General features: G+C 40.3%; 11 protein-coding genes across 14 annotated transcripts in view; 5 read left to right on the top strand and 6 right to left on the bottom strand.

Moving 5' to 3' along the window:
- Positions 1-724: 724 nt before the first annotated feature.
- Positions 725-3,979, bottom strand: LOC146316284 (E3 ubiquitin/ISG15 ligase TRIM25-like). Its single transcript, XM_084734652.1, has 6 exons — positions 3,432-3,979; positions 3,243-3,338; positions 2,329-2,562; positions 1,571-1,724; positions 1,415-1,486; positions 725-1,325 (listed from the first exon to the last, which is right to left on the bottom strand). The coding sequence occupies exons 1-6, from the start codon at positions 3,975-3,977 to the stop codon at positions 796-798; spliced, it is 1,632 nt and encodes a 543-aa protein (XP_084590778.1). The 5' UTR covers positions 3,978-3,979; the 3' UTR covers positions 725-795.
- A 2,099-nt stretch (positions 3,980-6,078) lies between these two features.
- On the top strand, positions 6,079-13,987 carry tbxas1 (thromboxane A synthase 1 (platelet)). Its single transcript, XM_084733450.1, has 13 exons — positions 6,079-6,261; positions 6,654-6,747; positions 8,015-8,067; positions 8,202-8,298; positions 8,391-8,507; positions 9,576-9,664; positions 9,750-9,898; positions 10,212-10,342; positions 10,927-11,280; positions 11,374-11,462; positions 11,627-11,764; positions 12,474-12,636; positions 13,171-13,987. Exons 1-13 carry the CDS (start codon positions 6,161-6,163, stop codon positions 13,282-13,284), a joined length of 1,689 nt encoding a protein of 562 aa, XP_084589576.1. The 5' UTR covers positions 6,079-6,160; the 3' UTR covers positions 13,285-13,987.
- Positions 13,988-14,530: 543 nt separating this feature from the next.
- On the bottom strand, positions 14,531-20,155 carry parp12a (poly (ADP-ribose) polymerase family, member 12a). Its single transcript, XM_084733449.1, has 11 exons — positions 19,699-20,155; positions 18,862-18,997; positions 18,450-18,714; positions 18,216-18,365; positions 17,505-17,694; positions 16,753-16,927; positions 16,359-16,594; positions 16,156-16,240; positions 15,921-16,051; positions 15,509-15,660; positions 14,531-15,312 (listed from the first exon to the last, which is right to left on the bottom strand). Exons 1-11 carry the CDS (start codon positions 20,016-20,018, stop codon positions 15,056-15,058), a joined length of 2,097 nt encoding a protein of 698 aa, XP_084589575.1. The 5' UTR covers positions 20,019-20,155; the 3' UTR covers positions 14,531-15,055.
- A 252-nt stretch (positions 20,156-20,407) lies between these two features.
- On the top strand, positions 20,408-24,800 carry cfap263 (cilia and flagella associated protein 263). Its single transcript, XM_084733448.1, has 9 exons — positions 20,408-20,629; positions 21,176-21,293; positions 21,675-21,836; positions 21,912-22,061; positions 22,764-22,883; positions 23,032-23,121; positions 23,281-23,388; positions 24,158-24,313; positions 24,468-24,800. Exons 1-9 carry the CDS (start codon positions 20,538-20,540, stop codon positions 24,597-24,599), a joined length of 1,128 nt encoding a protein of 375 aa, XP_084589574.1. The 5' UTR covers positions 20,408-20,537; the 3' UTR covers positions 24,600-24,800.
- Positions 24,801-28,129: 3,329 nt separating this feature from the next.
- Positions 28,130-139,336, bottom strand: srgap1a (SLIT-ROBO Rho GTPase activating protein 1a). Of its 3 annotated transcripts, none has more exons than XM_084735051.1 (22): positions 138,916-139,336; positions 102,159-102,354; positions 92,044-92,206; positions 84,446-84,508; positions 79,988-80,167; positions 78,576-78,704; positions 70,131-70,352; positions 69,497-69,598; positions 63,373-63,570; positions 62,700-62,784; positions 60,935-60,962; positions 59,966-60,071; positions 56,083-56,143; positions 55,216-55,293; positions 54,836-54,970; positions 51,513-51,618; positions 51,111-51,335; positions 48,371-48,450; positions 40,970-41,150; positions 38,196-38,333; positions 32,033-32,405; positions 28,130-30,906 (listed from the first exon to the last, which is right to left on the bottom strand). In XM_084735051.1, the coding sequence occupies exons 1-22, from the start codon at positions 138,977-138,979 to the stop codon at positions 30,499-30,501; spliced, it is 3,321 nt and encodes a 1,106-aa protein (XP_084591177.1). In that variant the 5' UTR covers positions 138,980-139,336; the 3' UTR covers positions 28,130-30,498. The 3 variants fall into 3 exon arrangements, with proteins under 3 accessions (XP_084591177.1, XP_084591178.1, XP_084591179.1); XM_084735052.1 differs by lacking the exon at positions 59,966-60,071 and adding an exon at positions 59,267-59,300; XM_084735053.1 differs by having other exon boundaries at positions 30,768-30,906; positions 31,957-32,405.
- Positions 139,337-140,812: 1,476 nt separating this feature from the next.
- On the bottom strand, positions 140,813-145,782 carry rxylt1 (ribitol xylosyltransferase 1). The gene is made up of 6 exons (XM_084735025.1): positions 145,549-145,782; positions 145,219-145,404; positions 143,998-144,100; positions 143,539-143,853; positions 143,242-143,412; positions 140,813-141,816 (listed from the first exon to the last, which is right to left on the bottom strand). Exons 1-6 carry the CDS (start codon positions 145,694-145,696, stop codon positions 141,414-141,416), a joined length of 1,326 nt encoding a protein of 441 aa, XP_084591151.1. The 5' UTR covers positions 145,697-145,782; the 3' UTR covers positions 140,813-141,413.
- A 220-nt stretch (positions 145,783-146,002) lies between these two features.
- Positions 146,003-149,020, top strand: LOC146316278 (cytochrome b-c1 complex subunit Rieske, mitochondrial-like). Its single transcript, XM_084734956.1, has 2 exons — positions 146,003-146,231; positions 148,294-149,020. The coding sequence occupies exons 1-2, from the start codon at positions 146,117-146,119 to the stop codon at positions 148,902-148,904; spliced, it is 726 nt and encodes a 241-aa protein (XP_084591082.1). The 5' UTR covers positions 146,003-146,116; the 3' UTR covers positions 148,905-149,020.
- A 2,258-nt stretch (positions 149,021-151,278) lies between these two features.
- On the bottom strand, positions 151,279-152,782 carry LOC146316277 (protein C19orf12 homolog). The gene is made up of 3 exons (XM_084734179.1): positions 152,639-152,782; positions 152,075-152,235; positions 151,279-151,920 (listed from the first exon to the last, which is right to left on the bottom strand). Exons 2-3 carry the CDS (start codon positions 152,232-152,234, stop codon positions 151,655-151,657), a joined length of 426 nt encoding a protein of 141 aa, XP_084590305.1. The 5' UTR covers position 152,235; positions 152,639-152,782; the 3' UTR covers positions 151,279-151,654.
- Positions 152,783-155,265: 2,483 nt separating this feature from the next.
- On the top strand, positions 155,266-166,852 carry uri1 (URI1 prefoldin like chaperone). The gene is made up of 11 exons (XM_084734619.1): positions 155,266-155,650; positions 157,448-157,482; positions 160,570-160,648; positions 160,888-161,023; positions 162,154-162,245; positions 162,336-162,399; positions 162,562-162,757; positions 162,860-163,097; positions 163,886-164,037; positions 164,713-164,953; positions 166,044-166,852. Exons 1-11 carry the CDS (start codon positions 155,579-155,581, stop codon positions 166,230-166,232), a joined length of 1,494 nt encoding a protein of 497 aa, XP_084590745.1. The 5' UTR covers positions 155,266-155,578; the 3' UTR covers positions 166,233-166,852.
- Positions 166,853-172,447: 5,595 nt separating this feature from the next.
- On the top strand, positions 172,448-207,312 carry LOC146316275 (zinc finger protein 536-like). 2 transcript variants are annotated; one of them, XM_084735079.1, is made up of 5 exons: positions 172,448-172,700; positions 188,736-190,568; positions 196,748-197,677; positions 202,549-202,586; positions 206,848-207,058. In XM_084735079.1, the coding sequence occupies exons 2-5, from the start codon at positions 188,945-188,947 to the stop codon at positions 206,905-206,907; spliced, it is 2,652 nt and encodes an 883-aa protein (XP_084591205.1). In that variant the 5' UTR covers positions 172,448-172,700; positions 188,736-188,944; the 3' UTR covers positions 206,908-207,058. The 2 variants fall into 2 exon arrangements, with proteins under 2 accessions (XP_084591205.1, XP_084591203.1); XM_084735077.1 differs by lacking the exon at positions 202,549-202,586 and having other exon boundaries at positions 206,848-207,312.
- A 36,526-nt stretch (positions 207,313-243,838) lies between these two features.
- tshz3a (teashirt zinc finger homeobox 3a) overlaps positions 243,839-248,626 on the bottom strand; it is a 22,432-nt gene continuing 17,644 nt past the window's right edge. The window contains exon 2 of the mRNA XM_084734209.1: positions 243,839-248,102. Coding sequence (XP_084590335.1) covers positions 244,783-248,102 — 3,320 coding nt within the window. The 3' untranslated portion in view covers positions 243,839-244,782. The remainder of the gene's footprint in view (positions 248,103-248,626) is intronic.

Genomic DNA, 248,626 nt, shown 5'->3' with positions numbered 1-248,626 from the left:
TCCTTTATTTGAGTCAATTAAGCAAAAACAAAGTCAGTCTGCTTGATTGTTTTTGACGATTAAAAATACAGAATAAGCACAGCAGTAGTTAGAATATTCAAGGATTAAAATACAGAAATTATATCAGGATGATTTCCATCATCATCATGGTCATTCAACAAATAAGAACAAAAATATGAAACCAAAGGACCAGTCGAGACAAAACATACAGTTAATGTGCATAGTGGCATAACATACATGTTCCAATCTGTCATCATAATATAAATCAGACTACAAGTTACTGAGAAACCGTCTTTTCAACATTGAAATATGTATTTAACCATCATCAAAGTATGAAAATGAAACAATATAAAGTTGTTGAATTACTTTATAATAAAATAGATCTTTTTTGAACACACTTCTCAACTATTTTAAGCTTTCTAAAATGGTCAGACTCAACATACAAACATTTGGTGCCCTCCTGAGTTTATTGCTGTTGCCATTGAACAGGCCTTAATTGTAGGAATTTATTTAAACACATTTCTAAAAAGCTGTAAAAACAACTGACCATTTAAAGGTCTTTTGATAGCTCATTAGTATTGAAGAGAAAAAAAATTCAAAACATAACAAAGCAAATGTCTGTTTCCACTCTATGATTCATAAAAAATGATTATATGTTGTCTGTTAATTACTGTATTCATCTTTGCATGTCATGCACTCACAAATATACAAAACTGCTTAATACTTACATGCATTTTTCTATCCCAGAATCAAAAATGACAGGATAATATGTTTTAATGGAGTGTTTAAAGTGGCTTAGATGTTGCATATTTTCAGTGTTGAGCCTAAATTAACAGAAAAACCAGGATAGAGAGGTTCAGTGAAGGTGGTCTGGATTTGGTGCAGCAGCGTCAACGTGTCAGACCCAGAGACACTGTAGAAGCCCAGTGTTCCTGCTTTATAATCGAGGCATACACCTAGTCTGCGAGAACAGGCTGCGGTAATTTGGCCTTTGTGAAGACTGTTGTGCCAGAACATGCAGCTTGATGAAGAGCAGGTTAATTTCCAGGAGAGATTATTGTGGCCAAAAGAACAATCTTTCCCTGAACCCTTTCTTTTAATGCCTTTGTACGAGACCGCCACATCAACAATGCCACCATCCCACTCCACCTCCCAGTAGTGGCGCTTTGTAAGGCCATTTTTGCACAGAGCCTGGTGATAGAAGGTGAACCTGTCAGGGTGATCAGGGTGAGCCTGGTCCCTGCCGCCCCAAGATAGCACTCTGTTTCCATCAGACAAGCAAAGACATGCAGTTACTGTGTTGGGATCCATCTCCACTTTTGAAGCTGCAGAAAAAGATGAAACAGTCATTTAGCTGGTGAAGCTCAAATGTATGTTTGTGCTGGTATTTATGAAAAGTGAACATCATACTTACGCTTGTATTTGGTCAGAAGGTGTGACCTTGATGTTATTTTCATATACAGTGTTATGAATGGCTTTGTTGACACTGATGAAAAGGGAGAAAAAAACACTGATTATTCTGCCTGTACACTAACAATAAGGTTTAGAGATCCAAACAGGACATACTTACACCAATTACTTTCAGAGTGACTGAATAATGCTTTCTTTTCTTCGTTGCACATATTTGTCAGTTTATCTTTCTGTGCAGTGACAAACTCCATCAGCCTGTCAGAACTTTGATGTGTGTCTGTGAACACAGGGAGGTCACCCAGGGCCCAGAAACCCTGAACAGGACAAACAAAATACACTGTGTGATGGGAAAAATCTGCAAAAATTAGTTGCACTTCATTTTGCAGGTCCCGAATAGCAAGCAATGTATTTGAAATTTCTATGACATTACCCTAAAGTTTACCACCAGATTTCTATATATTTTCCAGAGATCAGATCAGTAGTGATACTTTTTACTTAACACAGACCTCATTTATATCTGATATTCACACCAGGGCAGCAGGGAATAAAATGTAACTGCGTAGGTTATGTAACTTCTGCATAACAGGCATGTAACTGAATTGTTACGGCTTAACATCCATCTACTTTCTGCCTAACTTCTGCTGATTATGTCAGCTTAACCTCCAGATAGTTTTTGTCTAACTTTTGCTGAACAGGCCACTAAACTGAAGCAATTTGTTTCAGCCTAATTTCCAACCAACTTCTGCAGGCCGATAACATGCTGGCCTCATTAACATTAAAACATGCAGGCTAAAGGGTTTAATAATAACTTGGAGTCTATGGAGTTTACTTACTATGAAATTGGGGACCTGTAAAATGAAGTGTTACCCAAAAATTGTAAATGTGATACACTTTGAGAGACTCTGAACATGCCATCACCTGCAGAAACTGAACGGGGTCGTCTGTCAGTAAAAGCTGGTCGAGTCGATCCTCTCTCCTCCTCCGCTGAAGCACTTCGTGCTGCAGTCGCTCGAGGCGACTGTTGGTCCAGTCCACTCCAGCTTTCTCTGCTTCTCCCACTTTCTCTCTCATCTCATTGCACTTCCTCTGCACAGAGCGGATGTGTTCTACACACAGCCGCTCAAACTCATCATTCACCTTCCATGCAGCATCCTTGTAGGAAACATGCAATTATTCAAATAACACAACCTTATGAGGAAGAATTATTTTTGGTTGAACTGCTCTCAGTGATTATTTTGCATATTTTTGAGTACTTGTCCCCTACGTTGAATGTTATTGACTGACTGACTTATTCTCTGGAAAACTGAGTGTAACAAGCTTACATTCAGTTTGTTATCAGGGAAGTGAATCACAATTTTTGAAGTATCTTGAAAAACCTATATATAACCTACACTAACAGCTGACTCCTCACTCTGGTTGGTGGGAGCCACAAATCATCAACAATGATGATGCTAAAACAAGGCTTACCTGTTGGGGAGCAGCAAGTTATTGTGTAATTACATTGCAGTTGCTAATCAAAATATTGGTGATTAAAAGGATTTGCATTGGAATATTCTTTTCTGGTTCCCTGGCGGAGATCTGAACTCTACTCTTTTAGTTTACAGTGTTCTCAGCGTTGTGTTCTCTCCATCTCCTGTCAATCACTTTATGCCCACAGAGGGAAGAGAAATTCCCCTGCAGGGAACAACCACTGCTTAACACAGTTTACACCCACACCCACATCCCTCATTTCTAGGACATCTTTGTCTGCCTGTTAACTAAGGTTGATGCAAAATAGGCACTTTGATTGTCTTGTATCAACATTTTAAAAATAAAAGAAAAGGGGTACTCACTTTTATAGAGTCTGCAGCCTGCCTCAGCTCCTCTATTTTCCTCTCTGAATTAAGCACCCTTTCTGCTGTTTCCTGTTTAGTCTGCTCCAGTTGTCTCTGTTGAAACACAAATCCAGGAGCTTTTTAGAACCTCAGTGACTTTACAAAGTGGGCGACAAATAACTTAATCACAGGACTGAAGTGAATTACCTGCACTTGACACTTTTCTTCTGCAACTTCCACAGTGTCATGATCTTTGTGCTCACCCATCAAACATTTTAGACATATGAACTGTTGATCAGTGCGGCAGTAAATCTCCAGGAGTTTGTCATGACGACCACAGATGCTTTCTCTGATCCTGGCAGAGGCTTGAATCAGGTTGTGTCCAAAGTGAGGCTTCAGGTGAGTCTCACAGTAAGAGGCCAAACACACGAGACAGAACATGGAAGCCTTTGTTTTACTCCCTGTGCAAGCGTCACACTGCACATCGTCATCACCATCAGCAGCACTTTCGCTGATTTTCTTCCTGTGTTCCTCCATCAGGGCAACCAGAAGTGTGTTCCTCTTCAGAACAGGCCTTGGGTGGAAATTATCCCTGCACTTAGGGCAGCTGTATCTTCCTCCTGCATTATTATTTGTATCCCAAAAAGTACTGATACATTTCATGCAGTAACTGTGTCCACAGGCGATTGTCACTGGATCCTCCATTAACTGGAAACAGATCGGGCAGTCGAACAGGTCCTGATTGGAGGCCATTTCTCCCGCTCAAACTGTCAGGGTTAAATTCATTCACTCTCTGAAGGAGCGTAGGCAGAGGAGTGGCTTGATGTCAGCAGCTTGTTCTCATTGGCACAGCTGTGCTGACTTTGTCACGAGGAAACAAAGCACATTCTTCTTTTTCCTCTTTGGGGTTTTACAGCATGTTGTTCCTTCATGTTGCATTACTGCCTCCTTCTGGCTTTAATCATCCACTTTTTTACTACACTGTAGCAGTCTTGTAATTAGTCTTTTTTTAAAATAATCTAAACATCTCTTTTCCTCCTACCTTCAAGCATATCATTCACCCTGGCCTCCACTCTTTCTTTCTTCTCCAGACCTGTAATCACAGCCCTTTCAAGAACAAATGATAGTGAGACACTGGAATGCAACTTGAAAACACAATGATTTCTGGCATAAAATGTCTGAAATAAACACAGGGACAATCATTCATGTGTAGATTCTGCCCAAACACATTGCATGATGGGAATTTAGAGATTTCTTCTTCCTCTTGGCCACATTGAAGGCCATATACCCTCATCTTTATCTCCTATTACCAAGACTGTACAATTACAATTATTTACAATAAGACTAATGTGCATAATGAACACCGTTATGTATTAACTGCAGTGAGCCATTTTCAGTCCATCAGTCTCTTGTAGTTGCTTTTCAATAACTGATGAAGGTAAATTTCAGCCTGTGTGTAAGCTAAAACAACAAAGTTGGAAATATGAAACTCTGATTAAACAAATAGTCACACTGATATCTGACAAATGTATCCTGTTACTTGACAAAGTTGTGTATCATAAGTGTGTCTTTATGTTATCCTCATGTTGTGCAGGTTCGTAGACCTCAGTTTGCAGGGTGATGCACTGACCTTCAGCTGAAGACACGTCAGCTGGCTGAAGAGAAGCCAGCAGAGAAGGGATCCAGTAAAGTTGAGAAACTTGTCATGAACATGTTTTCTCACGTGCATTCAAAGGGTGGTACAGCTGCACACTGTACAATATTTGTGAACATCATTTCACAAGCTCAACATAATATTGACCTTTTCTGACTCCTTAATATAGTTTTTCCTGAAATATTCTCTGCCTTGTATCTTCCCTTGTTGTTTAGGATTTAATTAGATTTATTTATCCATTTATTTACGCAAAACATTTATGACATTTATTTATTTTTTGGGCACATGAGGGATGTCATCTGTTAGGTGAGACCTGTTTGCCATGAGCACTCATACACACATACACGTTTCTGTACTGTCACTCAACTCTAAAACTCACTTGTTGTCATCATGACATCATATCATGGTTCCTGGACTTATATTTAATTTTTATTAGTTTACATATCAGTGTAGTGGCGCTGTGCCCTCCTGTACAGTAGGGGGCGGTATGAACCTCAACTTCCTGTTGAGCTGCGACCTACTGACACGATGAAGACGACAGTTTGATAATATTTACAAGTGACAGAGGACTGAGGTGAGTGTCCACACGTCTGTTTTGCCAACGTTATTTATTAAAATGTAAAGTTGCTTGAGATACATGAATGACATCGTTCGTGGAAATGTTACACAACGAGCAGCAAAGAGATGAACACGTTGACAGCCTGCGTTATTTCGTCGTAGTTTGACGGTTAGCATCACAGATGACCTCAGTTAACTTATGACACCGGGGTTTTCATTTAAACGCCGTATTTCAGTTTAAATAAAGACAGGCTCTGTGGTTTGCTCTTCAAGAGCATGAACGTTAGCGATAATAATCATATTCGTAAGTTTTTCCTATTAAAATGTGGCATTTGCAGCATTTGTGAAAGCCAGCAGGAGGGATGGGTGTGGGTCCATTGTTTAAAAAGCAGGGGAAAGGTGAGGCTTCAGACAAAGCTGGTGAAACAAATAATTTTAATGTATTGTCCCAGAAACCAACCAGTTAACCTGATCTGGAAGAGACAAGCCACAAAGAGAGGTCCTGTGACCGTCATATGGGAGCTGCTCATGATTCAGAGAAATGAAACTATGCTGGGATGAAAAGAGGTTTTGTGTTTGACTCAGGAATCGCAATTTAACTGTATTTACTGATGATGTCCTAAACACCAATTCAGCAGCTTTTATACTGACCTGTTCTCCTTTTTTTTTTTCAGGGACCTTGATCAAATGACGGCAGTGCAGAACTGAAAGGAGTTTTCACACTATGGAGGCTGTAGTTGACTTCCTAAATGTCTTCCACATCAAGGCCAGTGGATTGTCTGTAACACTCAGCCTCTTCTCCATCTTTCTTGTTCTTCTCTACTGGTGAGCAAATGCTTTAAGTCCCTGTGATTCTGGAGCTGCTGTCAGTTACGTGGTCTCCTAATAACATTAAGCACTTTTTGGTATTTCATCACACCCTTTTAGATATTCAGAACACTCATTAATCAGATCTGGTGTTGTTTGCACGCTGGGTTTTCTGATAGCATTTAATTGGAACCTCAAAATACTCTAAACAAGCCAATATGGAATTAAAATTATGGAGGCTTGTGGTTGCCATCTTATGTGTAAGATTTTTGGAGCGGACAGGACAAAAGACTGTAATAGTAAATGAATGGGCTGAATTTTGGGGGAAATGAAGGTCTATATTTTTCACTGCATATGTTTAATTGTTTCATTCATCACTCAGCAACACAACTCTGTGCTCTGTCTTCTAGGTATTCAGTTTACCCCTTTTCGGTCCTTTCTCGATGTGGCATCAAACATCCAAAGCCATTACCTTTCCTGGGAAACATATTCATGTTTCGCGAGGTAAGATGTCGCTGCAATTTCCATCCAACTTTCACTCTTGTACCATTGCTTTTCTTTGTCTTAAACTTTTGTCAAAATCTTTTAGAACATTTTACCCACTGATTGTGAGAAAAATCTTCCTTCCAATGTATCGATCACATCACATTTCCGCATTTAGAAACACTCAAAAGCAACAATATTTGATGTACAGTGTAACCCCCAAATACATCAATTTAAAATTGTCTCGGCTTTTGGTTTGCTGTAGTGACAAGGTCATCCAGATTATTTGGTACAGTGTTTCACTGAGGTGATTATTATTATTTTACTGCTTGATCAACACGTCTGGCCTTAGATAAACAGTATCTATGCTGTTATAGCATGCCTTTCAATTTTTCTTTGCTAATAAATAGAAATCTCAAAAAGAAACACTCCTCAGTTCAGAAGAATATTCCTTCTGTTTTTAAACACGATGTTCCAGATTTTCATGGTATACAGATCTTTCTGTGAATAGCTGATCCTGATGTAATTTAGTCATCAATGCTCAGTTGGTTGGGTGAGGTGGCCACGTCTCATGTAGCTCTACTACAGACATTTTTAAGCAAGTTTAAGTAAGCTGAAGGAGGCAGGTCACTCTTGTAATGTCCTGAAAACCTCAGCAAGGACTGACAGTAATGGTTTCCTAAGGAAATAAGACTTCTCACATTGTATTTGCTTACTACACTGAAAGTGGTGAAATGAATAAAACAGGCTGTGGCGGACAGTAGAACAGCACTGACAGATGCCTATTAGATGTAACTTGTAAGAGCTTGAAGAATAAGAACTTTTACTCCTCCATTCTGAATTACTGTTAAAAGTACATTAACCTATATGCACAATGCAGGTGTAAAGGTTTATGATATTTTTGAATTTTGTTTTGCAGCATTTGCAGAGTTGTGCCACTTGTCCTTCCTTAATGCAAGAAATTGAGCTGTACCAATTAGTTCAGACCTTGACTTATAATGTTTACAGTTGAATTCTAAATCAACATTTAAATTCTGTGCAGCTTTTTTGTATGTCTTTTTATTCTTTTTAAACCTGGTATTCATGTGCAGCTGCAGACAAAGAAAATGCTCGATCTCAGACTCAGAGAGGATTGCTTAAATGAAATTATTGGATATCAGTTGACTGTTATATGTACAGCTCCCTCATAGTCATGAGGCTGATAAACTGTCATACTGTTAGTCATTCTACAGTTTACATGAATTATTTTTAGTCTGTTCTGATGATGATCTTTAACTTTTTTTCCCAGGGTTTTTTCAACCCCATCAGTGATATCATAAAGACACATGGCAGAGTTTGTGGGTAAGTAGGAGAAATTCTTTCTACATCAACATCTAATAACACGATGGTCTGAACATTTTGTGAAGAAAAAAAACCTTTTGACAGCATTAAGATTGTTGTTTGATTTGACTGAGACTCTACTTGGTATATTTTAGGTATTATTTGGGCCGCAGACCGGTGGTGGTGGTAGCGGACCCTGACATGCTGAGACAAGTGATGGTCAGAGACTTCAGCAGCTTCCCAAACAGAATGGTGAGGACATTAAGCAAACCATGCGCATATACTCCTCATGCTTTTAATGATAATGAATGTTTTTGCCCGCACTCTCATGTCTGTCTGTACAGACTATTCGATTTGCCACCAAGCCCATGACTGACTGTCTGCTCATGTTGAGGAATGAACGCTGGAAAAGAGTACGGAGCATCCTGACCCCATCATTCAGCGCTGCCAAGATGAAGGAGGTGAGATATGAATGTGCCCTTTGATTGGGCGCCAGTTACACTTTTTTGTGGTCTTATAATTTGGCAGATCAAAAAGGACTCCCTGATCACCTCACAAACATCTGAGTTTCTTTTTGTCACCACTGGGGAAGAAAAATATTGAAATTCTTTGCCTCATGTTTTTTCAGGTCAAATTTTAACTTCTTCTTACATAACTAAAGGTCCAAGTTGGTGTAACTATTGAGGAATGTTTTTTTGGAATTCAGGATGAAGTGTGGTAGCCTGGTACTGCTGGTAAACATTTCTTATTAATTTATGGTGGTTCTTCCCTCCAACTCTCAACTGTAGTAAATATTTCTTTCTCTTCTACAGCTACTTCCCCCACCAACCTGATGCCAGCCCATGTTGGTGCAAAGCATTAACATTACGAACATCATGATTCTTCAAATCTGTGATTCAATTTGATTCCCGATTTAAACATATTTTTTTTTTAGCACTGACGACTATGCCATTGTTAGACTGTAGACATGTTCAAATTCTTTAAAAAAATCTACATCTATATGATATCAAGTGTGATATAATGGCTGGTAAGATGGTCTGTGTCATCTCTGAAGTATTGTTTTTTTATTTCTTCGGACACGCACCAGATGTCTCAAGTAGTTCGAGTTGGAGATAGTTGGAGTTGTTTGTCTGTCTGCCTTTGATTTAACCGATTTTTTATTTAATATTGTGGCACACATAAATGTTATGTTATTCACTCAGAAACAAATTTCCACACAAGTGTATTTGTCACAGCGACAAAGCTAGAAGGCTGAAAAGTTGTCAGTTTCCACTTAAAATTCCTTTTCAGCTTGGAGTAACTTTAAATATTTATCCCCACATTTCTGCTTTGAATTCTTCTGCTACTTTCAAAGTGCATCAGGTGTTGATTTTTTTTATTTACGCCTTGAAGCAGTTGCTGTACATCAATTCAGTTTGTGTATTTTTCCCGATTTGTCACTAAATTTCCAGGACAGGTAGACTCGCATCTTCCCTTTCCCAGAAAGTCTCAGCAGCTCTGACAGGTGTCACTCTTATGTTTTCCCATAGATGGTTCCACTCATAAACACAGCCACCGAGGCCCTGATGAACAACTTGAATGTTTATGCTGAGTCAGGAGAGGCCTTTGACATCCACAAGTAATCACACACTCAACGAGCAGAAGATGATGGTGTCTTTTTCTGTCTTCCCTCATATCTTTGTTTATGTATGTGTTTTATTCAGGTGTTTTGGCTGCTTCACCATGGATGTTATCGCCAGTGTGGCATTCGCAACTCAGGTGGACTCTCAGAACAACCCAGATGACCCATTTGTCCGCCATGCGCAGATGTTCTTCTCCTTTTCTTTCTTCAGGCCCATCATGCTGTTTTTCAGTCAGTCCAATCTATTTGATCTATTTGTTGTTTATGTGAATGGATTATTGCATTTAAGAAATCTTTGTAGGAATGCAGTGAGGGCAAAAGAACTAAGTTTTGATGAAGCATAGACCTGAAACTGGAAGGTTTACTGTTACGTTTGAAGTGGAAAATATGTATCAGAAGTATCTGGAGTTCCCAAATAACTCTAAATTGGATGATACATTTAAAGAAAATTAAGCATAAAATGAAAAGATATGTTATATATGATTAATATATTTTTAAAACAGAAAAACATTTTTTCACCAACACATTTGTTTTGTGTGTCCAGTTGCTTTTCCATTCATCATGGCTCCTCTGGCAAGACTCATCCCCAACAAGAGACGAGACCAAATGAATCAGTTCTTCATCAACAGCATTCAGAAGATCATCAAGCAGAGAGAGGAGCAGCCTCCTGAACAGGTAACTCTCATGGACATTTAATTATCATAAATACAGTACAACTTATAATTAAGCGTATAATATACTGTATGGTTACTAGCAAAGTAAAAGATACAATCAAAATGTATTCATATTGTGGGGCATTTCACTTTCAAAATAGGAAAGCTTTTTGTTAGCATCTTTTTTTTTCCTCGTAAACACACAGAGTCTGACTAATAACTGTAAAACAATCAGTCACAGCAGTTGATGTAATGAAACCGAGTTTACTACTCCAGCAGGTAACAACCTGGAACAGAGATGATTTTTAGTTCCTGTTGAGTCAGCCAGCCAGCTTTAGTTAACATTAATGCTTTCTAGGGACTGTGATCGAATAAATACAGCACATATAAACACAAAACTGCTTTGCTACTTATTGTAACATAAAATATCTGTTGGAAAAAAACACAAAAACACTCTGGATGGATTAATAATTTTAGTGATAAGCACAGTGTGCTGTCATGCTTATTTAAACACATTCTTGATGTTTAGTTGACTGATCAGATTGCTTGGTCCAAACTACCTGTTGTTTAACTTGATGAATTAATTGATTATTTTTTTGCACATAGAGGCGTCGAGACTTCCTTCAGCTGATGCTGGATGCACGAACCAGCAAGGAGTGTGTGTCTGTGGAACAGTTTGACGCGGCAAACCACGCTGGTGAGCTCGATCACAGGAACCAGCAGACTCAAGCGTCGACCTCTGATGAGGATGGCCGTCTTCACCCACAGGAGCCCCCCACCAGGCGTCCCCAGAAAAAGATGATGACGGAGGATGAGATTGTGGGTCAGGCTTTTGTTTTTCTCCTGGCAGGCTACGAGACCAGCAGCAACACGCTGGCCTTCACCTGCTATCTCCTGGCCATCCACTCCGAATGCCAACACAAAGTACAAGAAGAGGTGGATGATTTCTTCACCAGACACGTGAGTATGTCGCTGATCTCGTTTTCTCACTTCGTCCCTTTTACTTTTAGTGCTTTCTGCACAGTTTATCTTGTGTTTGGCCTTTTGCTGCAGGATTCACCAGATTACACAAATGTCCAGGAGCTGAAGTATTTAGACATGGTTATAAGTGAAGCATTGCGCCTCTACCCCCCTGGATTCAGGTAAATTAAGAAGATTAAATGAGGTTAAAAGATACATTTAGATTTAGTGCTGTAAGTTCTTTCATTTTTGTACATACATACATACATACAGAAGATTTTTAATTTTTTTCAGTCTAGTCAAAAATCATACAGGAATCACATGGTGTACATTTCACCCTACAAAGGTTTGCGAGAGACATCGACTATGACTGTGTGGTAAACGGCCAGTTCCTGCCTAAAGGAGCAACACTGGAGATCCCAGCAGGCTTCCTCCACTACGACCCAGAGCACTGGCCAGAGCCTGAGAAGTTCATCCCTGAGCGGTAGGAGGCTGTTCTCACAGTAAATAAGAAAAACTATAGCAGTTAACTGAAAAGTAGTATACAACACCCAATCAAAATATTGATGTTGTCACATAACTTTCAGTAGGATATTGCCCTCCACACCAAGAATGCTAATTATAACAATAACTATAAATATGTTGTTTTAAAAATTGTGTGGATGGTTTATTTTGTTTGTCCACAAAACACTGCTGGAGTTTCTCAGGAAAACAGTATATTATATAAGTGAATGGTGACCAGTTTTGCTGGTGACTCCAACGGTGTTTTGAGGACTGGAAAACTAATGCAACCCTCAATTCATACGAGGGTAAGTAGATAATGACTGGATTTTCATCTTTGGGTGAATTATCCCTTTTACTGATATTGACATGTTGGTTTGCAAATGTTACTGTTGTCTACCACGAAGAAAAGTGATGCTGCACGAATGTAGTACTGTCTTTGAAATGTTTCCCTTAACATTGAAGCTGCATGAACTTTATGAAACTACATTTCTTTAATTGTTTGATCTTGTCAGACCAGTCAAAGTTGTTGGCGTTAACATGTACAATATATACCACCTTTAAACAGTCTTCAGTCATATGTCTAACACTGTCTGCTATAACAAAGGTAAAAAAAAGTTTTGATATCGATTGACATCTGTTCTCTACCGCTTTTAAATCAGTTTAAATATAACTTGTGGTTCAATCTCCAGATTCACACCCGAGGCCAAGGCCAGTCGACATCCATTTGTATACCTGCCGTTCGGGGCCGGTCCCCGTAACTGTGTGGGAATGAGGCTTGCCCAGCTGGAAATCAAGATGGCTCTAGTGCGTCTGTTTCGCAGGTTCAGCGTTGTGGCCTGCACTGAGACCAAGGTGAGCCGAAAACTTAAAACACTAAAGACAACAATCTGTTAAAAATGCTCTGAGCTTAAGAAACGATTCACACACATAGAAGACACATTTACACACTACACATGTAAAACAAAATGTCAATATTCTTACTAATATACTTACTAATCTTCTTACTGTACTAAGAGATGGTCACACTTAGTAGCTGGCAGGTGAAAATGGAAAAATATCTGCTGAGAGGCACTCCTGCTGAGAAAATAGCCTGTTAACATCCCGTTATCATACAGTCATTGGTTAAATTCTAAACAAATATTAAAACTTATTATTTTAATTTGACTATCCGTATTACTGTAATGACTCTTCCTGTTATAATATTGTCAATAATAATAACATGTATGGCCTTTATTACACCTTTATTACAGCAAGAGTGTCTTGCAATTTGTGTAACGAACCAGTGGGACTTATCATGTAATTGTCAAAATGAATTTGCATTTACATATGTGGTGATGCATGTAAGGAAGATGTTCTTTTACACATGCTGTTCTTCTCTTTGTGCAGGTCCCTCTTGAGTTGAAGTCATCGAGCACTCTAGGACCTAAAAATGGCATATTTGTGAAAATTCAAAAGAGACACCTGGGAGAAGATCAAGCCAGTTCTTCATTAGAAAGTTAGAGAGTCGCTGCTCATCTTCTTGGACGGTACAAAAATTCTATGAACAGTTATGAATCATTCTTCAGGTCTATGTTGTTTCAGCAGCGGTGTTAAGTACATGATCAGTTTTCTGGATCTGTTATTTCCAGAGGTAACCTAAAAATGGTTGAGTTACAAAACACTGTAGTGCTCATCCATTGCCTTTCTAAGTGTGAAGTGGACTGAAGCTGAGAAAGAGCATTGCTGTACCATAGAAATCCACACAAAAGTGTGATTGGTGCAACTGCTATCACTGTGAACGTTACAGTTTGGGTCCCTCTGAGCTCCCTGCTGATGGCCTCATCAGTTATGCTGGTGATAAATAATAAGGGAGGCTATTGAAAATTGAAATATAAACTTGTGCGGTGTGTAATAAAATGACACGAGGGTACAGAACTAGTTCAGTTTGAAAAATTAAATTTCACAATGTATAAGATCAAATCTGTGAGCTGAACCAGAAAGTTTACACATTCCTTCACGAAATGGACAGTCTGTTGTTAAACTGCTCTTTACTACTGCTTCTAGCCATGAATGATGGTTAATTAACTATGGAATTAACCAAACAGTCAGAGATTTCCATGGCAAGTCATGGGGAAGGGAAGGGTACATGTTTTGGCACATCTTTTAATTTCCTCAGGTGAAAGCTGCTATATAAGAGTGAAAGAAGTAGTTTGTGAAAGGTTGAGAAATCCTTGTTTTAACTCCTGATTACCTGAGTCGGTGCTGATCATATTTCTCAGAATAGGACACTGGATCTATCTAGCCCACATTTCTCAGTGCACATTAGGTCCAACTTTAATATCACATTATCATTTTTCTCTTAATGTTGTCATTTGTCAGTGTGTAAGGAAAACATTTACACCTCACTGAAATGAAAATGTTACTCAACTGTTTATCATGTAGGAAGATAATTCTTGGAATACTGTCCAGTGTTTGAGAGATATTCTGAGATGCTGGAGACTTGCTGCCCTTAATTTGTTTTTTTATTTTGAATGTATGCAATAAGAGTGATTAACTGATGATTAGTTCAAATGTTTCTATGAAACAACATGTATATTTAAACAACTGTGATCAAAGGTGACAACAGGTCACGTGTGTAATGAAATACTAAAACATTATAATGAAATTTGTCATTGTTGGTTTCTTCCTTTTGTTATATAATTTCATCGACTACTTTGATGGCAATTTGCAATATATCTGTTACATAATCAGTGAATTTCAGTCCAAATCTGAACAACAGGTAATTTATTGCCCTCAGTACCCTTTATTTAGACTTTTATCAATGACCTTTGACAAACAGTTTAATTACAGCAAAACAGACAACAATCACAACAATATTTGCCAAGGAATCAAGTTCTGACACATTATAAATTCATCAGGATACACTGTAATGATCACACAGAAAAATATTGAGAAGACACTTTTTTCAGCTTATAAAATCTAATCCAACAAGATATAAACGAGTTTAAATTGCCTCAGCTGCATGAGCATAATCATTAATTTAATGTATAATAATACTCTCACAGATAGTACTTGTATTTTTAATATTTGAACTTCTGGATTTTTGCTTAAGCTTTTGAAAGCAGGACTTTTAACTGTATTTTTATTCTTTGGTATGACTACTTTCCATCACTGTAAAACTGTACAACCATTTGCCAAAGCAAAAGCTCCTTCCAGTAAAAGCAAAGAGCGACCCATAAAAGAGTTTCTCCTGGAGCAAAATCTTCAGAAACTGAAACCACAGAAGTTACATTCATGAGTAGTTGATAAGGTACTCTGGATAAATCTGTTGTTTTTCAAAGACTACATAGATGCTGGGGTCACTCTCGCGGTCAACACAACTGTCGTAGAGGGCTGGGCCGTTTCCTTTTGCCGGGGGCCGGACGTAGCTGCTGCTTCCTCTTGTGTACTCCCCAACCAGGACCAGCGTGACAAACATGATCTTGTTCAGGCTTTTTTTGATGCTGGCATATCTGTCTGAATAAGACGCATCTCTGGCAAAGTAGCTCCCTAAAAAATAATACAGTGTTAATAGTGACACGGTCCAAAAGCGTGTCAAAGTCCAACCTCTGAATTCCAGAGTTTGCTGCGTCTTTATCAAGCACACCAAATTTGAGAAAAAGACATCTGTTTTATGGCGTGTCAGTATTATTTGCCTTATATTCATCATATTACTGTAATGGCTGCTGAAGCTGGCTCACTATACCTTTGCCGTAGGACGTGCCATGGACACCACACATCCTCCAGTCAAAGTTCTGCTCACAGATGGCCTCGATCAGGGACTCATCTGTCCCATGGAACAAGTACTGCTCATTCACAGGTTTCCCTCCGTTCCTCTTCTTCATCTGTTCTCTCTGCCTGGCAATATAGATGACATGCAACTAAGTATGATTTTCAACTAAATTTCCCTCTACCTTACCTCTACTTTCTTCCATAAGCTCTGTTTTTGGCTTCTATCAACTCCAGATATTTGAACATTCATCATTTAGTCTCTGTGTGTGTGTTTGTCTGCTGTTTTACATCTTTTGCACAGGAAGCTGATGCCTGCTGTGTCTGGTTTGCATAGAAAAAAAAAATATTTATCCACTTTAAACCAAAAAGCCAGGTCTATGATTTACCACTGAAAGACTTTCCACAGAGAGGGGTTCTGGATCCTCTGGATGCTGTTGATTGTACTCTGGGGCAGGGTGCGCTTAAACAACTTCTGAATCATATTATACTCCTTTGCAGATTTGGAGAGAGGGACGAGCTGAAAGATGAGAGTACAGTGCAGGTCAATGAAGCGTATAGTTATATCTTTAATGTTGAAGAAGGAGCAAAACATTGTAAAAAAAAAAACCCAAAATGCTATACCCTGTATCCAAATTCCGGGAGGGCACTTGCATCCCAGTGGGGTGGGAAACTTTCTGCTGTGGAGGAGTTGGAGCTTTGAGATGCACTGCAGAGGAGACAAATGTAATAACTCCCTGACTAGTGAAGTCAATTGATCCAATACAGCAATGTTAAAATTGTAAGGATATTTAAAAATCTTCATCTTAAATTAGAAATAAAAATACCTCTTCAGCTTCACCTCCACATCATGAGCAGAGACAAAGCGAGGCCTCCTTCTGACCTCTCTCTTGGTTTTGTATTTTATGTTCTCCTGATACATCGGTTGGGTTCCCGGTCCACCTTTGAAGTGGAGGATATACTGCTGTTTGCCGGCACCAAAGGGAATCTCTGCATCTCTGTCTGCCAGATAAACATTCTCCAGAGTTTGGGAAGTGACGGAGGCTGGCGTGTCACTGTCACCCTGAACAGCAGACAGCAATCCATTGAAGTTTACCAATAAGAAAACAGGAAAAACAGATGAATAAAGAATGAAGTCGGGAATGTAAGTAAATCAAAGTGTCCTATAAAGAATAAAAACAAGTATGTCATAGCTACGTTATCCGTACAAATCTGACTGACCTGTCCAAACTCAAACCATGTCCCACTGTCATCCTTCCAGTACCAAAGCCACTCTGTTGTAAGAATGAAGTGAGGGGGCTTGGAGACAGAGGAGGCAGTGGACAGGCGACGAACAGGAGACCCTCCATGTGTCATTGTCTTGAAGTTAATCGGCTGCACGGTGGAGGATGTCGAGCTGAAAGCAAATAGAGTAAGTAAATCAACAATTCCTTTAAGAGAAGTAGACATTTCTAAAGACTTGAATTGATTTGGGTAAATGGTTGAAAATTTGTCGCTCTAGAAAAGAGGTTATCAAAGTGTGGCCTGTGGGTGAATGGCAGCCCTGAGAAACATTTTGTGTGGCCCCTGAATATGACATAAAATACAATATATTTTAATAATCTGTGGTCCATTTCAGTACTTTCAATAACCTACATACAGTATAATACACTACACGGGTACTGCATCTTGTAAAAAGCTACTGATTGCACGTCGACCAGTCATCAATGCTAGTGCTGTTAGCTGAAGTTGCTGATTTTGGTGGACAACTGGGTTGTAATGTGGAAGTGAGATGGAAAAGCCACCACGAAAAAGAGGTGAATTTGGTGCACAAGAAATTGAATGTTAAACGTCATTATGAGACCAATCACAAATCCCACAGCAGGTGCATTTGTTTTTCTGATGTAGCCCTCGATTGTATCCTGGCTTCTTCAATTTGCACTCAGCAGTGTGTGTACTGTACATCTCTGTGATCAGTTTCTCCATTCACACACCTTTGCAAAGACAGAAATCTGAAAATCCCTAAGGTGGACGATGGTTCGTCCACGCTGTTTGTGTCATGTTCTGGGTTACAGTAGGTCTTCTCAACGTCTTCCATATTAGGCAGGTCCTTCCAGGTCACACCATCGGTGTCTAAAACCTGCCATCTGTACGGCAGGTGCCAATGGACACGAGCACACTTATCTGGAAAAACATATATACAAGGCACTCTTTAGACAGAGGTAGACATTAGAGCCTGATGGATATATTGGTCGACTGATGTTATCTGCCCAGTGGTATTGCAGTAAGTGCTTCACCATCTGTTGCTTGGCAGAGAACCACACTCTGTTGAGTGACCTCTTCTAGTTGCTCTCTTTTCTTAATTCAGGTTTAATATATACATATATTTTGCTCTATTTGAGTTTCTTCTTTTTTCAGCATTGGATGTTTACTGTTTCAGTGCCCTCATATCATTTTGGACAATAATATTTATTGTTAAAATGTAAAATATCCTGCCTCCTTTACATATCTGTGTCACAACTTTTGTTGCCACTTTTGAGGAATCATTGTAAAAATGTGTTTATGTAGCTATATATTCTATTGTCTGTATATATCAATATCAGAATGTATTTATTTCCTGATATTGGTATCAGCCCAAAAGTCCAGTATCAGTCAGGGTATAGTACACGCATGTATTTAAATGAGTGGTTTGGTTTCAGTGTTACCTTTGAAGCTGCAGTGCCTGCGAATGAAATAGAGGCAGATTTCATTCCTGTCAGCATCACTCATGGGTTTAGATGGACAAGCAGAAGTAGTGGGGGATCCAGGGTTGCTGTGGGAAGGTCGCTGACTAGGGATTTTCACCTCTGGCAGCACTGCAGGAGACGCACACACAAATATAAAATCTATTTTGCAGTTCAAAAGTTCAAAAAGTTTTCTATTAAGTCCTTATTCTTTACCAGAAACAGCAGTAGCTTGTCTCTCATGATGTCCCATGATGATGAATTTATTTCTGTAGATCTCCAGAAGGTTCTTAATATTCTCCTTACTGAATCCTTTGAAGAGCTTCATTCCCTGTGCATCGATAGTATGTGTTCTCTTACATGAAGAGCCAAACTTACAGTCACCCTGGAGATAGTGTTGGCAGATGTGAAGCTTGATGCAGGAAGCGGCAAACCTGCAGGAACCGTGCAAACCATTGCCCTTGTTGTAATGTGGGCAAACCTAGGGGGGGAGTACAGATTGGGGTGACAGTATGATTACAATAACTATATACAACAATTCATTCAGAAATTTACATCATTTTCAACACATGGGGGAAGAGATTCTAAATTCCAACCTGTATCGCTTACTGTTACCAGTAAAACCTACCTCAGGCAACAGATAAGGATCATTCTGCAGTAACAGCTGGAACAGCTGTTTCTCCGTCAAATCATGAAGACCATGCCTCCTCAAAAGCTCAACATCGTGTGTAGAAGCCACACTATGGGGCTTTTTACACTTGTGTCTGAAAAATAAAATGATTTAAATATAATTTCAGTTAAGATTTTAGTTTAACTGAATTAACCACTGAACAGGGGCTTAGACCTCCAAGTATACATTTTATCTCTGGACATCAACTACATTTTCGGTGTGAACAACAGCATTCATTTGTGCTTTATCATTGTTTACTTGAACTATAGAGTTGCGGGTTATTTGAGGAAAACAATGCTATCTACTGGTCAGATAAGGGACGTACATTTTTGTTGATTTTGGGTCAAGATAAGGTTTCTTTTCTACAGAGGTCAAGTAATATTAGTGGGGGGTTTTTTCACTTAACATACCATTTTCTGTTTGGATTGACAGCTTTTCTAAATGTTTAGCGATGCAAAGGCCAAAGGTCATAATGATGTTCACAGTTCATAAAGTATTCTAAAGTATGTGTTGTTAGGAGAGTCATGTAAGATAAATATCAACTTGTCACTAATGACACGCCCAAATAATCCGGAGAACAGGTGTAATCAAAAGTGAAACATCCGTGTGGGTGTATAGGGCTTTAAAGTTTAAAACCTCTAACCTTTGCTTCTACTCCCCTAAATCTCTTTGTTGACTGATACTAAAGGGGTGTAGCCTAAACAAATTAACTCTATGACATTTTTACCAATGTTTGAGCGTGATACATATTCGAGTAACTTTGTTTATAACACAGCAGCAGGCTGGTTTACTTACCCGAAAGTGCACTCTCCGCACACATAATACCTGCACAGGTGTAGGCCATCGCACCGAAGACACTCTCCGGGTTTTTTCTGACAGAGCCGCAGACTGGTTTTAGCCACAACCAGACTATCAGGACTGAGTGGTTGACCACCGACAGCCCTCTGTCTGCCTTCCTGTATTGCTATTTTACCGTCGTCGAAGAGGACACTTCGCAGGACTGGTTCCGCAACAGTGAAACACTGAGTGATCTTCTCATCCAGGCGCTTGAAGTCCAGACATCCCTGGTTGTCGCACAGGGTCTTGATGATGAATTTGGAGATGACGGCGGTCATCCTGAAGTGACTTCAGCCGAGTATCCTGTACTGTTGTTCGAGCACAGCTGAGTTAGCTCCTCACAACAACAGCGGCTCCAGGTTACAGTGAAATGAAACTGAAAGTTAAATGAAGAAAAAGGAAAAAGCAAGAGAGAAAAAAAGCTGGTAGTCCTGCCCCCAGAATAATTTATCGACACGCTTCAGAATTTTATTTTGTTTTATTCTATTTTATATTATTTGTTATTGGATATGAGGTGAGGGGAAAATCTGGAAAGAACAAGAGTATTCTTCTCTATAGTTAATATGGACATGATTCAACAAAGTTTCCATTGGATTATAGAAAATTAAATCACACATATAAAAACACAAATACAGTCATCGAATTAATAAAAGTAGACAGAACACGATCATTTAAACAGCGTTTTTTTTCTGTCTTTATTAACTGCAAAGATTACTAAATCGAGATTTTTACGTAAGTACGTGAAGGCAACACCAGCCTTAGCAACCACTGCAGGAGTTCAGTGTACTATAGCAACCATGGAGGACAAGCTTTCAGTGATGGAAGAAAAAGGCAAAGACGTCACAAAAGAACAGAAGGAGCTCCTCTACAACCGAGTCGAAGAGCTAAAGTAATGACAATAAATATATTTATTGTATATTTATATATTTATATATATATTAATATAAAAAATAGCTCAACCGTAAACTTAGCTAGCCTATTTTGTGCAACCTGCTAACGCTAAGCTAGTTCTGTTGTTGAGCAGTATGGTTAGCTATACCAGTTAGCTAATAGTACTAGAACATAACTAGCTAGCTAGTAATATATCACGTTTTAACCATAAGCTAACAATAAACGTAGAGAATTAGAAGTGGTGTCTTATAGTTCAAATTAAACTGCAGTATTATGACTCACAATAAGAAATGCTGAGATACTTAAGTATATATGTAGGATTATTTTGAATTTTAATGTTCTCTGTGCTATTAGCTAGCCACATAATAAGCTGAGCTTTCCCAGATCAGTTATTAGAGATGAGTCAATAAGAAAGATGACTCAGTTGTAAACACTTTGAACCCTGTTTAATCAATTTAGGTTTATCTTTATAACATAAGCAGCCAAACTTTCAAGCATTTTCTGTATCCGACTTTGAAGTTGTCAATATTCACTCCCACCCAAGATGTTCCAATGCAGCTCTCCAGGCAGAGAATGACATGTTTGAGCAGTTCATCAGCCGGATTTCCCAGGTTGGGAGAGATGGTCTAGGGGTAGCAAAAGCCTCCCAGCCGGAAGGTGTGGTAAGTGCTACACAGTGAGAAGTCTTCTGTGCTATTAATGCAAAGCTTAGTATCCACTGTTATTGTAAGTTTCCCCCTGAAAATTAATACCAGAAAGACAGATTATGCTCACTCTACATACAAAGAAATACAGAAATACAGTATTCTTGCACAAAGTCGCAAAATATGGATTAAAAATTCAACACACAAGAGACAAACTCAAATTCATTTAGGCTGAAAGAATAACAGAACATAGTGCTGCATATTAGAAAACATTTATGTTGCCTGCCACAGCCGTAAAAACAATCCTAATTTTAATTCTGTTCCTAGGTTAGATGACTTCTCTGCACTGTGCTCCTGATAGCTCCACATCATTTTGTCTGTATATGTGTGCCTTGTCAGGGTCATGGAAGGAGGCAGAGGGCCCAGTCCAACATATCAGATCGCCTTCATCAACTGACCTTGGAACAAAAACTTTATGTGGCACAAAGAGAAGTAACAGAGACACGGAAAGAACAGGAGAAACTGAGGCAGAGATACGAGAGAATTCAGGACAACTACAAGGTTACAACGCAACCTCCACAGAAAAACAAAAGCAAACAAAACCACATACACTTACAGCATATTTTGTCTTTTCAGGCCTCCATGAAAGAGGCAGAATTGCGTCTCGAAGAAATCAGGAAGGCGAAGAATGAGTTTGAACGCAGACTACTCAAACCTATGAAGGATAACAGGCTGGAAATGAAAGAGGCTGAGAAAGTGCTCCAGTACATGGAAGACAAGTCAAAGGTAAAAATCAGGTTCATTCTGATAACATCATCCTGTGCAAAGTAGCATTTTAATGTGTTTGAGGTTCAACTTTCTTGTCATTATACAATACAGCACAATGAAATGCGGATTTTGAAACATAATTGGACAAGTCATTTTACCTTAATGTACTTTTTTTTAATATTTGCAGTTGTTTAATGTATTTTTTAATAATTGTAATTGTTTTAGTTTAATTATATGCACACTTCTCATAGTTCATTTTATACAATTTTCAAATATATTCAATACAATACATTTTTAAAAAATTGTAAACATTTTGATCTGTCAATATGTCAACTTATTGTTATTTTTCTGCTTTAGCCTTTTCCACCTTAAAATGCCAGCTTAGCTTGATTATCATTCCATATTCATACCTATAGGTGGAAATAGCTGTTTCCTAGCAATACTGGAGAAAAATCAGTTTTTTTCCGACTATCTGACATTTTAATTCACCAGAAAATATGGACCAATAACACATCATAATAATTTCACTTGAAATGAGAATGACAAAGGGCTGGGATTTTGAATGACTATTACATTTGCTCTGTGAGAGTTTTCTTTTTTTAATTTGTGTTTTCTGATGAATGTTATTGGCTTTCTCCAGTACTGTTGCCTTATGCTCATACTTACTATTGTTCTTCCTTTGTCCACATCTTCTGTTCTGGTAATAATCATACACACAAGCGCCAACAGGTCGCCCAGTTGGAGAAGTTGAAACTGGAGAACCAGGCACTGAAGATCTACGAGAAGAAGCTCCAGCAGAAGCTTCGGCAGAAAAAAGAGACAGGAAAAGCCGAGTATGAGGTAGAGAATGAAAGTATGAGGGTATATCCAGAGAGGCTAAGAAAGCTGGAAAGAGAGTTCATTTTGTCAGTCATTTGAATCACAGTCTGTTATCTACTTTTTTTCTAGTTAGTAAATGTAACAATGTAGGCTACTGTGTTGTTTTTAGGAAATGGAGTACAGTGAGCAGACAGTAAAAAAAAAAGAAAAAAAAGAACTTCAAGTCAACAATTTGCAACGTGTCCTCAGATCACACAAGGTAACTCATCAGAAATGTGTGTGTGTGTGTGTGTGTGTGTGTGTATATGTGTGGCAGAGAGAGAATTTTCTCAGTGTAATCTCCTGTAGATGTATAAAACCAGGTTTATATATACTATATATATGTATATGTATATATACTATATGTGTGTGTCAACAGGAGAAGCTGCAGAGTGTAACACAGGAATCCACAGAGCTGAGCAATGACATCAGCAACAGGAAGCAGATGCTGGCAAAAATTGAGAAGGAGCTACAGCATGCAGAGGAGGTTTGTCATTACTCCAAAAATTAGTCAAAATTTAAAGTGACAGTTCATGTTTTTCCACTGGCTTGTCGTGCTATTTATCCTTCCAGATTGTTGTGGTGTGAGTTGCAGATTTATGGAGATATCGGCCATAAAGATGTCAGCCTATAGAATATAATGTGATTAAACACGACTTGTCTTGTGGTGCTCAGCGCACCAAAAACATACATTCGAAAAAATTCAATAGCAGCGGCGCCTCACAAAAATTATGACTCAGTCACTCATGATGATCCACAGACCTTGTTGTGAACAGTTTCATGTACAAATTGCTCTCCTCCTGCAGTAGAATCTACTGGAACTACTTTCTACTTGAAAGGAAGTAGTAGGGCAGACATGCCTGCGGCCGATATCTCCAAAACTTGGCAACTCATACCAAAACAGTCTAGGTGGTTAAATAGCACTAAAGGTAAGAGGAAAATGTATGTATTTTTGATTTTGGGGTGAAGTGTCCCTTTATGGACTCAAGTTTTAAGTCCACTGTGACTACCAAAATTAAATGTAGTAATTCATACATGATTTGACCGTGTTTACCAGACAGTGTTTACCAAAGAGTAGCGAAGTAATTTGCACTCAGTTTTGAAGAACATACTTAAACAGATGAATGAGTTAATAGTTTATTTCTTTTCCTTTCATTCTCCTTCTTTTCTTTCTCCTTACCATACTTACCTTCTCCTCTTTAAACTAATTTCCTTTGTATTCTCCATCGCTTCTGCTTGACGCTCTCTCTCTTCAGGAGCGTTTGAAGGCAGAGGCTCTCAACCAACATCTGCGCCGCCAGATGACAGATTATCAGGCTCCTAGTATCACTGAGTACATGCAGGTCAAGGACAAACACAAGAAGCTGCAGCAGAGCATTCACACTTGGGAGAGGAAGGTTGGGATTGCTCAGGTAAGCCATATTTTATTTTCTTTCCACAAATACAATCGCCTCTCTCGCTCCACTTTAATTATACTGTATCACATCAAACCTCAGTGCAGCTGGAGAGAAGCTCTTGTGTGACAGTATCTAAAACAATGCGCCTTCTCTTCTCTGTTTTCATCAGATGGCCTTGAAGACCCACGCTAAAGCCCAGAGAGCCGCTCTTACTCCTGCAAACAGTGCTTTGGCTGGAGCTAGATCTGAGGGACACCAAATCCCAGTAAAACTCCCATACATACAAGAACACAGCACATAAACAGAGAATCAGAAAGTTTAAAAATGTGTGACGTAAAGAAAACTTTGTTGGGTGAAAACAATGAAGCCCCTATCCTATGTGGAAGATATTTACCATGCTCCATTATTAAGAATGAAATGTACAGTAGATGTTCTGCAAATGTAAAACTTTGCTCCATCAAATGCTGTTCCCTTAATCATTAAAAAATCTGTGCATACTGAATTATTTTTTATTCATTTTCCCAATTTAATACAATAAAACAAGACATCCACAGCACTAATAAAACATAAACAAAAAAAACAAACAAAGACCCCCACGAAGCACTGACATAAAATATAAGTATAGGCTTAGAGTCCACTTAAGGTTCCTCAGAACAAATCAAGTCTGTCACATACAGCGGTGAACTATCTCTGTCATAGTTAGGTAGGTACAAGAATACACTGGGGGGAGGCAAAAACAAGCAAACAAACAAACAAACAACAACAGCTGTGCAGTACAGTAAATGCATCGTACAAGTTTTCCGCACTCAGAAAAGAAAAATTAAAGAATCAGAATCAGGTTAGATCATTAGCTCATGTGCCAAAATTTGGCTTCAGACTGCTGGGAAAGCCAAGTTCTCCACATAGTCAGTAAAGGGAAACCAGGTTCTGTTATAAATTTTAAGTGACCCTTTCAAAGTGGATGTTAGCTTCTCCATTTTAAGGCACATCATTACTTCCTTAATCCACTGTATAGATGGAGGGCTGGCAGACTTCCGCCTTGTTAAGATTAATCGGCATGCTAGTAATGAAGTAAATGCTATAGCATTTGATTGACATGAAGTGATGTTATGAGCTGTGGAGGGTAAACCAAATATCGCCGTATGTGGATTAGGATCTATTGTTTTGTTGCAGATATATGAATACACTTCGAATATTGAGGTCCAGAAACTGTTTAGTGTGTTACATGACCAAAACATGGGCCATAGTCGCTGGTGACTGATGGCATCTGGGGCAACTGTCATCAAAAACTGAAAATATTTTTGACAATTTTGCTTTAGTAAAGTAGAGACGATGAAAAACTTTGAACTGTAACAAACGGTGGCGAATGCAAATGGATGATGAGTAAATGCGATTTATGCTAAGATCCCAGATGGAGTCGGGAATAGTCAACTCCAGGTCCTGTTCCCAGTCGTCTTTTATCTTGGTCAGTGTTGAAGGATTGATATGTTGAATTATATCATATAGTCTTGAAATACAACCTTTAAGGTTTGAAACAGGCTTTAAACAATCCTCTAAAGGGCAGTCTGGTGGAAGAAGAGGAAATGTAGAATAATGTTTTGTGGCAAAGTTTCGAACTTGAAGATATCTAAAAAAGTGAGATTGTGGAATATTATAATTCCGAACCAAGGTATCAAAGGAGGTAAATGAGTTGTTTATAAAAAGATCTTTAAAGAAAATAATACCATTCCTAAACCATAATTTAAATGTCGGGTCTATCTGAGCCGGGAGGAAAAGAGGGTTAAATGTTATCGGAGCAAAATTCAGCATTTGTTTATAGCCGAAGTGACGCCTACATTGGAACCAAATTCTTATAGTGTTCTGAACCACTGGGTTGCTAAGGTAGTTATTTAGGTTCGAGGGTAGAGGGGAGCAGATCAGAGATATGGGTGAGACTGGTAGACTTGAATCTAACTCCATAATTGACCAGACAGGGCCTTCACCATCTTAGTGATATTTGCTGTCCAGTAATAATGTAAAAAATTAGGTAGAGCTAGACCGGCAGGTTTTTTTGAGTTCTGAAGATATGTTTTACGGATCCGTGCAATTTTCTTATTCCAGATGAATGTGGATATCAATTTATCAAACTTTCCAAAGAAAGATTTGGGCAAGAAAATGGGAATCATTCGAAATAGGTACAAGAATCTTGGTAATATCATCATTTTGATTGAATTTATACGACCTGCAAGAGAGATGGGTACTGAATTATGTTAAATAATGAAAATAAACCTGATTCCCTTTATTATACATATCCAGTCCAGTGTTATTACATCATTTATTTTGTTTTGATGTTGGCTTCAGGAGGTGGGCTCTGTCAAGGTTTTTAAACCTAGGCTTAAAACACTTCTCTTTTTTTTCTGGGCTCATTCAAATGACTTCTACCTTAAAGGGGAAATTTGACACTTTCCATGCAGACGTCCAGACAGTGTTTATGTTAAATGCAGTTAATTAAAACAATAAACTGTTCAGTGCTGCTGTATTGACAGAGAAAGTCAAGTTCGTCTGCTGCAAAATGTCGCTGGCTGTGAGAAAGAACTACAAGGTATTTTAGCTCGGATTTCTAGTTTCCACCTCTGGGTAGCCTGGGGACATGCCAGATGAGTATTTTTGTCACCTTACACTATGTTTTGGCCTGCAAAGTAATTGTTATAGGCAAGGGTGGTGATGCACGGCAGCATAAGCGTGGGAGTCACAAGCTCGCATCACATGTAGGCACTGCTGCCAGTCCCCGTCAGTTTTCTCGGGTCAGTATAGTACACACAGAAATGTACTGCTTTAACTGACTATATTTACCATCAACACTGACTGGTCATTCACATGAAAAGTGCCAAACTTCCCATTGAAAACAGACAGCAGCCAGTTTGACACGAAATAGTAGAGTAAACACAAATGTTAGAAATGATACTAATTAAGATTCATGGTCAATCAGAATCAGGGTGCTGCTATTGTGCATGTTGGCTCATTGAGGAGGTTCTGCTACACCGAATGGAACTATTTATTAATTAGTATCATTAGCAACACCCGTATTTACCCTTCTATTTCATCAATAATGGCTGCCACGAAAAAGGTCTATCAGTAATTACCTTGATTATGGTATTATCATTTCATGGCATTATTTCTAATCATATTTTTAACTGTGATTATTGAGATTCTGCCTGTGTGCACAATATGCGTGTATGCATGTTTACTCAGACTGTAAAGTGTGCAGACACTCTTTGGATGGACAGTACTGCACCTTAGTACAATTTTGAAGCACTTATACCATGCTTAAAAAATATTATTTCATGCTACTGTGTACTTCTACTGCACCAGATTTCAGAGGCAGATGATTTACATGTTACTCCATTTCCTTTATCTGACAGTTACTGGTTACTCTGCAGCTTTAAATTTCGAGTACGAAACACATGATCTTACCGTTGTTCACTGAATAACCCAACTGTATAAAGACTAGCTAACATCATCTTCAAATTAAAGCACTTCTGCTACAATAGCATAGAAACAAAGTGTTTCTCTTACGTCATTTATTGCAATACAATACTCTCTATATAGAAATATAAAACTGTTGAAGGGGCCATTATGGATAAAGAGCACTTAGATAATAATTTGGTTTACAGAGTGCTCTGACATACAAAGCCATACTTCTTCAGGACTTTTATTTGTAACAGAGTCTATTGTGGTATTTTTATTTTTCCCTGTGTAAAATGATCTGAAACTTCTTCCACAACTTAGTGTAAATGAACTAACGTTGAAGTTACACAGTATAAAAAGCGGGGAAAAAAATCCACCTCAGACTCGACAAACTATTTCCTTTATTAGAAAGAAATCCTTGGAGGTATAAGCCCTCAAAGAACTCTAAAATGTTATGATGTTACATGCCTTATATACAGTTATATACATAAAAGTGCAATGTCACAATGGGTAAGCTGTTTTATTTATTATTAATTATGTCATATAACTGTTTGGAAAATGGCATCATTACTTATTCATGTGTCTTCCTTCTGCACTGCATTTTCTCAAAAACACAGCATTGGACATGAAAATGCAACAGTACAGAATGTCTGAAGTTCCTCTAAAATATTTTCAAAGGCACTTTTCACAAGTACATACTACAGATGTACATAAACACCACAGAGTAGCTTAAAGCCTACAGACGGCAGAACTGAGGCCTACTGTTGATGATGTTAACATAGTGACAAAAGCACACTGTTTTTTTTTTTACAACTGGCTTCATACTGTAGGTGGGACACGTGTGTGTCTGGATATTTAATCTACACAGTTTGTTCTACGTTGTTTCTACCCAGAAACACAACAAAACATAACAAAAATATTTACAAAAATAATGAAAGTTAGTAAGTCAGAAAATCAATGATCTTTTGATTATTATACACACAATATCTGTCAAGTCAAAGAGAGTGTAAACCTGCTGTTAGAGAGCATTGCTTATTCATTGCAAACCAAGTGTTTTCTGTGTGTTACTACGCTAACCAAACATTTCCAGGACATGCACCCACTTCTGTTATTTCTACAGTACAGAGGTTATTTTTGAAAAAAGACATACAAGGGCGCGGTCGCACAGTTAGAACTCTGGCACATACAGTTTTTACGGAGCTATTGCGTTTGAAATTATTACTCGACCTGGACACGTATGAGCTGACTGACAGGCTGTTCCATCGCCGATTGTTCCACGTATGCCGTTTTCTGCCACGCGTCAGGCGTTTAGAGGTGTCATCGGCCTCAAATGCAGACAATCCACAGAGGAAGCCTCAGTGTCAGTCAGAACAATACAAAAAAACACGTCAACATTCTCACTTGAACATAAAACAAGACTCGAGGGACACAAAGCAAGCTGCTGTTTTCAGAGACTTTCAGAAGCATAGGAAGCAGGGTGAACATATTAGGAGGCTTTTACACTAACAGTCATTAGGTCCATGGCTACCAGCAGCACTCCCACAGGGCACTGCTATGAGTCTATACACATCAGTCAATATGAAGAGAATACCTACATCATATATGGAGGGTCAACATCCATGCTTTAACTTGCACAGTCATGTCTTTGGGTAGATTGAGCCAAGCAAGGCATAAAAGAAGCTACAGCATGTGTTCCACACCATATTAATAGCATATGTGTTGTATATACTGTAGGTAGGAGATGAACTATAGTCTGAATTTTTCACACTGCTCCCCATAGATTATACAGATGCAAAGGCATAAGTTATTAGGCATATTTTATCCCTGCATCATGAGTTATCATGAATGCATGTAATTGTTCAAAGTTCATAATGAAGTAGTGGTTTTCTCCAATAGTCATTCCAGGCAATATGGAAATATGTTCAACTAAATGTGTGAATCCAGCACAGAGGTGATCTTTGTACATTTCTGAGACACGACAGCTGGTACGCCTTGACAAATAAAAAGTTGCAGAGTTTACACGCAAGTGAAAAAAAAAAGAAGCATTCTGCTATCAGTACTATCATCTATGAGCAAAGTACCGTTAGTTGTTAAGGGCTCTTCAGGCCCGTAAATCAGTCCAACCTTCAAACCATTCATCTCCAGGTAGTCACAGCACCTTTAGAATATTTAACATGTGAAATCAAAAGTCAGTAAGGCCTTTGAACCAGTTCACAACACCTTCAAGGGCCCTCCTAGGCAAAAAGTTACATCATCTAGCCGTAAATGTGTGAGAACGCCACTCTGAATGTCACTTCAGTTCTCATCCAGCTCCAGGTTCAGGCTCAGTGGTAAACAGAGGAGCGACTGTACATGCAGCGTGTTTTGTTCAAACATACAAAGTTCATGAATGTCTGTAAACTAAACAAACTAGTGTACATTTTCTAAACCTTAAGGAAGCCTTTGTGATTTGTTGTTTGAATTTCTTTAAAAAAAAAGACATTTGTTAGATAATATTAACCTAAGTATATTAACACATAACTGTGTATATGTTATTGAGACAGACCGACAAATCTGTCTACTCTGTAACTCCTAGATCAGTCTCCCTGTCAGAGTCCTCACCACAAGGAGACATCTTTCCCTGTCCAGGTCCATGCTTTTTTACATACTCTTAGATATTATTTGTTGTATGTCTATGAAGTCCAGACAGTGGCAGCATTTGCAGCCCCCCTTGGAGTTGACAGAGTTTTGGTTTCTAGTTTCTGTCCCCGCAGTCACATGGTGCAGGACTTGTCCAAAGGGTCCTGAGGAGCTGGAGGCTGTGCAGCCTGGTTGGACTTGGGCAAGACCATTGGCTTGGGCCTCAAGGCGGGAGGTTTGAGCTGCACCCCCATGCGGGGCGCTACCACGGGCTTGAAGGTGCTCATGGTGTCACTGGAGGAGCTGGTGCTGCGGCGGATGGGTGGCTCAGTGTTGGCGGTGGACCTCAGCATGACGCCGTGGATTGGGCTGAGCGACTCGCTGGAGCTTGCCGGCGTGGGACCCCCGCCGCCGCCGCTGCCACCAGAGGTCTGCCGCTGCTCCAGGGTGTCCAGCACCACGTCGGGTGCGTGCTTGGCTGAGCTCTGCCGCTCCAGCTCGCGCAGCTCGTTCAGAGCAGTGTTCATAGTTTCTTCTATGTCCTGCAGGAGACAGACAGAGTGTGTGTCAGAGAGGAGTAGGGATATGGAAGGATGATAATAACTAGGGCTGAACAATTAATCAAAAGTTTTATCAAAATCACAATATGTCCTACGCATATGTCATATTCAAATCACAGGAGGCCACGTGTTAAAAACAAAATGTGTGTCAAACATTTTACCATTTTAAATTAAATATTGTGCTGCAGAGATGTCCTGGCCTACAAATCATATTTTTACAGATTCTTGCAAATATCACACCATAATGATATGTTTTGAATTCCTTCTAATATCACAAATCATATCGCACCTGCAATGTCAGCCAAAATAATTGTAATTAGATATTTTTTTCAAAATCGTTCAGCCCTAATAATAACACTGAAAGAGCGATGAGTGAGAGGCAGGAAGTGTCGGGTTAAAAATGAGGGAAAATAAAAAGAAAGGGTGGAAGAGTGAAGTGAGAAACGAGAGATGATATTATTAACAAAGACGTGAGAGAGAGGAGAAGACAGTATGGTTTGGTAGGAAACAAAAAAAGGATGTTAACACATGACCACAGTGACAGTCTTTCAAGAAAACACCAAGCATGCATTATACATGCAGAGAGTTAGTGGAGAGTTTCACTTTGGACCGGCACCTCTCCCTGCATGCTAATGACTTTGGATAGCAAAGGAGATGCAGAGATGACAAGACATGTTCATCTGAGCATGCTCCCAGTAGGCAGACAGACAGCCCAGCACAGCTTAAAGCGCTCTCTGTGACCTCTGCTTTCTAATTGAGCTTCTATACAAATGTTATTCATGGCATTACAGTCAAATTAGAACCACCACCTCCCTATCAGCAGTGACTCAAACATGGATGTTTGAACATATATATATATTTTATAATAGCTTTTCATACTTCGGTTTTTTGTACGCTCAAAAGCAAGACAATAATAGAGTCCCAGTGTCGAGCTACGCTCCCTGCTGTCTGCTGCCTGTGAAGCTAGTCTTTTGCGTGTATTTAGCACACAGACACAGTTGCAGCCAGAGGAAGCAGAAGACAGGGACTGACTATGTTTTTACAGGGCGGGGCAGGGCTTTGATGGTGGAGGGAGCTGCGGTCGGGTCGCCGCTCTTCCCGCGCTGACCTGTGCGATGGTCTCCGGGTCCAGGGGCTTGCCACCGTGGTGGTGGTGGCCATCAGTAAAGCCCGTGTACTGGCCCGAAGAGGTAGAGCGGCGAATTGGGGGGCTCTCCATCTTCTTCAGCGACTCGTGGCGGCTGATGTTGGTCAGACTGCCGTGGCCAGTGCGGCGCCGACGTTCAGGGCTGTCCATGGGCACGTGGTTGCGGCTCCGCAACATGTCCCGAGGGCTGAAGTGGCCCAAAACCGGGGAGCCCATCTCTGGGGTGCCTCCGTGTCCTCCATGACCGTGCTGGGAGGGATGCACCATGCAGTGGACATCGCTGGGACGGGCAGGAGGCCGCCGAGATGGTGGATCTGATCTTTTCTTGTGCCTGCTGAGGTAGAAGAGAGGGATGGAGAGGAAATGACAAAAGCAAATTCTTATTTATTGTATTACAGCCTCACACCTAAGATTACACTTTGGGTGAAGCAATTTTTTTTAATTGCAGGTGTTGCAGCAGAACCTCAGATACAATAACTGCAATTAAAAAAAAGTGCTATGTTTCTGAGACATGAAAAACCACCAAGGCACTCGCTTTCTCTGTGTATCGCTATATTCTTAAGCTATGGTGGCCCATCAAAACTACAAATGAGGAACTGTGGAGGACTACCAACCAGGAAGACACCGCTACGACAGTCAAATGGATAGGTCACATCCTTAGGAAGGACACAAATAAGATCACAAGACAAGTCCTCAACTACAATCCACAGGGAAAAAGGAAACGGAAAAGGCCGAGAAACACCTGACATTCCATGCTTGAAGTAGGCTGGCAGGAAGCGAAAGCCCAGACCCAGAAAAGAGTGAGACGGCGAACTCTGGTGGATGCCCTATGCCCCTAAATGGGGTAAAGAAGTCAAGTAAGTCAAGTACCATCTGGCATCTTTCAAAAGTAAACTATTTGGTAACTTAAAAAACAGCCTTGTTTTTGGGTTGACTGCTCTATCTTCAGTAATTTAAAACTTAAATTATCACAACCCCAATTCCAAAAAAGGTGGGATGCTGAGTAAAATGTAATTAAAACAGAACTCCCCCACTCTGTCTTCACCTTTCTGTCATATCTTCAGCTGTCCTATAAATTTAAGGCATAAAAAAGTATTTTTTGTAAATATACACACATTCTCATTTGATGCCGTTCATTTATGCTTATTTGAGGACTTCATTTGGATCTCACTCTGAAAACAGAAAAAAATCAGACATTAAAATCCTCCAAACTGGATCCACAAGGTTTTCTATGTTATAATATGTGGGGGGGGGGGGGGCATATGGCATCGTCAATCATCAGTGCTGTAAGAGGACGTCAGTGCCTAACAACGCAGATGAGCTTGTTTGGAGAGTAGGTAGATTGGACCTGGCTACCAGCCAGAGGAGGAAGGCCTGTGGTTCATCAGAGCTCCAAAACAAGCTCCCTGGGAGAAGCTCCAGCTGCTTCAGCTGTACGGCTGTCCTCTATCTGAACCTGGACCGACACAGCACCGTGCACACCTAATCTGACATCTGAATCATGGGGAGACCGAGCTGAACGTGACTTCATCTCTCTGGTCAGACGCGCGTTGCTTCATACTCACACAGACGCGTGCTTGCTCAGTTACGCATGATGTTTCTCCACAACAACGTCTACTCCCTTGAAGTGCCTCTGTTGCTCCATAAAAGGCCAATAGAGCAGCACATCCTCCTCACTATTGCTCTAACAGGCTCTGCTCTCCATATTTATGACTACCAGCACTACAGTAGCTACAGACAGTCTGAGTCAAGAGCTGTAATGTTTAATCAAAGTAGCTATCATCATTTTTTGTCTAGCAGCCAGATGACTAGATGTGAGCATGACTATGTGCAAAGAACTAGAATTAAATAATATAAATGGATAATGGATTGAATAATTGAAATGACGACAACTTGAAATATTAAATCAATAACATGTGAAAGCTGATACGTGACAGATTAACTATTTTAATTAGTCTGCCGTCTGCATTATTGGTTCTTTGTGATGATGAACAAGCAGAGAATTACTCATCCTTTAATCACTTCTGTGAGGCAAATGGCTTCATTTGAGAGTTTACGTCTGCCTAATGAACGCTGTGTCAGCCATTATCATTAAGATTTACAGGCAGCTTCATCACCGCGCTAAACAAAAAGCAATAATGAGTTTGGATATGAAGGACTGTGACGCTTTCAGAGAATGTAATTGCCGCTTGCCATCTCCCCAGTCGCAAAACTACTCAGCTACATGAACCAGAAAGTCTCAGGCTGACCTAAACGGCTGTGTGTGCTCACGTAAGACTCTAAAAACCCACACCTGCTCACGCACTAACACTGTGGCGTGACAACACAATACAAGAATATGAATTAATGTGCACAAAAAAATAAAACTAAAATTGTCAACAATTTTTGACAGGGTGTGCATAAGACATAGAACATTACATTGTCGTAACCATGTCATGACAGTGGTCATGAACAAGTATGACTATGAATGTTTATGACTGTTGTAATGAATTGTCTTAAGGACATTGTTTGAGATGTCTTTGTTATGACAACTTGATAATATACAAGCCAATAATGTCTTAGTTATGACAACCTGACATTATCAAACTTATAGCAACTGTTTAGCTTTACATTTAACATTACATTGAACTGTCATATACGGTTAGATTTGACACTGGCTGTCAAAAGACCATTATTAAGTCTAAATCACCTCAGTACTGTGCTATGTGGCCTTAAAAACATTTAATGACATCTTTATGAGAAGTCCAAATGGTATCACTTTACTTTGTTCAAGGGCATTATTCATGATACTGTTATAAAAGCATTTGACTCTGTAATAAAACTTAATTATGTCTTTATGACAAGACCAAAATCACTTTACTTGAGGTCCAGGAAAATATTCATGACACACTCACACAGTCTGACGACAGAGCACAGTAATAAGGTGATTTAAACATAATAATGGTCTGATGACAGCCTGTCCTGTCAACTTTGCATTAAAAATAACATAACTGACCAGATGACACTGACAGCAGTCATAAACATTCATAAAGACTTGTTCATGTCCGTGACAGGTGTCATGACATGGTTACGACAGTGTAATAACAGTCTTATGCACATCTCTTCAAATGAAGTGTTATATTATCCTTTGATGATAGTTAATGCAAAAAAATGAAAGTGAAGACTCATTGGTAAAGCAGTACAGGCTGGAGTGTCTGGTGAGAGAAAAATGTTTTTTTCTTCCTGACTGCAGTGAGAAATCTGAAATAGTAAACAACTGCAGGAACCACTGACAACCTGCAGGGGGAGCAGTCTACATTCATAACAGCAGTCCTCCTGTGGGAGACAGTGCACAACAACAGGCACTGCAACTTACTCTGCAAGATGTCACCACAGCGACAGCTCACCCTTTGTTTATTGTGGCCGTGGCTGATGATAATGAAAATCACAACTCATTCATCATTTTCTTTCCCACAAAACAGAAAATGGACAAACTGTTATAAAGTGGTGTGATCTCATCAATGCACATCCCTGCCACAAAAAGACGCACCGACATAACTGTCTTGTTTAAGGACTTTTGCTGTAGTCGTGACTCATGATGCCACACTGTAGTAGTGGTCCCATCTGGTGAGCTTGTTGTTGATTGAGAATACCAGGAGAGGAAAATATCTAAATAAAGCTCAGATATAAATGATTCAACACCTGTGAGGACTGTCTGAATGGAAGAGCAGAAGAGCGAGTGGGGGCGGCAGACAGGAGATGAAGAGAGACAGACAGGGAGAGGTGGGGGTCACCTGGGAGCTGGTGGTGACAGGTAGAGAGTGTTGTAGACAGTGGCTTTGAGAGGTAGAGGAGCTCCATTACGGCTGATGTGAAAAAGAGGATTCATTCAGGTATATTCCGCCATCTGCATACAAATACCTGCAGCTGGTGTAAATATTGCCTCTAGGATGAATCATCAACATTTCAACAGTGAAGTAGAGGGAGTGAAAGAGTGTGGCTCTGAATAAAATAGCATTTGTTCATGTGTTTGGCAAGAGCCAGTAACAGACGTTTCAAGGTCGCTCACTCACTTCACCACCAGAAATGCAGCAATGAAGAGGCAGAGGAGCAGGAGACAAAATACTGGCAAGCCACCAGCACACCCTGCCAAAAAGACTGAGGTGTGATTGGATATGTGTGTGTCTTCTCTCTGTGTGACATCCCTCCCTATGCATGTACATATACAGTATGTACAGGATGTTCCAGTCGGGCCAGCAGATGACCAACCACCACTGTGAAATAGGTATTTAATGCTCATGCTTTACAACTGGACCTGTCTGGTCAGTGGGAATAAAATAGAGCCGGAGACGTGTATTCCTCCACTGGCAATTAGGCTGAGAGGGGTGAGCTGAGGATACAGACTGACAAGAGGAAGCAGCACTGAGGATTGGGTGCACGCTGTTCAGGTCGTCCCAGCTTGCTCATATAACCGGCAAATCAGATACACGCTGTTACGCCGCGCTTAGTGCAAGCTTTTCAAGTGTCTGTGTTGGTATTCACACCTGAAGCTATTTCAGCATCTTGGATGATGCAACAGTGAGGTTGTTGCAGACATGCTGCTAGACTGACAAGTTGTTATTGGATTGGACGTCTGTCATTAGATAAAGCCAATGTGAAGTCCAAGATGTGTTGTGGTGGAGGACTGGCACTAATTAACACAGTTGGATGCTTGTCAGCCTTGAAAAAAATGTATCTTAATGTTTCCTGCATTATTGAGTGCAATAAGAAATCCTAAATAACAATCTTTATAATGAACACAATTATTCTAAAATACTAAAAGAACCTTTATGCACTTCATAAATCATGGCTGTTTTTTGAAATGTACTGTGACATCTTTTCCTTCGGGTTTCACATTATTGAAATTATTATTTTATTATTATGCATAACCAACACATCTGCTGAGCAAGACCACAGACGACTGTGAGCTGACACTGTGTCAAGCAAACCTGAAACACTCAAGAATCTGCCAAGATAAAGGATACTACATTGACCATTATAAGCTTTATCAGGCACCTGACAACACATCTGGATATGTGAGTCGCTTTGTAGATTAATATGAAAGTTCACGCCTTTGGAGACTTAGCAAATATGTTTGGCTTGCAATAAGCTATCTAACATGACTGCAAAATCCGTCCCGTATTTCCTAATTTGTCATTATCTGCGGTGTTTGGGACATGTCTGCGCGCCACAAACCTGGAAAAAGATAGTTGATTTTTGAGTCTCATAAACGGGTGGTCAAAAACTGACACGTCAACATGCTGATTGCTTGTTCTGAGCCCCCAACCCAAAGCATCTGTATTTGACAACCTGGGAATGGGACTATCAACTGTCTTTCTCTAAAATCACTTTTTTTCACCTGTATTTCACTCTCTAGGTCGCTTGACCACCATAAGTGTGAAGATTCTGAAGACTTTCTTTCTCCTCTCACGATAACGTTCCCTTTCCAAACAGATCGCAGCTACAGCTGTCCAGTACACAGACCAGACATAAAAATAAAAACTCATAATTTTTAATACACTTGAGTTTTTTTTCCTGGGAAAAACACAATAGAACATTATGTATTTAAAGGGGCAAACGTTTAGATGTTTGTTAATTTTGTAGAGAATGCAAAGTTTTAAATTTAAAAGGACAGATTAATTAATTCAAATTGTTTAGGAGAGGCTTTAAAAGCTCATTATGTAAGTTCGGCCACTAGGGGTCTCTCTCACATTTAAAACAAGAACAAAACTTAGTTTGATGATGCTGTGAAGTAGAGTGGAATCATGGGAGTTATTTTCTTCATTGTTAAACAACCACTATTGCAGATGAAACTTTTATCTGACAAGACTCAGGGAAGAATCATGTTTACAGGTAACTTAATGTATTAAGTTACATTCACGTTAATGTTTTGAAGTTATTTCAACTAGCAGCTAGTAGGAAATGCACCATTACCTCTAATAAATTATAGATTTCTCTGGGTTTGACCATTGTTGAAAACATTTGGGATAATGCAAATAAACAAACTAAACAAAATATATAACATAAAGCTAGCGTTTTTAAATATATTTATGCTAAATGTTACATATTATAGCTTTAACATTGCAGTCCAATATGTCAAACCAACCTGGTAATATAGGCCTCAGAGATCCTGGTGTCAGTGGGCGAGCCGAGGTCTTTTCCCGAGCATTTATCCTCTCCAGCGTGGCCGCTGCTGGCCTCGCTGTCAGCCTTTTGACTCAGAGTGTCTGAGAAGTTGTCATCTCTGGGACACAGAGACAGAGTGACATTGAGACATGGAAAAGGGAAGTGGGGGAAAAAAAGGAAAAATCAGCAAATCAGTCGATCTTTCATATTTGCACCATTCTTCAATGACAGTATTTGATATCAGTTTCCGGCAAGTCAGCACGTCTCCCTCCCTCCTCCAAGGTCCAGAGAGTCAGATGAGTCATATTCCCGGGCCTCTCAGTATTCTGGTGGTGCACTGTGGTGGTGGTGACATGCACACACACATACACACACACAAAAAAGCCAGCTGTATGGGTTTCAGTGAGGTGTGTGTGACAAGATACTGGGTACAGTTGGTGCCTGTCAGGTGGCAGTAATCAGAGCTACTGAGCTGCACTGCTGCCTCTGCTGATGAGTATTAGCTGATAGAAACCACAGTCACTTATTCAGTGTATCTGCATGAGTGCACACAGACACAGCCAGAGCAAGGACGAGCACCTCTCCAAAGCCGAAGCGGTGGTGGTAAACAAAATTTGCAGACAGAGACGAGAAAGTTTGAACATCCCGACAGCTGAGGCGTCTTGAGGGAGACTTCCTGTCCTGAAGTGGTCTCTCAGACATCTCTCTCCATGTTTTATTCTGGGCTCTTTTATGGGACAAGTGCAGATCACCACCCTGTCTGCTCTTTGCACTCTGCAGCCTGCTCTGTTTAAGTAGAGAGCAGGACGTTACTGAGCTTGGGGACAACCCATACAGCTGTAAATTCCCCTGCTCTTTCATTAACTAAGAAGACACCCCATCAGCGGTGCCCCTCCTGGTGAATTATTGATAGAGGCACACTGATGGGACAGCAGCGGGAGAAAGAAAAGAAAAGGGAAGAAGGGTGGCATACTAAATGGCCATTTTGTCGGCCAGCTACTAAGTGATTGGAGTGATTCTGTTCTCGTCCTAACGAGACAGTGAATCCTGTCCATTAGGCACCAACAGTCGCCATGGCAGTGTGTGTGCTTGTTAGTGCTGAGAGCGGGAGACAGTGACAGAAGGGCTGGTTAAGGACCCTGGAGATGGTGAACTTCCCAAAGCTGAGCGGGGACGACAGCGGCACACAGGACAAACAAGGCTGAAGGTCCTGTACGCACAACCCAACAGTCAATTGATGGCCAGTGGCCTCTTATGGAGCAAAGTCACTAAGGACAAGAGAGTTGTTTAACCCATAGGGACATGATCAGGGAAAGCCAGAGGATTCTTCTTTAAACCATAATTCTTAAGGCTCTGGGTGGAGCTGGTAGTAGAAAGGAACATTTCCTCAGTGTACCACCTACAGGAATTTTTAAAACATGTGACAGCAAGACAGAGAGTGTAGAGCCATGCTAACCAGGTTGTGAGGCTATCCAAAATCTTTAAAATCAAACTGATGATTGGCTCCATGTTTCTGTAGGTCCAGCTGATTCATTTCAACTTGTTACCTTCTCCGTGCCAGACTCCCTTTAAATCTGTCATTTTTGAAGTTTACCATACAAACAAATGTGTGCTGTTAAACTTTTATATGTAACTAGTAACCATTTATTCTACATGTAAATGATACAACAAACACCACATTATGATGGTGAAATCTCAACTTCTATTCATTGATTTATGTTCCTACAAACTTGCTATGGAAGTAAAGTGATATTACAACACATTGTTTGATGTGATTCAAAAAAGGACATTTTTATGTACAAACATCCTGTTCTGGTGTTTGACATATGAGCTGAACTGTTCATGTTTGCCAGAAACTTTAATTTGATAATTTTTCAATGGAGTATAAACCTGCCTTTGTTTATACTGCATCTTGGCTGTGCTTGGAGCTAAATGTTAACACGCTACTTATGTTAGCGTATAACATTTGTCCGTTGTACCAGGTGTACTTAGCACTAAACCAGGTCAGACTGATGGGAATTACATTAGTTTTGCAAGAAATTCATCATGAAAGTATTGGACAAATTGACCTGAGTTTAGTACTTCAGGAAAAGCTATCACAATTAATCCTGTTGAGATCATGAATGTCAGTACCAAATTTCATGCCAATCCATCCAAAATTTGTCAAGAAATTTCATTCTAGGTAAACTACAAATGTCAACCTGCAGGGACGCTATAGGTAAAATCAAGGGATGAACAATGTCAGGAGGATTAATCCTCTGGGGGCCATGAAAGTACAAGATTTCATGGCAATCAACTCAATAGCTGCTAAAATACTTCAGCAAGGCTAAAAATAAAAGTTTTGCTTTGAGGCAGAATTCTCACACAGTTTATATAAAAAAGCCATAAACTGCTCGATAAATTCATGTTTTGTCAGATTTTATTGAGTTCCCCCCCCCCCATTTTTCCATAGCTAGTCTACTGACAAGAACTTTCCACAGCAACAGACCAGGTTGTTAGAGATGATCTGACCTTTGCATGCAAGCTCTGTGCATGACACAGCTTCTTTGTTTGCATTTAAAACAAGAGGTAAAATCTCATAGGCATATCAGTGCAACCTTTAGTCTACATGTTACTAATGATGTGTTCACTTTAATTCATATATCACTATAAATGTACCTTAAATTATACTCTCATAACCTTGATGTTGATTAAATACATTTATGTACTTCTCAGTCATATCTAAGAATATGCTTAATAAAAAAAAACACTCACATGTCTTGGACCACAATATACTGATGTGGCACCAGGCCATCAATGCCGTTGTGGCGTCCCTCCCACCAGTCTTCTGATGCCCGCTGATACAGCAGCAGGGAGGCGCCCTTCTTGAAGGACAGCTCTCGGGAAGAGCGCCCGACGTAGTCAAACTTGGCAATGGCTTCAATGGGTTCGCCCTCTATCAACGGAGAGAGGATTACACAGGTCAGGCATGTCAGACAGAACAGGGACATCAGGTACAGACAGTTATTATCGCATGTGCAAACATTTGTAATGACTGATGCAAGTGGTTCAGTCTTATGAAACAAAAATCTAAATCCAGACAGACAACACATGCACTTAAATACACGTTGGCTCACTTCTAGTATCAGGTCTAATCCTGGCATGTTTGTGCACATGGTCGCTCATGTGTGACAGTCTGTGCACATGGAGTTCAAGTGTGCTGAGCCAGTTGGTTATTTTAGTTGTAGTCAATAGTAACCCGGCTCTACAACAGCAGGCCGGGGCCACAACAGGCCCTGAGGAGCTTTAGCAGGATAATTATAGAAGCTGGTGAGAGGAGATCTATATGACTCAGGGCCATGTCAGTCACTGTATGGATCATTAGACTGGACTGATATCTACTCAATAACTGTACAAGCAGAGACCTGGATTGGTGACATGGGAAATGAACATGGGAAAGACCAAGAAAAGCTGTTAAATATATATTGTTGGTTTAAATTATGAGTAAGGCAAAATGAGAATAACTGGTTGAGTACATTTGTGCAAGTACATTAATTAATGTGAAGAATTATATTTGTGCTTAATGATATTAATTTTTACAACTGACCTTTCTTAAGCCCCGCCCCATTTTACTCTATGCGCCAATAACAGTTACAAACTTGGTACCTTGGTGAACTTTCTCCTTTTCCTGTAAAAGCGACATGTAGGGTGACATCTTGAGTTAGCTAATGCTAGCAAAATGCGAGCTAATTAGCTAGGTAATGATTGGTGTCGATTAGCTAACTAGTTAAGTAGCTTTTCACTAATTACACCACCTTTACAGGCCCTTCCAGCAACATCTTCAAAATCTGTTCAAAAGGGGCGGGGCTTAGGAAGGATCAATTGTCCTGCAGTCAGAATCTAAAATGAGTTCCCAATTTCCATGCTGAATATTATAACATATTTAAAAGCTTCAAAAGCAGAATCTGAGACTATTTAATACTTTTTAAGGCCTTTTGTTGCTAAATGTGAATTTAAGATGTTTTAAGACTTTTTAAGGACCTGTAGCCACCCTGTTACTGCTCTCTCCAGGTCCATTATTTTTTAAATCACTAGAAATCAGTCTTAAGATGACATGTATCCTGAAGAAAACATCTGTATTTTGAACAACAGCTCTGGTCGGCTCTCCTATTCAAACGCGTCTCCAAGCCAATATGCATGCACTACAGCAACACAGGTCTAAAAATAGCTTCTTTATTCCTCCCTCGCTCCTACCTCTACCCCTCTCCCATCTCCCTTTCTCACTTTAAGTCAGACAGGGGGTCCCTGGACAGATGCAGCCTCACCCTAACACAGGCTCTCTATATAAACTGGGAACAGAGTAAATGGCTGAAGCTTGTATGGGCTGAAAAAAGCCATCATGGTATGTCTTTCACAGGAGCTTAAAAATAATTCCCAGATGAGCAGAGAGGCCACGTGAGAGAGTAAAATACAGGAGTGATTCTGAGCAGAGTGGAGGTTTCTTCATTTCTACCTCCTTTATTTCTATTAGAACCTTTAACTTGCCACCTTCCTGGCTTCACTCGCTTCTCAGGCCTGACATGGTGGATGTGACGTGGCTGCAATGAAATGTGACAAGCAGGAATTTACTGCCTGAATTAATTGGGCAGCACTGCGGCGGACAAGGCTGTTAATATAGTTGACGGGGGCCTTATCGGTGTAGGGGATTTCTCTTCTTCTCTATTTTTCCCATCTCTTTCTCTCACTTCAGCCTATCTATCCATCTATTTGTCCATCTGCAAATGTTTATCCACGGCGCACACACATACACACACACCAGCACTGCAGTGACGTGGCTGCGGCTGAGAGCAGCAGGCCATAAACTCAAATCTCAGTGCGGTAAAGGATCCCCTCTGTCATGTTGTGCAATTATAACTGAGAATCGCTTCAGACCCAACCACCCGAGGTTACACACACACACACCCACTGCAACTGGAGTTAAAGAAATGCTGAACCGTGAGAGTTGGAGGCCTGTGGTGTAAGAGATACGAACTGTCAGATGCCTTACACAAGCCAGTGGAGCGGAGTTGGAGGGGATGTTGCTCTACATCCATGTTCATACATAGAAATAGGGGAGCAGGAGCCTGGTGTGAGACACGGTTGGGATCAATACAATAGGAGGGGGTATGATATTCTCTTCTGTCCACCCCTTTCTCAGAAGACAAATATTAATCTACAAATAGAGCAGGAGACTTCATGTTGGACCTTGACGCGGCTCTTTGTGGGGAGAAAAGGATTCTTGTGTAGTAAATTACACTGCCCTTAATCATGCTCAGTCCAGTATACAGTATGCCTTCTGGGGCACTTGACAACAAGGACATCCTACTCTGCGGCTGCACTGTGATATATAATCAATGTGCCAGTTAGCTAACCTCTGACCTTGTAGTGAATTTACCAGCAGATAACATCAATGTATTGATGGTGTGTGAGAAGTGCCACTCTACAAACTGACAATTAATCTCCAGGCACGACAGCCGCGGCCTACGAGACTATCATGTGTGTCAGTCCAGAGCAGAGGGACCATGTATAGTTTGTGCCTTTCTTGTTTCTTTAAGTAAGAATGAATAGTTTATTTTGGTCAGTAATCAGTTATTTTACACAATAAAATTCACGTCCAGCTACTGAAAAAGGAATAGGCTGAAGATGAAATACCTTAAGATAAGATAACCCATAACATCAGCAATACAGAAGACAAAGAAAGAGAGAAAGAGAGAAAGAAGGAAAGTTGCCTCTCAATTATGAATTATAAATTATTTTCCATGTCAAGGCTTTTTTGAAACAGAGAGAGCAACACAATTTCACCTCATCACTAAGCCCATCCATAGTTTAACTCCCAAAACTAAAACACATCTGTATTTTACATTGGTTCTCACTTGACATGTTTCAAAGATGCAAAGCCCTCTCAATAATTCCCTTCTAATTTCTTTTAATGTGCAAAAAAACATGAAATCTTTTGGTATTAGTGGAAGAAATAAAGAGGAGGACAATTTGATTTTGACTTGATTTTCAAAATACAGATGATGAAGCATAGTGGCTCTCATGTACTATTATTACATCTAGGTCAGAGTACTTAAGCATCCAGTTTTCAGAAATATAAATGCCTGGTTACATTTCATTCATGTGGTGTCGAGTTGTTGTCTGTTGACATCAAACATGCAGAAACATGGTGGATAAAGTAAAATGTTTGGTTGCTAACTTTTTATTAATTCATGTCTTGCATATCATTTTTTGCTCATATGTAATTTATAATATGGTATTAGGTTATAACTGTTAGTTGCAATGGAATCATGTGAATGCAGCGTCTACTGCCATGTTAGCATGAGGCTGTACTAAGGCACAGTGGTGCTTTGAGCTTAATGCTAACATTGGCATCCTAACATGTTGATGTTTAGCAGGCCAAATGTTAACCATGTTCACCATCCTCAAGTGTAATCAGACAACTTTTCAGCCCCCTAGCATTTCAGAGTGGTATTATTGTTGTGCCACTGTGGCGAAGACAACAGGTGTCATGTTGAAATCAGTTTCCCCATTGATACATGTCCCCTCTTACCATATTCTGCTACGCCTAACCAACCCTACCCCTTATATCTGATGAGGAAATTCATTTTGACACAACACTGGATTGCTTTCTGTCTGGAGTCAGAGTCTAGCTCTGTGAAGAAATGATCAACAATACTTTGGAAATAAGAGGAAAGAAAGAACAGGTGTCCCTGAACAGGTACACTGAAATTGTCACAGTCTTATATTGAATTCTGGGACAGTCCTGAGGTTAGGCTGCTGTACCGATGTCAACTGCATTTTAATAGTTTGAGAAACCATGTCCTGAATAATGAAACAGTGAACCGGTGAATCCTAAAACTAAATATGGAGTTTAATCCCAGATCAAATGTACATTAACAGGCCTTAACATCTGTGACTGTTAATTGAGGATTGTAATATTATGATAAATATATGTATTTTGTTTCTTGTCTTAACATTTGTCATATTGCAAATGAAGCTGCTGTGAGGAAAGAAAAATTCCTCTCGTTCCAGACAACAGAAGTATTATCATTATTGTTATTCCTCTGCACAAACCAGGCATCAGGGTGAAACGTGAGTCTGCGCATTTAAGTAGTTATAATGGTGACATCATGTTGCTGGGAAGAATCGTGCCCAGTGGCAGATTCGCATAGTGAATAATCATTGGTTATAGGAAACCAGTTTAAAGACACAGTGTCATTATTCTTTAGCTGCTACACTTTACAATCAACAACTTCTTAATAATTATAAGTCATACAAAGAGTTGTCTATTTCCACTTTAATTTAGTATGTTAGCATGCCAACAACTGCTATACAGTGGAATGATTAGTCATTTAAATTAGTCATTTCATATCAAATTAACTGTCAACTATTTTGATAATTGATTTGAGTCATTTTTTAAAGAAAAAGTGTTCAAATTCTCTATATTATCTGCTGTGGACAGAATATTTTTTCATCCAGACAGTTAGAAAAGTCTTTGGGAAATGCTGCTAAATGACTTTCTGGGTTTTTCAAAGACCCTGTGGTGTTTATTTTTCGGTAAATTGGCTGCTCAGCTCTTGTGGCCAGAATATAATCGTAAAACATGGGAAGCACAAACCGGGGCTGAGCTTTATAAAAGACCTTACCAGCTTTATCTTAAAAATCACACTCGCCCCTGATGAAAGCAACAATCACTACGCTTTACTTTCTGCATGTGCTCTGTGTAAATCTGCCCAGTCCAGATCATCTATCTGAGATAATGAGCTCTAACACCCCAGGGGGGCTGCGCTGAGCAGATTCTGAGACAGCTACTTAGACCAACATGTTGAATGACTTTTACTCCTCTCTCTGTCCTTCTGTCTGTCTGGTGTTTACTTGGTCGGAGGGCAAATGCATTTTAAGCCTTGGGAAGAAAGAAGAGAATAAACATTTTAAACAGTTTGTCAGCCGACAGAATCAAGCGCTGGTAAAAAAAAATAAAAAATAAACAAACAGGAAAAGACGTTCGCTTTTGTGTCTGAAATCCAAATGAGGTCATGGAGATTTAAAAATAACTGATGACAATAACTTGACCACAGTTCAAGACTGCACAGGGAGGGACTCAGGTCAGTGAGGACATCCTCCCAGTCTGCACGGAGAAGCCTTTGGAACAAAACCGTGGTAGTAAGGGATTTCTGGAAAACATAATCTTCCATTAATTACTCAAAGAGTTGATAACTGCCATCTGTGTATAACAGTGGGAATCCTCACAGACAGACGTTTCCCTGTTTGATGATATGTCCTTTTTAGTTGCAGAGGACGTCCAGATGATGATTTTAATTTGGGGGCTGTGATTTACAGCTGATGTAAGAAGAGGAAATAAACCATATTTCCAAACTCTGTCTATGGAGACTGATGACGAATGGAGACAGGGAGCCCCTAAAAATCATCTCTGGGTGTGAAAAGCAGACAGGATTGGGGCCGTTGTCATCACCATGGAAACAGGTTTGGGGAAGTCTGTTACTAAGGTAAGATATGAAGACTTCTTGACTACAGGTGGACTCTTCTTTTTTGCTATATTGTCTGCATCTGGTCAGCTCTCTGTCACAGATATTTAGCACTTTTTAATGAGCTAATGAGCTATGACTAATGAGTTTTATTGTCTTTTTCTGCTTTTTGCTTGAAGTTGACAGCAACGTCTGACCCCGGCTGATATTTTAGCTCGAACTCAAGTCACTCGCTGTTTGATTTGGACCAGACCAACTGGTATCCATTTCACTCAAATAAAGGACCACATGTATGATCACACAAAATTTACTGTATCCCACCATGCCTGTGTGAAGTCTATTGTATCCTCCAGTGTCTATATGAGCCTGGTGTTCTTTTGTAATTTATTCCCATTTCTCTTGGACACATGGAAAAGTAGTTAAATGCAGAGAAAACACAGACTGTGTAATTTTCGAACAGCTATTAAAACCTGACACTGTTGATACATACACTCATACATTTGCTATTATTTTACAAATCACTATTTTCACAAGGAAATAAAAAAAATCAAGGGACCTGAAAATTTTAACATATGGCTATGACCCATGGGAAAAAAGACCAATCTCCCAGGGGATCCAGGGGGTGCAGACCACCGTGGAATTTGTAAAAGGAGGGATGTAGTAGTGTCCCGAGGCCCCAAGGGAGAAGCAGAAGCATTAGAATATGAATGGCTGTCCATCACTGTGAGCCCGGTTCCCTAGCTCTTCAAGGTTACTGCATTTAACAGGCTGAAAGGCAGGATTAGCTGCAGAGAGCTGGGTTTAACCCTTGCAGCACCACAGACATGCGGGAAAGCTTACATTTGTACACAGCATATGGATGGGACAGTACAGTATTTTACTTTATGGGTGAGTGTATGTTCTATGACAGCTTAATTAATGTGATGTTCAGTGAATGTTAATGTAAAAAAGCAATTTGGTAGAACAATATAAGGAAACATGGTTAAAAAAGGGCAAATCACACACATACACTGGGTTGCACGAATAAAGATTCATTAAATCTGAGATTAGTTCTAATGAGAGTTTAGCAAAACTTAGTTTAAAATGAGTAAATCCAGATTTGAAATTATGTAGAGCTCTTTTGTACAATCACTATCTTAGTTGGTAGATAAATCAACATGGAGTTGTTAGAGATGACCAAAAACAAAATAAATAAATAGAAAATATATTTGAGCTTTTATCCAGACCTAGTAAGTATAAAAGAGTTGAGAAAACCACATATTTTTGGTTGCTCTATATTCTTTAACAAAATACTGCATTGTTAGCTGGCTAAAAAGTAAAAAACAAAAAACACTAAAAGTTCTGTTCATGCGCTAAAACTCAATTAGGTTGAGTCTGTCCCTTAACTTTTTAAGGAACTTGATTATTTTGCTTAATCCATCTCAAGAAGGCACCAATTTTCAAAGTTAAACCTCCTCAAGATAAAGTTCAAAGTTTAATACTGGATCATATTTTAAGTTTGAGTTTAAAGTTTTGCTGAAACAGAATTAAATTTAATCTAGGTTTAGAGAAAAAGAGAGGTTTAAATTTAATCTTTCTTATATTTAAGCTAGTTTAAAAGTTTCATGTGATCATGTACTACATACATGCATGTATTTTGATTGTCACTCACCGTCCTCGCTGGTGTGTGTCTCTGTCCCTCCCTCATTGTCTACCTCCTCCAGGGCTCCATGCTCACTGTAGGGGCTCTCACTGTGGGGGACAACATGCAAACCGTCAGGGTCACAGCCAAGACAGGGTCAAGGGTCAAGGGTCCAGGGTCATGACACCGTTTCAAAACAGACCAAAAAAAAAAAAAAAAAAAAAGTTTTTTTTTCCCTCTTGTGTAGCTTTTCTATATTTTTTCTTTCAGGAAGTAAAAGTAGTTTGAAGACACCTTTTCTGCCTAATTCAGTTTTCAGTTTCAGACCTTTGCTCAAATCTCAACAGTCAAATGTTATTTGATAACATTATTTGGAGGGGTGTTCATAAGAGTGACATGACACTGTCATAATTATAACATGACACCTGTCATGAACATAAGGGAGTCTTAATGAATGTTTATGATTGTTGCCATTTAAGTATCATTCGGTAGGTTATGTCATTTTTAATGCAAAGTTGACAATGTCTGAGAATCTTGTTATGGCAAATTGACATTAACCACAACAACATAACCATATGTATAATCTTTATAAACATACCAAATTAAACAGACAAAAAAACTATTTAGCTTTATGTGTTAACATTATATATGTGGTTGGTTTTGAGATTGGCTGTCATGAGACCATTATAATTGTGTCATGAACACTTCCCTTGACCTCAAACACAGGACCACCATTTGGATTTTTCATCAAGATGTCATTAAATGTTATAAGGCCTGTTTGATGACAGTGAATACAGCACCAAGGTAATTAACAGAGCTTTCTAATGGAAAAATAGCTTTACTTATTGCCACAGTAACAACTAACAACTAACCTAGTTTATTTAAGTTTGATAATTAGGCCTGCTATGGCATGTGTATGACAGGTTATGCTGTCATAGTTAATGTCAAGTCGACATCTCACACTATGTCAACTTTGCATTAAAAATGCCACCACTGACCGAATAATAATAAATGATACATAGAGAGTGTCACGACACTCTCTATGAACACCCTTCAAATGAAGTAAAAAAAATAAAGTATTACATTCCATTTCAGTGAAGATGACATGAGGGAAGGTTGTTTTTTTTCTTTTTACAATGAATGGGACCTAGAGGAAGTTCAAATAGCGGTCATTCAATGAGAGGCTTAGATACTCTATCTGTGGTTGGGCCTCTTTCTCTAAATGGTCTTCTTCTGGCATCGTGCTGAAAGAGCTGGCAGTAATGCCACACATACACACACGGACACACCGATCTCCACAGATTACCCCTGCCAGGAACCGAACTGTCTCCTCCCATGCTAACATGTCACCAGCCGCCTCCTCTTCTGCGAGAAAGGGAGGCAGCCAAGACAACAAATCTCCCTGGGGCTTCATGCGCCTTGCCGGGGGGGCCACGGTCGTGCTGAGACGGCTGATTAGCTCTAGCCAGGGATAAATCCCTGTCAGCCTGTGGTGATGTGGTGGCACGGACAGGGAGAAATAGAGACAGATAACAAGAGGAAGAAACAAGTGATTCGCCCCTACAGATGTGGGGCTGGCAAAGGGCCTCAGGTTTGATCTGTTTGATGATGTGCTGCGATTCATCTAATCATACTTTCTCTGTCAGGCGACCTTTCAGTTTCCTCCTGCTGTGATCACGATAATTAACATGATTGTTTCAGCCTGTCTCACCTAGAAAAGAGTCCACCATGTAAAGTCAGCGCTGAAACATGTGTCTACCTTGTCATGTTCCTTTTACCACAAACGCCTAATTGGTGTGTGTAATTACTCATATCAACTCCACTGACACAGCTGCAGCGTTGAGCGCACTCGCATACCTGCATGTTGAGTGAGTCCCTGAGGAAGAAGGTTTGGCTGCATGCCTTTGTTCCTTTCATGGGAAACTAAATGGACACAAAACCACCAGCATCTGTCTGACTCTCAAAACTACATCTTGCTGTGTAAATCTGTGCAGCTGCGTGCGGTGACCTCATCAGAATCCTTTCCATCTTCATGTTTAATCCTGGATAACGCACAACTTCACCCCCAGGCACGAGTGACAGGGAATTAACACAGTACAACAGTAAACGAAAGGGATAGTTCAGATTATTTTAAGTGGACTTGTATGAGGTACTCCTGCGTAGTCAGTTCATCACCTACAGAAGATGGTGGTCGACACGCTTCAGTTTGTAGAAACAGAGAGGAATACTAGCATGGAAGCTAAGAAATGTGTTGTTGTGATCATGGTCAGCAGCAAAACATATTTTAGCCACACACAAAAAAAGCCTATCTAAAAAAATAAATGTCAATTTAAGTTTTCGCTTTATTTAGAATATTTTCAACATTTTGCTTTGCTGTCACACAGCCTTTTCCAGTGGGCAAACTGTTGCTTGGCCGTCAAATAAGCCAATACCACTCAACCAGACTCCAATGGTGAAATCAGTAATTTTACCTCTGATTACTGATTTTGCCAGTGTAGTCTGGTTGAACGAGAGAGAGTGATATTTGGCTTATATAACAGTCTTTTCCAATCAGAAAATGGCTGTCTGGCAGCAAGATAAAGTGGTGAAAAATATTCTAAATACAGCGTTTTGCTGCTGAACCTGTCCACAGAAGTTCATTGCTTAGCTTCCTGGTGCATCTACTGTAACTAATACACTGACTATAGATAAGTACTGCATATAACCCCACATCAAAAATCTGAACTATCCCTTTCATGTCTGGATAATTACTCAAAGCAGAATTCCTCACCAGTAGTCTCCTCCAGCCATACACTTCTCATAGATGGGCCCGTCCAGTTCTTTGGCATCAGGGAAGATGGTCTCGTGGTGGATGATGATGGTTTTGATGATCTCGTTGACATGGGCCTGGCAGGAGACCTGGTCCTGACTGTCTGGTGTGGGCATGAGTGTGGGGCCGAAGCATATGGCCAGGTTGTACGGGTCCATCATGTTCTCGTCGCTGTACTGAGACAGACTGGAGGGAGGAGGGAAAGTGGAGAAGGAAAGAAAGAAAAGGCTGAATAAGAAGAGGACACAGCACTGGAGACAGTATTTCAGACTCTTCAGACGTAGAATAGCATTTCATGAAGCGGGGACAATCCTTCTGAAGTGAAATACATGATGTATTTATTGGTTTGTGTCATGCACGTACTGGTTGAGGAAGGCGAAGAGGTAGCGCATGACGATGAGGACAGATCTGGGAATGGTCAGGAGGATCTTACGGATGTACAGTGCTCTCTCATACAGGTTCTCTATTCCTAGAGCAGCAAAAAAGGAAGAGAAGGTTTGGTGTTAATGCCATAAAATGCTTTAATACAAGGAAAAAAAACATTGTTAAATGAAAAGACTTTCATCTATCTGATAATATCCACATATTGATTAATACCACACCAGGTCCCAGCCTACCAATACAAGAGCATATTGAAGCTGAGCCAATTACTTACCAGAATTACTGTAAGTCTCTGGAGGGCCAGCAAAGATTTACTAATGCAGTGATATGTAAAATGTGTGTGTGTGTGTGTGTGTGTGTGTGTGTGTGTGTGTGTGTGTGCAGATGCTACGGGACATGTATTAACTGTGGCCATGACCTTCACCTCAGCCTGTGTTCCTGTGTGTTCCTGTGCTGATACCACAGAGGAAGAGGAGGAGGAAGTCAGCACTCTTAGATATCAGCTGATAAAAAAGACGCCAAGTAGGTTTTCCTGCTCTAAATGAAAAACAACACCTCTCTTAAACCACTTTGTCAAGTTCTTTCATTCTTTTTCTATGGTTTTTCACAGTGTTTATTGTTGATTACAAACATAGAAAATCCAGCAGATGAACAAATAAACCCTCAAAACAAAATAACACAAAAAAGACAAATATCTGTTTAGTAGCACATCCGCTCTCAGTTTCATCTACTAAATCAGCTGGTCCTGTCCGTAGTCTTCGTCGCTGTTTGTGGTTCTGAATAATGTCAATTTCTTCCACTTCTCCTCCAGCTGTGTTTCCTGCATTCTCAGACTATGTGTCAGTTTTCCCCATAATGTAGATTTCCTCTTCTACCTCTAACCATGTTTGCTCACTAGGAGGGCCCTCTTTAACCAGTTTCCTTGTGATGGTATTTTACAAGCTAACCAAATACCATCTTATTTGTACATTCTTTTTGGTAGAATTAAAATTACATAGTTTAAGTGCTATGTAGCTCATAGGGATATCATACCCTAATTCCATGTCAGGCTAGTAAATCTAGAAACTCACTTGCCCAACTGGGCAAGTGGTACAAAAATTTATTGTTAAACTATTTTGCTACATGATTACTCGTTAAAGTAAATTTTCAGTTTTTGGTCTCTCAAATATGTAGAATTCCTGCCTTTCTTTGTTTATATATATTTTGGGTTTTTGTTTCTTTTTTTTAAAGATTATTTTTTGGGCTTTTTGCCTTTATTATGATAGGACAGCTGGAGATGCAACAGGAAGGGGGGCAGAGAGAGAGAGAGGGGATGCCATGCAGCAAATGGGCTGCATGCGGGAATCGAACCAGCAGCTGCTGCAGAGGACTGACAGCCTCAATACATGGTACTACCAACTGAGCTGTAGGGGTGCATATTGTGGGGTTTTTGACTGACAAAATGAGACATCTAATGGCATCAGTTTGGGCTTTGAAAACTTGGGATGGACAGTTTTTACCATTTTCTGACATCTTATAGACGTTGCAAACCTAGATTAAATGGGACACTTAACAGGGGCAACGGTTTTACAGTAGCAAGTAAAAATGTACTTTGGGCAAGTAATTTTTCTGACTCACTTGACTGGATGATTTCCAAAACACACACGAGTGGTCTTTTTTCTATCAGAAATTACAATAACAACAAATTAGTAACTTTTCCTAAATACACATATTTATTGCACAGTATCAAACTCTACTCTACCTCATATTGTGTTTTGTCAACATGCTAGAGAACACCAAGCCGTTTGTCTTTTATTACTATCTCATTTGTTCTGCTGTGGCACTTGGAGCAGCCTATTTTATTTGGCTGAGCAGGGGCTCTGCTGGCTGCTAAAAATAGCCTTGTCACCCTCCAGCCACTTTGGGCCATCTGGGATTTGGGCTTCTGGGATCCTTGTGATGTATTTCATTTTTCATGAATACCTAACTAGGATTCTGCAAGGCTCCTGAGCACTTCAGAGGCTACTATTGAAAGCTATACTCCAATGTACGCTTATACATCACCTACAAACACCACATGTGTGAGCACACCCACGCAAAACATCCCTGCTGTTAAAATGAAAGATATCTGTAGCTGCAGTACGCTGCTGCGTTGGGGAAAAAAACACCGTTGACTGAGAGCAGTTAAAGGGAAAAGTGATCTTGTAGCTGGTCTGAGCTGCTCCATATGGAATTAGCAGAGGGTGTTTAATATGGAACCTGCTGGGCGTTCAGCCCACTCTGCAATCACTGGCATGTTGAGCTGGGGAATGTAAACAGGGAATCCCCATCACTCATCCTGCACAAATGTGTAAAAGTACACCCAGGAAACACACAGACACACACTTCGCTCACTCGCAAGTACACAAAAACACACTAGTACACACCAACACACACAAAGCTGCACAGGGCATTATAACACACGTTGCGTCCATGTGTTCTTTAACAGAGCCTCAAAGTCCCCATGTCATGTCTTAAAAGATCAGAACAAACCACACAAAGAGCTGACTGATCTGTGAACTGAGTTGCAGCAAAATGACAATGTGACTATTCTTATGAGGACCTCAGCGTAGATTCATTGCTGCGGACATTTAACATTCCACCACAGTTCTGTTAGCACGGCCAGCTTTGTGTCACTTTCGACAGATAACAATCCTTCTCAGTACTCAGCCAAATACCACAGAGGAGTATCAACACAAGTGTCACAGAGAAGGAGAAGTCAGAGGCATTCTGCTGATGAAAGACTACACACCATTAATTATACAGTACTGAGGACTATATCTGATGTGGAATACAAACAATGTAAGACTACTGTAGATATTACAGTCAGCCACATAATAAAACATATTCAGAAAAAGCATAAGCAAGCATTGACCTACACAACTATCAGACATATTCAAAGTAAAGAAGCAGACAGGGTGCAAAATTAACTTTTTTGTCCACTGACCAAACTTGATTATTATTGTGATGATCCCATAGACTTCCAGGAATTGAACAAAGCAAACTAAACTAATAAACTAAGGTTGTTATAACTTTACAAATGTATTGCAGACGTTTTATACATGTTTCTAACTTTGAGAATGCCCACACAACACATTGGTCTATTGTGGGGATAATCTGGGGTATAAACATGGTATAAGAGAGAGGAATAATGCCAAGTATGTTAATATAAAGTATGATAGTTACAACTGTGGACTTGACACACTGTGCTGTTATGCCACAATGAAAAACAAAGATGCATTTTGAATAAAACTGCCTCACTGAGGGTAAAATGTGTGTGTTCTTACTGATGCAGGCCAGCAGATCATTGAACCTCTCTTTGGGGAAAAGAGGGTTCTCCAGACCACGGAAGTAAAGTTTGAGAACGCCAGCCACCGAGTTGATGTCATGATTACTCTCATCATCCGTCAGAGGGTCGTTTCCTAAGACAAGGACAAGCGAGCAGGTCAGTTGGACGTCCTTAAGTATTAAAAATGCACACAAATTTATGTGAAATATATCTACTAAAAACTCAGATGCCCACTAGTTAAATATGGTCAATATAATGTGTAAAGATTAGATCTTAATTATACCAAACATTTTGATCTGACAATGAGGCAAAAACAAAGATCATTTATAGATTTAGGTGATAATATGTAGTTGATTTAGTTTAAGAGACATCATGTACCTCTTTCAAATGAGTTCTTGATGTCATTGACTTCCAGCTGGGATCCAGATACACGAAATATTCCTTGATGTTGGAGGCCTGCACAGAGAAACACAAAGAAAGGGGGTAAAGAAGAAGCAGAAACAGAAGGTAAAAGAGTCCACTCTGACAGTCACAAAAAGAAACTCAGTCACTCAGCAAATAAAGCCTATTTTAGCTGCTCCTAAGATACGCATCCTGTTCGTTAAGCCCCTTCACTTTTCTAATTAAGGGTAATTAATGAGTCAGGGTGGCTGCAATCAAGCTTTACTAAAGTGTCTTCCAGCTGGGATTAGGACTTAATAAGGGGAGAGGTCAAGTGTCAGGAAGAAGCGTGATTAGTCTGCTGTTTGTCTCTTTTAGATTTATTTTTGTACGTCATAAGAGACGCAGCGGACGGGCCTGCAAACTGTGAGATCTCACTGCTGCCTGTAAAATCTGAAATGCTTCAGAGTTGACTTTCTTTCAGTGTCTTTCTCTGGTTCAAAACCAACTTTGTAACTCATCACTTGTGCCAGGCTCAGCTGTGTGTCTGTTTGAGACACTGGGTGGAAAAAGCTCTGCCGCTGTAAACAGGATGGAATCTGCATTTTCCCATGACTGCAGCTGAAGTGGAACACGCTGAAACCCCGACACGATACACGCCCATACAATTAGCGCCTGGAAATCATTGAAGTGTCACTTTTCACCAACGGCAGACAGACTTGGAAATGAAGCAGGTTGCAGTCGGTTCATGAGAAGAATTCATCAAAGAAAATATAAATACAGTCATCAATTTATGATTGCTTGAGAGAAGTGACAAAAAGTCTACACGCAGTACAACAACAACAACAACAACAACCAACTCACCGTATAAATTGATGTAGCGAATGCAGCTTTCAACCACACGGGGGATAGCTTGTCCAGAGTCCTTCGAAGGCAAAGTAAACAAAAACAACAAATGTCAGATCAAGTATGATTTACTGTTTTTATCACAAGAACAAGAGCTGAAGCCCGACAGATACTAGAATTTTGAGGACATTATCACACACATAAAATGCATTCTGAGATAATGATACTGTATATCAGAGTATATATAATAGTAACAGTAAATTTTGTTCAATTTAATTTTAATTAATTAGAATAACTATAAAAAATATACTTTGTTAAAATGTTCAGTATCAAGTAAACAGGTAAGAAATTAATTAATAAATGGTGAATTGATAGTTAATTAATCTTTCAGTTATTTCAATGTTAACTAACAATGAAATTATAATTAAAATGTTTACTATGCTACAACTGATCCTTCTGAAGTCCTGTCCCTTTTTGCTTTTTGGTCTAATAACAACTGAGTGAGCTTGACACCTCAGTTAACTTTCTCCTTTCCTGTTTTCTGTACTTAGATATGATATAAATTCAACTAATCTATGTTGAAAAGAAAACCAAATTTTGAAGATGGTTGAGAGATGTTGTTGGGGGACCAGCTGAAGTGACATACATGTTGTCACATTGTAAGCAAACTAATGTTAGCAAGATGTTAGATAACTAGCTAGTTAACTACTGACGTAAACTACCTAACTTGTGTTTTGCTTTCATTGTTAACAGTAAAATAACTTTTAACTAACTTTAATTAACTATTAATTTATCAATTATTAATGATGGCTACTGTTATAAAGTGTAGCCAGTGTACATGATACATTATATTATGGCAGTTTACTTCTCTGCAAATATATCTGTGATGTCCCAAAATAGACCGATGATTATCAGCCTGCTGGTGTATCAGTCGGGCTCTGACAGAAATGGTTTAACACGAAGTTAAAAGTAAACATGCACACCCAGTGTAAGTAAAGTCTGGAGGTTGAAGGGAAAATGCAGCACTTTTCATGTAGATGTCCAATCAGTGTAAATGGTAAATCAGTCAGTGCGATACTGACCAAGGACACAGTTGTAGCTTAGTGTTACACTTTTTTTTTCTAACAAATCATCAGAAGTACCAGCCAATTCATTTCAAAGAGGCAAAAGTGAATTTTGCTGAATTTTCCCTTTTAGATACAAAGTGAGAGTTACCTTTCTTGAGATCTTACTGAGACAGACTGAGTTGACTTTAGCAGCTGTTTGATTGTACATGTCCAGTCTCCCGTAATTACTCATTGATTATGAAATACCACAAATATCACTGACTGCATGGACAAACCTGTTGTCAAACACTTTTCAATTGTCCTCCAGCGTTGCTAAATATACTTTATGTCTTGTTATGCTGGCAATCAAGTGCACTCTGTGTTTGAATGAAGGAGAACTTATCTAAAGAGCCACACACTCCACGTGGAGCTCAGGACAGAAGTGGTGAGATGAGAGGAGCAGCACAGTCTCCTTCACAGAAAACACATTCCTCTCATGCACTTAGATGTGGACTGCACTGTTGTTCTGCCTTGGTGCCAGCTGCTCCTGCAGCTCGGTGCTGGACTCAGGGACTCAGTACATGCTCTTAATAATACAGTGGATCTGTTTACAGCCCTCGGGGGTATACACACGGCCCAAACACAGCGACCATGCCAAAATCGACTATCTATCGTTGGAGTGGAGCCGTGAGGGTTGAGGCACAGGTCTGGTGCGGCAGGATTATGTAATACTATCCTGTTGGATATGTGAGACTGGGGACGACTGCTTTGTATCACACAAATTCAATACCAATTTTGACGCTGCAAATGGTTCATGCTGGGAATTTGCAACAAGTTTAGAAAAGCACGTACATCCAAACATGATAAATACTAAGTGCTGGACAGAAGTACATGTCAAAATGAAAAAAAACAAAAACAAAACAGGCTGCACACTAGACTCCCATGAACCTTTATTCCCATATCACCATGTGATGTTTTGGGCATAAGTGCCACTGTGGCGCAAAAGATACAAAATTTGAATTTACACTTTGGACACTGGCTCCATAAGTTCTAAATGGGGACTGAAATGAGGATCTGCAGCCATTTTTGCAATGACTTTCTTAAACAGGCTCTCTGTGGTCAGTCCACTCTGCTTGTGTGTTTGATTTGTGATAAGCAAAGTGTTATTTGTTATTATTTGCATGTTCATGTGGATAAAATATCCTGAACTCATGCTTTATGTACTGACTGCTGTGGTATTGGTTTTACTGACATTCAATATTACCACATTTTAGATGAGCAGAGGCACCTCTTAAATAGGTCAGGTTGCATTTTCCTTTTGCTTCCTGATTATTGCATTACATTATGATGGTGTAAACCTGATGCTCTAGTCATGTGATATTCAAGTTGTTTTGACCTTTTGGTACTGTACAAGGTTACTGACCTGACAGATACGTTTTTTTTTTATTATACTATGATGCCATTTACAGTTTTTGGCCACATAAAGTATATTTTCACTATGGGTTATATTTGTCTCCACTGTTACTAATGCTCTATTTCCTCATCAATATTCTACACTAGCATGATTTTTTTATGGGATTTAGGTTTAGGTACTTCAATATTTATTGCACATATGACTTATACTTAGGGGATCAATATTTACGCATCCATATCGTACTATTTACTTTGTCCAGTGTTTCATGTTTTTTTTTTTATTTTCCTTTTGATTTAACATTTTGTATTCACATAACCTGTCAGATGACCTCTTGAATGGATGTTTTCAAGGTGTGTCTCTGAATTTGTCTCGAGTCCAGGCCACATGAAGTCTGTGCCATAGAACTGTGATATTTCCACAGATTTTCCTCAAATTTTAAACAAATAGAGATGTTCCTCATTGAAGTGGTAATTGTTGGTAGATCTGTAGATAAACATCACATCGTAGTATAGGAGTGTGAGGATCATGCTAGCTCACATTTGAAACTAAATGCACAATTTCCTGTAAAATCTGTTTAGGGAGAAAAACTTCAATTCAATCTGTCTCAGTCGACTCACAGAAGTCAGGTTACGAATACAAGACAGACAAACATGGTGTGAAAAATATGTAAAGGCAGGACAGGTAAAGGAAATGAGCGCAGGCAAGCGGCATGGGCCCCCCCAAGATGCTTCAAGGTGTCTACCTGATGTCGAGCGTGTGAGTTCCGTCGTCCACGGCTACAGAGAAGTGTCGCAAGAGACAGAAAGAGAGAGAAAAGGCAAGACCCAGATTAGGACCACAGCAGCTGCCCACCAAGAGCGCACCCACATTCCACTCTGCTGGCATCAATCCCGAAAGTAAACAACAGAACAGAACTGGACAGGGTCAGGCAGGATTGGAGTGGACGTGGCCACCAGTGAGAGGCAGTGAAGAGGCCCGGAGGAGGGAGACAGCAGCACCTTATCAGCCTGGCATCCGCTCCCCGACTGCCATTTATACTGCTGTTTTTCACTGGCCTCTGCTCTTGCTCTGAAGGAGGAGGAGAGAGCAACTCTGAAAGAGCGGCTCAGTGATGCCAGGTCAGCAGTGAGTCAGGGGAGCTGACTGAGACAAACATTTATCCCTCCGACTGCCGCTCCGCTCCTCCCGCAGCCCTCCGGATCTATCAGTGCCATCCTTTACATCTCAGACTGCCAGAGCTCACTGACTCAGGAGGAGGGTTTCCAGAATCCATCTTAGCACAAATATGTTGTTGTTGTTTTTTTCTCATTCTTGTTGGTAAAAGATAAATCACAGCTAAGATGCTTTGGGGGAACCCACCAAAATGGCCAGAAAGCCAGAGCAAGACAGAAAATAGATAGGAGGAGGAGCGATGTCAAGCAGGCAGACTGGTAATCAGTACCTTGATAAATGACTCCAAATTGCCATTAAATAACCTAACATTAAAAACAGAGCGGGGTCTAGCCCGCCGGGTGCCAGTGTGGGTTTTGAACGGCCCGTTGGGATGTCTAGAATACAGAGAATGCATCAGGATGAGTAAACAATGCAGTCTTCCTTTCAGGGTGGTTTATCTGCTCTCCAGTAACCTTCACGTCCCTCAAAAAACTTCAAAACTGAACTTGCGGCTGACTAATCTTTAAAAACCCTTCGAGTCCAGATGATAGACAGGTGAATGAGGGTATTTTCAGATGCTGCTGAAACCCATGAATGAACTTCTTCTTTATAATCCCCTTTTTTCCTTCTCCACAAGATATCACAGGCCAGTGAAATATCAGACCCGCTGGGAGCATCGTATGTGTCAGCATCCCCTTCATGACAGGCCCTGCGGGGGATTTGCCTCTCTGAGTTTGTGTGGATGTGTGTGTGTGACTTAATGCAGTTTGGCTTCTTGGCTTCTATTTCAGACGTTATTTCCATACTTAAACAAAAACAATAAAAAGTTAAACACTAACCCACATGTTTCTATCTGTTTACAACTGATGCTAAAACATTTAAATGTCATGTAAATTCTTTCTCCTCTCATTTCTGACTGTGAACACTCTACCACCTCACACTCTCTATAATGGCCTGACATGTGGTACTTTTGGGAATGGGAAGTACAGTAAGCCGTAGATACAACACAAGGTTGATCTTAAAAAGCATGGAGGCCAGCACATCTGCTCAGTGCTCTCCAGGGGCTTTTTTTTTCTAACTCACGTCTAACTACGGCCCACAGAGGACTTCACTTCAGATAAGAATTTCCTTAGGCGCACTATCCTCGCCTTGATGAGCGGCAGCACGTCATAAATGTTTCTGTCGCTGCTGAAAGGAGAGTGGACTGGATGTGCATCTTGAATACGCACAGGTCCTGAAGTGTGAGCGTGCACTTTACCTTGTGGTCATGTAGTCAGCTCTGTGGCCTGTGGGAGAAGAGAGAAAAAAAGAAGAGAAGTCAGATGTGTGGACATGCCAGGACCTGTCTCTGAGGTCCCTGTGGTGCATTTTACATACGCCAAGTGAAGCATTTGAAGCCTGCCATCTGTCCGCAACCGCTGTCCTCTTGAGCAGCACAAACAAACCCATACGCACACCTACACACATAAACACACACTCACACACAGCTTACACAGAGACTCCTACACACTCTCAGAAATAAAGGTGCTAGCTAGAAACATAAAGCATTCTTTGGCTTGTACTTGCGGAGAACCCTTTTTGGTTACTGGTAAAACCTTTTATAAAGGTTCCCTTAGGAAACCATATCAGAGAATTCTATCTAGAACCCAACATAAAGGGTTATACCTAGACCCATCTGTGGGAGGTTCCACCCAGAGAATTTTTCTAAGTAAGTTTTAGGTGTTCCACCTAAAACCCTCTCTGGGGGCTAACAAGAACTCACAGAGGGGATTCTACCACAAACCTTTTTATATTTCAATAGTTTTAACTAGAAGCCGCCTGGAACCTTTTTATACTTCTAGGGATATATATCCAGACCACACCCATGGGGTTCTACAGAAAATCCTTTATACTCCAAAGGTTATATTAGGATACACCCAGGGTGTTCTTTGAGAATCCTTTTATATTATGGTACAAAGAACCCTTGAAGAACCTTTGAAGAGAGAGCCATTCAAGGATTCCTACAACTCTTGAAAAACTCTTTCTTCCAAAAAGGTTTGTTCAGAAGCAAATGGTTCTGTGTAGAACCTCAGCCCTTCAGGAGGAACCCTTATTTCTAAGAGTGCAGGCAACACTCGCGCTACATTAGAATTACAGCACAAACAAACAGGCACCAGGCACACAGTTGTAGGTTTACAACTGACGTAGGCACACACACACACTAATATTTGTAGTAATACACAGAGCTACAAGTTTGGACAGGCGAAGTAAGATTAAGTACAAAATAGCTTCCAAATGGTTTTAAAGAACAGTAGTCGTTTCGAACGTGTGGCCATCTGTTCTCATGAACAGGACCTGACCTGTCTGTGTGTCTCTGTGACTCATACTGTACTCATTGACAAAAAATAAGATTACGGAGAGCGTGAGAGAAGCTGGAGGCGTTCCACTTCCTCATTACCACACAGCTCCGTTGCTCATTAAGTGGACAGTTTGAGTGAGACTACCAAGACTGCTGGTTTGAACAATGACTGACAGACTCTCTCTGGGTTGACGGCAGATTAGCTTGAGGCCTCAAGGAGATCCCACCAATGTAGAACAAGGAGAGAGCGTTGGTAATGACCGTCACCCTACTAATACACAGCAGTCCATTAACTTGGGAGCAAATCAATCACTAAGACGGATAATACAAATTCACAATCCCCCCTCAGCTCTAGCTTGCCTGGCTAAAACCCAGATTACCATCTAGGAGCTTTGACTAGTGGAAAAAGCAGAACAAACAATGGGAAGTTTGCCACAGAAAAGACTGGTAGGACTGCAGGAAATAAAAAGACAATATTTACCAACCAATTATGAGTTGTGTTGGATGTTTGAACATTAATTAGCGCTAATATATCTCCACTTTGGCTTGAGGAAGGTGACGCACACACAAACTGGTCAAAGTGGCTTTAACGTTGGGAGGTAAGACTCAAGTCTTCGTCACAGTGTAACAGGAACAGTGGGAGCTATGAGAGAAGAGTGTAAACATAAAGGGATCCTGACTATACCTTCACCAAGTGTCCTCTTCAGCAAGTCATGTTTGGCCTGCAGTTTGGAGATGAGATTACTGCCCTCCAGAAACTCCCGGAATTTCTGTGGAGAATTGAGAGTAATTACACCCTGGCCCTGAGTGCCAGCCAGAGCCCCCGCTCTTAAGACAGCAATCTACGATAAAAAAGCCAAGGGCAAAGGACATGCTGAGTCTTTTTAAAGCTGTTATCAGAGCATGTCCATCTTCAGACTGGAACAGGATAGCAGTTAGCCTTATATTTTGGGAGAGCTGCCCCTCTGCCAGCTGATCAAAGACTTCAAAGGGGCTTGGTGCGTGAGAGTTTTAAAATTTGCATGCTCAGATGAAGCATTTAAAAGTCCACATGAAAGCTTAGAGTTCATATTCTCCAATACATTTTAGAGATTTTTGTAGCAGCTATTAAACAGAGTATATAATCAATATCAGTCACTTATTTTTAAACTTCTAAGTTTAGAAAGCTAACCAAGGGTTTCATACAGAAATAGAAGACAACTATGAATCCATTTGTATTTGCTCAAACATATCCACCAGCCTCCTATTTTCTTAAAGGGACAGCTTGGATTATTTGAAGTGGGGTTGTAAGAGGTACCTTATTCAATCCCACTTCAAATAATCTGAATTATACCTTTAAAACACATATCTTCACTCACCATGAAGTAGAACTGCTCCGTCTCCTGCTGGTTGGCCCTCCTCTTGGCAATGCTGGGTTTGCTGAGGTATGTCTCAGACACAGTGGACTTGACGGACTCAGTGGATCGGCTATGGTGGAAGCACTCTGACACATCGTAGTCTTCAATGGTCACCATGTCCTGGATGGTGGTCAGGGTCGCCTCTGATGTCTTTTTGATCTGGAGACACAAGGTGTGAGAGGAAAGAGTTGAGGAATTGGATAAAGCAAAAACTAAAAACTAGATGTCATCTCTTCACTATCACAATGTTACCATCAGAGCATAATCAGCGGCTCGTATCACCACACTCCCTAAAAACCTCTCTCGCCATCACATGACACTGAAACTAAGGTGTTTTCTGACAAGATGCATGTTCCTAAAAATCCTCCAGCCCTTGAACATGGATCCAGACCAAAGCAATCAATTTGCATGCACTCAGAGGGGCCAGAGGTGAGCAGTGTCTGCTGGAGATGGTACATTCAGTCGCAGGCTTTTTAAGATTCATTTCCATAACCGTCTGTTCCCTGTCAACAGGAGTGCTTCTGCCGGAGCTTATAAACGTCAGGAGTTTGCAGAGCGTGCCCCACTTACTGTGAAAGATGTTCAGCCAGTGCAAGTGCTGCAGGACAAGACTGTGTCCAGTATATGATGACGGAGAACGTGACAAACAAATTGGGGGGCAAATGAGTTTGTAACAGCGCCATTAAAATTTAAGAGACCAAAGCAGATACTGATTGTGCTGGCAATAAATAAATAACTTGCAGTAAAACTGACTGTGCCAGAAAGTCATGGCTGTGCCCCCTTAGGGGCAATTAGGGGACAGAAAACAGAAAATCCCATAGATTTTAATGCTAATATTAAATTTGACAGGTTTGTCTGCATCCATGTCGACTTAAAGAAACTGTTTCATAGACAAGTCTAATAATTAATTTGTGACCTTGCCTGAACCTGAGTGTGGATGAACGACACTGCTAATATTGAATCAGCAGTTATTGTTAGGCCAAGTGTCTGTAAATAACACATCTTGTTAAAGACAAGTGTTTGACCTAAGCTAGGCTGAGATTTAGTTATAGAGCTCCTGAAGCCAACCTTGGTGACTTGGGCTAGAGATGATGTACCTACTGTCTGATGTACACAGATGTGATGATAGTGCCATGGATGTGCCATGGTCCCTCACAACTTCAAAAATACAGCCTGACTTTTTACAGAAAAATAGTTATTTGAGCAACTTGAGCACAGAAAGGCTTTGAACTAAAAACTAAACACCAGCATGCTAACAAGCTCACAGCGATAATGAAAATGCTAACATGCTGATGCTCACCAGGTATGATGTTGACCATGTTCTCCATCACAGAGTAGTGTATTAGTATCCTAACATTTGCTAGTTGGAACTAAAAACAAACTACATTGAGGCTGATGAGAGCCTTTGGTATTTGACTAAATACAGGAAAAATCTTGACCAAATCAAACTTACGACCAGATAATGGCCTTAGACGGAGAGTCAGAGGATCACCAAAGTTATTACAATTAATCCTGAGGGGATAACATCCCAGATTTGCTGGAAATCCATCCAATAGTTGCTGAGATATTTCTGGCCAGATCAAAGTGGTGAACTGATCAACCGACACTTCATCCCCAGAGCCCAGAGGTAGCGTGGCTAAAAAGTCAGAATGTGAAACTACATTCTCGTCGTTCTGTCCTAAGACTGGCCCCATGATGTGATTATCTACATGAAAAGGCCCAATTAAAAACTTTAAATGGCCCAGTTGTAAGGGTTAAACATTTCTTTCATTTATTGTAATTGCACATATGATTTATGAAGTTAAAATGTATTAAAACCATGGTTCAGTCAAGGGTCAATACAGTAATCATTTTGCCTGATGTTTAATCCTTCAAATTAATTGACTACCTGACCAGTTTACTAAAATAATATCAATATAGCACCCTGCAGGCTGAGGACATTTGCAGAATAGGAATAGGAAGAGATAGAGAAAAAGATAAAGGAGACAAACAGAGAAGGAGGAAGAGTCTGAAGGCTGTCAAGTGTGAGTGTGACTCACTGATGTGGAAAAGCTGCAGAGGGAAAGAGGCCATGCTGATGCAGAAAACATCAACAACCACCACATCTCAAGAAAAATTCAGCTTCATTCAACAGATGCACTCTGGAGGGGAGTGAAGTGCTGCAACCATCGCAGCTCGACTGTGTGTGCTTTGAAAAGGTGGGGGCATCACAGGTCAACAGGGCCCTGAGTGAGACGCAGCTGGAAGTCCTCCTAATTATTCTTAATGGTCTGGACCCCCACTCAAAGGCTGCGACCCCATTTCTTCATTATTAAGTAAGTCTGACCTCAGTGCTAATGAAAGAACAAGGTGGGTTTCTTGTGTAACACACAGACAACAGTGGTTTATAGCTTGTTTTTTTTTAAACAGCTTGACCTGTGACTCATTTGGGCTTCAAAAACAAAAAAAAACCCACCTGAAAAGCAGGGTGGACTTCAACTCTTTCGTGTGCTACACTGATGGATTACAGTGCTGACACACATGCTTGGGGCATGCAATGTGGATGTAGTTACAGTGTCATCCATCTCATCATGAAGCAAAAACATACAGGGTGTTTGAACATGGCTAATGACAGCATGGAAAAGGAAATGGGGGATTCTGTGAACATAAAAGTTTGCAAAAAAACATCACCCTGTCTGGTGACAACAGTCAGGGAATGTCATTTGGTGATCAAAGGAGTTATTTTCTGTGTGAGAAAAAAAAACTGGCGCCTCATTACAGAATTCCTTACTGGTGGTCTTGCCTTAAGTTGAGTTTCAAAAACAGGAAAAATCCGATCTCACTATTACAGAAGCAATTTCTAAACTCACGGCTGTGTCCTATCCTTTCTCAGACGTCATATACTATCTTGAAGCTACTACGAGGAACTTTCATATTTTGCTGATTTTGAAGGCCCAAGCAGTAGTGTTTCCACCACAAAATATAACATCAAAAATAAAAATCCTGCTTCTCCTAGCACACCTCCGGCGACCCAGAGGAGGAGACTAGAAATCCAAGCTGAGAGAGTCTGTAGGTCTTCCATACATCCAGTGACATTACTGGATGCAGGAAGAAAAACAGACTTTGCAGCACATGAACTCTGTTTTCCAGTCGATACAGCAGGCTACATTTACAAAACACTGATTGAACATCCAAAGTGCACGTGAAAAGTGCAAAATTTTCCCTTAATACATGACCTAGGAAATTTAAAGCGTTGTCATACAGTTCCAGTCGTCTTTCAATCATAATATTTTGGTTGATTCTTTTCCCCCCTAAATGCAGTCAGAAAACATGTTTCCGTAAAGCCAAAAATCCTAGATGTCATCGTACAGATAAGATAGGATTTAAGACTTAGAAAGTTTCTATAATGGAGCCCCTGCCCTGAAAAAAAAAAGAAATCTACACTCACTTTACATGCATGCACTGTAGTTTTAGCTATAACAGGTCCCTAAAATAGGTAACTTGCTGTGACACGTTAGTTACACGTTCTGAGTACGTTTGGTCTCTCTCTCTTTCCCCGTGTGCCCGGCAGCCTCATCCATGGTGGCCCCCATGGAGGCGAGAGGCCCAGCTGTCATCATGAAGACAGGACCCATGCATGCGAGAGAATTGCTCCCAGTGAAAAAAAGCTGTTGAGTTTATCCATTATTCAGCAGACGAATAGTTACCAGTGTTCACTGCTGGGCTCAATTACAACGTAGCTCTTAGTGAGACTTGCTGGATATGCCCATTAGTCCCTGTAGCTACACAACAGAGCTGCGGAGAAGTCCCTGGGATTGAATTAAGTCTGTTTATTTTTAATAAAGAACCATGACTCGGGTATTTCCTACGGTGCTATGCAGACAGTCCACCAATAAGTGGAGCTAAAATACTATCTGGCTTACTAACACTCACCATTCACTGGACTCAAAATAACTTCTGTAGCGTTAAAATCCCAAAAAATTCAGCTTGTCGCACTCTAGAACCAATGTTATTCTGCAGGGCAGCAGCACAGTATCACTAACCGTTATTTCAGCAATCGCATCACAAAAAGCCGACTGTTGTCCATGGCTTTCAACAGACCATGTAGTAAAGTGTGTAAATCTGCTGATTATCCCGCAATGAGTGCACACACACACACACACACACACACACACACACACACACACACACACACACACACACACACACACACACACACACACACACACATACCCACACAGGCTTTGATGTGCCTCCCTGAGATTTATCTGAGGAAAAACAAACACACCCTGCAAAAGGAGATGGTATTAGATTGCCAGAGTTTAGCGTGAAACGTCTTGAGAATACGAACGAGAGCAGAGGAGGAAAATCAGCCTGTGTGAGCTCCGCTTCATACAGAGACAAACGAGATCTAAATGGCCAGATTATTACATCTGAAAAAGAGATGAACCACGCTGAGTGACTGAGGAGCCGAAATGAACGATGTCCTTGGAGAGCAGACTTTTTAAATTAAAAAAATTCAATTGTAATTTCTGCAGTGATGCGCCCAGCAGGGCTATGTTAACCCCAACCCCTTAAAGACAGAGTCTTCTCCCCTCGTCGCACCCACCCACTACTAATGCAAAGTAAATTATTCAGCAATGTTTTCTTTCACTGTTTTCACGGGAGTCAAAGAGGTTTGAGGAAACAGCTGTGCTTCTATTAAACACTGCCCTGCAGCCCTTCCTGGCCGGACAAAGACAGACTCTCTCTTCTCTCTTGTACATTTGACAGTCATGCTTGTAGGTCGCTCACTGCGCTTTGAAAGTTCATTTTTCAAGGATGTATCTGGCACGCTGAGCCCGGGAAGAGAGGCCATCTGGTGATCCTAACACAAGGCAGCAGCGCCCTCCAATTCTGACCCACCGGGACATCCGCTTCAGCGAGGCAGGCGGAAAAGGACATGGAGCAACCAGGGCTTGTCATCATACCCTCACACACACACATATAAACACACACACAGGGGTGCATGTATATGTGCCCTGTTGCAGAAATACTGCAGGCAGTGTGAACTGTGATGACACCAGCAGGACACTGACAGCCCTGATACATCTAAACAATAAACTGGGTCTGAATGATACTTAGTGGGGCTGAAACTAGGGATTATTTTTATTATTAAGTAATCAGATTACTTTTTCTATTAACCAATTAATTATTAAGCCTTTAAAATACCAAAAAAAGCTAATATTTGGACCTTTTACTCAATTAAATTACTACATTGATGGTTAAATTCAAAGATTAAGTGCCACAAGCCCTTCTATTATGACCCAGGATACAGCTATCCTGTCTATCATTGTTCATTCCAGTACATGTATTTTCAGTCAGTTTCACTAAAGCATCAAAAGTATGATGAAAAGGAAAGTCACAGTGGATGCAGAGTAAGTTGAGTGACATGCTCTTGCATTTCTGTTGGTCTTTGTAGTGAGATAAAAGAAAGAAAGTGCACCGGTGTGAAGGGAGGGAGAGAAACAGAGAGGATGAGGACAGAAGCTCATAGAGAGGAAGCAGGTCAGACATGATACAGAGGCAGACTGTTGGACGTGATTGCAGTCAGTCATGGTATTTCTCCCCCGTTGGCTTTTGTTTTACAGAAAATGTCAAGTTACTTGAGCATGCTACAGACACATTAAAACAAAAAAGCCCGAGAAGCAGTGATGCACCTCCAATGTGAAAAACAGAGCAGCGCAGGACAGGTTTGTGCAAATAAGAGCGAGACAGTGAATTCTACCGATGGGAGCAGAAATGGAGGCTTCACAGAGAGGGTTTGATGGCTACCTGCGGGGCATGAGAGAGTATATGCAACAAAAATGTTGATTCTTCAGAGATCATCAGCAACTATTCTGTGCCCCACCTTGGATGACTTTTGGCTAAAGTTAACTTTCTTTAGTAGCTGTAATGTTCTGCAACTGTCAGCACCTTGCAATCAACAAATAGCTGCAAAACTCAACTCCTGAATCTCTGTGAGATGACAAAACAAGAGCAGCAGTTTTGACATGTTTGACACATCAAAACCACCACAAGCCACAAATACCCGTATAATGAGGTGAATTTATTTGCACCGTTTTACCTCTTCGTTCTCGATTTTTAGAGTAGCCAGGCGAGACTGAAGCTGCTGGAACCTCAGGATGAGCTCTCCATTCACTGGTGGCTGCACTGAGATCTGACACACCTGAGATAAGAAAGAGGAAATACACTGTCAGTGATCAGGAAGCTGAAATCACAACTTACCAAAGGAACAAGGAGGCCATGTAACCTCTGGTTTAAACAGGATACAGGCATTCAAATTCTTCTTCAATTGCAAAGCAAACCACAGTGACTTCTGCCAGCTGAATGCAGACAGCCACGCAACAACAGCTAGTAAACAGACATGATATCAGTGCTGGCAGTGCCAGCCAAACAGTAAAACTCATAACACATGTTGAGCTACATGACTGCAGGGGGAGAATTAACACATGATTTGTCAAATTCAGTGCCCCATAAACCCTGATCCTGTAGCCCAGACGCAGTAAAACGCTGCATTTAAGCCACTTTTTTAATCAACTCCAAATTCACTTCTACATCATTCAGTGCCTTGGAAAGAAAACATCATAAAACCCATGATAGAAATATGGTCTATTTTTGCAATTATAAACCAGGCTAGAAATGCAAACTATCAGATTTTGATGTCATGTCAGCCACTATCTTTAATTTGAACTATGTACCTCGTCTCCCATATGAGGCTGGAACTCAAATTTTGCCGGTGGGCAGAAGGCCGTAGGGTACATCTCCATGAACCTCTGTCGGTCACTCCGTGGGTCCAAGCTGTCAACGGCATTCTCTATGATGTCAAGACCCTCGTGGCGTGACGTCTCGAGGTTGTATTCTGCTGACAGGTAGGTGCGTAGGGCCCGGTTCAGACTGGCGTGGTACCCCAAATCACAGCACTGTGAGAGAGGTACAAAGAGGTCAGATAGAAAATCAGGAAGATCAGTAGCTGTACTTAAAATAAAAAAAGTAATAATAAAAGCTTGAAATTTAAAAGCTTAAAAGTAGACTCCATAATCTACATGAACAGAAAAGGGTCATCCCACCACAAAATTCAAATACTGGACAGGAACACAAATGATCCTGCATAGCTCATTACAACCTGACACAAGACTAGGGCTGCAACTAAAGATTATTTTCCATATGTGCGTGAACAACATGCTGATCATTTTCTTGATGACTTTTTCAGATGATACGTCTGTTAGAAATTTCCTCAAGCCAAAATTGATGCCTTCAAATTCCTTGTTTTGACTGATTGATTGTCCAAAACACAAAAATGACTGAAAGACTGTCACGTAAGACAAATAAAAATATCAAAACCTTACATGAGAGAACCAGAACTGGAATGAGAGGACGCATTTTATTTGAAAACTGCTTGAGATGATCAAAACAGCAAAATAGTCAATTCATTCTCTGCCGATCAACTAATTGTCTCTCTACAGTAGACAACAGCTGAATCAAAGTTACTAATGTTTTCTAATGCTGTTTAAGGATTGTTTATGGTAGTTACGTTTGTAAACAGCAGAAAAACAAGCCAATCATTTCATGTTTCTGATGGAATTAAGTCAAAGTCTTAAATTCTATACGCAAATATGCTTGTGATTGACTGGTATGTGGTCAAAAAAATGCAGACTGACCTTTAAATAAGACAAATCTCACTAGTAAACAGTCCAGCGCTTTCTGAGCCAGCAGTGTTGGCTTTGAGTTACATAATGTTACCACCAAGATCTAATGCTGATTTTTAATAACTAGAACCTCGGCCAAGGTCTGTCCTGGCAAGAAACACACACCCCTGGCACCCACAAACACACACACACACAAACACGCGACATGACCTGAGTGATAGGCAAACACAACACCTCTACCAGCCAGCTTGTACAGTTTGTTTTCCACTATAAAAAGTGTCCTTCATCAATAAACAAATGTGTGTCAGCCTGCACATATAACTCACGCAGAGCGCATCCAACACACATTCTCACACACAATCACACACACACCCTGGTGAGATGCGAAGGCTTGTGAGCAAAGCGGGGAGAGGGGTAATTTCAGCGCACAGCATGCCACTGAATAGAGGTTGCATTTCTCTTCTCTTTCAGTCCTGCCTGGAATATAAAACCCCCAAAACGCTCGCTAAGAACCTGGCCTCGTCTTCTCCCCTTTTCTCAGAAATACCACAGAAAATGGCGCAGCGAGTTTATTTCTCTAACAAAATAATAATAACCCAGGTGAGTCATATCATAAATAAGTCATGTTTATCGGTGTGGTAGCAAAAAAGGTCAAACAATCTGCTTGCGAGGTAGAGTAGAGAGACGAGTAGAGTGCTGTAGTGAATAAAGTGATGACCCACAGCTGCATATGACCAAAAAATAAAACACAGGTTTCAGGTTCAGACTCCCACTCTCTGTTCAGACAGCCTGAGAGATGTGGAAACATTTCAAAACAGTGACAAAATGTCAGAGAATGGGGGCGCTGTTGAGCAGGCCTATGGAGTAGACGCATCTACGAAAGCTCCTGCTGATTTTCAATAAATTAGTATATTTTGAACCTCGAAATCACCCGAACTTTGGTTAAAAAGTATATTAAGTGATCTGTGACTGCCTCTACAATGTCGCAGAAGCCTCCTAAAGAACAGAGAGAGAGCAGGTCGTCGAGAAACACCACCTCGAACTCCACGGCTAATTTGGAAGCAGATGCTAACGCTAAAAATCTGGAAGCGCTAGCAAAGGCAATTGGTGCCATTCAAACGTCAATTGACTCGTTCCGTGAGGAAAATCGGGTCTCCATTGCCTCTCTACACTCGACACTGAGCACGTATGGCCAAAGAATTACAGACGTGGAGGATGGACTGAACGAGTTTGATAAAAGATTGGGAAACGTGGAGTTATCACAGGCTTCACTGGCCAAAGAAAACAAGCTGCTGAGAGAGAAGGTGATATATTTGGAGAACTACACCAGAAGGCAAAATATTCGCATTGTGGGGATTAAAGAGGACACAGAGGGATCCCGGCCCACGGTGTTTATCACCAGTCTACTTCTCAACATATTTGGGGAGGAAAGTTTTGAGACACCGCTCTCTGTGGACAGAGCCCACAGGAGTTCAGCGCCAAAGCCAGGTGAGGGCGACAACAGGTCACGGCCATTCATAGCAAAGCTACACCACTATCAAAACAAAGAGTTGATCCTACGCCTTGCGAGAGAGAGGGGCCCTCTTACCTACGATGGATCGAGGATACACATCTTTCCTGACTTCAGCCCGGATATCAGCAAACGACGCGCCGCCTTCTCTGAAGTCAAACAGAAGCTTCACGCCGCGAAGATCAAGTTTGGTCTGTACTACCCAGCCACACTGCAGTTCATCCACAACAAGAAGCGCATTAAGTTTACAGATCCGGGAGAGGCGCTCGCGTATATCAACAACAAAATCGCCGATGACCAACCTTCATCTCCACATCCCACCATAGAAGAAGACATGTGAGGTAATGGTCCTAGCTCAATGAGACATTAAATACTTGAATGACCTAATTGCCTCTATGAGACGATAGCCTTACCATGGACATGGTTGTTATGCCAACTGTTCAGTATTTGTTCAGTATTTTATGTGGCACTGTTTATAATAGTAGTATTGGTTTCTGCTTCAATATAATTTAGTTTTAGCAGAGTTAATAAGAGCGCAGTTCAGACGCTATATGGTGATTGAGGTTCGTTATTATTGTTATTGTTTGGAAAGTACTAGTTACAGCAGGAAGGTCGCAAATGAGAGTTTGCGAACGTTATAAGTGTTTAAGGGGGGGTTGCCTCTGTAAGGCATTGGGTTTTTGTTTATTACATGTTAAATGTAGTTGTGTTTACAGTGTTTGTGTTTTGTTTTGTTTCTTTTATATGTATTGTGCATTCATGTGTATGCGGTGTTATTTAGATTGGATAGTCACTTACACATCTGTACTGAGTTATTCCAATGACACATAGTACCCCAGCTTCAGTCCCAGGTAATTTTGATGTGAACATAATAAGTTGGAATGTGAAAGGTCTCAATTATGCTGTAAAAAGAAAGAGGATTCTCTGCCACTTACACCACCTTGGGGTTGGCATTGCATTTTTACAGGAAACTCATCTTCGAAATAATGACCATTGTAGGGTTAAAACAGATTGGGTAGGGCAGGTATTCCACTCAAAATTTAACTCTAAAAGCAGAGGAACAGCTATACTTATTCATAAAAATGTCCCTTTTACTGTATCAAGTATTAGTTCAGATCCAAATGGCAGATATGTAATGGTTGTGGGTAAACTTTATCAACTCCATGTGGTATTAGTCAATATTTATGCACCTAATTTTGATGACGAACTGTTTTTTAAAAATATGTTAAGTTCTATCCCTAATCTGGATTCTCATCATCTGATTTTATCTGGGGATTTTAACCTAGTGCTGGACCCCGTTATGGACCGCTCCTCTCATTCTATATCAAAGCCATCTAAATCAGTACAAATTATTCAGGCATTTGTGGATGCGCACAGACTTGTAGACCCATGGAGGTTTAAGAATCCCACTAAAAAGGAATATTCTTTTTTTTCGAATGTGCATAAATCATTTTCTAGGATAGATTTTTTTTTGGTTGACCCCTGTTTACTGAGTGCAATCACAGAGTGTAAATACAATTCAATTATGATCTCTGACCATGCCCCAGTAGGTATAAATATAAAAATCTCGATTCAGCGGACAAAACGCACATGGCGGCTTGATCCACTTCTGCTTGCCGACTCTGATTTCGTGCAGTTTGTTTCAGAACAGATAGATTTCTTTCTAGATACAAATGCAACTGTTGGGATATCAGCCTCAACTCTTTGGGAAACACTCAAAGCATTTCTTAGAGGACAGATTATAGCTCGCAATGCATATACTAGGAAAATGAATTCAAGAAATGTTGATGATCTGTCCTCAAAAATCAAGGCACTGGATAGACTCATATCTGCCTCCCCGACTCCTGATTTGATCAAGGAGAGAGTAAGCTTACAAACCGAAGTCAATCTCTTAACCACCGCCCATGCAGAAAGACTAATCTTTAAGTCCCGTAGCAGATTTTATGAAGAGGGAGATAAACCTTCCAAATTGTTAGCTAACCAACTCCGTCAAAAAGCAGCATCTAATGTTATCTCACAAATAAGATTAGCTGATGGCTCTTCAACAGAAGATCATCAAGCTATTAATAACCAATTTAAAGAATTCTATTGTAGACTGTATTCCTCAGATTCAACATCCGACCACAACCAATTTGACAACTTTTTCTCTAAATTAAATATTCCTATAATTAACTCCGATTTTAAGACAAAACTGGAGCAAAATCTTACTTTGGATGAAATTGTCACTGCAATAATGTCCCTTCAAAGTGGAAAAGCCCCGGGCCCTGATGGGTTTCCTATTGAGTTTTATAAAAAATTTAGAGATAAACTAGCTCCTCTGCTCCTTTCAGTTTATACGGAAGGGCTAGAAAATAACATTCTCCCACCCACACTCCGCCAGGCATCTGTCATATTGTTATTAAAAAAGAACAAGGACCCTTTGGATTGCTCATCCTACAGACCAATCAGTTTGATAAATTGTGATGGTAAAGTGTTGTCAAAAGCTATTGCACTCCGCCTTGATGTGGTTCTTCCACATATTATTTCAGAGGACCAGACCGGTTTTGTTCAGGGCAGACAGTCCTATTTTAACTTGAGAAGGCTGTTTAACATTATTTACACTAAATCTGATACCCTACTGTCAGAAGCAGTTGTTGCACTCGATGCTGAAAAGGCATTTGACAGGATTGAGTGGGGTTATCTTTTTTTTATGCTCAATAGGTTTGGTTTTGGCCCCAACTTTATTAAATTAATTAGGCTCATTTATACTGATCCGTCTGCCTCAGTTTATACCAATTGTATTTCCTCTGATTATTTCCCCCTACACAGAGGAACTAAACAGGGAGATCCATTAAGCCCATTACTTTTTGTCCTCGCTATAGAGCCTCTTTCCATAGCTCTTAGATGTAACAAAAATATACAAGGTATTGCAAGAGGTGGCCTTACTCACACTGTCTCACTTTATGCTGATGATTTATTATTATATGTCACAAATCCCATTATAACCATACCCGAAGTTCTTACAGTTATGGAACAATTTGGACAAATATCAGGCTATAAACTCAATCTTGACAAAAGTGAATACTTTCCCATTAATAAGAATGCTGAAAATTACCCCAATCTGCCATTTAAACTGTCAACTGACTCCTTTACATATTTAGGGGTAAAAGTAACCAAAAACTACTACAGTTTATTTAAGGGCAATTTCACCCCTCTTCTAGAACAATGTAAAAAGGATATTAAACGATGGTCTATTCTACCAATATCTCTTATTGGGAGAACAAACTCCGTAAAGATGAATATTGTGCCCAAATTTTTATACCTGTTCCAAGCAATACCTATCTTTATACCACAGTCATTTTTCAAGACATTCAACCAGATGATTTCTTCCTTTATCTGGAATAATAAGCCAGCTCGTATAAGGAAAGAATTTATGGAAAGACCAAAAGACCTGGGTGGGCTCTCTCTTCCAAACCTGCGCTCATATTACTGGGCTGCAAATTTTAATGCTATCTCCTTGTGGCTAAAGGATTGGAATGGTACAGCCCCCGCCTGGTTGCAGATTGAAATGTTTACGTCTAGTCCAAACTCACTTCCTGCTTTGCTCTGCGCGTCTTTACCATCGCTAGTCAATAATATCCACGGAAACATAATTGTAACCCAATCATTGCGTATTGTTAAGCAATTTAAAAAATGTTTTGGTATCCAGAATATCTCCATTTACTCACCTTTAGTAAACAACCACCTTTTTCATCCATCTTTATTGGACAAAGGATTTCAAACCTGGTATGATAAGGGTATACATAGTATTGGGGACATGTATATTGATAAAACTTTTGCTAGCTTTGAACAACTAACCAGGAAATTTGGGCTGACTGGTGTTCACTTTTTTCGGTATTTACAAATCAGGGACTTTGTGCGCAAAAAATTTGCTAACTTCCCGAATATCCCTCCACAATCCTGCTTGGATTCTTTGTTAGGGGTCAATGTGACAAACAAAGGCAGGGTTTCATTTATATATGCTCAGATTATGGACAGATATAATCCTTCTATATCCTATATTCGTGAACAATGGGAAAATGATTTAGGGATCCCACTGTCAGACAAGGAATGGGACATGGCACTTTCTAAAGTTCATTCCTCCTCTTTATGTTCAAGACATGCCTTAATACAGTTTAAAGTTCTACACCGGTTACACTTTTCAAAAGCTAAACTTGCTAAAATATTTTCGAATATAAGCGATATGTGTGACAGGTGCAAACAGACCCCGGCAACTGTTTGTCACATGCTTTGGTCTTGCCCAAAACTTGCCCCTTTCTGGTCATCCTTTTTTGATACTATTTCAAAAGCATACAGCTGTAATATTATGCCCTCTCCTATTATTGGTATTTTTGGTGTACTTGTAGCTCCAAATGATTTCAGTTTCTCTGTGTACCTGCAGAAGGTTATTGCTTTTACTTCTCTATTGGCTAGACGTTTAATCTTGTTTAAATGGAAGGATGTTGCGCCACCATCACACCATCAGTGGATCAAAGACGTGATGCAGTATATCAAGTTGGAGAAAATGAGATGCACCCTGAACGGCTCGACCAAAAGATTCTATAAAACCTGGGACCCATTATTAGACTATGTGAATAGCTTACATGGCTTGGAACAATGAACTCTGGACTGCCCAATCTAGGCTTAAATGTACTATGATGCACTAGTTTTGTTTTTGTTTTTGTTGGTTTATTTGCTGTCTATCTTCTTGTTGCTTGTTGTCATTTGTTTTTGTTTGTTTGTTTGTTTTCTTTTTTCTCTAATGTGAATTTCTTGTCTTGGTTGCTGGCAATTTCCAGTATCCTTTATTTTTTTATTTTTTTGCACATAATTGCAACGTGAGATAACAATATATGTTAATGCTTTAAATGTAACATGTTAAATGGAAAATCCTTAGAAATAAAGTGTTTAAAAAAAAAATGTCAGAGAATACAGTAAAACTGAATACACTCTTAGAAATAAAGGTGCTACCTAGAACCCCAAAGGGTGTTTCTGCTTGTCCCCATAGGAGAACCCTTTTTGGCTCCTGGAAGAACCTTTTATAAAGGTTCTACTTGAAAACCCTTCAGAGAACTCTACCTAGAACCCAACATCAAGGGTTACACCGAGGGCTATTTGTGAACGGTTTCACTCAGAACCCCCTATGAGAGGTTCTACAGAAAGAACCTTCCTATGGTCCCAGCTATAACCTCTCTGGGGGGTTTGGGGGTTTTTAAGGTTGCTGACAAGAAACCACCCCTTTTATACTCCAAATGTTATATCTAGAACCTAATCAGGGGGTTCTATAGAGTGCTATTTTATTTTCCAAGGGTTACATCTAGAACCCTACAAGCCTTGAAAAACTAAAATCCAAAACAGTTCTTTGGATGTTTTTAATGGAACCCTTTGTCTTACCAAGAACCAAAAACCAAAAACCCTTCCTTCAAAGAAAGGTTCTTCAGAAGCAAGTGGATCTGCGTAGAACATCAGCCCTTCAGGTAGAACCCTTTTGGAATCCCTATTTCTAAGAGTGTATAATATGTGGGCTTTCAATATTAACATGAAGAGAAGGAAACGAGGAAAGAATAGTTTTCATCTCAAAAGTTAATAAGCTGCTTTAATTCTGTCCTGCACTGTAATTTCCATCCCACAGTCTGGTGCCTTAACATCTCTTTTATATCAGGCACGGCTGCTAAAGCCATCAGTCTCTCCTCTGATCATGCTTTTAAATTGCTTCTAAAGGTCCATGAAAACACCCCTGAACAGCAATGGGTCTTCTGCATGAGGACTACAAAGACAATTAAGAAAATCAAGCTAAAGGAAAGGTAACAATCGAAAGAGAAAGATGAGGGTAAAGTGTGTGTTGTGTTTATGTAAGAGTCTCCTCAGCACAAACTTAGCCCATTCTTATTGGACACAAACAAGGCTGTGCTGCAAATAAAGTAATCTCAGACCGGTGCTGACAAAAGCATGTAATTTTATATACTTACATCAATTAGGTCTGACAAGTCGTGGATGTAGTATTTGAACACGGAGGAGTTTGACGCTTCCAGTGTCAGTAGGTACTCATTCCGCGCTTTGATCGACTTCAGCTTGTTCTCGGAGTACTTGGCTTGACGCTGATGAGAGAATTAGAGGCGAGAATGAGAAACAGACAACAACAGAGCGAACAAGGGAGGATGAATTTAATGAGTCGAGAATTGCCTTTTTGACAAGTGATTGTGCTTTTATGTCTCTGCACGCATGGTGCGTCTTGGAGCCGAGACTGAATTACTGGCAAAACAACAGCTTCAATAAACATTAGAAGGGAAATAAACTAAATTCTGTTAAAAATAGCAAAAAAGGAACAAGAAGGAAAGAAGAAAACCCTAAACTAAAAACAGCCTGCGTCCGTCACTTCTGGGGTACCTCAGTCTGAGCCATGTGTCTTTGTCCTAAACTTCCTCTCTACCAGACAAATACAAGGCGGCTGATTAGTCACCGTCCACTGACCAATGGGCTCTGACTCACACGCTCACAAATCACCCATATTTTAACACTTCCCAAATGTATTCCTGGAAGAAACATGTTAAAGAGGGCATTTAATCATTTGTCACAGAGATGTAACAGAAAACAGGCCTGTTCTGAGAATACAAAGGCTGCTCGTTTGACAGCGCTTACACTGTGTTTTCCCTACTCTGGTCAGAGGGACCTCAGACAAAAAGCCACACTGTGGCCTAAATCAAGCACGTTTTCTTTTGTTCAAAATCCTGATCAGATCAGTTTGTTGTGTTCAAACTACTAAAAGAAAACCACTGACAGTAGAATTAGTGGATGGAGCTGTTGGGATGTCGCCCGATAGTTTGTGGACTACTGTTTTGAAGCCTTGAGTTTGGTATAATGGGGGATGCCATCTTGGGTCTTTTGAAACCCGAGCATGCGCAGTATAGACAAGAGCATGGAGCTGGTGGGTTCATGGTCACAATCTTCCCATTACATCTAAACAATACACAATACATATTTGTTCAGCATTGTCTAGTTTGACAGTTTGATCTGTGTTTCATGAATCTTGTATGTTGCACTGGACAGACTGAGGATGTCCTGTCAGTCACATGGTAGGTCTGTGCTGAAGTATACCCTGCTTCATTGCCCATTTTACTGTAAATGGGGCTATAATTTATAAAAGAACATCATGCTGTATAGAAAAAATCAAGTGAGAAGTAGGCTCATTTTCTCATAAGACTCCATACAATCTGACCTCTTTTTGCACCCAACGTAATTGCCCCCCACTGCAGGTTTAAGGCATCCTTGCATTGGCTTAACTTTTGAGACCCAGAATCTCCATCCACTTGTGACTTTTTTGTATGCTATTGTCACAATTTGGATAAAAATGGTTAAGGATTGTGAACCCCCGACATGTTACCTTCTCTTTCATCTTCTCGATCTTCTTCACAGAGCTGCGCCTCTGGTATTTGTCCTCCATTCGGATACTAAAGACTGGATCTCCCCTGCCAATCTGCTTCTCCTCCTGCTTCTCAGCCTCCTTCAGTTTGCTCTCGGCGCTGATGCTCTCTGAGTGGTACATGTGGTAGGTCTTCATCACCTGGACACAAACAAAAGCATGAATAAACGGAAAAGAAACAAATCTTTAAGGCCTATTTTATCATTATTACTTTTTCTAGATTGGTGGAATGGCAACATCCTGAAACCATGCCATGTTAGTTTAAAAAAAAAAGTTGAGTTTCAGGTCCATTTCTGTGAGGTCAAAGGTCAGAATAATCCATCTTCATAGTCAGGGCTGACCTTTTATAACCCACAACTAAGGCTCCCATCTCTTGACCCGCTCATTCATTACAAATCGATTCAACTCATCTCACAGCAGGCGGTTCCTCTCTCCCTCAACCACAAACCAAAGACAGATTCTCTCCAGCCTTTTTATACGAGGCTCTCATACGACCACAACAACCACAAATCACTGCAGCTAAATCTAACATGCTGCCTTCATTGCTCTGCGTTGGAAAAAAAAAATTCCGGCAAGGGAAGTTCTGGGTTTGCCTTCTGATTCTGACATGAGGTTATTAAGAGGGAGGCTGGTTTTCTGGCTTCGTAAGGTTTTAGTCAGATGGTATTTTCAAATTCAGCTTCTTTTTTGGAGAGCAAATATAGCCATAACAGGTCAGTGCCACAAGAAGGAGTTCTGGGAATTGAGGGCTAATATATATCTTTTTTTGTTTGGCCAACATGTAGCACACGATTCTTAAAGGAGGACTATGTAATATATTTCTTGTATGAAATCAGAAAACTTCCACCATATATTGAGACTGAAGAAAGGTGCTAAGTTGAAATAGCAGATTTTACATCAAGGCTACAGCCCGCATATTGTTCTCTGAAATTCCCAATCTGGACAGGAATACCTGTTTTTGTTTACCCTTTTCACATTTATTAGAGTTAAAATTAACAGGATTAATAAATGTTTGTGACGGTAAAATTCTTTTTTAAGTTTTCAGGATAATGGGCTTACAACGGGCAAGATGAGCTTCGAGACTGGAGAGGAATGAATGGCGGTAAACAACTTGCTTCAACCACAGATCTTATATTAAATAGGGATTCATTCTATTTATTTCTATGGCTCGATTTTGCTACTTGGCCTACAGAACTCATGTTTGAATGATAGGATCTTACATATTTCTCCTTTAAATATGTTTACATAGAAATATTTATTTTTGTGAAGGATATAATGGCAAAAAAAATTGAACCCTTCTGCCAGTTGTGTCATTACACTGTTGACTATTAGTCAGCAGCTATTCAGTTCAAGGGAAATGCATTCCTTTAATGCTGTATAGCTGATTAACACTACTTCCTGAACTCTGAGTCATCATCATGAGAAGAGGTTGGAGTGTGAGCGTTACTCATACTTACTCTATGGCTCGATTTAGGAGTGACTCAGTCATTAAGTAGCAGGTAACCCACGAAACACAAACAATGAGTTCTTCAAGAGGGCCGAGATGATAAAAGTCTTATTAACAGTGGCTCAAAGAGAACAAACACACATCTCCTCTGGGGACAGTGCACATGAATCACCAGCTGTGGGAGAAACGTCAAGGCCGAAGTCCATGACGCCAGCATGGAGTCATCAGCCAGAGAACTCACTGACCGTCACAGATACATTAAAATTAACAATTAGCTCATATAAAATAAACATACAGACCACAAAGGGCCACCACCTGCCACCACTGATACACTTTTTCCCCCAAACAAAAGCAAGTGCACAATCCACACAAAACTGCATTCACCAAATGCTAAGTGAAATTTGTCCTCTCACATCTCATCGGCGACTTTCATGGGGTCAAATGCAAAATTCGAGCTATTACAGAGAGGAGGACAGCAAAGGAGAGAAGAAGGGAAGAGAGGGGAAAAGTGGAGAAAAAAGGAAAGGAAAGCAGACAAGGGGAGAGGAAAGGACACAAAAAAGAAAAAGCACTCTATTCTACAGAACCATCTTTCCAAATCTTTCCAAACCGTCAACCCATCATAAGAAAAAAGGCAGATTGCAAACATTACAAAACAAAGCACATAAATTATTCTGTATGCATCACTCATCCGGTGTTACATTTAGTCAGACTTTTCTTGACATTAAATCTGTCTGCTGTGAAGCTATATGAGCCTGGTCTCATGGCAGCTGGCCAAATATACTGAACTGAGAACAAAGGCAGAAAATACATTCAAACTCCCAGGAGAAGGCAGCAATATAGAGCACCAGTGGTTTAACCTGGAATGAACCAACTCCTGCAAATTACAGCTCCACAACCTGTGTATGCAGTACACTTGTCTGCACAAAACCTCAACTTCAGTACACACAGAGACTCACCCAACTCAAAATCTAAACATCTTTCCCCCAAACTGAGTTATTTCTGTATGAGTGGAACAACGGAGCAAAGCCTGATTTGTCTGGAGCCCTCTGCCTATGCCGGGGTTTGGCCTAACTGGAACCAGTTTAGAGATGGGTGACTGACCTTGGGCCCTGTACTCCTCACTTACTGGTCTGGAATATGCCGCTGCTGTGTTTACTTTGGTGTTTCTTTTAGAGGGACATATTTAGATACAGAGCAGACCTGTTATTTCACTGGCGCAGGCCGACATGGGGACTGTGGCTGTCTGATGCAATAGCTACCCAGTGTGTATGTGTGAATATGTGTGTGTCCTCCCAAAGGGGCTAAACCAGGTCAAATCTGGAGTGTGGACTGTGATGAGAGTGACACACATTGAGTTTGGAGTAACACTTTGTTGTGTTTGGAGCTGCTCTGCCATCGACTGGAAGTGTAACCACCGTAATCCTCTGTACTGAGTAACATGAGACTTTACAAGCAAAGAGAACTTCTTTTCACTCAATCTCTTAGGAGGCCACTGCAACAACTGCTTCGACTTGCATCTCCGTCTGTGTACATCCCAGGTTACCATGACGATCAATGAGGAGGCTAAAAAAATGATTGTTAGTAGCTGGCTAATGACACAAAAGCAAGATTAATAGTATGGCTGAATTTGACTTTACATTTTACCTTACTGACATCTTATCCTGACATCATACTGTCTGACCTCATACATCACAGATGCTGACTTTTGAAGTTAGTGCTGGTAACAATCCTGATGATCAGTCCACTGCACACTTCCACTCTGTATCAGTCCATTTAAGATGAGCTTGAAGCCAGCTGTGTTTCTGTATTTGGTTGGCATCAAATTTAGAATGAGTTTATCAGTATGAAAGGTAAATATCTTGTCTTTGTGCTGTATTCAATTAAGTACAAGTAAAAAAGAATTTGCGGATTGTTGCGTTTTATTAACATTATACACAGCGTCACAACTTTTGTGGAATTGGTGTTTGTATGACGCCATAAACCCATGGCAATTACATATAAACAACATGAATTATGAGTTACACAATATGCAATAAAAATCAAGCCGAGCAATTCCATCCAGTCTCCCTGTCTAAAAGAATACACCAGCATTTAATTGTCCGACAACATGTGGAATTAAAGGCTAAGCTAGTAGGCTAGCAGGGCTGACCAGGCAATTAGTTATTGATTCATGACCTACCCTTCTCCACCGAGGTTAGAGCTACACGCAGACAAACTACTTACAGGAAAGTCACCGAACAGAAGAGGTGAAATGGCTTTTATAGAAACCAGACTGCATATTTGCAGCTTGTTTGATGTAGAAGTTTGATGGTCTGGTGAAATGTTACGAAGGCCCAGAGAAAATTTAACCTCTCGGTTCAAAGGTATAGCTAGCGTGTGTCCCTTTTTATTAGTGGTCCAAGGCGCATACCTTGTTTTCCCATCTATCTCTGCTGTCATCTCAAGAATAAAGTCAACAAATCCCAAAATAAATAATCTTTCAACAAAAGGGAACAAAGAAAAAAGAAAAAAGAAAAAGAAAAAAAAACAGAAAGAAAATGCATATGTCAAGTTATTTGGCTTCAACCTCCTGGTGTTGAATGAATTTACTTTAAAGAGCAAGAAAATACAGCTGATAAGAGCAATTAAAAACAGAACATGAACTCTAATGAGTCAAGCATATATCAAGTTAATACTTCACAGTTGGAATAGCCAGATCATGAGGGTAAAAGAGATTGTGTTTCAAACTTTTGTGCTGTAAAAGAAATTAGACACTCTAACAACAACTTTAGCAATCTTTGGTAGTAGTCTATTTGCTTGAATGTTCAATATTTGATCCCTGAGACATCTTTAAGCTACAGGGTTAAAGACTGTTACAAGCAGTTAGAAGCTACAACATAGCTCAGTGCTATAAACCAGTCTCAACCACAGCAGAAACCAATGTACTTAAGTGCATTAGTTAAAAAAAAAGAGCAGCCATTACTACTTACTGTGTATAGCTCATTTAGGACCTTCATTAAGTCTTCCTGGAGCTGAAAGGCTATTTCCTTGCTCTGAAAAAGAAACACAGGAGAAAAATTGCAATGAGATCATTACAACAAATCTGACACAATGAAATACACAAAATGACTTTTCCCAAACAAAAATTATAGCTAATACAAACCAACACAGTGGAAACAATTTGTTAGTCCTGTTTGCCAAGTCGAATTTCCATTGTAAACACTGCAGCTACTACTTTTATTGAACTCAAACTTGACAAGTCTGTTTAGCAAATGCGCTATTTATTATATATTAGATTTTATATGGATGGGGGGACAATGACCAGACATTGACCCGTGGTTTGCATGGTACAAACACAAAACAGAAAAAAAGGATTTATGACCCTGTGTCAAAAACACGGTTTCTGCGTGAAAGTGGTGTCAGTGTCAGAGCAGCTTTTCCACTCAAATCGTCGAACACAGCTTGAGTTTCACCATCCACATGCTCAACACATTATCTGGGTTCCACGCCTCAACGTGAAAGATTTTTCCCAAATATGTTAACTCAATCAGCCATGCCACAAGGCTGACTCAGTAATACTATCGTACACACACACTTTAATGCATCTCACGGTTGTGGGATACAGTTTAACAGTGATGCCATGATGGATTTAGAGGAGCTTTCACTATTAATTTGACTATGGAGCTCCCATATTTCCTTCACACTGACTCATATACTGTATCATATGTTTATGAGATTATGAGTCATGACAGTGAATTTTTGATCTCACTACTAGAATTGATACCGTGCGCTGCTACCTGGATGATGTTACAGCCTTGACCTGCACTTCGGGTCTTTCTTTAACCCAATTATCCTCAGACAAATCTCATTCTGGGAGCCGCTCCCAGCAAAAGGCTGTAAGAGGTTGTGAGAGGGTATTGAACCACCTAGTGCAGTGGGCTACAGCAGTGATTTACTTCTGATCGAGTCTGTGGAAGAAGACAGTGCATTGCAGATTTTTTTTAAAGAACAGTGATAGTCACAAATAAACTACATACATCTACAACTGAAATCAAGTGAAGGTTTCGTGAGTGGGTCCCCATTTTCTTTTTATTATGCACAAGCACAAAAAGGTGTGTCTGCAATACACATTCCTGCTGCTTGTTTCAAGATATTACTCTGACAGTTGGTTATAGAGCTGCACAACTGATCAAATATTACTCACATTCACCAATCATAAATTTATTAAACACTTCCTAAACTAACAGCAAAAATTTCCTGGATGTTGCTGCTGTAGCACAGAGTAGAAGAGAAATATACAACAGAAAGCAGATGGGTGAAATGAAGATCTAATGTCTGGAGCAGGAGGCAAAGAGCTCATCCCTCGAATTGGATCATCATCCCCTCTTTGGAAGTGTTTCGGATTTGGTGCAAATGATATTAAGCTTTTAGATGATTCACTGTGAATAAGTGTTATTTTGACGCACAGATTAGTACATTTGCAGCTATGTAGCACAACATAAAAGTGAATGCAGTGCTCTATTTATTTAAATGTGGAGATGCGCTAAAAATGTGATAAATAATAGTGATCACAATAATGATAAAAAAAAATAATCAACATTATTATTTTGGACTTCATCATGCAACCCTAGCCAAGAAACATAGCAAAGTGCCAACATAGGCAAGAAAGAAGAAGAAGGCAAGCTACAAACATGGATGCAAACATTGCAGGATTTAAAATATGAAAAAGTTGGCTTTTGAAAATTCATTCAGGGTACTTGTTTGACCTCAGAGTTACACAAAATGCATTTCTAGTGAGATGTACTGAAAGTAAACATAACGTTTGTTTGTCTACAAGAGAAGTCCACAGGTCGCCTTTAAGAGACGCGGATTGACACAAGTGCAAAAATGCAGATTGTCTGGAAGAATATTTGAATTAGACTGTAAAATATGCATTAGACAGGACTCATGAGATTTTTTTGAGACATGTTTTTATGCTTGCTGCAATTCATGCAACCAGAATGTGCTAGCTGTCCATCTGCTTCAGGGTCCAGAGCATACACTGAGGTGAGCTGAAGCAAACCAACTAACAACAGGTTAAATCATCACAAACTCAATGCATTTCTTTGTTGCACTGCATGCATTTGGGTGTATCTGAGCTGTTTTCAAGAAACTATGACAACTATTACAGGGTTTGAAATTAGCCATGTCCCGAAGGCCACAAAAAGTTAATCTGTGGTCACCAAATATTCCATGTAGGCAGCCCTGTGGCCACCCCAAGTTTTATTCCTATACCGTGAGCCTTTGCTGACACAACATTATTGTTCCACAAATACCCTGATTCCTTCCAGGTTTTAGTTGTTGGCTAGCTACTGATAAGTTGGGGCTACTGAAGTATGACTTTTCAAAGCCTACTTTAAGTGCGAACATAATCCTTACAGAAGAACCAGAAACACAGGGTGGACAACTAAAAAATGAACTGGTAATGAAAATTTAGGTGTGAATAGAGCAGGGGTTTAAGTGGCTAGAATATGTCACATCTAAGGATGTAATGTACTGTGGTGTGTGTCACTAGCTTCCTCTACTAGCCAAGTAGCCAAGTCAAGCTCAATTTTCATCAGAAATAACGCCTCCAAGAAACATCACATCAGAATTCATTGGAAAAGTGGACAACACAAGTGTCACAGTTAAAGATGTCCATGTTGCCTTAACTTTCCTTTTCTTTTAAATTTAGATGACAAAAAATGTACTTTGGCCACCAAATTTAGGAGCTTTGTGGCCTATAGAGGCAATGCTTAAAAATATCAGCATCTATCCCTGAAATTCAAATTCTAAAGCAATGAACAATGTATGGGATACCCTGACTTGAGATTAGTTGAGTCACATATACTGTCTTGCACACATGCAGTCTATTGTGGGTGTTGGCAACAGATAAGAGGCTCTACTGAGGTCACCCACCTCATTGATCCAGGTGAGTTTACACACAGGTTCCTCCTGACACACAACTACACACATTTTCAACTCTAAAAAAAGACCTCTGATGACCTGTCAACACACAACAGGCCAAGACAGAAGCAATATTGTGAAAACTTCTGCGCACAAACTCTCACTCTTGTTCTTCATACATTTCTCACAGGTAAAGCTGCACGATGTCCAAGGATGTGAATAGACAGCAAAGAGGATTACGTTCTCAGTTACCGGCTGCCAGGTCAGTGAAATAAGAGTGTCGTACTGGGTGACCTGGCCGGTTGGCAATGTATTCTCAACCATCACCTTGTCTGGCAGTTGCCAAATTTGTAAGCTCTTACCAAATCAGAGGGCAAACAGCTTGTAAGCCTGGATAACCAGAGCTTTAGGAAACCACCAAACCTGGCAAGAGTCGAACTCAGGCATGTTTGAGAGTGAAGTGTAGATAGGGGAGCAACAGAAAGGTCTTGAGCTACACTATATTTATAACGAAGGTAAATTATAGGATGATCTGGTCCTTGAGTTTATACTAAATCTGTAATTGTATCTTGCATAAGATGACGGTACCATACTTTCACTAAATGGCCTATCAATTGTGGATTCTTACAAATTACAAAGATCGTAAAGACACAGGTCTCCTGTGGGAAAATCCATTAGCAACTGTCAGTTCAGAGGACAGAACCTTTGACTATCTGTCAGATCCAACGCCCGTCAGCTCTTCTCCATTGAGAAGGCTGGGAAGTGATCCAGAGCTCAATGAAAAGCCTTCTCAGGGATCACATGAGCTAAGACAGAGTGTGTGTGAGAGGAGTAAAGACAGAGATGAAAGTAAATGGGCACTGTATTCAAGACGTGATTGGAGTACTTTCACTAGAAAAGCTACACCTAACATAATGCTTTAAAGAACCCTGTGAAATTATCTCGCCTTTCAAAGTGCCACTTAATGGAGCACAGAAACTGTACACCTCAAATTACAAGCAATGAGGGCTGTTTACTAAATGCTCTGTTGTGTAACTGATGTCGCTGATTTCATTTGCGCAACTTACCCCCTTTCATTTTAAAGGAATCTCAGCTGGGGGGGGTTTCCAATTCGGTCCAAATTCATTAAAAAGATCCTACAAATGGTTTTCCTCTTTAAAGCTCATACCATCTGTATTCCAACCACATTAGAAAGATGAAACAAACCCAGAGAGGAGAAACCAAGTCAGCCTTTGGGGAGTGGTGGGTTTCATATTGCCACTGACATTAATCATGGTATAGCGATGGCAGTTGTATACCCTGTGGGGGCCTCCGTGTGTGTGGCGCTCAGCAAAGATCTGAGTGCCTTATCCGCACAGACACACATTTAAGGTACGCAGTCAAAAGTCTGACAACGCCTTAGCTGATGTTTTTCAGAAAACAAGCTTTGACATACATGCATCATCATTTTATTTAAATACCAAAAGAATAGTTTAACATTTTAAGAATTAACATTATTTTCTAATAGTGAAATGTCATCAAGCACACAATTTGGTTTCAACAAAAAGGCACCATGGTACAAAACCTGGCAACCTTACTGTGACAGACTTTAGGAGGCTATGCAGTCAGTGCACCCAGCTGTTGATTGCAAAAAAAATAATTCCACCACAAATACATCACATTCCTGTTGGTTAATTTGAGTGAGAGGTGTTGGTATGCATATTTTTCACTTATAATAGGCTAGGCTATCTGTTTCTCCCACTCTCAGTGTTTATGCTAAGCTAGGCTGAACACATCCTGACTTAAGCTCCGCAGATGACATGAAACTATGCAAGCTATAAATGCTCACCAGCCATTTTTAAAGCAGAAATTTTGACTTGTAATAGTAGTAAAAAGACATATGTTACTAAAAACATTAACGATTGCTTTGTTCTATTCAAATGCCCCAGTAAGTCACAACAGTACGACAGCATGAACAATACCAGGATCCTGAAACTAAAGCAGCTAAGTGGAATGCAGCCATCATTGATTTTACTATACACACCTGTGCTTTTCCTCCTGTGAAATGTCAACATGTTTTCTGTAAAAATGCTTGTAAAATAAACAGCACATCCAGCAGAGTTCAAATCGGCCTCAAGCTCTGGGACATTCACCTCGTAGCTGCAGCCACAGAACGTGACTTCCATAAATAAAACAGAGCAGAGTAAAACAAAGAGCCGGTTGTATGAATAATGAAAACTCAATACATGTGATAAGATCTGTCCAAGCATAAAGAAAGAAAGAAAGAAAGAAAGAGTGGTCTGCTGTTTGACTCTTGTATACAAACAAAAAAGCCAAATGGGATGTTTTCTAAAAGAAGTTGTGGTAGTTGCCTGATAAAAATGACGACAACGAAGCACTGAAGAAGTAAATGCACATGCCAAAATGGCAAACAGGTCAACCGGAGGATGTTGACGAAGACAACAGGGCTACTCTCAGGTCCTCCTCGGCTGTTCCACCTCACAGCGTGAGACCTGAACATACAAGGAAATAAAAACACAGGTCTTTGATGTGCTGGAAGGATGACAACAGTACAGCTGTCTCCTCGGAGCTGTGAGGGAGCCCATGTAACATGGGGGACTTCTCTGTTGTTTGTGGCTCGTTACTGAAGCTCTGCCGAGATCAAAGGCTTGGGGAGGCTTTAATTAGAGGGCGAGCAGTGTCTCAGGTCTCCTATGAACCCGGACCTCCCACCAGTCTGCCGTTTGTCTGCAGAGTGTCACCTGAGCCAATGAATCCAATGAAAAACTGCACTGGAAACTTTAAAAGGGACGACCCTGCAGATTGTGAGGATTTGGCAAAGTGTCATCAGAGTTTAAAAAATGTAAATCACCACTGAAGGTAGTCTATCATTATGATCATCAAAGTGTGTCGAGTCAGCGGAGGCAACGAGAGTAACATCTGAAAAATGACTGTCTGTTTCACATCTGGCTTCATTAGTAGAACCATAAGCCTTTAAACTCTATCAAAAGGAAATGACTGCTACAGCTTCCTGTTTGTGTTTTGGGGGCTCGTGAGTATTTAAAGACCACGCCCCCATACGATCAGATGAAACCACAACCATCAAGAGATGTTAATTACTTTGAAAACGAATAAAAGAGCCCCGCTTTTACTTTTCAAATCGAGTTAGACGGTCAGGTTCGGAGCAAAATGGAGAGAAAGAGACGGAGAATCAGAGATAGCAAGAGTCGTACAAGCTAAACTGACACAAAGGCGCTCCTCTGAAGAAAAGCAACTTTGTAATTTAGGCCTGTGGTGAGTTCATGTGTCTCCTGCAGCATAGGAGCTCATAATCTTTTAGGGAGTTGTCGTCTTTGTGGTGGAAAAGGCAGCAGAGGCCCAGTTTCAGCCATGAAGCCACAGTCTTCAGACGGGAGAAGGAAGGCATACTGATCTGAAACTGTGGTGACCAAGAAGGTTCCTCTGCTCTAATTCACAAAACTAAACCACAGGAGCCCAACAGAGTTTCATCCCATCAAACGCAAAGATGAATATACACTATACATATCCGGCATATATCAGGCAACTAAATATACTTCCCTGTCAAATGAACGGGTTAATTGAAAATGAATGACTGTTTGTGTAACATGAGTGACTGGAGGCACCGCTGCCCGATCCGACCGCCATGAAAAATCTGGACCGAGTTAGTGGTGAGTTCAAACTTCTGTTTTGGTTGATCAAAGAAAAAGACACATCTGACCTCTTCTAGTAGAGGTCACACATCAGAACAGTAGAAAATCAGAAAAAGATTTAACGACAGCAGGCTACATTCATACATCTGTGTATGAAACTGTAGTCACTAATTAAAGTGAATTTATGTTGAACATACACCTTCAAGTCCAGATGAAACAGCATTTTGCTAAACTACATTTCTGGCTTCCCACATGCGACAAATTTGTGAAAAAAAATAGGCACATTGAAAAGTATGTGTCGTAACTCAGCGTACCATGCAGTTGGTTAGCTAGCTAACTAATGAATCGTAGCTCTTTGCTACTTAAAGCTGAAGACTGATTGGATGGATGTCACAATATTATTGAATGAGATAGGATGGTTCAAGCCAATGTAAGAACATTTCATATTTTGTCTTACATGAAGAAAACCTCACTGGATGTTGATATAAGAATACAAAGATATGTGGATTTTGTATTTTCAGTGGGTATATATTGTTAAATAGGTGCTCAATAGAGCAGTGTTTCAATAGGTAAACAGTCTGAATATGGCCTGTTAACATAGTCATGTTTAATTTAAACCAAAGACACATTTACTTTCTTTAAATTATCATTTGATAGAAGTGTGTTCATTTCTTTTGGGTTCCCTCTTTGCCTCCAAACCTTAAAGGCATGTTTTTTGACTCTCCAACCACAAATGACCTCTATTTTCAACCATATTGGGAAATGACTTAAAGACCTCAAACATTACATCATACCTACTGTGACATTTCACAAAGCCCACTGTGGTTCTGGTGGCCGTAAGGAAGAATCACCATTAAAACAAGGCAATCGCTTCAATTGTAGAATACAGCTGTGAATCTTTTTTATGACCAAAATGTGGGTAAACTGTGTGTAAGCGCTCTCTATTTGAGGCACCCTGACAGTCATATTTAGCTTTAGTGTAATCATAGCCTCTGTGTATTTTCCACCCTCACCTTCTTGAGTAGCCGCGTGGAGTCCTCACTGATCTGCATGAACCTCATAATGACGTTGTTGAGGTAGATGTCGCTCAGTGTGGCGTGGTCCTTACTCTCCCTCCTCACCTGGTTCAGCAGCAGGTACCAACAGTTGACTGGCGACAGCAGGTTCTGGTCTTTCCTGAATGAAACCAGGGAAACAGGCAGGAGTCAGATCAGTTGTCAAAGATTCATGTGGAAAATTTACATCCTGGTGGCATTTTCTTATACTGCTTTTACACCACAATGTGGTGGTGTTTATGGGGGTGTTTTGAACACGGCTAAACCCACTAAAATAGGCGATTTTGTTAGGCGAGTTTGCCATTCTATTTTTTTTTTACTGATGTACACTGGAGAGCCAAGACTCAACCCATGTCTGGGAGAGAGAGCAGAGAGAAAGACGTATCTGTGTGTTCAGCTCTCAGCACTTTTGTAGCTTCTAACTGAATCTCAGTGGTTTGAAGTTCAGTTTCTCTCCTGTGTTGCTGTTTGTACATTCAGGTATCTGCCTTATTTTTCTGTATTATCTATATTTTCAGTTACTGCTGATGAGAACCCTACATTTCCTGATTTTTCTGTTTCATAATAAAAGCTTTTAGATAATAAAATAACCAGGGATTTTATTGTAAAGAATTTATATGAAATAAAATGTTTATCCACACCTTCAAGCAGGTGGAGACTCTGTGCTGGGCTGACACACCAAGTCAAAGTTAGTCAAAAGAGTTGCAGAAGTTGCCTTAACCTAAAAGTGGCCTAAATGATCACATCTACTCAAGTGTCAAGGACCCATCACTGCAGATCCAAACTGGAGCTCTTAAATACCTGTGAGTACTCCAGTGTCATTTGACCTGGGACTGAAAGCCCATTGTTCCTTTTCCCATTGAAGAAAAAAGACAGATGTTAGTGGGTGTTTTAGTGGGGAGTTCTTTTTATCCAGTGTAAAAGGGACTTAATACATAATATAACTGTTAAGTCTCACGTATAACACATTAATAAACAAGCAATATTAGCAATATTACCTGAATGTGTTTATGGTTTGCGTCAGAGCCTTCCAACAGTTTCCTATGTGTCTGTATCCATGTCACTGTCTCAGCCCTAATTTCTCTAGGCAGTATTTCTCATTTTCACAAAGAGATTGTGGCAGTTCCTCAGCTTAGCAGGATGTCTACAAACACCTCAAGTGCACCAGGGCCCGTTATAGAAGCAGAAGAGAGATGCGTCAGAGGCCTCCCTTGGTGTTAAATGTCCCATATACTGCTGGCTCTGGACCTAAAAAGCTCTCATATATTACATGGACTCTGCAGTTAGGTTGGAAATACTTTGTATCAGTGACATTTCTGGGGCAGCGCTCTTTCAATGCTCTGAGCCAAGCTGACTTCCTACAACCAGAGGAGAGCGTGCCACAGGCTTTAAATACACTTAGTGGGATGAAGTTGGAGAAGCCATGGATGTATTTTAAGATAAATTGAAAAGTAGAATTACATATGAATTGTGACAGCAGAAGACAGACAAGCAAAGAGAGATCACAGCAAAAAAGGGAAGATAGAGATCTGAGCGCAAAAAAAAGCTAGAGAGTAAAGTAGTGGAGCCTGAGAGCTGTTTCCTGTACTGCTTCCAAGCTAACTGTAGGACATTGTCCAGGCCAGAGCAAGCTGAGGCCCTGCGTAAGCACTGGCCTGCAGGCTGACTTCCTCTGGGTTAATCTGTAACATTCCTCCTGCAGCACAGAATACATGTGTGTGTGTTTGGGAGAGGTTCTATGGTTAGGTCTGGGGTCAAGTCTTGCAGGAACCATATGGAGATTCGCCTCTGCTCTCCCCTCACACAGCTAGTTTGCATAGACAGTCAGCACTTGTCAACACAACAGGTGAAACTTTGCACCCAGCAAGCGACCCAGCCCTGAACTAGCCTTGAGCTCGGCACAACATCTGCTGCAAGAGCAAAAATGAAGTATTTCTCCAAATGAATGACTGATACAAACATTCCAGCCAGCTGAAATAGTCCCTGAGACTCTACAAAAACAGGAAGCAAACTACATTTGATAAAGGCAGAGCCAAACACACCGACATGAAAAACATCCGGGAGCACAGTTGTTTTTCAAAGACACAGAGAAAACTGAGAATGAAAAAACTGATTTCAGCTAAAAGTTGAGTGATGTGTTGGTGCCACATTCCCAAACTGGAGGACACGTGCAAAGGAAGAGAAAGCTGGAAGATAAGTGAAGTAGTCCTAGAGCTACAGCTGCAGGACTGCTGGACGGCATCACACACAGACACCGTCAAAGAATAGTTACCATGAATCCTTTCTGCATTATGCATCAGCAGAGTGCAATATGTCCATTCTATGGCCTTAAATCTAGATATGTGAAGATGACACGTGGGTGTGCATATGTATGTGTTTATTAATTCATGCTGACTTTTGCATGTGCAGATACATAATGTCCAGGTGGTCACTGACATGAAGCTGGACATGATGCATCATGAGCTTTGCAGACATGTAGAAAATAACCTCCTGCATTTCAAAAATGTTGCTTCTGTGACCATTCTGTCCCAGGTGTTAACAAAAGAAGCTAATTTGATTGAAGATGTAAAACTTCTTAAGTGACAGCAGTCTGTTGGGATTAGGCAGAGAATTTTCAGTCCTGGCCTGAATTGCCTGAGCTGCTCTGCTCTTTGCTTCATCCCAGGACTCTTCACAGTGAAAAATCTGACCTACTTCAGCATCAGTACCTGCACAGGTCGCACAATAAACAGTCAACAAAAGCAGCACGATTCTCTCACATCAAGTCTACTTTTAATAATTGATGCTACATCAAAGCACAGGAATGACCAAAAATTAGAGTTGGGGGAAATAATCAATTCTGAAGCTTCCTACAAACGAGAGATTTCAGCAATCCCAAGTTTATTGCTTCTATAAGTTTAATGCACCCCAAACTGTGAGACATGGATCTAATAAACGTGGGTAAGACATTAAGTTTGATGTATAGACTGTACAATGATCACACAGCTGAATTGTAGGCAAGTTGAAAGCATCATCAGTGTGCGTCATCCACCTGCACCGCTATAGCAGCAAAAAAATGAATCTAAGTGAGAATCAAGCCCTTGCAATAGTGGTATTTATGTGTATGGGAAAAAATCCAAATGAGAGGAGAAGGAGGAGAGTGTGAACCTGATATTGGTGACAGAAAAGATGCCAACCTAGGATGCCAATTTTGCAAAGAGAGATTGAGGTAAAGTTAAATATCTGTACTATGCTCCATACATAGAAAATAGCAAACGTAGGTCCGTGCATTCCTAATGGTTGATTAGTAGAAGTTGGTCCAAGCAGCAGTCACATTAATAGTGTCAAGAAATTTAGGATAACCATCTCACAGACATCTCAAGACTGCCCTTCTTCAAACCTCTCTCACAGTGCAACACAGGACCAACATTTTAGAGCCACAATCAAAGATATTACCATTTTTTTTTACGTTGGTCATCTTTTATTTGGGGCATACCAAAAATCACTCAGTGTATACCCGGCACTCGATGCAACGTGATTTTCTCCTGAAAGATAATGAATCGTGCAGAAAACCCCATTCTCAACATTATGATCACCTGTAATAGTTTTGTAATTGCTGTATGTTCCTTACAGCAGAACCAATGCGATGGTGAAACGGTCATAAACATGCGCATCATGTTTACACTCTAAACTAAGCTACCTCATGAGATTTGATGAGGACTGCAAGTGCAAATGGATACAATCTGATCATAGCCATCTTAATCAGAATTGAATCGTGTGGTGCCAAGAGATTCTCTCCCCTACTAAGAATTGATTACAAATAAGTCAGAGATTAAAATAAAGAAGCACTGTCACATAGTGGAGTATGAAAACTACAGAACACAAGTCATTAAGGTACCCAAGCGTTCTACGAAAACATCAACAGTTCTTAAAGTAATATGTTTGTTAATGGACTGACCCACTAAATCAAACTGGAGGTCTGCACTGAAAAGGCAAGAAAACAAGGGGGCTACTGACACAGGCCGTGATGACAAAATAACCTCTGGGAGTTGCTTACCCCACATAATGGCAGGAAAATCTCTCAATGTCATCATTTCCCCCTCAGCTGAGGCAGGAACTGGGTCAGACAGACTCACAGACCAATAGACAGGCCCCCAAGGGGCTAAAACACAGGTATGAAAGGGGAAACTAATGTCCTGGAGTGGCAGGGAGGGAGATAGGTGAAGGAAGAACTCATTAGCAACTTACAGCCTCCTATAGCTGTGAGTATAGGGGTGTTCTGTCCATTCATGCAATGCAAATCCACTAGTCACTGAGTCAACATGCTTGCACGCTTGTATAGTAACAGGATGCTGACAATGAAGGATAATAACCACTTCAGTATGCAGGGCATTGAAACAGGAGCCCTTATCAACATCACAGGCAAAATGGAAGAGTCCTCTGGTACTGTACTGATAACATCTTTCATTAATGAACTGAAGCCTTCATAGCTGCAGCACACACAGGACTGCCATTCACGTGTAGATGTACAACAACCACCAAAGAAAAGTGACCACTGGAAGTCCAATTCAGACTGAGCTAAGGGTTAAATATTAAAATTTAAAAGAATGCAACTGTTTGCAAAAGCTTAATGAAGAGAATGGTTGGGCAACACTGCATGAGCAGCACCTGGGCATCAAGGAACTTGTTGTTTTTTTTTTATTTTGGTGCCCATATTAACAGGTTAGTGCAGCAACACAGTTGAAGTGATCAGCATGGCTACAGCTATGAAAGGGATTCAGGTCCTTGCACATTTTTTCCATGTGACAAGAGCAGTTTTCTGTAAAAATGCACACTGACAATGATCTGTTGATAGTATATCAACATCAGTGCCTTCACCTATAGAATATGTTACAGACATGAAAAACTGGTTGAATAGCAGGTTATTTCCAATCTGCTCTTTTTCTTTCTCTCAAGCTGGATGTCCTGTAAATACTTCTCCAGCATGCAGCCGCAACATGTTCTACACCTTCTTTTTATCCTCACAGACAAAGAGAGGAAGTCCCTTAACCAGAAACTTAATTCTGGATAAATGCAGCCTATTTAAGATGATCCCAGCTGTGGCTTTGGCATTATAAATAATTCATTGATTCCTCTGCTCACAATCTCCATGTCCCTCCCTGAACAAACCTTGCATAATACAGTATCTGGTTTGTGCATGTGTGTGTGTTTAAGAAAGAGCAGGAGAGACACAGGAGAATGTTTGCCCATATTTGTTCATTTGTGTGTGTGTGTGTGTGTGTGTGTGTTCTGCAAACAGCCACTGGGACACAAATGGACTGTGCAGAAAGGACTGAATGGCTCTCCAGCAGACTGTTGCTGTAGGCTGGACACCGGGATGTGGGTCTGTTGTTTTGTTTTCTCACAGGAAGGAAAAGAGAAAACACTAGCGGTGGAACTGAACTTTTTCCTTTTGGTCATTAATGGTCATTTAATGTCTAAACATGCATCTGAAACAATCACTTGCGGTCACTGTCTTTTCTGCCTGACATCCTGGAAACTATCAGCTCCAAATGTTTTCAAGAAGCCATTATCATCAGCTAACAGAGACGAATAATACATCATGTCTCACAGCAAGTTCTCTGAACAGTTTCCTAACTGATTATATGACACCTAATTATCAAGTTAAACTGGGATTCTTTGCAGTTTTTTCCATTACTGTGCACTGCATTTACTTGTGGTGGTAATGCAGTGGAAAAACAACTTAAAGAGGAAGCACACAAAAATCTCTTCAAATGTAACTCTAGTGCAAAAGAACAATGTTTGATGAAAGTAAAATTGCAACCAATGCAGTGCTATGCAGTCATGCCAGTAAAAAAATGTAGGTTAGCATCTTATATACAAAGGAAGGAGTGCATCTGTGAAGGAAACAGACTTTCTTTGCAGCTGTCTAAATAGTTAACTTTTTGCAAACACGCTGAAACAAACAGCAGTGGCTTCTAAATGTGGCAAAGACTGTGCGTTCAGAATAGGCAAATAATCACAGGCAATAATGTTGATAAGAAAAGAAATAAACTCTCTGCATTGTTACCTTGATGTGGTTAGGTCATAATGAAATATTGTGCTTTATTCCATTCTGAATTTAACCATTTACCTATACATATATTGTATTTTATGTGTAGCATGAAGGAACTACAACTCTTATTCCGTTTTACAACACTGATCCGCTGTGTAATGATAATAAATTGCCCTTAGAGATATACATGTATATATAAGAATATGAATGTAGACATATAGTAGAGTTGTGTGATTGGATGATTGTATCTGTGAATCACTGACTCCACTGCCAGTTTTCTTAGCAATTTTTTGGGTAATTTCTGCAGTTTTATTTTGCTAATTTAATGGTTTGCCTCCAAGGAACAAGTCAATAACAGACTCTCATTCACTGAGCTAACTCTGTAGCACAAAGAGACCAGCAACAGCAGAGAGAGGCTCTGAGACAGCGGGGAACAAAAGTGTGTAGAGCCAGACTATTCAGTGAATTAAGGGTTTATTTTAACCAAACCAGACTTGATGATTACTGGAACAGTGGAAAACTGAGACAGTTTTGAGTTTTATTTTGTTTCTGTCAAGTTTGAATGAAGTGTGTTTTACAATGAGCTAACAAGGCAATTAAGCTTGTCTTAGTTCTGTGAAAATGAGAAAATACTGGAATTCAGAAGGTTTACCGTATTTTTGTTTAATAAGGAAAATAGGTGTAGACTATTTCCACTATTTAACGTTTTTAGTTCCAATCCCCCAACAATTTAAGTCCGAGACATTGTCTATAAGTCCTTAAAAACATCCATCTTTACTTTAGCATTGGCACCATCCCTCTTCCGCTGCTGTCTTGCCACAAGTTTTGTCAAACTGAGACACAGAAATTCAGCTCGACACAGGGCACTTCCCCTGAAGCAAGATGGATTCCTCTCCAGCAGTGAGCTGGTGAAAAACTCCCACAGGTGGAACAAAGTCTGTGCTTTCTGACAAACACCAACTTTATTTCACTCCGGTAGCGGATTTTGGACTGAACTCCAACTGTGCCAAAACTTTTTCCTCACTCTGAGGAACATCAGAGAGACAGATTCATACCTGTAGAAGATAGAACGCATTGATGCTGCAAGGCAGAGACCTAGGTACAACCTCCAGCAGCAGCTTGGTCATGAATACTAACAAACACAAATAGGACAGTCTGCAGCTTGCTTTTGCCCTGTTGGTACAAATCCTTACGGCAGGTCCAGACAAAAAGATCTGGTTCCACAGTTTTCTAGCTGGTCCAGTTTGCATTCACAAAGGCAAAACTCAAATGGTCTAGAAACTGTAAACCTACCTATACAGCATAAATGATAATGTTTTTGTTATTTAAAAGCTTTTATTATAAAAGGGCAAAATCAGGAAATGTTGGGTTTTCATTAGCAGGAGCAAAATGCAATGGTTTATCCTATGCCATTTTGGTAGCAAACACACTACTAGTTCACCAGTCCCCAAAACAGAGGAGAAAACGATTTTTAACCAATGAAATGACACATGCAATCGTATGCTTCCTGTGATTGGCTCGAATGGTGTTCACTATAGTAATGATTGGCTCCAGAGGTCACTTGATAGCACTCTGAGACGACCCCTTCAAGGTGGACCAGACAACAACCGTTGAGTCCGCACCAGAGTTTAAGTGCAGTGTTTACACCAACCCAAACAAATTGCACCAAGGTGGTAAATGCTCCAGGGTCTGTTCAACCAGTTTAAACAAGGTTGGTCTGAATCCAGCCTCAGTGGATATCAAGAGGAGGCGTGCGAGGGCCTGCAGGGGTGCTGGGTGACTCAAATTAGGAAGAAGGGGGGAACTGTGTTCCAAACAAACTAAACACGTCACACAGTGTACATTAATACAGTCTTGACTGACTGAATGACATCTTGTCAACTTGTCTCAACATCAGTTATGTAAACCAGGTTCAAAACTGCAGCTCCACTGACAGCCACAGCAGTGGCCCCCTTTTGAATGCAGCTTGTCTAGACTAATTACCCACAGATTCGGCTGCTCATTTTAATGCAACTTTAGCGTTTTACGGCTGTGCCAAGCTGACTTGTCACATGAATGGTGGCTTAAGGCTACAGACTGAATAAAAACGCACATTTTCACACCACAGACAAGCCTGTCCAATGAAAACAACCTAGAGAATACGGAGAACACAGAGGTCTTACAGTACGTGTGTTGTTTATGTGAGTACAAAAAATATAGGCTGCATGATTAAAAACCCACAGGAAGGTTTTTAATGTTATTCAGACGTCTTGTGTTTACTTAAGGAATATGCTCCTAGGCACTTGCCAAATGTTTAACCTGTGAATGAAGTGACCAGACTGTACATCACGCGATGAAAACCACAGAGTGCCATACCAGAGCCCCTTCAGCAGGCAGCTACACACATGGGCACACACAGCTGCTAGAGCCATTGGAGCTCCAGACAGAGAGCAGGGGCTATTTGCGGACGGCGAGGACAAACATACATTTTATTTTTGTTCCCACCACAAGTTCAAACAATATGCTAATGTCTGCTTTTTCCATGAGCAGACTCCTACAGTGTAATAAGGCCAAAAACTACAGCTTAACTGTGTCAAGACTGAAGTGAGGGAGGGAGACAGACAGAGGGAGAAATATGAGACAGGCAAAGAGATGAAAGGTGACAGACATGAATGTCTTCACAAACAGATTGACAGAAAATCTCGTTTCATTAGCCTAGGCCTTTTTTTTTTACATATACAGTACATATACAGCCAGGTTAACTCTCTATCAGACAAAGACTGAATAAAATTCACGGTTTAGTTTCTTCTACTTTTTCAAAAGAGCCACAGCCTACTCTTTCAGTATCAACCTGAAATATATGTGTAGTATAAAGAATTGAACCTCATCATATATTTCCTGACTTTTTTGATTTTAGACTGTATTTTATTATGGCTAAGTTACATAGCTATCTGTATTACACAATAATGTCTTGAGAAATTGGGGTGTTCTGTTAAAGGTAGAAAGGATTTGTCAGTTGTTGTTTGTAAATGCACCAGAAACAGTTGATTGTTGAGTCTCCAGGACATCAAAATGATAAGGAAATAAGAGGGTGCGAGCAGAGGGCACCTCTACTGGGTGGGTTATGATTGACAGGGGTTATTTTTGTACGACTCAATGCATTGCTTTTTGGAAAAATCCTTCATAGTTTGCCTTTAAATAAAAGGGGGTTTTATAGACCTAGGCAGTATTAATTTTCGTGGGGAAAAAAAGATGTTGACACGTATTGTTTTGGTATTGAAACTGTGACTTTCAATATAGAATCCTCATTTTTTTTAAGTTCACATATAACAGTCATGTCTAAGTAAGTTCAGTGGATTGCACACCAGTTTGTGTATGTCAGTAAGTCAGAGAAAGCCTAAATCCTTCATAAAAAAAAAAAACTCTTCTGCACTGCACAGCACTGTACAATACACAAACACATTATATAAAACAAAAAAATCAAGATGTATTACTCATAGAGCTCCCCAGCAATGTTAGTGTGATGTGCTAAAACAAGGGCATTAATATAAACATACAAGCATGAATGTGAAACAGACACATTATGCAGAGCTGATAGGTAAATCAACCTTAATTTGAGGTCAATGGGGAAAACTTCATTTCTGAATTTTTAGAATAGCAAGCAATAGCTTTCCCATGCTAGAAAGGACATAATATTTACAGGAAAGAAATCTGAGAATGATTGAAAGATAAATGACAGAAATGAAAATAAAATGTTGCCACTGTGATGCTTTTCTGTTTTCTTTGAATATCAAATGAAGATTGATGGAGCTCATTAGCACAATAATCCCATTAGAGCATTGAGATCCTTTCAACATTACACTGAAATCCAGTATCATTTCCATCTGGTCACCACAATAAAACATCTATTTTCTTTTTTACAAATAAATTAGATCTGAGCTAAGTATGAATGACATTCCTCATCCTGACTCTCAAAGAGTGCTCTCAGGCCTATACATGAACCCAGGTGACCTCATGAATAAACTGAGCACAGACAAACATGAAGACAGCATATCCTCACTTGTACTGCTGGTGGTCCTTGGTGCTGCGAGTCTTTGCCATGAAGCGCTCGGCCAGTTTCTCCAGGTTTCTAGAGTATTCCATCTCAATCTCCGCCTTCTTCCTGAAGAAATCCTGGAGGTCCTGCAGCAGCTGGACCCTCATTTCTGTCTGCTGGTCCAGACATTTCTGCTGCTCCACCAGCTGGGCTCGAATCTCTGAGGAGTTGCAGGAAGAGAACAAACAGATTAGCATGGAGCAAGAACCTGAAGACAGAGGTTTATATATTCTAGAAATGTAGAATATCAGAGCTACGCAAACTTTAAGTTTCCATAGTAGAGACATAATGTGCTATGTCATCTTTACGATGGCTTTTTTTTTCACAAGGACACCATCTTTGACCGAGCATAGATACTGTAGTAAAGACAGGAGCACACAAAGCCAGACAACCAGACAAAAGTCAAAATCTGATGTTTTACTTATAACAACTAGCTTCAGATTATGGTTGCAAATCTTGTCCATTTCCTTAACGGATAGTTGAAAACACTAACAATTGATTTATCGTTAACTTATTCAACAAATGGCTCTGACAGACAAAGTAATATCAGATGAAGCACACATTACTGCCATTTCTAGACTATTAGTTAATGGATTAATACATTTTTAATCAGTTAAATTCTTAACTGCAATTAATCATTAACGTCCCTGCTACTGATGTTTACATTTAACTCTTATCAACAGTTAGAACTGCAACAGTCACAGATGTTTACCTCTTAAAAAATTATACTACATGACCACAGCTCTTCACTGTAAAAATGAAAAAGCTGAGAAAAGTCAAAATTCCAAGGCAACTTACTTCAATAGATTTTTGACTTTTGAGCCCAACCCAAACTCATGTTTTGAAAAAGGTTTACTAATGAATTATATTTGTTGAGATAATTTACTGTTCTTTTTTAGATAAACTTGAATCTTTGAATTTTAGAAACCCGTTTTGTATTAAAAAAAAATGCCAAGTAAACTCACTGAAGTAAGAATAAAACAAGAAACAAATAATGGCTAATCATGTTCACAGCTAACTGTGAAAAGGTTTTTGCTTTTTTTTGTTTTTGATTCAAAACTCAAAAATCTAGGGAAAGCAGTTGCTTTAAAATTGAATTCCCTCCATTTTTTATAGCGTTGCAGTTAGCAAAATTACAATTTGAAATCTCAAAATCTTTTAAAACCATCAACCATTAAGGTTCACAACTCAGAACGCAAACATTATAGGTGTAAAATCTATTGACCGATGGACCAGTAGAGCACGTGTACACATCAGTACTACAGAACGGCCCAGTGCAGCTTATTATCTTTAGTTATGGGTCTTCTGAATGCTTACAGAGATGTGAGGTTGGCAAAACCGGTCTCAGGTGTTTCATTAAGGCTGAAAATAACTCCAGGATGAATGAAACCTGATTCCCATCACACCCAGAGTTACAGCAGAGAGCAGCCTACACTCACACACACACACACACACCCACCCTCATCAGTGGCTGTGTGACTGAAAACCCCAGCCACTTAAGAAAGCAGAGGGGCGACAGCAGGCCTCCTTTAAACAAGTTGTATGTGCAGGTAAATTACCCTCTGAGGTCCTTTTTGAGAATTCATGCCTGTCAGAGTGCTGCTCATTTAAATTTTACATGCTCAACAGGACAACTGGGACGTAACACACACACAGAAATGCACACACTCTCAGCCACACACACACAAATTGTTTCCTCTGTGTGTCCTCTCTGGCCAGGGCCATGTATAATGGATTTCTCCTAATGGAAGGTAGCCTGGGCCAAACGTCTTCAGCAGAGGAAACAGATTAATGAGGTGATTTAGAGCCGCGTGGACACCAACAGAGACGGGCACAGAGTGATCCCTCATAATAAAAGACAAAAACACTAAGACTGCAACATGCCTTCACAAATTATGAGGACAACTCACTGGACTGGGCGTCATTATAAAGGTAACAGCATGCAGGGTCTTAGTGGCCGTTTATTGGAACAATGGCAGAACATGGAAAATAACAGTAACAAGATCAACTGAACAGGACTAAAATAACTGTTTCAGGGCCCAGATTAATGTACATCATATTGTTCCCACTTAGAGTAGATAAAGTAATGATAATGCAAACAGTGATATAAAGATTAGAAGGTATTACCAGCCCTAAAGGAAATTGTTAAACCTCAAAGAAATGTTGTGAAATATGTGTATAGGGACAACAGAGCATCATTCAAGCAGCAAAACCACTGATTATGATCTGGTTGAGTTTGATATTTGGTTATGAGATCATAAAAGGTGTTTGATTCACTGCTTATGGATCCACTATTGGTTCTGTTTCGCTGTGCAGCACTGTCATTGTGGAATATAGGAACACTGTGCCGGTTTGATTCCACCGGGCACAGCTGTGTCGTGTTAGGGCTGCACCACAGAGCTGATCATAGCCATTTTTACACAGTGCTTGTGATTCCACCTGACGCGCTGCAGTGCGTCCCAGACCGGCTCTCCGCTGTGCAAAGAATGCCAGGGATACAGATCGAGCGAGCAGGAAGTCACACACAGAAACAAAATAGAGAATCTGTTCGATGTACAGAAGGAAAGAAGAGACTTGCAAACATAAAAACAGATAAACTAGAAACAATTCAACTACATATTCTTCTTACCTATGGTGGAAGCACAAAAAAACGGCCAAATCAACAAATTCTGAGAAAGTTAACTTAATCAGCCGCTTCTGAAACGCTGCTGGGTGGGATATGAAGCTGTGTGGAGGAAACCATGGCACAACCGTAACATGCCGAGTGGAATCAAGAAGTGACAGAACAGTGTCTGCACCATAATATATACCTATGTTCTTTAAATTAATAACATTACCTTCCTGTCATATGAAAAATTGAGGGAGAGGGGGAGCTGCCATGAAAGTGCTTTAATGTAAAATGTAAAGGGTCAAGATGAGAGATACTACACAAATAACAAAAACTACTTTTTGTTCAATAGTTTTCTATTATTCTGACTTAAGAAGAGAAAAAGTAGACTTTGCACTTTTGGACACAGAGATACTGTGTACTGCAGAACTAATGAATTATAAATCTGTGTCAGTCTGATCCCAGTTGTCTGGAGTTGATCAGCTACCATGATCTCTCCACTAATAAATATACATCTCTCCCTCAAAGTTAATGTCAGCAATTTTCAATTCGTTTTGTTGTTTTCTTTAAAAATGCAAGAATATAAATGGTTATGAGAGAACTACATATCTTGTTGCTGCATAAAATACATATTTTGGAACAGATGAATACTTGTGCTCCTTTCTTAGACATTTCTAATTTCAAGTGTGGTGAAGGAGGTGGGCTTTATAATTTAACTATTTATTTAACAAAATAAATAGGACGCCATTGTATTTACTGTATCCAGTAGGGGTATAACCCTATCTTCTTTAGCCTCCAAAATTATTTTTACAATAAAACAATAAGATTATTGTGTGTGGTTCAAATTATATGGCTGCTACTAACAATTATTTTCTTAGTTAATTAATCTGTTGATTATTTTCTCAATTAATAGTTGTTTGCCAATAAAATGTCAGAAAATGGTAAGAAAAATTTATCAGTGTTTCCTGAAACCAAAGGTAACGTCCTTAAATGTCTCAGATTTCCATGAGTTGTCACGGTCGACATCATTTGAACAGGAGACTAAACTAAACCAGAGCGAGAGGAACCGCAATAATGAAAAAACGTGCTTGGCCAAGAATCTTGCCAACCTGTGGCTTAATGAATAATGTTGCTAATATGGAAATAAAATGGACTGAAACAAAGATAAGTATTTGACGAGACATCATCACCATCAATAGTTCAGTACGTCAAGCTATTTAATGACCAATCAACCAATACATCAGGTCTATTACAAACTGTTGATTATGTTTTGCGTTTCCAGGATTTCAACAGCAAAGTAGAGGCTTGACTGCAATCAAGAAGTCAAAACTTCAACATCAAGATCATCAAGCCATTGACAAAACAGGGAGACCACCGATGAGCACTAAAGAGGAGGTTGATTTTGAATGTTAGTGCAAGTGCAAGTCCACCAGGCATTTTTGATGAATGGGAAAACCTTGCAATTGCTTCCATCTCCAGAGGATGTGGGGATTAAAACAAAGCTACCATGGCACTGACACAAAGGACTGTACTGGATCATTTAACACAATTACATTCATGACTGCACACGGAAACTCATTAAATCATTCATTTTCTGAGTCAAACATTGGCCATTGAAGCTGTAGTACCAAGTTGAAGTATAGAAGAATTAATGTTAAAAAGCAACCACCTGTCAAAGGAAATTGCAGGTTTGGCGCTTCCCACAACTAGCACATGCGATAAAAACTCACTTTTTAGTTTAAAAAATTCAGCTGTGACAATGGAATCAATCTTGGTGCATGACCACAGGGAGGCAGACATATTTTAAAATACATCTTGTTCTCTCTATTTTGATCAACAATTCACACTAAGCTGGTGTTTTTCAACCCCAAACCAATGCTTTTTATAGCTGCTTTCCATATGCCTGAAACCACAAGTTAAGAAGGCAACAATCTGTTGCCTACAATTCTGATTCTGAATTTCAGTTTAGCAAACAACACAGCTGTTGTTAATCATCTGTTTCTGCTACTGCTGGCAGATAAATCTGGGATTAAATCAGAATTTATTGATCGTACTTAATCATCTTGGTTAACAGGTAGCATTTATGAGCCATGATTAAAACACAACGTGGACTTGTTCCGTACTGAAAAATGCAGTGTGGCAATGGGGACAGCTAAATTCAGTGAATACACTGTCATAGTAATTGTGTCGCTGCTCATCAGCGGATGTTTAACCTGCAGACTAAATTTCAGCGATGCATCGTGTAGATCGAGTGCATCAATCAAGCTGATTTGGTTGACCCCACTTCTTGATGGAGGCAGGTTAGAAACAGAAGAAAATAAATGCAAATGTTACAAAATTGTACAAAGTAAAATAAAAAGAAAGAGCCATGCAAAAACATTTCCCGACAACCCTTGGGCACTTCTATCTAGGTGTACCCAGGAGAATCAGTCTCACCTCTTACATGGAGATGACTGTTATACATAAAATTATTCTTTTCCAGCCAAAAACAAATAAAAAAAACCCCAAAGCCGTGAAAACAGCACAAAATAGTGTGGACAAAGTAATTTTCATAGATTTTCAGGTTGTCAGGTCTGTCTGCTTTCATGTGGAAATGACCTTAGATTATGGTCTGACAATTATGTAAGAAAAAGCATCTAATCCCATAGGCAAATATTTGTAAAGAATAACTAAGTCACTTTAGTGTTTGAGGACAGCTCCCTTTGATCATACTGATGCTTCAAATTAATCCCCTGCTGCAGGCAACATCAGCTGTCTGACTGGTTTCTTACAAAACTAACACGAACAGCAGACTGCCACATGGGACCTTGTACCTCTTTTTAAAGATCTAACCGCTGCAATCCAAAGTTTTTCTCAAGTTAGATCCATCTTACTGTCATGGTGAGTGTTGCTCTGCTATTATATGGTGCATTCCTGTCGTTCTGAGGTCATCTGTATGGTAAACACGTGTGGAGGCCTCTGTGCCGAGGGATTTGGGTGTGGGTAGAGTGTGGCGGGGGGGCATCAAAGCCCTCTGTGATCCCTTTCAAAGTAGGGAGCTGAGGGGAGATGAGAGCACCTGTGCACTGTGTGGAGAAATTACACTACAGGCTACAGAAAGAAACAACAGCGTAATGTTGCAGAAAGATAACTGACTGTCAGTCCGTTTCTCCCTCCAAATCTATCAAGCAAGCAAACAATGTGCCGAAGCTCCACAGGCTTTTATAACCATATTCAGGTACATGTTGACATGAGTGAATAGTGGCTTGCAGAATTAAAGCAGGGCCTATAAAGTTGTCAGCAACAATTCTAGCTGACTGATGGACATCCAGTCAATGTGGCCCAGAATGCACATGATGTTGATATGGACAATGAGGGAGCGCTGTTTGGTCTTTGTGGCGATCAGTTTGGACCAAAGCCCCTTTGTTTCTGAACTGGATGTTATCCAAGTGCTCCTTTGGAGGCCACATCACATACTTCCCATAACCCCATTCATGGCAACAAATATGTCCAAAGTTGCAGTTCAGAATGGCTTCTGATTTGCCAGATAGGCCTGTTCTATTGTGAAAGAAAGTGCCTTGTAAGCAGGATGGGTACTGACCCACACTGTTGACCTCCAGAGAGAGAAACTGGGCTTCAGTAAAAACAACTCACCCTCTGTCAGAGGGACAGAGAGAAGTTTTTTTCTTTGTCTCTTGAACGCAAATGAGGGCTGTGACAGTATGGATTTTTTTCTGTCCATGGGCAAAAAGCAACATATTCCAGTAGGATGGCGGTTTCTCATGCCAGCTGAAGAAATTTAATTTTATTGGACTTTATTGAAGGATACTTCAATAAGTGTGTCATAGCTCCCTTAAGGAATAGGAATAGTGCAATAGTGCAAGTGAGGTAGAGCGAGCAGCAGCCTGAGTAATGGTGCTGCTATTGGAGCAGAAACTTAAACTTAGCAATAAGTTATCAATCTGGCAGTAAATGTACAGTACGGGTTACAGTGTGTCAGCTGATACACTGCAAGTCAATAAACACTGCCCTGAGGAAAGCTAAGGAGGAAAGGCTACCATTAAGCTAATGCTGCCATTGGTGTTGTACCATTAGAAAATCAGCTTCGGTTCAGTTGTATTCCTTTCAGAAGCTTTGTATTCAAACCTTTAACCGCTGTGTCATTTTGGAGATGTGATGTCTTCTATGATCATTTGTCCATTTTTCATGTTTTGAAAACATTTTTTTGTTGTTAGCCATCTACTGGCAATCCCATGATGCCTTGGGTTGAATGTTGACCAATCAAAGGCTTTGTTACTGTCTTGTCAACCAATCAACAGCTGTTTTCCTGACTTATCATGTACTGATCTCAAATGCATTGCACAATAAAATAATGTGAGATTGCCCCTTTAAAAAGTAGGAATCAAATGCATGCGATTATCATCACAGCCCTAGAATATAAAATATGCCATGCTCCCCATTGATGCTCCTTGCTATTAATACTTCTGTCTTAAAAGCATCTGTTACTTTTGCTGAAAGCGACAGCACATTCCTCCATCGGTACTATAAAAGACTACAAACTCAGAGAGTTTCTTCAGTTTCTTGATTACAGTCTCCACCACCGGCTATCTGGGACATGCCGAACCACATCAGTCCCAGGGCTGCATTTCCACATGCAGAGTGCCTCATCAGCAGCACCTGAAATAGCAGCTGAGGCCTGGGGAGGGACGGTAGAGGAGGGTGCCCAGCCCCACCATCTGCTTCAGATCTAGGGTTTAGGACTGGGGAAGTCATCCACGCCTCTTCTGGAGGCTGAATACAAGATGGGATAAATACCATCAAAGGTAATTATGAAATGGTCGATCAGTTTTTAACGGAGCACAAGCTTTCAATTACAGCTGGAGTGGGATCACATGCCACAAGCCGAGTATCTAAAGTGCATCTTCTTCTGACAGTCTTTGAGTATTCTGATGCTCCAACAAGGCTGCTCTGCCATACTTGATTACAGCTGGGACATCATTCATGTTCTAGCTTTTTGATACCATGTGGCAAAAATTAGCCAAAAAAGAGTTTCATCCAAGAAATTGGACTGGTAAGAGATGTGCCTACCATGTTGTTCATTTCCAATGAGCATGACTCACTACGCAGTGTGTTGGCTTTTATGTTGAGTCTTGTGGTGCAGCGATCTGTTGTTTGATCTGGTTTACCTTCTAATGTCTGTACGCATTTTGTACTTTTTTAAACAGTAGACTAAACACTCATGTGCATTCCTGTCTGTGAAGAAGGCCCTCTTGTTAATACATTGATGTGACAGTACAACAGAAGACCTGGCCTTGGAAAAATAAATGCAAACCATTTGACATGGCCACATTTAGACTAGATATGAAGAATCATGCAGAAAGGATCGTACATAGGAATGTGGGAGATATGAAGTTGGACACGTGGCACACATCTGTGCCAATGAAGCTACCAGCACAATCCATGCAGTCACAGAGTTCAAGATATTCCCACTGATGAAAACTGATGAGGCTCATTTTCTTTTGGGTGGATGTTTATACCCAGATGTAAAATACACTTCTGAAAGCACTCTGAACTTCTTGGCCTTCCCCCTCCCATCTTTTTCTCTCCACCTGAAGCTCCCTGCCTTCTCTCTCCACACCATTAATGAGAGGCAGATGGATGTGAGCTCAAGGCCTGCAGGGTGACTGAGTCTTTACCAGCACTGTTCCACTAGGCTGCCATGGAGTGTTTTATCACCAACACATGGCATGCCAGGCCCTGGAGCAGATGGGGAGACACTTGAGGGACTTCTTCGACTAGCAATGACAAGTGTCTTGTGACCAATAAGATGTAGATGATGACTTTTAGCTAAGCTCTTTGTGCCACAGAAGCTGTAAAAAAGTAACATATTTACTAACCATTGGAGGAGTAGATAAAACAACTGCTCTTCAAAGTTGAAAGTGAGTAATACAAATGTAACAAAGCAGGAATTTACTGGAGGCACACCTTCTCAACAAGTGGTCATATTCTATACCCACAAGTTGTGTGTTATATGTCATTACCATATTTTGGCACTAAGCCTTTCTTCCATTGTACCAATACATTCAAGAACAATACTTATAAGGAAATTCATTAGAGGTCCTTTTATCAGTTTAATATTCTATCCTTTGTTTTGTCACCTATTAGTACATTTTTGTTGATCAGTGACAACAATGATGGAGGTCTAAATGAGGGTTTGGCAATCAAATGAATACATTGGCTACTGTCAATTAGCCAGTTGGTGTTTTGGGGCAATCTTTTCAGGGGCACACACACCTGAGGTACTGTGTCCCCTCAGAGCTGCCGCAGAATTTTTGCCTATGTTCTGTTTTTGACATGTGGGAGAGAAAATATAAAGAAGCTTTTGCTGATATTCATTGCACTACATTCCATGCCATCTTTATTATGTTCTAAATAAGTTACGGTCATGTGATGTTTCACTCTGGACATCATCAAATGTAAATTTGGAAGACATCTACCAAACTTCGATAGCTGGTTGGAAATTTTTAACGTTATTGGCCAACCCTAGTGTAGGAAAAGCACAATAGTACTGCAGTAAAAGGAACAAACTTAATTTTTTTGATAAATATTTTAAACATAAGCAAGAACGTTTAATCACTTTTTATGGAAACTCAAAAACAGCACCAAATCAAACCCTCAGCCATGGTGGCCCATAAGCTGAGTAATAAACAGTGTAAAAGCAGCTCAACAGCATTAGTGTTGGCTCAGCTACACCACTGGTCACATGATCAGTATCATGTTTACTGCAGTATCCTCAAGAGTCTCCCAGAAGGGAGAAGTTTCTACATTTGACGTCCTGACTCATTCGGGCAAATAAGTCATGACCCAGAGAGTCACACAAACAAAACACTTGGAAAAAAGCACTGTGGAGTGACTAAAGCTAGGCTATAGAGATCACAGAATGTCTTTGTCAAGAAGGACTTATATAATGACTTCATTATACTGGTGTGACCAGTAATAAATTCATCATGTGTTTGGTATGTCAGACATTGTTGGACCCAACCATCCCCTCTGTCTTAAATCTGGGCATGACTGTGGGAATGTGTCACTAATTCCTTTGTGGGTTTTTATCTGAGATTACGTCACTGTTGAGATTGTAGTACTGATATCAAAGTCTCCTTTTATTTACCAACATTTGTCATACATTGATCAAATCCCAGTTTTTAATTGAAATAAATGATCACAGTTTTAACTTGATGTATAGTCAGATATGTCTGAACTAATACAGACTTGCCAACAAGGCTGAACAAGGATTCTCTCCAATCATATATAATGCAGCCAAACTACACACAGCATACTGCCAGCTTTACTAAAGCATTTTATCTCAAAATAATACAGAACGAGCAATGCCATTACAACATCTGACTGACATGTTAGCAGCTTCCAAAACCACAAAGAGCGCTCCAATGAAAGTACTGTAGGCTACTGTGATCCAGAGAATGACTGTTAAATCAGTGGAAAAGAGCCTGGCCCATAATCCTCTACTTCTTTCAAACACTGTGAGCTGAACCAACGTCCTTTGGGATATTTTCTGATCCAATAGTATGGTGCTACTCATGTGAAGTGACTTACAAGAGGTACGCCTTGCAGCAGCTCATCTGCGCTGGCAGCTTTGTTTGTTGGTCACTGCTGCCACATCCACACTGCTGAGGAGAAGAAGACTATAAGCTGCTATGAGCTCTCGTAAATTATGATTTCCTCTGACATGGACACACACACGTAAGCACTACATCTCCCAACAATTCCGACACACACACAGGAAATGCAGTAGTGGCTGTGATTTGAGTTCATGTGTTTTCTCTTGGGCCCCGGAGCATTGTGGGCGGCAGACCCAAAGAGCTCAGGTTCCTTCCTGCGTTCTGGTTTTTATAGTGTGATTCAGAAACAGCTCAGCCATGGCAGCTAACTGCGCTTACTGTTCAAACACAATACACCCCAGCAGTCAAAAAACAGATGTTAGACTAGACGACTCTAACTAAGCTAAATAAACACTTAAATCTATGTCAGTTCCATTCAACGAGGTGATATTTAAATGAGTAATTTCAATAAATGAAATGTAATAATCTCTGCCAATTAGATTCAGCTCTGCCAAATGGCATATGAGCCAAAAAGCCACAGTTGCTAAGGCAACGCCCCCACACACGAGAGGCCTGCAGCGAGCAGGAGGGAGATCAATCACCGCTGACATTACGGTGGCCTGTGAGGACCATCGTTTTGATCCAAACAAAATAAGAGGGTGAGGAGCTGAATGCTGGGAGAAGTAAGCACACTTTAGAGGCAGAGCTGTTTGTTCAGCTGCTGGTTAACATCTAGAGATTCTGTTTGATCTGGACACCAGTCTGATGTCTGTTTGCTCCGTTAGATGGACAGAGATTTGTTTGGCTGGATGAATGCTTCTGTGTATCTATTTGAATATGTGTACATTTGCCTCTGTGTGTTGGTATTCTGATATGTGCATGCATGTTTGTTACACTACAAGGAACAAAAAAGTTTGTGACCTGCTCCCTCCCTAATGACAGTGTGAGATTTCAGCAATCTTATAAGTTTACTGCAAGGCACACTGTGCAACACAGATCTAGCAATCTTGGGTACAACATCAAGTTTTATGTATGCTATGAGGACTATATGATGACACCTTCTGAATCGTACAATACACTTCATCCATCTGTGTTGCTATAATGGTAAACAATGAAGCTAAGCAAGAATCATGGTTGGTAGACATAAGTTGCAGCAGCAGTCACATGGTGAGATGTGTATCTTAAATTTTGTCCTCAGTTATCCTTGGTCGCAAGACCATGAGAAGGGCTGTCTTTGGAGCTCTCTCAGCATGCAAGGACCACAGTTTCGGTGGCATGACCAAAGATATTGCCATGTTTTGTTCACATTTGTCATCTTTCATCCGAGCCCAAAATCACACAGTATATACCTGGCTTTAAAGTAGATAAATGGCAGTTGGTTTGGATTTACAGGAGTAACAACTGATTGCAATGGTGACTGGGAGTCATGCCAAAAGAGAGAGGTCAAAGCATCTGAAAACATCCACAGAGACTTCTCTCATCACTCTTGAAATATAACCTACGTTTTGGTTTTTGATCCATGTGAGTATGCTCTCAACACTCAGTTTTACCACAATATAGCAAAATACTTAATTGCCATGTTGGAGAATCCTACTGGTTCTAAAACTCAGTCAAAAGTACAGTATTGTATTTTGTGATGTATTTGCCATGTGAAGATGTTTGGAAACATACTGCGCCTCTGGATCAAAGACTGTTCACAGCAAAATTCACTCATGTCCTTTGAAAGTATGTGGCTGTAGGGGCTTTGTGACATTGGGACTACTATCAGGGCAAGTTGCTAAACAACTGTAGCTAGCAAGCTAATGGCTAACCTGTATAAAATGGGCTAACTCATGTCCAGCAGTTTGTTTTCTGAACTTTACAACATTTCATTCAATCAAGATATACTGAAGGGGGACAAGAGTTCTCTGAGCTAACAGGCTTGCAGTTAGCAAGTTAACAACATGATATGTTCACAGTTTATTCAAAAAATACATTTATACCGTTGACTGCGGTCAACTGTCAGCAAACCTCTTTTGTTGAACAGTTTATACTCAAACAAGGAGGCTAAATAAAAATTAATGGTGCAACACATGATTTGCTACAAGAGGTTCCGCCATTTTAGACTTTCCAGCTGTCTCTTTCCTCAGAGGTAAGCACTGTCAAGATGGTTTGCTTTTGGTGGCAAAACATTTCTAATCAAAGTCTCCAAAGTTGAATTTAACATGAATAACGTGCCTACACAAACAAATGGTTGGTAAGGCCTTTATATATCAGCAGCTGTTTGAAGAGTTTCTATGGACAATTTGCTTCTTGTTCTTTTTCTCGCTGTAGCTCTGGGTCACCAGTGGAATCCTTTTGTAAGTGCTGAGAATCAAAGCAGACCACAGCTGCAGGCCTTTGCAAAGAAGCAAGCTGCAAACTTTGCAGGGACACCTTTGAAGCCTGCAGAGTGACAATTTGATACTGAAAAATTTTCGTGAGAGTATCCCAAGCAGAACAAGGGACGTAGCGATTGGCAGTGCTTCACTTTAGCACTTCATGCTGAGGACGATAAGAATGTGGACGAGTAACGCTAAGGACGGGAAGTGTTTACATCTGTGTGGCTCAACATCAGAGCAAAGAGAAACCGAGAGAAATACATTGATCTCTTTCAGTCTCCTGGCCAGACCTCACCCACTTTCCTCATTCATCTCCAGACCGTACCCAGCTGCTCTGCCCTAGAGGGACCAGTGTGAGTGAAAGACAGAAAAAGAGACGTAGATAATCTGTATACTGAAAACCAGTCCAGGCAAAGGCCCCCAGCTTGTTTTAATTTAAATGCCAGTCCATACACTGGTTGAGACACTGCACCTACAGTGTCTATACCTCACATTTACTGACTTTTTCTATTTTCCTAATGAAAAATGACACCTCGCCTTGTATCTAGCCTCCCTTTGTCCTTTTGTTTGGGGATATTAGAGATGGGAGAGATAAAGGAGCTAAAGCTCATATGTCAAGGCAGCCAGTCAGCCTCTCCTTCTCAACAAAGCTAACCTCAGGCAAAAGACTTGGCTGGGCAGGCCTACAGCTCTTACAGTTGGGATGTTTGTTTGGGGTAACAATACTATGAAAATCCTGTGGTCAGACAGCTGAAGAGATAAATGCCTCTGGAGGGGGGTGAGAAACATCTGGAATGGAGGCACATAAGCTTTCATCTATAGGAATATTTACTTCCTCTCGTGGTAAACAAATGGAAAATGAAGCATGCTGGCAGAGACTTGAATAATACAAACTCTGAAAGATGAACCTAAAGAATGGCAGAGCGGTTATGTGGCCTGCGGTGATAAGCATTTGAAGGGGTTGTTTCTAAGAGACGGTGGAGATATATTCCCTCCTCATGGGCCCCAAGGAGGCGGGAAGGAGAGCGAGCACATAAAAGTATAGTCACACAATGTGGCTCCTCACCCACACACCTGCATACACTCAACACACACAACAGGTAGCGGGGGAGTGTGTGCACCTGTGTGAGGACTGAGCACATTACACTGCAGGTATGCACTCACTGCAGACCAGGCGGCTGAGGCATTTCCAGCAGGGAAGGTGAATCAATTTGACAGCTCTGTCACCAGCCAGCTCCCTGCCCTCAGTTCCACACTCTCATGTGTATCTCCTGACCTCTGCTCTCCACCCGTCTCCCTCCACTGCACACTAGACAGTTTGCTCTCAGGCCTGGTTTGTCAGTGGCCTCTGATGGCAGTCAGAGCTACCAAGGTCTGCCCTCCAATTCTGCTGCTTATTTCTGTCTGTAAGTCAGTTAGTCTGTTTGTTGGTATCTCTATTACAGTGCATTTAGCGATCAAGCCATAAATCTATAAAATATTAGAAAATATAGGAAAATGCCCTTTAAAACCACCCAGTAGTCCAAAAGATATTCAGTTGGCAGTGGTATAAAAAATAAAAAGCAGCATATCCCCACATTTGAGGAATTTATTGCTTCAATTAAGTACATTTACACTGACTGGACATCCACATGAAAGAGGCAAAAGTTTCCCATTAACATTCACATTTTTGCACATTAATGTAGACCTTAGATAGAAGAACACAAATAAAACAAATCTGGATAGGCTGATGATCTGATACATCCCTGATTGTCTGAATGTTTGTCTTCATGCTGTCAGACTGTTTGTCTACCCGCCTCTGTTGTCCATCCATCTGTTTGTCCCTATCTAGACGATCTACATAGTTGCCTTCCTATGCCAGCTGTCTGTCTGTCTCTCTGTCTATTCACCGAGGTGTTTGTACATCTGCCTTCCTTCATGGTATGCATACACCTCTATTTTAAAGGCCTGTTCTTTTGTCTGTCTTCCCACACAGTGGCGTGGAGACACCAGAGTTGGGCAGGGACACCAGGATACATGGCCCGGAGCCAGCTGGAGCCGCTGCCAGCCTGAGCTGACAACGTGTTCCCACAGTCGGGACACTGTGGCACCGTTGAGCCAGAGGAAAGTATGGTGGGGGAGAAGAGATGACTGTACACGGCTACAGCTGAGGTGTCACTGACAAAGCTGGACCACTGAGCCAACATACAACCAAAAAAAAAGGACAAATGAACTTGATAACTCGATCAAGGAGACAGATCATGAGTAACTTCTTACTTAAGTTGATGTGCAAGCTTTCTATTTTGTTGCCAAAATAGAAAGCTTCCCACTTTTAATGAACTTCTTTGACCTGGTGAAATCTCATCCCATCATTCAAAGTTCTCTTCAGGTATAAGCTCAATCTTTTGTCTGAGCCTCACACAGCTGATCCATCTAATATTGCTGAAAGCAAAGCACAAAATACAGTAAATGATGAAACATGCCATACAAGATACAAATGAGCTTTAATAGTACTGCTGAGTGCTCGCAAACATCCAGGTTAGAACAGCCCACTGGCTCAGGAGCTTAGAGAAGCTAGTCCCAGTCTCATGGAGATCTTCGTCAAAGCCTCCCAGTCCCCCTTATTACACACTCCATCTCCATAAACACCAAACTCTATGTATCCCTTCAGACTCTTCAGAAACGTTGAAGCCCTTAATGCAATCTTAGTGGATGGCTCTCTTAAATGAATTCTACATATAACTGCAGCAGAGGAAGGGGAAACACACCTTGGGGCTATTTTTTGTTCTCCTTCTCATGCTCAAATGTTTCATCTTTTGACTTAATGAAAACAAACACCAGCACAAAAAAAAGACTGGCCAGTGATTAGATTAATCCATCTTTTAATGACTCCAAGAAAAGATCAGTAGATGAAGGGAGGCTGTGAACTTCAAAAATATGTTAATGCAGGAGTAAGTTCAAACCTGGGCTTTAGGAACATAAACAAATACACAAACAACACAAGACAGCAATAAAGTAATGAATGAAGCTCTGACTGGACTGAGCTTTAATCAGTTTGTCCCGCAGTCACAGCCTGAATTATTTCTGTGTAAGGCTGGGTTCATCTGTATGAAAACAGTATTTCCAAATGGTTCGAGGGCAGTGCTTAAAGTCAAAAATCTGACAAGACTAAAAGTCTACAGGCACAGCAGTGTGTTAAGCTAAATGCTAATGTCCTTAGGCTAAGCTGCTCAAAAAGACAAAAGCATTCTAAATTTTAGCAGGTATAATATTGTAAACTCAAACAATTAGTCCATTTACTGGAAATTTATGTGCTAACTATTTTAGTAGTTGATTAACTGTTCAAGTCACTTTTAAAAAGTAACTACAATTCATCTTAAAGGTAATGCAAGTCTCTGCATTAAACTTCACAGGAATCCATTCAATAGTTTGAGACATTTCAAAACTGTCAAATGTCAACGTCATGTTCGTAACCATTGTCATGAGGATACGCTGGAACCACAAATGTCGGTGCCAAATGCTGTGTTAATCCAACCTACAGATTGTGGTTGTGGTTGAGATATTTCATTGTGCAAGTGAAACATCTGATCTGCTGGTGGCACCAGATTAAATGTCTGGGGATCACCAAGGCCATTAGGATTCACCCACTGGGCACTGTGGATATATGTGCCAAATGTCATGGAAATCCATCCTATATACATTATATCTGGACTGAAGCGCTGGATAAACAAGCCGAGAGACCAGCCTTTAACTGCCACTCTTAGAGCCATGTGGCTAATGTGACTAATAAAAAAGGATACCTCTGAGTAAGTCCACACTGCAACATTACATCTACTGCTTTAAATGTTACATGCAGGAGAGATCCTGACTACAAAATGTTAACATATGTAGTATATTTCTTCCAGAAGGTCCACAACAGTAAATGTAGGCCTACAGTGAATGAAAAGTAAATCACTGTCAGATAAAGTGTATGTGGTTATTTTCCTACAGTCGTGAGGGAAACGATTTATCTCCTCTGATATGTTGTTTGATTCTTCCTCATTTCTTTCTGTGGTTGGGTCAGTGATTGATGACACCTTCAGGAGAGCAAACAGCCAGCCATCATGTGTGTCCCAGAGAAGGAAGGAGTGACAGCCAACCTCAGACTTTCACAGCAGAGTACATTAGGGCCAACATCAGAGGTGTGCACAAACACCCTGATTTCAGAGCAAAAACCCACATGGGAAACATCAGCCATTCCTTCACGATTTGTACTGTATCCACTAAACAGCAAAGAAAAACATCATCCTCCGCTCATGTGTTTTCCTTCTCGTTACTGACCACCTCTCGCTGCGTCCCTCCCCTCGCCCAGCCACAAAAAACAGCACCTTGCAGAATGTGTGGTTTCTAGGCCTTTGATAAGGTTAAGCCAGCAGAGCTCCTGGAGGGGCCAAGGAGGAACAACTCTACTATTCAAGACCAGTCCTGTAATTCCAGAGGCAAAGATATTTGCTGCAGGCCTGTTGCAGAGAAGGAAGGAGCCAGAGAAGGTACCAGGCTGGTTATTAGTTGAAAAAGGGCTGGAATACAGGGCTGAGGACAGAGGGCTCTAGTAAATTCTTAGACAGGAACTGAGCTGCATATTTTTTTGGAGGCTACAGACTGTTTTTCTGACGAGAAAAGCGTTATAGATAGGGCTGAGTACCAAAACCCTGTGCCAATACAATGAAAAAAGCCAATCTTTAATGTCATTGACCACCATTTTATGGTATGGCACGTACTATTTTAAAACTATTGTTCTGGCATCACTGTGGGAAAATGCAAATGATATCAAACCCTAGTTAAAGAAATCCTAACTCTAAGGTGACTTCTTCCATATTTATTTCAAATAAATGGACTAAAACAAACTATAGTCGGACCAGGAAAGAGAAATATGATGACACATTCAAATTGAACAACAACACCATGCATACAGACTAAAAAAATCATGCAGTGTTAAATGGACAAAAAGTTGCATCAGTGTAAAAGGGTTCAATAGAAAGTACAAAGTAGGAAACACAAACACTTCCATCTGTTCTCTCTTTTAGTTAATCTTTAAATCTGAGGATTGCTTTAGTCAATTTTCTAGTCCCTCTTTTCCTCATCTTGCTTATCTCCCATTTAAAAACAAAAGTTTTTTTTGAATAAATGTCCCCAAATTCAATTTTAGCTATAGGCTACATTTTTGGAGTAAAATACAATACCCCGTAAATAAGACTTTCCAAACTTGTAGCCTAATCAGCTTCAGTTTCCTATTAAGATCATCCTGGGACAAGTTTAAAGAGACAAGGCTACTTTCAAGGTTAGAAAAGATGGATAAAATGTCTTATCTGCAAAGAAGCAGCTGGCTGAGACAAAGCACAGCTATAAGTTTGTGCTGTCACGCACACTGTGCACACACCACCACGCACAGATACACATGCCCATTCAACCTTCTCTAAAAATACTTTTACAAACACCACTGTGTCTACACACAGGCAGTATTGATTACTGGGGTAATGCCTTTAAATTAAACTCTAAGCAGCACACACAGTGTCCTTGTGTGAGTGTTAGTAGGATGCATTAATGTTTGTTTAGTGATGAGCTCTCTGCACCATTTTTAAGACTTCTCTGTCCATATACTGAAATTTGTCATCTTCTCATGAGAATAAATTATGCAACATTTGACCAAAAAGATTTGCATGTCATGAAAGAAGTGCAACAATAAAACAGTTACATGAAGTGACCACATATTGATGTTTATTCCATCAATTTCCTTGCTATAAAATTAAGGCAGATGCTGTTTGCACCCAGGTTGGAACAGCCAATGTGCATATTTGCACCTGTGGTGAAATAGCCAGTGTGGTTATTTACACACTGGTGTACATAGCAGACATAGCAGAGACAAGCACCCAGGTGTCCATAACCAACAACCCAATTTGCACCCAAGACATGAAAACCCTACTTTCCCTAAATCTAATCAAGCAGTTTTGTTGCCTACACCTTATCAAATACTATCAAACCTAGCCAAACGGTGACTAAAAACTGAAAATAATAATAAAAATCTGTAGCTAACAGGTACCACTGACATGTAATTTCACACTAATGTCAAATACTGATTGTCCAGGGTAGGACTCTGCAGGTCTTCATTTAGATCTTTAGCGTTAAAATAAGGGGGTTGGGTCTGAATACCAAATTGCCGCTGTACCCAGGTACATACAGATACTCCATACAATTAAATGCATAACGCATAAAGGAGCAGAAATACTGCAGAAAACTACAGTTCATGAAATGATGACCTGGCCAGCAGCCAAAATCAAGTAAACCGTTGGTCGTGGAATTGTACTTTATGGGTAGCTGACCATAAAGGACATGAGAAAGAGATAGCATAGAACAGTAATCATAAAACTGTCGCCAGTCGCCAGCTCTGCTCTAAACAGTGACAAGGAGGGAAAAAAAAGCACTCCAGCATTAACAACCAAGGGGCAATTTATCCTCCTATTTTAAACTGTTCTGTAGTGTGGATGGGCTGAAAACATTGTACACGAAGCAGAAACTTCCCCCAAACTCCTCTGAGGAAAAATAGTTCATCTTTTCCCACCTGGTGCTCAGAGTTGTGACAGCTGAAATAATCCACTCGTGGAGACGGCTTCAGCCTCATGTAAACATATTCACTTTGGGGAATGTGGAGTCTGATCTCTGGCAGGAAGGGTAGAGTGATATAAGAGCTGTCTTTCAACTATACTAAAATATACAGTATTCATTAAACTCCTTACAGTGTTTAGAGACACCTGAGTGAAAATAAATATTTTTACTGTGATTATCATAAAGCAAACTGTCATAGATCAGCATTAGTATACTGAGAACATTAGGTGTCAAAATGAACTTAATTAAATCTCAACAGTGTCTCAAGGTTAGAGTCTGTCTGCCTGCTAATATCCACAGTGCTGAATAAAACACCTAATTGAGGCAGCTTCAGAGCATTCAACCCTCTGTTTACTAGATGCTGTTAAATGCTACGGTTAACAACACCTGCTGAACATAACAAAGAATGCTGGCCATAAGATGCAAACTCCACTAACTGAAGTACTACAATTAAAAACTATTTCTGCGCCAGTTCCCAGTGAGGTTACTCAAGTCTCCAGTTACGTGGACATCTCTGTGGACAGGGGATGACTTCACCTCCGTGGGACATGGGGATCAGAGTAAATGCAGATCACACACCTGACGTATCTGGACAGCTGCTGTCCCATGAGGTGAATGGGAGAGCTGGAGCCGAATTCCCTGAAGCCAACTGAGTCAGATTAAGTCTGCTTCCTACATTCTATGTTAAGCTTTCAGCCTCACTTGTGGGTATGCATGGTTGCATTATTATAATTGCCAGGGACGAAATGAGTAGTCGGCACCAGCCGACTAAGGCCACATTAAGACAGAATCACACTTGCAACAAAAACATAACTTTGAATGGGTGTAGTGCATTTGGGCTGTGGTGGTTGGGGGTGTAGAGGATGCCCCCACCCAAAAAAAAAAAATGCATGTAGCAGAAAAGTCAACTTGTACTCGTAGTTTATGGACCAAATGATGATCTCCCAGTTATGTCCAAGCATTGTTTATTTCGTTTCTTTGATGTCGGGGTCTGGTCTATTTGTTTGTGAGAGCGAAAGAGCACGCAGCTATAGTTGGGCAAGGTTAACATTGAATGAGGAGAGGGCGCTGGTAGTGAGAAAGCTGGGGAATCTGAGAAATAAATTATTTCCTGATTGTTTCACAGTGTTCTAAGCACAAATAAACAGCCCTGTGCAATCCCCACACCGCCGCACAACCCTGTGGCTTATCATCGCAATGCCTGATTCTGTCTGAATGAGGCAACCTCTGAGTTAGAGTAGTATTGATGAGGAGCACAATCTGTTGAGCCGAGTCTTGTTTACCACCGCAGCCACACATTAGCTGTGTTTTAGGCAGAAAAACCACCAAAAACATCCGCACAGATAATGTTTTGCTTTCAGAACAACCTCCACAAGTGTCAAGACCTGGCTAGTTGCTCCATTCAAACCAAAACAGGCCTGATCAAAAACTTATGCACAATGCACAATGACTTGATTTGTTGACACCTCAACTTAGTCTGAATGTCAGAAGCGGAGCATCAATATGACTTTGGCCTTCAGTCTGGCTGGTCACAGGCTGGGGATTGAGGGCACAGGGGTTGAGGCTATAAGAGGGGAAGGTTGGGGGTTAGAGTAATGAGGTGCATGGATGGGTGAGCTAAAGCTGGGATTGAGGATTGAGGGTAGAGAATTAAGGGCAGGTGGAGGACAGTGGTGGGGGGACTTTGCCTAAGAGCTGAGGGTTTAGGCTGGAAGAAGAATCATTTCACATATGCAAGAGGAAGGGGCTCCCCTGGCAGTGAATCCACTTGGGCACAAAGCCAAATCTGATTAACCGATATGAATAATGATATTATGGACAAATGAATACATGACAAGGAAATGAACACAGATTTTTGTTTATTTTAAAGGCTATAATTACACTATAATTAGCTGAGTCATTGTTGACATTAAGTGAAAACCGAGGAAACTAATAAAAATGTATATTTAAGCTGATTTGCACCACCACAGACATTTGTGGAGGGTCTTTTCCTACAGCCATAGGAAAACACCACAGAAATTTTGCCAAGAGCCAGACTTCAAAGCAAAAGCATAATCTAAAATCAAAGAGATATAATTATGCTGATATGATACACTTCAGAGCTTCAACCAAATATGCACACATGCATTTTTAATGGCTATTTAAGGGCTGTGAATGAATCATCAGAGCCCAAGAAAGGGGGACCATCTTAAGCCTACAATCATTATCATGCAAGTCTCAAACATTCTAAGAATGGAACAAAAATATTAAGCAGAACCCTGTGTTTCTTGAGCTGCACCAAACCAAACTGACAGCTCAAAGCAAACTTTAAAGGAAAGAGGGAATTTAATGCTAGAGGATTTGAATTTTTTTGCTCACAGTCTGATGCAACAACATCTGTAAGGCCAAAGCCGCACTGCGAGGGCATAATAATGAGGCTGCTGTGATTGAGATGGCTCACTGCAGTGCAGTTGAGTTTGGTGGTTTGAACTGAGGCACGGATAAATATTTGCTCCACATTCCTCCTCGCAAAAATTAGGATTAACCTTTAAGATCCTCACCTGACAAAAGACACTTAAGAAGAGGGGTTGCATTTTTTTTAATCCATGAACACAAGGTAACAAAAACCACAGTGAATTATAATTATATACTAATGAAAATATGCTAATGAATATTATATTCTATTTTTGCCTCCATCTGCCAATGAATAGCCTTTAAATCTTACACACTGGACCGTTCATAACCAAATATACCTACCTGCAAAAACAATTAAATTCCCATCAGCCTTAGTTGTACTTAGTGTTTAGTGCTAATTAGCAAGTGTTAGCATGCTATCATGCTATACTAGGATGGTGAACATTATACATGCTAAATACCAGCATGTTGCTTTGTAAAGCACGACTGCCCAACAGCGGCGCTAGCATGGCTGTAAAGGCTTATCTAACTTGTAGCTATGTAACTTTTTTCTTGGACAAAGAAAAAGGTGGCAAAAACTGAATGAATGAATGAATGAATGACGCTGATATTCACCCATGTTTTTGTCTGCTATACATTGAGCTTTGCTTTTCCTTTTTTCAATGTTAACCCATTGTCAACGTTTCTGAAACTGCTTTGTAATTTTCCAGGCTTGAGTAAATGACAAAAAGTCTGACTAAGTAAAAGTTTGTTCTAATGTAACAGGGGGTTTGTGCATGCGCATACAAGATCACACATCTTCTAATTTGCTCTTTGTTGTTTTATTTTAGTTATTTTCTTACCATTATAAGCAAAATATGTGTAGTCCGATCACTTTTAGGTCCTCTCTCTGTGCCCAGCATTGCTGAAAAAGATGGAGCTGTAGTTCAAATCACATTCTAATCTTTCCCTTCACTCAGGTTTCCTATTGAGCACCCTCATCGTGCCCTGCACTGCCGCCTGAGGCCCCAATCAGTCCCCTTGTCACAGCCCTGGTCACAGCCAGCAGGGATTGATTTCTCACAAAGCATCTGCAGTGAAAGCCAAGCCATGGAGAATGAGGAAGTCTACAAGGACACCCGACTCCAAAGCCCCCTTCCTCACAGGGCACCAGAGGCCAAGTCAGGCTAACATGATCAGCTCAAACACACACACACACACACACACACACACACACACACACACACACACACACACACACACACACACACACACAGAAGACAAGAGAATGAGCAGGCTTCACAAGGACCTCATTTCCAGATAATTATAGTGGAAGCCAATATGGAGGAAGTGACAGAGAGTTACGTGCTGTTATCTCCTCCGACCTACCCTCAGGGAGGCTTTAACTGCCAATCCTCTCCCACTTTTCTAAGCACCAGTGGCCGAGTCTGAGAGCAGGCTCTCAGTCTGGCTCTCAGGCACTGAGATGGCATGTCTTCCGCTGAAAAAAATGTGCGGCAGAGTATCTCTTGAAAAGCCTTTGTCATCTTCCTAGCGTGAATGCAAACTTGACAAGACTGGACAGGTGATATCGGATGCCAGTTTTGCCTGCGGGGGGGAACGCCACGTCGATCCACCCAATGCTTTCACATTACCATGCGAGATCTGAGCCGAGCGCGGCCGGAGAATGTGATCGACCTCAGGGCAGCTGCTCGGAGCGCGAGAGCAACGGACAAAGAGGGAGGAAAAAGAAAAGAACAGACAGATCAGCTTTCACTGCTCTTTGTTTCTCTGCACTATAGTGAGCAAGACTGGAGCTTTCTCTTTTCTGTCTCCCACAGAGCCACGAGATAGAGGCCTTCCTTTCGTTTGTGCGTGTGGGTGTGTGTGTGTGTGAGAGAGAGACCACAGTCCAGTCATGCATGTGCCACACACCCAGCCAGGTTGCCATGCATCACACCCCTGTGACACGCCATTAACCAGGACAAATCACAGGACCCCAGGGGAGACGGTAGCTTCCTCCACACTGCCTGATTAAAAAGTAAGATATATGAGACCACAGTGCCTGAGTCTATGCTGGGCAGCTGACTGAGGAAGTGTATGCAGACACACACAAGGATGGGGACACACACACACACAGACTGTGCTGACATTTTTGAATTGTTCTAAACAATCTTCTTCACCCTGCTATAATGGCGCTTCAGCAATTTCTATCATCCTCCTCCAAGAGCAGATCACAATCTATAATTAAGGAAGAGATAAAAAGTGTCCTCTCCGATACTATTTTCTTCATGACCACTTGTGTCACATAGACTTTGCTCTACTTAGGGTTATGAGAAAAGGGGCAGACCGGGACAGTATCACGCTTGTTCTATTTCCAGGCCAGTGTGATCTAAAAAACTTAACTTTGGTTTGCAGCCCATGCCACTCCTATTAAACTATAATAAAATGGGCTGTCAGAAGTCTACAGGGACTTCTTGCAGAGAGCAATGTGCTCCACTTCATACTAACCTAAAAAAAAATCCACCAGAAAAAGAAATGACACGACAAAGATTTCCAAGAACTGAGTCGCAGCTATTTGCGGTGCTACCAAGGCCTGCCACACTGGTTCCTTCACAGGATTTCCTCATATAGACAGACATCATGAAAACAATTAGTAGATGGAAATGTGGTAGAAGAACCTTTAAATGACTTTGTTATGCTAAAGATCAGTCTCTCACTTTGGAAAAACAATAACAGCCACAGTAGGAACTTTTCCAGCTGCACATTAGACACTCTGGAACATCAGTTTAATTTCGAGGAACCAGGGACTACAGATATACCATTTTTATACTAAAATTAGTCCATGCATTTGGGTTTTTTAGACTCTTTTCCCATTGCCAGTAGACAGGTTGGCTTTCTGTTTTTTGTGATGTGTCGCAGTGAAAGCACAGACTCAGCTTGTGCATGCAGGAGAGCAGAGAAAGAGATTTTTAAAAGTCTCTGTGTGTTCAGCTCTCAGTACCTTTGTAGCTTATCACTGAATCTCTCTGGTTTTCAAGTTTAGTTTTTCGCCTGTATCCCTGTTTGCATTTTCATGTATAACCTCTTTTTTTTTACACTTTCATGTTTGAGCTGTATAGAAGTCCTGTTAAGTTACTGACAATGAGAACCCCACATTTCCTTGCTTTGCCACTTCATAATAAAAGCTTTTAGACAAAAAAAGCTTTTATTACAAAGAAAGTAAATTAAATATGCCACAATTTTACAGCTGCATTACTCAAGATGAGTGCACATCAGTTTAACACACACCTTCAAGAGGGATCAATCAGAATCAAGCCAAGCAGCAAATGTGTGTGGATGGAAAAGGTGCAAGAGTTATCAATGGAGGTGACAAGCCTTCATTGCTTCTGCTGGAAAAGGAGTGAACATTAGCATGTCCACCCAGGTTTGAGGTTTTCATCATTGCAGATTGGAGCTGGCAAAGACCTGTGACAACTGCAGAGACATTTGACCCAGGAGGGAACGCCAATTGTACCATTTCCCATGGAAGGCAAAAGCCAGATGTTAGTGGGGCTTTAGGTATAACTGGTATCAATCGTAGGACGGGAGACAGACTGATTATTGATCTTTAAAAAAAAAATGATGTGTGTGTTTGCTAACATGATGAGAGCATGCATGAATGGCAGAGATGGAGCGCTGATTTACAGAGCTAACAAACGAACAAAAGAAACAAAACTTAATTTGCTGATTGTTTCCATTCATTACATTCATTCAAACATTAGAGTTGCACCACTGTAAATACAAAGAGCACCACAATCATCTGCATTTTCAGACTAATTTGTCTAACCTTCACGGTTCTTAAGATGAGGTGGAAACACAAACAGGAATGTGCAAAGGGGAATTCAATCTTGTTTAGTTCATGTGGCTCCATATTTCCTGGAAGAATTTGGTGAAAAAACACACAAAAGAGCTATAATTTCCTGGACCTGGTTTGCCAATTACAAATTAAATTGTAGTTAAATTAATTGCTAAACTTAAAACTATTCATTTGACTGGCCAACAAGCATCCATAGTCCCTGCAGTCAGCACGACAGGCCCACCCATCTAACTGAACAGAGTTGGCAGAGCTGTGTTGCAAGGATTCAGGTCAAGGAGCAGAGGTCAGTGGTTTAGTGACCAGAGGGTCAAGTTGTTATGGACAGAGGGCCGCCAGCAGGGGTTCAGTGAGAGGACAGAGACAAAGAGCAGGACGGACAGACGCTGTCCACCAGCTAAGCTGCATGTCAGTAGCCCTTTCACTTATCAACTTTTAGCATTAAATAGTCTGCTGTGTGTGTAAATGTGCTAGAAATAGTTGATAGTTGTTATTTTCTTCCATCTGACTATAAACCACAAACAAGAGGAAAATACAAAGAACTATAAGCTATTTCATCTATTGCATAATAACCACATGATGAGGTCCCATGACAATAAAATAATTGTGTTATTTATGGAAACGGATGGCCAACGTTGTGTAGCAGCTAGGAGAGTTCTCAGGGAATGTAAAAGCTTCACAAAGCTTCACAAGATAAAAGAGCTAGAAATACATAAACTCACCTTTAGTTTATTTTATTACTGAGCATTAGCTGTTAGCCATGGAGAAACTCTTTGAAGCTCAGAAACTGAGCGAGTTTGAAGGGACAAAACACTGACTTTCTCCATGAGTGACTGCTCGCAGTGGGACACAATGAGCAGTGGAGGAACATGGCTGACAGATCTTTATCCGCGAATGGTTCTTTTTTTTTTTTTTATTTCCAAGCACCCCACATATCCGTGGCTGGAACCACAGCTATGGCTCCAGTTTCCATCTCAGGGGAGGGTGGAGGAGAGTTCAGGCCAGAGCACACAAGACCTGCCTGGGGCTGCTCAGACACCAGCAACGGCCGCACACTCGGCTCGGGTCTCCTCCTGCTGCAACCCACAATGAGCCTTTATTGTCAGGGTGATAAGCTAAGAGCTGAAACCATGGGAAACTCTTTCCAGCTCCTCTCTGCGCTGCTAAAAACAAACGCACTGAGGGAACCAAAGACAGAGGGAGAAGTGACCACATAAAACAATGCAGACATTTTGGGGTGTCCGCAGCAGTGGGACTGCATTACATTTTCAAATAAAAGACAGGGTTGGCTTCTTTGCTTTAAGCTATAATCAATCAAGCTTACAGACACAAAGGGGATGAAGCCTTTAGTTGACATTTCATTGACCGCTTCTTTTTATAACACTATTTCTTCCTCAAACTTCTCCTCAGGGCAGCAGCAACATGGCAGCCGTGCCTCAAGGGGTGGTCTCTGGCCATTGATTAGGAGGGCAGCCCGCTCAAAGCCTGCTTCCCTCAGGTCATGAGGTCGAGACAGAAGAAAGGAAAACTGGGGGAGGAGACTCAGAGGGGTCGCATGATCAGTAAATTAAACTTCTGTTCATCAGTGTTAAGGGTAGAAGGGAAAGACAGAGAATGACAGAGGGTGGGGGGAGGAATTGTTTTAGAGAAACATTGTGGGAAACTTTACACTTCATTGAAATTGCATTTTATGTCTCCCATGTATCACACCAAGAAGAGTCTGTAAGGTTTTTTTTTTTTTTTTGGATCGTTGCGGTAAAATTGTTACAGTGGTATTTTCAAATTTGTTGCAATTTGCAAGAAGAAGAGGATGGAAGGATGTTGGGGGTTATATACTGCCTAGACATAAGGTCTGCCTGAAAAGACAATTTCTGGGGAGGTAAAGTTCCAGAGGACATAGCATACGAGTAAAGATGCTGGATTGATGATATCAGGAGATAATAACTTTGGTTGGATAAATTATGCCGAAAATAACACTGACAGAAAAATTAAATCTTAAGAAGATTCCACCAATGTGAACTTTTGTTGCAGAAAATCTGGTGAGTTAGAAAAAACTGAAAAGTATTATACAAAGCTACTGCATACATTGATAGAATGACCGAGACTAAATACCAACTGAAGCACACAATGTAAATGATATAAGAACATATATTATTTTTTCACATGACATAAGAACATATATTATTTTTTCACATGACAGCATGCCACTAATGTAATTTGGCTTGTTTTTGACAGGTGCATGAAATACGACCAGCTATTTGATGAACGCAGACGAGGCCTGGCTTGTCAGCACAATAAAAGCCTCTTGGTTGTCATTCCTGCCAACATTTGATTGTTTTGAATTGCATTATTTCAGGAAAGCTGGGAAGCCCGCCAGCTGAAGGTGAATGGAAGTAGAGCAATATACAAGCACAAGTGAACGCCGGGATCAGATAAGGTGCCTTAGCTGTTACTTAGAGACGATGCATCTTTTAGTTTTTAAATCAGGCAATCCTTATCGCTTTGGGTTTTGGATTGTTTATGTCTCACTGCTCAAATGAAGTCAAAATATGACACAGAACCCAGCCTCGTTTTAGACAAAAGAGTGGAACCAATGCAGTCACACTGTTCCACTGATCTACAGGTAGCAGTCATGATATGCAGCAATGTGGCAGCAAAGGCAAAGAGGAAGATAACCACTTGCTAGTCAAGACTAATGAAAACATTGCTTCATTTAAAAATACTGCAAAAACAGCTTTGCAAAAGGTTTATATTATATTTTTTCAGGGTATGCTTTAAACACCAATTAGTAAATTTTGCTAAATTATGATGTGTGTTTCTTACTTCTAGTCGACTAGTCTACATTAAAATTCTGTGTAAGCAAGAGGAAAATTAGTCCTAGAAGCATCCCTAATAGACAGAAATCAGCTGTACACACGCTGATGGTAATTCTAAATAGAGCTGTAAGTATTAATCAATTAGTTCTCAACTATTACATGAACTATTTTCAACTATTAAGTTCAGAAAAAAATGACAAAATTGTCTGATCCCAGCTTCTTAAATGTGAATATTTTCTGCTGTCTTTTTATACCTCTATGACAGTAAAGTGAGTATCTTTGGGTTGTGAACAAAACAAGACATTTGAGGACGTCATCTTGAGCTTTGGGAAACACTGATCAACCTTTTTATAGACCAAAAAATTAACTGCTTAACAGATTAACGGACAATAAAATAATTATTAGTGGCATACTTAATTCAAAGAAGTGATAAGTAAGACACTTGTTAATGTAGTTATGTATACTACAAATACAAAGTTAATGTGAGTGGGATAACCTGATTAAAGTGTTGTCATGCTTGTTGCAATAATCAGACTTGCTTTACTTAGGTCACAATCAAATTAGTGAAGTGGCTGTTGAAACAGTATGACGTGCACTTATGACACTCCTCTCTGAGTACATCAGTAGTTGATCTGATGACTTCATGACTCATTAGTTTGCATCACGTAGAAATGAAGCTCTATACAAAGCATGACAGTTAATATAACCAAGAACAGTCGCAATGAGCCGATGTAACATCTGAGGCTTTGTCTGTGGAGAGTGGACCGAGGACCCTTTACAGCTCAGCTTCACTTCCCATAAGGCTGATGGGACTAGGATACCTGAGCCAAGCAGCCAGCCCCATCTTGTGAACAGATTGTCGTGGTCATTCAAAGCTTTGACACTGAAAAGAGGAAGCTGAAGTGGCAGATGTCACATTGTTTAAGTGAACGCAGGAAACAAGAACCAACAAGAGACCTCACTTGTAGCATGTTTGCACTCGTCTTAAAAAGCTTTCGCCGCCGCTAAACACATAAACGGCTTATGTTCGGAAGATGAATCGGCTGGACACATACAGACGCAGATTAAAACAAGTCAACCAAGTCAGAGCTTATGACCTACGCCTTCACTTATTCCTGCCCTGACCTCGTATCATCCCTTCCCATCCCCCAATCTCCTTCCTTAATCCAGTCCTACTGGGTGGCAGACAGCAGCAGTATGGCCTGATGGTCAAACTGTGTCTGTCTGTCTTCCTGTCTGTCCATCTGCTGGGCCCCAGCAGAGGTCCAAAGGAATTATACTTTTATAGAAAGTTGCAAAATCTCTTGAAATCCTCCTTCAACTTTTCCTTTCATTTCAGTGTTTCCCCTCAGTTTTAATTCCACTGTTTCCCTTTCTCTAAGTGTGGTCCAATTCCATTAACACCTAGCACCTCCTATTAGCTAATGCAGTAAAGCGGCACGCTGAATCTCATCCAGCTCATTACCACGCGCTCCAGTCCCACACTGGCCCCAACACCACCAACAGAGTGGGGGGAACCAGCAGCAGAACATAGCATGGTTTGACTTGATCTGTTCTAGGAAGAAACTGAATTAACCAGTGTTGGTTACAAGTAGAGACAATACATCAGGCTTCTTGTTTTGCCTTTGTTTGCAACAGTGTCACTTGAATTGCAACCTTTTTGTTTGGTTTAGGGACGCGGGGGCATGGGCAGGGGTTGGTTTGGATTGTAGGTGGGGGTGAGGGTTCAGGGGGGCCTTTATGGCTACAATGAAAAGCACAGCGGGGAAAGTGAAGCCTTGCTTGTGCTCAGCAGAGTTTATTAAAACTGCAAAAAGGGTGAGTGGCCACAGATGGTGCTGTCAATAACCATTCACCCACCCATGCAAACGCAAGCTCATGCACAAAACACACACCAATGCCACACCCAATGCCATACCACAGGGTGGAAACACACCACACACACAGCTATGGGAACAGATGGTAAGTACGTGTGGCTGGATGTGTGATGTTGTGCTCCAGGGGCCGATTCCGTTAGTCTTTCAACCTCTAACCTCCATCAACACCTCTGAGAAGCTGTTAAGACGGGACATCACAGATCCACCACTGCTACTCCACTGTGGAGTCTTAGTTAAAACTTTAAGTGCCAAAAATGGCATAATCGAAGCAGCATATTAAAGCCATAACATGTGACATGTCAGCATTAAAATGTCTAACAATGCTAGACATATGTTAAATAGCTATTATGTTTATCTCTGTGCTTAAATTATCCTCACAACTATCCACTACTTTAATCAAGGTAATAGTGCCTTTACTGCTAGCTGTTGCTAGCTAGTTGCTTTAACTTCCAGGAAAACAGAATATCTCAAATACGTCAGTGAGTGAAATAGGAAATCTGTAAAATGACTAAATGAAACTTGAATTAAACTTATTATTGTCAAGGTAATATACCTTGTCCATGAACATGATTTCTGCCTGAGTCATGTTTGATTGATTTTCATCAGCTCTGATGGTTGTTTAAAAGTGACGATAACAACTCCCATGATGCCTTTTACGTCAACAAATTTCTCATTTTGTTATTGTATATGAGACAAACCCCTTGCAACAGAACTTAAAGAATTGTTAAAGGACAGAAAGAAAAGACAGTAAGAAAAGTGTGGGAAAGATGAGGTAAATTAGAGTCTCTTGTATTTGTAGACTCCAATATCAAATGAAACATTTCAATAGACTTCAGTGGCCCATAATGGCAATGGCTCTCAAGCTGCCACTCAACCTCAGGTATGCTATTTTCCCCAACAGATTTCTGAGTGACTTCTCGTGCAGAGAGAGGCACTACCTCACTGGACTCCATGGTGTAAATGGGACAGAATTTGACCGTCACGAGAGGTCAAGTTATAGTGACAGCTGGCTTCAGATCCATGCACACTGCCAAACTCACAATTGACAATATTTAGCCTACTAATCAAGTAAGGGCAAAGGTGAAACAAGGTCACAAGAGTCTGACAGCTGTTGGAATTTTCATATTTACTCTTATCTCAAAGAGTATCAATTTGTTACAAAATCAGGCATTAGTTCATCAATCTATTCATCAATTGTTAAAATTACTTGATAAGTTTAAGTTACTCATCAAGTAAAAAAGCTGGTTCCAGCCTGTCAAACACCCTGCTTGGAAATTTGGTGACCCAAATGTCAACTTCTGCAAAAACAAGTTGAGGAAACTGGTGGCACACACCACAGTACATTGCACACTTAGATGTATCAGATTCTAGAGACTTTAACACATGCCTTCATTCACACTGAAATTCTTGTCGTGTTTTGTTGTTTCAGTTCACCTTTTGTGTTTCTGGTTCTTCTGTAAGGAATGCGTTAGCAGTTTGAGTAGGCCTAGTAAACCCAGACTTCATTTGCCCCCGCATATCGGTCCAGAATCAGGATATTTGTAGGACTGTCACACTGTGTTGGTGAAAGCTCTCAGTAAGGGAATAAAAGTTGGTGGCCACAGGGCTAGCTAATTATCAGCAGAATAATCATTGCTAAAAACAAAACATTAATAAATTAGAGAGGTGTACCTGTGGTGAACATCAAGATATTATTAGTAAAAAATTATGTTAAATGGCTAATGGATGTTGTATTTTGTTAAATACTGACTGTAATGTTGCTGCGGAAAAAAAAAAAAATCAAGGACACATTTTGGGTTCCACTTTCCGTGAAAGCACTCTGCAAGTCACTGTTTGTATTCATTACCCTGAAGAGACTATTTGCTTAAGTACTCTAACACAGTGTTTTCCCAGTGTTTTATAATCTAGCACAGGTCTTTTCTGCAGCGAGATGAGCCTGAAGAATCTTTCTAAATGAAGAGAAGGCACACCACACTCTCCTCATCATCACGTGCTGAAGTCTGGAGACACGCTGGATTTACTTCACCCTTTACTTCACTTCAGCATGAAAGACTGATTTAAAGCAAAATAATTAGAGTCTTGACTTTGCATGATCCAGATGTGACATATGTGTCACATCTGGTTTGTGTAATGGGCAGTGGTCAACACTCATTTAGACAATCTTAACTCCCATTATTACAAATGTAAATAAACGAAATGATGTTTAACCACTAGACAAATCTTATTAATTTTAAAGATAATTGAGACCACACCACCTCAGAGTGGTTTCCTCCTTTTAATCCCCCTGCATACAAACATGGGCAGACCTCTCTCTTTGCGTATGCAGAGGGGCAGGGCTCTGATTTCAAACAGCAGTGAAGGCAGGTCAAAGGGGGCAGCCTTTATGATGATATGGGCGAGGACCCCTGACAGAGGCTCGAGGGGTCCTGCCATCAGAGTCATGACCCCCAGGCCACAAACAGCAAGCCACGCTCTGACATCAAACCAACACTTTGCCCCAAGAGAAAACAGAGCAGCGTCGCTATGCTCTGATCCACAAGTCCACAGAAACCGAGGCCCGCAGAGAATGCCAGCGTACCCACAACCTTTCCTCAGCCCGCTTCAATTCGACTGCAACTGATGTGCGCTGTAACGCACAAACAAATTCCACTGTCTTAACGCAATCTTCTTAATGTTTTTGTTTTTCCAAAACAAGCCGAGTCTTGATGCAGATGCCGATTTCAGCAATTAGCAAAAATTAAATCCCCATGCTACAGAGATTTTTCAATAAGAGGCTAATTTCCTTGAACTGCCAAAATGACATCCATTTTCATTTCATCTGTGGGAGGGTAAAAAAAAGGCTGGTGGAGGGTACTTAAGAAGTGAATGTCAGCTGAATGACAAGTCGAGCCTGAGAATAGTAGTGTCAGCCTTTGCAGGGAGGCTTTCAGTCAGTCACCAGAGAAAACTACATTAAATACCTCACAACTACTGACTTGAATAACAATGCACCCAGCACACTGTCAAAAATACTAAAATAATGGATGCACTGTAAATAGGTCTATGGCTACAATTATGTTCGTGGTCGATTAATCTGTTGATTATTTTCTTGACTAAAAGCATAATATGCAGCATTTTCCTAGAAAAATAACAACATATAGACTTATATACCCACTGACAGTGAGTGGTGGTGGCTGTATCTGTAGAGACCTTACCCTCTGCCTCTATTTTCCTTATTTTATCATTATTTTGTTTTACCAGCACAAAATGTTGGTATTTGATGTCCTGGGAATGAGACTCAACTATCACCCATCTTCCAGGTGCATTTACAAACAGCTCAGACAAATCCTCCTGATTTTACCTTCAACAGATTATCTGTTTGGTCTGGAGCTGCAACGATTAATCGATGAATTGATTAGCTGCCTTTAATTTCATAGCTGACAACTAATCAATTAATCGTTGCAGCTCTAGATATAAAATTGATTCTCAGAGGGAAGGGAATAGTTGGTGTAAATCTGCATAACTGCTGGGTAACTGGATGACAGCAGACGACCACATGCACATGTCAAAATGGGGACAGAGGGCTTCAGGATCAATGCGGTTACATAAGATGAGGCAAAACTGTCTGCCAAACATTTGTCAAAATATTGTGAGAATTAAAACTATTTTTTAACCGTGAGACAGAGAGAGGATGCAGACCAAAAGATCAAACATGGGCTCCGGCTGTTTTCTGAGCCGCTTGTTGTTCTACTTCTTGAGTAATCAATGTCTGTTCACCAGAGTCTGCCTCTGGCTATCACAGCTCCACTGCAGATGTGATCCCACTCATTATCACTGCAAACTCTTAACTCATAAAAACGCTTTACAGCTGCAAAAATCAGGAGCTGCTCTAAGACAGAATACTTAATGTTGACTGAATGCATTTTCTTCCACTACTAACTACTCATATCCTAACGAGCCTGGCAGCTATTATTCCAAAACAAACAGAGGGCTGCGTTTGCAGGAGTCATCTGACCTACTAAAGACTCATTGTTATGCTCGACAACGTGCATATACATTTTGTAGAGATGTTACATATATCTGAATCTGCTTGGCAAAAAATAAAGTCTCTCCATGGTTAATTACAGTAAGTGGAATGGGTACAAAGACAGAAAATGTGTGATATTTTGTCAATGTGCATCCAAAAAGTACATTTGAAAGATAAGAAATAAACTTTAAAATTGAATATCCAGAAAGGCTCTTTGCAATGCAAAGAGAACAGTACTTTATGCAAATAGCTAGGCACTACTGTGATGTTCCTGTGAGGAAAAAAATATCCTCACAGGAATATTTACAATGCATGAGAAACCTCAGTGCATTAAGCCCAGAATTCAATTCTGCATCTTCAACAAAACAATACACCTTAACATCGATTTATTGAGGCTCCGGTGGTCCTATCCAGCAACAGCTATTCTCAGCAGCATCAGGTTGTTGTTATTACCCCGCTGGGTTCTGCATGACAAATGGGAGGCTTCGTCATCTCTTGTTCAGCATCCCCCTATGACCGTGCATCATCCACTGTTACAGCCTGAAAGCCCTTAGTCATCCTTGCAGGGAGAAGAAAGGGTGCTGAGCATTCCTTGCAAATGAGGGCTTGTGCCCAACCTCGTGCAATCTTGTAATTCCTCAAGCAGCACTGGTCCCTTCTCTACTCTGCCCCCCCCCCCCTCTAAACCTCCCCCCACCCCTTTTCTCTGGATACAGAGATGTGAATAGGTGGTATTTGAGCATGCTAAAGGCGCTGAAGAACAGAGCTGGCTGGCTGGGGGCCAAATCCCCATGGTTACCCTGGAGCAGCAACTGCCTCTTTCCTGTGCTGGTCTGTCTGGAAATAAACTACCTCTGCTCTGCATGCATGGGGGGGCTTGAAGGAGACAGAGGGGACAAGATAAGTTAGGGTGGCATCATTACGGTGTCTTGCACACCTTTAAATCACCCACCTAAATCAGGGGAAATAGCAGTTTTATGCTTTAGAGTGAGTGTGTGGGCTTGTGACATTAAGCACGGAAACAGAAAGTATAGAATATAGAATCTGTGCTTGCAGCATTTGTTTTTTACTCTGTGTACATAGTATAGTAGTATATAGTGCAGTAGTTTTCAAACTGGAGTCTGAGGACCAACAGAGGTCATTGAGAGCGTTGTAGGGGGTCCTCAGCAAACGGAAGAATAGAATATTTTAATTTGTATATTTATTTATTTAGATTTTTGGACATGGAAACAACAAGGTAAGAAACAGAGCTGCCCGTTTTAACTGACTGTAATTTATAGGGACCCTAATTTGATCAATGATCAATGAATGATTATGACGACTTTATAATCTTTAATCCTGAAAAAAAATACTCAGAGCGGTTTCCTTATGATGAAATCCTCTCAAACTGGGGGTCTGTGGTTTAATGTGCATCTATTGTGGGGGTCCTTGACATGAAAAAGTTTGGAAACCCCTGGTATAGTGTCTAAATATTTAGTATGGTCTTTACTCTTAAATAGTCATTTACAGGCTTTCTCCAAATGACATTTCATTGTTCTTGTACATTGGCAAAAAGTCATCTTATCCTACAATAGTAAAAAAAAAATATTTTTAAAAGAACCCAAGTGCAAGTAACCAGCTCTTCTGAAGTGCCCTGAACAACACATTGAACTATATAATACAGGCGTGCTGCCTGAACTTGTTCTCTTCAGGTGCATTATGTTGTAAAGCTATGGGAGCAATGTGTAGAGCTGCAAACATTAGTTGACTAATCGATTAGTTGATTGAATGAAAAGGTGCTGACAGCTATATTAATCACTGCATACTTATTTCATTCATTTTCAAGCAAAAACGTCAAACATTTGTTGTTCAAGCTTCTTAAAAGTGACGGCTTACTGATTTTCTTTGTCATTAATGATAGGAAATGAAGAGTCTTTAGGTTTTGGACTGTTGGTTGAAGATAGCCCTTTCCTCTGGGAAGTTTTTTTTTTTTTTTCCATTTTTTAACATTTTATTGCCAAAACAATTAATTAATCATGAAATTGTTTGCCTTAATTCAGTGACTACAAAATCAACACCAACTGTGAGTGGTGAGAAAAGCTCAGTCACTTTGCCTTAATAGTAATAGGTTGTTGAATATGACAACATACTAAAATGCACCAGCAGCAGTAACAATAGCACAATGTGTTTCAGCAGATAAAGGCTGCAACCATTGACTGTAAATACAGAATTGTTAGAACATGCAATCTGAGCAGATTGATGAAAGATAGTGATCTCTCGTGTCGGGCAGTGCTGAATCCGCTGTCTGCTGAGCACTTTCATCGGGTTTCACATGCAAAACTACACCACAAAAGACTAAAAGCTCCTCCAGAGCTCAATTACCAATCTTTTTATTTTGCTAATTAAGTTCACTCCATTGTAATCCTGGTCTGTGAATAATTTTACAGAAATCTCAGTTAATAGTAGAGATCACATGTAGCAAACATCAACAGGAGGTCATATTTTACCAACTTTTTTCGTTTTAATTGAACACATCACAGGCTCTGATATTCAGGTTAGATAGACTAACATTAGCCTGGTCCCACTTATTCCTCCAGCGGCTCCAACAAGCTAAACATTCCCTGTCTTACCTTTGACTTGACTCTCGTACTCCGCGATGATTTCCTTATCCTTTTTGAACCTCGGCGCGGACATTTTCCGTCTTCTTGTGTCCGAAGCTTTTTGTAAACTTGTAAAAACTGTTTGTCAACAAGCGGGAATCCTAAAGCAGCCGACGCATCCCGCACAGGACGAGACGAATGAACGCGTGAGAGAAGAAGAAGAAGACAGAATGACACTTTTAACTCAAGAAGAAGAAGAAAATGCTCAGTTCTTCATGGTTCCCTTTCTTCCCGCTGGATAAAAAGCGGTGGATATACAGCAGAGCCTCTATGCGCAATCCTGCTCCAACCAATGAATCCACTCAAGTAGCAGAGCAACAGCGCTGCTGCCTGCCTGCCTGCCTGCCTGCCACCACAGAAGAAGAAGAAAAAACAATCACGCAAGTTTCAGGGTCTCTATTTTCACGCCTCCCTATAGAGCCAAAAACCCGTCCGGAGTGCTTTAAAGTCCGCCCGAATATTGAGTGTGTGTGCTTTTCGGCAGTGGTTTCCAGTTTGGGACCCACACACACACTCACACCCTCTCTCTCTCTCTCTCTCTCTCTCCCTCTCTCACTCACACACACACTTCCCCCTGCTCGCTGGCTCTCCCTCGACGGTTTCTCCCTCCAACTCCCAGCAGGCTCAGAGGCAGACAGGGCAGGCCGACTGCAGCACACACACACACACACACACACACACACACACACACACACACACACACACACACACACACACACACACACACAGCAGCTGGAGCCAGGCAGGGAGAGGAGAGGAAGGAGAGGGAGGGATCTGCACACGCAGCTAGTGGTCATCAGTGGACTGACACTCCCAAATCTGAAGTTTTTTTTTTATTTGTCCAGAGTAATCAGCTGTTGGAAGAGAATATATCACCCAGTGTGTCTAAAGGCTTCTGCAGCTTAAATGTGATGGTTTTCCTTAAAGGTCCAGTGTGTGATTTATGTGGCTGTATTGGCAGAATGTGTAGAAAAAAGTATATAATATCCATATATGTTTTCATTAGTGTGTGATCACCTTAAAATAAGAATTGTGAGCTGTTTATATCTACAGACGGCACAGATCCTCTTCAGTGGAGGCCGCCATATTGCACGGTAATGGACAAATGGATAAGAATGGACAAAAAACATTAGCTTTTCTTTGTTATTTTTCATTTCGCAGCCACCATAGTTTTTCCTCCATGCTTGGAAGGGGAGTGTGAGATGAGCAGTATTCAGTTGATAATATGCCCTTTAATCTCACACACCGGACCTTTAAATCATAATATGTGAGTGTTTTCATTATTCTCAGGCTTAAATTTAACATTCAAATTTCTAAAATAACTTTAAGACATTAAGGAATTGCAATTGCTTTTGCCCTTAGTTAATCAAAAGTAAGATCCCATAGCTAGCATATCTCTTTCAGTAATGAATAGACATCTTCAGCTAGATGAGGTGGAGTAAAGGGTATATGGGAGCCCACAGCTGCAGAGGGCCCATAAAAGGTCCAGTTTCCCGGGGTCCCATATTTCCAAGCTACACCCATGCACTCATATAGCTACGGCTAATATAGGCATCTTTCCCTAACAGTAATATATTAAAAATGATAATTTATTATTACGAAGTTAATTGGACATTCTCAAATGATATTAAATGTCTCAGTCTAAATTTAAAGTCCCAGTATCATGCAGATAACACCAGGATTTGCTCCATTACAATACTTGATCTGTGTTAACTTGGTAAAGTCTAAAGTTTCTCCCCTCATTTTTTTCCCCAACTTCAAAAAGATTTTTCCTCACATTTCAGACAATAGCATTGTAATCACTGAGTCCTGGTCTACAGCGCCATCTGCAGGGCAAATAAAAGCACAGGACAAGTACAACCACTGATTTCTCTTCAGGCCAACACTCCAGTGTATTTTATTGCACTTTCTTAAAAAACATGCAGCACAGCAGCACTGAAATAAATAGGAAAAAGAAGAAATACTTTCTATCTTATATGATCTGAAAAGCTACATGCCACAGAAACAACATCCATTTTCAAATTGCTCAACACTTAATATTTCTATGTACCGTTTTCAAACAAGGCCTAAAAACACATTGTCTCATTCCACACCTAATGTTTAGTGTTTCCTAAAAAATACAATATTAAGTGCATACAAACAGATATAAAACACAGTTGAAATAATATGATGACTTTAAAAGGCAGTTTATCATTTATGATCTCTACAACATCCCACCATTGTAAACATTTAAATCATGAATATAAAATAAAGCCATAGGGCCTTTTTCTGACTAGTGATGGCAGCTTTAACACTTTACAACATACATAAATGCTTTTATAATTACCTGCACAGGAATATTACACTGAACATAATCAGGTTCACGGCACCAGTAGTATGTCACATTTCTGCACAAACCACAAAATAAATTAAACCAATATTGAACGTCTACCCCTGTTTATCTAGGGTTTGTTAATTAAGCACCACAGTCAGCCATTTTTGAAGAAAGTCTCCTCGATGACCTCAGTGAACCTCTCCTTCATTTGCTGACGGAAGCTGGCGTACCACTCCAACAGCCTCCTCCTCCTGTCCACCCTCTGCTCCTGGCTCATCCCCCTCTCCCTCTCCAAGATGGCCGGCAGTTCTTTCCAGTCACTGATAAAGATGAAGGGTGCTCCTGCAGCTTTGAGCAGACGTAGAGGGGAGCTGGGCCCGGCGGCACAGGTTCCAGGTGTCAGTACGTCTTCCACCACGGGCACTGAGCCATAAGAGCAGGCCTCGTAGATGCGGTAGCACTCTGTGTTGATCCCGACTGGGCTGAGAGTGAGCTCACTCTGGGCCAAAGCAGTCTGATAGCGTCTCAGACTGTCTGCTGTCTCCTGAGGGAGCCACCTGAGGCAAGGAGGGAGGAAAGCTGCTGTAATAAACATGCAAGATATACAATTCATGTCTCACCTCATCCCCATGTATAATTTAATAAGTCAAAAAAACAACTGCAAGGTCTACATTTTAAATGACTAAACAGAAAAATGTAGCTACTGATAACACCAGGGTTCCCTGACACCATGATTATTCAAGAAAAACTGTGATTCTCTATTGCCAAATATATAAACATCACGATATAAGCGGGGCTACATTAAGTGTCAGTAACGTCTGCTTACATTTAAGTGAAGTATTGAGTGCATATTATAATTATGAATGATTACTTATAAGTGTTTTTTGCTGTGAAATCCAGGAGTCTTAATTGAGTTATGGAGACAACCATGGGGAAAAACACTAAAACAGAGTGACTTTGTGTTTTTTTCCATGGTTGTCTTCTTTATGTCACTCTGGATTTTGTTCCATTACTTTGGAACTGCATGAGAAAGAAATTTCTTTGCAGCCACTATGGACAAGAGGAATGATTACAGGTATCTGTAACGCTTTCATTGTACATATGGGCATGTGAGTAGTGTTTTAGGATAGATTTAAAAAATATTTCCCTATCATTTAAAACATTTTACAGATATTTAAGTCTTTTCCGGGTTCTCGGGGGGCCTTGGTCATATCTGACAGTTTATGTAATATGGCCTCAAAGGCAGAACAGGTAGGATTTGTCCACATCAGAAAAATAGGTGGTTGTTGAGTCTTATTCCCACTTGTTCAACATTTCCAACATCCCGAGCACAGCAAAATAATGACACAATAAGAAGGTACAGTTGAAGTATGGGGTCTCCACAGATGCAGGCACGACTATCACTTCTACTGAGTTGTTAGTGACAATTGAAAGGGATTATTTTTATGAGTCTAGGCATTTTTGGGAAAAAATCCTGCACAGTTGGCCTTTAAAAGGATTGTATGGCCTTAACTTGACTTTTTTCCATGTTAAAATGTAGTACCTAATTCACACATAACAACTATAAAAAGTCAATGACGAATGTTTGTGTTGACAGAACAGCTGTTTATTTATTGCATCAGAGTTTCTTTATGTACCATGATAAGGGCTAAACTCTTCAACTTCTTTGACGTCTAATTATCAATCATTGAACTGAAATTTGATCTAAGTACTGGTCCTTGAAAATCATTTGAAAGTCCTTGAATCTGATTTTTCAGAAAGTTTGCGAAAAGCCCAGTGACTTACAGAAATAAATCACAAATCATATAAACTGTTGATGTTAAAAAAGAAAGGTCTCAGTGAGAAGCTCCTCATATTAACATTCTCAATATCAGTTCTTCAATCCACGTTTTGTTATAAAACAAACTAGTCAATACATACTGTGACTGCTTTGCTCTTTACTCCATCCTTAACAATTACTCAGCCTCTGAATGATGACTTACTTCTCCCTGGCAGTGGTGATGCATTCCTTATCCAGGCCAGATTGTTTCAGCACCTGCATGAGAGTTTCTCGGGAGGAATTTTTGTAAACAGTTCCGAGGAAGTTGCAGAGGTACGGTCTGTTGGAGGTGATCAGTTGGGCATTAGGCCTAATCATAGGAAACTGCCTATATCTGCACAGGGACAGGCAAAACAGAACAACAAATAAGACAGTATTATTCATTAAAAAAACAACCAGCTTTAATACTGATATTAGCCAGATATACACACACGCTGAGGAGTACAAAGAAATGACATACGTGGCGACACCAAGAGGCCACTGGAAGACATCCTTGTCATTGACCCAGGGGCTGTCATACACTAGAAACAGCAGCTCCACAAAGCCACCGTTTCTCTTTAAGTACGGGCCGATCCAGTCGTTGTTGCAGTGCTCATTTCCTAGCAGGACCACAGCCACATGTGACACTGTGTGGGACTGTACCATAGCTTGGACATGTTCCAGCCACCGTGTGGAGTAAGAGACTTTCTGCTGCTCGCGGCCATTCAGGACCAGAACCAGACTGTTAATATCCTGAGGGACATGACCCTGGACCACAGCAGGACCTGTGTAGAAACTAAAGATGGAGGCGCAAGAAGTGAGGGGGGCACAAGTCAATATGATGGTTCTGTCTTATTAAATGGTTATTATATTATTATATGGTGTACTTCCCAGGGTCCCAAAAGTGGACTTTTTGCTTGAGTTTGTCAGTTTTTGTTACCTGAAATCAAGCTTTCCTGACTGCAGTTCTCCCTCTCTCCATTGTGCTACTTTGTCAGTGGGGTTGAGGGGTCCCTCTAAAATATGTTCCCAAAGGTAAAGCCCTGAGGAGAAAAGAAGGGTTCAATGCAATTTGCCACCAGACTTAAAACGTCAACATGTGCAGTGCCATTATGTTGTACCATTGCTGGGCTTCCATGGCAGAGCATAAATCAGTTTTATGGAGTTTGTAACTACATCTATGTACGTGTGCGCTTCTGGCATTATCAAGTGTATACAGTATAGTTACTGAGCCCAACTGAGCCTCACTTTAACTTAATGATTCAGGAAATAAGGATACACATAAAAATTAAATAGCAGCAAAGGGGAGGGGGAACACTCAAGCTAAGGCTTATAATTGTTTTTGACTAAGAAATGTTTACATTTTGAGCCTTGTTTATTATTTCAAATGACAAACAGATTTATGTTATTTTCTCGAGAAAAACATAATTCTTCTTAAGAAAGAGAATACTTAGTGATTTTGCTTCAAATTAGGAAATAAGTATGAGTTAGAGGGATTATTTGAAACCCTTCGATACATGTTTGAAATACAGTGTGATTTAGTTGTAAGCTCTACTGATATGATTAATTTATGAATATTTATGTATTTTCGGACTACGAAAACCGATTCTCGACATTAAAATACTTTTGCAATTTAACACTGATTACACTATTAATATAATGATTATTTTTACTGTTTGCTGCTGAATGCTTTTGCTCTTGACTTTTGTACTACTTGCATTTATTTGAGTCATTATTGTATTATTTTATGTACTTTATACTGCTTACTTTCATACATTCATATTGCTTATTTTAATTGCTACTCCTTTATTATATTTGTATTGTTAAGAGTGCCTGTATTCTCTTCTGCTTATTTCTACTTATTTTCTGCAGCTTCTATCACTAAGACCTTTTATTTCTGACTATTCTTTGTAAATATGTGTGAATCTTAATATATAAATCAATACAAGCACCATTAGACGATGACACAAATGATTGATTGGACCTAATTCAATATATTAAAATCTTATGGGCTTTTTTTTTTTATTCTGTGCATCTGTGCACACATGCAGATGAAGCCTGCCACTATGAAGTCACAGTAGTGTCATTTCACGCCCAAATTACAACATAAACCTGCTCTCGTGTGTTTCAGATTGACGACATCTCGTAATTCATGACATACCTATGGCAGCTTTTCCCCATATTTGCACCCTGTATCTTTTGGGTTTGTTCTTATCAATTCGACTCAAATGCTGTTTGAAGGCCTCTCTCTTTTTGTTCAGAGCAGAGTTGTATTCCACCTGCTCATCCTCCCACGGATTCCAATCCTCGGCCAAAAATGGAGCAGCACCGCCATCTCTGACACCACCTGCAAACACAGCACACAGTTCACATTCAGCATGTGGGCATTTATCCACTATCACGAAAAAGACACAATTCTTTTAACGGTCAATTTGTGAAAATTAATAAACAGATGCTAGATAACGATTGTGTTCGCGTGAAGCTGTATTACCCGAGGGTGCTCCGGTCTCTTTTTTCACCACCCTGTGAACGCGAGAGATTACTTTGGTGCTGAAGAAGACATTGTATGCAGCATACAGTGAAAATGCCACATACGCAAAAATAATTAGAAGGAATAGTTTTCTTTTTGGTATTTTCATTTTTCTTTTCTTTTTTCTCAGGTTACCATTGTGTAGCTAGCTCTTCTCCATCTTTAGCGAGAGGACCCTTGTTTACATCATTAGGACCCCCGCTACAGCTGACTTAGTGAAATGCCTGTACCAAATTAGCCGTGATTTTAAATTTATTCCCGTTGCTGATCAAACTATCTGAATGTGTCAACACTGTATATAACAAGTATAATTTTGCTGTTTATATTAATATTAATAACTATAAACTCTATAAGAAAGAGATATGTTAGAAAAGACGAAAGGGACATTTCGGTCAGATCTCACTTCAGGCGGAACTTTGGGAAGGCGGAGCGGGTTTCTGGTAAGGCAGATGAGAGAGGTGCACGGCAGATTTGTATACGCAAGGTCGTGTCCGCAACTGCGGGTGGAGGACTTTTAGTTTGGACAAAGATGATGTCCATAGCCGCTCGTGCCGGGGCTCTGTCCCCGTACCTGCAGGCAACAAGACACACCGCTAAGAGCCTGGAGGTGTTCCCCAGGGTAAAAGAGCTGCTGCCTGCTGCTGGTAAGGCCGAGGACGGACGTGTGGCTAGTAATGTTGGCCGGAGCTGGTGGTGGTATCGAGCTGCGTGATGTAGCGACAAAACTTAACATTGTGATAAGTTCTTGATTAGTTAACATTTACATGTTTTGCAGCACGTAAAATGTGTGTATCTTTATTTTTACCGTTCTTGTTTGCCAAGGGCTAACAACTAGCTGCGGCTAGCAGGAAATAGCCAAGGTGTCGTAACGTTATCTGACTTGATATAGAGGGTCAACAATGGATAAAAAAAATAACGGGTTAGCCAAACAGACTTGTGAGATGGAAAAAGATCAACAGACCGTAGCACCATTATCCATCGATGACATCAATCTTAATGTGTGACCTTGATTGTTTGTTTGTGGTAAACAACTACCAAAGTACAGTATATGACCATGTTTGCATTGACATGCCTTGCCAAATGCCAACCTAAATCAAAGAACCAGTTACATTGCAGAAGAAAATACTCAGAGATAGGTCTCAGGTTGCCCAGTTCAGGTTTGTTTGCCTCCATTAAAAAAGATAGATTGATCAGTTAGGTGATTGAAAGAAAATAATGCTCAGCAGTTTTTGTAGTGGAGTTGAATTTTGTTGGCCAAGTACTTCAAAAGGTATCTTTTTGGTATTTTAATTTTTCCTTTCCTTTTTATCACAGTTTTCACATAGGTGTGAACTTTGTATTTGGCAAGATCCAGTTACTGCTTATTACTAATTCATCTTTAATGAGTTACTAACATTTATAACTGGCAAAAGGGAGTATTTAGTTTCTGTAAAGTGTTGGCATGACATTATACTACTCTATACTGTGCATAACAAGTTGATAGCATATGTCATATCAACACTTGTGATAATAATGATAATAATGAGAAAGGCTGATGTAGGGTACTGAAAGGTCAACGGTATTGGAAAGTAAAATAAAAAATTGATCACAAAAAAATCATGCAGAGGCTGTTGACTCACTCATGTGAGTCTTATTGTAGGAATCAGGTATTTTGTTTTTTAAATGAAAAAATGAATGAATAATTTGATGCCAAATGAAACTTTTTTGAGTATTAAGATACTCAAAGACAGTGGTTCATCATCAAGGCTCTGCAGAAGCCTGACAACAGCCTGATCATTTGAATCAGGTGTGTTGGAGCAGGGAAACATCTAAAATATGCAGGACAGGGGTCCCTGAGGACCAGGATTGGGTACCACTGCTCAAAGAGATGCTAACATCAACATCTAAATGCTAGAAACTTGCTTAACAACACAGGTAAATTGGGAAGGAACAGGTCACTGTTGTCCTTTATATCTAATGTGTAATAACAGCTTATTAACACATACCAAGTGTTTACAACCTAATTAATAATCTAACTATAAATCGCTCATAAGGGCAGTCTTATTGCAAAGTGGTACCATTGGTCATTTTAAAGCAAAATGTTAACTGCTTATCAAATTTCTTCAATTGCGGCCTTTCTTTGTTTATAATGATGGCAGTCTGGATTACTTCAGGTTTTGGACTGCTGGTTGGACTAAACAGGCAATCTGAATAGCCAACTATGGGAAATCATTTTTCCATTAATGATAATATTTGTTAGTAGCAGCTTTACAGACACGATCATGATTTCTAGATCTAGACTTAATCTGATGTGCTTTGTGGCATGTGAAGAAAACATTTAAATTCTGCTTTAGATTGCTATATTTCTTAAAAATAATTTCTCCGCTTTCAGTAATCCATAATTATGAATACTCACAGATACAGTATATAAATCAGTATGGATCTGATCCAAAATTTGAATTTCTTTAATTTCTTTACCTTGCTAAAAGTGAAGTCTCTAATTTCCAAGGTCACCTGAATACACCAAATATAACACTCTATTTTTGACCATCATGAGATCTGCTATTATTGAATAAGGACCTTAATTCCATAATTTTTAAGAAGAAAGATGTTCTTATAAATGCTTAATATTAAGCAATGACAGAACAGCATTACTTTGAGTTTACAATCCATTTGCCCATGTGAGGCTTTTGTCTTTAAAAACTGCATCATATGTCTCATTTCCAGCTCCTGGAGGAATTCGCCTCGCACACACAGATATTAAGATTCCTGACTTCACAGACTACCGTCGCCCCGAGGTGCTTGACCCCAGCAAGTCATCTCAGGAGAGCAGTGAGGGGAGGAGGGCCTTCTCTTATCTGGTCACTGGAGCCACCACTGTGGTCGGTGTCTATGCAGCCAAGACAGTGGTCACCCAGTTTGTCTCCTCCATGAGTGCATCGGCAGATGTCCTGGCCTTATCTAAGATCGAGATCAAGCTGAGCGACATCCCTGAAGGCAAAAACATGACCTTCAAGTGGAGAGGAAAGCCCCTGTTTGTCCGTCACCGCACAGAGAAGGAAATTGCCACTGAGCAGGCTGTGAATATTGGCGAGCTGCGTGACCCCCAGCATGACAAAGATAGAGTGGTTAACCCCAGCTGGGTCATCGTCCTTGGTGTGTGTACCCATCTGGGTTGTGTGCCCATCGCCAACGCTGGAGACTACGGAGGCTACTACTGTCCCTGCCACGGCTCCCACTATGATGCTTCAGGAAGAATAAGAAAGGGTCCTGCTCCTCTGAACCTGGAGGTTCCCTTCTATGAGTTCCCAGATGACGACACAGTCGTGGTGGGATAAATACTGGAGCTCTGTCTCAGCTCCTCACTGTAATATGTATTTTTAGATGGCTTTGTCTGGGAGTTGGGAGGAATTGTAAATGTGTTTATTTACTAATAAAGATATTTCCAACTTTATGATTGAGTTATTGCATCTTTTAACTCTTAAAAGAAAGGTTCATACAGCTCTTTAAGAGTCAAATTCAAGCACCCCTTAAGTACTATCCAGGTACCTAAACCAAAATTTCCATATTCTTGAAGCTTTTTCCATCACTATTAAATTGTTAGTGTAATTGAAAATATATTTTGCCACTTTCTGTTTTTGAGCCATTGTTCATATTAACTTTCTAATTTCCAGAGTAAGGGATCAACAGAGGACTTCTCTGTCATGACAAATATGATAAGCAGATTGTTTAATTTCAAATATTCAAGAATTTTGATTTACATGAGTGATTGTGCAGATGAAACACCAGATGATGTTGGAAATCAAGCATTTTTCAAAAAGTATATTCAAAATCAAGCGTATTCCTTAACTTGAAAATATATCATGGTTAAAACTAAGGATTTTCCAAACTTTTAAGACAAACCCTGTGCAATTTGTTTTAAGATTTTCAAGTTTTCAGCTTGATGTGTTTGAATAATTGTTATTTTCCAAAGTACTTTATCCATCTCAACAGATTTGTCATTCTGCTGTTTTTAATATTTATTTTTTTTTTGCAAACATGTAATGCAAATTTCAAAGGTAGACTGCTTCACATGAAAATGCTGAAAACAGGAGAAAACTAAACGAAAGGCAGAACATAAAATGCAGAATGAATGCACAACTGCGACAGGTGAATGAAATTATTTTTATAAAGGCTTTACTACAGAAAAAGGTTTTACAAGCCTTTGTTCCGCTTTGTACTTCAGTATTTCCAAGTGCTGTTAAACAGAACAAGGAATTTTTAACACAGCTTTTCCAAACATCCCAGTTTTATTTTGGCTGCTTATGTTACTTTACTTTGCACACAGAAACAAAATTATTTCACAAAAAACGAAAACTACCAGGGTCAAAATTATTACCCCCCCAGATGCTAATAGTCAATTGTGTATCCTTTTTGCTGTTTTCGTTCCACCTTGACGAGATTCCCAGTTCCAGACACACTGAAGCTGAAGTTTCACTGTGGGGACGGTGTTCTTTGGGTTATACGTCTCTCCCTTCTTTTTCCAAACATAAACAACGTCTCAGTGGCCAAAGAGCTCTAGTTTCGTCTCATCTGACCAAAGGACACACTTCCAGTATGCATAATCTTCCTCCAGGTTGTCCTCAGCATACTTCAGTCTGACTTGAAGGTGTCTCTTCTGCAGAGTTTTTCTTGGTCTACAACCTCACAGTCCATTCCTGTGCAGGGCTCTAGTGATTGTCTTCTTTGAGACTACAATCCTGACTTGTCTAAGTCATTCACTAGTGTCTTGGCAGTTGTTCTGGGTCTTTAGACACATCTCTCACTAGTTTTCTTTCCAGAGTCTTTGAAATCTTTCTCTTCCTACCTCTGCCAGACTTGTTCTGTACTGTGTGGCTCTCTTTGAATTTCTTGATGATACTTTTCACTCCAGTTCTTGACACTTGGAAATGCTGTGATAACTTTGTATGTCCTTCTCCTGCTTTGTGAGCATCAACAATTCTTTTTCTCAAGTCTAAACTGATTTCTTTTGTTTGTGGCATGATGCTTTCTCAAGTGACAGCTCAAACCCTTACTGAAGTTTTTATACTGTGTGTTAATTGGAAGGTAACCCTGAGTTTTAACTTGATTTTACAAACTTTGAGAATTACAAAGTTAAAGCACATCATTGCACAACAGCGGTTTGTGCTATGGCTCAATAAAAAGGTTGTTCTTAAGGGAGGGGAGGGGATGTATCAGTACTACATTTAATAGATGCAAACGGTATAAATGTAAGGACTGCATTTAATGACTTGCTAGACTCAACAGCAGCTTTGTGTTTTTTCCCCTTTCTTCCGTGGCTGAGCCTGTTTTATGTTTCATGCTCATACACATGAACTACAAGAAGTCAAGGAGCCTTTTTTTCTTTTAATGGGTTGATGTCAGAAAAAACAATCATTTTACATCAGAAATGGCTGCAGTAGCAAGGAGTGTCTCAAAATCACCAAGTAAGATAAAACACTTGTTTTGTATTTCACATTTTTAATCATGAGGAACAGTGTGCTATGTAAAACTCCATGAACCAGACTTTTTTGTCTTCACTGATGAAATAATTTAAAGCAATAATGAGTTTGAATTAACTAATTTATCCAATACAATATATTGCACATAGATGCTGGTAAAATCCTACTTTTTAATTTAATAAATTTACATCAGATCATAGTATTTCACACTGTACAATTGGCACACATTCTCTGTATTTAAATACTAAAAACTAGCTGAACCACTCACTCAGGCCTTAACTCAGAGTAACTTTTAAAGTCAAACATGATTATCAGTGCCATGATAGGATTCAAGAATAAATAATTCCTGCAACTGATAAGTGCACTTCCAGTAATAAATTAATCCATTTATACAGATGTTTTAACTCACAGTAATGTACTGATGTCATATTAACCAGTGTAGCCAGTTACCAGGAGTGATGGTGTATGTGCTATTTTACAGTATGTGATTTCACATTTGGTGGAGAGTCTCTCCACCTTCAATAAAACAGTTTGTGTTCTTCTCAAAGACTCCATCCTCCTGAGCATGTGGGCCCCTGAATTATCGTACATCATTTTTTCTTCAGACTCTAATCCACATAGTGCACATCTGCCTGGAGCTCCTTGGTGATATACGCAAGGAGGGCGCCTGTAAGCTGCTGCTTCAAGGCGGCGTTGCCCATCACGAGAGCGGTGAGCTGCGCCACATCTGTCCACTGGATGTCTCCCAGGATGGCCATGAGATCATCGTACAGCTTCTGCTGCTGCTGAGGACTGAGCTCCATTATGATCTGAGGCAGAGGTTTGAACTGTCCACTGGTCAGCCAGCAGCCCAGAAGACCTCCAACAGCACCGCCTGCAGGAGGACGGTTTCAAACTTGTGAAATTTAGCAACAATACTGATCAGTCCAGCAGACCAATATATGGTTGCTTCATTTTCCTCTGTAAATACTGGCTACATGGGGTGATGTTGAGTAAACAAGGAGCAATAATTGCATTTTTCAACTTACCGACTGCAATACCAAGAGGACCCCCAACCAGCCCTCCAGCGAATGCCAGTCCCCCAGCTGCTGCTGCTCCCTTGCCTGAGCCCTTCACTGTGGTCTGGATCTGCTGATTGGCAGATAACTCACAACACAGCTTCATCACATCATCAATACGATGAAACATACTGTGGATCAGATCAATATGTTTAGGACACATGATGCAAACTGCAGCTATAACAATCTAATAATAACCGTAGAGAAAGAAATCTAGAAAATATAGTCAGTTAAAATACATGTATTTGTTGTTAGCTACTTATAAATCAACAGTTTATAGAATCACATGACCACACATTGACATACACACTAGATTTTAAAAGATCAAGAGCTAAATATGGTCCTGTTGTATATTAAATATGGTGACACAGTTATTTTCTAATAAATACAGGTGTAACAGTGCACTAGACCTGATTGCATCAGAAAGCATCATAAGACAAAAGCTAACATCACAGTGTTATATACACAACCCATCTCTGTAGAATATTACAGGGTCAATATGAGGCAAAACCCACATAAAAGTTATTAACCTACCTGGTTGTGTTATGAAATCGTCATAAATATCTGTTGGGATATTTCAGTTTGATATTGTGATGTCTGCTTCAGCCGGTTACTCCCGTCTCTGATTTCTGAGCTTGCATGACTGCGGTCGCAATGCCTGATGGGAGATTTTAAACATGATGCGTTCAGGGACATTCCACGAATTTAGCGTTATCTCCTATCATGAGACAAGCAGTTACAAAAAAAAAAAAAGAAAAAAAAAAAGCCTAATCCCATGATAAGAGTTGCAACGATTAGTTGCTTTATAGATGAGAAAATAGAGTCGCAGAGGCCTCTCATATTCAGCTACAGACAGTTCTTGCAGGAGGCAGATTTTGTCTTAAACATAAGATTATTTGTTGATTGTTATCAGCCACAGACAGTTTTTATTGCAGTTTGTGTTGTTAATTTATTTCTTTTTTCTTTTCTTTTTTTTTTTTAGGGGATTGTGGTACTCTACCACAATTTGAAATTTAAGGATTAGACAATCAAAAGAAAATTAGTTGCCAACAGTTTTAATAATTGATTAGTCGTTTTTTGTTTTTTGTTTTTTTCCCAAGCAAAAATAAGAAACATTTGCTGTTCCAGCTTCTTAAATGTGAGGATCCAGTGCTTTTCTTTGTCGTTTATGGTGGTAAATGAAGAGTATTTAGGATTTGGAGTGTTTGTTGCAAAAAAGGAGGCAACCTGCAGACATCACTTTTGGCTCTTCAAAATTGTGAGTGAAAATACTCATTAGTTGTAGCCCAGGCATGGTTAGATATTTTAGCATATTTGAGACTAAGTAGAGAGTAAAGATAACATTAATAGTATAGCAACAACGAATGAAATAAATAAAATAAAAAAATGTTTTTGTGTCAAATGTGTTTTCTTGGGGATTTTGTTTCTGCTGATGAACCTACCGACCAGACTATTATACTTAAAGCATTTGTTACCAAGAAAAAATGAAGAATTAATGAAGCAGGACCCTCATGAAGGTCACCAGCAAACAAATGTATAATTTGAGATAAAAGTTACAAACCCCTTACATTCTTCTTAATTTGTTGAGCAGGGGCTTAACATATTTAAATGGTTGTGGGTTTTGCGTTTTATAAATGAATGTGCAAATGAAGGCACCTCTGCCTACTAATTATATGTAGTATGATATTTCAAGGCAGTGTTTCCCAACCCTGGTCCTCAGGGACCCCTGCCCTGCATGTTTTAGATGTTTCCCTGCTCCAACACACCTGAATCAAATGATCAGGTTGTTTTCAGGCTTCTGCAGAGGCTCGATGACGAGCTGATCATTTGAATCAGGTGTGTTGGAGCAGGGCAGGGGTCCCCTGACTACCAGGGTTGGGAAACACTGTTTTAAGGGACCCTTGTTTCACAGTATATTTGCCTTTGCAACAGTACTTCAATATTTCCGACAGCAATTAAAAGCAACATAAACAGCCAATGGGCGTCCAACAAGAAGGGGGCTGGAACCATTGATGGATTATATTAATTTTCCGAAACCAAACTTGTTCGCTACAACCAACCTGTCTGAATTAATGTCTGTCCGCTGATATCTATGCGGGACATTATATGGATACATGAGTGTGTAAACATTCAGTGTAACTACAGCGTTTGTGCAGCTGTTCGGTCTAATATCGTCAGTGTCATGAGGGAGGAAACCTACTGCTACTTTTACAACAGACAAATCTCTGAAAATGTTCGTGTTTGTTACTGTGTGTCTGTGTGCTGGACAGTACAGCAGGGTTTTAGCTTGACACAATGTGTCAATTGTTTACATTTGTGCAATTGTCCACATTTACCCAGAGTACACCGGGAGACACGGAGGAATAGTTGCGTCAAGCTGTCTTCATATGGCGGAAACACGGAACGTTTCGATTTCAAAATAAAAGCACGGAATCGGACTGACTAAAGATGATAGCAATGAGAAATAAAAACGGTCTTGAATGTTTTCATCTTGTGCTACTTCTGATACAATAATAATCAGAATCAAATTTATTACCAAATGAATTTACACATACAAGGAATTAGCCTTTGTGTTTTTGTTCATACTAACAGAAAAAATATTTCAAAAATTAAAAGCAAGTAGTACAAGTCAAGAAGCATGAATAGAAAATAGAAAATTGACAGTAAAATTATTATTATTATTATTATTTAGACAATTTTATTTTTGACAATATATTCTGACGTTTATGGTGGAAACATGACTGCTTTTGTCTACATGGGCCTAAAAAAAATCAACAAAATATTCATCTTCCCTGTAGTCACTTTAAAAATGAGAAAACAGTTGTGCCATGTCATGATATAACAATACAATACTTAGAATCTCAGATGATACAAAGTCTCATATCAAGATATCAATATTATATGAATATATTGCCCAGCTGGCAAAAAGATGGTACCTGCTCTAAGTCCTTTGGACCCTTGGGATCCCAAAAGCCCCAAACAGTTTAATCCAGCTATTATAGCTAAATAAATTTTGTATGCAGAAGTTTTACTTGTAATTCTACACTGCGGTATTTTTGTTAATTTGCCTATTGAAGTACAGGTTTGTGTTGCTAAATTACTACAAAGTGACGTACGGACGAGGTCTTTTATTTTGAATGTTTATACCTGTACTTCCGATGTTATTGTCGGTGCCTTGACATTGTTCCGAGGTGCATGTCGCAGCGACTGACCAGGAATATCTGCTAATCTTTGGAATATTAACTCCGTGGATGTTTTCGGAAATGATGCAGAAATCTTGAAATGAGCGTGTGAGATGGTATCACTTCCGAAAGTGAGGATAACTACCACTGCCTCATTGATGAATACGAGCAGAACGGGTCTGAGGAATAGCTGCTGCTGCATTCATAAACACTTCTTTAGGACTCACAACAACCCCTGAGCTTTGTTTGGGGTCACTAAACACCACATTTTCCTGTTGTGCACCTGGGTTCAATGGCTGAAAAAGGTAGAATGAATATAGAACATCTCGGCGGAGTTGTCAGGCTCCGCGAGGAGCACCAGAAGGTAACGTAACCAGTTGACACATTTAAACATTTTGCTGGTCAGTGAACGTCTCATCACCATTAGCCAAACCACAGTCAGCTTCTGGCCACGCGGTGGATCAGCAAAGCTCTTTAAACAACGACTGTGTCCACTGAAGCCCCTTTAACATTAAATATACACGTTTGTGCACCAGTTGTACTATCCTATATGTCAAAGTAGTAAGTTGTGAGTTTGTTTTGCTTGTCCATTTTTCCAGAAGCTTCCTTCCTTGCAGCCACTCACATGTTCAAGTTCTTGTTAGGCAAATGTTTACTGGAGGTGTGTTTGCTTTCGTTTCCCTGCACTTCTGTGCTCATTCTCATAGTTTTACTTGTACCGTCATTGTCCTGAATTTATTCTAAACGTTTTTATGAATTGTCGACCAATTAGCTAATGGTATGTGAGTTAGCTTGTGTGCTGAACATTACATGTTAAAGCTCCCCCCGTAGATATTCAACCAGGAAGTTCCATGATACAAGTTTACAACAACACGATCAGATAAGTTTCATTTTTGTATCTGTATGAGGGTCATTCCACCGAATCTGTGCCTTTTCAGTCGCCAGGACATTACATTCATACAAAAGCATGAAAAGTCTCTGTATAATAACACCATGTAATCAAGCGAAGTGTCCTGTACATGCAATTTAAAGACACATCATGCAAAACCTTAATATAAAAAACTACAGAATACTGAAAAAAGCTGATTTTAGCCCATCCTTACTCATTAACACTTCACCATGAAATTAAACTTTTGGAATTATTATATGACCGTATTTCCAATGTAGAAATTTACATACATTTCCTCATCAGACATTCACAATATGTTAGTTATAATACATATTTTAGATGTACCCCTGGTTTTCACTCAGTCCTCTTACCCTGACACATTCACTTCTATAAACATTTGGATTAACAGGAAGTAGCATGGTCACAGGAATGAGAATATCAATCTCAACGTTCAGTCCTGTTACCTAAATCATTTCTTATATGTATTCTTTAATTTAAAGATAGTGTTCTCATACTATTAGTTTTCATGCTGTATGGCTACATCACATGCATTTCCTATTACTATGCTAAAAAACAGACCTGTCACTTTAAGTTCTGTTACAAAAATTGTATGATCCCTATAAAGAAACCTTGTAAGGACTAAATAAAATGGCCTGAGATTGTAGATACAGTTTTGGAAAAAAAGAAAAGGAAGGAAGTCTAATTTTGAAAAGTTCCAACATGCAAATGGCACTGATTAGATGGAGTGACTCAGAAAGTTTACACTGAGAAAGTTTGAGACTGTAATGACACTAGGCTTTCTTCAATTATATTCTTACACTGTGCAGCATACAGAATATTTGATAGTGAAATTATATTATTTCTGGTTTTGTGTGTGGGGTGTTCATGCAGATTGCAACAAACTTTTGTTACATAAACTGTCACCATAAATCACAGTGAAGGGCTGTTTGTGCAGATGTTCTGAGTGACCACTTGGATGACGCTTTGACAGCTGTGTTTGTCTTCCTCTCGTGCTTCCTTGATCTCCTTGGGTATTTTGTCTGTTTTGCTTTGTGTGATGATCGTTTCACTTGGACAGAATATGAACAATTTTTGTTTTTGCATCGTAGTATTTGTAGATCAGAAAATGCTGCTGAATTGGGAATCTGCTTCTAGCAATAATCACATTTGCCACTTTTACATAACTACTCTGTTAAATCCTCAACGCAGAGCTGTGTAAGTTGCATAGATTTACAACATGATTCATACTGAAATAATTTGTCCAAAAAACAGGTGGTGAAAGACTGTGAAAGTCGGATTCTGCACTGGTAAGTCCCTTGCACTATTTTAACAGCTGAATAGTGATAATGTTTTTAGTTTGTTGCTTGGTTTGAGTCAAAAGACGCTTTTTACAGCAGCCATATTGATATAAAATAGTAAGGTAAATACAGGTGTCACCAGTGATGCTATTTAAGGTCCTGTTTTAGTGTAGCAGAGCCTTTCCAGTGAGTCAAATGCACAATAGCAGCAGTTGGACCCGAATGGAAGAGAACCTTAATAGTGGCAACACCTGTGTTTACTATTTCATGTCAAACAGCTTCTGTGAAAAGGATCTGATATTTAAAGTCTTCATGTCACATGAAGCACAAAAAACAGCTGGTTAGTACAGGATCTAATATGATGATGCTTTTTCCTTGGAGATATCATGTCACGTCTTTCAAAAGCTAAGTATTGTTCTTGGGATTTACTCCACACATCGTATTCTGCTCAACTTGACAAGTCTTTGTAAGACACAGCCAAGATTTTTATGGCTCTGCTGCTCATGCTCGTCTCTGAGTGATCCACTTCTATGAATGCAACCAATTTGGAAATGAAATTAAATGGATATTCATCATCATCCACTCTCATTTCTCTGTGAAGTTTGTATTTAGCCACAGTCGGGCTATATTAGAACTGCATTATTTGTTTTATAATGATAACCACCATGAGTTTGGCTTCCACAATTAATCAAGCATGATTCTGTGCAATATTGATGCTTCGTGCTTGGAGTGGCAGCTCTGGTCAAAATCAACAAATTAGACGCTCCCTGACCAATCAGAGGCATTTGTTTCAAGTGTGCCATAATTAGCCTGTTTATTTCTGATTTCCAAATAGAGTTGCAGTAACAAGAAGGAGCATTTTCAGAACCTCAAAGGCCCACATGCCCATATACACAGGTTTTCACTTATTCTGACTAATTGTCTTTGGCCTGTACGGTAGTTTATCAGACAGTATCCCACCTTTGTGGGTATTGAAGTTGTATTCTGCTCCACCAGACCTCCGCTCCGGTTGAAGTTGTGGTGGGATCAGACTCGGTGTACAAACAGGCCTTTTTCCACAGCAGACATATTAACTTGTCACAGTAGAAAAACCACAGGTGTTAATAACAACATTAACTACGGCTCTGGTCTTATCAAGTGTCTCAGTAAGTCATGGCAGAGTGAGAGACAGAGAGAGACCCTGATACTGAAGGAGCTCAATGGAATTCAGCCATCATTAATAATAATAATAAAAAAAAGGGAATGATAAATGTGTTAGCTGTCCCATCCAAACAGATGCAACAGAGAGACAAGACAAGTGAGTGAGATGTCAGTCAAACACAGAGTACACAGACTCACACAGTCCTGACGGGAGTACTGATCAGGTAAATAAACACCAGTAAGAGTGCACCATGATTGTGTAGGAGCTTTATTGTAGTGCAACAGTAAATTCATTGTAATTGATTTCACTGTCAGTATTAGTTAATAGTAGCAGAAGTAGCAGCAAAGCAACAGAGTTTATTAAAGTTATTTTTAATTAACATTAAGTGTAAATGAATGCTCAGTGTTGAGCCAAGCAGTCAGAAGTATCATTGTAATAAAAATGTAGACTCTACCCAACTATTGTGCACCCACACAGGTGCCTTCATTTATTTGATGGGAGCTCTTCTCATGACTGTGTGGGTGTGTTCAGACTGTCTGACATCTCTCCGTCTCTACTGTTGGTTTTGTTGGACCTGTTTGTACGGGACAGATAACACTTTAATGCTTCTTATTCTTCCATTGAGTCCGGTGACCGCACATAATGCCAATGCAGTTCTGCCCACCTTTAATCTAAACAGATGACTAATTAGGCAGAATGACTGAAAACACCTGTGAGGGTGTGCAAGTCCCTTAATGCAAGGAAACTGAGTGTTGACTTCAAAAAAAGGGCAACTAAACACTGTGAAATTGTTCTTGTCAGTTTGTGAACTGGAGTGTTGTGAGGCCAGTCATTCAACATCTCTGTCTCTGACACATACTCGGTCAAAAATAAATGTGGAAATATGAAGATTTTTTTTTTCTATTTCTCTCATATATTCTCTTTATATTAAAAAAATGCTTATAAATAACTATATATATGTGTATTAGTATCCATGTATTATTCATTCTTGCATTTGGTATTCCTTGAAGGGCCAAGCTGTCAATCAGCTGGCTTTGTGCCGGCCGTCCCTACCCAGCCTGAGTAATCAAACTATATTGGCCACAGCCAAAGCAGGATTATAGTTTTTTAATTTGTCTTTATATTTCCATGTTATTTTATTTGCTTATTTATTCTTTTATTTCTTTCTTTTTGTATTTCCACACATTTATTTACTATTTTTTTCTTATTTCTCCATTTCCACATTTATTGTCTTATTCTTTTGCAGATTTATTAGTTATACTGCAGCCCTATGACTCCATATGTATAGAACAACTTGAAGTCAACATATTAAAATGCTGTGTCAGAACTTACATGCATATTCTCTTCTTCCTACTGCTGTAACATGGTAACATAATGATAACAGTCACTGAATAAAAACTATTTGATTGTTGTTTTCAAGTCTCAGTTTAAGGTTGAGTCAACATGGAGCCCTAGACTATTCCAGCAGGTCACAATAAAGTAACTGCTGAGGAAAACTACGAGATAAAATCAATATTAAAGACTTTTGGAAGCACACTTTGATCTGGCTACAACACACTTTCTTTATGTTGCAAAAGAAACATAACAATAACTTCCTTGATGTGTTGCATTCACAAAATTATAGGTGTGATAAACTGTTGTTATGACTTCAACCGAGGAAAGCAGGCGATCTCAAAACATTAAAAATAACTGTCCAGTTGTAAATAGATACAAATGAATAACAGCGACATCTTGAGGCCACTTGGATTACACCAGATCTCCCTTCTCCCCTGAAAGAGACAGGAACAGGCGCTTCCTCATTACTCCTTAGCTGTCATTTGCTTCCCATTGTTCTGTTTAACATCCCAAAAATAAACCAAACAGACCAAATTGGACAACAATTGCTTCAGAGGAGGGCTTTGATTTATTTATTTGAATAGCTGTTGGCCTAATATTGTAAATCCATGCTTTTGCAGGAAGAAGGTGTCAGGTGACTATGAAGCCCTGAATGAATGCCTTCAAACCCTTCCAGACCAGCTGTCTTATGACATCATGGTGAGTGCTGCAGTTTTAAGATGAATCCCTGTTCCAGGTTTATCATTTACCAGTGTCATGAGCTGTGTTGATATTCTTAGCTTTGCAGAAGCCAACCCTAAACACATATAGTCTTTACTGTCAGTGAAAGTTTTATTTCTTCTTTCCTCGCACTTTCATGTCCACATTCTGCCACCTGCGTTATGCCGACTGTTTCCCTTTGCTTCTGCTCTTTTTCTCATTCACTGTGCTGTAAACAGGTGCCGTTTGGCCCTTTGGCCTTCATGCCTGGGAAGCTGGTGCACACGAACGAGGTCACAGCGCTGCTCGGTGACAACTGGTTTGCTAAGTGCTCTGCCAAGCAGGCTCAGAAAATTGTAAACCACAGGATGAAATGTGAGTCTGTTTTCTGGCCTTGTGTCATTTTAATGTGGACACCGCTCTTCTTCATCCAGCAGAGGGCGTTGCTGCATCAAGTGTAGAGAGTTCGAACACTGAGGAATCAGTGAACTTCCTCTTAGCTGAAACATTATTTCTTTAATCTTAAGATTTTAGGGGAAATGTTTGAGTTGCTTGTAGTATTTAGTTATATTATTTAGTATTTTCGAGATATGTTAGTGAACTGAAAAGCTCTTTCTAATCACTGATTTTGCATGCATGATTTTTGACACATTCAGGATTTATTCCACAGTCGGTTAAAGGGTTACTGCCATTCTTGGATGTCACTGCCTCTTTTGTTAATGTGCTAATAATCCATACTTTTTCTTTTCCTGTGGTCAAATCTAGTCCTGTAACTGCAACATTATTGTTTGCTCGAGTGTGAGAAGCCTTTTGAAGAAAAAGAGCATGTGTTTATTCTAACACGGGTTGTGTGCGGCCATACTTACAAACTGTGTTTGCCCTGCTGCTCATTCTAGGTCTGAAAATCTCATATCGAGTCAAATGGGCCCAAGTAACGATCTCTGATGTGAACATTATTAGAGTGTTTAGTGAAGCAGAAATGTGCTGCCACAGCCCATCCGCAGCCGTCTGCCCCCCTCCGCCCCCCTCCACCCCCCTTCCTCCTATCTCCTGACCCTGCCCACCCCGCTATTACAGAGCTAAGTGCTGTAATACAAACATAGCTAGCTGAAATGTGTCAGACAGCGGCTGAGTTGTCAGGCCTTCTGTGTTTGACCTTTCCTCACTTCCAGTTGATGCACTGACTGGAGGGGCTCCCAATCGCCATGGAAACAAGGGCCCTCTGCTGCTATTAGTAAAAGGGCTTAATTGTTGTCAAGATTTAATGATCCGGAGTAGTATTCAGGGCAGAAGATATTATGAACTGTTTGTGTCATCATTTTTCAATTTTTTCCCCCCAACTTGTTCAGGATTTTAACTCTTCAGCAGCTGGTTGTCACTGTAATATTAAACGTTTTGTTAAAATCTCTGTAACCCTTCTGCCTGTTTTTGCACGCTGGGTTTTGTCAGTGTGCGTCCTACTCTCTGAATGCACATTTTAATGATAATTCTCATGTTTTCTGCAGATGTGAAGCGTGAAATGGATGATCTGTCGGCGACTATGAACAACTTTGAAGCCAGAGTTGGGTTTGCGAAGGATTTGGAAACTATGTCAGCCGTATGTTGCATCACTACAAGTCGTCTCACAGATAAGATATTGCATGAGACATAAATGGGGACAGATGTATTGACTTTGTTTGTTCTTCAGAGTAAAGAGGACTATGTTGACATTAGAGAAGAGGCCGGAAATGATGACATTGCTGTCTCCAAAGGTATCTTTGTCAGCTTTTCTCCTGCCATTTTACTCGTACATATTTGCTCATGAGAAAACAAACAAAGCCTTTAAGGCATTATTTGATTCTACATCAAACTCAGAGTGACATTTAGGCTCAAAACATTCAGAAATTTATTTACTATCTTCTCTGCTTTAACAGGAAAGCAAAGAATAGCTCACAAGCCAAATTCTAAGCCCAAGTTGGATGCTGTGTTGGACTTAAAAGAGGAGGATGAGGAGAATGAAGGCGAGGGCAGAGATGGAGGGAGTAGAAAAGTCATTATGACCGAGGAGGAGCTTTGGGCTCGACTGGATGAGCTCGAGAAACTGGAGGAGCTACAAGATGAGCAGGACAGGTAGATTAATGCACTCAAGGTATTTCTTAATAGCCTTAATTATTTCACAGTTTCTGATGTCGGCAAAAATTTAAAATATCTCTTGGAAATGCTTTTCTCCAGATTATCTGATAATGCAGACATGAATGGTGAGGACACGTCATCCCTTTCATCAGAAGAGGAGAAAGAATCAGATGCAGCACCTCCGGTAAACGGACTGAGTCTGAAGCCCGGTTGGACGTCCGTGCCTCACAGCAAAGTGCCACCCAGCATAGACAGGAAAGAGGAAGAGGATGATGAGGAAGAGGAAGGCAGCTGCTTGCCCACCATCTTTTTCTCTCATACAGTCGAACCCAAGAAGGTCAGAAGGATGAACAACATTGAACATTTAACTGATTTGTTATGTATATTTTATCTTTTTAAGGCATAATATGCAACATTTCCCTAAAAAAACAACAACGTATAGACTCAAATAAACATGATCCCTCTAAGTCGTTACTTATGTGATTATGTCACTCATTAGCAATGCATGATGGCGTCTATATCTGCAGAGACCTGCCCTCTCTACCTGTATTTTCTTGTTCTGTTACTATATTGCTGTGCTTTCCACACTTTACCAACACAAGACATCGGTATTCCACTGTATTCAGCTTTCAGCAATCTTTCTGGTGCGTTTATGAACAGCTCAGACAAATCCTTCTCCTTTGACTTCTGCAGCGAGCTATAGTGTGCAACATTTCCGCATTAAAGTGTCTAGAAACACTACACCCAGGTTGTATATTTTGTTGAATTGTGCATCTAACTGTGGTCACACCCAAAATCTTCAATTTATTCAAGGTATTGGTGCATTTCCCACTAGCTGCTATTTGCTTTAAATTTTGGGTAAATGTGTGCATCAGAGAGTAAGGAAGGTGCAGGTTACTAAATGTAACGTTAATAAAATGTTACTTCACCTTTTACATCAACATGTTTTCTGTCTGAGTTATGTCAGATAGGTTTTCCTCTGCAGTGATGTCTTTTTTTTTTTAACAATAAAAAAAAAAAAAAACTCATCCCATGCTATCATCCCTAGTGGCAGAACTTTCATACTGTGTGTTTATTTCTGCTTTGGCAACTTTCTCCTCACCCCGTTTCTGTCTTTTGCTTCAGGTGAGGATAAACACAGGAAAAAACACCACATTGAAGTTCAGTGAAAGGAAAGAGCAGAAGGAACACTCGAAGAGGAAAAAGAAAAATGGCCACAATAACGGACACTCCCATCACGAACTTCACAAAATCACAACACCAGCAGACATTTACAGGTAAAAACAAAAATGTATTGATGTATTATCTATTACAGACACTGAATAAAATGTCTTAAATCCACATTTCCTTATAAAAGGCCCTAAAAAGTATTGAACAGTCTTAAATTCTAGGTGGGGAGGTCTTAAAGATTTATTTATTAATTATTTATTTGAATGCATCTGTTATCCCATTACAGTCTTTTAGTTTTTTTTTTTTCTATTCGTGTTCGCAAACTTTGTCCCCCGGTGACCACCCTAGTGTCTGTCTGGATGACGTGGAGATGTGAGCTAGTTGGTTAGCCTGCAAACAGTTTCTGTGGGTTACTTTTAACCTAATTTTAAGCCTTTCTGATTCTGTTCAGACATTAATCTCCAGAATTTCAGAGCAAGTCACATTGCCCATTCATATTATAGATATAAGGAACAATACTGGCTAAATAATGTATGGGAAATTGCCGGTAAATAACACAAGAATATACACAAGAAAATACACAAGATAACCAGATTCATTATGACAACAGACCTTAATAATAATACAGGTGTCTATATGACTTTCAGCATTATAGCCTCATTTCAGACTGACTGACTGACATATGTATTTACTCAGAAGTGTACATTAAAAAGTCATTCCATTCAATTTTCTGATATATGCAGACACACTGTTACAGGTAAATGGTGTGTTTCCTTTGTCAGGTTGTTTGTGGACGTGAAGAACGGGGAACCCATCCCCAGGAAGTCCATCCTAAAATCACGTAGCCGAGAAAACAGCGTGTGCAGCGACACAAGTGAGAGCAGCGCGGCAGACTTTGAAGAGCGGCGGATGATTGGTCGCAGCTACAGCCACGATGAGGCGACACACAGCGACACCAGTGACGGCATTACGGAGGAGGACAGTCCCACAGCGATCCCACTACACCCTGCCAGCAGATTTGAGGTAACAGATGGATGTCCTTTACTTATTGTTTTATTTCTCTTTCTTTTTTTTTGCCTGAACAGATCTCATTCAGGTATCTTTGTATGGTCTTTAATCTCAATTACAGTGTGAAGGAATCTGCAATATACCTATATTATGAAACGGCTTATGAGAATTACACCTTTGAGCCTCAGATCCCTTAATGAGAACATAACAAAACTCCCACAGAAGCCTCTTTAAGTTAAAATGAGAGCGGCATGCGGTCCAACAAGCATTAAATGTCAGTCACAAGAGGCAATGTGAGCATGAAAATCCAGCATTAAAACAGAATAAACTCTATTGTGAGCCTAAATCTTTAATGTAAGTTCAGTTTCTGTGAGTTGAGAGTGGTCACTCATGCACAACGCCTTTAAAGTAGAAAAATTTAATATATTTACTGTACTAAATCATAAAATGACCACGATATGTCATCAGAGATTAAGGATACATGCCATGATGAAACACTGACTTCTCCAACAACAACACTACTGCCAGCATGTTTCCATTCTGGTCTGGAACATCTGTTTTTGTTTACCTGTTTCACATTTATTAGAGCTCAAATTAATGTGGAACGTTTGCAGAATGAGCAAGTGTCTGTTTTATGAGTTGTAAGAAATCATTAATAATGTTTTAGAAGGAGTCGATGTTTATAAGTAATAAATTGAGCAACCTGTTAATGGAGTCTGGCAGGCAGTCACTGAGCTCCAACTCCAGAGTGTGAGTTTTCAGGACAGTGGGCTTTTGTTTTCATGATAACGGGCTTAGCTTTACATTTACAGACATTTGGCAGTTATAAACTGCTGATTAACTTACAGTGGAGGAGTCTTTGATGCTTGTCATAGTATAATTTTGCGCTCGTGTGGGTTCAGTGTCTGTGCAGCCTGCAGGTGATCTGTCTGGTGGGGAGGAGGTGGGGGAAACAACTCACTTCAACCATAGATTGTATAATAAATAGGAATTCAACCTATTAAATATATTGTCTAACTCTCTGTTTAGACTGCAGAACTCTAGGATCTTACATATCGCTACTTTAACAGTTTTTTTACTGTTATTTTTTTCTTCTGTGCTGCAGGCTTTTTCAGGCACAGTAGTAGAAAAGGACCCAATGCCTTCAGCTGTCCCTCATTTGACCATCGCTCCACCAGCTCTGCCCACCATCCTAGAGAGGAAACAGGAGGAGGTGGCGCCCGACGCCCCCCCGCCCCAGCAACCCCCGAAAAGGGTGTCGAAGTTTAAAGCTGCCAGGTTGCAGCAGAAGTGACTGTTTTCAAACAAATCTCCACTTTTCACAGTATCTTCTTGTTTTAATTTTTAAAAAAAGCTTTTGTCTCTTTTTTACAACCAATGAACTGGACAAACCGCAGACCATCGTCTCCTCTGATTTCTTTCACGTGTCTTTTTTTTCCTCCTCACTTCTAACGATACATACATGCATAGTTTCTGTCATTGAATAGGACTGTTCAGTGAGAAAAAGCACAGTAGCAACATTACTAAGTCATCCTGCTTTTAACAAACATTGATAAATGCTGTCTCTTTCCTTATCTACTCCTACAGTATAATTGGCATTTATTGTCTGTCTTTCTGTGGGGCTGTTTAAACCGATCGCCGTCTGTCACATGTTTACCTGTCCTCTGCTCCTCTGTTCATTCATGCTTTTGCCAGATTAGGTAAGACTCCATGCTTTGCCTCTTGTGATGAGTTGCCTTGTTTTGTTTCTTTTTACAAATGAAGATCATTAAACAGAATCAGGTGCCCACTAGCTCTCATTTGACCCTCTCTTGACCTGCCTAATGAATGTATGTATTCCTTTGTGACAAGCTTTATGTAAAGACAAACAAGAATCTTGATGGAAACTAAAAGAAAAATAAACACTTTTCGCTAAATGTCTTGTTTTTTCTTGTTCTTTTCTTCTGTCTTGTTCTGGATTGATCCCTATCTCCTTTATGTTCTGCTGTCAGGCCTTTATTCTATATCTGAATGTCTTAGAAACAGTTTGGAAACATTTTCAAAAATCGTTGTTACGCTGCATAGTAATGATGGGTAGTAGTAACACATATTTGCCCCTGATACCTAGTGTGAATTGTTTTGCTCTTTAAGCTGCTATTACTAGACACAGGCTGAGCTAATATGGTCTTTTATGAATTATTGTTACTCCTCGTGAATTTCCCGTTGTGCATTAAAATTTGAAGAGCTAAGTGAAGCACCATTTCTGCTTATTGCAGCCAAACTCTGTAAGCAAGCAATAACATTTCATCAAAGCTGTAAAACAAACTGAACACAAAATGCCTTTTTCCTGTTAGTAAAAGTACAACCAAACTGCAGCGTTAATATGAGAGAGAGGGAATTTCCAGGGCAACCGCTCTGATGACAAATTGAGTTTAGTGCGAGTCCAAAAACCAGATTTAACTGCTGAGGACCAGAGGAGAGTCTCATTTAGAGGTTTAAGACTGTAGTTCATGGTTGCCATCAGTGAACTGAGGAAAGGCATAAGATATAAAATGGTTGCATTGTTGTATGATTCGACATGTAGATGATGGGAGTCTCATAGTTCTGAATTAATGTTTTTTTAAAACCGGAGGAAAAGTGTTCAGATTCTCAGCATGGGTAGAAGCACCAGTACAACAATGTAAATACTCCTGAATTTCTTGTACCACTGAAGAAGTACAATCATATCAAGTCAAAGTCAAAGTGTTTATTGTCATATGAACAATTCAAAAGAATTTTCCCTGTACAATGAAACTCTTCCTTCCTCTCTGAATGCCATTTAATCAGGAAACACAAGGTATAAAAATATACAGTATAATATAAGAATAGAAATATATCATATAAAGAAAAAAGAAAATTGAACAACCCAAAGAACATTATGGTTAATATATAACACAGTATCAGGTGATGAAATGTTTACAAGAGTAAAAAGTACACCAGCTGTATGTTGTGGGGCATCAACATGCCAAATGTCATTATGCATTTACAGTGAAATAGATTATCTTACTTAAAGTACAACAACTACTACACCTCTGTAATAAAAACACAAAGGGAACATTTAACCATTTAGAGCCATGAAGCAGCCAGCCGATTTTGTTGCATGTAGGGAAACCTACATGACATTTCATTGCATTTTCTCCACTCACCCAAGTTACGCTTCCTCTATGGTGTCAAAAAGTAAGTACCAAAAAATATGTGTATTGTTAACATGCATCAGTGTGTCATCAGAATTTTACAGTTCTAATCTGGTGGAAGTAAAGCAAGTTTTAATTATTCTAATACAGCTAATTATAGTTCAGTCCAGGGGTTCCCAACCTGGGGGTCGAATCCCTTCCAAATGGTCACGAGATAAATCTGAGGTGTTGTGAGATGATTAACGGGAAAAGAAAGAAAAATGTGAATTTGTATTTTTGGATGTGAATCTGTGTTAAATTCTGCACAACACACATCAACAAAATTATATGAAAATTTTGTTAAAGAGGGGAAATGTCTGTTTGATGGACATGTTAATGACTCCTTAACATCTGAATCATGACAAGGGTTCCCAACCAGAGACTGCTTTATTAAGGTTCTTAAGCCAAAAAGGCTGGAAATAACTGACTTAATTTTTTTGTAAGCCTATTTCTATGCAAAATTAAATGAATGAAAAGTAACTATACCTGTGAAATAAACGTGCTTATGCACAAAAAAACAGAGGGTTAAGATTTATGAGGTTTGGGGTCAGTATTCATTCAACCTTTATTTATTTCTTGGGAATACATTAAGGGGTGGCCCTCATTTTCAATGATGCCGAGATTACATTAGGCAGCAAAGCAGAAATATAATAGAAAAAAAACACAAAAGACAGAGAGATAATAAAATTAAAACATGTACATGTAAGGACATTAAAACTTCCAAGCATGTTTTTAAAATCTCCCAAAGTTTCAGTCACTTTCCTAAAATTCTTAAAAGAAAAATAGTCCCTTCAAATCATCAGCTGGGTTGTGACACTGTTCTCTGCTACTATTTTCTTATGTCCTTATATATTTGCCATGCTTGGGATGTTTCTTGCCTTCAGCCTGTTTAGCAGTGGTGTGTGGCCCCCAGCCAACATGCAGGTTTTGGTGTCAGAAAATATGTGGCAGCTAACGGTTTCATTGCATTCTTCATCTCTTTCCTCTGCTCTCTGTCTGTGAGAGCTGCAGAAGGAGATTTACAAACATGCACACAGGCAGAACAGACTGAGGATTGCTTCAAAATCTGGCATTGTGGGCATTTGTGCTTCAGAATGCAACAGCTGTCATCAACAATCACAAAATAACGTTTTGTCTCGCTTATTTTACTGCTTTGTTCTCACAAATTGTGCTCCCTCACTCCATTCAGTCCCTAGAGCCATGGAGGAGGGGCCAATCCTGCATATTCTACCTTAAAGTAGAAGAAGTTTTTATAAATTCCCTCAGTTGACTTGAGTAGTTTTTATGTTTACACTTATATAGTTTAATTAACTGGCCCATGACAGTTTAGTTTGTGGTCTGTGAATATTTAGATTTGCTTACAATAATCATTTTACGCCCAGATTAAAATGTTTAGAACCAGGGGAAGACATTTGTTTCTTCTTTAACAGTGAACACTCACTCACTCTGGACTGAGCTGCATTGTTTGATGTGCTTTAGATTTTTAGTGGGGCAACTCATACACAACCCTGTACTTCATCTCCCCAACAAGCAGCTTTAATTAAAGCTGCAGCTTGTGAGTTGAAAGGCTATCACTCCCCTTTTAGTTAAATGGTGGGAGTGCAGGTCTCAGATAAGAAGCTTTTAAACAGGTCCTGAGGTGACTCTGCCCCCCCCGCCCCCTCCCCTTCATCAGGATTATTCCTCCAATATGAAAATCCAGGTAGCATGAGACAGATTAGGCAATGCTTAACATGCTAGCGTTGTGTTGGTGAGACACGGATCAATGGACTTATGTAGGTTAAGCTGTGTGAAGGTATATGCTGGAACATAGTAGAACTACATTACAAAGAAATCTAGCATATAAACTATGTAATGGGCCGGAACACACTCAAGATCTACATTTCAGGGATTAAGAGGGATTTTAAGAGTTATGTGATGAAGGATTCAAGCAGGTATTGTTTTTCAGACAGGTGCTCGGGTCTGGGAGCGGGAGAGGAAGAGTTGCACTTAGCTCCAAAATGTCAGAGCAATGGATTAAACAGCACAGAGCATATCTGCTCCGCTGCTATTTGAACATAAGATATTAAAGATCCAGCTGAAAAGTGTCTCGTGCCTACATCATTTACACTCACGGCCTATAAGGAGAGCTGGTTTTTCGTTCCTCTAATGAACCTCAGGTGGAAATCACAGCAGAGAAACAAATGTTCAGGTGATCCACAGTGATGTCTCTCACAGCTCTGCAGCTTCATGACACTTTGATCATCACACTGCTGTTTTCATCCTCAAAGTAATGACTCAGATTTCATCTAAAAGTAGTTTAAAATATCACTTTGAGTTTTTTGCTCTTCTTTATATTTAGCGTGTCTTTGGAAAATAGAAAAATCACTTAAAATAAGTCATAATTAAAACTGAAATAATTTGTTGATTGACAGACAATTGACTCACCTTTTTTTTTTTTTTTTTTTTTAAATAATTAACTTATTGTTTTGAGTAATTGTAAAAACATTGTCTGGTCTCACAACAGGAATATGAATCAGTTAATCTTTTCTCATTAATTTAACGTAAATACACGTTGCATTTGTTCAAGTTAATTAAGCTTAAAATTTCAAGTATTTTCAGAACACTTGAGAACTTATACAGTTGTTTAGGTTCTTCTAAGTGTTCAACTGACTCATTATTTTAAGTTACTAAAAACACATGATTGGTGTATTAGCTGATTTCCCAACTTGCATTGTCAGAGAGTTAAGAGGAGCTTATTTATAGTTTGAGGAAAAGAAAAGAGAACTGACTTTTCAAAATGAGAAAATATCAAAGTAAATCAATTTTATTTGTAATGTTCGTCAGAGTGACTAAACAATTGTTGGTTCAACTTAATATCTTAAGCTTACTGAACATGTTTCTTAAGTCAACTGAATTAATATAAAATTCAATTTCAACTTGAAAACTTCATTTGTTTTGAATCATTACAAAATTACCTTAACTTGTCTTTTCAAATTCAGTTAATTTAATAATTTTAAGGCAGCCCAGACACTAACATTTATAAGTTAAAACAAATAGTTTTGTTCACAGTGTGGCTTCTCAAATATGAGGATTTGCTGCCTTTACTTGTCTTAAATCACAGTAAATTCTATTTCTTTGTGGTTTGAACTTTTGGTCAGATAAAACAAGCAATCTGAAGGCACCATCTTCTAGGAACTTGAGATGGCCTTTTTTTTGCTATTTTCTGACAAAACAATTAATTGAGAAAAACCATGGAAAAGCCATTACTGCAACTTAAAGAATCAGTCTGTAGGATTTAGGAGCAGTGCTGAGGTTGTAGATTGCAATTGACCGAATGCCACAGGCCTCACCTAATAAGTTTTCAAGAGGAAAAAAAAACAGGCAAAAGGCCTTTTCCAGGGCCAGTGTTTGGTTTGTCCATCCTGGACTATCAGCCATATTCTGCCAATAGATCACATAAATCCTACACTGAACCTTTTAATTATTACATGACTATATTTGAGAGTAGCCGAACTGCTTGAAAAACTTTGACAGTCTAGGTGCTCTAACTTCCAATACAAAAAACATAAAATAAATCATAAAATGAGCACTTGTACAAATGTTTAAAATGTAAACTATAGAAAACCTACACCACAACAGTAAGAACCTGTTGCTGTGTTTATGGTCTTTGTCCTTTTTTCTTAATTTCTAGATTCCTGATCATGTCTAAGATTTTTCTCAGAGAGCAGGAACATGCTCGGAATGTATTTACTTACTCGAAGTAAGAAAAGTCTCTCTGCACTTTATTGGAAAAAAAATCTGCAGTGAAGGTCAGGAGGAAGGTAAAAATGTGATAGATAGTTACAAGCATCCAATTATGCTTCTTTAATAGAGCCACTTACCAACTAAAACGCTGAATCACTGAGGTTTAGTCATCATTTCTTCCCTTATATGCAATATGCTAATAAACAGTTTGGGTACATAAAGCAAGATGCATGTACACACGATCCGGCTGTGTAAAACATGTTTAAAATGCATGTTTAAAGATCATGACACCGTTACAGGCGAATCCTCCACAGAAGTTTTCAAAGAATGTAAAAGTACTACTTTTGCAGATAATCACCTTAACAAATATGACATGCATAATACCACATAATACTTCCACACGCATGCATCTGAAGAGGAGGATCGATGGGGTCTGCGTCCTGAAGACGGCAGTGCACATTTTACGCACGGTGCCAGTCTGTTACACTTACACACCAGCGGCCAGATGAGGGAGACATACGGCTTCGGGACATGTCGAAGTATCCTGAGTAATTATTATAAGATTTCATTACCTCTTTCTTCAACTGGAAATACTACAGAGCAAAGCGCACTGCTGCCTTCGTCTGGCGAGAAAAGGTTTGTTTTTTATTTAAGAGAGGAAGAAGCGGCAGTTCAAGAGGAAATCTGGGTCCGACTGTGCGCGCTGCCTGGGCGTCTGTGATAAAGCGTGTGAAGCTTACAGTCCGTCAGTCAGCAGTCAGTCATCCAGTTCAACATCACTCTGTCTCCTGCTGAACTCCAGCTGTCACCTCCCGTCCTCCTCCGCGCCTCCGCTGACCGGCCAGGTAAGAGAAATAAATCACCGAAAGATTTACACAAGTCTTTATCTGCGAGAAGTTCAAGTTTCTGACGATTCTGATAGACGTGCGTTTCCCACAGCTGCCACTATTGGCTCTTTCTTTTTGGTGAAAAAGAAAGTAAGGGCTAAAAGGTGAGGAAATCAAGTCGTTATGTTACTGTATAAGAAGAACAGAAGAATATAGAAAACAGCAAACGTGTATGTTTGCTGGGTGTTAATTTCGACATATGTTGAGCACCATGAGCATGTTCCATGTAATGTTTTCCATACGACCTTTCCATTATATCACATTATATTAGATGATGATAATATATGATAATATACGAATCGTTTGTGTGTAGTTTCATATGAATGTCTCAGAACAATTTAAATATAAAATACCTGATAGAAAATACTGGTTACTTGAGTGTGGTTGTGGCTGAGAATAAAGATGCAAGGTGTCTGTACATTACAGTGTACAGTTTGTCTGACTCCTAAAATCAATCACACTATACAGAGATTTTTAAAGTTGCTCCTTTTTTAATACATATAAAGTACCAAATACACCAAACAACATACAAAATATTGGCTCATTAAGTTGTGTGGTTGTGGCTGAGAATAATGATGCAAAGTGTTTGTGTATTATAACGTACAGTTTGGCTGAGTTGCCTGAAACCTTTTAGAGCTGCAACAGTTTTGTGGGTGTCCTTGCTTTGGATAGTGTAACCATTTTTCAAATACTTGTGCATATAGCAGTCTTGTATACCCTCTGCCTTTAAATATACTCTATACATTTAAATAAAAAGTACCAGATACCAAACCTTTGGCTATTAAAGTTTTGTGGTTGTGGCTGAGAATAATGATGTAAGGTTTACATTACATTACAATGTACACTTTACCTGAATCCTAAAATCAGTGACACAATATAGAGAAGTTTACCTTTCAATAAGTTAAATATAAAATACCAGGTACAACGAACCCCATTCAAAATATTGGATATTTCAGTTGTGTTTATGACAGGGAGCACTGATGCAAGGTGTCTGTAAATTACTATGTTCAGAGTAACCTAAGATCAATCACAATATACAGAGATGTTTAAAATTGCACCATTTACAGCTGTAACAGTGATTGAGTAGCCATGCTGTAGATATTTTGAGCTTTTTTCACATACTTGTGTACATAGCAGTCCTGTCTACTCATTACCCTTGAATATAGTATATACCATTGAATATGAAGCACCAGATATACCAGATCCCATTCAAAATATTGGCTGATTAAGATGTGTGGCTGTGGCCGAGAACAATGCAAGGTGTCTGAATGTAACAATGTACAGTTTGCCTGACTCCAAAAACCTAAAGAGATTTTGAAAGTTGCAGCGTTTAATAAATATATACTGGGAAGGCTGAGAATAATGATGCAAGGTGTCTATACTTCACACTATACAGTCTATGTGAGTTGCCTGAAATCAATTACACTATATAGACATCTTTTAAAGTGTACCTGTAGATAAATACAAGATGCTAAATGCACCAAACCCATTTCAAAATATTCACTACTGACGTTGTGTAGTTGTGGCTGGCAATAATGATGCAGTGTCTGTGCATTACAGTGTACAGTTTGGCTGAGTAGCTGGAAATCAATCACACTATACAGACATTTTTAAAGTTTGACCTTTAAGTACCAGATGCACCAAACCCAATACAAAATATTGGCTATTTAAGTTGTGTGGTTGTGGCTGAGAACAATAATGCAAGGCATCTGGAAATTATAATGTAGGGTTTGCTTGAAAAGCCTAAAATCAGTTACTCTATACAGATATGTTTAGAAGTTGCACCTTTTATGGCAGCAACAGTGTTTGAGTGGTGACACTTTAGATATTTTAACATTTTTTCACATACTTGTGTACAGAGCAATCCTGTCTACTCTTCACCTTCGTTTGTTCCTCTTTCTTAGCTCTTATGTCATTTCTGTGTAAGAACATTGAGACCAATGAAAACCCAGAGCCAAATTCCTCGTGCGTATACACACATGCTCGGCCTATAATAAATCTGATTCTGATTATTGTCACCTGTACAGAGTGGCACAGCTACTTTCAAAGCCACCCTCACCCCTCTGCCCCCCGCCCCCTTCCTCCTGTTTCCAAATGCTCTCCTTTGAAGCGATGATGCCCCATCTGTCATATGTGAGCAAAGAGAGACCATGCTCTGCTCTTCTCAATTACTGAATTCTCCTCATGCCAGCTCCGGTGGGACAGGAGGAGGAGCAGGTGGGTGGCAGTCAGTGCGATCAATCAACATGAAATATTCAGCTTTGAATATACACATCATTTACTGCTGCTGCCGCCGCTGTCCTTGTTAGAAGCACCCCCCAAAAAAGAGTTGGGGTGTTTGTGTCTTAGGCGTTTGGGACCATGTGTGCGCTGTGACACAGTTCCTGATGAAAAACTGGGGCCTCTATATGTTCAGGTGACACCATCTTTTTTTTAAATGCAAAATTAAACCCTTTACGGACACTGGAGGGGTATTGGAAATTATTAGCTGAGAGGAAATTAGAGGGAGGGAGGGTGAGTGGATGAAACTGTATTAAATGTAGCGCCACAGCCGTTTTCTCATTATGCTGCAGTAAATTCATACAGCTTACATGACAAAGCTCTGCTTGGCAACTTTCTCCCCTGATAGAGGCACTTGTTTGAACACCAGGCACATGATTTGAATATCTGTAATCCATGCTGAAATCAACAGGCCAGATGAACTTTTTGGCACCCTCTCACCCACCACATTGAGAGGGATTTTCTTTCCCCCTCCCAAAAAAATGCCTAAGCTAACCTAGACTTAGGCTTAAAATCACTTGAAAGGAGGAAAAAAAATGAGCCAAAAGTTATTTGATTTCTCTCTTGAACTCTGAAATCCTATCAGAGGAGAATCAGAACCTTTCTGATCATTCAAACTCTTCAGGAAACTTTTAATCTCCTAAGTGTCTCTGCCTTGTGATAATAATATCTCTGTGATGTTGCCTCGTGAAATTTGCCCGAGTACCATGGCCCTAAGTATTTGAGCTATGAGGCAATACAGTGAAAAGCATAGCCCCCTCATATGAGAACACAACAGTGAATAATTAATAACCTTGCTCCCAATTCCAGGAAAACAATAGCATATTGTAGGAACGCTGCACTAATTTAACTAGAGGAAAAAAACAGTCGACAACTTCGACAAAATCTGGAATGCATCGCCATTGTTATAAAGCACGTCTGCACAAGTTTGGGTCTAGTTATTCCTGCCACATTGTGTACTCCTGTGCTGCATGGATGTGTGTATACTGTAGCGTTGTATGCTGCATGATATTGTAGTGTAATGTTGTTTGCCTTTGAGATTAATCAGAAGCCATTAAATACCCCTCTCTCACCTGCTGGCAGTATGTGAGGTGGAAGTGCACATGCAGGAAGCTATTTTCCACAGGCCTCCTCTCTTGGCTGTCAGCTCCCATTAAGGGGGAAGGTGTCATATCTGTAACACAGCTGAGTGCAGATGGCAGAGTGGAGGGGATGGCTCACCGATTTAAACAATGATTAATGAACAGAGATGGAAAACAAATTACATTGGACTATTGGAGGCAGGGAATTGTTTTTATGAAAATGTTAATTGTGTCTGCCAGGCTGATACCAGGAGTGGGGGAAGGGTGGAGTGAGGGCAAGGCGGCGAGGCAACCAAGGGGCTACTGATAGGACGTCTACTACTCCCCTGGCTCCGATTATTGGCGCGTCTCAGCATGCGATGTTTAGTGCCGTACCTTGGCTTTAAGACCTCTAATGTGCCATAACTTTCAAGGTTTGGCTTTTTATGATGAACCCCATGAAGAATTGTCGCCCACCACTGCACCAATTAGCGTTATCTCTAATAATAAGTGGTTGTAAGTGACGAGAGAAGGCGCCCTGTTCTAGTTGTAATTATTGCAGGCGGGTGCAGCTGCACTACTTAGGGAGATGATGATAATTATTTTTCTTTTTTTTTTCATTGCGGGTTGATTATTTAAGAGCATCATACACTCATCAGAGTAATCAGGAGAGAGTGATTAGTGAAAATCCACGAGGCTAACAGCTGCCACATTAAACACTTGCCTCTGTTGCCAACACACAGAGTCAGAGCCCCTTCCACAGGACAGAGACGAGCGAAAGCACTTCACCTTCAACTCCACGACCACATGTGTTTGTTAGAGAGTCAAGGCTCAGGGCACGCAGAGAATTAGAGTAAACAGAGCAGCCCCATGAAAAGGCATGTTGTTGTGCGCCAAGGTCAATCTTCAATGCTTCGATTCACAAGTGCAGGAGCAGCTCTGAAGGGGAGGCAAACTTTGATGTGGCATTTTTTGGAGGTGTGGGAACTAGAGACAGTTACCGCGCAGTGACCTTGCACTCCTCCAGGTCTGAATCGTCTCCTATTGTAACGCTGAATGCTCTGGTGACCGTGGGCTGTTGGTGATCTAACACCAGATCCGATACACAGTTGAAAAAAACGGTCTCAATTAGAAATGTGTGCCACGGCCATGTCCGGTGTGCGTGCTGCATTACTTGCCACTGTGGAAGGCCTGCTAAACTAAGGGCTAATTCTCTTAGCCCAGATGTTGCCTGAGCACAGTCCTGGGATCCCACTGGGTTGATGAGCTCAATCAGTGAAATGATGAAAAGATGATTTTGTCCCTGTAATTACAGTGTGTAAACTACTTAGCTAGGATTGCAAAGGAAGTCATTTTCTAATTACGCTGGTACCCCGTTGTCTAATGGTGGATGTTTTGTTGTTTTAGAGAGCGCGGGAGAGAGAGGGAGAGACAGAGAGGGATAGATAGAGATAGAGAGGAAGAATATGTGCACATGTGTGTGTGTGTGTGTGCGTGAGAGAGAGGGAGAGGAACTTCACGAGGGGTCTGTGCTCTGCTGCTGCGGCGGAAAAAAGACCATCACAAGGGCAAGATGGCTGCCAAATGAGAGTTCATTGAATTATCAGCCCAGTTAATGTGCCTTGGATTATGCTCTTTGTTTGTCAGTTTTTTCCTGTAGATGCCATAGCTTAATGAGATACTGTAAGTGGCATTACCAGACTCCTGCTGTGATTTTGTGATGACTCGTTTAATGACTTTTGTTTTAGTGCCTCCAAGTGCTTTAGCTACTGAAAGTAGACAGTATTTTTTTTTTTTTTTGCTCCATTTTTGCCAACTCTTTGCAGTTTTGTAGATATTGAGCAATGTAGAAGATACAGGGCTGTGAGGGTTGGGACTTTTTCTTACTACAGTGAAAAAGCTACATATTCCAACAGTAAATGTACAGTAACAGTATGTCAGTCAATAGACACTGCAGCTTCTTGAGACCAAGAAAAATATTGTCTCTCATTTCCTTGCTGGAAAAATGACAGGGATTGAGCTGAGTGGGAAAGGCTAACATTAAGTTAATGTTAACAGTTGCATTGTACCTTGACGATGCCAGCTCTGGTGTGATTGTATCCCTTTCAGAAGCTTTGTAATCAACTGCAGTATCTTTTCTTAAATGTAGTAAAATAAATCCATAATGATTAATCAAACACTGAATGTCTTCTGTATCCATTTGTCCATGTTTAAAACAGTTGTTTCTATTCTTACAATGTTGTTAGCCATCCACTGGAAATCCCATGAATTTGTCGACCAATCAGAGGCTGTGGTCCTCACTTGTGACCCAATCAGGGACTGTATTCTTGACTTGTCGTGTGTGGCAGCACAGGTCCATATATTTATTAATAGATTGATGCACTGATCAGAAAGGCATAGGAAATTGACCCCTCCAAATAAAATTTGTGGTGACGATGGAAATGAATGAGCTCAATCTGCTGGCAGGCATCATGTGACCACAGTATTGCCGTAATGCACGTATCATCACACAGAAGACAGGACTCTGTATTTGCAAGAATCTGGCAATACACCATGTATCACAATAGAGGGGTTACAATTCAATATGCAAAAGATTTGAGATGAAAAAAGTTTAATTTTTTATGCAACTGGAACAGTGAAGATAGAGAACAACACTGCTATTTAATAGTCTGGGGTTTAAACACAACACAAAACGAACCACTGACACAAATCTTTGCTTCTATCACTATATAATACAATTCAGTGTTTTTGAGAATCAATACAGTATCACTTAACATAATATCGCAATACTCAAGTGTATCGATATTTTCTTACACGCCTAGTAAAATACGAATTTGATGTGAAAACAAAACGATCCTGTCTCTTTAAATGATATAGTGATGAGGGTTTGCCTTGGCAATCCTGCTGTCCTTGCACCGGGGGGAAGTTGTACTTCTCAAGAAAGCAAAGCATGTCAGTATGTTGCGAACTGAAGAAGCTCCATTCTTTGAGATCTGTGTGAGTTCTGTTGGAGCTGGCTGCCGTCCTGCAGGGCCCAACCATCTGATGCAGCCTACACCATGTGGATAGGCTTCTCTTGTGCAAGGCATCCCCTACGCACCCCACACTGTTAACACACCCCATCGTACGCCAAAGCTTTGTTTGTGTCCAGAAAGAACAGGTGGTCTGTGCAAACAAGAGCAACTGTTTACACATTAGTGATTTAAAATACATTCTATATGCACGTGCCTGTGTGTGTGTGTGTGTGTGTGTGTGTGTGTGAGATGGAGACAGCATGGGAGAGTGTGTCTTTTCATGTGCATGATGAGCATGAGTTGAGGAGACAGTGTTTATATCTCCTTGCGCTTCACTGTGTGTGAGCACCATTGAAAGCATCAGAGGAAGCTCATGAATGCAAAGTTTATCTATGACACACAAACACACACACACCAGAGGTGGCAAAAGTACACACATTCTTTAGTCAAGTGGAAGTACAAAAGAGAAGGACTGACTTAACTTCTCTAATCAAGTAAAAGTGAAAAAATGCTGGCTCTGATTTGTACATAAAGGAGAAATGTGTAAGATTTGTTGAAAAATGCGCTCAGAAATAAGTTCTGCAATCCAAACAGTGAATTGGAGCCATAAACAGTATATTAAACAGGTTGAATACCTGTTTAATATACAATGTATGGTTGAAGTGAGTGGCCTCCCCCTGCCCCCTCCTCCACAGACTTGAGGCACACGGACATTGAACAGGAGCACAGGACGAGTGCAACATGATACTTTACAGTGACAAGCGACAACGAGTCCTACACTGTAAGTTGATCAGCTGTTTATAACTGTAAGTTGTTTGTCGATATAAAGCTAAGCCCATTATCCTGAAAACAAAAGCCCACTGCTCTGAAAAGTTTTTGTGTGATGGATACACCAAGAAATTATCTCGTCTATGCGTCATTGTCCCATTGATTTAGGTTGCCATTGGTTTTGATGTTTGAAAGGGGGAAGCAATGATGCAAAATACAAATAATCAATAATTTCTCCTCAAATGCATTAAAACTAAAGTAATAAACCTGATTTAAAAATGTAAGAAGTAGAAAGTACAGATATTTGTGTTAAAATGTAGGGATTAAGTTAAAAGTTGTAAGAAAAATAAATGCTCATGTAAAGTATAGATTAGTGTTGTCATGATACTGGAATTTCTAATCAAATCTAAATACCATTAAAAAAATATTGGTATTTGATACCATTTTTGATACACCAGGGACTCAACATGGGGGAAATAAAATTTTGGATCTTTACTAAAAGACAAATATAAGAAGGCTATAACATGACAGAAGAGGACAGCACTGTGAGTAAGTAAGAGGAGGCAGGACTATGAAGGCACTGAGGTGCTTTGTATCAACAGAGAGAAGAGACAGCGAGACAGTGCAGCTGGTACTGGAGGACTGATGTTGCAAAAAAGTGTCTTCAAGTGTTCAGTTTTGATATTTATCACTATATTTGACAACACTAGCACAAATACCTGAAAACTCTACTGAGGAGTTTAGTGACAGAGTTTAGTGTGATTTGTGAATCATGAGTGTTTGTCTTATGAAAGACTTGTATAGTGAATTAGAAATGAGGTTCCACCCATTCACACAGGTACAAACACAGCTGGTCACCACAAAGCAAACCTGTTGTTTACAGTGTGACTTGCAGTTTCTATAGCATGCTGCCACTGGAACTTATTTCCCCTCTGTTGCATTCACTGCCACTAATCTGCGATACTGAATGAGACAAACAAAATGAATCGACAGGCTCCTCTCACTGAACATGTGGAATAGCTGACTCCCAAATAACTCCACACATCACACTGCGCCACATGCACACCAGATTTATTTTTACAGGGCACGAGCCAGATTTTTGATAGTTGTAAAAGGAGTGGCATAGATTTACTGCATCCACAACAAATGTGTATGTATTCCTTTATGAGTTCTTTAGCTATTACTCACAAGGAGCTAGTTTGTCAGTGCTGTGTGTGCTCTTTCTGTGCTCTGTACTCCTGCAGTAATGAATGGTGCTGGTTAGACTATTCTGTCTCCGTCAGGCTTTTGGGGGGCCTACAGAGAAGCTCCTATAGGGTTTCATTAATCTGGCTGTCAGAAAGTATATGGGTGCTATCTTTTGTACAGGTCATGGTGGGCAGCTGTGTTACCACTGCCCTCTCCCTTGTACTGCCTCTTCATACCCTGACAGGGCAGTCCACAGGATGGTTGGCTCGCTGGTTTTGGTGGGTGGGAGCGTGGGTGAAGCGAGACACAGGGGGCATAACACGTGGCATGGGGCTCTTACTGTCTGCACATAAGCCTGCTCTGTAATAATGAATAAAACTGTTGTTATCAGCAAGCTTGGACGTCAGGGAATTCCAGGAATTTTGTAAGTCATGTCATGTTATGTGATTTTGAAGAAGACAGAAGCACATTACAAAGAATCTGGCACATCAATAGATAAGTATAATGTCACACTATATCATTATAGTATACAGGAAATCAGAAATACCATTAGATTTGTGTTTTGCGAGAATATTATCATGTATCACATCAGTAATTGTATGAATGAATGACATTTTATTAGTGTGTCATGCACATAATTATACCCAGTCTGCACGAAGAGAGATAAAAATAAACAAATACCAGTTAAAGGGGAACTCTGTAATATATTTACTGTAATAACTAAAAAAATGATTTGTTTCCTCATTTCATGTTTATTCACTTTAAATAGTTAACATTAATACCAAATGTTCCAGAATGAGTCTGTTGTCTCTTTATGAGTCATAATAAATCATTGATAACTGATAATTTTTTCAGAGTAGATGCTTATGTTGGTTAAACTGAGCAATATGTTAATGGAATCTGACAGGCAGTAAGACAGACAGCCACTGAACTTCTGAACTGAAATTCCAGAATGTGTATTTTGAGAGAAGTAGGCTTTTGTTTTCAGGATAGTTTACACAGAATTACACTGCCAGACAATTGGCATAGTTATAAACAGCCAGTGGTGGACAAAGTACTTAACCCCAGTACTTGAGTAAAAGTATAGATACTCCTGGTCAAATATTATTCAACTACAAGTGAAAGTTGCTCAGACAATTTTTTTTCTCAAGTTAAAGTACTAGAATACTTGTTTTTAAAGATATTTAAGTATTCAAAGCTGCAAATTACAAAGTACATTTTCTAATATTAATACATGCTGTATTGTTTTCATGATGCATTTACAGAACCTTGTAACTCTCTGAAACCACCTAATGATGCACTGACTTGCTTGTAGAACCACGATGCTACACAAAACCTATAGAAACATTTATAAAAACTTAAGCATAGAAATGCAATCAAAAACAATCAGACATAACTGTATTAAAATCACCACATAAAATTAGATTGAAGCCAACTGTAAGGAGTTCTCCAAGTCTGTTAAATAATTGAGATTTTTTTCTGGCTTCAGGGGGAGTATATACATGAATTATGGGGTATTTTTCACCCCGATGAAAACAATCCAACATTAAACCTGGAATTATTTCTCTTTTTCTAATTATCACAACATCTAGAGATTTAATTTTGTCTTTCTGATTGGTTTCCTTCTGTGAGGAACACAGTGTGTGACAAGTTGCATTTTAGAAAAAAAACAAAACCAGCAACAACTGACTTCAAAGCTGTGCTTCGCCTAAAAGTAACGAGTAACGACAAACTTCCTAGAAATGTAGTGGTGTCAAAAGTAAAATATTTGTCTTTGAAATCTAGTGAAAGTCATAAGTTTCCAAAAAAAACAAAACAAAACAAAAACAAATACTCAAGCAAAGTACAGATACTCTAAAAATGTACTTAAGTACAGTACTCAAGTGAATGTATTTTGTTACTTTCCACCACTGTAAACAGCTGATCACCTCACTGTGTAGGACTCGTTATTGCTTGTCTTTGTCAAAGTACGATGTTGAGCTCATCTTGTACTCAGGTAGGTTCAATGTCTCTGCAGGCAACCTGCCTGAGCTCTGACTCTGTGGAGGAGGGAGAGGGGAACAACTTATTTCAACTATAGATTGTATCTTAAATGGGACTTCAACCTATTTAATAATCAATTTATGGCTCCAGCCTGCTATTTGGACTGTTATACTCATTTTGGGTCTTACATATTTCTCCTTTAATTAATCCACATTTCCTTCTTACAGACATGAATATGAGAATGTAATGCATATGACAGGACATCATTTCCACATACACAATCATAAAAAATACAGCATACACATTAATAAAAATACAGTTCACAATACACAGGTTCACTGTGCACCGTATCACATCACCATCCCCATTTCTTGAGACAAAATTAGCAAACAACCATTCTAAATTTTGCTAACCTGTACACCAGAATATTTATTTATTTCCTTTCAGGATTTTTGTAGAACCATTTTATGAAAAGTTGACACTCTTAAAGCACTTAAAGTCATTTTAATTCATGGAATACATACAGCCCAATTCAGTCTCAAGTAAAATGATTGCTTAATATCCTATAACTGACAATACCTCCAATTATCTCCCTTTTTTAGTATAATGAAGCACAAGTACATTTTGAAAATGTTCACAATTAATGAACAATCCATTTATAAAATAAATGATGAGCAGCCTGAGATCTCTTAAGAAAGTTAAGTATAATCTAAACAATGTCTCTTTATGTATTTTGGAACTGAACAACAGTATAGTAATTTACTTATTTAAGATTCAACGTCTTGTTGGGATCTAGAAATTCTTTAAATTTTCCACTCCCTTTGAGTAATTCTGGCAACACCACATAGCACCAACTAACATGGAAGCTAAAAGTAAAAGTCATCCTCTGTCTTACAAACCATTAACAAATAAAAAGGTTTGGCAGTGCCTTAGCAACCGGGTTCCACAAATATTGTTTTGAGATAGAAATCTGATGCAGACTGAAACTGATGATTGACAATATTTTTGCACAATGTCCAATATCTTTAAATATGTCTAAAAATGTATTCAAAGTTTTGTCAGAGAACTTTATTTTGTCTGGAATTAAGGACTGCTGTGGGCTGTACATTTGACATCTGTCTTAAATCATCATAATGTGTACAAAAGAGGAAAAAATGTAGATGTTGAATGCTGTGCTATCAGTCATGATTATGATCAGATATGTATTTTCTATCACACTGTCTACCAGTTTTTCACCTCTACTTGCTTATAGATATTTTTTTTATTTTTTGTGACATTAGAAGAGTTACTGTAACTGTTGGTTTCAAGCTTATGGCGGTGCATTCACTGTAGCTTTCAGTGCAGCCATGCACATAAATTATTAATGCTTTTTAACTGCTGTTCAAAAGAAATATGAAATATGCACTTCTGATCTATAAATTTCAGTCATGTGTTTCATTCCAGTGTCACCTCTCTATAGATTTACAATATTATCCATCCATCCTAGCTGACAATATTCTGCAACTACAAACTAAAGCGATTACGCTCCCACCCTCTTGTAGATTAGATGGTGAAATACAGAATCCTTAGGCTCACCGCAGTAAAAATGAATGTAACGATGTTTGATATTGTCAGATCTGAAATCATCCAGAATGCGCAGGTCCTGTGGCTGGTTTAATTGTGTATGTGTCACTTTTTTTTTCTTTTATTGTCTGTGCTAAATCACACCTGCTCCTTGTTCGTCTACGTGCGGCCACACCTAAGAGGCGCTACAGTAACACGATGCTTAATAACAATCAAGCTCTGTCTCAATCTGCACCAAAAGAGCCTAATCCACTCTGACAGGGAAAAACACCTGATGGCCCTGCATCCTGCTCTCATCTCCACCAATTCCTACATAACCTAGTATGCACACACACACACACACACACACACACAAGTGATGAAGGCTTTATGCCTCCTTGGTATGCTTAGTTAATCAGAGGAATACCACTTTAGCAAATATGAAGTGGATCTAGTGTATGCTAATATCATTCGCTCACTTTCTCCCTGTCAGATATGATTAGGTCAGGTCCGTATCCTTACATTGATCTCAGCTCAGAGCAGGCACACTGCTCGCACCAGCTGTAACTGCAGGCTCGCCAGCTCTTTATCTGTGTGGTTTTGTGTACAACATTTTCCTGTCTGACTGAGGTTGCTATGGACTATAGGCAGCAGCAGGTGGCTCAGACTGCTTGTCAGACATTTTATTTGGAGGGCCTTTCTGGTTACATTAAATCGAGTGCCTTCATTTTGAATAAGATTATGTTTAGTTTGGGTTACTCTCTTTTTACTGGGACTGTTCTGATCCAATATTAGAATTGGAGGCAGATACTGATCACTCATTGGATATTGGAATAATCTCACCAATCCACATACTGATCCAGATTTAAAATACGAAGCCAGCATTTGCTTCATGTAGTATACTGTGTCCAGATGCATCTAATGTTGCATACACATTCTCAAAACTATCCAGATATGCTCTAATGCCGTATACTGAAATGTGTGAACTAGTATTTGTCTAGAACATGATCAGATCTGTGGCATATCATCATGCTTTGTCACTGAAGGATGTGTGTGGCGTTCAAAATATGGCATCAGTCATATCGCAAAAATAACTTCACTCCATATTCTGACCATGTCTAAGTGATCCCAATCTGGAGATAAGATATGCTCCAGATTTGACATTTTATAATCAAGAGTATGCAACATGGATTTCGTCGTATATGGGTCATAGTTTGAGATATCCAGACAAAACCATCTCTGGATTCTGGGGGATTTTGCACACAACACTGGGAACATGAACCCTGAAACACAGTTGCAAAATATAGCTGGGTGAACGTACTTGCCACTTCACTAAGGGTTACCACTATAAACGAGCACAAAAATTACAATTGTCATAAACAAAAATATCACATTAACACTAACAGTAACATTAACAATAAGCACTGTTTGCATTATGGAACATAAAATAGAAAATTTAATAAGCTACTCAGTAATTCATGATGAGAAATGAGCCCCCCTCTCAATACTATCAGCAGCACCTGTGAACATCAGAAAGCACAATGGTCTGAGGACGTCATCATACAAGCCTACGGCTCTGGAGCAGGAATTTAGCAACATTATCACTAAACAAGCAATACCGCTTAATTTGACAGGGTGTGCATAAGACTGTCATTTCATTGCCATAACCATGTCACATGACAGCTGTCATTAACGTTAAGGAGTCTTTATGAATGTTTAAAACTGTTGTTCTTAAGTGCCATTCGGTCAATTATATAATCTTTAATGCAAAGTTGACATTGTTTGAGATGTCTTTGTCATGACAACTTGACATTATCAGACTTAAGAAACTCAAGCTTTATGTGGTTAGTTTTTAAACCGTCATGAGACCATTTTAAGTGTGTCATGAATATTTTCCTTGACCTCAAGAAATATGGTACTATTTGGATTTGTATGTCATTAAGTTTTATCACACTGTCAAGCTCTTGTAAAAGTGTCATGACTAACTTCCTGGTGTTCAAGTAAAGTGGTACCATTTTGTTTTGCCATAAAGATGTCATTAACTGTTATGAGGTCAGTTTGATAACAGAGTACAGTACCAAGGTGATTTACCTTTCAGAGTTAGCTGATGGGGAGGTAGTTGTTAGCTTGCTTACTTTTTGCCATGGCTAACTGTTCTCTTCTGTTACCTGTAGCTGGCATTAGCTAGTTAGCTAAGCCTGCTGTGGAGTAAGCAGCCTGACTAGCTGACTCAGCTCTGGGGTGCCAGGAGCCAAACCCAGCAAGAAAACCACATCAGTGCTGTATTTTCTGTAAAGCTCACCACAGTCAGTCTGTCTGGCCAGGATATCCAGTCCAGCCTAGCCAGACTCAGCTAGATGCTAATGATGCTAGCATGGGAAAAGTACCAATCACTACTGCGCATGAGTATTTCCCAGCATTTCTCAAGAGAGACGAGAAGGAAGTGAGATGCTTACTCCATAGGTACTTCCATTGTCAGCTCAAGAGGGATGATTTCTTCAATTCAGTATGTTATTGATTAAGGCTTTTTAAAAATACGTTTTAGCCTCTTGCATATTACATGTGTCATGACATGGTTATGACATTGCAATGATCTTATGCACACCCCTTTGAATATAGTAATACTAAACAAGCTTTCCAGATGGTGAAAACTCTGACTGGATGTCCACCAACCTGGTATCTGTATAGTATTGGTACTGGCATATATCCAAATTCAGGTATCAGAATCAGATTGAAAGTGAAAAAAGTGGACTGATGCATTCTACTTATTGCCTCTCCCTCTCATGCTTTCAGCCGGTTAGATGTGACAGGCAGGTAAGCGCCCATGCATTGCTTAATAAAATAAATGCACAAACACACTTATTCCGTGGACAAAGATATTTCATAAAATGCTGCAGTCACAAAGCCATTTGAAGTTGAGGCTGATCAATCATTATTGATTGTGTGCAGACTTCAGATGGGATCCACTGTACAATATTACACATCCAAGGCTACAGTGCAGTGATGACATTAATAGAGGCAAATGCAATAATAGTTCAAGTGACCGTAAGCCTTGAAAGTGGGTGACAGGAGGGGGAGTCTGTTTTGGCATGACTGCTAAGGAATACCAGGTTAAGAAATATGAAGTGGATCTGCTACGTTATAACATAATTTACTCACTTTTTTTCCTGTCAGATATGATTAGGTCAGTACCATATGCTTACACTGGTTTGTGATGTATGGCTCAGAGCAGGCTCACACTAGCCACTGCTGCCAGCTCTTTATCTGTGTGTTTTTGTGTACATCATTTTCATGACTGACTGAGGTTGCAGTCCAGGATGATGTAAGCCTGTGTTAATTCAGTGTGGACAGTGCAGGCTTTGTTCTGTGCCCTTTGGTGCTGCACCAGAGCTGTGCAGGGCTCGCTTATGTGACCTCTACCATTGTAGCGCGATGTGAATTTGAAGCTTTGTTTTGCTGCTACAGTTGAATAAAAAAAAAGGGAGAAGCTGGGCAGGGGGAGAAGTGAGGCATATTTGAGCTTTTCGTTTTGGATATCCTTTCTTCATCTTTATAGTTTGCATTTTTGCATCATCAAGTTGTTTATTTTCCTTAGTACTCCTGTGACATAATTATCCTGGTAAAGGTTTTATTCAAATATGCAGTAGACCTGCTGAAAAAGCTTAACTCTTTTACTTTAATCTTTTTTTTAAAACCAGTTCAAGATTTGTGAAATGCAAAGGAAGGCCAAGCAGAAGCAGACAGTCTTTGATGTTTGTGCTGCCTTAGTATTGTATGTCAGTACAAAATGAGATCAAGACAAAGATTTTCACCTTAGCCTTTAGTAAAGATGAGATATTTGTTGAGGAAGCCTTTGTGGTTAGACCTAATCAGCATTTTCTTAGTCTCCAACAATAATCTAAAACCACAGGCATACTTAACACAGGATGAGGAGAGTCAGAACCTACTTTGCTCTGTTTCCTGACCTATTATTGTTTTGCATCAGTGGCATTAAACGGCAGCTGCAAAAGTACAGATTTACTTCATTGACAGCTCATAACCTCACTGACATTTTACTCACCTGCTCTTGTGCTTTCTGAGCTGGAATTAATGTATTTGAATAATTTTGTTTTAGCAGAATTTTAATGCATTTAATGTTCCTTTTGTTTTCTCTTTAGGTCTGAGTGACAACAAAGAGACATTTCATCAGAGCAGCATGAATCCACATCCTGTTTCAGCTGAATAAGTGCAAACAGTCAGCACTCAGTTAAACTGCTAACCTTTGGACTGTCCCACATAGACACCCCCTGACCACCAAACTGTAACATCAGCCAGTCCCTGAAAGGACAGCTTCATTACCCCATTCACCCACCCAATTAGGAGCCAGATGGCGCTTCTGGCCAATCAAATAATGGATGCGAGGATTCTCAGCAGTATGAACGGGAGAGCAGAGCTTTCCCAGTTCTTGAGAGTCACCAATCAAAGCATCGTCTCACAGGTGAATTCCACCCAGGATGACAACCGCAAGAACAGGAAGTACCCCTGTCCGCTGTGTGGGAAGCGTTTCCGCTTCAACAGCATCCTTTCCCTTCACATGCGCACACACACTGGCGAGAAGCCCTTCAAGTGTCCATACTGTGACCACAGGGCTGCACAAAAGGGCAACCTGAAGATACACCTCCGCACTCACAAACAAGGCATTCTGGGTAAAGGCCGTGGGCGAATTAGGGAGGAAAATAGGTTGCTTCATGAGCTGGAGGAGCGGGCCATACTAAGAGATAGGCAGACACGAGCCGGTCATGTTAGCCAGCAGCCAACATCTAATTTAAACCAACTTCAAAAGCCCCCACAAACTGTCCCCACACAAGCCCCGTTCTTATCCAGCTCTGGTGCTTCAGAGAGCCAGCCACATACATCCATATCTCCCAAGGTGACCACCATCCCCGATGATCCCATCCAGCCCCAACCCTCCGGCTTCCGCTGCTCGTTCTGTAAGGGAAAGTTCAGGAAGCAGCAAGAGCTTGAGCGCCACATCAGGATCCTACATAAACCTTACAAATGCACGTTGTGTGAGTTTGCCGCTTCACACGAGGAGGAGCTCATCGGCCACGTTGAGACGACACACATAACCGCTGACTCGGGCTCAGGGCAGAAGCCTGCAATGGGTGCTGGTGACAAGAGGAAGTCCATTGGTGAGTTCCCCTGTGAAGTGTGCGGCCAGACCTTCAGCCAGGCCTGGTTCCTTAAGGGTCACATGAGGAAACACAAGGACTCATTTGAGCACTGCTGCCAGATCTGCGGTCGGCGATTCAAAGAACCCTGGTTTCTCAAGAACCACATGAAGGTCCACCTCAATAAACTGGCTGCCAAGAATAATCACCCCGCTGAGCATGATGCCTCTGTCAACATGAGTAACCTGACACAAGAGCATCAGGGCAACCTCTACTCGCAGTACATCTCCCGCATTCACAACAGGTTCCTCACGGCTGAGAGAGCCGACCGTCAAGACTATAACCAGATACTCGCCACAGCAGGCGTCGACATGAAGGTTAGGGAAATGTTAGGGAGGATGATTTCCTCAGGTCCAGGTCCTCTGACAGATGCAGAGAACTCCTCTCTGTTGGGTTTAAATCATCTCCACCCTCCACTGAGCTCTGCTAGCATGGAATATCTGCAGAAAGTCATCTCGAGTAGAGAGACGCTCAACAGCAGCAGCAGCAGCAGCAGCTACCCAGGCTGGCAGATCATGGCACCAGGGCTGCCTGTCGAGCAGCAAATGTTCAGTCCTAAAGACCAGCAGCAGTGCTCCTCATACCTGCCCGAAAGATGTCTCCCTGTGGATGATGGGAATGTGTGTCTCGGCGACCCAGACACCAAAGCCAGCATCAGCCAACCCGGTAGCCCAGGCAGTGTGAGTCATCACGGGCCAACGGAGATCATCACAGAGATGGGGAACTCACACTCTGGTAGTGCCCTCGACCCACGACCCCAATCTTCTTCTCCAGCTATAGGTAATTCAGTCAAAGAATCATCTTTTTTTTTTCTGAAGACACTCATTCAAAGTTTGAAAAGAAATAATGAATGACATCCGATTGCATTATAGGAACAGTATGATACAGTGTTTATGGAGCTTTATTGCAGTGTATTGCTGACACAACAGAAAAACAAAAAAGGATTAGTATCACGTTATAAAGCTAAAAGTTTGTTTTAATAAAATGTTTTTCTCCTTATAACAAAATATTTTAATTTTGTTACAACATTCAAACTTATCATGTTATATAACAAGACACTTTCTTGTTATAAGAATATACTATTTATCTTGTTCTAACATGAAAAGTTCTTGTTATAATATGATAAGTTTTTAATTTATAATAACATGAAAATATCTTGTTATAACATGAAAAACATATTGTTATAACAACTTTTCACATTATCACATGAAACTGATCTGTTTTTTTTTCTGCCTTGGCTGCAATATGCCTCTGAAAGAGCTTGGCCTATACTCAGTACAAAAATCAGCATGTCTTGGCCTCTGCTAAAATTTTGACAGTTATCATTTTTCAAACATGTTTTGTCTTTTAATTGACAGCAGAGAAGTGCACAGGAGGAAATGGAGAGAGAGACAGAGATGATATGCAACAAATGTCACCGGATAGATTTGGATCAGAAATCAGTTTACACATCTTAGCCTGTAGGCCACAGTGACACCCTGACTGTTCTTTATTTAATCCGTCTATTGCAAGTCCCCCAACATAATTGAAGAAACACTCTGAATCACTTTAATATTTTGTCAGTTTTTTCCAGTATCTACTCAGAGAGCTGATATGAGGTCTTATGAGGCTAAGATGACAGATGTACAACCATTCATTAATACAGTGAACTAAAAAACTCAGAATATCACAACAAAGGATCAGATGTATGCATCCCAGAATCTTTTATATATATATATTTTTTTCAAAAACTATAATAGCTATGTGACAGCTGTGGCCTCTGTCTTCCTGCTCGGTGTAGGTGGACATGAAGCTCAGGGTCAGCAACACCAGCACAGATATTACTGTCATGCACGAGGACTTTGTCTTCCTTTTAAAGATAATGGCATCATGTTGAATCGTAGGGATAATTAGTACCCTCTATTTTTTATCCGTCACATCCCCACCCCTTGCCTACGGGGGCACAAGATGTTAATGCATGCCATCTGGTGTTTTTAATGATTTGATATATACCACCCAGTGATTTTTATGATTTGATCTACCACCTGGTATTTTTATTGATAGTCTTCTGTTCCACCTGGTGATTTGGATGATTCGGCTCTCTGGGTAAATGCCTTTCTTGTCATGGCATCCTGCTAACATGTTATCATGAGCCTAAATTACTGCTATAACAGCATTGGTAAGAGCAGAGAAATAAATCCAAACTTTTTGTTCTGTTCCTTCACAGCTTATGACTTATGGTTATTCTCAGTTGGAGCACTGCTGTTATGTACATCTAAAGTCTAACACGCTCTTGTGGGATTTGATCCAGTATCCTCTTAAATGTTGGCCGTATAGCAGAGATAAATGGATCAGGTCTAATCTCATTAGATGTTTTGTTTCCATATTGTACACACATACTGGTATCTGCATATTTACATGTAAATTCTGGCAGTTTATGGCCAAATCCCTCTCCGGTTGCTCTTTAAGAAACATATTCAAGCTCCATTGTTTTTACTTTCCCTCTTCTCCCCTATCGCCGAGACCATACGGTGTCACTTCCAGAAACATTTATGATAGCTGGCTAGCTGAGGATTTGAGTGTGCACAGTTCTGGGATGGCACATTCAGTATCAGACTCTAATTTCAGTCAATATTAAGCATGGAAACTAATTCATTGTAAAGGTCAGGCGTCATTGCTTTAGTCAATGATGGATCCGGCAGGCTCTCTCTCCCCCCCCTCTCCTCCTCTCCTCTCTGTTCTTAGTCTTGTGTAATGGTAGACTCACTCTGGGGGCTTAGCACCGCATTGTTTAGCTCTGACAATATATCCCAGAGACCTCTGCAGCTGCTCCCTGCGCTCACAATGACAGATTAATTAACACAATCACACGCTGCTGGCCCTGGCTCAACACACAGGTCTGCTGCGGGACAGATAGGTAAATCCTACACATATGGAGAACACGCACCACTTGATGAGGGTTTAATAACAGGGATAAGTTTTTCAGAGGTGGGGGGTTGTAACTGATCAAGTCTGTCTGTCTCGATGGTTTGGACGTGGAGGAAGAAGCGAGGGAGAGAGCGAGTGTTTTCTAATTCAGGAGAGCGGAGATGCTGAGGAAGAATTACCACTGCCAGATGTTCAGCTTGAGGAACATTGATTAGTCCAGAATTACTGGCTGCATTATTCATAGTCAGCCTATGGTGGTCATGAAGTTATTGATGTTCTCAATATGGATAGCAAATATAGTACAGTCATGGCTGTCAGAGTGAGAGACGGCGTCTTTGCTTGATACATCCAGATACAGTGCCTGGATTTAGATTTTTAACTACAAATACCATTTTAAATTAGAAACCATGCTTTGATTTCAATAGGAGGCGTGTGTTTCGAATTACTTCTCTCAATATCTCATCAGGACTGATTTGAAGATGCACTTTGACTTTAATTCTAATCTGAGATTAAGAATAACGACTCTTCTTAAACATGATAAGCTAATGAAGGGTGCACGCTTCAGGCCTCTGACCTACATTGGGACCAGTGAGATCCCAGCTCTGAATAAAAAACATGCCTAACAAACATAAAATGCTCTGACAGTTATTAATTAGTCCCATTCAATACTCTTAACCTCAAGGTCAATGAGCAGACACCATGTAATGATGTTGTCCCCACATGTGTTTTTCCCTGCTTTTACACCCATTTTACTGTAACAGCTAAGAGAGCCTGAAATGATAAGCGTCTGTAAAGCTGTGAATACTGGTAACATGAGCAGAGGTTTACCCAGAAACACAGATAATACGGAGTATCACTTTTCATTTGACTGTTCCGGCTACATCAGTCTATTCTCTGTGATTGCTGACAGTAAAAGCATCTTTTAACTAAACAGGTCCTTATCTAACTCGGCCCTGTGTCGGGCTTTAAACAAATTCAGCTCTTATTCAGAGATCAGAGCCCGTCTGACTGGTTTGTCTACACTGATTACCTGTTGGCTTTTCCGTCTCCCTCTCACTTCTGTCTTTTAATCCTCTTTTTAATTATTATTGCAGATATGAGGCTCAAATTAAGCTCAAAATGCTTGTTTTCCTAGCATGCAGATAAAAAGATTTACCCAGGGAGTTCTGAACACCTGCCTTGAAATATTGTTCCACCGTCTCCTGAATGCCATTTGGCTTAATTGACTTGGAAACGTCCCAAATGCGTCATTGACTATGTGGTCTAATTAATATTAATAATATATGCTATTATAAACATCAAAGAACATCTGGTGCCCCTGTTTTTCTCACCAGTCTTGTGTGTGACTCTCTTTCCCTCTCAGTCTGTTTCATCTTAAACCAAACCAGCGACCATGTATCTCTGCTTTGCATTTCAGGTGCTTGATTGCATATATAGAAAGAGCCAAAGCCCACTGTATATGGAGTTTGATATCTACAATATAACTGCCAAATGCCTATGTAAGCATAGTATGTGAGCCTGTGATTGCATTGACGGCGATGTATGGTTGTAAATCTTAAAGCCTATTTCCATATGAAATGAATCACTTGTCCAAGCCCAGCTGCATGCTTTTTCTGTAGACACGGCTCACTTGAGGCACTTATTTATTTATTTACCTTTTTCCTCCGCCTTGCAGATCCAGTAAGGGCGGATAACTCATACGCATCACTTCATTAGATGCTCTGTGTTAGGTGAGAGAGGCTGGGGTTTGTAATGATGCAGTAATTGGAGTTTTGGTTGATAAATCTAAGCTCTAAAATTACTCCCCTCACATAATGTGAGCCTCGGCAGTGTAAGTAAATCTTAAACTGATTAAGTTAGCATGAACCAGGCAATCACAAAGATGGCACCCGTCCAAAGGAGGAGAAAAAAAGGCTTCAGAGTCTTCAGTCTTTGTGTTGTTTTACCGCTCTCATGTAGGCTGGCAAATGGGTTTAGGAAGGTCCACGCTGAAAGATGAGGTCAGATATATGTGTTTTGTGCATTTGGAGCCGGCCGGTAATGTCATCGTAATTTAAGCCACAGAATAATTGAGATATATAGCGTGTCTGAAAGAGTTCCATTAAGCTGTTTGGATTTTTTTGTCTGTTACTGGAGACAAGGGTGTGGCACTGTTGAAGTCTCTTTCCCGCTCTAGCACGCCCACGCACGCCACCACACACATTTGATGTACATTAAATCAAACATACTGTACACACTGTAGACCCATACACACAAACACACATGCAATACAAACAGGGGTGACTGTCTTCAGATCCAGGATGGTTACTCTTTATTTTACAGTCCACTAATAAGTCGTAACAAGCCGTACTTTGTGTTAAATGAGACAAAAACTAGAAATAACATGTTCTTTATTAGACAGTACTTGCCTTGATGAAAGGGTAATTAGGGACACATTACAACAGAACTGTACTGGTAACTAAAGTTTACAAAATATAGAAATAAAAATGAAAATAATACACTTCAGTTAATGGTAAAGTCCTGCTGTAATGTGTCCAACATTACTCTATAATAAAGCCAAACAAGGGCCTAACAAAGAACATATTTCTAGTTTTACAGCTTCTCATGTCTTATTATTGTACCATTAGGTGTATGGTGTCTAATCAGGGCCTAATACTGTCTAATAAAGAACATATTATTTCTAGTTTTCGTCTAGTTTGTACAAAGTACGGCTTGTCTTATTAGTGTTCTGTTAAATACATTGCGACCTCAAGGGCACAAATTTGCCATTTCAGCAGTGATTTTTCAATTTCCGTAGGTTCAGCTCTGTTTCATTAATATGCAGGTGCTATTTTATGGTTTTGTACATTTGAAATAGTAAAAAACAGCCGTCCTTTTACTACCATTCAGCTCACAAAGGAGGTTTTTCTATTAAAGTTGGAAACAAAGTAAAGTAACAACTACAGATCATTAGATTTAGATTTACCTCAGAGAATTACCTCAGGGTCAGATCCTGAGGTGTATGAAATTGATATTTCTCTGGCGGGGATGAATCACTGTTGTAACTCAGATATTAGTCCATTAAAGAAGAACAATAAGGCATCAATATGCATAGAATTAAATTAATGGTGGTGGGTTTATCTCTCTATCCCAGACGCATCCCTAAAAGACACAGTATAATGTATGACCTGACCTTCAAATGCCAGGAGAGTGTTGGGCAATAAACTGCCAATATTTGTGGCTTAATGGCGTCGGATGACTTTTACTGTAATTGGAATGGCAGCGAAACAGCTGGGCTGTTTAAAGACAGTGCAAGGCTGAGGTCTCAGACAATCACTAACTCAAAATGGTCACAGGGAGTGTGTTTAACCCTGGAGGGAGTTTCTGTGATGGCTATAAGGATTAAACTGTAGGTAAACAGAGGGAAGGAGGCATTTAAATTACCTTTAATTAAAAGTTATGGTGAGTGGGATCAAATCTTGTTTCCAGATGGATATTTTTCACAGGCTAAAAGGAGAAAAATTACCCTTTGTCATTCTCCACAATAATACACTTTGTACTTTTTGAATTATGGTTCCAACACACCATTTTTCAAGCATGAAGCAAAAATAAACTCAGCTACAGTAGATTGTGCGGTTAATCAGAACCGCTCGCATGTTGGACTTCGTTATTTCTGACTGGGAAACCCACTTACTGGTTTTGATGGAATGAGGTTCTTGTCTGCGACATCTGCCTTGTTCTAGTTGCTTTAAATTTCACTGTTTATTATTTCTGGAAGAATCTTGTTTGGTGTTAACATCTTTGGGTGTATTTATTGCACATGGTGGTGGCGTCCATACTGTAAAATGATGGATCACTGGAGCTGAAAGCTGATTACAAGCTTGATTTACTGCAGGGCAGCGCTTAAATCATTCAACTCAGCCTGGTGTGGGATTGCAACATTTTTCATGTTTAGACAACGCTTGTTGGTACATACTTTTCTCAGGAAAAAATGCTCTGTATGCCTCATATACACATAGTTTCCTAATTTGATTTAGATTGTGTTATGTTTTTGCTGTTATTGTCTGTGTTAGGTGAGAAAGTCTACAGGTGTCCACTCTCCAGTGACTACACCGCTGCTCAGACGGCCTCCCTCGGCTTCCATCTGGATCGCTACCACTTCTCCCACTGGCAAAACAGCAGGGATCTTTCTTCTCCACTGCAGCCCACCAGCAGCAGCTCCAGCCCCAACCCCAATGCCAAGCTCAGACCCAGATCCAGGGAAGACTGGAGCCCAGCTGCAGGTCACTACCTCGGTCTGGAGAGCCACAGCGAAAACGCCCTGCTCATCAACAAGCAGTCCGACCTCACTGACAAAGACGCAGGTGTGGACGGCTCTTTATCTGCTCAAACCAGGAAGTCCCAGTATGAGCCTTTAGATTTGTCTGTCAGGCCGGAGTCTGTCATGTCTCATTCAGCCGTGTCTCCTGCTGTACTGGTACAGATGTCTGGCGTTTTTAGTAATGGACTCTCCTCCTCCATTACCCACCGGCTACAAAGTTACTCTGATGCCACAGCTGAACTCAGTGTGAAACCCGCATATCAGAGTGACCTTTTGGTGCAGGGAACAAAAGAAGAGATGAACACACAGAATGCGGGCTCCACAGGCCACGATGGTGAAGGCGAATTTGAGAAATCTGAGCGAGGGAGGGAGGATGAAAATGATGCCAAGTGGAAGATGCTGAAAAATAATGTCCTCAAGCCTGAGGAGCTGGTACAGGCCAATTTCCAGAGTCCTGGTGAGAAGAAGCACGACAAGTCGGGAGCTTGGGGCAGAGCTGTGGCTGAATCGCCCATCTCCTCTCTGGAGAACTTGACTCCAGGACAGACCGACCAGCTCCAGCACCAGGGTGGCCTGCTTTCCTTCCTCAGGTCCCAGGGGAACCTGAGCAGCAGCACACCTGCCAGCGCACACAAAGCCAGTCTGAACGGTGGGGGGGACATGGAGAAAGATGTTGCATCAGGTGAGCATCAGCCTATATATCATACAGTATATGCTTTATGTCACTGCTATAAGACGTATGCAGGGCTGCCTTCACATTCAAAAGTATCTATTGCCACCTAGTGGACAAAGACTGTGCCTTTCTTACTTTTCATCTTGTTATCTCCTTTCATATGCTTTGTACCACCCCAACTGAATGTGATAGACCACTGCAGATGGCAATATAACAGTATTACAATTGGTTAACTTAATTCTATATATAAGTGGCTGACTGGCACACTGGCTTTGTACCAATGCGTGACAATGTCACCCACAAGAATGCTGCTATAGAAATCCCAAAAAAGTTTTTGTCAGTATCTCAGCCCTCATCACCTGACAGCGGAAGTGTGAAGAGTGAGTGTGAGTGTGCGAATAAATCATGCCAATTACAAACAACACACTTCCCTTATACTTATAACACTTTGGGTTTTTTTTCTCTCTCTGGATCTTATCTCTGATCTCGAATAAGGGCTAAAGAAGACACAGGTGTGTGGCACTGATTACCCCTACACTTTAAGAGATGATATAATCTCCTTGTGTGATAGGTTACAAATCGGCCGAGCCAATGGAGCCCACTGATGGAGAGGCTTAAGCTCTTGTGCTGGTGTGATATGCTTGCTGAGTGCAGATTTAATAATGCTGTCTCTCAGGAGAGGGAATCCAACAGCTGGGGTCTTTGATATGCATGTATTATGAGTGCAACATGATACACCTTCCCTCTGATCCCCCTCTTATTCAGAAACTCAATATGTTCATGTGAAAGACAGGAAAGTGCCTGTCAACTCCATTAGGGATTAACATCTGTTCCCTTTCTTTATGATTCCAACAGCAAGATGTAGTTCTGTATTTGACTGTACAGATGGTTATTATAATATGCCGAAAAGCACCCCTCCACTTCAACTCCTGTCATAGCCATCACACTGTTCATGTGTCTCTCTTGCTTTTGTTGTGTATAATGTCGTTCAAATTTGAAAAAGAAAGAGATTTGGAAAAGCTGGCAGTTTTGAGTTGTCCTTGAGCAAACGTCATGTTTTAAATTCCCTTAAAAATCTAAGAACAATTTAACATCATTAAACCATTTTAATGTCAAATACAGCATATTATATTAGAGTCTTAGAAATGAAGGTGCTAACTAGAACCATAAAGGGTTCTTCAGACTTGTCCCTATTGAAGAACACTTTTTAGTTCCCGGTTCTGGTTGCACCCAGAACCCTCTCTGGAGGTTCTACACAAAATCTTTCCACCTTCTATGGGTGCTAACAAGAACTCACCCAGGGGCTTCTACTGAGAACCTTTTTACATTCAAAGGGTTTTATCTAGAATACTCTCAGGAAGCTCTACCAATGACTTTTTTATATTGCGAGGATTTTATTTAGCACCCACCCTGGGGGCTTTACCAAGATCCTTTTTATGTTCCAAGGGTTTTATCTACCACCTTCCCAGGAGGTTCTACCAAAAATCATTGTATACTCCAAATGTTTCATTAAGAACCCATCCAGGGGGTTCTACTGAGAACCCTTTAATATTTTGGTACAAAGAACATTTGACAAAAGAGCTCTACAAAGATTTCAACAATCCTTGGACAACTTGTTCTTACAAAAAGGGTTCTTGAGAGAAGAAGAGAAGAGTTTTTACAAAGAACCCTTGACTAATCATTTCTTCAAAGAAAGGGTTCTTCAGAAATAAATGATTCCGGGAAGAATCAGGTAGAACCATTTCTGAACCCTTGTTTTGAAGAGTGTGTGACTGTTACTCATCACTGTGCCATTCACTGCTCTGAGTTATTTCAGTCCTCCCTCGCATTTTGTTAGCTGCAGATTGATCCTCCATATTTTTTCCCTCTCCCTGAGGAAATGGATGTCAGAGACACAATAAACACCTGTCCGTCAAAATGGACATTGAGACGGCTAACTGACATTGAGAGTCCATCGAGTGTCCTCTAAAACTGAACTAAGCAGGTGGCCCGGCAGCCTGTCCTGTCTGCAGTGCTGACCAGGTGGCTTTGTCATGGGGCTGTCTCCTGTTGCCCCCATCCTCTCCATACTGTATGGCACGTCGAGTGGCATGGTGACATATTGCCGGGCAGTTTGGACATGGAGTGATGTGTTTGTGATGACAGTTCAGGTCGGCTCCAATGTGCCAGCAGTGGTAATTGGCCAGATGGTGACCTCTGGTTGAACCTGTCTGCATGCTCATTAGTCTCACTGAGCCCTCCCTTGTGTTTTAAACAGAAACTCTCCTCTCTGCACTGCTCTGATTCAACCACTAGATGGCAACATTCACCACTCTAACAGTTGAGCTGCTGTAAAGCTGCTTAATATTTCTCTACCTGGTATTTTTATGGCATGCTTTCATATTTCACAGGCACAATTAGGGCAACTATTTTTGAGAGCACAGTAATGTGGATGCCTTGAGATTGAGACTATTGTCCAACTTTAAACCAGTTAACCAGTCAGCTAAACCAGCTGTCTCCTCCATGACATCAGATCAGGCCTCTCAGACGCATGAGAACAAGTGAATATGAGAAGATCGATAAAGAAAGGATTAAGAATGAAAGAACAGCAGAGGACAGAGGGAAAGAAAGGGCCCTGATTTGAAAGGTTGAAAGGGGTGAGTCATTATCTCATTGTCTGACCTCTGCGTACCCTCCGCGGAGAGGGTGACAGAGAGCGAGAGAAAGAGTGGAGAGAAAAGGAGCGAGAAAGATCACCATAGATGGAGATAGATGGAGCGACAGCGAGGTGAAAGAGGAGCGGTAGTGCGGCTGTCTCCATGAGCAGATGTCGTTTGAGGGCAGCGAGAGGGCAGCGCGGCCTGCCTTTGTGCCGTGCTTCTCCCCATAGAGATAATGAAGGGTGGAGCACTGGGAAGGATGTGCAGTCATCACTCACTGTCTGTGTGCCATCAGAGCTCAGCCCTGTGTCATCCGTCACCATTCAGCTCCTCTGGCCCCCGTAGGCCCCGCCACTGTCATCATGGTCATTATCTCAGCCTGTGACACACAACACACTCTCAAGGCACACACACACACACACACACACACACACACACACACACACAGGAAAACATGCATGCAGGTGCAAGCATATATATGTAAACACCAAATATGCACTTTGGTTGGGAAGGGCACGGGTTGAAATGTTTTGCCTATACAATAAACAAGTTTCAATACTAATACCAAAATTAACTTTTTTGGTAGCTTATAAAAAGGTTTTCCTTCAAAACTTATTTTCTACCAAAACAGAAAAAATATTATTAAAAAAAGAAAAGGTCCAGAGTCCTTGGAAGTTTAAACAAGTGTAATGAGGGTGCACTTTCTTAGTGACACAAAAATTGAACGAAAGAAGAAAGGTCCAAGGCTGGCAAAAGAGTTAAAAAGGCTTTAGTACATGTTAAAATAGAGCTGGGTTACAACCCACATGTAGCAGCCCTCTTCAAGTATTATGTTGGTTAATGGGCACAGTAGACACAGCACATACAAGTACGTTTTTTTGGCTTAAATAAAACCCTAAAATTTGCAAAATTAGGGTTTAATTCAGTAAAGATCTGTTCAAAGAATTCAGATAAAAGAAATCAGAGGAATGCCAACTCTTAATACCCAATAGTTTTCAATACTCCATGTACAGATGCATTTTGGTCATGACTATAAGATATTGTGGTCAGTCACGAAGCTAAATACATAAGAAGGTTAGCTTAGCTAGCTTAAAGACTGTAAATGGCTAGCCTGGCTCTAACTGAAAGTACCCATCGGCACCTCTAAAACTCTGGTAAACTAATTACATCTCTTTTGTTAAATTTGTACATAAACCTAAGAGTAAAAAATGATACATTGTGGTTTTATGGTTATGTAGGCCTACTGGACTCTTTCTTGGTGGTTGCAGTGATTTTGCTAAAAAAAAACACATAGGTTTGCTTTTACAGTTACTAAGAACAGGGAAATGATGAGACAGGGGACAGGTAGTGTTCTGCCTTCCCTTGCTTCTGTCATACTGAAGACCAGCGTCACCAAACCATCTCAATCTTTGACATATAAAAGTGAACAACATGAGAGCTCCTCAATATTGAAGCCAAAACGTCTTGATCGCCCCCTGGTGGCTGGCTGCACTATGGGCGATAAACCCAGCCCTCTCCATTTTAATAGATTGTTTCTATCATTTTAGACAGTTCTTATCACATTGTTGTATGTTCAAGTGTTCATTTTTCTGATCAGTTTGGTTTTAACTAGTTATTTTTTTTGCTATGAAAGCAAGTTTCACATCATGATCGACTGCTGAGTCCTGCTTGTGTGCGTGCAGGAACTTGACAGTGCGGCTTCATCGCTGGTCACTACTGTGCAGACTCTGACTCCAAATGATGTCACCAGTGCAATACTCATATCTATGGATATGTTGGCTTCAGTTTTGTACAGTGGGAGGAAGTGGAGACATGGCGGCCAAATTAAGATTCAGTCCCTAACATAACTAATAATTCAATCAATCATCATGTGACCACACATTCTTGTGTGTCACATAGGCAAGAAACACAAGTGGTCATATGATCATACAGCTTTTAAACAAACTCCCAGGTTAGCTGAACTTTTTTTTTGAAAGACATGATTATTACCCAAACTGTCCACTGTAAACATCTGTCGCAGTTCACAGATTAGACTTCCTGGCTCATCTTTGACCATAGCATGCTTATTATAGTTGTGTGCACATACAATTTTCCTGTGCAGTGAGGGATTATTATGATTTTATGTGTGCTCACATTCAGTTTAACCTCTGAATAACATGGCTAAACTGTTGCTAAACTTGTTTACAACCTGTATGATTGTCTGACTGCCCGTGATTCTTGCCCTGTCTGACTTTGTTGTAGTGATGTTGCCGTCTCCCCAGATCTCAGCAATCACTTTGGTGAGTACAATGTTATCAGATGAAAATGATGGCCATAATTACATAAAAGCCAAGTTGTAATAAACCAGAATTGTCCTTTAATACAGTTCAATGTCAGTATTATACGGAGTCAAAGTCAGTAATCACTCACTCTGTTTTTCTGTCTCCACTCTTTCTCTCAACACTACACAATCCCACCCCTCTCATTTCCTGTCCAGTCTATTTCTGCATCCGTGTATGTGCACATGCATAGTGCATGTGTGTGAGAGTGTGTGTGTGTGCGTGCGTGCGTGTGCATGTGTGTTTTTATGAGTGTGTGTGACTGGTCTGAAGCTGTGGCTTGAGCAGCCTATGAATGGAGGATCATGTGGTGAAGAGATGGATGGCTCGGAGCCCACTGCTGTCTCCTCTAATTGTAAAATATTAGTTACATTAGACTCTGGCTTGTGATTAATGGAACTTATTTGGAGGTTGCCCTCTCTTGGACCTCCCCTTTCCTCTGGTGGGAGGGAAGAAAGAACAGCAGACCCGCGGAGACGGGAATGGAGAGAAAGAAAGGCAATAGAGGCAGAGAGGGGAAGACAAGCAGGGCAACACGCGACTGATGTAGACGCAAGACCTTTTGGCTTATTATTAACTGACTTTATGAAAGTGTAATAGGGTACAGGATTGTTCACATCGTCTGAGTGCATTCACAAGATTTTAACAAGATTGAGGGAAATCTATTCAATCTACAGTTCCCTACATGCAACACTACAACTTTAAGACTGGGGTGTTTATTAAAGCGAGGTTTAAACTAAATTATTGATGTAAACAATACATGATAATGAATTTAAATTAAATTAAGTATGCTGATGCTTGCTTACTTAAAGTGAAGTAATTCAATAAAAATAAATTCAAGTTCTGTCAAACACAGTGGGAATAACAGAGGAGAGGAACTGTTAACTATCAACTTCTTCGTATTGTTTGCAGCTAGCTAAGTTAATAAGATCTTACTTTGTTTGCTAGTTAACTAAACAGTTAGTTAGCCACTTGTGATGGCTTGGCAAAGAAGCTCTAGTTCCCCCTTCACTGAGAAAAACCTAGGATGAGTCATGGGAGCAATACGGACAAATAATTGAAAAGACAGACTGTTTTAATGGATCAAGTGAAAGAAAGAAGAGACACATCACAAAACCTTATTGTGTTGGGAGTCTGTCCCTTAACTTTATTTGAGGAACTTGATTATTTTGCTCAATTTTTCTAAAATTGCATCCATTTAAAAAGCTAACCCTCCTTAAGTGTAGGTTTAATGTTAATAATTGATCTGTTTTTAAGCTGGAGGTTTGGTGCAGCAGAATTTAATTCAATCTAGGTTTAACCTATATATTTAAAACCTATAGTGTTGTTCAGAGAGGGGTTTAGATTTAATCTTTATTCATTTTATACCTGTTTAAAAGTTTGGTTTTGGTTTCATCTAGGTAGGTTAATGATTAATTATTAATTAACAAATTTAACTGATTAAAATGTATTAATCGATACTTGATCAACAGTCTGGAAATGGTAGTAATTGCAAACCATTGTTTTGTCTAGCAGAGCCATTTGTGGAATAAGGAAGCTTAAGCTTGAATTTAAAATGAGATATAACATAGAAAAAAACAAGAAAAAAATAAAAAGAAGACAAAAAACATGTGCTTGTAAGATATTTATTGTTAATCATTAATCAATTAATCGATTGTTAATGTATTCAACTATCGGTGAAGGAAAACTTTGCAACCCTAGTTTGGTTGGCTTTAAAGATGAATCCTTGTTGATGCAATCCAAGTTTTAATTTTAAAGAAAGTTGCTAAAAAGTTTCACTAAGGGACAAAATCACAGATGTGTATTTTTTTTCTTGTCCACTTCCGTTTCCTGTTCTTCCACTTCCACTGATTGAGGCTCGGAAGTTTTGAAGTGAGGAAGTGAGACAGGTGGAGTTTAACATGCACCACAAACTGCTCCGTACCTGGATTTTGACAAAGCTTTTCTTTTACTATTGTTCTTCACAGACAGCTCCCCCTCCCTCCCTCAATAAGACTACTCTGTCTATTACACTCTGTCTCACGCACGCACACACACACACACACACACACATACACACACACACACACACACACACACATACACACACACACACATACACACACACACACACACACACACACACACACACACACACTCATACATGCACACACACAATACCCTCTGTTCCATCCTGATGATATTCAGATGTGTCAGGCCTTATCCTCTCTCTGACTGGTGTGTGAATGTCGATGTGTGTCCTTTACGGCCATCAGGTTATTATACACCAACAGATGGAGCATTACCTTTTATTGCTCACACCTTCTGTGAGTTTTCCCACTTTTCCCCCCAAAAACACCTTTTTTATGTAGATGCGAAAGCGAGTGTTCAGCTGCCTACAGCTGTCTCGGCTCTGATGAGGAGCAAATAGAGAGGAAGAGGCGAGGGCGGGGTGAAAAGGCTGAGGCAGCCCTCAGTTTTTGGGAAGTGATGTCAAATGACATCAGCACATAATGGTTTACTGTAACCATGAATCACAGAAAAACACATTGAAGTGTTAGACAGAGGGGAAAAGAGACAGTCATTATGTGAGGTAACATCTCAAAAATAGCACAGCGGCGAACAAGGACACATGGCTGTCGAGGTAGACAGGTAAATGAGTCAACTAGCGCAGTTTCTGTTTTGATCTTAGCAGCACCTTCAGGCTTTGGTGTCATACTGATTTTTATTGAGGTCAGATAAACTTCTGGAAGCTATTAGCAGTATGCCTTGTTGTTTGTATCTTAAAGGTACACTCTGTGCTGTGTCATGGAGGTTCACATTATTTGTAGTGGAGTTATGTAGCGGCCGCTAAAGAGGGGGACAGACAGGAAGTTTTGGCATGCCTTGCCTCCCAGCTGCAGACGTCTGTCATTCCTCAACTCAACACTTGTGTGTGTGTTTATTTGTCAGTGTGTATGTGTGTGTGCGTGTGAGCAGGAAGTGTGTTACAATGAATTAAAACTGGCCAGCCTGTTATAAAAAGCTGTCAGCCCATGAAGTGTCACAGTGTTTTGGTAAAGCTGGAGTGTTAGAAAGTGCAAATTGTTATTATGAGGCCACATCAATGTCACAGTTTAGAGTGGTGTTTTATTTTATACATTTTCCTACAAAACCGCAGTGGCTTTAGCATACCATAACTAACAGGAAACTTGTTTGACCCCAGTGAGAAGTCAACATGTGCGTCAGTGTCAAAATTTAACTTTTCACCTGCAAACATCTGGTCAAAAATACTGGACAAAATTCTATTTAATATCCAGAATTATAAACATTTTACATACATTTTTCACAGAGCTAAGCAGTCAGTGTGCCAAAAACCGCAGTTCCTCTTGACGCAAGGCCACTTGATGCAGGCTCCAAGAGTGAGGCAGTCCCCATAGACCAACATATTAAAATGCCATATTTTACTGCAAGAATTAGCGTGTTTACAGTTATGTATAAAAAATGGTCTCTGTAGCTACTTTCCCTTGTTAATGACAACTGTACGGGCATGAATTACCCATTTAAATTATATTAAGGCTTAAAGTTTTGCATAATTATGGCGTGGCCACTTTGAGTGACAGGTGGGTGTCGTCACAGTTGTCTAGCCGCTAGGTAGCTGCTTCAATCTGCCCACCTCAGCTGCACCCACACTCCATGTTTGCCCAGTTTTGGGCCACACTGTGAACTTCCAACCCATGGGTGATGTCGCAAAAACTATGTTTTATATAATCTATGCTCAGAACCAGGACTGTTTTTGTTATGTGCGAGCTATGTGAATGCATAGGGCCCTCGAAGCCACCAAGGTGCCCCCAAGCAGTGTAATGTAGTGATGATCTGAGTTCAGTGGCTGATCTGCAGGTATCAGCAGTATCCCCACTGGTATTCAAAGTAAGGCAGTACCCAGAGATCAGTGGGGAGGCTTTACTCACTATGTCACTGTAAGCACGTGCACAATGCTAAGCAGGTAGCTGGGGTGTTTATATGTAAAAATGTAATTAGTTTATTTTTTATTTATTTTTATTTATTATTTTTTATCTCATTTATGTGCATTTGCCAGACGTTACAATGCAGATTCTGTTTTCAGAAGTTTTTGATGTAGGGAGACGAAGGTGCTTCAGATCAGTGATTTACCTTTAAGGACATAATTTGTCACATTTATTCACCATGTCATTCCAGACTCTGAGGAGGTTGCTATATCAGTTTTCTCTTTTTTCTTTTCCAGCTCGGAAGCCATTCCAGTGCAGGTACTGCCCCTACAGTGCCTCCCAGAAGGGCAACCTGAAGACCCACGTCCTCTGTGTCCACCGCAAGCCCTTTGACAACAGCCTCTACCCCGACCGCCGCCTGCGACGCTCACATGCGCCCCAGAGGCCCTCCAGATTGCCTCAGAGCATCGCGGGAGATAATCGTGCGTCAGGGAGAGACCAGATCGGCATGACATCACTCTGTGGGACTTGATGTTGTCATGGCAACAGCAGACACTGACAGTTATGATTATTGTTTTAGCTTCACCTCGAAGGGGTTAGGATGATTGAGATTGTTGAGAAAAAAAAAAGTTAACAACCAACCTTGATGTACATTCCAGTGTTTACTTGAAGAGCCACAGTACGTATTTATCTGTAGCAAAGAAGCTGCCTATAATAATAAAGTCCATTGTGATGTGAAAGTGTAGCGAGGGTATTTAGTGCCGTTCATTTTGTCAAAAGTGTCCAAACGATTTACTTGTGTTTACATGCATCTATCAGTTCAACACTTGTCTGATAGGGAGAGTGTACCGTGCCTGCCCAAAGCACTTGTTCTTTCATCCAGTAAATACCCTGTGTTACATTTTTGTAAATATCGCTCGATTTCCCTTCCAGTCCAGAAGTCTTGTCTATCTGTCAGGATATGGTGCCAGATGTTCAGGCTTTAATCGCGGCAGATGTAATGAAGTAGAATGTTGCACATCGGAGCTTCCATTTGTTCTGGATTCCACTCCAGGGAGAAAGCCTCTCTCACATATAATTATTGCCCATTAACTCCTATGCTTCATGCCCTCGTGCTGGAACAATGCTCAATTAAGGGGAACCAAGGAAATGGAAAAACTGCAGAGATTCATTGATAGTACATTCAAATCCTTTTTTTTTCCTATTTTTTTGTAAATTGAGTGGAACCACCCATGTGTGTATATACCAGATCTGCCCACTAGTGTAAAATAGCTCCAATCAACACAGCTATTGTATGCTGCCACTGCCATGTATGGTAATTTTAGCATGATCTGAGCTGCCTCAGCCTCCTGTGCCAAAAGTCTGCCTGTACACCCAGAGATCACCTTGGGCAGCTGTGTGCCTGTTCAGCCGGGGCCTTGTAGCCACAGCGATGTGACTTTGACTGACAGTCGGCCTGACAACTCCATTCATGCGCCACCTGCTAGCTGTCAATCAGGGCGCCCATCCTGGGGCTATTGACGGAGCTGTCAGCCTGCGTGAGATGTGTCTGTCAAAGCCCACCCACTCTGCCACTCTGTCTCCCTGCCTGGGCAGTCTGACATTCGTTTACTGTCCCCCTTCCACCCTTCCTTCCATCTCTTTCCCTTTCTTCCACTCTCTGTCTGTCCGTCTCCTGCCTGTTTTCCTTCAGAGACACGGCAGCCCCTTAATCCCCGATCCAATCACAGATTCTTTGGGTACACATTTGTCATCCTCAGACCCTCTGGTTTTTGTAATGGAGTGCTTCACAAACACTTCTGCAGGTGACTCGGGCCTGATATACATGTGGTTTTTATCACTGCTTCTTATATTTGTGTGTAGCCCGTCAGCACTGAATGCCACCAATCCTTTCTCTCCTCTCTTTTTCCCTTAAGTTTCTCTCTCCGCTCTTCCTCCTCCTCCTCTGCTCACTCACCCTTCATCTCTCTACCTGACAGGTGACAAGGTCTGGGCCTCCAGCTGACTGGCTAATCGGAGGCCTGTCATACCTGTCAATAGTTTCTCAGAGCCATGCCAAGCCAGATCAGTCCAGACCAGACCATCTTGAGAGTTGACCAAGGGCACAGAGTTAGGAGGAAAAGCTCCAAAAACCCGCAGCTATGTGGAAATTCTGTCACTTGTACCCCTCTAACAACCCTCTGGATATGGATCATCCCTAAGGCCTCATCCTGTCAAACCTCCTAATTAAGCACAGTTTCCCTTAAAGCACGGCCCTTTAATTAATGCCGGGGAAGTTTGTTAATTACTACTAATGGTGATGAATGTTTTAGTTAACGTCTCACTATCATAGTCAATGTCATACTCAGGCTTTTTTCTGCTCATATTTCCAATGTAAAACCCTGTTTTTTCATTGTTTCCAGTATTGTTTTATGTTTGAACTCAGGGACTCATTGTGTCATTGCTTTCATCTACAAGGTTTGCATGTTATCTTGCCTTCACAGCCTGATTGGCTTGACAAGTGAAATAAGCAGGTGCCAAATTCTTGTATTTTATCCACCTAAGCTTTGGCTCACCTTGACCTTTTGTGGAGAATGACATCCTGTTTACCTGCAGTAAATCAATCCTCATTCTCTGGCACCTATAAATAACTCTTCTCCTGAGAAAAGGCAGACATGCCATGTCACTGACTGTCTGTGTGGGGTATATCTATTTAATGACCTCAGATCAGACTTATGTCATTTTTAATTGATGTAAGTGAAAGTAAACGTATAATGTGCAGGACAAAACCCCCCAAAACAATGTATAGACCAGGATCCCTCACAGGTCTAGTTTTGCCAACCTGCCTGTACCCACAAACCTAGATAGACAGATAAATATATACTTTATTGTTCCTTTAGGGAAATTTGAAAGCCGAGTACCAGACCCAACCTGTTGCCTGCAATCATTAAGTCAAATCCACACCCTCCCAAAACTGTCAATATAGGTCCTGCGACCAATAAGCTATAAGATTACATTGCTGGCAGATCAGACAATGACGTCCCATTATTTGGCAGGATGTGGGGTCAAAGGTCATGTCACAGACTTTCACAATAAAATCCCGGCAGCTGATTAGACTTGATTAGTAGATTTAAATGTCAAAAAAATTGCATGGTCATTTTCATTTTTTAATTCTTCATGGAAAGAAGACATTGTATATGTTATTGTTCTCACCCACTGCCCACCTGCAATTAGTTCTACTTATGTCTTTACCCATGAATTTATATAAATGTATTTTTTATCCATTACATAACTTTTTTGTGGGTTACTCGGCTGGTAACCGATCTGTTGCAGGACTGTGTCCTCTGCCTGTATTTTCTGACTGCTGTGTTCAGGATGTTTCTAGGTGTCAGTCTTTTGGCAGTGGGTGTGTTACCCCCAGCCATGCAGTATGCAGGGTGTGAGGTTGGGACACTGACTAGGTTGCATCGCTGTATCCGTCATTCTCTCGTCTGTTCTCTGCTTGTGTCATGATTGTTTAAAGAGCTGCAGGTATGTGTGTCTGTTTGACCGAGGACGGGGCTGAGATACACATGCATTAACTGCTCTGAAATAATCAGAAAATAACATTTTATGTCTCTGATTCACTGCTTTGTTCTTGCTAATTCAGCTCCCTCTCTTCATTCTCAGTCTACCTCACTCATAGCTGCTGTCGTAAAAAGTCTGAAATATATATAATAACAATATGATTTTTAGACCTTAATTGTCACATTACATATAAGATTTCAACCCATCTTAAAAATTGATCAGATTAATGAAGTTTACGTAAAGTTATATTCTTCAGTCTTTATTGTTCAGGGAAAAATTTGCCGTAATCACACTGTCACAACTACAAAATGAAACAACAACAAATGTGCATTCTGCTCAGAATTTATTGGCACACATGCAGTTAGTGGACTTTACACATGGTCGCTAAACATCAGTCATATAAAAGCAAGACAGGTGAACTGTTTCAAACCATGTTCCCTGATTCAGACATCGCTCAAACCTTCTTTCTTTTAAAATAGTCTTTAAAAGGTCTGATATATAACTTGTTCAAACCTGCAGAAACCAGTCTCCGTCTCTTGTTTAATGAGCTGGGGAGGAGGGGCCCAGTGTGTTTACAAACAGCAACTGACAAATCCTGCATAGTCTACCTTTAACTTTTGAAACATGCTACTTGGCTATAAGCATAACCAACCAGTCTATCTATTTTCCTTCCAACGTTCCATCTTCCATCAAAATTATCACCATAATCTTCTTCATCTTCACGTTATCATTTCCTTCATGTTCATCCCCTCATCATTATCCTTCTCATCATCATTGCAATTTACAGTTGCTTATCTGCAGACCATGTTTGAGGTCTCTTTCTCAGCCTCATTGAGAGAGGCGGGCCATGTACAGCTAATCAGCTTGAATAAGTAAAGGAAACAGTTTGACAGGCCAGGTAATGAGAAGTAATGAATCACTAATCACAGTCTCTTACAACCCTTGGAGCACAGATGAAAAATTAAAGGTAATTAGCTTGCACAGTTGTGAAAACAATATTTAAGACTGTTGGCATCACATGGCACAGACTTAACAGATTTTCTCTGCCGACAACATACATCAACACTGTGCTGAAGTCCTAATATCAAGCTGTTATTGGAAAAGCTCTCTCGATGTAATTTTAGTGACTGATCTGATCAGGGTATACAAGTCTCCCTCTTTTTTTTCTCTCTCACAGGCAATCTTGCCAAAACGCAAGCATGAAAAATGTTTCACTTACATTTTTTCCCTTAGGATTTTCTCTACTGAGGAAAAGAAGGAACATGCCAGCAACATGCATCTGAGACTTTGGTGAAAGCAACACTGAGAAACAGTGGAGTGTAAGATAATATTCATTCTCTACTCCACACATAAAGAGTGCAAGGTAATTCAGAGACATGTGGTCAGAGCTCTCTGCAGCTCTCCGTGGTTCCTGTGCTTGACAGCAGAGTGAGGGATGCTTTGACAGAGCCCGTGTTTGACAAGTCTGCGTGAGACTCAAAGTACAGGATCCAGACATGGGCTGTCAGTCAAAGCCGGCACATCTCCCAGCTGAGACGTGCCAGTTTAGTCACAGTTACAAAGGAACTAATATGCGTTAACTGGAGCAAGGCACACATATGGGCCTGGTAGAGCCCTGTGTCCCGAGGCTGGGATTGAACGAATGCCAAAGAACATAAGCCCAAGATATAAAAAGAATTACAAGGGGACAAATAAAACATGGGGATTATGTCAGTGTGAGAAATGGAGGCGTTGTAATTCTGCATGTGTGCCGGCTCGCCTCTCCTGTTTCGGCATCCAGGGCCTGTGGGGTGTAGCCCTGCAGTCCTGCACCTGTGCACCGAGGATCCTGGAGCTTTAGAGGCAGAACGGAGAGGAGGCTGTTGTACTGTATTTGTCAGGGAGGGAGAAATACAGGGAGGGCTGGGAGAGAAAAGTGGGACAGGACAGACTGATTGGGGGTGTTGGAGACAGCAATCAGGCCCCAAAATGCTGTATCTGCCAAATCAGATGCCAGCACCCATGTTTTGAGTTTTAGGCGTACATGTAGGGAGAGTAACCCAACCCCCCCCCCATCGTATCGTACAATACACATGTTCAGTTAAATACCAGTGACAGGAAATGACTAGATTTAAGCCCACAGCTACTCCCCTGCTCAGCCGCTCGTGTCGTGTTATCGCCCAAAGTTCATTTGAGTTTCAAGCCTCCTCTCTGTCTGTTTCTCCCTGTTCGCTTTCCACTGAAAAGACCTGTCTCGCATAACAAACAATTGCACCAAACTCCATTAAAATCACTTCATGGGGATGTGATAGTGCCTCAAGTTAAAGGCTGTAATTGAAAAGCATTTGACAAACCACGCACTGCAAAGCGACAATAGACAAGCTGTGATTCTCACTTGAGTTATTCAGTGGAAATGATTATCATCATTTTATTCCGTGCCCTACACAACTTGCTTGAATAGTACGTCTCTAAAACAGTGATTCTCAGATTTGTTCATGCTAACGATCTTCAGATGGATAGACACCAAGATAATGATTTTCTTTTTCACCACACGAGTCGGTATATAATGGCCATAGGAACCTATACACAGTTTCCTGATGAAATAAACACTGAAAGAAAAAAACTGTTTGTTGTAACTTAAAAAAGTTAGTGTCTACACTGCCTTAAAATTTTAAATTGACTGAAATGGAAAAGACAAGTTGAGGTAATTTTGTAAGAATTCAAAACAAAAATCTTATATCTTAAAATGTCTTTGACAAGGCAACTTTTGCTAGTCAAATAAACTAAATATTAATTCAGTTGTACTTACTAATCATGTTTAATAGGCTTAAGATATTAAGATGAAGTTGAGTCAGTCCCATTGACGAACATTACACACATTACACATTTGATTTCCTTTTACATTTTCTCAGTTTGAAAAGTCAGTTCTTCATTTCACACAGTTCTTTCATTATTGTGAAAACAAGCAAACATGACTTTTAAAAATTTGGGGGGCTGCTACCAATATTATGGAGTAAAAAAATGTCTGGTATAGAATATATAATATATAAATAAACATACATTTTTGCAATAATCCCTCAAAAGTGGTGACAAATATATGTTGCTTTAATAGAGGCAGGATATTTTACAGTTTAAGAATACTGTCCAAAAGGTTAATGAAACAGTAAAGTTTTTTATTTTTAATCATTATAAATAACTATTAGAAACAAAAAATAGAGCAAATTATATTTATATATTAAACCATAATTAAGAAAAAAAATAAAATGCAGACTATCAAGCAAACAAATAAAAACAACCTGCATTTTCATAAAGGTGCATATCAGAAAACATATATGCTTATACTGATTTAGACCGATATAGTTGTGATAGGCCAAAATTGGGCCGATAATATTGGTTGAACAATATATCGATCAGGCTCCAGTTTAAACTCATCATACATGTTAATTTGCGTTAAGATAACGAGAAAAGATGATTTGATTCCACTAAATTCCTGTATGATTTTTTTTTTTTTACAGTGAAAGTAAAAATGAGCTACTTTTGGATTTATTTTTTTTTCTGATCTGATGACACCTAAGCAGGGCTCCCTGAATGCCACTTTGACAACTTACTGTTCTCCAACCTTCACTGAAGCGCGGTGTAACCAGTCAAACCCTAAGAAGTGGAAAGTCTCCCTGGGAAGATGCTCCCGTCCATTGATTTGAAGTGACAGCCACATCCTTGACAAACACACCTGTCATTGTTCAAGTCACATCACATTTTCAGTTTCATAGACAGAAGACAGTAGAGGTGTGTGTGTGTGTGTGTGTGTGTGTGTGTGTGTGTGTGTGTGTGTGTGTGTGTGAGTGTGTGTGTGTGTGTGTGTGTGGGTGGGTGGGTTTGTGTGTTTATGCACATGTGAGCATGAGTGCCCATAAGAAAGTTTCTTCATCCCCTCTTTTTTATTTTATTTTTTGGGGGATAAATACATCCACTGTGCTCCAGCTGTTGTACAGGAACGTGGCCAGATTCTTCTTCTTTCATTGGCTCCTTCAGCCAGTGTTTATGAAACAAGACATCTGGTGTATTTATTTTCAAACACGCGTCAGAAATGGATTTAATGTGCCAGAACCTGCTGACCATCACTCTGTGTGTATAAGTTAGTGTCGCCGGGCTGGTCAGAGAATCTCCTCTCTGTGTGCCTCCTCTGCAGTGGTGTGGCAAGTTTTGGGGGGAGGGTGGCGGCTGCTTATGGGGACTGAGGGAGGGGGAGGGTGATGAGCTGCTGCAATAATAAGCAGATTTTAATGATTTACTATAAATCAGCAGCCGAGGCCTCTGCTTGGGGAGACTGAGGGGGATGACAGCTCCTGACTCACACACCTCGCAAATGCCTTGCTGATGATGTGTGTGCACTTCAGATCATCAATCACTGAAAGCACACACGCACACACACACACACACACACACGTAGACATCACACTTTTAGAAAAACATGCTTTCAACACACGTACGCAGGTGCACAGGCCCACACACACACACACACACACACACACACATACACACATGTACGGCCACACACATGTTTCTTGTCTCTAATGTCTCCTCTGCTGTGGCAGGGGACAAATCAATCACGGGTACAGAAGTTCAAGGGGGTAAGAGATTGTCTGGTCCGTTTTTCCCTATGCTATTGATCCCATTTTACTGGCATCATCGCCAAGCTGTCTCACAAACCCCGGGACGGCGATGGATTGAAAGTGGATGATTGAGAGAGGAGGTAGGGTGACATTCACTGTAATCTCAGCCCCCACCCACACCCCGCCCTCCTCCTCCTAACACTCAGACAAATCCAATGACATTGAAAGTTAGTATTGTACGGGGAGTTTTTTGGAGCAGATAGAATCAAGCCCATCAGCTTAAATCTGGCAGTGACGGAAACACACTTGGCAGAGATTAACAGTGGGTTTTTTTTCCTTTTTTTTTGTTTTCCTGTCTCTTTGCATTCCTTCTTCAGCCGTCATACTGTACGTCTGAGTGTCTGAAGGTGTTGTGCTGTCTCCTATTCCCCGAATTTGATGAAAAAGACATTGGAGAGAACACCTCCTGACAGCACATCCAAAAGTGTGTGGGAGAGATGCAAAAAGAGTGACACAGAGCATTTCTCAAAAAATTTAAAAATGGGCCTCATGTGAAAAATATTGATGCATGCTCAATTTCCTCATAAGAGCTCAGTGTTCCCTTATCTCTTGTGTATAAACAAATGAGGGGGAATTTTCCCACTAAATGATGGAGAGCCATCTGGGTCTTGAACAGAAAAAGCAATACTACTGAAGGCGTCCGAGGGATCACAAGATAAACATATTGCAAACAAATTTTCCAAGACATAATCAGTTCTGATGAACCCTGGGAAGGTTTTATGTCTTCCAGTGAAGTGTTTACTTCAACTGGTCAGATGATGCAGAGAGATGATTATCTACATTTCAAAAGAAATAAAAGACACGGATCATATATTTCTATCTTCACTTCACTGATTTTCTTAAAAAGACTTAAGAATGTATTTACAGCAAGGAATCTGGTCACCAGATGCTGACTTCTTTGATCAAATCACATTATTATTAGTAGTATTATCTGCAGTCATCCATAAACAAAATACTCCTCTACCTCTATAATTTTGGCCCTTTACTTGGTAGGTTGGGGTCACATACTGTTTTTAAATAGGAAGTAGCAGATATGTGATTTTAGTTCACAGTTCAGTTCAGTTGTAATGTGTCCCTAATTATCCTTTAGTTAAGTCTAATAAGCATCTAAGAGTGGGAAATAATACACTTTTGTTTACAGTACAGCTCTGATGTAATGTGTACCCTTTAATACAGTCTAATAGGATCTAATAAAGGGTCTAATACTGTCTAAAACAGAACATATCGTTTCTAGTTTTCATCCAATTTCATACAAAGTACAACTTGTTATGTCTTATAAGAGTATTTTGTGTGTATGCTATGTAATAATGGTATAATTACTGTCTCATAAAGACATTATTACATGTATATAATATATCGCATATTACTGCCACACAGTATTATACATATTACATGTACATATTATTTCCAGTTTTCTGTAATTTAATACAAACTACGGCCTATTATGCCTAACTAGTGTGCTGTAAAATAAAGTGCGACCAGGAATCTTACAACTCTTTATTATATTTATAGGAGCGATTTACTTGAGAGTCATCAGAAAGTTCATTTTGTGTTGATAATCAAAATCATCCACTAAATTATATCTCAGTAGTTTATATCGTTCAGCACCAAGTCTCACAATGTAAACCCATAATGCCAATATAGCTCGAATTATTTACCTTCAGTACTACAATGCAAGCTTCAACCAATGATGAAGCTCAGATCACTCACTGCACTATTAGTACCAGTATATCACCGTCAGGCTGTTTATCACATTATATCTACATTACGATGATGCGCAGGTTTAATTACAGATAGATGGATGCTTCATTCATCTTTCCTGATGCTGACGTCTTGATTAAAAATGTTTAAAGGATTATCTATGGGACTCCTATTTGTGTCCTTGTGTTTGTCTTTTCAACTTTCATCCACTCGCCTGATTTATTCCCCTCGTCTATAAATAAGTAGACAGGGTCCATGTGATGGATTAGTCTGTTGACATTGTACCAACTGCAGGTAAACAATTACTATTCATGCTTCATCGTCGCAGAATCTATACCAGGATACTGCCACTTAGCAGGGGGCAAAAGGTTAGGTTGCAAGCTATTGTTCTGCATTTGGTCAAATGTCAGTCATTTCATAATCCACTGCAATAACAGAAAATTGCAAGTTTCAGAAAGTGTAAAGGATTGAACTGATAGGGGAGACTGGGGAGTGTTGGAACATCTGGTTAGTTGCAACAATATTGGAAAAATGCTGCATGATGTCATCAATTTTGTACACTCCCAAAAAAGTGACATTTATTTTAATCACAATTATTTTGTTCCTTTAGTGTTAATTATATTGAAGATATACTGGTCTGACTTCCACAACATAAAGTATTAGTTTCTCTTGTTTAATTTAACACTTTGCATTCAGGCTACCTTCAAGCACACATGCTAAAACAGTTAGCTATGTAATCACTGCTTCAGATGTGCACACTGAACTCTTTGTAAACACAAAGCGAAAAAGAAGTGTGGATCAAGTGTGTACATCGTTAGTTCTGGATCCACAAAGCCTGCACCCCAGAGGCAGCCGTGTCCCTCTGCCACAAATGTGACAGTTTGAACCCTACTGTGCAACATTCAGGAATAATACAGTCCACGCACAAATAAAGACTTTTTTGCCACTTGAAATGATTCACTTTTTTCAAAACTGTTTAGTCTTTATTCTTTAATCAACAAATTATGTTTATGTTAATGTTACATCTATCTTAGTGTTACAACTCACCCCAGTAAAAGCGTGGGTTGTAAAAATGGAACTGTGGACATTATTAGAATCTGTGATTGTGTAGTAGAAGACCAAGTGAGTTTTATTTATAGCAGACATGTGAGTACTGTGTATCAAAGTTTTAATCCTGGATATTTAGGATAAACAATGACTGAGTTACTGTTGCTCAAATACAAAGTCTACCTACCATCCCTGGTCTACCCCACTGTCTAGAAATGAAAAATTAAACATTTTTCTTCTGACACTGAATGAGTCAGATGACTTTTGTAATCATCAGCAGGCCTGTTGAAGTACGGTCAGCGTCTGTGGAGTATCCTTTTTCGTTGTGAAACCCACACTAGTTTACGACTACATCCAGCCCCTCCTCGCACGTCATTCATTGTTTATTCAGAATCCAGTGTTGCTCCAACCCTCAGCCCCCGTGGGCTGGATCAGTCTGCGGTCATTATGCTGATATGAGCAGTGAGTCACTGGGAAAAAGAAAAAAGGGGGTTAAATCTCTCTCTCTTTCTCTCTTCCTGTGTGTCTGTGTGTGTGTGTGTGTGTGTGTGTGTGTGTGTGATTATATGTAGTAGGCCTACATCTGTCAGAGTGTGATTACAGTGCGAGGAGTTTATGAAACAGCCTGTGTATCAACAATTATTCATGTCCCTTAGGCCACGGAGTGAAAGGCCTTTTTCAGACGAGACTGTGGAAAAGAGGATTAGGCAGAATACTATGAAGATGTGTGGCAGAGGAAAACATGTCGTACAGTACCAGCATTCAAACGCTATTCAATAAGTCGTTCATCTAAAAGATGATTTGTTTGCTCAATCAGACTCAACCAGATTGCTATTGTATTCTTTTGTTTAGGCTGAAAAATTCAGAGGAAAATAGTGTTGTTAAAACGCCAATGAGAATGACAAAGACTGTCACGAGTCACAGATCAGGACCATGTTTGGTCATATTTTGACACTGGCTGTTGTGGGTGTGTCAAACAAACACAATAAAACCGATTTAAAATTAACAGAAAGACAACATGGAAATTTTGCATAACCCGAATTTGGGTATTTTACAGCCTGAGTCTCATTTTCATAGTTGGCTGTTTTTTCTATGGGGACATGGTGACATTGAGTGAAGTCAGATGATCAGGCAAAATGTAAACAAGCTAGATTATCTAACACTTTTTAGATGGACAAACTGAAAGTGAGGGCACCTGTAATGTCAGTAAAAATCCCTCACTGCACAGGAAAATTATTTGTATTTACAGCTATGGTAAATGCAGCAGGTCAAAGTTGAACCAGGGAATCAATCTGCAAACTTATCTGAGCTGTAATTTAATATTCAGTTTCATTTTCTCTGCGGGTTTGTTATAAATCTTTCTGATTGTATGACTTCTTGCATTTCTTTCCCTGCTGGACGTCTTTGCAGTGAAGTCGCCATGTCAACATCATGTTCACATGGCGACTCATCACGTTAATCATCAGTTGATGTGATGAGTATGTCAGGGGTGAAAGAAGTAGGAGAAGTCCTGTAGTCACAGGCCATTTTACACAATTTATTCAAAATCAGAGTTGGAGACATACTGAAGTAAAACTGTCTTTCCCTCCAGCATTTGAATGCGTATAAACTGTAAAATATCATAGGTACACATTTCTAGTAGATTTTTTTCTCAAACAAAAATGTGTTACCCCCAACAACACAATAATATATAACGTGTTAAGAAGGCTTATATTGATTATATTATTACATTTTCACAGGTTAATAAAATAAAAATTGTGATTTTAACACAAATTTTGATCATAATTTAGGAGATTCATAGTATTTGTGAAACTCATTTTTCATTGTAAAGGATACAAAGTTGAACACACTGATTTCAGAGGTGAGGATTCATTAGTTTGAATATACATTGAACTAAACACTATCATAATGTCTTCGCTGATAACTCAGTATTCTTTATTTTTGACAAAACATATCATATTTTGTTGTGACTGTTTTGTTAGTGACAATGTTAGAAGACTTGGATCTTAGCAAACACTTAAATGCATTTTATTCATTTATTTATTTATTTAGGTTGGGGGCAGCAGTTTGCACCAGTTTGGTAAAAATGATGGAAAAGTACTCCTCATGAAGCAGAATAATATTATAAATCATTACAAACTGTATATAGAAAATAATATTGTTTTATATTTACTGATTGGTGAGTGTCTAAACAGTATATCATGTTGGTGGAAGTGAAACTAATTCTATGTTATATACTGTTGGGTAGTTTAATGTCCAAACTTGCCTTACAACAATACGTCACATTTTCTGATTTTCTGATCTGATGCTTTGTATGTAAAACCTGAATCTTCAGTCTAACTCATAATTAAAGCTGTTTGATAGAAGAAGTGATATAAACACTACTATATTTCCCTCTGAAATGCAGTAAATTATAAGTATCAAACAGCATAAAATTGAAATACTCAGGTGAAGTACAAGTAGTCATACCTTATTGAGTAAATGCACTTAGTTACATTCCTCTACTAGAGTACATTGTTAAGACCTGCAAATGGCATAAATCCATAAAACCCAAGTTGTACTTAATTGGAATTATTTTACTTAAAAATGTGCTATTTTCATTGACACATTTATCTACACTTCCTCCTTCCGTACTTTCTACGTAAACCCAAAACAACATCACTTGGTCTCATTAATGGTGACCGGCACACATTCAAAATGAGAGGCCAAAGCGAGCAGAAACAAAGCGATAACAATAACGGCTCACATGAAAGTGAGGCACTGATGCAGTTAAGGCAGGTGTTTATGTGGAGACACATTAACAGACAGTGACAGCAGCAGGCTGCAGTTTGGACTCAGCTGTGATGGAGGGACAAAGCTGCGGCCCGTGGTTCATCGGCTGAGACATTACTGGGCCATCTCTGTCTGAGGTGGCGTGATGCTTTGTCACCTGACACTGGGCTGCTTTGACAAGCTGTTGCACCTTAGCTGAAGTGTTCTGAAGACCTCGTGTACACACACCATCAGTTTCTCTTACTCATGTTTTCTAGAGGACTTGTCTCATGTGGAGCGCGTCTCTTTGTGTGTGTGCACGTGTGTGTGTGTGTGTGTGTGTGTGTGTGTGTATGTGTGTGTTTGAAAATGAGACTTTCTTTAAATTACTGAATCCAATCTTAGGATATTACGATCACATGCATTGGATATTTCATTGAAAACAAGATTTTGTCTTGTTTTTGAACTCAAGATTTACATGTTTGACAAAATCAGAAACACTTTGCAATATCATAGAGTGATGTAAATAAATTCTAACCTTATAAAAGTTTAGAGATTCTGCCTCAGCTGTTGTTGTAGTAGACTGAGCCATATTGTCCATAATTTGTAATTTATCCACCTCTGTTTGCCCACGTAGGAGGAGGTGTTCTAGTTCTCTAAAGGTGCTGAATGTTCTGAACCATGGGGATGTTTCACATATCACTTCGGGAGGACATGGCATTTTGGTTATTTTATTGTCACATTGCAATGTTACAAAGAAGACATTTGGAACATTAAGAAAACATTCTCATATCGTTATCTGTTGATCATATGAGAACGTTTTGTTGAGGATTTAAATAGACATTTCATCTTAAAATCAAAAATACACACTTTTCCTCTTACCTGATGGGCTGTTTGTCTCTTCATACTGTTTTGGTGTGAGCTGTAGTGTTTTGGAGATATCGACCATTGAGATAATGGGACTAATAATGACACTAGTCCTGTGGTGCTCAAAGTGCCCAAAATATTAATTTGAAAAACTCAACACCAGTGTCTCTCTCCAAAAATCATGTCCCAGTAGCTCAAAATAATCCACAGCTGCTGTGAGCAGTTTATTATGGGACCTACTTTCTTTCTGCAGTAGAATCTACTGGAACTACCTTCTTTCTAATAGAAAGAAAATATAAAACTGCTCACAGCAAGGTCTGTGGATTCACATGATTTGTGGAAAGAGACACTAGTTACTAGTTACTAGTTCCATTATATTGTAGAGAAAACAGAGAGAACATAGTTGCTGAAAACATGTTAAATTAGACTGGTAAACTGCTTTTCACAGTTTCTGTGTTTAGGATTTTTTGGGTGGACCTCAAACTTGGCTCAGTGACATGCCGGAGCCATTGATCCCCCAACACTGTATAAGCCCCACAAACTGACACACGAACAACACCAATGAAGCTGCTAGACGGAGCCTCCATGTTTGGGGTTGCGTTCAGGTCATAGTTGTGTGTGACACTGAAACAGCGGAGCGGACAGACCAGCATTTCAGAGAAAACTCCTCATGATTTTGAGACCTAATGAGACCTGATTTCTTAAATCATTCAAATTTGGCTGGGTGGTTAATAATACATTTCTGTGGTGTGACAAACTCAGAATATACATTTATTGTTTGTTTATGGTACCTTTAAAGACAATCAACAATCAGGATTGGTGGAAAAAACCCCATTCCATTTTAGTTATTTTATGGTTATTTTATGTTTCCTCCTGTTTCCAGTCTTTGCACTAAGCTAAGTGTCTTTTAGCTGTAGTTTAGCCTATATTTCACAGACAGATATAAGAGTGGTATCGATTTTCTTATCTAACTCTTGCCAAGAAAGAGGATAAGTGTATTCCCCAACATGTGGAATGATTCCTTTATGGTTCATTGTGAATAAAACCTCACTGTGACTCTTTGGGTTCCCGAAACCAGTCAGGCATTTATTGTTTAAAAGCTCTCTCTTTGTCATTGTACGCTGTTGTAAGGTGTTTGCTTGTACATTGACTGTCAAGACAACATGAAAGGTCAGGAAAAGGATTTGGGAGACAGCTGCTCATGTTGTAAATATTGATTGAACTGTGGTCGACCAAAGGGAAAACATGCAAATTGTTAAAGTGAGCTGTAAACCCCTTTAAGTGGTGTGTTTGCTTTAAACATTAACCTGTAACTGCCTGCAGCGTGTGTAGACTACAGTTTGGTGCTTCCAGGTATTGTACATCTGTTTCCTCTCTCCATGAAAGATGAATAACATGATTTACTGCATATCTATTGTTACATTTTATGAGCTTATGAATTCCCTGTGTGTTTTTGTGTGTACAGTATGTATCGACACGTATCTATGAAGACAATACATTGTCCAATAAGTCTCAGGAGGGATCCGTTTCACGTCCCCTCCTCTTCCTCTACCTCTAACCCTCAGGAATGGAAGATATTTCTTGTGAGAACAAACCTTTAATTGTCTGCCCTGTCGACATGTAAGGGAAGTGATGCGTTATATTATATCATCACTCTCCCTGACGTCCCCTGAATGACCCCAGAATCAACGATTCAGCTAAAAGGGCCTATTGTTGTTCACATTTTAATCTGGACCTTTCAGTCATCTGAGGAAATATGTATTTGACTTAAAGAAAAACATCAGTTTAAATCACTTCCTGTGTCCATTTAAACCACACACCGTATATAATTAGTGGACAGAGCATTTGTGACGTCACCCAAAAGGTTTCTGAAAAGCCGTGTTGAAGCTCACAGTGTGGTCACTCTGGCTGTCACCATCTTGGCAGTTCCTCACTCAGCTACTCCTGCATAGTGTCATGTTACAAAGTAACAAAGTAACATTACTGCAATTCCACTACTTTTGGCAGCAACTAGACATGTAACTAATTACTTTTCTCAAATAAATAATGCAGTTACAATTGGTGGGCTTGTTACTTGTTATTTTTGTCTTACCTGAAAAGTGGACAACTGCAGAGGACTGCAGATGTAGCAGCCTATCATCTGATCTATGATCTAACGTCACCCGACCATATAGTGGTGCATGACAGTTTAGGCAATGTGAGCTTGCTTTTCATAATAGTATAATATAAACTGTTCATTATATAATTATTTATTGATTAATGTAGAAATGATTGGTTAACATATCCAGCTTGTTGTGCTCTTCTACTAAATCCTACTGTCTAAACCACAGACAGAAAAAGTGTGGTTTACAGGTAAATGTTACGTCAGGAAGAGAGTATAAATTACTCCTATTTGTGATAATGGGCACATTGATAGATAGTGACAGTAGTCACTAAAATAATAATAGATAAAATAAAATAATATAACCACACTAAAATAATACAGTTATGTATGCATTTGTCAGATAATTAAAGCAGACATTTAAAAGTAATGTAAAAATTGCTTTCCCAAGTAACTAATTACTTTCATAATGCAGTACTTGGCTAATCCAAAAATGCGCGAAGAGGTGGAGCATGAGTGGAACTGAGGCGGCTGCACGAAGCAGCTACTCAGCAGCTAGCCATCTGTGATGCTACTCATCTGCCACTCAAATCTGGCACACTCTTAATAATGCATAACTTTAAACATTAATACAATTTAAATGGGTGAGTCATATAAAAGTTAGTTATAGTGACCAAAACTATTTTTCATATCATGCTGTAAACATGTTTATTTCTGCTGTAAAGTTGGTCATTTTATTATGGAAGTCAATGGGGACTGACCTGCTTTTGGCGCCAGCTTTAAGAGGCTACTCGAGGAACTGCAGTTTATGGCACTTACACACTGGCTTCACTTTTCAGCAGTTCAGCAGCAAATACACAATATGTAAATTCTGTCCAAAGCAGTCTCTCTTACATTAATACAGTAACGAAAGACAAAGTTTGATGATGTTGTGAAATAGTGTGGGATCATGAGGGCTGTTGTTTTCACTTTTAAACAACCACCGTAGCTGCCGAATATCTATCTGACATAACTCAGGTAATCTTAAAGTTTTATTCACGTTATATTAAGTGAAGTGTGCCGACTTACTTCCTCACTCTCTGATGTGTCTGTTATATCCCATGTTTTCCTGGAGATTAAAGCAACAAGGAGGAAATGCACCATTACCTTGAATAAATTATGGATTTCTGAACATTTTTGACACATCTGAGATAATGTAAGTAAACAATTAAACAAAACATATAACACATGTCTAGTATTCTAACATTTAATGCAGAAATGATGCATATTGTAGCTTTAATTGACATCACAGATTTCTAATGAAGATTGACAAAGCAGTCCTCTCCTAAGGGCCACGGTCGATGGAGAACATCCACCATCCTGGTTGAGCTTTAAACTGTTACTATCTCTTTTGTTCCTCCCTCTTTGTGGCGGCAGCACCAGAGGGGAGAGCTGAAGAGGGACTGCAACTGAGTGGCAACACTGACTGAATTACCCTTCACCCCGCGAGGGTGCAAGTTTGGGTCAGTTACTATCGACAAGCCTCTGCTGAGCTCTGGAGTAGCTGCAGGGAAGAAGGGAGGTATTGTGTCTCTTTTTGTGCTGCTATTATTGGGCTAAATGTTACTGCAGTTAGACAAAACACACAAAACGACAACTCAGAGCCAAAGAAAGTAAAGTGAGCACACAAATTTCCCCCAATCACAATGTGTGCATTAGCCTATTCTCTGGTGGTGGTGGGGGGCACACATTCTTTTCCACTGACTGACAACTAAATAAGCTGTGGAATTACAATGCTATTTCTCCCTTTGTATACATGTTGCCTTCCACAAGCCGGGCCCGTATTGGATAACTAATTAGGCAAAGAAAGTAAAGTGCGAAATCCTGTATCGCTGAAAGGTTTGAGAGGGGGGAAACGGCAATGCATTCTCAGACAAGCGACTGTTTGGTGGACCTTATTGATTCCGAGGCAGAGGCAGAGATCAATGAAAAGAAACAGACTGAGACAAAGAGTGGCATTTAAGGGTGGAAAAAGCTGACATTTTCTCCATCACTGTCACAGCCGCGGCCATAAAGCAGCAGCAAATATTAAAACATTTCTCATCTGCGCGGGAGTATTGGCAGCAGAAATTGTTTTCTCCGTGGTGTGATACTCAGGCTGAACTCCCAGTAGAATCCCCGGGGACTGCAGATTGGTGCCTGTGACATATCGGCACCAGCATTTACACACACCTGCCACTCATTCCCAAACAGCCCAGGAGCAGGGCTGTAGAGGGCAGATAGCAGCCGAGGAGGCTGTCGCTTGGACTGCTGTCAAGGTGGGTAGGTGTGGTGGAATTCATCACTGATAACACGCTTATGTTTGCAGGCCGCATGGAGTGCTTCTATTAGTCAGCAATGCCCTCGACGCTGTATGCTGGTTATGCATATGTAATGAGCATGTGTGTATATGTGTGAATGACGTCTCTTATCTGTGTCTATGTGCAATTGTGCTCATGCAGCGCCATTAACGCAGAACACAGGCATGTGTGCAAAATGTAATGAATGTTTATGCGTGCACTATAACCACATTGTGTGTAATTATGAGTGTGCGCCCTGTCCTTCGAGTGCACTCCCCAAGTCTTGAACTCTGAGTGACACGGGTACTGCAGGGTCATGTGTCTATTTGTGGGATAAATGATATTATGCTACACTAAGAGAATTACAAAGAGGATGTCCCTCGGAGTCACCAGGCTCAGCAATCAGTCATAGTTACTTTGTGTGTCTCCTAAGCCCCTCTATCTGTACTCATCCACTGGTCTGGAACGTGTGTTAAATGGATCCTAGACCACATCCCGTCATTATGAGCTTATGATCTGAGCCTTATGACTGAGAGAGGAGGAGAGAGGGAATAATGCAGAGGGCAATTAAGAGAAAGAGATTATTCAAAGAACGCAGCACGTTCAGTTTTAGTCCTCCTCCTGCACCTCCTTCTTATGCACCACTTCTCCGTTTGCAGAATCATACACACCTCTCTCATCCTACCCAGGTACAAAAAAGTATACTGTAGTTTTAGAAATATAATTAGTACATACAAAAGTTATTATATGTATATTATAGTGTTTTTCTGAATTTGAAGTATATTTAAAGTGTACTTTTAAAAAGTGTATCTCAAAATAGATGTTAAGATCAGCTTCAGACTACTCAAATTAAATATATTAATACTGGAATACTTAAAAGAGCAATATGAAACAATTGCATGTCCAAAAATGAGTACTGCAGTCCAAATAGCATGTTGAAGCCATGGACCGTATATTAGATAACTTGAAATTTGGAAGATGTTTCATATTATACCTTTAATTAGATGCAAATACACAGTGACTGCAAATACACTCAAGTATGCTAAAATTCAAAATACTTAGCATATTAATTTTTACCACCATCTTTTCATCTCATTTTCATCTTTTCTTTATCCGTTCCTGCCATTTGTCCCTCTGTTGTTCTTTTTTCTTTCTTAAACCTGCTCCCCCTCCTTGGCTTGCAACTTTTTCTTCACCTCCCTCACACCCTCCCTCCCTCTCTCGCTCCTTCCTTCCCTCCTTCGCGCTCCCTTGGTGGTATTTGATAGCAGTAAAGCAGGAAGCAGGAGAGCAAACAGCAGGTGAACCCACTCTAATACTCAGCTGTGCCATCTGCTGCGATCACATGACTGAGCTGCAAACCCGCTCTAACGCCATGATGCCCCATCATACCTGACACATCGATCAATCACGACCAAAGAGCAAAAGAGAGAGTGAGGGAGGAAGAGTCAGGATGAAAAGAAACCACAACAACATTAAACACTGCATGTCTTGTTAATGAAACCTGCAGCCAGTTATGACTCAATATATTACCTTGTTTTGATCTGTAATTTTGGCCTCTCATCTGCACTATTTGCTATACTGAAACAGACTGTATCTGCAGCATACACTTGATCAATTGTTTTTGAAATGCAAACAAAACATAGGAAATTGAAGAAATAGTTTACCATTCTTCATTAATTAGTAGGGATGTCTGGATACCACCTTTTCATGTCTGTTACCAATATGCAACCTTGCCAAACTTTTGATACAGATACTGTCTTTTACTAACAACTAAGCTGTTAGTAATACATTTGTATGGATACACTTTGCTGAAACTAGCTATTTAAAAAATCATTTTCTGCACTTTTGTACTATTATGGTTACAGACTCTCTCTCACCCTCCCCACACTTGTATTTTCAGTCTAATTCATTTGCCAAAAAAAGAGATAAAATGGACAATAAACCAAGTTAGTGATTACTTGACTGAAACCATTATTTTTATTTCTATAGATATTGTCATAATATTGTTATCATGATTTTTTTTTTGGCCATGATAATCGTGTAGTAAAAATCTGATTGTGTCAGCCCTGCCCACAGCATGACTCAGTTTCGCTGCTTCTTTTTATTTAAACCTTTTCAAACAATGCAGAACCTTTTGATTGGTCAGCATAATTTAAACATTCGAGATTTATTCCCCTCTTGAGCTAATTAACTCCACAGGACTGATATAATATTGACAGATCTCAGTCATGTACTGTTCATGTGACACGTGCTGCTCATCTGTGTCACTCTTGACAAATCTCACTTTACGGCATGTCACTCAAAGTTTAGTTCAGCATTTACATGCATAGTTTAGACCTGAAATACTCCGTTTGCTTTGTCGGGGGCCACTTTTGCAAAATGACAGAAGGCCAGGGGTCAGTTAATAAATAGGGAGTAATTATAATAATTATCAGATACAATTAATAAACACCAAAAGACCCGTAACTCTTCTTTCTTTGAAATTCTTTGTTTTCAAATTAACTGGTTTACTAACTGAATAAACTTGGTGCAGGGTTTGACAGAAAAATCTGATGTTTTACAGCGTTCAATAACTGCATTTGAATGAGTTCATACAACGTTAAACATAGCTGGAACCTCTTCCATCATGCAATCACTCTAATGTTGGAATGATTCACCGCAAACATAAACTGCTCAAATCAGAATTATCCTCATTTCTGTGTAACTTTGGCTCTTCTTTAATTGTCTTCCCCTGCAGCTCACTGTTTGATCCTGCTGCACTTTGCATAGCCTGAAAGGCTGTCACACAAAGATCAGCCTTCTCTCTCTTACTAAGAGCCTCATTTATCACCAAACTGACATCCTTACTGGGGAAAAAACAGTGTGAATCAATTTATTTTCATTGTGAATTAGAAAATGGTCACCTGGCACCCTGTCGGGGGTCAGATTTGGCCTGTGGGCAGCAAGTTGAATGTCATTGGTTTAGGGAAATGGATCCTATTACAATGTAGATTCTACCTTCCCCCCAGGTATCAGACCCAATGATTTTGGCCAGATTGGACCAATACCAATACTGAGAATCAGATTGACACATCCCTATTAATTAGTCTAACTTTATGTCATATAACCCAAATATCAATTTAAGTCTGATCACTGGAGTCTGCTTGCTGCAGGCCCATGAAACAAATGGATAACAAAATTGACATAAACAACAACAATGAAACCACAAGTCTTGTGTCACCTAATAAGAAAACAAATTAAGGGAAAACAAACAAACCTCTGCCTCGACACAAAGGTCTTGATCGGGTGTGAAGAACACATTCAATTACTGCAACAGTGGCCACAGGAAATGATTTCAGTCAAAACTGTCCCTACCACAATTAAGCTGTGTTAATTATGTATTTCATTAAGTAAGTGGATTAGAAGCAGCACTGATGAAATCATAACGGGGTTTGCCGGAGGCCAGGCTGCAGAGAACAGACAGGAAACGACTGATATCTCTCCCTCTTACTTACACTTCTCCGTTATACCCTGAAATAACCCTATAAATACTTAACACCTTTACCGGCCTATCTGGGCTGTCTTCATTCGCGCACAATCACCTGGTCTCTGTATCTGCATACCTTTTCTGTGTTGGATCATATAGTGTAATTGTGCCATAGATACTGTTGACATGCACATGCTGTTTGCAAGTCCGCTGGAAACGATGAAGTCTCTCCATTTCATCTAAGCCAGTTCATTACCATTCAGGTGCAAAAAGGAGATAAAGCAAAATGCAGATCGCTCTTTCTGTCTCCCCCTCTTTCACACCCGTACTCTCTCACTCACTCCCATGCACTCTTTCATTCTATCTCTCTCTCCCGTTCTCTGTGTTCTCTGATGTTTTATTTGATATCCCACAATAAAGCCTCTCTTTGAACTGCCATCAATTGTGTATGGATTTTTCCTCTGAGGAGAAACAGAGAGCTGTCTGAAAGGGCTCCAGTCCCGCAGGCTGCCTTCATATTGATGCAGAGGAGTATTGCCATCTTCATTGCTGGATCAATCACTCACGTCACTGTTGTTTTATGGCTGGGGCCACTTCACAGAAAGAAGCCTGACAACATCACCGCAGAGGTTTGCAAAACGATACAGCTCTGATAGTTGAGGAGGGTGGAAGGGGCGGTGGAGGGGCTGCGGGAGGCTTTCGGAGGCAAGAGGGGATGAATTTAGATTCTGTAACTGTCACACACATGCGCTCGCACATATCTCTCTTCTCTACAGCTGTGGGAGCCTCTGGTTTTATCGCATGGTGTGGTTAAGTCAAACAGAAAGCATCGAGAGGACTGCGGGACGTCGTCAAAGCTTGATGCGATCTGTGTCACCCTGTGGATGCAAAATCTGCGTGATGTCCCTCCACTTCCACTTATTGTCTGTGTGTTCACTTAAAGTGTATATTTGTAGGTTGTGCTGACTTCCTGAAATCTTAGCTTAGAAATAATATAGTAAAGGGTGTCATAATTATTTTAATCTCTATACATTATTTAAAGCATTAATTACTATTTAATTTAAAGGAAAGTTTTCCCCTATTTTTATACTTTTTAAGTATGGAATATAAGCCAATTACAGTTTTATGAAAAAATGTTCCAGATATCAACCCAAACAGTTGTCTTTGAGCCCAAGAGTAAACACAGAAAGTAATACCCTGGAAATCCTTGGCTGTAGCAAACTGCTTGGCATAGCTCCTACACTGGGTTTCCTGACTCTAAAAACAGCTGTAGATCTCAAGTTAAGGTGTTTTTAAGTCTAAATTTGTGTTGGTTATAAACCCTTTTAAAATGTTTGCTACCTACAAAATAGACTTATTCATATGTGAGTCAAAATCTAGAGCCAAAACTGGAGTCTCTCTTCAGCAAGTTAGTTGTACTAAATCAAAACTTCACCCAGTCTGCTACTTGAATTCTTTGAGAGCTCCATCAAAGAGCAGAGCTTCTTCTTTCAAAATGTGACCCTATAACCATTTGTTGTAAATGGTTAAATCTTAGAAGTGGATTTTCTATGCTATGCATCCCACTTCAACAGGTGCAGGGATTTCTAAGGGACTTTTCTTGTGTGTATACTCTCAGTGAGACACAAAGATTGCTATTATATCTGAAGCATTTTGAACAACTGTAAGAGGCTCAAAATTTGTATGTTCTAGTCATTGTTAGTCACATTGTCACTCTCTGCAGTGGGTGAATAAAACGTTATGGACATATATAACAATAAATTCCCCTTTTAAGGTGGAACTCAGTCTTTACTTGCTATTTACTTGTGTACTCACTACTTTTACCAACTATTTTAACTGCACTTTCTAAAGTTAGAGAAATTAAAATGTTTTTTTGGGGCTCCACAAAGACGTTTTTATTTTTAATGAAGCATGGGGTTGCTTTCATAACCATATTAAAAAGAAAATCCAGTTGTCCACAGTGCCATAAGAAATCAAATTCGGAATTAGTCATGCTCACTTAATACAGTTCTATACCCTGCCAAATTTTTATTCTCTGTCTTTATGAATACATATCTGATAAAGTTATTTTAATCTGATGATTGATGATTCTGAAGTGATTTATTTATTTTGGATTATTGTTATTATTTTTCATAATTTATCACTGTGTCCAGTTTTGTTTTCTCCTGTCTTACTGTCTTATTGTTGCAGAATATATTATACAAAACTGTACTATTTGTCAAGAATTGAAATAAACAGTTGTAAAGAGACATAGAACAAAAAGAGCGGTCAAAATCAAAGCAGCAGAGGCTGAGATATCCTGCTATTGAGCCTCTAGTGCGGGTCAAGGTCCAAAAATACCAATGACATCATAATTTTTCTAAGTTTGGAAAGCTCCCTCCAAAGCCACAAAGGACACAATACAACTGTTTTCACTGGTCGAATGGCATTCCCTCTGACAATTTAACTGAACTTCATGTGTAAAACTGGTGGACATAACTTTAGTTTACAAAATAGCTTCAGCTGGAAATACAAGCACATGGAAGCTGACTGGCTGTTGACACAGAATCTTCCAGAAGTTCAGTTTTGGACAACTTTTTACAGCTGACTACCAAGTTGACGGCTATAACTTTTTCATGTTGATGTCTCAGCAGAGACAGAACAGGCTTTCCACAGGTTGTTGATCCAGTTAACAGCAGCCTGAACGCACAGGGACTTGCATTCAAGCCTGGCTGTCCTTGGTCCAGCTCGACGTGGCCTGTTCGCAGCCAGTGAGGCCTGGTCTTTGAGGTGCAGCAGCAGACACCAGAGTCCCTCTACAGCCATCAGTCATCGCTCTCACTCTGAACTCTAAATGACCTTCCCCTCTGCTCTGGAAGACTAGTTGGCCGTGTGCTCTCTGGCATCTCCATATTCACCTTAAAGAGACAGAACCTGCTTTTTTTTTTCCTGAATGAACCTCAGTGGGAAGATTCCCCTTTCAGCTCCTATCAGGTATCAGAGCTGACCTAAAAGGAGTAAAGAGCAGGGTGAGAGGGAATGGAGTGGAAGTCGGAGAGAAGTGGAAGTCTTCATGTCTGGTGAATGGCCCTTTAATTCCCTCTCCTGACAGAAGGCAATGGCAGCCTGGAGGAGGGTCAGGACACCAGTTGGCATGAATAGACACATTTTTGTCTCGTCTCCAACTTTCTCTGCTCCGTGCCTCCACTGACTGTAACATCTCATTTTTTCCCCCAAGCTGGAAGTCTCAACAGCCATTCTCTTGTCATTGGAAGGCGGGCAGGCAGCTCTCTGTCTCTTCACTCACAGATGAATAGAAAACATTGTGCCAAAAGCTTCAGAGTCACCAAGCTGTTTTCGATTGCATATAAAACACAGAATTTGAGAACATGTTTGAAAATGACAGCCTGATTGGCTGTGGTCATTTCAGGCTGTGTGGGCCTCATTTTTTCCTGTGTTTCATCAGTGGGTGCATTCATCCATTCAGGATAGATTGAAGCAGTAGCCTTTAATAAAGTCACTAGGCTTGAAAATATATGAATAAAATGACATCCACTGCCTTGGATGGATCAAATTGACTTATCCTGGTAATAGCCCAAGGATAATGTGTGCGTGTATGCGTGTGTGTGTGTGTGTCTGTGCGGAGAGAGACAGAAAAAAAGAGAAAAAGAGCAGAAACAGAGATGGATATAGTGGTAAGACAAAGGCAGGAAAGACAAGAATATCAGGGAAATAAAACAAACATGACCTAAGGGGACAGAATTCAATGAAAACCTGAAGCTGGACACATGACTTTGAATCTTATTTGTATTGGTGAAAGTGACCCATCTCTGGCAAGCAAGCATTATTAGGGATGCTGGGAAGGAGAAAAACAAAGCCATTAAAGGAGAGGGCAGAGGAAGAAGAGTGACAAACTTGATCCTAACAAAGTTAAAGGGTGATTCAACACAAAACATCAAAATTATGAGTCCAATTTCTCCAATTCCACAGCAATTTGATCGCGCTGAGCCGCTGAGGACTCCCAAATCCAATGATACACCAGAGGAGGCATAAAGAGTTGAACACAGGGAGTAATGATGACAAAGAAAGTTTTATATTTCAGTCAATTACAAGAAAAAAAAAACACACAAAAACTCATATCTTGACTAGGGCTGTCCCCTTGAAAGTTTAAGATTCGAATCATTAACCAGAGACCCTTCAGTCGACTGAGATTCTTCCAGTCGAGCAGTCAGTTTTTGTTTCCTTTGTTAGTCACTGCGCTTTACAGTAACAGGATAAAACATAACAGACAGAAGCTTACAAAATACACAGGGATAACATGTCAGGAAAGACATAAATAAGAGGAATCATAAATATAGTTTTATATTAGCTGGCACACACGCAGTGGTAGTTAATTTCTGAGACAAGGTGAACGTGTGATTGAGGAACAAGTTTCAGCTCTTGTTTTTTGGCTTTTTCAGAATTGTGATAAACAGAGCAACGCAACAGCATGGCAGCCTGTAAACTTAAAAAAAAAAATCTCAGCATCACCACAAAAACAAACAAAACAAAACTAACTGTGATAGGAGCGGAGAAGAGTGACAGAAACGGAGTGCAGGTGACGTCCTGTCAGCCACTTCACCAGAGCACACTGGTGGAGCATGCAGGGCCGGTAACCCTTGCTTGTTTGTTTGAGCTTGTTTTTGTCATCGACTGGCTCAGATTGTCATTATAGGTGTCTGACAACATACAATTGCTATTACAATAATAATTACAATAAACCACTACTACATCACTGTCCTCTTCCCTGCTTCTGGTTCCAGCGGATGGCCCTGACCCTTGGTAAAGAGAACGGATCCACTTTAACTTTCTGCCTGTTAAAAGAAAGTTTTTCCTAATTACAGTCACCTCAGTGCTTGCTCTTTGTGGGATTATTCACAGTGTGAAGGGGCGCAGAGCAGGTAATGCCGAAAAGGGGGAGGAAACCTCTACGATGTGCTGATTTTATAACTAAAACTTAAACTGAGGACGCACACTTTTACTTTATCTGACCTTGTGAAAATCTGATGTTTTCACATCACAGATACTGAAGAAAGGCATTAAAGCACAAGTCTTACTGGTAAAACACGCTCATGAAGGCTGATTTTAGAATTGAGTAATTACTTGCAGTGCACTGAGCTAAAAAAAAGGGCAGAATCGTCAACGTCCAAGTCTAAAATTCTGGTAAAATTCTTAGTTGGGATAGCCCTAATCTTGACAAATCATGCTGCTTTCCTTCCCTTTTCCCCATTTTTTTTCCATCCTCACATGGCAGATGGTTGTCGGACTGCGACGTTGATGGAGTGGTTGTGAACCACAATAATGACAGTCAGAAGCGATGGCTGTACAAGGAGACACATGTCTGTTCACTGCTCTTCAAACGTCCAGCTTAAACTCCTGCTATGTGTGAATAAAGAGGACAGGAAGTGGCAGTTTGGCAGCTCCAACCAGGAGTGTCACTCTCAATTGCGTCCCCTGCCAGCTCCAGACACATCGCGCGGCCGAAGAGGTCACGGGTCTGACTCCTCTTTTTCTCTCGCTCCCTCTCTTTCCTTCTCTCCCCTCTTTCGTCTGTTTTACAGGACACTCCATTTCAATGCCACCTACGCAATGCATAACAGTCAAGGAGAAGACAGAATGATGTACGGAAGACACGAGCCAGAGCGACGGCGGCACATTTTTTGAACGCTCCGATAAAACATGAGGCTTGTCTTGTCAGATTACCCTGACACCCTGTGTCAAAATCCCTGCCATGTCTCCGTGAAGCAGAGAAGCAGATGTCCTGAGTTTGCCTTCCTCCTCTGGACAGAGCTGTCAAGATTTGCTCGTGAAGGACACTGAAGACAGCGCAGATGGAAAGAATGAGTTGTCCGTGCTTTTTGCTTGTTTCTCTGTCAGGAATGAGTTTTATGATGGGAAACAGTAAGCTCTATGTTGAAAATGGTGTTGGATTTTCTGGTACAGGATTTATTCTTCTGAACAAATCCCACAGCGCAGTACTCAGTCTTAAGAATATTCCTTTTGTGTGAAAGCAGTCACACAAAACCCAAATCAGCTTTTTTGATAAATTAAATTACCTGCATTAAAACCAGCTGAAAGGAGTTTTTAAATGGTTGAGAAACACAGACAAACAAGACCATTAGCGAGAAGATTGGCTATTTCTAAATACAGTAGTTGTTGTAAATGTTCCAGGGTTTGAAGTCAGATGATTTACAGCTCACAGACCAGAGAAGCCAATGTTTACATTTTCCCAGGCAAAATTTTAGTTGCGCATTTTCCAGTTACAAAAAAAAAGAACTGGGGCAAGATGAGCAAAGAGAAAAAGAAAAGAATTGTTGGATGAACAAAGAAGCTAAATGGGACAGTGATAAAAAACTTGGTCGGTCGTTCAACAGATGGAGAGAATTGTGGGATTTGAAAAGACTAATTGACCCTCTTTCTCCTAAACAGGTATGTAATATGGGGAATGCTGCTAACTTTAGTTTTCTCAATGTAATTACCAAGTGACCAAATCTTTGTCGGCTTTCACAGAACCTGATGTATGAAGACCATCATCATATTACAATTACTACTCTAACATAGCCACAAAGATGCATTACCTTATTGCTGCATTTTGCAAACAGCTGTGTTTAAAACAAACAAACAAACAAACAAAAAACCCTGTTAGCCAGATCAAGATCTTTACAACACAAGGTGGCTGTTCTCATACTGCTTTTGTCCACAGGAGATGCCAAAATCAATGTGAAAGCTCCCTGTAATTATTTTAATCTATGAAATTATTTCTAACCCAATGAGATTTGAAAAATCCTGAAACATAATCTGTTGCCAAAATAGCCCTGAAATTTTGCCATAATGTGACATTATTATATGACATCAAAAGCCAGTAGTGGAGTGTACATTTCTTCAAGAACAGTACTCAAGATGATTTTTAAAGATTATTTTAAGGTACCTGTACTTTACTTAAGTATATTTCAATTTCATGTCACTTCATACTCCAGAGGTAAATATTCTATTTTTTATTGCAGTTATGGCTGTAACTTTTCAGACTGAGATTTTACATGTGAGTTTATGAAATATGCTGCATTGTTAAAGATTAAAACAGTCCATAAAGTAGTTACATGAATCACCAACACCACAAGCCATGTGCCATTTAGAGAGAAGGCAGAAATCTCTATAACTGGTATCTACAAAACTCAGCGACTCGTACCAAAAGAATCTAGACAGAGGAATAGTACTACAGGATTTCTTTTTGATTTTGGGTTGAAATGTCCCTTTAAGAGAATGTAGACGTTTATTCACAATAGTATTAGTTTTACAGTGAAGTGTTGCTGTTTTCACTTAAATTTAAAATCTCAAGATTTTTTCCCCTGATCATTAAAGGACAATGGACTGTGCAGAGGCATGTGAACACCCACACTGGAAAAGTCATACTACTGGTTCTCCGCTTCAAATGTCAGTTCCTACACCAGCTGCTGATAAAACAAAGCTCCACAGTTATAGCATTATATTAAATTCAGGAACCCAGATTAAAATGCACTCATAAATGTCATTTGTTTCTGATAAGAAATGGTTCTTGATGATAATAAGCCCTTGCCAAACAGAAGGGAAGTCAAATGGATTTTGATTCCACTCCAAATCATTCAGTAGCTCCCCACTAATGTAACTTGATCAGAGCACTCTCAAACCGGAGCTCTATGAAATGACAGTTGAGATTAATTTTGTCAGCCTTGTAATCGCGCCTTATTGATGTGTTTCCTGTGAAATGGCACATTGGAAAGAGCAGCTTCAGCCACGGGGCAACTGTTTCATACGGTAGTCATGGATGGACATTTGATGCTGACCTCCTGATCGCACACCTCCGTACTGTCAGGCGGGCAGGCACGCACACACACTCTCACAGGTAATGCTCTATTATGCTGATTTATTGAAGGTTAATTTAATCACTCTTGTAATACCTGACCAGAGGGTGTTCTTACCCGTGAAAAACCCAAGTAGCGGGAAAAAAAGGAGAAAAACATGACAACAAATCAAAAAGTGATTTCATGAAGGTGGCACCAGAGACAGGCCAATCCATCAGAACGGCGGCAGAGTGTGGACGTGTTGCCACGCGTGGTGCCAGGCGAGGTGCCAGGCGGTCCAAGGCACATCCTCCATGCCAGCGCCCTGAGGCTGTGTGTCCTCGTCACAAGGACAGAGAGGTCGTTAGGACCAAATGCACTAAATCACACACCTCCTCCCTCCCACTGTCATGGCCGACAAAGCAGGTTGATGCAGAAATACTGGGAGAGGCAGGAGCAGCTACTGGTCGAATCCACTGGTTTGTTCCGAAGGATCATCACATCCTCTTATTCCAATTGATACAGTGATATATGATGTTGTTATGACACTTCCCCTGCTTTTGAGAGCACCCCAATGTCAACAAGGCTTTACACGGAGTGAATGATTCCTCCTAAATGCATTTTAGAGTTTTGCACAAATACATTTTCAGAGCTAAGTAAACAATGCAGGCCATTATCTAGATGTATTGTTTATGCATTTTTTCGCTCCGTGGCTGGGATAAGCAAGTGAGCCGGAGAGCAGCAAGGAGAGAGACAGAAAGACAAAGAGAGACAGCCTCCTTCTCCAAAAGACATCAGCTCTGTGAACAGCACAGGCAGCTTTTCCATTCCGTCAGCATTTTCCTTTTTACGTGCCGAACAGATAGCTAAAGGTACCACTTAATGTGATGGGAGACAGGATCTAATGGATTGATACACAGGTTTTGACATGCTATTTGAGCATGTAGCTCGCTATAATTGGTCATGTCATTGTGCATTAAACTAACGATATATAGAGTAGTGCCCTGAGACGAGTGTCTTTAGCAAATCTGTCAGATATCACACCAAAATACCTCTGACAGCTATCTCAGGCAGCGGCAGCAGCAGCAGCACACTGCAACACAGCAGCATGAAAACCTGCACCCACTAGTGAAGGCACATTTGGAAATCAGTCTAAAACTCACCTCTCTGTCTCTTCCTCTTGGTGTCTCTGTCTCCGTCTCTTTTTCCACTTGCTTTCTCACAAATCTTTACACTTTATTGTGAGCTTAAATCTTCTGTGCCACTGAAAGAAATGATATTATCCAGTGAGCACCAACTGGGATTTCAGCATTGATTTCTTGTTGAAAACTGGTTGATATTTGGTCTGAAACTTATTTTCATCCAGCTGAAATGCAGTTACAACACCAACGTGTCATTAAACACAATTTTTTTAAAATGTTTTCGATAATTTGTTCAGTTGTCGGCTGGAAGAAACAAATGGATTAGTGTGACGGTATTCAATGTTTCATATAAAATGTCATAAATATGAACTGTGTTGCCTTTGTGCTGCCAATAAGAAGCTTGCAAGACACCGTGATAGGAGAATTTCTTCAATTATTTAGGTATTTTGGTTACAGCTTGGACTATTCTGAAAGTATATGCACCTTAATGTATTATAGGGAGCAAAAAAGATGCTTTAAAGGGGCAGTTCAAAGCAAAATCTAAAAATCATATTTTTCCTTTGGCCTGTAGTGCTATTTATCCATATAGATTGTTTTGGTGTGAGTTGGTGAGTTTGGGAGATATATGCCATAGAGATGTCTGGCTCTTGATTATAACGGGACTAAATGAGACTCTACTTTTAGGGCTCGAAGCACCAAAAATACATTTGAAATTCAATATCTGTGTCTCTTTCTGGAAATTATGACCTGGTACCTCAATATAAAGCACAGACCTTGCTGGGAACCATTTTATGTAACAACTAGAAAGAAAGTAGTTCTGGTAGATTCTATCATAGAAAGAAAGTAGTTCCTACATGAAACTGCTCACAAAGACTGTGGATTATCACACCAAAACAGTCAAATCAGCAAATAACACCAAAACAGTCTAGATGGATAAATAGCACTGCAAGTAAGAAAAAGAAAATGTAAATGTATTTTTTATTTCGGGGTGAACTGTAAATATAATCTAATAGAGAGTGGGATAAATACAGGGCATTCATCCAGACAACCAGAGTTCAAGTCCTGTGTGTGGTAAATTATTTTTGCCTTTAAACTGAGAAATTTCAATGTAATTTGGGTCCAAAGTGACAGTAGGCAATTATTTGCACATTGTAGCGGATGAAAAATGTTACCTATAAATAAAATGAAATATGGTCTAAATGTGAATGTTCAATTAAAGTCTTCAAATAGTCTGTGCAAAAAGTTTTTTTTAAACTTTTGAACCTATTCTGAAAGTGTTTTCACTGCTGACAATAGTCATTATTAAATGTCTTTTCAATGTAAAAATGGCATTTCTAGCACAAATGGAAACAGGCCAGTGACCTATATAGTATATTGTCTGTCATAGATGCATGTGACTTCTGCCATACATTAGAAACAGGGGTCAGAGGTCCAAGGTGAAGCTAACTTGGCTCTACCCATGACTCCTTCACTGCTGTCAGAAGACATCATGTCACCTTTCCTACAGAGGCTGCGTGAATAGACAACACTTCTTACACTGTCTTCAATCTTGGCACGCAAGGATTTAGGGAGGCTTGAAGCTTGTTTGCAGCCAGCGACATGGTTGTTAATCAAATCATGATGTCCATCCAGAAACACTCAGAGGATGATTTGATTTGTTGTTCCATTTTAATAGCAGTTAACCCATTTTATCCTCTTTACCTGTTGATATTTTTAAGACTTTCTCTGATTAACGTGAAGCATTAAAACACATGAGAGAGACGGCTTCTATAAATCTTACTGGAATCACAATTTATGTATTTACAGGACCATTTGCATTTGTGACACAGCTGCCTGCATCAGTTTGCATTATTGAGATGCCCAGAGAACCGATACTTCAGTACTGAGTTGATGGCTAAATTCTGGGTACATGCTGGTACTTGTTTTTCTACAGTACCTTGGGTGCCTGAGATGCAGCGCTATAAATGCTGTAGACAATATTTCTGTCTGCTGTTAAATACTAACAGAAGAAAAAAACCTAGAACTTCTCAGACAAAAGAAGTAAAAACTTTAAACTTAGCGAAGCACCTCACAGAGTTTCAGTTTATGTTAATGTTACGTTAACTGTGTATCTTTGTTATCCTGAAATACACGCCAATACACGCCAATACACGCCAATAGTGTTCCTCAACATTTGCAACAGCTAAACACCAAGGCTACTGTGTTTAGGCTAATGTAATGCAACAATCACTCAGTAGTAAGCTAACGTTACCGTCCTGACTGTTCACCGTTCAGTCTGGGTCATCTATCATCAAAATATAACATTAGTGTTTTATCTTTCATCATGTTAGTGAATTTAAGTGTCGGCTGCACTCTAAATTCAACTTGTAGTCAAAGTTCAATAGCAGAAATCAATGAACTGTATTTTCTTCATGTTATTATTAACTGTGTTATTCTTGATAACTTTGTTGCTTGGATTGGCAATATTGTTTGTATGACATTCAAACCAATAAAGCCTGTTGAATAGAACTGATATCACTTTTACACTCCATTACTTTTGCCAGACATGGTAACGTGCTCCCCTGAGAGTAATTTGTGTCAGCCTTAGTAAATTTCAATCTCTTTTGTCCTACAAGCTCAGCCTTAATTTCAGGTGGTGAATAAAAATAACAATTACTGAATTTCATTGTCTTTTGTCTTTTACTGTGGTAGCAAATTGGGTATCAAGAAATGTGGAATTTCACTGGTGTTGGTATCAACTACTAAATTTCTGGTATCATGCCATCCCTAGTTTGCGCAACTGCACAAGCACACTGAGACAGGAGCGATATACATCAATGTGCTCTCAAGACATCCACCACTATTTTGGCAGCCATTTTGTTTTCCTAAATACATAGCCTCTCCTCCCTCAGCTGTCTGTCTGTCGGCGCTGTCAGCCACTCTTGTGTGATTGGTCTGATGGGCTTGATGCTCATCACTCTGTCAGGCTAGGCTCGCCTTTCATTAGTCTGGGCCCCTCCATCCGCCACACTCACACAAATCACATTGACATCCAAACTCCTCAGATCCACAGAGCAATTTAACTGATATTCATTAGAGGGATGACAAGAGCTGATGGGAGATCCGTGGAGTGGAGGAGTGGGGGGACTCATTCTCCTCCTATCCTATCCCTGTCCTGTCCGCCTCCTTTCTTCCCCCTTCACTGCTGACTTTGTTTTAGGAGCATTGAGGCGCATCGGCGTCTATAACTACCCAACCCTCAAGGATATTCAAGACAAAAGAACAATGGATAACACATCTAATCTCCTCTTTATTATCACGGAAAAATACAATTGAGAGGAGTTTTGTGTCTTTCATGCTAAATAATTGGCTACAGCAGATCCGCAGCTTCTACATTGCTCTCTTCAAGCAGCCACTATAATGCTCATCCAAGCAGAAGTCCAATCATTTAGCCCTCTCCCTCCAGCCCCTCATTAACCCCCAAAGTGTCAACTATCTCATTAACGCCCCCAACCATCCTCACCCCGAGTCCATCACTAAGCCTAAAGCATTCATCAACACATACAGTGTTGAAGAAAAAAAAAATTGATCACGTCTGAGAGATAATTCTATATCTGCAAGGAGTTGTAAGTAAGCTCAGGAAACTCACAAGATATTCAATAAGGCAGCTCAGTCTTTTTCATTTGCATTATCAATGGCTACCGGTCTGAATCCCATCTTTCAATTATCATCCTTTGTTAAGGGCTTTATTCTGCTTGTCAGATGTGAGTCATCACTGGGTTCTCCCACAACGTTAGACCAATGTATCCTAAACGTCGGAGGGCCGGGAGCAAGTCTGAGGCGGTAATGAGTTTGTGTGAGAAGACGGGGTCAGGACACAGTGTGTGTGTGTTAATTAATCTGTTCCCGGGTGGGAGGAACTGAAGCGAGATGATGAGATTTAAGAGAGTAAATGGGTGTGCTGCACTCGGGCTGTCCTCTGTTGAGTGAGCGAGCAGGGTTAGAGGCTGGGCAAATGGCCGTCACCATAGTAACCAGATAACTTCCCCGGCCCCAAGTCACTCAGTCAGTCAGTCATGACAAGCAAAGCCTGGGAACATCAAACAGAGAGAACATGGTGTCCCCGGGCATCTTCAAATAAGACAAAGGTAGATGGTAGAAAATGTGTGTGAGTGTGTGCGTGAGTGTGCCTTTATCATGCATACTGAAAAACATAAAAAAAAACTTTCTCATTATATGGCACCGAGCCTGAATTGTGACTACTCTGATAGCATCAACACCTGCCAGTAATATTGTTAGATCCAAAAGCCTGCTTTGAGGGAATAGCACCTGTCTGTGCATTCTGCACCACTGTCAGCTCGTCTCAGTGCGCGTATATAGGATCCGCTTTATTTTTTCCAAGGGACAGTCTTGGAGTCCAGGTGTGTGCCAGATCTGCTGTCTGTGCCCAGGGCTCCTGATGGCATCCAAGCCCCCGTGGTAATCAGCCCACTCTGCCTGCTGTTGCAGCCCGCCTGCCTCCTCCTCCTCCAGTGGCTCGTTTCAGAAACATCTGGTGGTTTACATGCAGCACACACCACCTGCCAGACGCCTTGCAGGCAGTGGCACCGCTCGCACCTCTCGAGCCCGCCCCACAACAACATGACGGCGCCGACACAGAAATCACCAGGAATATCTAGACAAATTGTGGTTGTGAAGACAACTTGCAGATAAAAATGCTGAGGGTTTTTAAGTTCTGCTCGGTGTTTCTGCAGATGTAGCTTTGTGAGCAATCTGTCAGCTGATTTGTAAATGCTTAGTCATTACAATGTGGAACAACAACTGGGAGGAGTGAGCTTTTTTTCTAAGATGCATGATTTTCCAGTTAGCCAGGTGAAAAATTAGGGAACAGCTTGAAAATTACATTTTGGACAATACTTTGACATGTCTCTCAACATTAAAGGGAAAATTTACCACTTTTCATGTGGATGTCCAATCAGTATTGATGGTAAATGTAGTTAATTGAACCCATACATTCCTCAGTGCATGCTATATTGACAACATTGACTACATTGCTATATTTTTCTGCTGCAAAATCAGTTGTTCTTCCTGCTTCCAGTGATGTCACTGGAAGTAGGAGAGAACAACAGGCTAGTTCAGCTTGGATTTCTTGTTTCCACCTCCAGGAAGCCACGGGGCATGCTAGATGAGTCATGGGGTCACAAGCTCACCCGCAAGGCATCCAGGTACATGTAGACACTGCCGACAGCAGGAATACTCATATTTCTTCACCAATATTAGGGTTGTAAGAAAATCAAAACACTTGAGTATCACAATATTATATTTTGCAATACTGTACTAATTCTCAAAAATGCTGTGTTGTGATATTGTGATACAAAGATTCATGGCAGTGGTTCATTTGTGTTGTATTTGAGCCCCCGACTGCCAAATAGCAGTGTTATTATCTGTCTTCACTGTTCTGACTGCATGAAAAAGTAAACTTTTAAAACTGACATTTTATGCATATGGTGAATGTTCTTTATGCTCCAAAAATTAGATGAAGAAAATAGCAATATATCACTTTGTTTTGAGTATTGCAATATATTGTGATATACTGAAGTGTAACTGTATCCCTGTATTGTGATCCCTGTATCATACTGGCAGATTCTTGCCAATGCACAGCCCCAGTCACTTTAGCAAGCACTGAGGAATCTAGTTCCTCAATTGACCACATTTGCCGTCAACACTGATTGGACATCTAAATGAAAAGTGCAGATTTTTTCCTTTACAAAATGGTTTTGAAATACCACTTGCTGAATTATTGCTTTTTAAATGAGACATTCATAATGCACCTTGATGAACAAATTTCTCTGATTGGGAAATATGAAAGAAAACAAATGTTTTATGCAGCAGTTAATTCAATTTAATCATAGAAGCACAAGGCATTAACATATTTGTATTGGTGTTTTTTTTATCAAATAACATTTATAAAACTATTGTGCAAAACAATGTCCTTTTAATCTTCTTCAAAGGCTCTGCACCAGTGGATAGTCATAGTCCTCTTAAATTAGGAAATATAACAAGTATGCATAATTTAAACAGCAAGTTGTAAGCTTATACACTATATATACATTTTTACACAGACCTGGATTTTAAGTGCCCCTTAATCAATGATAAAGAACAAGGCAGCTTTTACAATCAGCAAGAAAAATCAATAGGCTGTACAGAGAAAACTATAAAAACAAGCAATGAACTTTTGCTGTTTGGCAGATTCTTTTAAGGAGCTTTCCCAGGCATTTGGCTGTTTTAAGGTGTTAAAAAAATGACCGGTTTGAAAGGGCATTTTAAAATCTGGACAGGACAGGACAGGACTGTACAAATGTAACAGTAAAACTTTTTGAACATGCAGTCTACCAGCAAATCAAAAACCAAACTCACAAAAATACAAAATAAATACAATAAAGTTAATACATTTTTCAAGTCAAGTTATTAGCTGACCTTCTAGTCAAGAAATTCACCATGAACATGAAATAATCCATCCTCTGTTGTCTCACATTACCAAAGGTGTACACAGAGCGAGGGAGACAACAAAGCTGACAACAAATCGGGCTGAATATCTTTGACCTACAGTATAGTTCAATGTGAAATAAATGTCTTTTGAAATACAGAGAAATCAGAAATGTTTATAGGCCGAATAGATTGTAAACACCTTGTGCTGACATTTTTAACAGTAGTTCATGCCATCTTTGTGCATTACCACACTTTCAAATGTTCTCTTGTTTTTATTTTTATGTTAACAGCCATTCTACATGTGTTTTCCAGTATGACTACTGCTGAGAGCAATTTAGTGTTTCTCTAGTTCGCACACATATAGCAGATGGTCCTCCGGAGACTTCCCATGGCTCTTGCTGAGGTGAAGCTTGATGGCGTGCTTAGTGGCAAATTTACGGACACAGAGCTGGCAGCGGTACACTGCCCCATTACTACTGCAGTCATCTTGTGATTGTGGAGAAAGGAAGGACTCCAGGGGCACTAGTTTCTCAGTGAGAGTGTGGGAGTCCCTGACAGTCTGTTTGGGGGACAGCTTGGCCAGGTCCCTGATTCTGAACCCTAGGTGGGCTTCCAGGTGGCATACATACGCTGCTGGGGTTCGGATCTGCGAGGCACAATCACTACAAAAGAATATGGGCTGACCGGAGTCCAGGTTCTTGAGGAACTTGGTTCTGCCAGTTCTCCTCAGCTGGTACTTGACATTAGCCAGCCAGTGGCTGATGGTGGTCATGGAGAGGCCTGTGAAACGGGACACGTGCATTCTTTCCTGCGGGCTGAGGTCGTTGATGATGTACTTCCCTTCCGATGTCTGCCTCAGGCTCGAGGCAAACTGGGCCTGCAGGAGGAGGAGGTGCTGGGGGTTCCAGTTAGAGTGACGACCTTTGCGTTTGTGGCCATGCAGGGACGCGTCATCTTCATCGTGAGCAGAGCCCACAAGCTCGGCTTTATCTGTGACCCGGGACCGTGAGGGAGGCTTTGGGACATGGTGGGACTGTGTCAGGTTCCTCAACATGTCTGAAATATCTGACAATGCGTTTTCATGGAGAGGGCTGCTGGATGTGTAGGGGGAGACCACTGTTAGTTTTGCAGGAGTAACAAGAGTGGAAGGGGAGATGGAAGAGGCTGTGGACGAAGGGGTTAGAGGGGCTGAGCCAACAGAGCCTCCTCTATCACTTTTCCCTTTTGTGAGGTCCATAGGTTGGTCATCACTGGGCTGGCAAAAACTATTATCAACTACACTTTCTGGCTTTTTGGTCTGTGAGGGAGGGGTGGCCACAGCAGCCCTCTCTGCCATGCTCTGGCTAAGCCTGGAGAGCAGGCTCAGGGGATCTTGGTTTGGCAAGGCAGGCTTGGCTGCTTTCCCCAAATGAATGTTCATTACTGACTGAAGAGCACTTAGAGGGTTGACAAAGGGCTGCTCTGGAGGAGTATGGCCAGTGATAATGGCAGTACTGCATCTCAGTGTCGAGGCGAGTGGGGATTTGACTGCTGTCTCTCTCTTGGGTTCTGTTGCTGGGGATGCTCTGTCGCTATGGCTTCCCCTGTCGCTATTGGCTGGGGTGGCTGCCCTCCATTCCCGAGGTGAGTCAGCCTCTTCTCCCTTATGTGATTCTCCAGCCTCACTACTACAGGGAGAGAGATGGTTCTCCATCTTTGGAGACAACTGCTTCACCCTTTGCTCTACTTTTGCTACTTTCTCAGTCACTTTTTTCACTAAGTCCTCCATTGCTTGGAAGTTGTTGCTTGGAAAGGGGGAGGACTGACTAAGTGGTGGGGAAATTAGGGGCTGGTTCTTGGCGAGTGAGGACAGAGTGCCATCTCCTCCGTTGAACAAGAACTTCATTGGAGAATTCTTGTCTATGCTGCCCTGTTGGAGCTTGAGGGCACTGGGGAACTGGTAGGCTGCGTGGATGCTAGGGTAGCCCCCCCAGCTTGGATTCCCACTCTGCGCCTTGTTGATGGCTGATGTCACAGTGTTTTCCAGTGATTTGAGAATATCAAACCCCCCTTTAGGGCTCTCCTTCAGGTCCTCCTCGGTTAGATAGTTATACTTTGAGATGTCATATTTTTCCTCCTTCTCGCCATCCTCCTCCTTCCCAACTGAAGCTGCAACTTGCTTCTCATTTCCAGCAGCCTCTTGCTTAGTGCACTCCTCTTCAACTTCTTCCTTTTTGATCTCTTTGAGAGGAGGGGAGGTTGCGGGAGGAGTCGTGGTAGTTTGAAGAGGCGGTGGAGAGAAGGTGGAGGGCGCGAGTGGGACAGACTGGACCCTCTGTTCAGTAGGTGTGGTAACCCTCACAGGATTGGGCGAGGTGGCCTCAGGAAGTGTTTTGATTCTCTTTCCCACAGAGCTGGTCACCCTCAGAAAGTGTCCTGTCACCATCATGTGGGTTCTGAGCTCTTGTAGTGTATTATGGGAACTACCACACTCCATACACTTAAGGATCTGGAATTTATTGGATTCAAACTGCCAAGCATAGCTAGCACCGTTCTGGTGCCCGTAGCGGTTATTGGGGGTAGTGTAGGGGCTGGAGGAAGATTTCTGTGAGGGTTCACTCAGGTCTGACTGTGGATGCTTAGCTTTGGGGGTTCCTTCTCTAGAACGCGGTGAGGCAGTGAGGTCCAACCCCACCAGTCCCCTTTTCTTAGAAGACATGATTTTGGCTGCCACAGGGGCCATGGGCTCCTTCAGAGGCACTTTCTGGTAGTGTTTGGTCTTGATCATGTGGACACTGAGGTCCTGGAGGGATTCAAAGGAGTGACCACAATACATGCACTTCAAAACCTTCTGAGCATCCTCCTTCCCCTCCATCTCCAACAGGGACCGCTTACGTGGTTTAGACCAGCGTTTTCCGCCACTGCCCGCCCTGTCTTGGTTGTCATCGCGGTAGTGGCCTGTATCATTCATGTGAACGGTCAGCTCCACCAGGGTGTCATAAGCAGCACTACAGCCCTTACAGCGGAATTTACTGGCCCCAGTGAAGATTGACCCAAACAGCTTTGGGTTTTGCCTGTGGAGTTGGACTGTACTAAAGAGGCTGGGCTCAGACTGAGCAGGGTGACGGCTCTGGGGAGGGTGCTGCTGTAGTGTCTTTGCCACTGCAGACTGGTGCCAGTCATAGCTACCGCTGCTGCAGCTACTACTGCTACTAGTGCTGTTGCTGCGAGCTGGCTTCTCTGTAGAAGCCGAGGACTGTGCCTGTGGCGGTGTGGAATTAAAGTTCAGTGGTGACCACAAGGGGCTGCTCAGGAAGCTGGAGTAGATCGCCTTCATTTGTTCTAAGGTGTCCATGCCTATGGGAGGTGTTTTAGTGCCACCATTCAGAGATGCTGTGACCAAGTTGCCCTCGGCTTTTCTGGAGGGGCTCTCAAAGTCGGAGAGGCGGTCACTAGTCTCACTCACATGTGACTCACTGTCCATCTCTTGTCCAGAGAGCTCTGCAGCCCCAGCTGATTCCTGGTCACATGCTTGCTCCTTGGCAGGCCCTTCACTTTGCTCCACAAACTCATCTTTCATGGGAAGGTCATCCTGAGGGGCTGAGGGCAGGTCGTCTGCTTCCGCCTCCTCATCCTCCACCACAGTGTGCTCTGTCAGCTCCTCGGGAGAATAGGCTGCAAGGAGAATGGAGACAAAGAGAGAAAGAAAGAGATGAGTTAAATTGCAGGGAGTGAACACGCTATGTTAGAATAACTGGAGAAAAAGTTTCCCTGCTATGTGTGCCCGAGGACTCCCAGGGATAAATGAGCCATCTGTGTGGGAGCCTTTAAAGCTGAGCTGAGAAATTACAGTCATCCCATTTCACCTCATCAACCGTTGAGGTGTTATTTTCCTCTAGGCGAGCCTGTATTTATATACTACCCCAGCCACACGGAACTTATGCCTCCCCTCTTTTCACTCCTTCTATTGGAGGAAAACAAAAAAGAAATATCTTGGCAAAAACATAATGCACCATTTTATTTATCTCAGGGCGCAACAGCTTGAAATGAAAACTAAATCTGAAATTAATGAAGCCCAATCTCACTGTGGCATTCTCCTCTGGGGTAATAAATGAGTTGGATCAACCTCCATCTGTCAGTTAATATGTCTGACGCCTCTTCATCTGCCTCTTCTCTGATTACACACACATACAGGCACA

This window comes from Lutjanus erythropterus, chromosome 13 (genome assembly GCF_056507025.1).
Source record: "Lutjanus erythropterus isolate fLutEry1 chromosome 13, fLutEry1.hap2, whole genome shotgun sequence".
In the NCBI taxonomy this organism is placed as follows: domain Eukaryota; kingdom Metazoa; phylum Chordata; class Actinopteri; order Lutjaniformes; family Lutjanidae; genus Lutjanus; species Lutjanus erythropterus.
The sequence above is the reverse complement of the archived record's forward strand: the minus strand, read 5'-3'. Positions and strand labels throughout refer to the sequence as shown.

Coding starts and splice junctions, on each gene's coding strand:
- LOC146316284 (XM_084734652.1), bottom strand. CDS start 3,977: ATGGCCTCCAATCAGGACCTGTTCGACTGCCCGATCTGTTTCCAGTTA. Junction 2,563..3,242: donor AGGCTGCAGACTCTATAAAA/GTGAGTACCCCT, acceptor GTTTCCTACAAG/GATGCTGCATGGAAGGTGAA. Junction 1,725..2,328: donor ACCCCGTTCAGTTTCTGCAG/GTGATGGCATGT, acceptor TGTCCTGTTCAG/GGTTTCTGGGCCCTGGGTGA.
- tbxas1 (XM_084733450.1), top strand. CDS start 6,161: ATGGAGGCTGTAGTTGACTTCCTAAATGTCTTCCACATCAAGGCCAGT. Junction 8,068..8,201: donor ACACATGGCAGAGTTTGTGG/GTAAGTAGGAGA, acceptor GGTATATTTTAG/GTATTATTTGGGCCGCAGAC. Junction 10,343..10,926: donor AGGAGCAGCCTCCTGAACAG/GTAACTCTCATG, acceptor TTTTGCACATAG/AGGCGTCGAGACTTCCTTCA.
- parp12a (XM_084733449.1), bottom strand. CDS start 20,018: ATGACCGCCGTCATCTCCAAATTCATCATCAAGACCCTGTGCGACAAC. Junction 18,715..18,861: donor ATCCTTATCTGTTGCCTGAG/GTAGGTTTTACT, acceptor CTCCCCCCCTAG/GTTTGCCCACATTACAACAA. Junction 16,052..16,155: donor TCCCGGAATTTGGATACAGG/GTATAGCATTTT, acceptor CTCATCTTTCAG/CTCGTCCCTCTCTCCAAATC.
- cfap263 (XM_084733448.1), top strand. CDS start 20,538: ATGGAGGACAAGCTTTCAGTGATGGAAGAAAAAGGCAAAGACGTCACA. Junction 20,630..21,175: donor AACCGAGTCGAAGAGCTAAA/GTAATGACAATA, acceptor CTCCCACCCAAG/ATGTTCCAATGCAGCTCTCC. Junction 21,837..21,911: donor GAATTCAGGACAACTACAAG/GTTACAACGCAA, acceptor TTGTCTTTTCAG/GCCTCCATGAAAGAGGCAGA.
- srgap1a (XM_084735051.1), bottom strand. CDS start 138,979: ATGTCCGCGCCGAGGTTCAAAAAGGATAAGGAAATCATCGCGGAGTAC. Junction 60,963..62,699: donor GAAGAGGACACTTGGTGAAG/GTATAGTCAGGA, acceptor CTTCTCCCACAG/GCCACAGAGCTGACTACATG. Junction 51,336..51,512: donor CTCTTCGCCTTCCTCAACCA/GTACGTGCATGA, acceptor TCCTCCCTCCAG/TCTGTCTCAGTACAGCGACG.
- rxylt1 (XM_084735025.1), bottom strand. CDS start 145,696: ATGAAAATACCAAAAAGAAAACTATTCCTTCTAATTATTTTTGCGTAT. Junction 143,413..143,538: donor TGGCCTCTTGGTGTCGCCAC/GTATGTCATTTC, acceptor GTCCCTGTGCAG/ATATAGGCAGTTTCCTATGA. Junction 141,817..143,241: donor ATCACCACTGCCAGGGAGAA/GTAAGTCATCAT, acceptor TCCTTGCCTCAG/GTGGCTCCCTCAGGAGACAG.
- LOC146316278 (XM_084734956.1), top strand. CDS start 146,117: ATGATGTCCATAGCCGCTCGTGCCGGGGCTCTGTCCCCGTACCTGCAG. Junction 146,232..148,293: donor AGAGCTGCTGCCTGCTGCTG/GTAAGGCCGAGG, acceptor TCTCATTTCCAG/CTCCTGGAGGAATTCGCCTC.
- LOC146316277 (XM_084734179.1), bottom strand. CDS start 152,234: ATGTTTCATCGTATTGATGATGTGATGAAGCTGTGTTGTGAGTTATCT. Junction 151,921..152,074: donor TCCTCTTGGTATTGCAGTCG/GTAAGTTGAAAA, acceptor GTCCTCCTGCAG/GCGGTGCTGTTGGAGGTCTT.
- uri1 (XM_084734619.1), top strand. CDS start 155,579: ATGGCTGAAAAAGGTAGAATGAATATAGAACATCTCGGCGGAGTTGTC. Junction 155,651..157,447: donor TCCGCGAGGAGCACCAGAAG/GTAACGTAACCA, acceptor TCCAAAAAACAG/GTGGTGAAAGACTGTGAAAG. Junction 164,038..164,712: donor ACACCAGCAGACATTTACAG/GTAAAAACAAAA, acceptor TTCCTTTGTCAG/GTTGTTTGTGGACGTGAAGA.
- LOC146316275 (XM_084735077.1), top strand. CDS start 188,945: ATGGCGCTTCTGGCCAATCAAATAATGGATGCGAGGATTCTCAGCAGT. Junction 190,569..196,747: donor ATCTTCTTCTCCAGCTATAG/GTAATTCAGTCA, acceptor TGTCTGTGTTAG/GTGAGAAAGTCTACAGGTGT. Junction 197,678..206,847: donor GGAGAAAGATGTTGCATCAG/GTGAGCATCAGC, acceptor TTTCTTTTCCAG/CTCGGAAGCCATTCCAGTGC.